Source organism: Lepidochelys kempii, chromosome 9 (genome assembly GCF_965140265.1).
Source record: "Lepidochelys kempii isolate rLepKem1 chromosome 9, rLepKem1.hap2, whole genome shotgun sequence".
Taxonomy (NCBI): Eukaryota; Metazoa; Chordata; order Testudines; family Cheloniidae; genus Lepidochelys; species Lepidochelys kempii.
The window spans coordinates 5748711-5998161 of NC_133264.1; the positions used below are offsets into that span (position 1 = coordinate 5748711).

Below are 249451 nucleotides of genomic sequence, written 5' to 3' on the forward strand. Positions count from 1 at the left end.
CTGCAGAGTCCACTGAAGTCAATAGAAAGACGCCCGTTGACTTTAGGGGTTTTGGGGATCAGACCTAACTGAAGTGTGTATTCGATCATTATTACCGCTGTTTATATTGCTGAAGTGCCTAGCAGATCCAGTCACCGGCCAGGCCCGCACTGAGCCAGATGCCATGCAGGCACTGGGGGAAAAGGGAGCCCCCACTGTAGTTTAATTTTTTACTGCTTCATTGCAAAACTTTTTTTTTTTAAATTAGAAAGTGACTCTGATCTTAATAAATCCTCTAAATCCCATGAAAACACCCCTGGCCCAGACATGGGAGATAAAATCCAAGGAATAGTTTTTCCAACCACCAATAAAAATGATTTTTATTTCTACAAAAATTAATCCACATTTGTTGAAAATGAAGAAAAAAACCCCCACATTTATCCCCGACCAGCTAAAATCTTAATACACTGTGCCAGTTCCAATAGATCTTTGTCCGTTTCCAAAGGACTGGCCAAGTGCACATCTCATTTAGACTCACGTATAGGGAATCATGCAGCGTTTTCCCAAGTGGGAACCCAATCTCGGGTTTGAACACAGGGGAGTTAAAATCCATTCTTCTTTCCACGAATTGCTTATCGGTTTCCTTTGCTCCATACGGATACAGTGGCACAGCTGTAACTAAAACACAATGATTACAAGCAGCTTCCTTTAGTTCACTCGCTGAAGACTTTCAAATATCAAAGGGACTGAGCAGATGGCAGGGGACCAAAAGACCTGGTTTGGGCAGGGGAAGCAGCGTGGAATTAAGGCGGGTTCCTTAGACCATAGGATTCGGGTCCGAGGGGACCCCGATGCTGCAATGAGTCAGCCGCAGAGCAGCAGGTGTTATTGTACGGGGGTAAATCATCAGGGGGACAGTGGAGGTCGTGTTCGGTTGCAGAAATCTGTCTCTTGCTCAGAAATCCATGGTAGGTGACTTACGTGTTGCTGACTGTCCTGTACCACTTGTAGTGGCTTCTCTGGTCCCAGCTGAAACAGACGCTGTTCGCTCCTGGTCAGACCCTGCTCTAGTATCGGACTGAAGGGCTGCTGACACAACCAAAGCAATATCTCAGGAGTTGGGAGGGGAAATCACACGCCACTCAGAACCCTCGATGTTTACGTCACAAGTTGGGTTTTTACGGCCCGTTTTCACACCTCTGCAACTTATTACAGGCACAAATGATATAACTTAGGTGTTCGACTACCTGACACGTGGCCAGATGGTCAAGTACATAACTAGCCTCAGCAGCACTCTGTTATTTGGGCCAGCAGCGAAAAGGGAAAGGCTAGGTTGGAAAGCAGGCTGTGAAAGTATTCGGAGATCAAGGCTTTACCCAAACCTGCATTGACAGGGAGAGGCCTAGTGGGGTATCGGCCATTGTTTCCGAGGTGCTAGGCACAAATAAAGTACAGATCAAAGACGTGAGTAAATATTATGAGGCTCCTATCACAAGCGCTGAATTCCTCACTTCCATTTAGGACCCGGGCCTTTCACAGAAGACACTAAGTAACCCTCCATAACTGAGCTCCACAAAACCAACATGGCTTCCACCCTGGCCACCTGCCATCCCGGGGGCCCCTGTCCCACACTGCCCAGGAAACCAGGTCTCCCCACGTGCCCCAGACCTGAGCTCGGGAGACCCACGACGTGCTACTGCCTGAAATGAACCCATCTGGGGACACTAGTTATCAGTGCGTGACATACCTGTTGTTCCCAAGAAGGGGAACGGTGTCTCTGCCCGTCCTCTGGAGAGTGCTGGAGTGGTGGCACCAGCCGAACCCAGGTTAGCCCCCCGTTCTGGGGGCATTTTCCCCTTCTCCGCATGGAGGGAAGGGGAGTGGGATCCCGTGGCAGAGGGAGCACGAGAGGTGGCCAGGCGTAGCGTCGTTAGCGATTGCCCGGTACGTGCCTCCAGTCCTGGTAATGCTGCGGGGACTCCTGAGTCACTGGCAGAGACGGCTGCTTCTTTCGTAACGCCAGCGGGCCCAGTTACTGTCGGCCCCTCAGGAGAGGCAGGGACGGGCACCGGGGCACTAGAAAACAAAGGATCTGGCCGTGCAGCCTCTGGAGCTGAGGGCCAAGCAGCGGTTTCACCGGGAGAGGCAAAGGCAGCTGGGGATGTTTCCCCTGACGGGGCGTGTATTCCTGTGGCTCCCCCATCTCCTGAGGGTGAATATGGGGAGGTCTCAGCATTGGCCGAGACACCTCCTTCTCCCAGGGGCAGCTCTGCCCTGCTTGCTGGACTCGCCTCCGCAGGCTGGCCATCGGGGTTAGAGGTGGTGGTTTCCTCGTTGGCTGCAGCCGCGTCTCCCCTTCCTTCTCTCTCGCCAGCTGAAGACAGAGGAGCAGAACCCATGGCGCTGGGGCCTCCCGGTGAGTGTGAGATGGAGGGGAGAGAGGCCGGGTCCCCAAGCACTACAAAGACGGGCGCGGATGTTCCCTCGCTGGCTGCCGACGTCTCCCTTGTGGGGGCTGGACAGGGAGCCCCCAGGGCACCGGACAATCCGTTTGTTGCATCGCCCGTCGTTTCCGGCTCAGCCAGGGCTCCGCTGGGAGATGCAAAGGCAGGTGGGGACGTTCCTCCCGATGGAGTGAGTCTGCCTGGCATGGTCCCGTCTCCTAAGGGCGCACGAGGGGAAGCTTCAGCTTTGGCCACGGCTGCTGTTTCTCCTGCAGGCAGCTCTGCTGCGTCCCCGGGACTCAGCTCTGGGACGGAGGGTGAGGGATTTGTCACACTCTGGAGATAGGGGTTGGAAATCGGGGTTTCTCCATGCGCCACAGATACCGGACTAGCCATATCCTCTCCGTTTCCTGAGGGTGCCGGGGCCAGGGCTGTCTCCCGAGCCGAGGATGGCTGAGGAGAATCCATAGCCAACGCTCTGGGTTCTCCGGTTGGCAGCTCGCCCATGGGAGCTGGATTCGGCTCTGCGCCCCGGGGCGAGGGATCTGTTTCACTCCAGGTGCCAGCCTGAGATGTTGTGGCTGCCTCGTTCACTGACCTATTGGCTGCTAGCTCTGCACTGGAGGGTGCAGCTACCCCACTGGCAAAGCCTCCAGAAACATTTACTCCCGCAGGCCCTTTGGCTGCTGCGGCGGGTGACGCAGACTCCAGGACTGATGGAGCAAGGGGTGTTCCCTTCACACTAGGCTGGCCAGAGTTTGCCAGTTCCTCTCCTGCCCCAGCAGCAACAGGGGCTGTCCCTACTGCAGCGTCTGGAGGGGCCTGGGGAGAACTGGGAGCACCAGAGAATCCAGCCCAGGAGGATCCTGTACTTTCACTCTCTAAAATGGACGGCTCGGCTGGGATGTCACTGGGAGCTGGGATGGCAGACGGGGCCGTTTCTCCCGACGGCGTAGGTATGGCTGTCACCGTCCCAGGCTCTAGAAAGGAATGAGGGGAAGTTCTGGCACTGGACAAAGCCCCCGGATCTCCCGTAGGTAGCTCCTCTGTGTTAGCCAGACTCTGCTCTGCGTCAGAGGGCAAAGGATTTGGTTGGCTCTGGGTATCAATCACAGATATTGGGGTTTCCTCTCTTCCTTCCGGAGCTGCAGGGGCAGTAACTGTCTCGCTCTCTGAAGCCGGGTGAGCAGAACCAGTAATGCTAGAAAACGCCCTTCGGGGGAGCCCCTCTCTCTCAGTCTCTGCGGGTCCTAATGACCCAACCTCTTCCCTCCCGGCTACAAAGGCAGGTGGGGATGTTTCCCCTGCCGGTGCAGATGTTCCTCGTCCTGTCTCGCTCTCTGACGGTGGATCTGGGGATGCCGGAGCACTAGCTCCATCATGCCCTGGGCTTTCGGTCTCTGAAATGAAGGCCTTAGCAGCAGGGGCGGCAGGAGACTGGAATGCTGCATGAGTTGACTCCGTCTCTCCCACCGATGGAGAAAGAGGCCTTCCACTGGACACAGCAGTGCCAGTGGATGCCAAGTCCTCTGGTCCCCCTCCAGTGCCGGGTGTGGCTCTCCCGTTCTCAGCAGCTGCAGAGAGAGAAGAGGAGGTGGTGACCCCGGGGAGCGCGCCAGGAACTGATCTCGTTACCTCCAGCTCGGCAGGTGAGAAGAGGGTCGGGTGAGGGTCTGTTGGGCTGGAGTAGAAGAAGGCCAACGTGACGGCTGCTTCTCCTGCTGGAGTCGTGGCAACTGTCCTGTTTTCTGAAGAGGCGTGCGAAGGGTTTGTCGCCCTCGCTGAAGTCTCTGCTTCTTCTGTCGGGATCTCGACTGCTTCACCTCCGCTGGCCCCTGGCTCTGGCGGGGAAGACACTGTTTCAGGGGCAGAATTTACATTGTCCCCATTCACCGCTGACACCAAACTAGCTGTTGCTACCTCTGCCGGAAAGGAGGAGCCGGCTTCGCTGGCGTGGCCGCTTGAAATGGCGCTTTCTCCAGGCAACGTGGTCACGCCGGCGTTGGCCGCCATGTCGGACAGGGACAGAGGAGCTTGTGCTGCCGAGGTGATTGCTGTCTCCGGGGCTGCCAGGCTTGCGGCACGGAGCAAACCGCGCTCCGCCGTTGGGGGAGACCCGGCTCCAGGGGTGAGCTCATTCTCTGGAGGAGCTGGGACAGCAGAGGTGGGCCCCGGGTCTGCGCAGGCTGGAGGAGATGAAACAAAGGCATAAGCAATTCTAAGAAGCAGCTTGGTTATAAATCCAGCTTGGTTCGCAAACGACTCACTGCTTCTCTGTGCAGGACAATGCTACCGAACAGGGTTCTTTTGGCGCGCCCGGGAAAGGGCTCAGACACTGAGCGGGCATCAATGCTAATTCAATTAGACTTCCGTTTGCCGGGTAAGGAATCCACATAAGGTGCTTTCTCCTTCAGGGGCAGCAGGTCACACATTTTCCATTGGTTTCCTGTGTTTTCAGGCTTTTGCGCACCCCCCAGCGTAATCCACCCCCAGGATTACTAAAAATGGGCCTGGCCTGGCACATTCTTCTATGAGCAAATGGCATCTTGGCAACGCCATTCTGACACCTTGGGGGGGCAGCCTGCTAGTTTTGAGCAGCAGAGCGAGCATGGCAGCCTCCCCAAATTGCCTGAACTCCTGGGTTCAGTTCCTTGCTTTGCTGCTGCTGGCAAGCTGAGGGTGGCCACCCCCTTGGAAAAGCAGGCCATCAACCACTAGTTGTGTGCCTCAGTTTCCCTCTCTGTCAGAGCGGAATAGTGACAGCCAACTCAGAGGGATGCTGTGAGGACCGATTAGTTAATGTCTTTACAGTGCAAGAAAGTGCTGTATAAAGCCTTCAAAATATGACCCTTATCACCCATGTTACCTTGCTTACCCTAAGCCAAATTTGGGGCAAACTTCACTGCAAGGATGGGGCCCAGACTGGAACGGCTGTTTTCCCAAAACACTCAGGAGGCCAAGTTCCCTGTTTTGTCCACCTTACACTGGGGGTAGCAGAACTGGGGGACTCCCTGAGTCTCAGCCTGATCCAAGGTGCATCTTAGCGCAGAACAGTCCCAGGGAACCACGTACCAGCTGGGACTAGCCAGAGAGTTATGGTCACTCCCCCTCACCTTCTCCTGCACCGGGGGCTGTGGAGAGGGAGGAGAAGGAGTTGGCTACGCTGGCTCTACACCTACCAGAGACTCCCCCACCCAGCAGAGGACTTGTGGCCTGTTACACATTCCCTTTACTTCACCTGAGTGATGTAAAGGGAGCAAAAGGGGCTGAGAATCCAACCCAGGGTATCTTTGGTCCATCCAGGAGTCTGAATATGTGCTTCAATCTCTCAGGTATTTTAAGAGGGGGATGATTTCAGGGGGGTGAGGAGAAGGCTGGGCGCTGCCGTCAGCTAGATGTTTTAGGGAAGTTGACTTGCAAGGGGTGAGAAAGCCGGTCACTCCTGCAGAGGTTAGTATAGGACAGGGGCATTTTCCAAGCAGCTGGGCTGAGGTATTGTGTGGCTAGTCTATTGACTGGTCATGGTGCAACCAGACTCCTCGCGTAGGTGGATCTGTTCAGGCGGAAGGAGCATGCAGGGTGCGGACGGAGCGAGGTGCTGAATACATAGTCGCTCATTTGCATAACTGCTTGTACGCCAGCCAACCACTGCTCTGCGTAGCCCCACCTAGATCATTAACATCCAGGCCCCCAGCACCGTGCCACCCTCTAAGCCTTTCGATGGGTACAGTTCCAAGGGGCAGAAGGTGACATGGGGTAGGACAAAAGCTGACACTCCAGCAGACAAACGGTAGATAGGACTGGGGGTTCAGAGGGGACCTGGGGCAGGGAGGTGGAACATGTGGGTGGGTAGGGAGAGCCGGGGGGAGTGGGGGGGTATCTCTGTCCCAGAATCATTGGCAGCTGTGAGCAGCTGCCTGAGGGTGCCGGGATGGGACACACCACGGAGGGCCCCCTTCAGGGAACGCTCTCGATGCTATGTCCCCTATAGGCAAATTTCTAGGGGACCCACAGTGGGATATGGGTGCATCTCTAGGCGGCCAGTGCCATTGCTGTGACCAGGCAGCCACCCGGGAGCCTACAACAGGGAGCCTGCAATCGAGGCTCCTGGGGAGAATGCCAGATGCCGTCCTGCCTAACAGCTGTTAAAAGCCAGGTTGCTAGATCCTGATCCTGCTGCCCTTAGCCATGCTGAGTAGCACCTTGCCCCCACCCACCCCACCCCAGACCCAGGCGTGCCCCTTGGTTCACAGGTAACCAACAGGTAAACTGCAGCACACGGCTTATTTATTTGGGTGGAGGGGAGATTTTATGTGCATTATTATTTAAGCTCAGTACCTATGTGGACACAAGAACAAATGGATATAAACTGGCCATCAGGAAGTTTATAGACTTGAAATTAGATGAAGGTTTCTAACCATCAGAGGAGTGAAGTTCTGGAACAGCCTTCCAAGGGGAGCAATGGGGGCAAAAGACCTATCTGGCTTCAAGACTAAGCTTGATAAGTTTATGGAGGAGATGGTATGATGGGATAGCCTAATTTTGGCAAGTAATTGATCTTCAACTATTAGCGGTAAATATGCCCAGTGGCCTGTGATGGGATGTTAGATGGGGTGGGATCTGAGTTACTACAGAGAATTCTTTCCTGGGTGTCTGGCTGGTGAGTCTTGCCCACATGCTCAGGGTTCAGCTGATCACTATATTTGGCATCGGGGAGGAATTTTCCTCCAGGGCAGATTGGCAGAGGCCCTGGGGTTTTTTTGCCTTCCTCTGCAGCATGGGACACAGGTCACTTGCTGGAGGATTCTCTGCACCTTGAAGTCTTTAAACCATGAGTTGAGGACTTCAATAGCTCAGGTTAGGGGTTTGTTACAGGAGTGGGTGGGTGAGATTCTGTGGCCTGCGATGTGCAGGGGGTCAGACTAGACGACCATAATGGTCCCTTCTGACCTTAAAGTCTGTGATTCTCTGTGCAGGAATGTTTAGTGGCAGGAGGCATTTTTAAAACCCCCTTTTTGCTTATTTTATCTGCAGCCGCCGGGTTCGTTAGGGGGAGGCGCTATGTTTCTGCAGGCCTAGTGCATTTCCAGCACGCGCAGCGACCCAGTCAGTTCGCAATGACTGCCCACATTCCAGCCTGCTCCAGGCACACCAGAGCCGCTGCGTTGAGATGATACATCTGGAACTCAGGGCTTCAAAGCTCGTGGCCCCAAGCATCAGTGCCACTGACGGCAAGACGGGACGCAACGCATTCCAGAGATGCTAACGAGTGTCTCTAAGGAAGGCTCAGACTGTATCTGTAACGGGATGGAACATCCTGACGTAGGAAGCTGCAGAGCACTGCAATGCCGCTCCCGTTAACACAAGAAGACGGGGTGTTTACAGTCAAAAAAGTGAACAGAATATTGGGACTCATCAAGAAAGGGATAGATAATAGGACAGAAAATATCATGTTGCCTCTATATAAATCCAGGGTACGCCCACATCTTGAATACTTCGTGCAGATGTGGTCGCCCCATCTCAAAAAAGGTATATTGGAATTGGAAAAGGTTCAGAAAAGGGCAACAAAAATTATTAGGGGTATAGAACGGCTTCCCTATGAGGAGAGATTAATAAGACTGGGACTTTTCAGCTTGGAAAAGAGAAGACTAAGGGGGGATATGATAAAGGTCTACAAAATCATGGGTGGTATAGAGAAAGTAAATAAGGAAGTGTTATTTACTCCTTCTCATAATACAAGAACAAGGAGCCACCAAATGAAATGAATAGGTAGCAGGTTTAAAACAAACACAAAAAGGATTTTTTCACGCAATGCACTGTCAACCTCTGGAACTCCTTGCCAGAGGGTGTTGTGAATGCCAAGACTATAACAGGGTTCAAAAGGGAGTCAGATAGATTCATGGAGGATAGGTCCATCAATGGCTATTAGCCAGGATGGGCAGGGATGATGTCCCTAGCCTCTGTTTGCCAGAAGCTGAGAATGGGAGACAGGGGATGGACCACTTGATGTTTACCTGTTCTGTTCATTGCCTCTGGGGCACCTGGCACTGGCCACTGTCCGAAGACAGGATACTGGGCTAGATGGACCTTTGGTCTGACCCAGTATGGCCGTTCTTATGTTCTTATGTTCTCTGAGAAGGACATTATGGGACTTACCCTAGCTCAGTTTCCCTAGCTGTCAAATGGGAACAACAACACATCCCCGCGTTTGTCAAGTACTTTCACATCCTCTGATGGAAGCTTCTCTGCAAAGGGCAACACATGGGTATTACTGTGCCTGTCATTTGTACCTTCTTGCATATTTCCCTCTGGTTGGGGAGGTGGGGCTGGTTTATCAAAGCACAAACTTGTTGCCAGAAATCTTTGGCATTCAGTCAAAGAACGCCTCTGTAATGCATTGGGTTTACAGAGAAACACCTGGGACCAAATGCCATTTTTAAGGAGAACAGGTTAATTCACCCTCTTCTTGGGCTTGATCCTGCAAGATGCTGCACAGCGCCTGCAAACTAGGGAGCTGCCTTAACTCCTGTGTTCTCAGCACCTTGGAGGAAATGACCAGCAGATCTCAGGATCAGGCCCAAGTTCTATTCTCAACTCTCCCTGGCTCAGTTTCCCCAGCTATCAGGAGACGTACCTGTGTAAAGCAGTTGTCTCCCCTCTCATGAAAGACTGTGGTATAAAAGTGCAGGAGTACTGTTAATAAAGCTTCAGACATTACCAAGAGGCCATAGTCTCTTACAATCTCTGCCTCTGAGCCTCCCTGTCTCTGAGGCCGGGCGAGCTTATGTCAGCAGCTTGATCCAGTTTACAGTAACACATACGAGTGAGCAAAACGCAGGACTTACCGTGTAGAATCCACACCCAGCAGCCTAAGAAGGTCCAGGGGATTGGTCTCCACATCCCCATGTCTCAGTGAAGCGCGCCAACAAGTACGATCTGCGAAGGCGGAGAAGTGTGCTAGGGAAAAGGTAGCTAATGGGAGATGCAGGTCTCCTCCCTCCGTCCTCCAGGAGCTGGAATGAAACAGGTGCAATCCCCTGGCTCCCGCCCACGGCTACTTATAGGGGCTGACAAAAGAAGGCGGGCTGCAATGATTGCATCACACCCTGTGCCCCCTCATGTTCTTCCCCCACACCACCCCCACCCGAAAACCCCCTCCCCAATAGCTTCCTGTTACTGTACATGTTCCTGGCCAGCCCCTGAGAACACACATTCCTGTCACTCTCACATGAGTGCCCGGCAATAAAGTGAAGTGTCCGAGCGTCAGCACTTGGCTTTGAGTTCCCGTCTGGGTCCCTACCACACAGGGCTGAGAAGCATACCAGGGGTGCCCATGCTACCCAACGGGCGACTGCAGACACCGCAGGAGAACATGACTGGCGGGGGCGTGGTGCCCTGGGTGGCCGTTTAGGGGCCCTGAACACTGGGAAGGGGATGTAAGGGAAGAGACACACCCTGGGGGGCTGGTTGAAATTCTGCCTGCCACCAGCCCACTCACCCCCTTTTCTGCATCAGAGACAGGTATGAAAGCCCTGCGCCTCCAGCCTCCCCCCACGAGGAGCTGCCCCTGGCGGTAGGGGGTGTCTAACCAGGCTCAAATCAACAGTAGGGCCACAGGACCCCGTTTAGAACATGGGCCAGAGGCAAAGCTAGTTAGGAGCTTAACGCCCATTGGTTTCAATGGGAGTTAGCTACCTAAATACCTTTGTGAATCTGGGCCAAGGTCTATGGTGGCCAGGGAAAACTAACCCACCAGCAAGTACCACTCTTTACATACAAGGTCTAGCTGAGGCTGCTGGGCTCTGGAGAGAGTCTGCTCTGAACTGTGCTATGCATCACATGCAGCCGGTGGGGTTCTGGCTCCTTCCTACCATAACGACATGCTACAGTGGTCCCGTGTTCAAATGGGGTGGGGGACATCTGCCTTTGGGGTAGTTCACTCCCTCCACCAGGGAGGAATCACTGGGGCCCTTCTGGAGAAGGTATTTTCCCTGTGACTTTAGCATGAAGAGAGGAACTGGAGAAAGAGGATCAGGCTCCAGGGGGGCCCAACTCTGGTGCAGCACTTGGAGTTCAGAGGGTACACGCTGAACCAGGCTGCTACCACATAAACACAGGCTTCTTGGCACGTACCACTGGCCTCCACATCGGCTCAATGAAGATCCTTTTCCTATAACTCTGCCTGCTCGCTGCATCACTTATCGCTAATGAAACATGCTGGTAGAAGTGGGATTTGAACCCAACACTCCCAGAGAGGCGCACCAAATGTCCCTGATGGTGCCAGTGTTGAGGCATGAATCCAATCCAGCTCTTCTGGCTCTCAATCCATTTCCATACCCACTACATTACACCGCTCCCCACACTCTGAATTCACACCTAGCCACCGCCATGCCTGTCACCAAGGGGCAGGAAGCCAAGGATATAAGGGACACCACACAGCAAACCCTCGGAGGAGATGAAATTACCAGACACCCGTGCAAAAATAAAACATAGGTGCCATGCCTGTGATCACCAGGTACCACCATTCGGCCCCTACATGAGGAGCCCTAGCGCTGTGATCCACAGGGCCTGATGAATGGGGGCATGGCAAACACACCCAGCACAGCACTATAGCTGTTTGCCTCAAAATGTTTGCCTCAAAAACCCATTCAGACTTCACAGCAGCTCGCAACACCGGTGAACTCACCCAACACCCAAAGAGGCGCAACCCAGCGCCTAGAGACTGCAGGAGACGTCAGGAGCCGGTCAACATTGTCACCGCCACCTGAGAAGACATCTAAGATAAGTAGAGGTTTCCTGGGGCTTGTTGGGAGAGGCAGGAGGAGAAGAGAGGGCTAGAGAGGAATCAGACCTGAATTTGATTCCCCAGTAGGGGCACCGACTCTTTATTATGTCACATAACCGCTCTGTGCCTCAGTTTCCCCCATCAAATAAACAGAGTAATGCTACTTAGCCCCCATTTGTAAGGTGTTTTGAGATCCTTGGACGAAAGGCGTGTAAATGCAGCGTATCGAAGTATCATTTACTGTCGTAAGAGATTAGATGCATTTCCTAGCCGTAAATACCTCCAAGCGCCCAAAGTGATTGCTGCTAGGCGTCATTGCTAGTGTTGTAAGCAACAAACAATTAGTACGTTGTGTCCCAGGACAGTCTTCCAGGGAGCAGTGCCTTAGGGTGTCCCTAGAGTCGAGCATCACCCAATCGGCTGGCCAGCTGCCCTGAAACCCGCAGCACTTGGAAGGGAAATGCCAAGTGAAGTCACATCACGGTTGATGAGAGCTGGGAGTAGAAACACGCTGCTTCCAGCAGTGCCGGAGCGGTCCATTAGCACTGCTGATGGGGTCACAGATTGCAAATCATTAAGGGCTCTCCGCTCACTTGGAACAAATGCCAAGAGCAATTCAAACCCATTTGCAAAGCTAGGAAAGGGCCACATGTTACCAGCATATGAAATCTGACACAGGTGATAATGGGGAAATGGCTTATGAATGGACATATAGACAAATATCACAGTGAGCTGATATCAGTTTAGAATCATGCAAGGTTAATGAGGGATGGAATAAGATCTGGTACCAGTAAGATTGAATTCCAGCTTCCATTCTTTTTAGTAGTGCATACATTTTTCGTGCTCCTTTGAGACTGGAATTTTCCAATCTTGGCATCAGCCCAATGCTAACTTTTTTTTTTTTTAAAGTGTGAGGAAAATTGCTCCCATCAGCTTGCTTCTGAGTTACGTGAGGGCACGTGGGAGGAAACTGCACTTTTCCTATTTTGTGCCAACCAGACAACTCAAACAGCAGAAACAAGGCACTTCAAACTTGTCTTGTTTTACAGATCTCATTGTTTTGCAGATCTCACTCAGGTTTAAAAAACAAGACAGTCTTGAAGCAAATCAGTTGAGGAGATTTTAAAGTCTATGGATACAAGTAGGAAATTACAAGTACACTCTTTAGGGTATAATTCACCTCTTTGCAAAGGGCCTGTACAACGCCTAGACCACCACTTAAGCCCTCTTTGGGGGCAGTTAAGAAAGGTTCTGGTGGTGTCTAGGACTTGTGCTTCTTCTCTTCACAGGGGGGAAATCTTACCTTTGAAGAATTAAAACCTTCCCTTCTCTAAAAGCCAACTAAATCCAAAGCTCCTAAATGCTGCAGCCCATCTGTCACCCAAGAAGCTTACAACCTCCTCCGCTGGCAAAGCCTGCAAGCTTCTCCAAACAGCTGCAGATAGCAAACAGGTGGGTTCCACCGGCAGAGTGCGGAAATAGTGATTTTTGCCCCTGTTGGGCCAAGGGGCCAGCCAATATTCAGGTCTTGCTGGGTTGTTTCTGTTACAAGGAGAAATGGATGAGAGGATTCAGGTATTTCTTTGGCCCACTTTATGCACTACTTCTGTCACGGTCTTTTGGCTTTCGGGATCTAATACACACAGACAGCAGCCTGCAGCTAATCACTCTGCTCATGCCTGCATTTGCAACTAGTCCGAGGGAAACCCCCCCAAATCCCTTCCGCTTACTTTCATGTGAAACAAACATGTAACAAAATAAGCCAGAACTCCATCTGGTGACATGGACAATGATGCTCAGAGCTGATGAGGGAAAGCAAAACTCTGCAGCATTTTCTAAGAGTCACCTACATCTAGTCCCTAAGCCTCACAAATTGGCACTCCAGGAAAGAAATTGAATGTTCTACGGAGTGTCGTTTTAGACCTGGCTCCAGAAGCTTAGCACAAGTGGAAGGGCACAGCATGGAGGAAACATGCCAGGAGTACAATGAAGGGATAATTAAACATTACAACATGGTTTTGAGCGGATATTAGCAAAGTTATGCCATAATATTTTAAGTACCCTGGTGTGTCCCCATTAGCATCAAACTAGCACTGAGGACTAATGGTTAGTAGAACAGAAATGTAGCTGCATGCCAGAGGGAACTAAAGTCTGGCTAAAGAGGAAGCTGAGTAAAGATCTAGGGGCATCAGAACCATCCAGCAGTGCATGGCATGCACTCTTTGGTATTAGAACTATAAAGGGATTTTGTGTAGGATAAAGAAAGATTGATAATAGCTTTGAATCTGAGTCATAACAACACCTATTGATGGTCTTTAGACTAGAATCTATGTACGTTAACCACGATCTGTCCAAATGCTATTGGCGGATTTATTGACAGAGATTTCTAAACTCAACCGTGCCTTGTCAACTAGTCAGTGTTGTTTGAGCTGGGATACACAGAACATCAGCAACCTTTGAGCAAATGAATGGAGCAGTTGTTCCAATACCATTTAGATTACAGCACATCTCACTTGGCTCGCCCCATCGTTTTATAGCACTGAGCATGGTTGCCAATGCACTGGAAAGGGCTGGGTTAACCATAGATCCTGCTACGTTCTGTGTAACAGCCTTGTAAAAGTTGTGATAAGTGCCATACAGGCTGCCCAAGATGAATGTGCAATGGACCCATGGACCCTAGGTGGGACCTGAACTCCCGCGTACCTCAGACTCTCAGGATGAGCCTTTCCCAGGGCCAGGTGTGTGCAATACACTGACTTAATGCATCTGAGCACGTCTCTCTGGCAAGTCACTGCTCACTCAGCCAGACAAGTGCCCTGTTAGCTCGAGTGACAGGGGCCTGGGCTGTTGGTAGCCAAGGACCCAGTTTGATCCTTACTGATGACCAGGGTGTCCGTGGGCCAGGTCCTCAGCATCATTAAGGCTGGTTTGCACCACACCAACAGTGCAAATCAGCCATACAGTCATTGTAATTGGAACAAGCCAGCTGGAGATTCCCCTGGGGCAGAGGCATGACAAATTTGAGGATCTGTTTCAGCTTACAAGTTCTGGTTGACATTACACCGTGTTTCTATCAAAATGGCTGTATCATGAATGTCTCTCTGCCCGGGATAGCTCAGTGGTTTGAGCATTGGCCTGCTAAACCCAGGATTGTGAGTTCAATCCTTGAGGGGGCCATTTAGGGATCTGGGACAAAAATTGGGGATTGGTCCTGCTTTGAGCAGGAGGTGGGACTAGATGACCTCCTGAGGTCCCTTCCAACCCTGAGATTCTAGGATTCTATGTCTTGCCCGGTCGAGAGGCATGACTTCCTCAGCCTGAGGACAATCAGAAGGTATTTCACATTTGAGGGTGGTACTTTGGTCACAGTAGGATGCTAAAGAGTAACTGCAACCTTGGAAAACCAGTTTCATCTCAGAGTAAGTCGACACTAGAAATGCCACAGCAGCACTGTAGCGTGGTGATGGAAGAAATCCACCTCTCTGAGCGGCAGTAGCTAGGCTGATGGAAGAATCCTTCTCTCGACCCAGCGGTGTCTACACCAGGGGTTAGGTTGGCTTAATTACATCGCACCGGGCAGGAAATTTTTAAGCTGGCCTAACTTTATAGTGTAGAGCAGCCCTTACCCCTCTGATCGGGGGAGGAAGAGGAGAGCAGTGGAAAGCCACCAAAAGATGGAACAAAGGAATCCAGGTGTGGAGAGGGGAGCGTACAAACTCCAGAGAGCGGCACGGGAAGAGGGAGCAGTGGGGAAGAAGTCTCCATGAGGGAGAAGCAACCCAGCATGTAGCAGGCTCATGGGGCAGGTGAACCTGCCTGCTTTCCTGAGCCCAGCTGGGCCCCCAAGGCCTTCCCAGGGAAAGGTGAGCTAGTGAGGGGCATTGCAGCCAGGAGGTCCGTTGTTTACTAAATGATCCATGCACTCTTGTGCTTTATAGGATGAAATAAAAGAGCAATAATGTGCCAGATTTGTGCAAAGTGTGTGTGCCTGTTATCTGCTTCACAACTGCCACCTTCTTGCCTTCTGGGAGGGTTCCGCAGTACCCCAGAGCTCTGGGAGAGGGTGTATTTAAGTACAGGGGAGTCTGAAGAGCCAGCCTGGAGCCTGGGGCTAGGCAACTGGATAGCAGGTTCCAGCTCGCAGGATAGGCTGTTAGACAAAGGGTCTGCACCCCAAGAGTGTGCCTAGGTGCCCCCAGACTGGGGCAGTGGCTGTGGCTAGCCTCCATGCAGGCTCTGGGAGGAGCAATTTGGATTCCCCTGGTAGCAGTCTACGAAGGCCAGCACACAGATCTGCGGCCAGAGCAATGCCAGGCTGAGGGTCAGTGTGGCCGGCTCTACGTCGCTCTCTCCCAGCCTGCCAGCGTAGGGGGCATGGCCAGGGGAAAGGGGCCTGGCCAGAACACTCACACTCTGGTGAGCCCTTGCGGCTGCTGGCAGCTGGCACCACCTGATTGCTTCTCCACACCAGCTGAGTGCCCGGCAGGCCACGGTTTGAGGGCACATAAAGGAGGTATCCGCCTCTTTGCGCTGCCCCCTGTCCCCCGAGGCGGGACTGGACGTGAATCAGCCAGCGCCCAGGACCAGCTGCAGGATCCTTATGCACGGATCCCTGTGACCGAATGGGGGCTCTGTTTCCTTCGGGTTAGCTGGTTACTTCTGACAGCTCCTACTGGACCCTTTGCCATACCTGCACCTTGGCCCGATGTTTCACGCCAGCTCCACTCCTCCAGCTGCCTGGTGACCTGGCATTGCCCCAGGACACCTGGGGTGACCAGTTTTCAGTTTCCCCTCCAGGCCTTAATAAGCTTCCCATGCATCTGCCTGCTCCAGCGATGGAGGGATTGGAGACTGTCTCCTCTCTGGTCAACAGTCCTGCGATCCAGGAGGCAGCCAGCATTTGCTCAGCACCCGTCTTATTAATTCTCAACAACCAGCTCAGCAGCCTGGTGAGAGAGGCTGGCAGCTACTGGCTGGCCTCTGAGCTCAAGCAGCAGCCTGTGAACTGAGCCCCCAGCAAGGTCTTGGTACAATTAACTGGCTCTCGTGAGCAGCACGCTCCTCTGAAAGAGATTGTGAATGGAGCCAGGCCTGCTGCTGCGGCAAAAGGCCAGAGCCAGCTGTTGCCGGCGGGATGTGGCTGCGTCGGGAGCACGGTGCTTTTCTCAAGCTGCAGCTAGCTGCACCGGCTGTATACCCCTTCCCAGAGCAGGTGTCAGGCATGTTGGCCTGCAGCTGAGCCTGGGCCCACTAGCTGACCTGCAGCTGCACATCCTGATTGACCGGACCCGCCCTGATTTGCTGAGAGGTGTCACCAGGCCAAGGGGCACAAGGATCACTGGAAAACTGAGCCATCTCTTCTCTCTGCTCAGCATCCCTGAGTGCCCAGGAGCCACGCTGAGCGGCCGCTGGTACACATTGGCTCCAGTTCAAACCGTGGGAATAGTCACCTTCTGAGTCCAGCACCAGAGCAAGCCCTTGGAATCTTTCCCTTCCTTTGTGACGCAGGTTGGCTTGATTATACCGGCCTTGGATCTGTTCCATGACCTGGGGTCCAAAGTTATAGAGTCAGCAGCCATCGAAATCAGTCCAGTGGGACATTGTGTGGGAGGACTAATTTCCTGGAGGTGTTCCAAGGCGTAGGCAGAGCTTCAGGATTAGGTCACGTAGCCCTAGTATAAACCCCACACCAGGACCCTGTTGACCCTGTTTGCAACCTTTCTGATAGCTTAGAGACTCAACAGCAGAGAACTCCAGAAATCGCTGGATGCTAAGAGAAAAGGAGGACTTGTGGCACCTTAGAGACTAACCAATTTATTTGAGCATGAGCTTTCGTGAGCTACAGCTCATTTCATCGGATGCATACTGTGGAAAGTACAGAAGATCTCTTTATACACACAAACCATGAAAAAATGGGTGTTTACCACTACAAAAGGTTTTCTCTCCCCCACCCCACTCTCCTGTTGGTAATAGCTTATCTAAAGTTATCACTCTCCTTACAATGTCTATGATAATCAAGGTGGGCCATTTCCAGCACAAATCCAGGGTTTAACAAGAACGTCTAATGCTAAGAGAACCTACTGGTTCCCTACTCCAGTGGCCAGATCCTCCACTGCCCAGCTCCGCACTGCCAAGAATGAGGAGAGCTCAAAGGAGCCCTCTTGTAACAATCAGACACCTCCAGAAGAGGACAGCAGGTCTGAAAGCAAAAAAATAAGCAATTGAATCAACTGGTTGCATACACCGTTGTTATGTACAAATAGATATCAAATAAAGTCTGTTATGAAAGCTTGTAATGATCTCAACTTGATGGGCATTAGGAGATCTGTTTATTGGTTGTGTGTGTGTGCTTCCAAGCCAGCTGTTTACACAAAACCAATGTCAAGTACCCATCTATTGTCCAGCCAGGGAAAGACAATGGGCGACCATTCAAATTTATGGGAAAGCACTGAAACAACTTGAAACTGAAAAGAAAACTAGCGATTGGCTGAACAAGAAGTAGGACTGAGTGGACTTGTAGGCTCTGAAGTTTTACATTGTTTTGTTTTTGCTATGTAACAAAAAAAATCTACATTTGTAAGCTGCACTTTCATGATAAAGAGATTGCACTACAGTACTTGTATGAGGTGAATTGAAAAATACTATTTCTTTTGTTTATCATTTTTACAGTGTAAATATTTGTAATCAAAAATACTATACACTTTGATTTCAATCACAACACAGAATACAATATATATGAAAATGTAGAAAAACATTCCAAATATTTAATACATTTCAATTGGTATTCTATTGTTTAACAGTGCGATTAAAACTGCAATTAATCATGATTAATTTTTTTGAGTTAATCGCATGAGTTAACTGCGATTAATCAACAGCCCTACAAATAAACTTTTTGTTTATTTCTACTCCACTGCATATAATTCTAGACAAATTGGCAATCCTCTTCTTGGGCTGGCCAACACCCAAAGGAGAACACAGACACTCAATCACAACCTCCAGTCGCTCCACAGCCTGAGGTTCCCTGCATCCAGGGAGGGTGCTGTGAGCACAGAGAAGTGGGAGATGAAGGTGTAAATGGGGTGGAACCTGGATAGAACCCCACATGAATGAATGGATGAAATTCAATAAGGAAAAATGCAAACTACACCCCTTAGGAAAGAACAATCAGTTGCACACACATAAAATGGGAAATGACTGCCTAGGAAGGAGTACTGCAGAAAGGGGTCTGGGGGTCATAGTTGATCACAAGGTAAATATGAGTCAACAGTGTAACGTTGTTGCAAAAAAAGCAAACATCATTCTGGGATGTATTAGCAGGAGTGTTGCAAGCAAGACACAAGAAGTGATTCTTCTGCTTTCCTCCCCGCTGATTAGGCCTCAACTGGAGTATTGTGTCCAGTTCTGGATGCCACATTTCAGGAAAGATGTGGACGAAGTGGAGAAAGTCCAGAGAAGAGCAACAAAAATTATTAAAGGTCTAGAAAACATGACCTCTGAGGGAACATTGAAAAAAATTTGGTTTGTTCAGTCTGGAGAAGAGAGGACTGAGAGGGGACATGAGAACAGCTTTTACGTACATAAAAGGTTGTTACAAGAAGGAGGGAGAAAAATTGTTCTCATTAACCTCTGAGGACAGGACAAGAACCAATGGGCTTAAATTGCAGCAAGGGAGGTTTAGGTTGGACATTAGGGAAAACTTCCTAACTGTCAGGGTGGTTAAGCACTGGAATAAATTGCCTAGGGAGGTTGTGGAATCTCCATCATTGGGGATTTTTAAGAGCAGGTTAGACAAACACCTGTCAGGGATGGTCTAGATAATACACAGTCCTGCCTTGAGTGCAGGGGACTGGACTAGACGACCTCTCGAGGTCCCTTCCAGTCCTACACTTCAATGATTCTATGTGTTACTTAGCGCAGGGCCCTGGAAAACGTACTGCTTAGGGCCAGCCCACATATCGGAGCTGTTTACCTTTAAAGGTAGGGGGGAGGTAAAGAGAGTGCAAACAACACAGGTGAGCAGTCTAGTCTCTGAGAGGGCACTAGCCGGGCTCCTGGCTGGGAACACAGGCTCTGCCTCAGTTTACATAAGGGGGTCTTCTGTGTTTTATATATGCAGCATGATGTGGGAGAGAATCAGAACCAGCAGCTTTGCTCCCTGGGCTTGGAGGTTGGAAGAGAAACCCAACTTGCATCAGCCCTGTTATCCGTCCATCCACCCACCTGGTTCCCATCACCACTGTATCTGATGAGGCGTATCAGTGATGCTCAGACTATGGCCTAAGAAAGGACCACTGCTGGTCTGCAGAGACCTCTCTCGTGGCCGGCAGGACCATGAGAGCAGACAGAACTCTGCACGGCCGGTGCGGGACTGGGACCAGACGGGGTCCACAAGGGAATGGTTTCCGAAGTGGTGTGCAAAATGCAATGTGCGAGAACCTCTCTGGCAGGTGACAACGGCGAGAGCTGCAGGTACATTGTCCTGTCTCCCGCTGGGAAGCTGCGCTCCGACACCAGTCTCGGTCTCGTGACAATGGGGAGTCACCCTGCCCACGCCTCCTGGATTCCTGGAAAAGGAAAAAGGCCAGCGGGGTCCATGTGCAGGAGGGGCAGAGATGTCGCAGATATGGGTGTAGCTGCTGTTAGTTTACCGCCACCGTATTGAACGTGCTCCTACTGGGACACACCAGCAGCACAATCCCACACGGGACGAAAAATAGGGTCAGTCCCCATACGTCCGCGAAGGGCCAAACATCCTTATGATTCCTGGGTCCTTGCACACCCATTGCACACAGACAGGGAAAGGCAAACCAACAAAGGGGGGAAACCAGGCGCTGGACACACACATGGGTAGGGCTGCCAGTGTGCGACTGGTGCCCAGAACATATGATGCATCCTACCCGCTCCATGGTCCATGTACTGAGCTATATGTGACCTCTCACCGCCTCCTTATGGCTGATCATGTGTTGCAGCAGCATCCAGCAGTGCCACGTTCAGCATTTCAGGCCACTCGTAGGGGTGGGAAGAACCTACAATTTAACTGAGATTTGTTTAACTTCAGATAAGATTCATGCTCCTGGGATCTGGTCAATGCTTGGGTAAGGTTTATTCCAGCCTAATCAGTTTGCAAGTCATTATAGCTTCTTTTAGGGGCTCCCCTCTCTCCACAAATATAAGAGGGTGAATTCCTCAGATCAGCATTGGAAGTTCAGCATGTTAGCCGAGGAGAACACGCACACTTCACTGAATAGGACCCCAAGTCCTCAGTTACTCCATTCCTGTGCTGGGCACAGGATGTGGGAGGGGGGCAGAACTGAAGGGGGAATGGCAGCGGGGGGGCCATCCCAGATCGCACCCAGTTGTGCCCAGAGTGGGCTTTTAAAATTATTTTAACACAGCTAATAAAGATAACAAAGAAAAGAACAGTAACTAAGCCGGAGTAGAGAACCATTATCAGATTATACAATAAAGTAAGTCCAAGCTTTTTCACGGGTGAGGGCAAAGAAGAATATAACAAATACAATTATTAACTGGTAAAGAGATTTGCCCACCCAAATCATGTGATAATGGTCATTTTGTTATGCCCTGGTTTGGGGTTCTCTGAGATCATGAAACTAGTCTTCAGTTCTATACCCGCCAGTGTATTTTCAGGGTCCATTTCTGTCCTCTTTGAGGCCCCGTTATTCTGCCCGAGCAGCTCACAGGGGCCAGAGTGTAACTGAGAATTCCTAGATTCCAAGGCAGATGGGACCATTGTGATCAGCTAGTCTGACCTCCTGCGTAACATATGCCAGAGAATGGCCCCCAGATTATTCCAGGAGCAGATATTTTAGAGAAACATCCAACTGTGATTTTAAAATTGCCAGTGATGGAGAATCCACTGCGACCCTGGGTAAATTGTTCCAGTGGTTAATTACTCTCGCGGTTAAAAACGTTACACCTTATTTCCAGTCTGAATCCAGTGCTAGGCCAGGGATTAAATAAAAAAAAAATTATTATTTGATTTGGTCTTGAAATTCCCAAAATTCTGTTTTTTTGGAGTTGTTAAAACAAGGGGAAGGTTTAAAAAATTGCTCGAACTAATCATTGTTTCAGTGTGATTTTATCTGGCTGATTGACCAGTTAATGAATTACTAGTTTCATTTGCCTCGGGGGAGGGGACAAACTGCTTAGCTGGGACTGGAAAAATCCAGCAAAGGACCCTGCAGAACTGGGTTTCCATCACTGCTTCCTTCATACTCCCAGGTAGCCAGGGTCAGTACTAGGGTGGGTTTTAACTATCAGGACAAAGATGTAAAATGGACTCTGCATTCAGTGGGGAGCCACTGCAGAGAGTCCCTAAGCGGTGTGCTCACAGTGGCTTGTGTTGCTAAGCGGATGGGCTGCAGCTGTCAGGAGGAGCAAACTACTATGAAAAATGCAAAACAGGGGTCAAAAAGGAGGAATAATGATTGAGCAGGGGTGTGAATAAAGGGTGAGGCCATCTTCTGCCCTGCGGAGCTCCTGCTGCTAACACAGAGCGCATTGCTGGAGTGACACTCCCCGGGCGTGCCAGGATGGCTGAATGTTCACTGCCAAAGAGGAACAAGGAAGAGATTTTTCTTTTATTTATTTCCCTGCTACTGTTGTTTGGAAGGGCTGGGCCCAGGAAGGAGGCAGAGAGCTAATGACTAGGGGGGGTGAAATTCATTCCTCTCTGGGGGGTTCGCACTAGGCCTACTTATATTTTAAGTTGCCCTTAAGCCCTATGCGGTGCTTAGCATTCACTGCACATTGCCTTGGGTTGCAAAGACCTTTCTCTCTGTTCCAGAGGATGGTTGAGGGAGGCACATTGGCAGGACAGTGTGGGAAAGCTCTCACCGATGCAGTCCTCGCTCCAGCTGAGTGGTAGACAGAAGACTTTCATCTCCAGGCCCATCAGCCCACCACCTGCCAGATAACGACTCATTCTGGAAACAGACAGAGAAACATCCCGCTCCACCCCGGGGGCTGGTGGGAACCACGGAAACAACTGCCCAGATCTTACAGCCAAGAATTTATTCCAGAGAACGAAAGTGCAGGCAGCAGGGCTGGGGACACATCCTGGGAGGGAGGTTAGCCTCTCTGGTCCCTGATGGGTGACCCGTTCCATTTCTCTGGGTCCAGGGTCAATACGACCCAAAACATAAACATAACTTGGAAAAAACAATTCCTTTTACCCTGGGCTCGCAGGATTCGCCTGCACCTGGACAGCCAACAATGCAGCAGCAGTCAGAGCCTCCACTCGCTGTTCGCCCACAAGATCCCAATATTATTGATTATATGACAGCAAGGCCTAGTGGCTGCGACTGAGATATGGTGCTAGGATGTACATATATATAGTCAGAGACAGCCCCAAGAGCTTGCAATTCAAATCATTGGCTCCTTTCATACAGGAAGAGAGGACGGAAAGGGGAAATCTCCAGACTTGACATTTTTCATCTTCACTGGGACCTTTAAAGGGCATTCACCTCTTTTTTGAATTCTTACTGACTATGGAATCTCCCAAGGGCTTTGGCCTTTGAGAACCAGAGTCCAGGAGGGTTATGGCATAAGAAAGCCTGAGGTCTCAGCATGCAGAAGAGAGATTTCTTCTCCTGGGGTTAAACCTGTATCTTCCGGTTTCCACTCCGGAGTTGAGGAGCACAGGTAGCTGCAGCCGCGTGGCCTGTCGTGGTCCCCTTTCGTGTCGTGGGCCTTGTCCCGCTCACTGTGGTACCGAGACACGAAGCCGGCGGTTCCTTGGGGGCCAGCAGAGTCACTGCTCACTTTTCTCGGACTCCTTTCCAGAGGACATTGAACTCAGTGCATGTGAACTTCATTTTTAGCTCTTGCTCAAGCTGCGGGGAAAAGCACGGGGATGAAACCCACATAGCATGAGGATAGCGCAAAAACAGTGCCCCCGTGTCCCAACCCCGCTCTGTGGCAGCAGCACTGGGCAGGAGAGGCGGGAAAATCCCCCCCAGCAGCCTCTGACCCTGTCCCTGGCAGAAGCCGTGGGAAGCGGGAAACCCCCCGTCCCCCCGCCCACACCCAGCATGCCCCAACCCTTTCCCCAGCAGAAGCCATGGGGCAGCAGGGAAAGCCCCTGCACCCAACCCCACTCTGTGGCAGAAGCACTGGGCAGGCGGGGCTGGAGAAGCCCGAGCGCCCTGACCCTGGTCCCCTACAGAAGCTGGGGGGGCAGGGGAGGAAGCCTCAGCACCCGGCCCCAGGACTGGAGGAGCTCTCATTCCCCACTGCGCCCCTGGGCCATGGTGCAGGGACAGAGCTTCTCCAGTCGTGGGGCTGCAGTGGGGTGTGGGGGAGGAGAAAGGAGCAAAAGGGGTTGCGGGGCTGCAGTGGGGGAGGCAGCGTGGGGGGGACCCTGGGTGGAACAAGGGTGAGCCCTGGTGAAGGGGCGGAAAGGGGTGGGGCTGTGGGCGGGGCCGCAGGCAGAAGGGGTGGGGAGGGGTTCCCCACTTGCTCTGGCCCAGGATCCCAGGAAACCTTAATCCTCCTCTGGACCATGGACTGCATCTTTTTACAGTGCTAGCGGCTATTCAGCCCCAACTCTTCAACCTTTGCTTTTAAAGGCAAACCCCTTGGCGGCCTACTTCATACGCTGCGTTGACATTCTGTGTTAGAGATGTCAGGTTTCACAAATCTCACCTTGGACAAAACCAGACGCCTAACCTGGGGCTCCCTGAGGTTCAGGTGAGTGGTGAGTCCCACCGATAGGAAGATGTGAGCACCAGCTAGGAATGGAGAGAGCAAATTATTATTAGGTTACCAAGAATTTCCATCCCAGTAGTATATAGACTCCCCAACCAAGATCAGAGCCCCATAGCACTAGGTGCTGTACATACTTATTGAATGAGAAGGAGCCTGCCCCAAATCTAAATAGACAAGAGCATTGTACAGATGGGGAACTGAGGCACAGAGAGACTCAGGGTCTGTCTACACTGCAATTAGACACCCACAGCTGGCTCGTGCCAGCTGACTCGGGCTCCTGGGGCTCAGGCTAAGGGGCTGTTTAACTGCAGTGTAGACAGGCTTGGGCTGCAGCCTGAGCTCTGGGACCCTCCCACCTCTTGGGGTCCTAGAGCCTGGGCTCCAGCCGGAGTCCGAATGTCTCCACCGCAATTAACAACCACTTAGCCCGAGTCAGCTGGCCCGGGCTGGCTGCGGGTGTCTAACTGCAGACCCTGCAGACCCCGCGTACCTCGCCCAAGGGAACACAGGGAGTCTGCAGCACAGCCGGGAATTGAAGCCAGCCCGATGCCTTATCACAAGATCACCCTTCCTCTCCTTTCTAATCCCTAAACCAACCCTTTGGGCCACTGTTCCCTCTAAGCTGTGGGCGTGTGCACGCCCACACAGACCCTAAACCCCGCGCACGGCGAAACACCGTGTGCTCAAAAATTTTCCCAGAAGCACAAAAATGTGTACAGAAGAAATTTTTTGCGCACACGGCCTGTCAAAAATTAGAGGGAATATTGCTTTGGGCCAGCTCTGCCCTCGATTCACAGGCTCTGTGTGTCACTGTCTATCGCATCCAGGCAGCGGGTGAGGACTCCGGGGACTCCTGGACCAATCCCTCATAAGCCATTGTACCGGAACGCCCTTCCGGCTCCCAAAGACAGGCCGGAACAGCAAGCTGGACATTCAGCTCGAGACCTGGCCCATGGTCCTTGGCCAGGAATCCCCGGAGACCCCGGCTGGAGAACAGACCTCCTTGTGCATAGAAAGCAAGAGACAAGGTCTCTCAATTCATGGCACAGCTGATCTGGGGGAGGGGGATTAAAAACTACAAACTACAAAGGCACCTGTGGAACGTCGGGCTTGTCAGGGGTGCAGCACTCGCTGCCAGACCTCCCATAGCTGAGGGGAGAGGAACCAGCAGGGGGCAGGGCTGGTGGGCCTGCGGCTGCCCAGATCCACTAGCCATTCAGGAGCAGAGGCTCCGAGGATGCCGCAGTTGCCATGGCGTGGCCTGGCAAGAGGATCCCTTTCTCTCGGTTGCCAGCACGCAGCCCGGCCACTCAAGCAGGGATGAGGACTTGCCCCCAGCAGTTACAGCCCTTACTTGCGTTGGCAGCTGGAGGGTGGCAGCTGGGCAGCGCTGTTTTCTGCTCTTCCGTCGTGACACCTGGGACCCAGGGCAGGGCCGTGGAGTTAGGCCTAGCGGCGGATTCCGTGGCTGTTTAAAAGAAAGCTGCCATCAGTGCTGTCTGCAGAGACATGCAGATACTGCGCTGGATGCAATGGAGGGGAGCCCAGCTCTGAAAAGCCAAGCATTTTCCTTCTTCTGTAAGTCCTGTCTCTGAGGAAAGAACCAGCATAAACCTGCCACTTCTTCCTCGGCTTCTGATACCTCCACCTCTGAGTTTCCCCTCTCCACAACAGAGCTTGTCTACATGCAGTTATTCCTGCTTAAATCTATGGGTGGGTGCTCTTATTCCAGAATAATAATGCCTTCTTTGCAAGTGGATTCAGCTACTTGGGAATAAGACACTCTGATTCTGGAATGAGAGCGTCCACACAGGGAGTTAAGCAGGCATAGTTAATCTGCTTTAATTTATACCCTAGTTTATTCTGTATTCATTTTCATTTGTAGACAAACCCACATATAGACAATGTGTTTTTCAGGGTTATAATCTGTGCTGGAATGTAATAAACTATAGCTGAAATGTAGCACACTTGTAAAGTTAGTGGTGTGCCCCTCCTCGCCCCACACAGTGGCTGGTTCACCTAGAGGATAACAACCTACTACTCCTGCCAGCTAATGGAGTTATTCCTTTACCTCAAGTGGACAGTTCAGAGTTCAAACCTTGCTGATGACCGGTGGTGGAGGAGTGTTACACACACCTTCCATCTCTCAAACCATATTAGTAATCAAATAATAAAGGTCAGAGAAATTGACAAAACTCTGTACAGAGAACCCAAGCCCAGATGGGGTACACACATCCATCTGGCTATATACTCTAGGGGAGTCTTTATTTATTAGAAGTTGTAGGATGATGATTTTTCAGAACACAAATGAATTCCCAGATTCCTCCCTTGCCTCTCCGACATCATCCCCCATGCCACTGGGTTCCCATTTCACATGTTCTGCCATTCCCGGCGTGGAAGCATTTATCCACAGCACAACATGTCCTTGTTTGGGTTCTCCCAAGCCCTCACCTAGCACATGAATGTGCCCCCTTGTTATTGGTGGCTAACAAGGCCCTGCAGTGGTTACATGTCCAATGCTTGGTTTGCTTTTTTGCAGCACGCCGGCTTTTTGGAAATCATGCACCCAGGCAAACACTCCAGATACCTTCTGTACCTCTTTCCGTGCCAGCCGCACCAAGCTAGCGCAGCTCCACGGGACTAGGCGAGGAAGGTGAAATTCACTCCTCTGCAGAGGTCCGGCACAGGGCTCCTGAACCTCATAAAGCTCACTAAGATCTATTGAAAAGCCCTAAGCGGCACCTAGGCCAGGTCACGGCCCTTCTGCCCAAGGATGAAGTTCGTCCTGCAGGAATACAGGGGAATATTTACACTCATTCCATACCGAAGGCCCTTTGTTGTGCGAGCAGCAGGAGCGGGGGTGGTGGGGGACTGGGGTGGACTTGTCGTGTGTGCTGCTATTGCCTGGCGGGATGAGCGCCGCGCCCGGCTGTGAGCTGGGGGCCAGGGCTCGGAATGGCTTGTGCGGCTGTCTGAAAAACAGACTCCCCCCCGTTGGTGCTGGCTACAGAGAAACCCATATTCCATCCGCTCGGTACCAAGGGGAAAGCCCAAACCCATCCTGCTATGCCAGCTCAGGAAATCCCAGCCACCCCTGACGCCCGTGGTCACGGGGAAGCTGGTATAAACGCTGAGTGCTGCGTTCCAGAGGCTGCGCAAGCTGCACTCAGGGCCCAACCTCGGGCCGAAGGCGGCCGTTGGTGTGGCCCATTTGTAACGCCTGATCTCCCCCGGAGCAGGATTGCGTTATTACCTTCTGTGGGGCTGACGCAATTGGGTCTTTCCTGCGTAGACCCAGCCGCGCCACGTTCCAATGACATTGAAACCCTGCCATCCTGATATTCAAATACCCATTACTTCAAACCTGGTTCCCTCCCGGCCCAGTCCCGACACTGCCTCTTGCTCCATCCTTGCCTCCCTCTCCCAGACGGCTGGCCATGCATCTCGGCACAGCACCTCCCTTACTTCCGGACGCTGTACCCCTTACTTGGAGCTGCACTGAAGTTCTGAGTGGCGGGAGTGGTACCCGGGGGCACCTTGCTGCTCGGTGCGGCCACAGTGGGGCTAGCTGTAGCTGGGAATTTAACCGTCGTGCTTCCAGCTGGGACGGCGGTAGCACGGACTGTTCGGGGAACCTCTCTTCTTGCCGTGGAGCTGCCGGCCGGTGCGGCATTGGCTGTTCTGTCGGTGGTGAGTGTCTCTGTCACGGTGTCTGTTGGAGTTCCCCTTTCTGCTGCCGCGGTGTGAGGACCTGGGGCTGTGCTCTCGCTCCTTGCAGTACGCGACACGCCAGTGGGGCTGTTGGCCGCCGGAGCGGTTTCTGTGCTGGAGCCCACGCTTGATGCTGTTTCCGTCGTGGACGTGGTGACAGGCGTTGGTGCGGTGATCTCAGCAGCCCTGGTACTCACCCTCAGTGAAGGGCTGGTTTCTGTCGCTGTGGGGATAGCCCCTTGAGTTGTGGTTGTGTCTGGCATGGCGACCACAGAGGCTGTTGTGAGTGTCTCTCCTCCTGCAGTTGTCTCCCGGTGTGTGGTGGTTGTAGGATCTGCTGGGGAGGTTTCTCCTGCGCTGGTCAGAGTTGCCATGGGTGTCATGTCGGCTGGCGTGGGGACAGCCTCGGTTGCTGTGGTCAGGGTCGCTGTCTTTGCGGTTCCGCCGGGCTGGCTGATGGCAGCATTGGCTCTGGCCATCTCTGCTGCCGAGCTGGTGGTCGGTAAAGCTGGGGTTGCATTTGGTGTGGATTCCGCTACCGGTGTAGTTAGCACCCGTGGGGGGGTATCCTGTGCGGTTGTGTTTGTCCCTGCTGCCGTAGACCTAGATGCAGCTGCTGTAGAGAAGGGATAGGCTGTGCTTGTCATTGCTCCGGGAGTGGGATCCGTTCTTGGTCCGGTTGTGTTCCCCATCGCGAGGGTGACCATTGTGGTGGTTTCTGCGGCTGGGGTGGTGGCCGCACCAGCAGGGGTTCCAGCCGGTGGGAGGGTAAAATGGACACGTGTCTCTGGGGCTGCACTGGGGATTTCAGCTGTCACAGAACTGAGTGGGGCTGCCGTGAGTCTCTTGTCTGTCGCCGTGCTGCCCGCTAAGGTGGTTTCAGATGGCGTGAGGGCAGCCCGGGCTGCTGGGCTGGCCTCTGCTGCAGGGCTGGTGGCTTCGGCGGCTGTGCTTGTACCATGCTGGCTAGAGACAGTCGCTGCTCCAGTGGCCGAAGCTGCTGTCATGGTGGCCGGTAGAGCTGGGGTCTCACTTGGCGCTGGGGTAGCAGGGTCTGTTGGGGAGGGTGCCGGAGCTTCTGGGTCTGTTCCTGTGATCCCCGCCGCTGTAAATAGATGTGAACAGTCAACGGCGCAAGACTCTCGCTCTCCCAGTAATGACTGAAATCACCTCCGCAGCGAGCCCGGCAGCCCGCGCGCTCCCTTTTATTGTCATCATCCAGTAGAACGCAGCTCTGCTGAGTGACTAACAGGCTGCAAACCTCCCAGCCTTGGGAAGTTCCCCAGATGGCCAACACTCGGCCTGCTGCTTTTCCCGCATGGCCCAACGACCTCACCGCCTCTGGGGTGGGTTCCATGTTATCTCAGGTGCCCAACTTCCTCACGCTCTGGGATTCGGGGGGCGCCAGCCCCAGCCTTCCCGCTTGCTGGTGGTAGCTGGGCAGGTCCCCCCTCAGGAGCGCCCAGAACGTTTCTGGAGCTCACACAGCCACCCACCGCTATGTTGTCAGTGTTGTGTCCACTTTGTTACTGTGTCACCTCCTTACGTCCCCAAACTTGCCTGCCTGATACTTCCTCCCCCTCAGACACCTCACACCACTGAGCCAGCGCTAGGCACCTGCAACAGGCAGCCAGCAAAGAAAGGCAAAGTGCGGCCCAGGAGACTTACACCTCTGGCTGGTCGTAGCAGCGCGGGTGGCCGCTGAGTGACACCGTAATCGGAGGACTTATTTTCAATGCTGCATTTTTATGATCAGCACCTGTGTTCTCAGCCAGGACCAGTCCTCAGTAATTTAGACCCTGGTGACAGGGACTCAATTCACTTCAGAGGCTGTTTTGGGGGGGGAAACCCATTGTGCTGGCTGCAGAGAAACACAGGGCTGGCTTCTGTGTAAAGAGGGGAGGACACGGCCGGCCCCTGTGGGAATCCCAGCTCCATTTTGCATTCCTAGAAGGACCTAGAAACTGATATCACAGGCAGTTTTTAATCAAAGGCTGCTCTCCCCAAGGTCTGCTGCCTGGTTCACCAAGATACACAGACTGGGAAACAAATAAATACATAAACTGGGGCTACATCTAGGGTGTCACGTCAGCCAACAGAAGGAGCCCTTTGACCTCTTACTGCCCCGACCCCTCCCTGTGCCTCAGTTTCCCCATCTGTAAAATGGGGGTCGTGATACTGACCTTCTTTGTAAAGTACAAAAGTTGCTATGTGTTATTATCATGATGAATTCAAGAAACTGGGCCGGCTTTGCCTCTCACTGTTATACCAGTGTTAATCAGGAGTGACTCCATTAAGGTCGGTGGACCTGTGCTGGTGCCAAAGCTGTGCGCCCGAGCAGAGACTCAGCCCCGCTGGTTTTAATTAACAAAAATAACCACAATGACAGCTCTTCCTTCCTCCTCGCTGTGACGGGCTCCCTCAGAGCATGCCGCAGACGAGCGAGCTCCTGTTTAAACAATCCCTTCGGCACAGAAACAGAAAGGAAACGGAGGGGGAATTCGGCTTTCATAGCCACACGGATGGATCTCGGCTCTGATGTTCTACCCTCGTGAGCCTAGGTCGGATCGCATGTCCCGGGTGTAACATCACAAATTGCAGTGGAGTTACTCCGGATTTACCCTGGGGAGATCAGAATCGGCCCCTGCACTGGTGCAGAATTCCCTGAACGGGACGGCTGTGGGATACATGTAGAGGGAGTAACATCTATGGAAGCAGACAGAAAGATTGATGGTGTTGTAGGGCCCCTGTGGTGAAGGCCTTTATTCTAATATTCCAGTGCAAGGCGAGTGATATTCCAGACACTCGTAGTCCTGGATCCTGGCCTGGCCTCTCTGTTTTCTATCCCACCCTAGCTTCTCTCGTGGTTAATTACATGTTGCCTCCTTCAGCTTGTGTGAAGGAAACAGTAAAAGCCAATTTCTCAAAGAACAAGCAAACAAAAAGGCAGCATCTTGTCTCTAGAGTGGTGCATCAGAGATCAGGGCAGAAAACAACCCCTCTGGAATGTGCAGAATTAATGTGCTCACTGAACACTGCAATACAAATTGGTCAATATCGTAACCACCCCCTTCCCCCCTGCCCTGCTGAGATAAAACAGGTAACACAGACTTAGCCCTTACCAGCAGTGTTCGCTTGCAGGATCCACCCAGAGTGCAGCAGAAAGCCCAAGAGCAAAACCAGCCCCCATGAACCTTGCCAGCCCATCTTAGCACATCTGCAGCGTGCCCTGCCTGCATGGGCTAGGAACAGGAGTCTGCTCTGTGCTGGTAGTCGCCTACTGGGAGCCCTCACCCTCTGTTTGCTTTAGCAACATGGTTTCCTGGTTCGCTTCACTTGGAGGTGGAGTGTTCAGGTGTTTTTTTTCCGGGCACCTGACCCTGAAAGCGACTTGCTTTTTCATGAGCCAGGTCATGCCCTGTCACCAGATGCACATTCTGCGCAAATGAGGGAACGGCGAGGTTAGATTCACCTGTGCCCATAGGTGCTAGGACCAGCGGTGCTGGGGGTGCAGCCGCACCCCCTGGTTTGAAGTGGTTTCCATCATATGCAGGGGTTACAGGCTGGTTCAATGGCGCTCAGCATCCCCGCTATAGAAATTGTTCCAGAGCCCCCGCCTGTGCCCTGTCCCTTTAAGGACTGAAGGTCGGCTGAGGGGGGATTGTGGTGCTTTGAAAGGACACACAGCAGGACAGGACAGCAATGGGGTTTTTTGGTTACTAAGTTTAATCAAACGCCAGGCTTAAAACCATCCCTGCTCTGGGTGGAGCACCAACACCCCGCGCAGGGCCATCCTGAGCCACCCCCCCAGGCAAATTTCCTTTACAAAGGACTGAATGAAGAGGGGGAGGAGCGAGAGCCCTGCTCCATGCAGCACTATCGAGCCCTGGGGTGCATTTCTGGACACATCAGTATCCCAGTATGTGCCCAGCGTGGCCAGTTACGAGTGACTGCAACAGCAGTGTGGGAGCCAGGAGACCTGGGTGCTCACCCCAATTCTGCTACCAAGGCCAGGTCTATGCTAGACACTACTGCTGGTCTAATAATGTCCGGAATCTGGTATTTTGGTGACTTTTTTTATATTGGCAAAAGCCCAATAGGGCTTATTTTGCTGTGTATGCTACAGCAGCTCAAGCACTTTTGCGGGCGTATAAAAGCTGTGTCCGCACTAGAAAGCTTTGCTGGTCCTTTTCTGACGTAGACAAGACAGCTCGCTGGGTGACCTCAGGCCTCAGTTTCCCCCTCTTTAGAATGTCTTGAGCTCCTCAGGAGGGCTGGTTGAAAATTTTAGGTCAAGCCTTTTCTTCTCTGGAAAATTGGGTCTTTGACTCCATGCAAATTTTCCCAGCCCGGATTGGTGTTCCTCGACACTGGGACACTGAAACACAATGGCAGTTTTCAGCTGGGAATTATTTGGTTTTCAAAGGGTTTGGCTGAATATTTTCGGTTTGGGGCAGTTTTCGGCTGAATATTTTCCATGCTCAGTTGCCAAAAAATCCCCACAGGTTTGGTTTTCAAGTATTTTTCAACAAAAAAGTTTGAAAAATTCCACAGGGAATACAAACAAACACACCCACGCACGCCATATTTTCTGACCAGCTCTTGTCCTTGGATAAAAGGAGCGACGTTCATGCAAAATATTAGAGGGAGTGCAGAGAAACTCATCAAAGGAACTGAAGGGACCAACTTATGGGGAAAGATTAGATCTGAGACCATGCCTCTACCACAGTCTTCTGGCAGCACAGCTATGTTGGGGTGATCTCCACCCCGAAAGCTGTGCCAGCAGAAGTGCCTGGTGTAGACACACCTACCCTGGCAAACCTCTGCTTTCACTGGTCTAGCTGGTTTCACTTGGAGGGGGGTGGGGTGGAATAAGCGATGCCAGCAGAAACGCAGCTTTGCCGCTATAAGCCGCATCCACACTGGGGTACTTGGGTGGTACGGTATACTGGTATAGCCGCGCCAGCAAAACCTGGCTAGTGTGGACGTGGCTTGAGCCTGGACAAGCACTGAAGGGAGTTGATGAGACTCAGGTACTTTGGGAAGACCCACCCGAAAAGATTGTGCTGTTGGCTGACGGTTAAAGGGGAGGCGACCCGAGAGCCACCTTCCTGCGTCTGCAGGGGCTAAACAGCCAGGAGAGAGCGGTGGGATAAAGCCGGGTGATGGAAGCCTGTGGTTGAACATCGTGTAGATTTCCAAGATGGGAGAGCCAGCGAAGAGCGGGAGATGCCCTGGTTAGCCAGGACAAAGCAGGGAAGAGGCCTGCGCTGAGCAGGGCAAGGGGGGATGGGGGCTTATTAAATAATTTGTGCTGTTTCCATCTCGACTGTCTTTTTAAAAGGGGACATGGAGGAGTATGAGAGCCCCGGACAAAGTGCATGTGTGACACTGGCTTGGTACCCTTTATTCCAGTCACTTCATTACCCAGCCCTAGGGCAATGCCTCCGACAGATGCTGCAGGCAGCTGTGGCTTCTCCACTCACAGGGGTCGAGATCCTCAGCTGGCGTCACTCAGCACGGCGGCAGTGAAGTCAACGTTACTCCGATCTACGCCAGCTGAGGATCTGGCCCCGCGTTTGCCCTCTGTTTCCGTGTGAGTCATGGATCAGGCTGCCGCAAACACCCACGTCAACGTTACAAAGCTGCCAGTAACGGCTTGTCGCTCCGCCGAAGGTATTAGCAGAAGCCGCCTCACAGCGCCACCTCCACGCCCCACCCCAGCTCTCCCCTGCCCGGCCCTGCCTTGCTCCCCTTCCCCCCCACACCCGCAAGCAGGGCAGTCCTTATTCCGCACCCTAAAGGGGAGCTCAGCTCCCTGCCCCACGGCGGGCGCCGAGCCCCGGGGAACCCGGCCCCGACTGCGGGCGCCGAGCCTGGGGGAAGCCGGCCCCGAGTGCGGGTGCTGAGCCCGGGGAAGCCGGTGCTCAGATCTTTTGGGGACCTGTCCCCCGGGGCTCTTTCTGGGGTGCTCCATGAGTGCGGAAGCTGCAGGGCACTGCTCGCAAAGCCGGCGGCAGCCTGTGGCCAACCAGTGAGCCCAGCCTGGGGACTTTCCCCCCAGGTGTTTACAGACATCACTTCCCCAGTGCCCCTCATGACTGAAAGCTGTTGTTACAGCGAGAGCTGTTCCTTGCACAAGTTCCTCATTCCCACAGCTGATGACAATCGGCGCTACACACGGCATCTCCCTGGGCTGCTAGCACCACTTTCATGCTTCTGGCCCTCAGGCAATCTGCAGCCACCGCTCCACACCTACTGGGGGATTTTCCCCCCTCTATTTCCTCTTTCTCCTATTCAGACCCTGTAACACACAAAGTGAGATGCATTTGACACTCAGCCCATCAAGGTCATTGGTGGAGGTCACACAGAACCAAAGCGTCTGAATTGCCGGGACATTTGGGTCTGGAAGCTGCTCCTCGCTTTGTGGCTGACCCGTGGCTACTGAATGGACTGAAAAGCCAATTTCCCACCATTCTGGAACTTTGGGGAATGTTCAGAACCTGCTGCAATTCAGATGGGGAAACTGAGGCACAAAGCAGCGAAGTGACTCGCCCAAGGTCATGCAGTGAGTCAGTAACAGACCTGGGAATAGAACCCAGGAGTCCTGTCCTCCACTTTACTGCTCTAGCCCATGGAAAACAACCTTCCCTCCTTTTAAGGCCTCTCAGGTTCCTCATTGTAAGCACAAAATAATAGGTACCCATAACAAAGAGCTGTGTTTATGTTTGCGTGTATCCAGGGCATAAGGTACGGCCCTTGGACAGGACAGATCTTCTCACTCCTTAAGAATTCTTCCTCGTGATGGTCACACCCTTCATGGCATTTCTAGAGCAGTGTCTGGCCCTGGCTCTGTCACCAAAGTGGGCCAGTATCAGTCTCTTTAATGTACAGCTAAGGAAACTGAGGCAGGGAGCAGTTGAGGGCAGCATTTTCAAGTGGCCTCAGATTTTGGGATCTTATTTTTTAGGGTGTCCCTCCTCGGGTGTGACTGTCAGAGGTGCTGAGTGCCCTCAGCTCCCAATAGAAGGTCAGGGGGACTGGGGCGGGTGCTCAGCCCCTCTGCAGATCAGGACCAAGATGTCATAAGGCGGTTACCAAAAACGGAGGATCTCCAAATCAATGGCCGCTTAGGATCAAATTGTCCTGTGGATTTGCTCGGGGTCACACAGCAAGTAGGACCCAGACCGCCTGCAACCACACCTGCCATCCTGTTTGTATCAGTTGCAACGGAAAGAAGAATCATAAGCACCTGGAGTTGGACTTGTTCTCTGGATGCTGGAGTTTGGTACAGACTTGGGCCCCAGCCAGGAAGAAGAGAGTAGCAGGGTCCAGAGAAATGAGAACCGACCGGGATGAGGAGCTGCAGTTCCTCTGTCTGCCCTCAGAGCGCCTCTCTCACTCTTCCTTTCACTCTCCCAGCTCTTTCTCGGAGTTAGCCGTCTGATTTCTCAGAAGGGAGCGGTGATTTGGGGATGCCTTCGTTTTCTGGGTGGTCAACCAAGGGCAGCCTGGTTTTCTGAACCTTCTCCCTTTCAGATGTCCCAAGTTGGGCCCCCACAAACGGATGCACCAAAATCACTAGTTCTGTTAATCTGCGGCCACAATAAATGCTCCCTTTTCAGACCCGACAGGCGGGGCCAGGAGACCCAGGGCAAATGAAGCAGCATAGTCCCGTGTTTTCTCTCTGCCCTTACCTCCCTGAAATAACCAATGCAACAAAACCCAGACAGGCTGCGTGTTAGCAGCACTGCAAAGGATGGCGTAGGGCTGGCAGAATTCGTTGGGGGAGCAGCCCTTGGCTCCACACTCAGTTCTCTCCTGAGCAGCAAGGCCGAGGGCCCTGGGCACAACTTCCTGGGGGAGGTGAGATGCCCCGGCTGCAGCAGACAGGTGGAATAGGGGATGGAGGATGAAGGGGGCTGAGAGTTGTATTTTTGCATTGTTTGGACCAGGTGGAGAGGACTCAGTTTGGTTACTGTGAATCCTGGACTTCAGATTTCTTTACCATGGGTGGTAGAAAGAGAGAGCCCGAGACATGAGGCCTGCTGTAAGGCTTAAGGTCTGAACTCAAGTCAGGCCCTGCTGAGATAAAGCAAAGTGAGCAAGAGCGTAGGCGCCGACTCCGTGGGGGCTCCAGGGCCGGAGCACCCACAGGGGAAAATAGTGGGTGCCCAGCACCCACCAGCCACCCATTGATCAGCTGTTTGGCGGGGGACAGGAGGCAGTGGGGGAGAGGGCAGAGCGCAGCATGCGGGGGAAGGGAGGCTCCGGCTCTCTCAGCCCCGGTCCCTGGCAGCAGGGCCTCCCTCTCCGCCCTGGCATGTTTCCAGCTCATTGGTCCCCTGGCCCCCGGCAGCCGAGCAGAAGCAGGGAGCAGGCCGCCACTCAGGCAGGCTCTCTCAGGCAGAAGCCGCTCTGTCCTGCTCTCCGCCCGGCAGCCAGGAGTCGGACGAACATGCAGATAGCAGCTCCCTGGACATACACCCCCAGAACGCTGGTTTATTTCTACGCAGCTCTGAAAGCACTCGTTTGACGCTAACCTGATCATAGGGCAGAGTCAAGAGAGCTTTGATCAGTTTTGGTAGATGTGCGGAATGCTTCTCCTGTGAACCGCTTTTGTTCAACACAAACACTTGCCTCCACCACACAATCTGCCTGAAATGCATTCCCCTCATAGACTTTTTGGCCTCAAGGGACCATCATGATCCTCTCCTCTAACCTCCTGCACATCTGCAGGTCACAGAATCTCGTCCACCCACTCTAGCAATAGGCCCAGAACCTCTGGCTGAGTTACTGAAAGGCCTCAAATCTTCATTTAAAGACTGCAAGTTACAGAGAATCCACCCTTTACTCTAGTTCAAACCAGCAAGTGACCCGCGCCCCATGCTTCAGAGGAAGGCAAAAAAAAACCACCCAGGGTCTCCACCAATCTGACCCGGAGAACCCCAAATAGGACGATCAGTTGACCCTGAGCATATTGGCAAGACTTACTGTCACGGAGTGTGGGGGAGTCCAGGCCCTGCACCCCTCTTCCTGGGATCCACTGAGACTCTCAGCCAGCCAGTAAAACAGAAGGTTTATTGGACAACAGGAACACAGTCCACAACAGAGCTTGTGGGTACAACCAGGACCCCTCAATCACATCCTTCTGGGGGAGCAGGGAGCTTAGACCCCAGCCCTGGGGTTCCCTGTGTTCCTCTCCCCAGCCCCAAACTGAAAACTAAACCCACCCAGCAGGTTCCCTGCTGCAGCCTCCGTCCACATTTCTGGGCAGAGGTGTCACCTCCCCCTCCCCCTCCTGGCTCAGGTGACAGGCTCTCAGGTCTCCCATCCCCAGGGCACATTCCCAGGTCAACACTCCCCCCTCCCTGCTGAGTCACATCGTCACACTTACCAGGCAGACACCTGAGAAAGAATGCTCTGTAGTAACTCAACACCCTCACCATCTAGTGCCCAGCCATTGGAGATATTTGCTAACAGCAGTTGCAGGTGGGCCATATGCCATTGTAGGCAACCTCATTCTACCATCCTCTCCACTCATGGCAGACCTTCTTTTTTCCTTCTGAGGAGACCAACGTGGGAAACTTCATCTCAGGATGCAGCATCCCTAAATCCCGTACAATTTGGTCCTGCAGTGGAAGCTTCTCCACCAACTTATTGCAGGCTGCAACTTGGAATTTTTTCACCCCACTATGAAACCTTGTCCATGGAAGAGGATCCAGATCAGGGTTGGCTGACAGGGAGATTTTAGTCTTGGTGCTTTCCATCTTCCTTCTGGAGGTTTTGGTCCCTGAAGTCCAGAGAGGAAATATCAGCAGCACTGGTTACTACTGCCTCTAACACCACAGATCTGTTCAGGAGATTCCTGAGAAGACACATGCTCTCCTCCCATTCAAAGGCACCCCTGGAATCTTCCACCGAAAAGAAGATGCCACTACACCACTCAGGGAATGCTCCTAAAAGAGACCATTTCAGCATCTTTTAAGTAACAAGCAACATGCTGAACTCTGCCTTGCTTCGCCACTTCAGAACTGCTGTTGTAATGTGCGAGAACGGGCTTCCCTTGGATATTGCATCTTTACAGCGGGTTGAAGAGTTAGCCATCTAGTTCCACCATGTTTGACCAGTATCAGTAGTGGAGCTGAGTTGTCCTTGATCATATTCTTCTTTTCCTTGTGCACGTCCATTGAAAAAATAGAAGATACCAACTAACATGCCTTCCATTGGTTTGGGGGTGGCTGTGACAGCCCCTTTAGCAATCAAGTTTCAGAGGAGCAGCCGTGTTAGTCTGTATTCGCAAAAACAACAGGAGGACTAGTGGCACCTTAGAGACTAACCAATTTATTTGAGCATGAGCTTTCGTGAGCTACAGCTCACTTCATCGGATGCATTCAGTGGAAAACTAATCAATTGTCACATTCAAATGATTTCAAAAGTAATGTGAATGTACCTCATCAAGAACATTTTTATTAATTACTGTATAGATGGCATTTCCCTCCTGTTAAGAGCCATCATATTTTTGTAACTAGGGAGGTGTTCTGTTGGAGGGGAAAAGGGAACACACCTGAACATGTGGAGGTTGTGTCCAGAAATGAGAGAGTTTGGGGAGGAAATTATTGAAGAGATTCATTGTGTAACAAAATGCCGGCTTCCTAGAGATTCCCCTGACCTGCTTACTTCATGCTCCACAAAAGGATCTACATTTTAAATAGAACAACAAAGTAATTTCTTTACTATTGTTAGAGACAAGATAGGTGAGGTAATATTGGACCAACTTCTGTTGGTGAAGAGACAAGCTTTTGAGCTTACAGAGCTGAAGAAGAGCTCGCTGGAACCCAAAAAGTTGTCCCTTTCACCAAGAGAAGTTGGTCCAATAAACGATATTACCCCACTCACCTCGTCTCTCTCTTATCTTGGGACCAACATGGCTACAACAACACTGCAAACAATTTTCTGTTGTTAGCAGCTCGACTTTGAATTGCCATGACTGGAAAAATGGAACTCCACTTTCTACGGAATTGTGGTACCGTGACATATGGACTGTCCTTGTAATGGAAAAGTTTTCACACCATGTCCACGAGAGAAGCACCACAAATAGGTTCGGTATTTAGAAATTTGCTCACCCCTTTTTAATGTACCCAGAGGAAGACGGTTCCACCCTCCTACCCCCCAGCCAGAATCTTTAGCCAGGTTCATTGAATATTAATCCTGAATAAGTAACGTAAGATGCAGTATGGTAACGTTTTTATTATGACTTAGAACTACATAAATATGCAGGAGCCAGAAATGAGGATACAGGCAGGGTTTTTTGTTTTTGTTTTTTTTGGGGGGGGTGAATCTCAATTAATTGCCCAAATGGTTAACAATCGTTCATTATTCTTTTATTCCTCCTTGTCGCCCCCCTACACTCCCCCCCCCCCGCTCCTTCTTGGCTCCCCAGCAGAGGAAAAGAGCCCCAGGGCAGCGGGAGGCAGGAAGTGGGGATGCTGCTGGGACTGGGGCCCCAAATCCCGCTGCTGAGGCAGGCCCATAAGTACAGCAGGCCCGGAGATCCGTGTCCTCTGCCCTGGCAGTCCTGGGCCAAAGCAGGTTTCCATTATATCCAGGGGTTACGCTTCGGCTCAATGGGGACCGGGGCTTCTCCCCGCCCGGCGCCAAATCGGGATTAGCCCGGGCGAGGGCGGGCAACTCTCACGTGTGCCATGTAACAAGTTACACAAGACAAGTGTTGCAGGATTCAATGCTGCCCTTCCGGGTCCCCCCAGCCCCAGAGATCCCCCCCGACCCCGCTCCCACCCTTCCGGGGGGATCCCACGCTAGAGACCCCCCCAACCCTTCCGGGTCCCCCCAGAAACCCCCCCACCCTTCCGGGCAGCCCCGCCCCAGAGATCCCCCCCACCCTTCCGGGTCCCCCCAGCCCCAGAGACCTCCCCACCCCTCCGGGGGGCCCCGCCCTAGAGCTCCCCCCACCCTTCCGGGTCCCCCCAGAAACCCCCCCACCCTTCCGGGGAGCCCCGCCCCGGAGATCCCCCCCGACCCCGTTCCCACCCTCCGCCCTAGAGATCCCCCCACCGTTCCGGGTCCCCCCAGCCCCAGAGATCCCCCCCACCCTTCCGGGTCCCCCCAGCCCCAGAGACCTCCCCACCCCTCCGGGGGCCCCGCCCTAGAGATCCCTCCACCCTTCCGGGTACCCCCCCGCCCTCTCGGGGGGGGCGCCCTAGAGATTCCCCCCGATCCTCCCCCCCCTTTCCGGGGGTTCCCGCCCCAGAGATCCCTCCACCCTTCCGGGGGGGGCCGCCCTAGAGATCCCCCCGATCTCCCCCACCCTTCCGCGGGGTCCGCCCCAGAGATGCTGCCCCCTGCCTCGGGCTCCGCCCCAGCGGTCCCCGTCCACACCGTGGTTCTGGGGCCGCCTCCCAGGCTCCGCCCCGCTCGCTCCGCCCCACGTTGTGTAAACGGGCCCGGAGTAGCCGCTGCAGCCGGCCGGGAAGCGGGTCGCCGGGGTCCCGGAGCCGCCGCCCAGGTGAGGGGGTGGCGGGCGGGAGCAGTCCCCGGGCAGGCTGTGGGGCAAGGCGGGCTAGAGGGGGGCTCCGGGCTCCCCCGCACGCTCCCTGCCCCACAGGACGCAGGGGAGAGGGGAGCGGGTCCCTGCTCGTGCACAGACTCGAGATAGGGGGGACCCCCTGCCCCGCCCCCCCCGCATCTGTCCCTACTGCCCTATCCTGAGGCTGACCCTAAAGCAGCCCCCGGGCCAGGGCTCGCACGGGCAAATTCAGCCAAGGGGGCGATTCTGGCCCTCTGCCCATCCCAGGCTGCGCTGCTACATCCATGCCCACGGGCTCCCCAAGCCTCGGGACCTGCAGCAGCCCGCCGTGGGTCTCACTGCCCCAGCCTGGGCGCCCAGACCTGGCAGGGATGGGCACAGTCTAAATCAGTGAGAGTCAGGCAGGACTAAAGTATGAGTGTGAATTGAAAGCAGATTAACTAATCTGGATTAAGGCCCTGGCGGGAGGCTGTTCCAGAGAAAGGGCGGGCAGGAATAGTTCCTCCCTAGCAGCAACTCCGGAATCCCACCCCCGGTACACAAGCTCGGGCCTACCAGTCCCGGCTGCAGCATGGGGTGTGGAGTTTGTTCTAAAGATGAATTTTGTAGCAAGGGCTAGAGCTGCTCCAGTGTCCCCCACCCCAACCGCTCAAAAACCATCAGTTACACCCTCAAAAATGATGAAAGCAATTTAGAAATAATGAGACATGAAAGAAGCACATCGCTGGCGTTCTGGGACTATGCCTGCTGGGGTTGGAGACCCCAGAGCCCATCTTTTCAAGCTTTTCCCTGCAATCACAAAAGCTGGAAACTCCCCCCTTTCTATTAATGCAAGCGGAGAGTCTCCCATAATCACATGACTCCAGAAGCTGGGACTTAAAAACAAACAAACATGCAGACTCCCAGGAGACAGCAAAAAGTCAGGAGTTCTCTGCAGCAGTTGCCAGGTCCCAGCCTGCTGCCTCTGGCCCCCAGGGGCCTTCTGTTGGGCTCGAGCCGGAGTGTAACATGCCACGAGCTGTAGTCTCTGCAGTTTTTACACCTATTGCAGTTGAGGGTGGCTGGGGGCCAGGTCTGTCTCTCATCAGGCAAGTTCAAGATATGCAGCAGGGTTTTTTGTTTTTTTTCCACCCATCGAATTTGTGAGCTTTTATGTTCAATGGCGGGGCTGAGCAGCCACCTTTGGAGCTATGCAGGAGGAATCAGACTAGCGGCCGTGTTCCAACACAGAGGTGGCTGCCACTGCAGAGTGGGGAACTGATTCTTGCTGTGTACGGTTGATGAAGTGCTTTGGGATCGGAGTCTGTAAGGCGCTATAAGGAAAGTAAGGTATTAGATTCCTGTTGGGGGCACAGAACGCCTATTGGCAACTGCGAATAGCCCCCGAAGGCTTCAGGGAAACATACGAGCGATTGTCTCGACTGAGAAGTTCCAAGGAGAGGCCTACAAAGAGGTGTGTGTTTCTCTGCCCACAGATAGTTTCACGCCAACAAGCTGCTGCTGGGAAGGTTGGCTGGAGTCGGCTCGTCTGCAGCTGCCTGGTGTGGCTGCTGGAGACTGCATGGTGTGTCGGGGCTGTGCCCGCCCCATAGGACGGCAGCGAGCATGTCTCAGAAGAGCAGGAACCGGCGGGCACATGGCAGGGAGGACACCACGGCCAGTCCTGCTGGCTGTGGGGATACAGCGAGGACTAGAACTGCTGCGGTGCCCCGTGGTCAGCTGAAAGGCAAACGGAAGGTCCTGGCAGAGCCCAGTGGGGCGGAGGCGTTGACCGTGGCTAAGAGGAGGAGGAAGGAAGGGGAGGCGGTGGAGGGGGGAGGAGCTGGGAGCCTGGGGGAAGCTGTGCGGCAGGCGCGGCTGCGGGTTGCCCCCTCTGTGCAGGAGTTCAAGTACAACAAGAAGCGAGTGCGCCTGGTCTCAGAGAGCTCCGACCTCAAGGATGCCGCCAAGGGCGTTGTGTACTGGATGTCTCGAGACCAGAGGGTGCAAGGTACGATCCATCCCGGGACCAGGATGCAGCACGGGGGGCATGAAAGTCTATGGGGAGTCAAAGCCCTTGTCCCCTCCCCCTTGCCCCTAGAGCAAGTTCTTGCAGTTGAGACCTTGATGGCGCCAGTTGAGATCCCTGGTCCCTCAGCTGATGCAGACAGTGCTGGGCTCCCCGTCCAGCATCATGGCCTAGTAGGATTCCTTTTGGGAAGCCCCCTCGGCAATGTTCATGGCTAGAGCGTGTGATTTTTCTCTTTACCCGGGCACCAGTTCTCCGTGGGTTTTATTTTGGAGTTCGTGGCTTTAGCCGAACCTCCGCCCCCGTAGCTCAGCTCCCCCCAAGCCGTGAGCTGGGGTGGGCTTGAGGAGAGATGGATTTGGCTTCGGCTTCGACTCTGCTAGGGGCTTTACATGGGTGGGTCAGTATCAATAGCTCCCTTTTACAGATGGGGAAACTGAGGCACATTCCGCTCATTTCGGTGCCTGCAAGACAGCTGTGAAGCCAAGGTCTCCTGGCTCCCAGTCCTGGGCCTGAGCCATGGGCTGAGCATTTGGCAGGGCTGCTCTGTAGTAATGCAAAGTGTCCATCCAATGCAGTCAGGTGCTCTCTCTCTCTCTCTCCAGATAACTGGGCTTTCCTGTACGCCCAGCGCCTGGCCCTGAAACAGCAGCTCCCTCTGCATGTCTGCTTCTGCCTGGTGCCCAAGTTCCTGGAGGCCACCATCCGTCACTTCGGCTTCATGCTGAAAGGCCTGCAGGAAGTGGCCGAGGTACCGGTTGCTTAGGAAATGCCATAGAGGGGAGGGTCAGAGCAGGGGCGGAGCGCTGGCCTAGGACACACAGTAATGGGGGCAGGCGTGCGGCTCTCAGCAATGTCCCAGTGTGAGTGAAGGGCCCGATCCTGCCAAGAGTACCGTTGCGGGATTTTTCCAGCGCTGTCTTCTCTCATGGGGGCAGAGGGGAGTTGAACTTGGAATCCGTTTCCCTTCTCCTGGCTCTACAGGGCTGCTCATAGGCCCGACATCTCTGTGCAACACCAAGCGTTTGTCTGGAAAGCAAAGTCACGCCAATTGCAGGGACCCAGCCCACCCTGGGATCTTTATAGCCTGTCACTGTAAGCAGAGATTAGCAAAGCCACGCAAGGGATTGGGTGCTGCAAGCGAGTGACGTGGAGCACCCAACTCTTGGTTGGAGCCCAGCTGGGGTGGCACTGGGCAGCTCGGCCTGGAGGAGCAGTTATAGAAACCAGGCTCTTTGCCCCATGTTCACAGAGCCTTTCCCTTCGTTCCAGGAGTGCCAGGAGCTGGACATCCCCTTCCACCTGCTCATCGGCTTTGCCAAGGATGTGCTGCCTGCCTTCGTGACGGACCGTGGCCTCGGCGGAGTGGTGACAGACTTCTCCCCGCTCCGCGTCCCCATGCAGTGGGTGGAAGACGTCAAAGAGAGGCTCCTGGGAGATGTGCCGTTTGTACAGGTGGGGGTCTGGGCTGCGGGGGAGGGGGAGCGTGGGGCTGGGGGCTCTGTACATAGGCCGTTTCTCCATGCTGGCAGGTGATCACAAGGCGGTGGTGTTAATAGCGGGGCTAACAGCTGGCTCCCAGCTCTTTAAATAGGGGGCTGAGAGGCAGAATGAAAGCGTCGAGAGCTGGTCGCTGCAGATTGAACAGCGGGGTGCTGCTGTGGCCCCAAGATCAGCTTTAGAGAAGGTTGGGGACTGGGGTGGAACTCAAGCAGGTAATTGGCAGCAGGGCGGGGAACTCGTTCTGACGCTTGGAAGGTTTTTGAGCGTGTAAGTGTATCTTGGACGGAGTCAGAAGTTTGGGGGCAGGGAGGGAGTTGGAGGGAGGGGGGAGTGAATGAGATTATACCGGGGCCATCCCCCTTCATGGGGACACGCGGCCACTGCCCAGAGCTGGTGACTGCAGGCGCAGGGAGTAATGCCTTACAAGTACTGTTCCAGGGAGAAATTCCCCCTCACCTCAAATGCCCCATTCGTATTCCCCACGAGAATCAATCTGGGACTGAGCAGGTTCCTGGCAGATGTCTGGGCCAAGAGAGAAACACGCAAGGCCCTTTGGGGTGGGGTCAGCTCTGCTGAATTCAGCACCTGTTTTTTTGTTCCAAGAGATTCTTTTTAAATTAAAAAAAAAAATCACCGGCCGAGCTGTTATGCAGCTGAGCTCCATCTTCCCCAGACCATGGTGTGTGGAGCCCTGGATGGATCCAAGTGGGCATCTCCTCCTGCTCCTAGACTGGCCTGATTCTAGTCACTTTCATTTCCAGGCCCCACAGCCCAGCACCAGACTGCAGGGAAAGGTTAGCTTGATCGCGGGCAGGGAGGGGGAGTTGAAATTAAAAACAAAGCCATGGGAAGGTTTGGGTGGATCTAGGGCTCGGTCAGAGTGTGGGTGGGGGGGTGTCATGTTTCTCATCCCCCGTGCAGCCTGCCTATTCCCAGCTCGCCGGCTGCTTTCCAGGTTGATGCTCACAACATTGTCCCGTGCTGGGTTACCTCAGACAAGCAGGAGTACGGAGCCAGGACAATTCGACGGAAGATCCACGATCGGCTCCCCGAGTTCCTCACGGAATTCCCTCCCGTCATCAAGCACCCGTTCCCGCCCACAGCCCCGGCAGAGGTAACGTCTGGAGTCCTTTAGCCGCACGCCCCAGGCGGCTCCCAGCAGAGCATCCCAAACACTAGCTAAGCTTCAAACCCCACTGGAAGGTGGGCGTGATCTCCATTTTACAATGGGGGGGGGAAGAGAAATTGAGGCTGTGGGGTGAAGTAACTTGCCCAGGGTCACACAAAGGCAGTGGCGGAGCTGGGAACAAATCAGAAATCCGAATTTCCAATTCCCTGGTGCAGTAGGGTTTAAAGGAACCTTAGCATCACCAAAAGCAGATGGAGTATCAGCAAGCTATGGCCAGGGTGTATTTAGGGGGTGGGGGGCAGGGTAGGATCTGTCTGATCCAAAGCAGCCATCAGAACCGGCCCTGTCTGCCATAGCATCCTGGGCAGGGCGGGAACATCTGCAGCTTGGCTAAAGCCTCCTTGCGATTGTGCAGCCCATAGACTGGAGCGCCTGCCGCGCCAGCCTGCAGGTGGACTGCTCGGTGAAGGAGGTGAGGTGGGCGATGCCGGGGACGGCCGCGGGGCTGGCCATGCTGGAGTCGTTCATAGGTGAGCGGCTGAAATCCTTCGGTACCGACCGGAACAACCCGACCAGGGCAGCGCTCAGCAACCTCTCGCCGTGGTTCCACTTTGGTGAGTGGCCCCTGGAAACCCACGTAGCTCTGAAGGGCAACAGGCTTGACTGATCTAGGTAATTACCCCTTCCGGGCACAGTATGGCCTCTGGAGGGAGGTAAGTGGCCCGGGCCAAGGAGAGATGGCTAGTGAGGGGCCGTAACTCCTGTAGGTTTAATTCAGTCGCTTTCCTCACCTTGGTGACTGTCCCCTGATGGGTTAAGAACGGTATCCGGGCTGCCGGAGGGAAGAGCATTGGTCCAGGTTTCTCCCTCGGGGCTGATTGAGTTGGTCTCTGAGCCCCATGGCAGCTTGGGGGGGTACAAAGGCCTGGCTGCTGGTGTTTCATGCTGCACTGAGGTTAGCTGTAGATATTTATATGAACTGGATCAATCCCAGCGGAGGAAACACCGTGCACCTGAAGGGGGATGGGTACTGGGGCTGTGCCAGCTAATCCTATGCTGCTCTGGCGTTCGATCCCACGTGCTCAGGCCAGGCCGGCAGCATGCCAGCTCCCGTGGGAGCCGGAGAGTACAGGGCTCAGCGGCCGAACGCCCTCTCTGCTTCCCCGTCTCTTCTCCCCGCCCCGTTCCCGGACAGGCCAGGTCTCCGTCCAGCGGGCCATCCTGGAGGTGCAGAAATACCGCAGTCGGTACAAGGAGTCGGTGGATGGGTTCACCGAGGAGGCCGTGGTCCGGAGGGAGCTGGCCGACAACTTCTGCTACTACAACAGGAATTACGACAAGGTGGAAGGTAACGCGTGGCCCGCGCCCTGGGGGAGCGACAGCCTGTGGTACTCACGGTGCGCGAGAGCACGCTGGTGCGTGGGGAGTGACTGGGGGGGGGGGGGGGGGGAAGCTAGTCCTGCCTCTGCCCAGACCTGCTGGCAGGATTGGAGCCTCCAGCCCAGCGGCTCCATCACCCAGCGGCAGAGTCCCTGTCTTCAGGAGCCTGGCTCCCCCGGCTACGTGCTCTCCAGTCCGACCATTATGTTTTGAAGGTGCGTACGACTGGGCCAAAACCACCCTGAAGCTCCACGCCCAAGACAAGAGGTCTCACCTCTACGAGCTGAAGCAGCTGGAGGAGGGGAAGACGCACGACCCGCTCTGGAACGCTGCCCAGGTACCAACCAGCCTGAGCTTCTGCCTCCCCTCCTGGATCCATTGGGTGTTAGCACCGAGCACCCCAAACAGCCCCAGTCCTGGTGGGTTCCCATAACAGAGCCGGCCATAGAGCACACCTGCTTCTCTGCACCCCTGGCCAGCGTGTGCCCTTTGAATATGGGTTACAGCAGATATTCCCCAGCCAAGCACGCAGGGCAGAGAGCTCCAGCGGCCAGGTGGGGCCTGCAGGCCAGAGCTTGGCTCTCTCCATTGAGGGAGACTGTGAGGAAGGTAGCCATAAAACTCCTAGGTAGATGGGAAACTGAGGCTGAGGCCAGGTCCAGGCAGGCCCCACCCCTCACTCTTCACCCCAGATTCCACACAGGTGTGTCTTGTTCTCACCTCCCTCCTCTCCCCCGCCGAGCAGCCTGGGTTCTCCTGCTGGGGCGAGGTTGCGGCTCTCATGTTGGGCTCTCCCCCTCCCTGCAGCTCCAGATGGTTCACGAGGGGAAGATGCACGGGTTCCTACGCATGTACTGGGCCAAGAAAATCCTGGAGTGGACCCGCTCCCCCGAGGAGGCCCTGAAGTTCGCCATCTACCTCAACGATCGCTATGAGCTGGACGGCCGGGATCCCAACGGCTACGTAGGTTAGTGACTAGCGCATGGGAGTGAGAAACCCTTGAGAGCTTGGGGAGGGGGATCCTGTCTGCTTGGCTGTGAGGGGGCTGCCAAGGTCCCCTTACACAGGTTAAAGGGCCCCCAGTTGCCCCCACATAGCCTGTCCAGCTCCTTCTCCCTCATACAGCCCCCACCCCTGTATCCCTCCCTTGCCAGGGCTTGTAGCAGGCTCCTGGGGGCCTGTGAAGAGGTGCAGGAGGGTACAGGAGACCTGACTGTGGGTTCTGTGCCTGGCAGGCTGCATGTGGTCCATCTGTGGGATCCACGACCAGGGCTGGGCCGAGCGGGCCGTGTTTGGGAAGATCCGCTACATGAACTACGCCGGCTGCAAGAGGAAATTCGATGTGGGGCAGTTCGAGCGCAGATACGATCCCCGCAAACTGGGCCAGTAGCCCTGCCGGGGGCAACTCCTGCTGAAAGCAGGATGGCTGGTGCTTGTGGAGGGTTCTATGCTGGGCCTTCCAACGTTTTCATTTCCCCTAAATACCATTGAAACCCCTGAGCCTCTGAGACGAGAGCCAGCAGGGACTCTGCTGCCCTTGCCAGGGTGCTGCTCAACCTCTTCCCTACAGGCCTCCAAGGCAGCGGTTTGGGCATCATGCCGGGAGCTGGGGCAGCCAGCCCAAGGTTTTCCCGGGATGCCCCCAGTTTTCTCTGGCACAGCCCCAGATGTGCCACCTCCCCCTACTAGCCGGGGACAGCTCAGCAATTATGGCAGCTATAAAAGCTATTTGATATTTCGAGGGGGGACAGGTTCGCCAACCACCCCAACTGCTGGGGGAGGAGAGACAAGTCTAGCCCTTGCATGCAGCAGGTAGACAGGCCTGGCTCTTAGAGCTGTGGGATGGAAAACAGCAGCATTTCGCACGCTGGGCTTGTAGCTTAGCACTTCTGAACTGACTGCGTGAGGCAGGGGGATCTCGGAGCAAATCCACCGCTGCTGGCCGGGGCTCAGATGGGAGCTCCCTGGCGAAACACACTGACTTCAATGAGCTGCGTTACCTCTAGGGGCTTTCCTGCCCCACCACATGCAGACGTGGAGGCTTGTCTTATCCCAGGCAGCAAGCGAGCAGGGTTTTCAGAGTGACTGTTAAAAGCCCAGTGACTTGCAGCAGGGTCTGTCTCGTAAACCTTACCACACCCAGCCCTGGTGTCTGTGTCATTCCTGCAGCAGTCAGCAGAGTTTCGATGGGATCAGAGGAAGACAAGAACTGGGGCTGCCCAGCCCTTGCCCTAAAGCTTAGCAAGCAGCAGCTCAGCTCAGCGCGACGGTCCACCAGCCTGGGGCTGCTCTGACTGCCCGAGATGCTCTAGGGAAGGGGATAGTCGGGCACCGCTGGCTACCCCCAGCGGTTAGTGCTGCACGAGGCCGTGAAACACAGGGGCCTAGACGCGGTCAGACCAGCCCACGTTTGTTCACAAGCGTCGAGGTTGTGGCGTGTTACTACGCACTCTGCTTCGGTCCCGTTTTCAGAGCTCGCACCGTTACAAACGCAGGTCTTTGCATGTGTGCGTCTACCCTGCCGTAGCGTTTCCCCCATCAGTGCTCACATTACCCAGAACACTAGGGGGGCGCTCTTGGGTCAAAGGTAAAGCCAAGACCATACCTATACAGCCTACCCTGAACTGCACAGCATCGGGCCAGGGGTTTAATCCAACTGGAATATTGACTTGCAGGTAAATTAGAACATCTCTTCCTGCATCGCTTGGCTTTCTGGGCTGGTCACCCATCCACATCGTAACCAGGCCTGATCCTGCTTAATAACACACCTACAAGTTGAACCTCTCTAATCCGGCACTCCCTGGTCCGGCAACATCCGTAGTCTGGCATAGGGGCTGGAGCACCCCTGGGGAAAAATTAGTGGGTGTGGAGCATCCACTGGCACCAAGCTTCCCCCTCTGCCCCCCTCCTCCCTCCCACGCCTCTGTAGTCCCAGCCTCGGGTAGTGAGGGGTAAGGCTGGGACCATAGCTGGGGGTGGCTGTGGAACCCGGAGTGAAGCCCCATAGCCAGGACCCTGGGTTGGCAGCAGGGGGGCTGGTGACCAGGACCCTGGATGAGGGGCTGGCGACCAGGACCTGGTGCCAGCATCGGAGCCCCTGGGTGGGGGGCCAGCAGCCAAGAGCCTGGGTGGCAGTGGGATCCCCGGGCAGGGGGCCATGCTGGGCGCAAAGCCTGGGGGTGCTGCAACACCCTCTGCACCCCTACTTCCCCCGCCTATGGAGATCCGCTGGCACTCTGCATTGACCTCCCGTGCTTCGGCAAATTCTCTGGTTCGGCACCGGTCAGGTCCTGAGGGTGCCAGACCAGAGAGGTTCAGCCTGTAGTTCCCTGGTTTCCAGCAGCAAGTTGGCCTCGGTTTTTTTTTTACTTGTCCATCACTGTGTTTTTAAATTAAAGGAACACAAACAGCAGGTGAGCGGCACTCTGGGGAAGTCAGCACTGGTGCTTTCCTGGCTCTTATGAGCAAGATCTTTGTACTTCTTTCTTTCAGCCAGCTTTAATAAACTCCAATACAGTTGAGGTCAAGCAAGAGCAGCCAATGATGCGTTTATTAACTTAGTTTATTAGGGACGGCATTTGTTGTTGTTATGCTGTACAATAATACAGCAGAGAGGAATCCAATTGATCATCATGTACATTGTACCATGACCCTTCTCTGTATTTACAAAGAGCTTGTACGCACACAGTTATGCTTATTTACAGTGGTAAGTACTGTAATAGCTTGGCAAATGGGTCAGTAGCAGCTTCATTAGTGTTGTGCATCATTTTGCATTAAAACCCTCCGCTGTCTTGAATTCCCAGGCGGGGTCCCCGTCTCAGCGAGAAAGGTCCCACTGTGAAGGGGGACAAAACCCACAAATCCACTCACTGTCTTTCGAAATGGAATCAGTGCTTCTAGAAACCGCCCAGAAGCTTAGCCACCAGGGAAACACCCCACAACGTTAAAGTGCTTCAAAACAAAACATAGAAGGTCCTGTTCTTTTGGGTCAGAGCCGGCACATGGGAGGGAATCGGTCCGTCAGCCATCACCACCAAGGGTCTGGACAGTAGTGCTAGGTCTCAGACCAGGCACGGCTGACACTAAAGGAGGGATTTGACGGCTGTAGGACAGTGAGAATCATCATCCTGCAGTTCATAGGACGGGATCGGCTTTTTTGTCAGCCACAGCGCGTGCAAAGTTCGAAGCCAGCTGGAGTTTGCCAGCCATCAGTGGCATATAGCGGCGTTATTAGGCTGAAAGCTAGGAGGTGGCACTGGGCGCCCATGTGACAAACAGGAGGGCAGCTGATCGCTGGGCTGGGCATTTAGAATACAGCTGGGGGGGGACGGGGGGGGAAATCAAAGTATGCTCACAAAGCAGACCCTGACTGTCAGTTCTCAAGTTAAGGCACATGCAACAGGTCAGTTCTGGGCAAGCTACAGATGCCCTGGGCTTTGATCCCACCATCCTTCTGATGCAGAAATGGGATATTAATGCTAGTGTCTCTGCTTTACCTGGACTTTACCACCTCTAGAGCTCCTGCACTCTCAGCTCTGTTAAACCACCTGCCAAAACCCAGGCCTGCCCTGTATAACCACCTACCCTTGCTGCCTGCTCCGTGGGGTAACACCCTTGTCGCAGTTGCTCCTTGGCTTCCAGATACCTTTAGTATTGAGATCTCTCACTGAACAGTTGATCTGAACCTAGTTCCACCATCAGCCTCAATGCCCACCTCCCAATGCCCTGCACCTGGGGAAACAACAGCAGTCCCACCAAGCTGCCGCTTTAAGAGCCACCCAAGTTCTTGTCTGCCGCCCCCCAGCAGGAGAGGAAGCAGCAGCTGCAAGGAAGCCAACCTACCTACACAACTGACAAAAGTGTGTTGGGGGGGGAGGGCGGGAGGAGAGGCTGCTTCCTCGAGTGCATCCTGTCTGAAACAGAGCCCAAATGCAGCCAGCCTTCCTCTGCCCTCAGACGGCCCTGGCAGTTTTCCCTCCTTCCAAGGGCACTTGCAGCCTGTTTCACTTCGGCCCCAGCCTCTGCAGCTCTCCCAGGGATTCACCGCTGGCACGAATGGGGCCAGGTCCACGAGAGGCTAGAACCCCAGCATTGCCCTGCGCTCAGCCTGACGTGCCAGCCACCAATCAGGGCAGGAGCTGAGGGAGAGTCGCCACCATCACCCCCACTTCCAGGCAATACACAACCTCCCCACCTCTCGAACAGCGCCTTTCGATGTACACGACTGCATGGAGTGCCCAGACAAAGGCCGCGCTGAAAACGGGGGCACACCCATCTTCCATAAACCGGAGCCGAGATCAGCCGCTACCTGCAGAGATCACAAGCCCCAGTGTGCAAAGATGTCCAGTTGCCGTGTGCAGCCCCAAGAGCGCACTGAATACCCGAACGGGGAGTTGCTACAGGCTGCATCTCCATATTGAAGAAGGAATCTGCAGGCCACATTGTAGACTCTCTGGACACTCCCCTAAATCACACCAACTACCAGTACGCTGCTCATCTGTGCCACACCACAGAACTCTGCCCGGGCTCAGCTGGGCATCAGGACATCCCGTACCAGGAACTAGCATGAAGTGCTGGAGGAGTGCAATTTGTCTATGCTGGACAGTCCAGCCAGGCAGAAAATGCCTCCCGTACTGCTGGCAATGGACACTAAGGGCCAGATTTTTAAAGATGTGTGGTGCCGTGCTCCCATTGAAATCAACACGAGTTAGGCACCTAAATAGCTTTAAAATCTGGCCCTAAGTGACCAGCTCAAACGAGAGCAGCTCATTTAAAAGACAGGAGCAATTGCCTTTAACAGAGATCAACTTAAAATAACCCAATATACACAAAGATCAACCCAACTGAAATGATACACTGAGAAGAGGAGCTGGCTGTGGGCACCTGCTCTCGAGGGGGGGGGGGGGGGGAGGAGGGCTCAGGATGGCAAATGAACAGCTTTACACCTGCTAGGGGGCCTGATCTCAGATACCAGCTCTGAGGAACGCTGGGCCAGGGGGCAGCCAGTGGGCACTGTGGAAGACCACATGCTTTGTAGGCTCTCTCTCCACACAAACACACAGCTCAGTAGAACAAACTGGTTGAGGCACTGAGTGAGGAGCATGGGGTACTGGGGAGAAGTTCTGGACTGGGCTAATCTCCCCACTACAGGGCGCTCCACATCACAAGGCCAGCTCTACCCAGTGCGCTTGGGGGTGGCTCCTTTACCAGGTTATTGGCCGTCCTGCTAAACATGCTCATTACTCAGTCACTCCAAAGGGCACCCGATCCAGGGAGATGAGAAGTGCAGCTCTCATCTTAAAGCCAAGGGAGCTGGCTGAAGCGTGGGGCTGCTCAGCAGCTGCACTGTCTGCCTCCCCGAGCGTTCGATCCAGCAGGTACTGGACTGCTAGCGGGAGGGTGCCTGTGACAGGAGAGACAGGTGCATGTCACAGAACAGCATCAGGGGATCCCAGCACAAACTGGCAGGCCCGATGCACCAACGCCAAGGTCTGGAACAGGGGCACGGCCAGAATCCACTGCAGAGAGGACACCTTATGCTGAGGGTGCAGCATGGATGGGAGAAAGGCTCCACTGAGACCGACTGTGGCTTCATCGAGCTCTGAAATAGTGGGGGCGAGTGTCATGTAGAGTCATCTGAGTGCCCAGCACATGGCAGAGATCCAGGCCCCTGCCCCTGCCACGTCTCCCGTGGTCCCAGATGTTTGCTTCTAGCTAAGACGCCTGTCTACATTTCACTGGCCTGAGTGAGGATGGGGTCCTCACAGCGCCACAAGGCAAGCTGAGCATTCAAGGCTACAGGGGCGGGGCGGCACCATCGCACACACAGCCTGCTCTCCCAGGCGCTGGCGGGCGGGTTCCCCCCGGGCCTGGTGCAGGAGCCCCTACGCCGCCTGGCACCCAGGGATTGAGCTCTGGCTTTGTTCAAACTGACCCTTGGTCTCGGATCTAAGCGTAACTGCTCAGTCCCCCCAGCAGACAGACACGGGCGAACACTGCCCCCAGTCCAGGGGACAGGAGCACTCGGTAGCCACACTCGTAGCAGTTCAACTCCTGCCAAGATCAGCAGAGAGAATCCGGCTTTAGACCTGCTGCTTCCTCCGGCTCAGCTAAGGTGTTTCATCTCCCCATGCTGGGCATGCAGCTGTCCCATTGTCTGTGGCCTCCCCGCCTTCCGGCCCGAAGAGCAAGAGCCCCCTGTTCACCTGCTGCATGGCACAGGGCGATCTCCTGGCACCTGCGCTGTGGGAAAGGTGGCAATCACGCCTCTGGGACGACAAGCTCAGCCCTTCACCCAGCAGGTGAGGGCTCCGTCGGCACCAGGCACAGTCTGAGGAACCGAACATCAATAGCGGAGAAAGTGGCTGATCCCAACAGCGACTGGCACAGATCTCTCCTCCAGCCTGCATGCAGCTAAAGCAGGGCCGAGCCTAAGGGAAAAATCAGATCAACTCCATTGTCACCTACAGTCCGCGTGCCCTAGCCTGATCTACCAGCCCAGCAGGTATCCGCCATTGGTGACTGCTCCCACCAGGCAGAGGACAAGGCGCTGTTTGCTGCTTCGTCTTCCCCCCGCCCCCAAATCAAGTCATATCAGTTCTGAATAAGGGACTGTTAAAAAGATCACATCAGCAGCAAAGGATATGGTGTGTTACAGGCAGAGGACTTGGCAAAAGCCCCTTCTCTTTTGCCCCAATGCAGCAAGCCTAGGGAGCAGCAGGACTCCAGTTACTCCCCCTGGAGGGCTGAGCTGGACAGGAGCTTTCACCTCCTAACTGGTGGGAGCTCCCCAAGAACCTGCTTCAGGGAGGACAGCGCAGCTCCTGGCTAACACAGTCTGCTGGCTGAGCTCCTCCCGAAGGGATCAGGTGGAGCACCCAGGCATACAATCGCTCATTGCGCTCCGAGTGTGGAACAGACAGGATTCGCTGCCGGACCCTGTAGGAAGGCAGCAGCGTGTCCACCTTGGCAGGGTTACGACTGCAAGAACTAGCGTCCGGAGTCCGCCGTCCCCAACACCATCGTGTAGAGAGAAAAGAAACCGGCTCTCTTGAAACAAACCAAGCCGATACCGTCAGTGCGAGAGGGCCAGCTGCTCTGAGATCTCCCATGATACAGCCCTCCCACAGGCTCCTTTACGGTGGAAGAGTCAGGTTAGTCCCTAGTTTAGTCTCTGGTGATGAAGGCCACACACACAAATACATCTGCTGGTCTCCTCTTCCCCCTCCGCCACCACACTCATGTTGCGGCCACTGCCCCTGGCGGCTGCTCCTCCTCCTCGTAGTCAGAGATGTAGGACTCCATGCTCTGCTTGGCCAGCAGCTCTCTCCTGGCATGCAGGCGCTCACACCGGGGGCAGCAGCCCAATTTGAAGCAGGATTTGTGATAGCAGGCCTTGCACTCTGAGGGAGGGAGAGAAAGCAACACCATGAGCACAGGCATGCGTCGGCATGCTCCCCCTTCCGGGCACAGCCTGCCCATACCCAACGGGAGGGATGCTAAGTCACTGACAGGGACAGAGCATGTTGAGATCAAATCTCAAGGTGTTACAATTCTGACTAATTCGCCTCTTACGTGGTTCTTAAACAAAAAGATCTTTGGAGTAGGGATGGTGCCCACATGACTGGAAAGCGCCCAGCCCACCGCATGCACTTGGAAACTAAGTAATTTGGGGCACTTCACTCAGTTTTGGACAGCAATGTTAGGTCAATTGCACTTTGCATCTCATCCCTTTCCCAAAGGTTTCTTGCCCTGCCAAGGAAATGGTGACCCTAAACAAAAGGCCTTCACTGAAAACACTGGCGGCAAGAGAGAGTCTAATTTTAAAGAGACGGCCACATTTGTAGATTGCCAAGGGCGGTTTGGATGGCTCAGGAGACTGGAGCCAGGATACGGTGCTATGGTGCATGTGGTCATCAGCAAAGGTCGAAGTGACCAAAAGCAGTTATCAACTACAGGGCGTGGGGGCTTCAGTAAAACGATTGCATAGTCTCAGTCCAGCGCCACATGGCCAAAGCGCTGTGGTTACCGGACTCCTTGGCTGATAACCTTAAAGGCACCAAAGTCAGAACGGCCATGAAGATGGAGCCCTGTGCCCAGTGCACACTCCAATACGTGTCATGCATCTGACCCAGTTACAAGCTGTAGGGCAGGCTGCAGCCACCCTGGAAATGAGTTCGTGCACCCCCGCTTAGCACACTGCCCATCTGTGCAAGCGTAAGTGTGGGCAGCTATCCCGCAGTGCGCTGGGTGCAGTGCACTCTACTGGCCACCCCCAGATACACAGGCACGGTTCTGGCCACGCTGCAAGGGAGCACGTCAAACCGGCTAGAGAGAGTCAGCTGTGTGCTGATCCAGGTCAGAGGCGTAGGCTGAACACGGGTTGCTGCCAGGTGGCTGGACAAATGTTAAACAAGCAGCATGCAGAAAGGCCATGCTTGGAGGCAGCTGAGGCACTCGCTGTTACAGCCTTGGACAAACGCTGCAGAGCAGTGATTCCTGACTCTGCCTGGTCTGTACTGGCTCAGTCTCCAGAGCAGTCACGGGCCCGGCCCAGCCAACTCCCAGGGCCAGCAATGGCTCCCAGCACCCCGCCTGCCAGAGTCTCACCTTCACACGTCCTGCACTTGTTCAGTTCGAAGGGGAAGATGATGTCCTCCTCTTGACAGAACTCACAGATGAAGCCTTTGGCTTGGCACAGCTGTAACAACAGAAGGGGAGAGGAGTGAAGAAGAAACGCCCTGGAAAAGAGGCAAATGTGCCCGATTTCCCTGGCAAAGTCAGAGACATCTCGAGCCAAGAGTAACGTGGAAATCAGAGGCTCGTTCCATTGCCGGGATGCGACGACACCAGCTTCTAGAACAGCATTTGTGCAGCTGGTCTCTCACCCGCTACAAGCTAGGCTGGGCTCCACGAGATTCCAACCTTTCCAGGGGCCTGGAGACATGGTCTATTCGAGATGCCCTAGGCCAAAAGCGTACCCGTAGCACAGGAGGCTTGGCTGATGGCACTATCTCAGAGCAGCAGGGCTGCCTGTCTGCTGGGTGGTGGTGAAGGAACCGGGCGGTCTGCATCTCTTAGATTACACACATACCAGCAAGCGCTTCGGGGCAACGCCCATTTCTTGCTGTGTACATGGACTGTGCCAGAGTATTGTCAATGCTACCACAAGACAATGCAAGTACAGCGGTTATACCAAAAGATGTACCATAAACACACCCACAACAGTGTCATCTGTGCAGTAGGTTGCACTCACAACACTGCTAAACCAGTGGCAGTCCAGTTATTTTTGTCCCCTTTGACTTCCCAGTCAGATTGGGAGTTCCAGGAAAAGGACCCTCTCAGTTTTGGACTGAAAACTCGGAGGCCAATGCAGCCTCTCTGGTCTTTTGCCCCAAACACGTGTCCACAGGAGGTGACTAGCACTGTTGCGTTCACATGGGTGGCCCACACAGCCAACAGCTGCAACTCAAGGCGACCCATTTGGAATGTCCCATCTGGAATGTTTTTAAAGACAATTAGTGAAGTCACCCATCACACTGAGTTTTCATACAGAAAATTAAGGCCATATCTACCCTACAAAAAACACTTTAATGAGGAACCAGTTACACCACAGTTGCCAATGACAGAGTTAAAACACAGTTTCATCTTGAGTGTACACGGGACCCTGAATTGGCGACAGTCCTGGAGAAATCAGGGCTGCAGCAGGGCTCAGGGCAGCGGTTAGGTCCCATCTACACTAAACAATGCAACAGTGTTCTAACCACCTCAAATGTGTTGTAGCCAACTTCCCACTGTTGTTTTTGCAGTGTAGCTCAGCCTTGAGGGAGGAGATGAAAGCAAACGTTACATCTCAGGCCCTGCTGGGATCCATCTCCAAACCTCACCTCATCCCTCCCCACATTTAAGCTGGGTTTAAATTTCATCTCTTAAAATCAAATTCATTAGAGAAAAGGGAATAGTTAAAACAAGCACAAGCACGGCAACATGATCGAATGGATCAGCAAAGACAGGGTTAATAAAAAAAATTAGACACACTAGTGCCCCCCAAATTCCTCTTCCCCTGCAGACTGGAGCATCCCTTCCTATTTCTGTTTGTTATCTGCAGTCACAGCTGCCTGGAAACTCACAACTTGGTATTTCTTCACCCAGACACTCAGTCTGTTTTAATGCAGGGCTTTTGCATCTAAACATGTTGTTAGAGTGACTGTTTCTGTAAGATCACACATGTCCAGCCCATTTGGGAATGAAGTGGAGGGAAATGCCCAACTGTTCAGGCTGCCAGGGATGCAGTTCACATGCTGTTCCCCACAGCCGTGGTGACGGTGACCATAGATCTCTTAGCCAGGCTACATGGGGCGCTGTATGCCAAGAGGGGAGGTGCTCTGTACGCTGGATACCATTACTGTGACTATACAGCATCCTCCAATCGGAGGATCTCAAAGCCACCCCCTGCAAAGTAGGGAAGTTTCTTGTTTTTACTGGTAAGGAAACTGAGGGACACAACTTGGTCATGCAGCAAATCAGTGACAGTGTTGAAAGTAGGACGCGGGAGTCCTGACTCTCGGTGCTCTCCTCTAACCACCAGTCAAGCTGCCTCCCCATCCTGAATGTGGCAAAGCACATCCCAATGCATTTCAGAGGGAATACAGCCCATATTTGTAAAGCAGAGATGGAGACAGCAATGCGTGCTTTGCGGGTTATGGGAAACTGCAGCTTCTTCCTGAAACTGAACCAATCAGCTGTGTTATTCTTCAACACCGATCTCTTGTACTAGGGAAACGCCTCTGCACACACACACAGGATAACAACCATATGAGAAACTAACTGGAAGAGGGTAACAGCTAACACAAAATGGGGGGGGGGTGGAGGGTGAGAAAACCTGGATTTGTGCTGGAAATGGCCCAACCTGATGATCACTTTAGATAAGCTATTACCAGCAGGACAGTGGGGTGGGAGGAGGTATTGTTTCATATTCTCTGTGTATATATAAAGTCTGCTGCAGTTTCCACGGTATGCATCCGATGAAGTGAGCTGTAGCTCACGAAAGCTCATGCTCAAATAAATTGGTTAGTCTCTAAGGTGCCACAAGTACTCCTTTTCTTTTTGCGAATACAGACTAACACGGCTGTTACTCTGAAACCTGACAAAATGTATTTGCCCTCAGCAGCTGTTCTGGAGATCCTGCTGCTGCCTTTATAAAGCCAGATCCCGCTCCTTGGCTGTTTATACAGTAAAGTCTAATTCAGTAATAATAAAAAACATTCTAGTGAAAAAGATGATAAAATTACCCACCATGCATCTCTCAACGTGCAGGGTACCTGCCTTTATGAGCTCCGTCAGGCGGGGAACTAGCTCCCCCTTCTTAGTGGCATTCAGATCATTTAAGGAGTAGAGGTGGAGATCCTCCGTCAAATGACCTGGCACCAAGTCAAAGGAATCCAGGAGCCTGCAGGGGTGGAGACACCAGAGCTTAGCACCACACATCAGCGAGCGAGTGCTCTACAGACTGTGAGAACTACGGCGACTTCACTGGGCCAATGACTCTGTGCGACCCACTGCTCGGCCTCCCCACCCCCAAGCGGGCACCACCACTTTCTAGAGTCCACCCCCTCCACGCAGGGCCCTAGGAAACCCAGCAGTAGCGTCTGCCTCCCAATTTATTGCTGCACGCTGTTCTAGTTTAGGAGGTTCTGTCCCAGCCGACTCCTGCACGTCCCACTCAGCTGCAGGGTCCCCATTAGGGTGCTCGGGCTGCTCCAATCCCTGATAAAGCCGCTGTCCTTTCCCCTCTACAGGGGCCAGGCAAGCCCAAGTCTAGAGAGCAGCCAAGTGAAAGAGGCACCCAGAGGGCAGAGCCTGCTACGACAAGGCACGTGTCTCTGCTGACTCTGAGCCATCTGAGAACCTCCCAGGGCCTGCTGGGTTTTTGTGCCAAGCGAGGGGCAGCTCATCGCTCAAGTGACCCCTCACGGCCACTTAGCCCGACTCAGTCACTGTCAGCCAGAGAGGTGACAGCTGCCGCGCAAAGCATCACGGTGAAGGGTGCAGCACCTTTGGGAAGTGGGGGATCCCAAAGGGACGCAGAGGAAGCCCAAGGGGAGACCCGGTCCCGGTTCACAGGGTCAGTCTCAAACACTTCTTTCTCCAACAAACATCAGCGGAAGGTAGTCGCACACCCAACTGCTGGGCCCATCTGTGCCTGGCCTGCTCTGAGTGCTGCATGCATTGAAGCTTCTAGGTGGCCTGCCACAGCGCTGAGCGTGGGAGAGACTGGGGTGAAGCGGGGGGACTGATCGCCGATGCTGCTGAACATTTTGCCACGATCCTTGAAAGACCCCACCCTGCAGAGGTCTGGGCAGCAGCTAACATGTCAAGCTGCCGAGCGACAGCCAGCCAGGAGAGACTGAAACCGATGCAAGTTAAATTCTGGTTGGGCCCTGGTACTCACTCTTTAGCTAGTCGGCAGGTCTTAAACATGTTCTTCAAGTGAAACAGCTGGATTCTCAACAGCTGGGGAAAAAACAAACACACAAGTATAAAGTTGTCATTAAACAGAACTGCAGGCCTCAACCAAACCAAACATTCTAGTCTGTTTCAACTCATGCTCTTGTGAAGCTGTTTCTGCTGACAGCCAGCTTTGGGTTTCTGGGCACTGAAGCAGCTAAATGGCTAGGATAAAACCAGGAGGGCTAGCAATCCTCATGTTTCAAGGCATAAACTGAAGCCCAGCTGGAGGTTAGGAAGAAATTCCTCTCCACCATGTACTAATGCACAGTGAACAAGATGTGCAATGGAAACGCATTATGGGAGTTTTAAGCCTCCCTCTGAAACATCTGCCCATCAGCCACACTCTGACAGAATAAGTCTAGAGAAATCCTGACTGGGCCTCAACGAGTAACAGTCTCTTCCCTCCTTAGTTCAGATCTTCTGGAACATCAGATTCCACACGTTGCCCACCAGGCCCCTTAAAGGGACATTACAAGGAATGACAAACAGGCAGGTTTTGCCAACAGAAAGGTTGCCTGGAGCTGGACACTTGCAGAGGTTCCTCTAAGCAGGCGTGAGGGGCAGTATTTCCAGTGGGTAGAGCCCAGGACTGGGTGTCAGGACTAATGGCTTCTATTCCCAGCTCTGCCACCAACACGCTGGGTGACCGCAAGCAAGTCACTCAAGCTCTCTGTGCTTCAGTTTCCACAACTGTAAAATGGAGAGGATACCTACCCACCTTTGTTATATGCTCTGAAAGCTATGGACAAGAGGCCCCATATAGAAGGGTAGGTAGCAGCAGCAGCTAGGTATTCTGGCCCACTAATGAAAGAGCAGGAGATAGCGTGCCCCGCACAAGGCGCCGATGCCCCCACCCTGAGAAACCCCACCCTGTGGGTCTTCCTCCCTGAGTCACGGATGGGAGCAACACCTGCCCCTCAGGAGAAGGCTGAACTCGGTCTCCTTTGGAAAGCACAGGACATGGCCTTACCCTGACTTGATTCAGAGCCTTCACCTTCCGGTACAGAGCGGCATTGAGGTCCTGCACACTGAAGAGTGGGTCACTCCAGATCTTGCTCAGCAGGTCCCTGGAGAAGTTGCTGACGCAGTACTTGCTGAAGTCCCACTTACGCAGGATGCGGCTGGGAATGACCATCTGGGTGTTCTCGTGGCAGCACTGGCAGAAGTACTTGCCCAGGTACTCACAGTACCGCAGCCGTTTGATGTAATCTGGCAGACCGGAGAGGGAGTTGAACCTCCGCCCAGCTGGCCCAGGCCTTGCCCAGCTCGGCAGAGGGGCTCGGGCTTTGGGCTCACAGAGTCCCAGAGCTTGGGCTCCAGCCTGAGCCTCTACACTGCAGTTAAACAGCCCCAGCATGTGAGCCCGACTCAGTTGACATGGGCCAGCCGTGGGTGTTTAATTGCAGTGCAGACATACCCGAAATGGCCCCACAGACAAGGCACCTTTTTCAGCTCAGAGCAAGGCATGCTGGGGTCTGTGGTCTCCCTGCAGTCTAGGAGGCCCAGATCGGCCTATGAATCACATGTAGCCATCCCTGGCTATACAGTTAGGGCAAGCTATTGCTTCAGAGCCCCTACTGGTAACACACAGTAGGTGAATGCTGTATCAAGGCAGCTGTCTGTATGAGGCCCCCTCAGCCCAATCACCTCTGGGATTTTGATGTAAAGCAGCTTCACTACATGAACTGAAGAGGAAGGATCAGAGCAGACACTAGGGGCTCCACAGCGCGAACGCACCAATCCAAATGAGTGAAGCCACCCTCACCTACTTGACGCTGCTCAGTGATGAGACCAGGGACTTTAATACCTTCAGAGAGGCAGACTGGCCACCCCTTACCTGCCCTGCCCCGCCCCATGGCCTCCTGGGGGAACAGGCTGTTCCATCCACAGGGCATCATAGCACACAGGCTCCCCTTTTGACAGCCTGCCATGGGAAATGCTGCCAATCAGGGCAGACTCATTCACTGGGAGATGTTGGAACTCCCCGACCCCTTTTCTGCTCGGCTTATCCAGAACACCCCGTCCACTTATGGGAGAACACTTTATCCAGCTCTCTGGAATCCAAACCCGCCGTTTGAATCCGGACTCGTCACGGAGGTGTCTTTCCTGGCATTCCACGCCGCTTACGCCTGAGGTGATCAGGCTCAGGAGCAGGGGCCGGGGTCAGGGCGCCCCACAGCTCCAAAATACATCACCGTAAATCAGATGATCTACGTATTCCGAAACAGATTCACACGTGCCCATTACATGCAGCACTGCATCACACTATGACTGGCTTCCCAATTTGGTGAGCCAGTCCCTGTCTGGCTCATGAGCCGTCCACGCCCTAGGAAGTGTGCTTGTGAGCACAGCTGCAAGCCTATCACCCATTCCTCTTCTTCAGCTACTAGCTACATGTTAGTTACAAGGCCACTTGTGAATTCAGGCTCTGTCCATTGGTAACTCCGTTCCCCACTTCTGTCTTCTTTCATTGTTCATGCCAGGCCTGAAAGCTGCACCAGCTTCCAAGGCGCCCTGCGCTGAGATCCCCACAATCCCCCAGCTCATTGGCATCTGTACCTCCCCACATTTGACTCCTCGTCTCTATTGTCCCTTCTTGTCTCACCTGCATGCAGCACCCGCCCCCCCGCACCCGCCCTTGGGGAGGCTGAGTTTCCTGTCCCGGGCAGAGTTCCAGCACTCACCGGGGTCCGTCCGGATGCCACAGCCTGCACACCGGTAATTCTGCTTGGCTACAGCCACCTTCCTCCTGCCCAGAGAGAAGACGTGTGTTGGAGCTCTCTCGTGGCTCAGCAGGGCTGCTGGGCAGAGACCACTAGGGCTTCCCCTCTCACCCAGCAGCTGATTGCCAAGTGGATCTGCTGAGACCGTAAGCTTAGAGCATGAGCTCTCGGGGCCAGGGGCTGACTTTGCTCTGTGTCTGTACAGCACCTGGCCCGTGACTGGGCGCCTAGGGGCCTCAATCATACAGATAAATAATGAGCCAGGTGGCTGGATCGGCCTTGAAGCTACCCTGTGGTTTCAGCAGGATATGGCAAAAGCTGCAAGAGCCAGTGCCCAGTTACTGGCGAGGGGGGGATGGACACATCTCCCATCTGTGTGTGTGGGGCAGGGGCTGGGCAGCACCAACTGCAACTGCCTTCACCTGCTTGCGCCCTGTGGATCCGAACGCTCCCCGCATGCCCCTCAGCTGATGAGCGAGGTGTCGGCAGCCAGTCACTCAACACCAGCCAAGAGCACAAGGCAGCTGCCAGGCAAAGGAACAGCAGTTGGCACCGGGGTGCAGGCATCAGCGACAAGTGCCAGGGAGTAGTGACATCTCCTTGGCAATGCACATACGGACAACAGCTCAGCAGGGCAGGGGGGCCCCTCTCATGCCCCCGCTATGACGCAGGCAGGGGATCTATTGTAAGTGCAGCCAGGAATGTGGGTCGCAAATGTCCTTTCAGTGCCATGTACCCTGAACACCACCAGAGTGGGGCTGGACACACAGGGCCCTGGAACAGCAGTGCTTGGGGCCATTTTGCACTGTTGGTGTGTTTTTGGAGGTCCTACAGTAATTCTATCACAGAGCAGTGAGTGCACAGTGACAAAAGGGGAAGGGCAGGTCTCATTTAACACACACACAGCGCCAGGCTTGGAGGCCTAGTGGTTAATATCGCACCAAGCAGGGCTCAATTCCCAGTCCAGGTCTGAAACAACAGGAGCTTGGAGGGGGGCAGAGACGTCATCTCACGGCAGGAGCAGCAGCCCATCCAGATGGCTGAAGTGGAGCTACTGAGCTGTGAATGGAGTGACTCGTCCAAGCCTACCCAGCTGGAAGGATGCAGAATCGGGGTGGGAAGAGGAGAAGCAGAGAGAGGGATCTTAGGGGCATGGAGAGCCTCTGTGGGACCAGAGGGGATGGGCAGCCCCAGGGCAGCCCACGCAGCTCCTTACGTTGGGGCTGGGTGAATATTGAAGATGATCTGCGGCCGAGGGGGAGCCCACTCCAGGTTCCCGCGGACCCGGATTCGGAGCTTGTAGATGTCGGCGTGCTCTCCGTCGTCAGGCGAGATGGGCAGAGAGTCCGGAATTGGCAGGAGCTGCAAGAGGCAGGTGAGAGGGTCAGACTCCGGACTTTACTGCAGAGGCCTACGCCGGTCTGCCCTGCTGGGCAACTCCAGCGCCATCCCTGGGGAAACTGCCTGTGTGCTTGTCCTGCACCCCCACCCCACCCCCAGGAATCGTAGGACTCCCAGGGGAGCTGGAGAACAATTCCCGTCCAATCCGAGTGCTCTGCTGCTGGGCTATCACGGCACGTACAGTAGCATGCTTGCTCTCCCTGCATGTCCGGAGGCCTGGTACCCCTTCTTCAGAAGTGCCGAGAGCCTCTACGGTGGCGGCGGGGGTGCAGTGCTCTGTGCTCAGCCTGGCGCTTTCACCCTGGCTGGACCTCCCCTCCCTACTCTCCTCCACACGCTTCCCATCACCCCAAGTCTCTCTGTATCCCCCATGCTGCAAGGTTGTCCCCAGACCATTATGGGGCGCCGCTCCAGCCTCTCTGTGAGCAGGGCACGCTTCATGGGCTCTCACCGAAGTGAGCAGCCGGCATGTCAGTGCTGGGGGTTCACTGGGGCATAGGCTACATTCCACAAAGCATGAAACTCTGCACTTGTCCCAAAGAGAAGGACACCCCAGAGGGGAGGCAGCAGCCACTCCAGGGGGTACCAGAGGCGTCAGGTCTCCAGGATGAGGATCACACCTCGGTTTGTAAGGGCCGAGCAGGTCTGACAGGGGCAGAGCTCACGCGGGGACAGAAACAGTTATGAGGGAGAACAGGGCAGCTTCCAGGCTGCATAGCACCCCAGAGAACCACCCTCAGCCCGGGGAAGGCAGCGGGCTCTGGAGTGACCTTCAAAGCCAGGGGGAGCAGAGCTGGGGTCATTGGGGATACGGAGCCCCTAGATCCCTGCCAGGGCAGGATGAAGTCATGTGCTAGCAGAGATGGCCGTGGGCAGTAGCACCGTGACTGACTGGGCTCTATGCTCTGGGGCTCTAGGCCCAGCTTTGACTCGGCCACTCTCAAGCTGCCGCAGCCTTTGTTGAGTACAGCGGAGGGGAGCAGACTGGCTACTCGACCCCCTGAGCAGTCTGGGTGAGCCCGGTGATGACCCGGAGCGCAGTAGCTGAGATGGCCTCTGCCCCGTGACGGATTGATTAGACGGACATCAGGGACGGCTCTTCAGCTGCACCCCCAAGGGGACTTGCTTGGGAACTAGAGAGCAGAACCACACCAGCCAGAGGACAGGAGCCCTGCAGCACAAGGACAACAGAACATGCCCCACAAGCCACCCGGAGTTAGAGAAAACCAAGCAGGTGACAGTAAACCTCCTGGCTCAGGCGGACAAGACTGTGCTGGGGCCAGTGGCTGGGGGCCAGTCTTTATGAGTAGTCAGAAAGTCAAACCCCACAATGCACTGCTGCCCAGCAGGACCACTGCTCGGCTTGGGGGTGGCAGGGCAGCGATCCGTGACACAGCGGGGATTCTGTGTAAGCCTGCGGTTCACCCACACCAGCTCCGTGGGGCAGCACTAGTGCATACAGACCTGCCATTTACACCACACACAGTGCTGCGGGGTTCTTAGAACGCCCCCGAAACCCCCTCTACTCCCGTCACGGGGCCCCGCTGGCACTCAGTTGGAGATCAACTCCAGTACCCCACAACAGAGCGGTTTGGCAGGACTGGCAGTGTCTACCTCAGCAGAGGCCTAGGCACTAGAATAGTGACAGCCTGTGGGTTGGGATTGAGGGGCCTGGGCAGAGCTGGATATGGGGAGCCCAGAATGGGAGAGGCTGGGGGTCAAGACTGAGGGGCTACATGCGGTGCTGGGTTTACAATGGTTCCAGTGGCTCCATGGAGCCGGGCCCATGCTCAGAAGGGGCCCCAGCCTGCTCCGCTTCCACTGAGCCCCAAGACCCCACTGGCTTCCCCCACCCACCACTTGCTCCTCTTGACCTGCTCGCTGGCCGGCCAAGTTCTCCTCTCTGCCCTCCGGCCCCACCCCTTGCTCCTCTCAGCCCCCTGGCCGGACCCCAGTGCACCTCTGGCTCCGGGCAGTCTCTGCTTCCCACCACTTGTGTGGCCCCACCTATCTCCCTGGAGCTCAGCTGATTGAAACTGGTGCAGAAGCCTGGCCAGTCTCAGCCAGGTGGCAGGGGTGGGGCAGAAAGCCAATATGGAGGGCTTGGCTGGGCCCCTCTAGACAAGTGCATCTTGAGGGAGCCTGGCTGGGGCAGGCCCTGGCCTGGCTGATCGCGCCACTCCCGAAGGGACGGAGCGATTTCCAGCCCTGGGACCAGCCCTGGCTGCACTGCTGGCTCAGCCCAGCAGACCGTTACCTCCCAGCAGGCCGGTGAGTGCAGTCGGGAGGCAGGGTGTGGGAGAGTGGGTTGGGTGGGGGGAGTGCTGGGCTGTGAAGGGGCAGGGAAGATCTGTGTGTTGGGGCAGTAGGGAGTGGGGCTGTGGGCGGACTGGTGTTGTGTAGGGCACTGTGCATTTGTGGATGGGTCTGGCGGGGCGCTGGGCATAGTGGGTCCGGGGTGGCTCTGGCCAGAGGGAGTCGGGGGTGTTGGGTGGGGGGGCTGTGTGGCTTGGCACGGGCCTGCCCCCGAGGGGAAGGGGCATGCTGGCAGCACAGGGCTGGGCAGGCCACTGTGCATCTAGCAACTGCCGGTTTGTCAATAGTGCCCTTGCATTGGGTGGAGCGGGGCCGCCCCTGCCATGCCATGCCCCATTGCCTCTGGCTGGCCTCTCGCTCCGGGGACTGACCTCCCCAGGCCAGGCTCCATTGCCCCCATGGGGGCCCACAAACATGTTTGGCACCGGGCCCACAGAAGGTTAATCCGGCCCTGGCTACATGAGAAAGTTTGCACAGCACCTGCCCATGCTGTAGGGGCTCTAGCTGCCACTGCGGTTAGCATGGAGATCGCTCGCTTTCTAACACGTCCTCTAGCCGGTCCCAGCGGAGGGTTCAAACAGCGACAACAACAAACTCCACGATCAGCTGAGTTTCCCACGTCCCACACCGAGCCACGCGTCACCCCACCGTGGGGCAGCCACAGCCATGCTGCCCCATGCCACATGGGGGGGGGGTTCGTCCCAGCGGTTAGTACACTCAGTGACTTGCGCCCCACGCACACGCAGGCTCTCCACTCCCAACGTACCCGCCGGAGCTTTTTGGAGAGCTGCCTTTTCTTATACCACTGGCAGCGCTTAAAGAGCTTTTTGAGAGACCGTCTCGGGCCCTGCAAACCAACAGCAAACAACCCGTCAAGGCGCTGTGTGGGCAACACCCCTGGGCTGCTGGTGAAGGCCGAGGGCCACTGCTCTTGACTCTGTGCTGCTTCCAGGTGCTGATCCTTGGCTGGTCCCTAGATCTTCCCCACCATCCCTGTCCTCCTGCTCTCCCTGTTCATATACAAGGACAACAGGAGCCAGCAGAGTGCAAGGCACCCGCCTGGCAGCACTGCAGCCAACTGTGTGGAAGGGACGCAGCTCTGGGAGTACGTGAGGGACGTAATCAGTGCCTTCCCTCCTCTTTTACAGCCATGGCGAGGTGGAGACCGGCTGCAGCCCTGCATTCAGGACTGGCAGAAAGCACCAGATATGAGCTTCGTGCAAAGGATTCCCTCGCTGGTGGAGGCAGTGGGTTCTCTGTCCTCTAGACTTAAACGAATCCCCTTGATTTCACATCCAGCTTCCGTCCTCGCACACCCAAACAGCGCCCTCTATGCATCAGTGCGACTGCCCCAGCGAGGCCCCTCCCCACACACCTACCTTCTGAGGGGCATCCTGCTCTGGGACTAGCCAGTCCAGTTCAGAAGCGGCTGGGAGCTGCATCCCTTCAAACTGCTTCAGCAGGCCCATGGCCACAGCCTCCGCTGAGTTCGAATGGAGGAAGGAGTGGGATCTGCACAGCAAGAGAGAACGATCAGCACCACAACAGACGGGGCATAACCCCCCACCCCCAGCCAGGGTGCAAAGGAGATCAAAGCCTGGGTCTTCTGACTGGTGACCCTCCCAGCCCCACTTGTGAGAGTCTGCACTAACAATGACGACTCCTCTTGGAAGATATTGTCTCAAACTACATACAGGAATCACTTGTCCCACGCTGCTACCTCTGGGGTGGGACGCACACAGGGCCCAGCAATTTGGGACAGGGCATCAAAGAAACTGCAGGGGAGTTGGGAGGTGGAATGGAACGAACGAAGTTGGAATCCGGACAAGACATGGGAGAACACACAGTATAAAGTGACGTGATCTTTGCCAGCAGGGCCTAGTTTTACTTGGCATCTGACAGTCAGAGGTGGCCCTGCCACCAGCCCTCTGGAAAGCTGCCAGAGATTAACAGACCAAAGAGATTTCCAAGGGACTGTGATGACCCATCCTCCACCTCAGCTGGGAATAGTAATGAGGCAGCAGATTGCTCAGTCTCCTAGGGAGGAGGAATGCCTTCAGCCACTCAATAGTGCCTCCTCTGGCCAGTTTAGGAGTAGCATTGATGGGGAGTCCTGTCCAGCTCCTAGTTGTAAGGATGGTGACTGCAACACAGGACTTCAAGTAAGACGACAGGAATGGTGTGGTGGGAGATTGGGATGAATCTCAGGTCTGACTGGGAGCCTGGTGGGGAATGTATGTGTCCCCATCACCTTGGGCTGCTTTCCTAATTCACTGTGGTTCCTGTTCCCAGCCCCTTCTCCTTCCGCTAACCATTAGCTTATAGAGGAGTCAGTGGCAGAAGAGGCCTATTCGTGTAGAATCTAATTCATGCCCAACCCATGCAGGATCGGTCCCTCATGCAGGGATTCCCAAACCCCTCAGCATTCAACTTAAGTTTCCATTTGCCCAGCTTCCCCACAGGACTGTCCCCAAAGCTGAGCATACTGAGCCCAGGCGAGGATCAAAGGCTCACACTCTGGGGGGGGGGGGGAGATGGACGGGAATGGATGGGACGTACATGGATTCCGAGGAGAGGAAAGACTTCCTGCTAGACGCTGCATCCCGCCTGATGTCCGCATCTGCATCAAGAACAGAGAGGGCGGAGCAGAGAGTTACTCCTATTTTAAACAAAGGCTAAGTAGTTTTGCATTAAAAACCATCACACGGTTGTAAAAGCATGTGAGCTACAGCACCTATTTCTACCAGGGACAATAAGCAGCAGCTAGAAAGTCACCTGGTCAATCTACTGGGGAGAGAGAAGAACCTGTGGCTGTGAGATGAAACTACAGTGGGGTTAGAGTGGAAATGTTACGGTCTGTACAGGGCACACACTAGCTACCAGCGATTACAGAACTTAGAGAAATCCACACACATACAAACTTGGGGCTAGAAGGGCAGGACACTGGGGTTAGTTATGAAATTTAGTAGCTTATTAGGTTTTTTGAACAGCATTAACACTGCAAGGGACTGGCGATGGGACACAGGCCATTCACTGCTATTGTTCTGGTTCAAATCCAGCCCGGATTGTACGCCGATGGCTTGTCAGCAGCCCATTGGCGTGAGTTGGAGGCCTGAGTTCATCTCCCAGTGGACACAGGTCAATGTCAAAAGAACCACGTGGCAGTGGTCAGCAGCCTTGCTGGCCACCCTCTGCTGAGGCACCCAGGATCAAACAGGCCACAAAGAAGGATCAGTTTCCTCCCTACAGGGGAGGAACTTAAATCCAGGTGTAGCATCTGTGCATATTGCTACCACACTGCTCACACTGCCCTCTTCCAGATTTCTAATAAATACTGACCATGGACCCATAGCTGGGCTGGGCTACACCACAGCTAACCCTTGGCCAGGATAACAGTTGACCACTTATCCCTACTTTTTGCTATCTGTCCATATGCCAGTCCTGATCTATGGTGGCATTTCGCTGCTCATCCCCGGACCTTCTCTAGTGAGGGACTTTGTCAAAGACGAGCTGAGAGCCCATAATAATGATGACCACGGTTCTCTTTTATTCAAGGTTCAGTTCACGTGCTCAAAGAATTCTAGGAGCTGGTCTGGCTGCCACCATACAACAGTGTTTAAACATGGTGGAACGTGGTCACTAGACGCAGTGTCTCTCCCGACACAGCCACTCAGCAATTCAGTCTCCTTGCTTTCGCAGCTTTGCGGGGTTACACTGAACTGGGAAGTGAATGCAGCAGAACTCCTCTGGGGTTTGCCCCCAGCCCCAAGAAGGGGGCTGGTGAAACATCTTGACACTAAAGATCAAATTCAGCCCTAAGGTAAATGGGTACGATTCCCACCAGTCATGAGAATAATCCTGCTTACACCCAGACTGGATTTGGTCCCGTTATCCCTGGAAACCCAAGTCAGCCTTAAAAACAATGTTGACTTCTGCATCTCCTGTCTGTATTGTCCTGCCAAGCCCACGAGCCGCATGAGGCATGACTTGGCTAGGGAGGCTTGGACTGCCCTATGGGTGGAAACTTGAGTTTTAACACCAAAGAATTTACAGAAAAGGGGAGAAAATATCATAGATCAAGGCAGGAAAGAGGCCAACCCGCAAAATCCATAGGGACCCCATCGAGGAGGGTAAGAGGAGACCTAGAGAGGCAGCTGGGTCTGGTTAATGGGTGTGTAGTTGTTGGTTCGGCTCTCAACTCCTCTTCCCCCATTAGGCTGGATACTGAAATATGGGAGCTGCTTGCTGATTGCTGCCGGACTCGTCAGTTTCAGTCCCAGCTCTGAAGGAGGGAGCAGGGAGGCACAGCAGAGGGGCAGCACATCCTGGTAGGGAAACTCAAGAGTGACCAGCACTGGAATCTTTTCAGCAGGGAAGGTGGGATTCTCCATGGGACAGTCCTTGGGAAGGGAAAGGGTGTGAGGCTTTCCAAAGGATCAGGACAGTTGTTTGTATAACCAGAGGGTACGACAACAAAGGCCCTGATCACAAATACTCACAACCTAAGAAACAGGAGTGCATCTCAAGAGGTGTTAAATGCTGGGCTAAATCGTAAGTGTCTCCTTCAAGTATCTTTCTGGACTTGAGTCAACAGAGAGTCCGGGATAGAGGATTAGCCATAAGTGGGAGTCAGACCTTTAGCACCAGGCAGTTACCAGTCTGATACCCGCTGCAAGCAGCAGGTGCACTCAGGACTAGGAAACCCATGTTATCTACAACCTGGTACAACCGAAGGTTTGCAGCTACAGAGAGAGAGGAAGTGGCCTCCCCACACAGCAAAATTGCTGCCCGAATGGGAGAGGAAACCAGCCTCTCTCGGTCCTTATGGAATGGCTCAGAGATCCCAGGCTAAAACAGACCCAAGCAAACAGGGGGCGCACACATTCAGCATTGTCTGAGCATTGTAGGGCGAGCACATGCAGCGAGGGTGAGCAGCGTTCAGCAGGCATCTCGCGGGAGGATTCAAATCTGAACCCCACCTCCCCAGCAGGCTGAGGTGCCAGAACTAGGACCCCTCTGCCCTCTCTCCCCACTCCAAATACGGTATCTTCCAACCTAGGTGTTTCCTATTCAAATATGACATGCTTTGGACACTGCCACCCAAAATGCCTCTTTTTTGAGATGGGGCGACCAAATCTGCATGCAGTGTTCAAGATGTGGGAATAGTATGGATTTACAGAGAGACAATATCCCTTTCTTAATGATTCTATCCCTTTCTTAATGAGTCCCAGCATTCTGTTCACCTTTTTTGACTGCTGCTGCACATTGAGTGGATGTTTTCAGAGAACTATCCATAATGACTCCAAGATCTCTCTCGAGTGGTAACAGCTAATTTAGACCCCATCATTTTATACGTGTAGTTGGGATTATGCTTTCCAATGTGCATTACTTTGCATTTATCAACATTGAATTTCATCTGCCATTTTGTTGCCCAGTCACCCAGTTTTGTGAGATCCTTTTGTAGCTCTTCACAGTCTGCTTTGGACTTAACTTTCTTGGTAGTTTTGTATCATCTGCAAATTTTGCCACCTCACTGTTTACCCCTTTTTCCAAATCATTTATGAATACGTTGAATAGTACTGAACCCAGTACAGACCCCTGGGGGACACTACTATTTACCTCTCTCCATTCTGAAAACAGACCATTTATTCCTATCCTTTGTTTCCTATCTTTTAACCAGTTACCAATCCACGAGAGAACCTTCCCTCTTATCCCAGGACTGCTTACTTTGCTTAAGAGCCTTTGGTGAGGGACCTTGTCAAAGACTTTCTGAAGATCTAAGTACGCTATACACACTGGATCCCCCTTGTCCACATGCTTTTTGACACCCCCAAAGTATTCTAGTAGATTGGTGAGGCATGATTTCCCTTTACAAAAGCCATGTTGACTCTTCCCCAACAAATCATGTTCATCTGTGTCTGACAATTAAGTTCTTTACTATAGTTTCAACCAGTTTTCCTGGTACTGAAGTCAGGCTTACCGGCCTGTAATTGCCAGGATCACCTCTGGAGCCTTTTTAAAAAACTGGCGTCACATTAGCTATTCTCCAGTCATCTGGTACAGAAGCGGATTTAAATGATAGGTTGCATACCACAGTTCAAGGCTACAGAGGGTGTCAGCCTTTCACTAGTGCTACATTGGCGGAGAAAAGCTCTTGGGATAGTACCGTCACTTTAAAAGCAAGGCCCCAGCGCATGAAGAGTCTGGCGCCTTGGCGCCTGCGTCCCTAGAGAAGGCTTTTAACACCTCTGATCAACAGAGCTATTGTCTTGGAATCGCAGCGGGCTGGGAGCTGTAGGGAAGCTACATTTTAAAGGACAGCTAGTCTCTATGCAGTAGAGTGTTCTAGTCTCCTCTCTCGGGTTACAGTAGTTATGTGGCCAGTGCTTTACCTTTAATGGCTGCAGCACTTTTAAACTGAACCACTGCTCTGCTGTTTCACTTGCCAGGCCAGACACACCTCTGTTGATGTTCTAGGTACATCGTAAGGTGGCAACACAGAGCCTGGGCAAGCAGCCAAGCAACTGAGACCTTTGCTACATTTTTCCCACTTGTCTGCCATCCACTACATGCATCGCCAGCTCCTTTCCCTTTCCCGCTCAGATGACATTATTGATTGTTCCCAGAGGCCCCTGCATGGAGAGCGTGCAGAGAAATTCTAGAGAGCAGCTGACAAGGAGCCAGCCACCTGTACAGAGCCCTGGGACGGGAAATAGCAAAAGCACAGTAGCTGGTGGATTGAGCTGGGGGCTGGTGGTTTGGTGTCCGGGCTGCAGCCTACCGGCTTGTTGCAGCGTGAACTCAGTTTTAGCCGCAGCTTTTGAGCCTCTGTTCGCCCTGTGGGCCCATGACGGGCCCAGGCGAGGCCCACGGACAAGCGCACACACACACAGACACGCACGCGGCGCAGTGCGCTCTGGGCTACTACCTGAAAACAAGGAAGCCATTGACACGGACAGGCCGTTCTTGGACATTTGAATCAGGTTAGATCCATCGTTACCATCTGCATAATATGGTGATGACAAAACATTTCGCTTCAGTGCTCGGCCCGGCCATAGAAAAAGGGTATCAACACAGAGACAAGAGAGCAGAGCCTGCTGGCACCCTTTGGGAGACATCCAGGGACAGCATTCAAACACCCTCCTCGGACTGCAATATCAAGTCAAACCTCTGAGCTGCAGGGGGCCAAACCGGGGTTATGCTATCCACACCCATGAAGAGAGGAGCAGGAAGATGGAGGGTGTCCATCGCAGGGGTCTTTGAACCTCCCAGTCCATCCACCATTGTCCCAGGTGAAGACTGGAGAGTGCTTGGTTAATGCACCTTTAAAGTCAGCCAGAAGGGGCACTGCTGAGCAACAAGGAGTGTCTATCCTGACCAGTGCAGGAGGGAGGTGAGGGACAGGGTTCAAGGCCAGCTCTCCTGCAGAATAGGCACTGACTGTGGGTGCTCCAGCCCTGGAACACCCATGGAGAGAAAAATTGTGCTGCTCAGCAGCACCCACCGGCAGCCAAGCTCCCCCCACCTCCCAGTGCCTCTCACCTGCTGGCGGCCCGCGAAACAACTCCTCCCCGCCGCCAACAGCTGTTTTGCGGTGTGTAGGAATCTCCGGGAGGGAGGGGGAGGAGTGGGGACGGGGCGCACTCAGGGGAGGAGGCAGGGAAAAGGCGGGACAGGGCAGAGCAGCGGCAGCGACTTGGGGGAAGGGGTGGAGTGGGGGCAGTGAGTGGGGTTGGGGGGAGGGCGGGGTCGAACACCCCCCAGCTAGAGGGGAAGTCGGCGCCTGTGTCCTGCAGGGAGCACTCTGGGCCATGGGAGCCAGCCTGACTGTGTGTGGGCAAAGTACCTTGGAGGTCAGGGTCTGTACACAGCCCATTGCCCCTGCTACAGAAAGACGGAGTTTAAGAACGGTAGCAGACAGTCCCCAGACTGACTCGTCCAGTCCGTGGCTGGGTCGAGTGGGAAGAGCAGGACAGCGCAGGTGGGCATTCAAATCCTTTAGCTCCCCAACCTCAGCCTGACCGTTCCCAGCCCGGAGGATTTTACCCATGAAAGGGATCTCTCATAGGAAGCCAGCGACACAGCAAACGAGGGGCTTGTTAAGACGCTAATAGAGCTCCCAGAGGCAAATCCTTCAGCCTTTATGTGCGCACAAGCCCACCTACCCAAAGGGAATCAGTTTACTGCAGTCCAGGGGTGGAATCTGGGGTCCCAGCTCAACTCACAGTTCAGCGTTACTCGAGAATGGCAATCTCTAAATGCAAAGGGACGTGCTCCTCCCCACTGACTTCAGCACAGTTACCCCAAGGAGGAGATTGGCCCCAAATCTCCATCTGGTACAGCTGCCCCATCTTACCTCTTATCTCGTACTCCTCCACGTCCTCCGCTGAGCCTGAGTCAGACAGCCACATGGAGTCACGGGAGCTGAACTGGGACTCGCTGTCTGTAGCCACGAAGCCTGGAGGGGTAAAAGGCAGAAGGTCTGAAAGAGCCCCAAAGTCAGCAGAGGTAATTTAAGTGCGACACTGAGGACTGACAGAGGAGTTGGCTAGGGCGGGTAGTGCTGGGTGACGGGGGTGCCAGCACGGACCCAGAATTAAGCTATGTCCTACACTTTGACACCACCATGGTGTGTACATGATAAATACCCAGACAGACCCAGTGACAGCAAGCCCTCCACACTAGAGTCACCATCTATTCAGAGCTAGTGTAATGTGAATTCTCACAGCCCCCTGGTGCCTGATTCCTGTCTGTCCCTGCGATGGTGTAACGAGCCCCTGCTCTCCCCAGCCTGGCCCCCAAAGCAGCACTCACTGTCTGAGCCCACCTCCCGGTAGGCAGGGAGCACGTGTTTCTTGCGGATCTGCTGGCGCCGGATGCGAATCTTCTGCTTGAGCTCCTGGATCTCCTTATCACTCTCCTCTTCCTCCTCCTCCAGCCGCCGGTTCATCACATTGCATTTCATCAGCTCGATGGCAGCGATCAGTGATTCAGAGATGCTGAAGTGAGCGTTTTCCTGGTAGGCAGAGGCCAAACCATTGCAAGAGAGCCGGGAAGTTGAGGTTCTCCGCAATGCAGCATTACAACATCCCCTACACCCCACAGTAGAGAACCTACCTGTAGAGAAGGCTATCTGGGATTTCCCACAGTAGAGGAAGACTTCTCTAATAGGCGCCGACTCCATGGATGCTCCAGGGTTGGAGCACCCATGGGAGGAAAATATAGTGGATGCTGAGCACCCACCGGGAGCCCCCCTAACAGCCCCCCAGCACCTCCGGCGGGCCCCACCAATTAGCGCCTCCCCCCCCCTCCCAGTGCCTCCTGCCCACCGCGATCAGCTGTTTCATGGCATGCAGGAGTCGCGAGGGGGGAGGAGCAAGGGCATGGCGCACTTGGAGGAGGGAGAGGGCAGGAAGAGGTAGGGCGGGGCATTGGGGGAAGGGGTGTATTGGGGGCGGGACCTGGGGCAGAGCCAGGGGTTGAGCACCCCACAAGCACATTGGAAAGTTGGCACCTCTGACTTCACTTCCTAATGAACCCAAGGAATCCATCCCCTCCAGTCAGGCCAGAAGCCTTCTTGAGTCCATAGCCCTGTGCACATGGAGTGCCCTGTTGTAATACTCTGCCTTCACCTGGTGTTTTCTGAGTGCTTCTTACTAGGACAGAGGTTCTCAAACTGGGGGGCAGGCCCCGCTCTGGGGGCACGGAATGTATTTTGGGGGAGCGTGAGAAGCTTTAGGGGACCAAAAAAAAAAACCCCCAAAACACCTTACTCTGAACATTTTACCCACAGCAACAAATAACTAGCAAAGTGGATTCCTCCAGACAGGTCAGGTCCTCAGATGGTGCCATGCATTTGATTCTGGATGGCACGATGCATTTGGACGGATTTCGGTTACGCTTGCACAGCATTATACAAGTCGCGGCTGACTGTACGGTGCATGTATTTAATTGTGACCATCGATCTCAATCAGCTTTGCTTTTGCTCCTCTCACAGTGAATCACTGGCGCGGTTTCAATCAATGCCTCGCTGTTCGTAATATTTACTGAGAGCTGCATGTTGATTTTTTTTTTTTTAATTGGTATATGTACTGGTGTGCCGGGCGGGGGGGGTAAACTATTACACACACAAAGAAGGCGGGGGCGCGATCCAATACTCTTGAGAACCACTGTGCTAGGAGCCCGGCTGGATCCAGACAGGAAGGAGACAGCTCAAGATGGTCACCTATCAGACCCCACTTCAGAGTTCTTGAGGGATGATGCCAGAACTATTCTCTCTGACAACTCTGGCTCGACCCCCATAGCTCATGGGAGCGGTCTGACTGGGGACCCAAGCCCACCAACGCAGAGAGAAGCCTACTGGAGAACAAAGAGTCCTGACTGGCTTTCAAAGGACTCTCTCGGGGGCAAAGGGAAAATCCAGACCGAGACACACTCGGACACATGAAGCTGGAAGGGTGTCTGAAGAAGCTAGGCCTGCCTGGGTCGCCATTACAGGATGGTAGGACGTTAGGGGTGACAGATGTGTGTCGGGTATTTTTAAATCCTTTTCTCTGTCTCTCATGTTGTATTCCAACTAAGAAAAAACACTTGGTCTTAAGGAGGCTGGGGTCACTCTCATGGTCACAGGTGCCCAGCACAAAGAAAGGCAAGAGCGTGAAACCCAGCTGGGCCTTCAGGGCAGTTGGTATATGCAGGGCCCTGTGAGCGAGTCCCAGTCTAAGAGGGGGATTCCTCCCTGGGACAGGCGAGAGGGCTAGAGGCCCATGACGGAAGCTGGGTGCACTCAGGAATGAGAAAGGGGATAGAGATGCAGCTAGCCCTGCCACTGTGACAGCCCCACTCTCCAAAGTTCCACCATCTGCGGGTCACACAGCACCCAAAGAGAGCAGCTGGCTTTGGTTTTTCCCAACTCAACACTAGTTGCAGATTGTGGCTCTGCACAGTTAAACAGCAGAGGATCACATCAGCCAGGGAACATTATGGGGCTTATAGAGAGGAGCGTCACTGTTCCTTACCTGCACTCGGAGGGTAAAACGCTCTGTGATCCTTACACCTGAACCCCACCACTTCCCAACTGCCTAAGGTTGGAGCAAACAGCGGACTGACTTCAGGGAAGACAGCAGCGGAGGGAGCCCCAGCAAGCTGCGATAAGCTCACGCTGCACGGTAGCCCCGAGCGATCAACACCAAAGAGCAAACTGAAGTGTGAAAGTAGACCGGCGAGTTCTCTGCGCAGCTCTAAGGCTGGAAATGCTACGGCACTAACATTGGCTTTTCGGTAGGGCTGCTAGCCAGTGGAACCGGAGTCACTGACCCAGCAACCAAGGAACACATATCCCCCTGCATCACTCCCCTGCTATCTCCTACCTTCTCCAGGTCTGCACAGCTGCCGAAGTCCTGCTCAGACAGGTAACTGATTAGGGACTGTCCTTCCGAGGGTCTTCGGAACATCCCTTCCCCCGAACTCAGGTACTGGCCAGCATCTAGGAAAGCAAAAGAGAAGAAAATGAAGCAGGGGCATTTTGCAAACCCACAATGCTAAAGAGTCAGAGATCAGAGCAGGCACGATTCCATTACATGGCCCCAGGGAGCCCAGGGACATGGGGCGTCATACTGGCCTTAACACAGGTACTGCCAGACTAGATGACGCGTGGCTGGAGCCAGTCGAGCATCCAGCCCCCGAGAGTGACCACCCTCAGAGTATTCAGAGGAAGGGGCAAGATCCCCACAGTAGGCAGATTGCGGAGGGACAGCTGATCCCAAAGTCTCATCCTAATCCCTACTAGTGAGAGATCACAGCTGCTTACCTTGGGCCACTCAACTCTCCTCCCCAGCCCCTACCAGCCACTCTTAGATTTAGAGAGACGCAGAGATTTCAGAGCACTGGCCTCACGCACAAGACACCACGCTCGTGAGCAAATCCCCACGTGTGCACAGTCAAAAGCTGTCCCGCAAACGTACAAGGACTGAGCACCCGAACCCAGCCGTATTGGTGGTTAACCCTTTCTGCTCACCCCCTGCTCAACTCACCGTACTCCATGTAGAGGGAGCTGGGTGTGCTCACTTCGCTGCTCTGGGTGGAACCAGAGACATGACCCATCATCCTTGAGGCGTCACCCTGGGATTCTTTAAGAGAGACAAGAGCAAAGATGCTCGTCAATAGCAGAAGGGTCCATCCGGGTGATTAACCCCAGCCCCCCGGGACACAGTGGAAGGGAGCAAATGGGACGTCACAAGAACATACCATAAAAAAAATATAAAATAGAAAAGGAATAAAAGTGGGGAGAAAAGAGTTAAGTCAGCTGGTCTCCAGGGAGAAAGGGGGCACAGAGCTATGCTGTATCCAGGTCAGTTCCAGGAGGGGGCAGTCCTGGGGCGAGGGACTTCAGGCAGCTAAAATGCAAATTGGCAGACCCACAGGCAGCAATTACCAGCTTGGCAGGATTCATCTCCAAGAGCTGCTCCTCCCTTGGATCGGCAGCTCCTCCAGCACGCAACAGGGCCGCCAGAGAGGGTCAATGGGACAGCGTGCAAGAGCCTGGGAAGTGCAGAGTTCATTTGTTCCGCCAGCTAATGTGGCAGGGGACAGGGGCAGAACTACAAAGGATGCCCTGCTCTCTTGCACCTGTGGTGGCAGGGCTGGGAAATTAACTGAGCCTGTTTGGAGCACACTGCGCCTCCCAGCCTTCAGCAGCACTCCCTCTGACAGAGAGGTACCCCCAGATGGTCCTGCTGGGCCACAGGGCGAGTGACCAGGGTAAGAGCAATGGGATCCTGGGGACTCTGCAGTCCTGGAGGATGCCTAGGACAACGTTGGGGGGGGGGGGGGGAAATCAGCAGAAGGAGGTGATCTCCAACTCCCTCTAGCCTCTGATTATAGCTGGGGAGAATGGAGTCTTCCATGCACATTGGAGTCCCTGACTTTGCAGCAGCCAGGGCTTAAGGACTCCGACCGCTGCACTTGGCAGAGCAGGGAAGGGATGTGAAGGTGACCTACACGTGGTGCACCCGGCGCCCCACCCTCCGCACACACATGTGAAGCAATTCACGTCCTCACAGGGGCAGAGCTCTTTGAGGGATTGCCTCTAGCCAGCCTAATCAGACGTGAACACCTGTGGGAGGCTGCAGCACCATGAGCCAGCCCCTGGGATTGGATGGGCTGCTGCAGAGACCAAATGACTTGAGGACTGATTGATCTCAGAACGGAAGCCCTCGGCTGTTGCTGGCATGAAAATGATGACTGAACACACACAAGGGAACAGGGGAGAGCAATGGGACTGACATGTGTGATGTGGAACATGCAATAGCTCCAGGCACTGGGAACACGGAAGGGACCACTGGTGTCAACTCAACCAGCAGAGCAGCTCGCACTGCCGCACAAGCAGCTGCTGGGCAAGCTCCCCCACATGCTGCCCGGTAAGCACACTTTAACCCCTGGTGTGAGGGAGCTCAGTCTCCAGAGACTGATCGGCGCCAGCTGGGAAGTAGCTGCCAGGAACTGGGCTGAGACCAAATCATTTCCCTGAGGCCACAAAACAGCTTTCAGGTGATCAGACCTGACCTGGATGGGGTTTGAACCAGTGCTCTCGGGGAAGAAGCTCCACATCTCATTGCAGATCCCGAGAACTCAGCAGACCACCCCTGCTCAAGCACAAGGTTCCAAGAACTCATCTGCCACAGAGCAAAGAACCTCCAAAAACTGGCACAGAAACAGCCTCAGGGCCACTGCCTGGCCCAGTGCATGGAACCGATCTCCAAACCCAAGGGGGGCTGCCAGTTCTCGGAGCAGCAGCAGCGTAACTGGACGCCGACTCACCGGTGGCGCCTCCTGCTGGTTCATCTCTGGGAATTAGCTCACCAGCCTCCGGAGCGCCCTCTTCAGGCCAGTGTCTCGCCTTGCTGCTGGCTCCCGTGTCCCTCCCAGGACCCTGGTGCCCCTTTCACTGGGTGCTGCCCCCTGGCAGTACCCCACAGTTCTGGGTCCTCCCCTCCCAGGGGAACCCCCCACCCACTATCCCTACCTCGCCTCAGTCATAGGCTCCTGCCAGTCACCAGCTAGACCCCGCGCCCTGGGGCAGACTGCAGTATGAGCCACTCATCACAGGCAAGGTTGGGTTTGGACCTGCTGCCTCTGCCTACCCGTGGCTGCCCCTTGCAACCCCCGTACCTAATAGACCTTCCCAGGCCTGCAGCCTGGGGCTTTCCTAGGCCAGAGCTCCCCGGCTCCCTTGGCCTTTCCCTAGCCCTGCTCCAAACTAGGTCCTCTATTCAGGTCTCTGCAGCCAGGTCCCTCCCTCTCAGAGCTAGAGAGAGAGTGCTCTTCTGCTCCTGGCTTCCCTGGCTTTTATAAGGCCTGCTGGGTCTGTTTGGGGCGTGGCCCCCAGCTGCAGCTGCTCTGCCAATCAGCCCAGCTCTTCCCCTGCCCCAGCCCTCTCCCAGGGCTGTCTTAAACCACTCTGGGCCCAAGCCGGTGTCCACCCCGCTACAAGCAGCGCCACTAAACAGCAAGCTGAGGCAGGTCTTCTGAGAGCCCACAGCAGCCAGGCACCTTAACCTGCCAGCTCCATGGAGAGCAAGAGGTGCAGCAAGCAAAGTTGGGAGGGGACAGAATCTTGCAGAGATTCCGTGGGAACAGCTGGCCCGGCCTGGTGCATCTGCCAGTACGCCCCACCTGGGACACCTTTGCAGACTGCTCGGATACTATCCTCAGTATTTCTAGCCAAGGAACTCACAGGGCTTTGTAAACATTAACGGTTCAAGCCTTCCTATGTCCCAGAAGGAATTATCCCCATTTTACGGAGGGGAAGGCGACCCGAAGCATACAGGTGAGTGGCCTGGTTTGCCGAGATACTGAGCACCTGCAACTCTGTGTAAGTCAGGTCATAAAACAACTTTTCCTAGTTCATGCAGCAAATCCGAGCCCAGAATAGAACTCAAGTGTCTGATCTGAGCACTACACCACAGCTGTAAGCAGAGTGCTTGGTACTGAGAGCACCACGTCCCCGGGAAATGCTGCTCCCAGCTCGGCTAATCCGATATCCTTCCACTGGACGCTATTCAGCAGTATGGGCCATCCCTCCCTACCTCTTAGCCCCGCACAAGGCGTACGATCTAGCCTGGTTTCCAAAGCGAAGGGGAGAGGATAGGAGCCAATCCAGGGGCTTATCGGAAAACGCCACACAGTGCCATGCAGGGAAGCCAGGGGCAATTCCTGGTCCAGCATGTTGTTGGCCTCAAACCAAGCAGGGATCCTCATTTAGGTCTCATGCATAAACCTGGGGCTCCCTCAAAGTGACTTGGAGAAGGAGAGGGGAAGGAGCCATCAGCGACTTGGGGAAGGAGAGGCTTTTCTAAGTTGACACCAATGTGATAATGGAAATCCTGAACTCAGTGCAATGATCACTGATGAGGGGGTGTCTACTGGCTCCCAAACCTGCCACTGGATCTTCTATTATAATGGTGATATCCCTGAGGCCTCCTGGGCAGACAGCAAGGAGGAAGAGGAGAGCATTACGGAAAGAAGAGAAAACAGAGAGAGAGAGAGAGAGAGACTGGTTACTCACCAAGACAGGAGCCCCATTTTCTACCTGAAGGCAGCACCTCAGCCCTGAAGGGGCATCCCCTTGGGAACCAGCCTGGCCTCCCAGTACCCACCCACAGAGGCCCCAAAAGGCCCAGCACTCACCCACACAATGGGGAGCTGTTCAGGGAACGTATGCACCCAGTCTATTCTCCCAACTGAACGAGACGAGGGTTCTACCGTTACAACACAGGGCTGTCCCTGCATTCTGGGACCCAGTCCCCAGCCAGGCCCTATTTGTAGTCCGAATGAGACCCTGGAGAGAAGGTTCAGGGAGTCCCTCTGGAAGCGGCTAGGCTAGCACCATAGTCTTAGCGAGGCAGAGAGAGATGGGTAAGCCAACACCTTCTGCCAGCTGACCAAGGGAAGTGAAGCTAGACACCAAGGCAGGCTGGACGTTCAGGGCTGGGTCCCAGAGCTCTGCTGGGGGAGGTAGGAGGCTTCCCTCTCCGTCTCTGGGAGTGCAGAGAGCTCTCTGTGCAATGGATAAGCCAAAGGGCAGAGGCCGGACTTCCCCAGCTAGCTGCACATGCAATCCCTCCTTGCCTATTCCAGGCATCGCCCAAGGCCAGTCCAGCAGCTAACTTCAGGTCCCCAGGCTCCACTGGAAGAGAACATTGCAAGGCCTTTAATTAGCTCGTTCCCTTCCTCCTCGCCCAGTGCTCATATCACCCCTTAACGGTGCACAAAACCGATGGTGATGCCCACTGAACTCTCACCCCGAGATCAACGTCCCACCCACCGAATCCCTCCCTAAATGCCGCCCCACCATTACCAGGAGTTTTCCCAGAGGCCACGTTGGTATCGGAGTGCGAGCGTGCATGGCTTCTCTTGAGGATCCCCTGGGGGGTTGATGTCTGCCCCTCTGAAAAGCTGGACCTGCGCAAGAGGCTCATCCCCCTGCTGCCGCTGCTCGCACCCTGGTCCTCCAAGGAGGAGATGGACTCCGGCTTCTGGGAGCTGCTGGATGAGAACAGGTTGGAGCTGCTGCTCTTGTTGCTGTTGGTGGCATTAGTGCTGGTGCTGCTCTGGCTGCTACAGGCCCGGCCCGGTCGCCCCAGGTTCCCAATAGCCAGATACTCCGGCCCATCGTTGGCGTCGCTCTGGGCGTCGTCCTGGCTACCCGCCCAGGGGTCCTCGCTCTGGCTGGTCACGGTGCTGGTGCTCATCTCGCTGACCGAAGAGAAGGAGTCTCTGGGGGAGGTAACACTGAGCTGGGGGAGGCCAGGTGGGCCCTGAGGGGACCTGTCCTCAGGCAGCAAGAGGGATACGTTGTACAGGGCATTTTCCAGAGGCGGGCTCGTGCTGCTGCACACGGAGGAGCTTGCTGGTCTCCTGTCTGGACAGAGGCAGGAGGGAGAGGTCACACACAAGTGCACCACAGCCCAGATGAGGGCAACGAGCACTTGGCTCAACACACTAACAAACCCAGCGCAGGAAGGCCCGGCCAAGGAATCGCTGGTTTTATTAAAAATCCCTTCCTCCCCACCACTCCCATTGGTCTCCCAGGCATGTGTTGGAAGCTGAAAACCAAGGCCCATGTCCTCACTGAAGCTTAATTTCCATCCAGTGCACTGGGGTGTTATTGCAGGGTTGCTCAGGAAGGCTGGGACACACAGGAACGCTGGTTTACTGTTGTTGGTTGGTGCAAGAGGGCCAGGCACAAAACCTACCATTTATTCTGTGGTACTTTTGGGAAGTCCTGGCATGCATATGCACACCCTGGTGTGTTATTGTCAATTGCTTGGACAGGCAGGGCTCTGTGTGGCCACAGGAGCGTAACTTATCGTTAATAAATTAATCTATTAAAACACTAGAATATAAGAGACTAATTCCTGCTAGGTAACAGGTAAAAAAAAAACAAAAAAAAAACCAGCTTAAGATTTAAAGTTGAAATGCAAGAAACCTATGGACTAAGGCCTGTCAGATATTTAGCTTAGCCAAATTAGGCTTTACGATAAATTAGCCATATTATAAAGATACATTAGCATAAGTAAGTTAATAATAAATGTGCTGAGCTTGTGTCTATGTTTGTATGCTGAGGTTCTGAATAATAACTGCTGAGTTTGGATGATCCCGACTAGAAGAGATCAGTAGACACCACGAGATGACCCTTGGTAGCCAAAGTGAACTGTTAGAGATTTCCTTAAGATAACTGCATGTTACTATGGTGATAAGGGGACATAAATGTTACTAAGTTGAAAGAGGAACTATCCAAGTGGCCTATCACGTGACAAGTCCCCCAGTATTATTAGGGTGACAGTCCCAAAGATGGACATAAGGGGTTTTAACCCTCATGCATATTAATAAGTTTTGGTGGGCATATGCATAACTTCTTATCAGTATAAGCTGGCAGATGGCTGGAGGTCAGTTTCCTGACCCTCCACAGGAGCCGGACACTCCACCATTCTTCAGGCTTCCAGAAGGAGAAGCGACTGTTATTGGGAATGTAGGGGCTGGACGTGGTTTTCGCTAACCATTGCAATCTATGCACAGTTATGTTAATTGGGCTGTTCTATCTGAGAGATCCTTGTTCCCTCCATGCTTCTCAGATCTCCAACAATGATGCAACCCCACCTGGTGGTGTTAGCCCTAATGTTTCAAATGCTGGAGGAGCCATGGAGCTCCGACTTTTGTCTAACACTAGAGTTTAAAAGGGGTTATCAATATTAGTCAATCCCATAACCAATCAACACTACCGTAGTTTACAGTAGGATTGCTCAGGAAGCCTGAGTGACACGCACATGTTATTACAGGACTGCAGGGCCTGGCTTTTGAGAAAAGATCGATCCTGAACTATGCACTCTGCAAACAGACCCTGTATAAAAGAGAGTGGGTCACATTCTGAGCTTCCCACGTGCAGCAGGAACACAGAACCCCCACTCCTATTACCTGACATGCTGGTGGAGGCTGGTTGGTGCAGACTGGAGAAGGATCCGAAGTACCTGTGTTGTGTATAGTCCATAGGAGGGATACACACAGAACCAGGAAGGGCTGTCAGGCTTTGACTCTTCGTCACAGGCAATGGGGCCTCACTCCTTCTGAGAAACTGAACAGATGCAGCACTGTTAATAAACCAGAGCTACAGTGTTAAGTGACAAAGGGAAGTGGACTCAGAGCCCTGAAAGCCACAACTGTTGAGTCAAAGAGGAATCAACGAGGAGTGCCCAGCATGAGTGCCTGTTACTAAACGGGGAGGACAGCTGCAGCTCTGGTGTCAGGTGGGATGCTGCCAGCTCTCTACGATAGGGTGAAAAAGCCATAGTAAAACAGGGAACCAGCCCATTGTTCTCAATTAAGCAGCAGGCTCCCATGTGGAAACTACCAGGCTCTCAGTGTGATGATCCAGGGCCAGCGGAGGGACCTGACGCACACACAGCCATCAATCCTGCTGTTCCATCCAGCAGAGAGAACACAGCCACAGTTTATTAAACAGTCACCAGGACTTCTCATCTGGAGACCTCAAAGCTCTCTGCAGAGAACACGGGGGGGTAGGGGGGAAGACGACCTGTTCACCCTGTTGTACAGATGGGGAAACTAGTAAAGGGGTGAAGTGACCAGCACAAGGCCACAAAGGAAGTCAGTGGCAGCAGAGGCACAAATAAAACCCAGCTCTCCTGGCTCCGGAACGCTTCTTCTCCCCAACAGACTGTATACTTCAGTCCATTGGTGTCCTCCCAGTGGCAGTCCTGGTTCCTGTTACTATGCCCCGATTTGAACATGTAACACACATCACATTCCACCTGTAATCCCTAGGAAACCCACACACCTAGAACTTCAAGGCTCTTTTCAGAGAATTGACTGGTTCCTACCACCCCCCACTAAAATGTGGCTCTTGGAAGCCAATCAAAACAGGACATGGCCCAGTGTGTGCCCTGAATGTCCAACTCCATTAAACAAAGACAGCCCCATGCCCACTGCATCCCATCTTTAACATCACACAGGCATCATTGGCAGAGAAGCCAGCTCCTAATCAGCTGTTTCCCATTTCTCTTCTCGCCCCTTCTGCGAAGAACCCCAGCCAAGGAGTAAAAGCCTCCTCCAAGGGGCTGCGTGCGCTCTGCGTGAGACACTGTGCGGGGGAGTCACCATTCACCAAGGAGAGACGGACACAAAGCAGGGGCTCTTCTCACCATGGACGTGTCAATCTGAGCCAGAAGTCTGGGGTTGTTCTGTTCCACAGCCTCCAGGCACTGTAACATGGCTGTGACGTGGGCATCACTGAGCAGGAAGGCAGCGTCTGGAAGGAAGTGGCAGCTGAAGGTTGGTCACGCTGGTGAGATTCATGGCACCCCGCTGCTGCCCTTGGCAGACAGGGATTTGTGGTGTGATGCAAAGGGGACTATGCAATTATTTAATACATGACACTGGAGACAACCTCCCAGTCCCTCCCTGAGCCAGAGCCTTGGCCAGCTCCGTTGCGGCAAGACAGAACAATTGCAGAACAGTCTCTCTGCTGCCATGCTAGCTAGGATAAGATGACAATCATCTGGGCATAATCATTTGGGATCAGGAAGATCATGGGCCCACCTCATGGCCACGGCTGTCCTAGTATCTATTATCAACAGGCCAGGGATTCTCTCACATGGCTGAACAAGAAGTAGGCAGGGCTGGGCACTGCCGGGTCAGTCAGGTTCTCAGAGAGTACCTGGAAAGTGCCGTAAGCCGGCTGAAGTCCATGGAAAAAGGGCCAGTGGCGGACATAAAGCCCACTGATATCCATTGGAAAGGTGTCAGTGACTAAGCTGGTACCCAGGGGTCAGGGTCAGAGTCCCTGGAAAAGGCCGCACTCCAGATCCAGTGGCCAATCCTGAACTGGGATCTTCCTGTTTGAGGCTATTGTTATGCCAAAGCCTTTTGGTTCCTTTCTTTGAATTAGAGCTGGTGGGAAACAGTTTTCCTGTCCTGCCAGAATTTATCATTTAAAACCATTTTCCCCTCTCAAATTGGGATGAAAAGTCAAAAAGTCTCCAATTTTTGCAAACCAAAAATCTGAAAAAAATGTGGATCAGGTCACACCGTTCCATTTTCTACCTTTATTTTAAAGCACGTCCCCCCGCAAATAAAAGTTAAAATTCTAAACAAGTCATTTTGAGTCAAAAATGAAATTTTTTGTTTAGAAAATGTCAAAATGGGATCCTGACAATTCTGACCAATGCTTGAAATGGGCAACTCACCGAAACTGACCCTTTCCCGTGAAGAGTTTGGGTTCTGACGCATGGGTATTTTCCAACAAAAAAGCTTTCCATCAAATACTTCCCAGCCAGCTCTAATTTCAACCTAGACAGACACAGGGCGGCTCAGGAACAAAACCAGACCTTGTATCCCTGCTGCCCCCACCTGCTTAGAGGCGGGACCTGGCATTGGACATTGCCAGAAACGGGCTCCTAGACTGCAAGGACCACTGGACAGATCCCAAGCAGTGCTATAAGGAATCTTAATCCACCCCCAAATTACTCGTTATGGAATCCCTCACATCCTGGCATCCTCTGGGCTACAGAATTTCCTACCCTCCCCCATCCCAGCATTCTATGTGCTACCGAAGCCTGTGTCCCTGGCTGGAGAGAAGGGCATGCCTAGATGTTCTCATGGGGGGAAGGAGATTGTCTCCACGGTGCTGTTTACCTGTGTAGAATTTCCTGATGTACTGTCTGTTCTCAAGCAGCGGTTTCAGCTGTGCGGAGAGGCAGTGGAACTGCAGACTGTGCTGTAGCCACAGCTCTGCTATGGCTCGACGACTTACACCATCTGCGTTTGGCTGGCCATTCTCATGCAGGCTGATGAACTGGAAATGGACACCACACACAAGTCAAGTCAGACAGAGACTAGTGGGCTCACGAGAGCAATGCACCAGTGTCTGCTAAACCTGGAAAGCCAATCTTAGGTTCAGTAGTGGACACTGGGCCATCCAGCAACTTCCTATCACCAGGCATTGACTGACGGCATACAGTTGTCTTGCAGCAGCACTGTAACCATCCACTCTTGACAGACGGGGGGAGCTATTGACCAAGCCAGCACATTTACAAGGGAAACAGCTGCACTGGGAGGGAATTGCGCAACAAAGGTCAATAAGAACAGCCAGGCTGGGTCAGACCAATGGTTCATCTAGCCCAGTGTCCTGTTTTCCAACAGTGGCCAATGCCAGGGGCTCCATTCAGAGGGAATGAACAGAACAGTCAATCGAGTGATCCATCTCGTCATCCACTCCCAGCTTCTGGCCAACAGAGGCTAGGGACACTCAGAGTATGTTGTTCCATCCCTGCCCATCCTGGCTAATAAACATTGATGGACCTTTCTTCCGTGAATTTATCTAATCCTTTTCTGAATGCAGTTATACTTTTGGCCTTCACAACATCCCCTGGTGATGAGTTCCACAGGCTGACTGGGCCTTGTGTGAAGAAGTGCTTCCTTTTGTTTGTTTTTAACCTGCTACCTGTTAATTTCATTGGGTGCCCCCTAGTTCTTGTGTTATGAGGGGTAAATAACACTTCCTTATTTACTTTCTCCACACCAGTCAACATTTTATAGACCTCTCTCATAGCCCCTCTTCAGCTTGGAAAAGAGACAACGAAAAGTCCCACTCTTTTTAATCTCTCCTCATACGGAAGCTGTTCCACACCCCTCATAGTTTTTGTTGCCCTTCTCTGGATCTTTTCCAATTCCAATACATCTTTTTTGAGATAGGGCAACTAGATCTGCTCGCAGTATTCAAGACGTGAGTATACCATGGATTTATACAGAGGCATTATGACATATTCTGTCTTCCTATCTGTCCCTTTCCTAATGGTTCCTAACATTCTATTAGCTTTTTTGACTGCTGCTGCACACTGAGCGGATGTTTTCAGAGAACTCCAAGATCCCTTTGTTGAGTGGTAAAAACTAATTTATACCATATATATATATAAAATTGGAATTATGTTTTCCAATGTGCATTACATTGCATTTTCAACACCGAATTTCATCTGCCATTTTGTTGCCCAGTCACCCAGTCTTTTGAGATCCCTTTGTAACTCTTTGTAGTCTGCTTTGAACGTAACTAGCTTGAGTAATTTTGTATCATCTGCAAATTTTGCCACCTCACGGTTTACCCCTTTTTCCAGATCATTTATGAATATGTTGAATAGGACTGGTCCCAGTACCAACCCCTGGGGGACACCACTCTTTAACCCTCTCTATTCTGAAAATTGACCATTTATTCCTACCCTTTGTTTCCTGTCTTTTACCAGTTACTGATCCATGACAGTTCCTTCTCTCTTATCCCATGACTGCTTACTTTGCTAAAGAGCATGTCAAAGGCTTTCTGAAAGTCTAAGTACACTACACCCATTGGATCATCCATGTCCATATGTTTGTTGACCCCCACAAAAATTCAAATAGCTTGGTGAGACATGATTTAACTTTACAAAAGCCATGTTGACTCTTCCCCCAACAAATCATGTTCATCTATATGTCTGATTATTCTTTTCTTAGTTTCAACCAATTTCCCTGGTGCTGAAGTTAAGCTCGGACCACCTCTGGAGCCTTTTTTAAGAATTGGTGCCACATTAGCTCTCCTCCAGTCATCTGGTACAAAAGCTGATTTAAATGATAGGTTACATACCACAGTTAGTAGTTCTGCAATTTCATATTTGAGTTCCTTCAGAACTCTTGGGTGAATCCCATCTGGTCCTGGTGACTTATTACTGTTTGTTCCAAAACTTCCTCTATTGACAGTTCCTCAGATTTGTTACCTAAAAAGAATGGCTCGGGTGTGTGAATCTCCCTCACATCCTCTGCAGTGAAGACTGATGCAAAGAATTTGTTTAGTTTCTTTGCAATGGGCTTGTCTTCCTTGAATGCACCGTTAGCATCTCTACTCTCCAGGGGCCTCACTGATTGCTTAAAGAAAAGGAGGACTTGTGGCACCTTAGAGACTAACCAATTTATTTGAGCATAAACTGATTGTTTAGCAGGCTTTCTGCTTCTGATGTACTTAAAAAAAATGTTTGCTGTTAGTTTTTGGGTCTTTGGCTAGTTGCTCTTCAAATTCTTTTTTGGCCGGCCTCATTATACTTTTACACTTGACTGTCCAGAGTTTAAGCCCCATCTTTGACTTGTTCTGAGGCCTAGTCTTGCCACTTAGCAACAACATCATCAGAACTGACGAAGCATTCCTGATCTGAACCACGGTACGGTCCGATTGCTGTATTCCCTGCCCTCCTAGTGCTTATCCCCATCTCTCAGCGTGTTTGGTCCCAGCTGAGGCCACATGCTCTTTGGAGGAAGGACATGGTCCTTTGTCTATCAAGAGCTATGCAGATGAGCCCTGCCATATATGTGACCTCAAAGCACGTGACACTGTTCTGGGTTTTGTATGAAGAGTTTAGGACAAAGCAGGGGCAATTAGTGCCAGCTGTGGTGGCAGTTAGTGAAGGAGCTGCAGGAATGAGAGACCAAAAACCTGTTTCTCATAGACAACAAGTCATCCGTGGTCTTGAATTGAACTCTGTCAAGCCTTCTGGGATGCAGCTTGTACAGAATACGAGGCTGCATACTTTTGATCATCCCCCTTAGTTTAAGGGGCACTGAGTTCACTCACAAATTAAACATGATAGAGGGATTATAACAAAATGTCTCCTCCCTCAATCTGTCAAACCAAGACAAGAGGATCACTCCAAGGAAGCGAACTCCACTGCCAGGGTGTCCCAGCTGCTCCATGGCAGGCAAACCGCAGCCTAACACTTCAGTCACTCAGTTCATCGTAAGAATCAAACTGTGCAACTTAGTCACTTTTTGCTGGCCAGGGAAAGCAACAGCCTTGAGATCTCCAAGCCAGCCCTGTCCTCCAATCCCAAACACGCCAGAACTCACCTTCTCCACGTGATGAGCAGAGTGCGGGCTCAGCCAGCGGATGTCTTTCACAAACTGCCAGTAATCTGTCTGCCTGCAGTACACCTGCCCGGAAAACGCACAGTTAGACTCCGCCTGATAAACCCCGCCACAATAATGACAGGTGCTGAGAGACCAGCGCAGTTCATGCGACCTTCGGCAGCCTCTCGTGAGGTCGCCGCACCGCTCAGCTGACAGCACGAGTCACTCACAGGCATTGATGTGGGTGAGAGAGAAGAAGGGTGTCCTAGGGGTTGCAGCATTAGGGACTTGGGAGACCTGGATTCAATTCCCGGCCCTGTCACAGGCTTCCTGAGTGACCTTGGGCAAGTCTCTCTGTGCCTCCGTTCCCCATCTGTGACATGGGGATAATAGCCCTGCCCTGCCTCGCCTCACAGGTAGGTGGGGTGCATAAACTCATTGCTTGTGAGGTTCTCAGCTACTTCCATGATGCGAGCGACAGAAGTAACTTATACACACACACATATGGAGGGGAGGGATAATGGACAGACACACATACCTTATCTAATTAACCCTTTCCTAACACATGCAGGACGTGAACGAGTCAGCCATGCCAGTAGGACACCCATTGCTTTCAGTGCCAGCACATTCCACCGAATGACTGAACTGCGGAGTAACTTCGTATTTCCCACCCCGGAGTGCAATAATCTGCTGTAGGAGACACAGGGCAGGAGATAAGCAGCGGGACCCGGGATCTGCATGACCCTAGAGCCAGCTCTCAGGCCCCACTGCAAACATGAGTGGTGAGCAGCTTATTGAACTACCCCTCTGCCTGCTCTTGCAGCAAACCATTCCTCACGCAGCTGGCCACAGGAGCGACACTCAGGCACAGGGCTGCAGGAGCAGCGCACTGGTACTGTCTGGGTCTCATCTTGCTACACAGCCCACCGGGGCCCCTGAAGAACCAGCAGTAGATGTCCCCTGGCACTCAGCAGCCCGGAGCCTTTTTGCAAACAGGCACAGGGAGCAACAAAACAAGAGGGGGCGGGGGGGGGGGAAGGGGAAGTAAAAAGAGAGGAAGCATATGGAGAGGAAAAAAGGCAAAGCATAGCAATTGCATGGCGGTCTGGTGTGAAAGGGAGAGGGTTATTCATTAATCTACTGCCAGGGGGCCCAACAAAAGGAGGCGGCTGGGAACTAGCACCTGGACCGCTGCTCACAACCCAGGTGCCAAACACTCTGCCAGACGCACCTCCTGCCCTGCCAGATGGACAAGGAACGGCCCAGCTGTCCTCCGATTTCCAGCGGGCAGAAGAGTGCAGGAGGAAAGCAGCTGGAGGAGAGGACTGGCAGTGAAGAGATCCCACCTATTTGCAGGCTGGGCTGGCAGCCTGGGCATATTTGACCCTTAGCACATCGAGGGCGAAACAAAGCACAATCCAAGCTGGGAGGGCAGAGTCGTTCAGAGTCCAGCAAAGCAAAGCAGGAGAGAGGAAATTTTGCCCGGCCACACCAAGGGGGCTCATTGCAAAGTAACAACCTTGTTAGCTCCATGCAGCGCCAAGGTGACGCCACACCAAAGTAATGGGGAGCGGATCACCATTCTGCCTGTTGGGAAGGCAGTGCAGGTTATAGGCTGCAGCATGAGGAAGGTGAGGCAGTGCGGGGAACGTTCCAAATAAATCCTCCTCTCTACACCAGCCCCAGGGTGACAGAGTGCACAAGGCAGAGAGATTCAGGCGTGAAATCAGACCTTTCTCCCCCTTACCTCTGCCTGGTTACTTCATGGCCACCATCACCACCTGCTTCGTGCTTCTGTGCTCTACTGCGCAACCCAGGGGAAAGGGCTAATTTTAAGGCTGAAACCTGTGTCTTAAAGGGACAGTGTCCCATCTCCTTGCAACAGGGCCATGGTTAATTTAAGGGGTGACCTTTCATGACAGGAAGGAGGGAAATGAGGACCCTGGCTCTTCTGGATTAAAGTGGAACTCTACTCCCCTACACCAGCCCTGGGAACACAACTGTGCGACTGAATCAGAATTATTCCCCACAGGCTCAAGGAGAGTACAACACTCTTGTAAGGTCCCAACCAAAGAGAGCTAGTGGGCTTGGTTGCTCAGAGGCAGAGGGAAATGTTCCCCAAATTCCAGCTGCTTTCAAGGTAAAGCAAATCTGGGAATGGGGACATTTGAATGCTGTTTGCAGTGTTAAGCTGCATGCTTGCCTCTCTTCACTTGTTCTCTTGAAATTTTTGCCAAGTTCAACATTGCACAAGCCGCTGTTATCAGTATTCTCTTTCTTAACAGCAGCATGGGAAGAGCTTTCTGACCAGACAGCAGTGCAAAAGGAGTCTAACTTCAGAGAGGGACAGAGGCCAACACAAAAACATCCTGGCAAACAAAGCAGCAGAGATTGTGTGTCTTCTAACATTGCAAGCCATCAATGGGCTCTCCTGCACTGCTAAGCAGCTAGGAAGCAGGCTTGAAATTTAATGCAGCATGCTGCTAGGATGGCATATTTCATTTGCTCTCAGTTGAGGTCTGTCTCCGCTTTCTTTGGAGAGGTTATCCCGTTTTATTAGTTACGCTTCTTGTTAAAGATCAGTTGCAAAGGAAATATTTTTTGTTTATGCCATGTGCTACTGCTTTAGGAGAGGTATAAAAGTGGCCTCGGTATTCCCTCCCACCCACAACAACATGTTTTATCTTAGAAATATCAAAAATATCAATTGTTTTCTTCCCTGAGTTTTGGGCTTTTTTTTTTTTTTTTTTTTGAAAACTAGACTATTAGGTTTCAGAGTAGCAGCCATGTTAGTCTGTATCCGCAAAAAGAACAGGAGGATTTGTGGCACCTTTGAGACTAACCAATTTATTTGAGCATAAGCTTTTGTGAGCTACAGCTCACTTCATCGGATGCATTCAGTGGAAAATACAGTGGGGAGATTATATACACAGAGAACATGAAACAGTGGGTGTTCACTCTAACTAGAGTGATCAGGAAAAATGAGCTATTACCAGTAGGAGAGCGGGAGGGGGTGGGGGAAACTTTTGTAGTGATAATCAAGGTGGGCCATTTCTAGCAGTGAACAAGAACGTCGGTGGGGGGGAGGGGGATAAACAAGGGGAAATAGTTTTACTTTGTGTAATGACCCATCCACTCCCAGTCTCTATTCAAGCCTAAGTTAATTGTACCCAGTTTGCAAATTCATTCTAGCAGTCTCTTGCTGGAGTCTGTTTTTGAAGTTTTGTTGAATAATTGCCACTTTTAGGTCTGTAATCGAGTGACCAAAGAGACTGAAGTGTTCTCCAACTGGTTTTTGAATGTTATAATTCTTGACATCTGATTTGTGTCCATTTATTCTTTTACGTAGAGACTGTCCAGTTTGACCAATGTACATGGCAGAGGGGCATTGCTGGCCCATGATGGCATATATCACATTGGTAGATGTGCAGGTGAACGAGCCTCTGATAGTGTGGCTGATGTGATTAGGCCCTATGATGGCGTCCCCTGAATAGAGATGTGGACACAGTTGGCAACGGGCTTTGTTGCAAGGATAGGTTCCTGGGTCAGTGGTTCTGTTGTGTGGTTGCTGGTGAGTATTCATCTTCTGGACCCATGGAAAAGAAGCCCAACCAAGAAAATAACAGAACCCCACTAGCCATCACCTTCAGCCCCAAACTAAAACCTCTCCAGCGCATCATCAAGAATCTACAACCTATCCTGAAGGACAACCCTTCACTCTCACAGATCTTGGGAGACAGGCTTGAATAAAGACTGGGAGTGGATGTGTCATTACACAAAGTAAAACTATTTCCCCTTGTTTATTTCCCCTCCTCCTGCTCTTGTAAACTGCTGGAAATGGCCCACCTTGATTATCACTACAAAAGGTCCCCCGCCACCGTCCCCACCGCCTGCTGGTAATAGCTCACTTTTCCTGATCACTCTCCTTACAGTGTGTATGGTGACACACATTGTTTCACGTTCTCTGTGTATATAAAATCTCCCCACTATATTTTCCACTGCATGCATCCAATGAAGTGAGCTGTAGCTCACGAAAGCTTATGCTCTAATAAATTTGTTAGTCTCTAAGGTGCCACAAGTACTCCTTTTCTTTTTTTAGAGTATTAGGGTGAGAGTTCTCAGCCCTGGAGACAGAGTTTTTATTTTATATACAATAAAAATATATAACCCCCAGGGCTGAAAAAACTCCCACCCTAGTTCTCCAGTGTGCATGTGTGTAGATATAATTTATTTTCAACTGGAAGCCAGTAGGTAGGGTCACTGTTGAATCATTCCCAAAAAGTGCTTCTCCCCTGGTGTGTCAGGAGTCTGAATGAAACAAGTGTGACCAGAAAACAATGTGGAAGAGTCAGATTCAATACCCCCTCCCCAGCTACTATCCATTCAGTCTCTTGTGATGTCGCAATCCCAATTTCTCAAAGGAAAGTCAAGACCTGTTACTTCTAATAACAAAAAACAAATGGGAAAAGAACCTTCTTCGTATGTAATAAAAGCACCAAAAAAAAAAAGGGAGGGGGGGGCACTTGCTCTTGCTAAGTAGATCCAACATCTAAACTGCTCACAGATCCTTGGGCATGAACAACCCCCAGTGCACTGAAAGCATTCAGTTATTCCAACTGTGTAATCAATGAATAACAGGGTCTGTCTGAAGTGTGTTTCCTTAAAACAAGTACTATGCATCTAGCACAAATCAAGAGCCAGCAGGTTATTTCGAGGTTTGCTGATCACCCACCCAAGTTCATTTGCACCTGTGCCAACAGGGGGCAAATATTCAAGAAGAAACTACTGCAGGGTGGAAATGGTAAGCAGAGGGGTAGACAGTCTCAGGGCTCTGTCTGAATGCAAAGAATCTTTTTGGGGGCAGGGGCAAGGAGGGAGAGAAGAGGCTGGCTTTAGAGCAGCAATGGTAAAGGGAATGGATCCAGATAAGCCAGGGGTTCTCAATCTTTTCCTTTCTGAGGCCCACTCCAACAGGCTATAAAAGCTCCCTGGCCTACCTCTGCCAAAACTACTGGTTTTCTCCATATAAAAGCCAGGGCTGGCGTTAGGGTATAGCAAGCAGGGCAACTGCCTGGGGTCCCATGCCACAGGGCCCCCCCGTTAAGCGAAGATGCTTGGGCTTTGGCTTCAGCCCCAGTGGCAGGGCTCAGGGTCCCAGGCTTCAGCACCATGGGGGGGCTTTGGCTTTCTGCCCTAGGCTTCAGCAAGTCCAACGCTGGCCCTGCTTGGAGAACCCCCTGAAACCTGCTCGTAGTCCCCCAGGACCACTGATATAAGCAACAGCAGCCAGGAAACAGTGAGGGCAAAACAAGAGAGATCATGTTTGTGTGAAGTATGGATGCAGGACTCAGAAAGTGATTTATTATCCAATAATCAAGAACGTTAAGGAATAGGGCTTCTCCTCCCAGACCAGGCTAAGAAGCTGCAACCCTGCCCAAGACCCCACATTTTAGTTCCATGTTACCAGATTGCCTCATTACAAATTCAGCATAGTCATTGCTGGGGGATCCAACAGGCAGAAACAAATGGGTGCGTGGGGCCAGCTTTTCACAGCAGAGATCACCAATGCTTAGCAAAACGTGGCACAAAATGATAGGAGAGGTGAAGTGACAGGCACCCAAATCCAGTAGCTGCAGGGGTTTTCCATAGTGTGATGAAGCCTGAGGCAAGACCATTCCCTGGGTTGATGGCTTCCTATGTTCAGACTGACAATTTACCCATATGAGAGGATTTCACTGCATTGTATAAATATTAACCTTCCCTATCCCCTTCTGAGTAGGGCAGGATCATCACGGGAAATATGAGGCACAAAGAGAGGAAATTACTTGCCCAAGGTCAAACAGCAAATCAGTGACAGAGCAGGAGATAAAAACCCAGGAGTCCTGACTTTCAGTCCTGTTGCAGAAAACAATCCCGCCTTTAGAGCTTTAGCCTCTGCAAACTTGATGCTAATAAAACCATCAGCCTGCGGCTTCAATGCAAATAAGGCTCACTACAGATCATCTCACTCGTGACTTCCAGAAGTCACGGACCAAAGGACTGTCTCAGTAATCAAAGCACCACCTGTTAGAACAGCAACGTGGTGATAAACGCCAGATTGCCCCACATGCAAAACCCTACCTTGTCGTGGATGAGCCCGTGATAGAGGATGCTGTGCATATCCCTGCACAGCCGATCCAAGCCGCCATACTTAGACCAGACGTTCGGGTTGTTGCTGGACACCAATCCCTCAACTGTGGTCTTCAAATTGCCCAGCAGTTTCCAATGCTCCTTCCTGCACATGCAAAAGAACACACAGTGCCAGTTAGTTCCCCTCAAATCGATCAAAGTTTAGTGGCCTGACAACAGAATTAAATGCTGCCCAACTGGGCTCTGGTGAAATTAAAACCTTTGGGTAGGAGATCTAGAAGCCGGCATGGCATGGGCATCTGTACACACACTGCTGGGCTGTAGGCCTCCTGCCCGAGGGTTTAAGTTCACTAGACTCTAGCTAGTGTATTGACTGCTCCACTCATGAATATGCCTGCACAGTCTACTGAACGCAAGATGTTGCAGGCTTGGAGGGAACCAATACAACAGAACATTGCATAAGAAAGATGGATGCCAAAGCTGACTCAGATTCTATCTGTGCTGGGTCATGTTTGCATGCTACCTCCCTCTAATGCTGATGCTATCTACAGATCTCAGCCCTGCATGCAGCCCTCAATGCAATCTAGTGCTTGAGCACTTCCGGGGGGGAGACTGTCTCTTCTACACAGAAACACCATGAGAGGGGAGTTCAGGATGGTATCTGCTGATCATTCAAAGGATATGCAAGTCTAATGGGAATTTCCTAATCCAACTCCAGGATCAGGTGACTAAAACATAATAATTATACAGTTAAATAGAAGATGGGTAGGCTAAGTCCAGCTCTACAGTAAGGACAATATCAAGAACGGCTCTCTCAGTCCCTAAATTCTGTATTGAGTCCAAGTGGAGATTTTTAAAAAAAACTTTTTAATGAAATTGTGTTCCAATCCAGGTGAATGTAAGCCACACATCCTGGGTAACTTACTACTTCCACAGTGCATCTCACAAACACTGAGCACCTCATCACACCCCCATTTTACAGATGAGGAAATGGGGACAGGGAGGTAACAGAAGTTGGCCACGGTCATGCAGGAAGTCAGTAGTAACTTCAGGAATGGAACCCAGGTGACTTGACTCCAAGATCCCCAGCATTAGCCCCTAGACAACTCTGCCTGAGAAATATAAATCCCTAAGTAAACAAGAGACAACTGTACTGAGGAATATTTGTTTGATGCATAAAAAACTAAATAAAAAGACTAGTCCCAAAGGCTCAATCAGTTCATATTTAGCCCTCAAATGATATTCTGTAAAAGCAATCTTTCATAGAACTATACACCAACTGAAACGCTGCCACAGACATTTCAGAAATCCCAACAAACAGGTCCCTGCAGGGTTTGTAACCCAGGCATTACAGCACATGCTAGGAGGAAACTCTAAAAGTGAAACTGACCAGAAAACAAGCAATGAAGTGTTCAGAGTAGCAGCCCTGTTAGTCTGTATTCACAAAAAGAAAAGGAGGACTTGTGGCACCTTAGAGACTAACCAATTTATTTGAGCATAAGCTTTCGTGAGCTACATCCGATGCACCCGATGAAGTGAGCTGCAGCTCACGAAAGCTTATGCTCAAATAAATTGGTTAGTCTCTAAGGTGCCACAAGTACTCCTTTTCTTTTAGCAATGAAGTGATTATCTATTCTCACTGCCTAAGCTGATTAAAATGTAAAAAGTGAAAAAGCAGGATAAACAATGAAAAATATATTAGATTTCTAACAGGCTTGCATTTTTAATGTGAGGCAGCATTTGCAGCATAGATATGGACATCTGTTTTAAAAAGCAAAATAATACTGATATTTGAACCTTTGAAAATAATTTTTTCTCAGCCACAAATAGTGTTTTTGTTGGAACTATTACATTATCATCTCAGCACTGGTTATGTTTACAGTGAATCAGCAGATGAGAGAAACACTCAGCTCTCTTCCAAGCCTTCTCTGACAACCCCCAATTTTTTTTTTGAAAAAAGGAAGACTGGTGGCACCTTAGAGACGATCACATTTATTTGAGCATAAGCTTTCGTGAGCTACAGCTCTCGTTGTTTATTGTCAGTTTAAATTGCTGAGGGGGCCTATTCATTTTGCCAAGGGCATTTGATAAGGAACTCAGTGACAGTGCAGTAATTCATCAAGAATTAAGGGCAGGACCAGTTGCTTCTCAAAGACATGCAAAATAACAAGCTCACACAGCATTTGAAAGGATCAAGATCGAACCAGGATGGAGGAGTTCATCTTACAGTAAAAACCTCTACTCAACACTAGTGCTCCAATGATCTGCAGAACCTGTGTCAGAGGATTGTGCCACAGAAATTCCCCAAAGATCTTAAAGTGACGTTAACAGCCAATGTGAACAACTCTCCAATATCACTTAATGCAAGCTTCTTTCTTTCGTAGTACAGTCACTTGGCAGTTTTTGTAAAGCATGCTGAAGGACTGTTCCTAGTGGGGTGAAACAGTAAACAGGATAAAACGTAGCATGCATGTTAATACACTCAGAGCTTCAAGATTTCCTGCTGGTTGTATTTCATGTTTCAGGGTGCAAGCTGATGGCGTTGGAGAGGCAGGACGGCATTCTAGCCCACCCTTAAAACGTACAGAGCTGCACAACTCCCCGAACGCCTCAGATCTATGCCAGTGCCAGAGGCAGGACATTAGTCCAGACAGACCAATAGTCTGAGCTGGCACAGGAATGCCTATGCACAAGATACGGTTACTAAATATTACACAATACACAGACAAATCCAGCAACTTGAGTGCGCATGTAACGTTTGCCCCCACCCTAACCCCCTGATTTTACATTTGATTCTCACTGGCCCCCAAGCTGCCTTAAGAGCAGCCTAGCTGTCAGATAGTTTAGCCCCAGCTTCCAAAAATTATTAAAAGAAAACAGGACCTAACTCAGCTGGGACTCTGGGGAGAGAGCGAATTCTAAACCAGATTCCAGGGCCAGCCTCCTTCTTTGGATCCTAACTGGTTGGCTCATTTAGAGACAGTAAAAAGCTTAAAAAAGCACCCCACCAACCCATTCTTCTAAATTTACACAGAAATTTCTGTCTCAACACACACCAGGTGAGCCTGCTTTGCATACTGACAGGGGAAGGAAGCAGAGGCCTCTAGCCACAGATCTGTGCTAACCTAGCAGCTGCTCTGTCACCTCTGGGATATTTCCAGGCCTCAGTCAGATTGGGGAAGTGGGAGTGAAAGCGCAGCCAGAGTCTGAATTTAGATCTTACAGCTCGTGATTCCAGGAAACTCCCTTTTAGTTGTTATTATTGTGCTATAAAAAGTATCCAACACGCACATATTGCAGGGGTGTGTCCACTACACATCAGAGCCTTGGGAAGGTGTTTAAACCCCATGCCCTTTTTATGCAAACCTGCCTTGGCACATCTTTTCCAAAGGTAAAACAACTGCATTCCAAGGGAGTGGAGTCACTGTTCTCTGCTGACACAGAATTCGTCCTTGGAGTTTTGGGGTCGTTTTGTTTAAGGCACTGTGTCAATGAACCAAGATACACATAAGAAACCACAATCAGCTAAACAAAAACAGATGTAAAGGGAAAGGTAGGAAATTATTTGGTAGAAAGATGAAAGAGAAATAGGCATTAAAATCTCTGATCTCCTGACAATGATTTTACAGGTTTCAGAGGGGTAGCCGTGTTAGTCTGTATCAGCAAAAAAACCCGAACAAACTCAAGGAGTACTTGCGGCACCTTAGAGACTAACATTAATTGATTAGTCTCATTACAGTTGGTATGGCAACACCTATTTTTTCATGTTCTCTGTGTATATATATCTTCCTACTGTATTTTCCACTGCATGCATCCGATGAAGTGGGTTTTAGCCCACGAAAGCTTATGCCCAAATAAATTTGTTAGTCTCTCAGGTGCCACAAGTACTCCTCAATGATTTTACAGTATAGCACTTTTCAACCCAAAGCACTTCACAAGCTAGACATGCAAGAATCTGCTCATCATTGAAAATGCAGCCACCTCTGGGTTGAGAAGTGTCATCTCTGTAACGGCACACAGCAACACTGCACAACAGTTTAAGATAAGAAATTAAAAATTCTACAGCCAACAGCAAATGCATGAGGAATTCAGAGAGGCAGAACTGAGCTACCCACATTGGAGTTTGGTCTGGACCTATAGGATAACACTCCTAACTCCTGTAAGGACTGTAGTGTCGGAGATTTGCTTCAGAGTCTCATTTGCTGAGCCTGGCAGGAAGGCCTGGGGAGTGTTGCAGTGATGGAGCGCTTCCCCATTTGAATGGGTTTCCACTCCAGCTTCTCTCTACTCTCCCCCCTCTGACAGATGTTCAGAGCAGCACCAATAGGTGCCAGAGAAAACTAAGCCCAGCCCTATTGGGTCAAGGGCATGGGGTGTTGAAATAACCCTAGAAAATTCCCAGGGGACTCCCAGCCCTCTGAAAAAAAGCCATCTACTTCCTGAAAGAGGAGGGGAACTTTACCTGGGTCACATTTCAGGAGAGGACTTTCCCCTTTAGAAATCATACCACATTTAATGCATATTTTGTGATCAAGTATCACAGCCAGCCATGCTCCCCAGGCAAACAGCTGAGCAATTCTGCAGAGACTCATACAGTTTGCTCTCGGTTCAGCCTGTTCCTGAAATCGTTTGTTTGTGTAGCTGTAGCCTGCTATCAGGATAACTGGTGTGTTCTCACAAATAGTGAAGGAGGGAGGCCCTGTAGGTGACTTGGCGTGAGCAGGAGGGGAGAAAGCAGACTGAGCTGGAAGAATGGCTCATTCAATCAATACCAGAAAAGCAAACAAATTTCTCAGAGCTGTAAAAGCATTCCAACCAAATCTGGGAAATGACACATAAGAAAGTAACGTCAAGTTATCTAGGCAAGACTCCTGAATGATCTCACTCCAGAGAGAGCAGCAGAGAGGGGTAGGTCAGGAGGCAATGATACAGGTTTGATATCAGGAAGCAGGTAAGTGGACTTCGGTCTCTCTGCAGCCAGCAGTGTTTATTATTTATATACAGTACTATGGCATTGCCACAGTGACTAAAGAATATTCCTACCCTAAAGAGCTTCCAACTTACTCCACCAGTCACAAGATGACGGCACACAGTGGGATATACACAGAGTAAAAACTGGGGGCCAAATTCTTAGCCTGTGTAAACTGGTAAAGCTTCATTCAAGTCAGACCTATGCTGATTTACAGCACCTGATGCTACAGCTCAAGATGTTTAAGGAAAGGCTGGATTCTTATTTCCAGAGCACCACAGGTGTACCCAGCACTGTACAAGAGATGATCAGCTAATCAGAATGGGTATTTTTCTAACAGCTCATTGTTACAGCCCTGGCTGAATTCCCACTTGGGACACACGCCAGGCCGCTGTACTGGACTCATTTGTTGGATCCTGTGTGCCTCCAGGCCCAGCTGGTCTGAGCAGCACCAAGATGCTGTCTCTAAGGCTTTGTCTACACTACACAGCTTTTAGCGACACAGCTGTGTCACTAAAAGTCGGGCACTTTTGCAGACAAAATATTTCCACCCCCAACAAGCGGTGTTCACGTTGTCGACAGGAGCTGCGCTGTTCAAACTAACACTTGCCACGGCAAAACTTTTGCCTTTTAGTGGGGGGGGGGGGGGGGGTTAGCACCTCTGAACAACAAAAGTTTGGTCGTTCAATTGCCAGCCTTAGTCTGGCCTCTCAGACACGCTCCTGGGGTGCAGATTACTTGTCTGTTAGCCCTCATTGGGATATGGGACCCCCACGGCTCAGATGCCCTGGGCCCCAAGACCAGTGCTGAACCCCTAAGTCTCCCCAACAGCTTAAACACACCCCTCCCCACAGTCCCACCTGTGCAGAAACGTCTACAGGCACCATGTGACAGCTGAAGCAAAAGAATGCACAGGCTTTGCAAAGGACCATCTAGACCAGACACTTCCCTCAGACACCGCACCAGACACATACCTAGGCAAAACCAACCAACACCTGCATGCAAAGCCCTCCCTCCAGTGTCCTCACCACTCAGGGTGCCAGGACCTCCTGCACCCCACTTCTCCTGCTCAGCCTTCCTGCTGTTAGCTGATGGATGGAGGAGGAGAGAGCCCCCAGCTCAAGATGATGTTCTGGCCCTCTCTGTCAAGTGACCCCCAAGCAGCTTCAAAATCCCTGTCAGGCGATCGGTTGCTTAACTCCAGGCTCACCTCCCAAACTGGGTCCTGGTCTATGCTTAAAAAGATAGATCCACCTAGCACAGAGGAGGACAAACTATGGCCCGGGGGCCAGATCCAGCCCGACAGGGCTTTCAGTCCGGCCCGGCTTTCAGTCCGGCCTGTGGGATTGCCAGCCCCGTGGCACAGTGGGGCTAAGGCAGGCTCCCTGCCTGCCCTGGCCTCGTGCTGCTCCGGAAGTGGCCAGCACCACGTCCCTGTGGACCCTGAAGGAGGGGGAGGGGGGACGGAGGGCTCTGTGCACTGCCCTCGCCTGCAGGCACCGCCCCACTGCAACTCCCATTGGCCAGGAATGGGGAACTGTGGCCAATGGGAGCTTCGGGGGTGGTATCCACCGGCGAGGACAGCGTGACAGCTGCCTGCCCCGCCCCGCCCCACCCCCAGGAGCCACTGCAGGACATGTTGGCCACTTCCGGGAGCGGTGCGGCACGAGGGCAGGCTATGCACTGCTGCCATCCTGGAGCCACCTAAGGTAAGCGGCGCCAGACCAGAGCCCACACCCTAACCCCCTGCCTTGAGCACCCCAAACCCCTGCCACACCCCAACCCTGAACCCCCGCTGCACCCCAATCCCCTGCCCTGAGCCCCTTCCTGCGCACCCTGCACTCCAATCCCCTGCTCCAGCCCTACGTTCATGGCCCTGCATACAATTTCCCTACCCAGATGTGGCCCTCGGGCCAAAAAGTTTGCCCACCCCGACCTACCAGGTCACTCATGGCTGTGAAAAATGGTTCTGCCCTGAGCAACTTATTTAGGGGGTCTACCTAATCCCCCACATAAATGCGGATGGGTCAACAGGAGATTCTTCCATCTACCTAGCTACCCCCTCTTGGAGAGGTGGATTTTAAAGTTTTATTAAGATGATGTTAAAATAAAAAGAAAACAGTAGAGTTTAAGAGTAGAAGTTTCTGGTTATCAGGGAATAACATATAGATTATCAAGAGGTGCGAAGTTTGGTAACTACATCAATGGAAAAAACCTTCTGTCCATCTAGGAAACATCTACTCTACATTGGCAGCACCATGACCATAGCTATGCTGCTGTAGCATAGCCATACCCTGGGAAAAGTTGTTCCCATTGTCTGCAGCCTGCCTGTTCTTCTAGAGTGGACTCATTTGAATGGAGAACCATCTAGGCTGGTGACTCTTGATGGCTTTCCTATTGTTAGCCTCTCTGCTAGGTGTAAGGATTCCTTTTAACACCTCCTGGGTGTCCCAGACTACAGTACAAAAGCAAAGGGCACGGAATAGGTTATTATCAAAATGGCACTCACAAAACCAAATGGAGTCTGCAGATGGATATAGGAAGGGAGGGAGGGAGCGATAGCTCAGTGGTTTGAGCATTGGCCTGCTAAACCCAGGGTTGTGAGTTCAATCCTTGAGGGGGCCATTTAGGGATCTGGGGCAAAAATTGGGGATTGGCCCTGGTTTGAGCAGGGGGTTGGACTAGATGACCTCCTGAGGTCCCTTCCAACCCTGATATTCTATGATTCTATGATATACAGACATATACTAATGTGTCACATTATTAATATTCCAAGTGGGCACGTGCAGAAAGCAAGACTCAGTAGGTGGATGCTGGAGCCTTCTAGCATTCCTGTACTGAGATCAGTTTAAAGAGGGTTTTATTTTATTTTAGAAACTACTGTACTTAATTACAAATATGAGGAAGGATCCGTAACAAATCAGAGTCTCCTCCATCCAAGGGAAAGGCAGAAATGCGGTACAGCACTACAGAACAATCATTACAACTACTTTCATGCAACCCTGTATTGTCTTATCAGCATATCATTATTTAGGTAAAAAGAAAAGGAGTACTTGTGGCACCTTAGAGACTAACCAATTTATTTGAGCATAAGCTTTCGTGAGCTACAGCTCACTTCATCGGATGCATACTGTGGAAGCTGCAGAAGACATATACACAGAGACCATGAAACAATACCTCATCCCATCCCACTCTCCTGCTGGTAATAGCTTATCTAAAGTGATCACTCCCCTTACAATGTGTATGATACTCAAGTTGGGCCATTTCCAGCACAAATCCAGGTTTTCTCACCCTCCGCCCCCCTTCCCCTCCCCCCCCACACACAAAATCACTCTCCTGCTGGTAATAGCACTCGTTATTCCTAGCCTGATTCTTGCTTGCATATTTATACCTGCCTCTGGAAATTTCCACTACGTGGAATTTGGAAATTGCTATTTCATGCATCCAAAGAAGTGGGTATTCACCCATGAAAGTTTATGCTCCAATACATCTGTTAGTCTATAAGGTGCCACAGGACTCTTTGCTGCTTTTACTTGAAGTACGTAATTTATAAAAGGGTGCTGTCAGGCTGGTTCAGCCCTGCTGACTGAACCTGGACACCTGGGTTCCTAGCTGGTGCATTATCATCAGTAACAAACACTCTTACAGCCAGAGGCCACACTGAGTCACATCTGTGCCCTTCCCTTGCGACCAGTAGGGTTTCACAGGTGTAACTGAGGCCAGAATCCAGCTCTGCAGCTGGAACTCAAGTCAACAATGCAGTTGACGATGCAGGAGTCAGAACAGAATCTGACACGCTGACCCAGGGCTAAGCTGGATACACAGAGCTAGAAGGAGCAAAAATGTATTTTTGTCAATGAAGTCAGCATAGTGACTCAGAACACACTCATGGAGCTGTGCTGCTGAGTAAAGAAGGATTTTTTTAAAAAACAAAACAGTTAAAGTTTCAGAGTAGAAATTTTAAACTAGGTTAAATCAGAGGCATATGTGTCCTTTAAGCAGCAAATGTGCTGCAGGAGCCATCATATTCAATAAGGAGAATCTCGCAAGTACATGGCTGCTTGAACACTGTTCTCTGCCCGAGGAAGTCATTTGATCTGTCTTGACACATTTCAGAGATCAGTTTGTGGGCACTGCAGCGGGACAACACCATGCTCGCTGTCACTTTGTCTCAACTTTAGAGGTGGCCTGCAAAACAATCATTTAACAGTGTGCTTTGAACTCTGTCGTCTAGGAAACCAAGCTGCAAACACAGGAAGTTTTTGTGGGTCACACAGCCTGCTCCTTACACAGGCATGGCACTTCCGGAAGGGGGCGTGGAGAAGCAGACTTCTGTCATGTTATTGATACCAACAGGGAACAGCAAAAAAAAAAAAGTCAAAGAAAGCCTATTCTCCTCAGCTCAGGAAACAGGCTCATGCAGGACCAGCCACAGAGGACAGAGGAGGCCCGCTGGGAAATTATGCCTCAGATCTGCTGGCACTGTACCTCTGATACTCAAATTGGTAGTGAAGCTGGAAGCACCATGTGCTCTGTACTTTACCTGCAAACAGCACACACACCTGCACACACACACACGGGACATCTTCAGTGAAGTCTTTGCTCTCTTCTCTCCCCAAAGACAAATGGAGAAAAAAAAGCAGGCAGAAGATCACCCTCATCTGCTGGCCACAACCTAACAGGTCTATGACCCTAGGCAGGATGCTGAACCTAGCAAAACCTTCTCCCTCCACCTGCAATATCAATCATGTACCATATTCAACAACTACGTCAATCAAATGCAATGACAGGTAGAGCGGAGACTTGGACTCATTAGCAACGAGTGAGATGATGCTGCACAAGGCACATGCCAGAACCCTTCCTAGCACATACCATTGCATGTACATTGCAAACAATGGAGCAAGCCACCACAGCGCTAGCTCCAGAAGAGACAATGCCCTCTTCTTTCGATGGGGACTGAAGTGAACTCTGGGATGCCCACCATGGCATTATTTGTAGTTCATTCACAGTCACATGAACCTGCTTTCGAGGACTCATAACAGTCCCAAGGAGAATCACAAGGCTGCACTGTGATCCATCTTTATCTATATATTTCTAACATACCATTTGGGGATTGCTACATCCCCGTTTATTCCATAGCATGGGAATTCAACACTTCAGGCTCTGAGCTTTCATTAGAAGCAAGAAATGTTGTTTCTGTCCCTCCTGGTCAGGGAGAAAATTCAGAAAAATGTCATCAATGCAGGGTGTCTTCCAGAATCTCCTGGAAGTGTGAAACAATAGCTCAGAGATGTGGGAATAGCCCCATTCATCTCAATGGGTTAACTTTCAAAACCTAGATTACAGTTTAAATGGCAGTTAACTTTTTCACTGCTGATAATATTAGCAGACACATCCAACTAATGGGCTTATCAGAAACTACCTCCAAACACTTGCCCCAGATGCCAACAGCCTCAACTGTCCCCTACATATCCACTAAAGCATCTGTCAGTTTCTATAACCTAGTTCTGCATTGCCAATCCAAAACTCAACAATACCATGGGGATTGGATTGACCAAATGGAATTTATTTTCAAAGTAAATAACGTAGAAGGCTTTGTGTACTTGACTGATTAGACTAATCATTGTCATTACATTAAAAGCCTGCATTATTTTAACTTAACTACCAGCGTATGGCACCACAGTGCTGCAGAACCAAGGCCCACCTTGCAGCGGAGCACGGGAGGCCTTGCTCTGACAAGTATTTAGGTTAAGGTTAAGGATTTATTTTAAACATCTAAAATAGGCAACATTTCCAAAGAAAAACACAACCAGTTTCCAGGGACCGAACGAGACGTAATCCCAAACCAAGACCCTGACTAGACACTGGAAATAAGGGTCATCATTAGAATAGGATGGTTGATCATCCAAGGACAGCTCGTAATAAAATAATGAGACTTGCCAGCTGCTGTCTTTGGAACCTAGGGAGCATCAGGTATTCAACTCACCCGTGCAGACAGCTCTGGCCAGACTTCTTTAGCCCGGACTGCTCCTGACTCAGCCAGAGCATTTACACAGGGTGGGGCAAAGAGCATGTGTGACACAAACCAGGCGGGGGTCAGGGCAGGCTCCGAGCTGAGCCAGACTCGAGGGACATTATGCCTGCCCTTACACACACCAGTCTTATGTTGCCACATGCCATGCCCCAGTTACAAACACACACAACTGGCTCTCCCCCACGACTGACCCTTGCTATGTGCCAATACCACTAACCCAACCTGTGCCCCCAGCTGTGAACCGGATACCCCATCGCTGCCCCCCACCCCGCCATGCCCCCACTACCCCATCGCCGCCCCCCCACCCCGCCGTGCCCCCGCTCCTCCACTGTCCCCCTCATCCCGCTGCTCCCTGCCGCCCCCAGCTATCCCATCACCGTCCCCCACCCCACCGCCCCCCGCTACCCCATCACCGCCCACCACCCACGATGCCAGTTACCCCATCGCTGCCGCCCCCAGCTACCCCATCGCCGCCCCCCACCCCGCCGTACCCCCGCTACTCCATTGCCCCCCTCATCCCGCTGCCCCCCGCCATCCCCCAGCTACCCCCCACTATTCCATCGCTGTCCCCCACCCCACCCCACCATCCGCGCTACCCCATCACCACCCCCGGTGCCCCTGTTACGCCATCGCCACCCCCCCACTCCTGCCGTGCCCCAGCTACCGCACTGCCCCCCTCCGCCCCCAGTTACCCCATCGCCGCCCCCCCACCCCGCCATGCCCCCGCTACTCCATTGCCCCCCTCATCCCGCTACCCCATCGCCGCCCCCCGCCCCCGGTGCCCCTGTTACCCCATCGCCACCCCCCCACCCCCGCCATGCCCCCGCTACTCCATTGCCCCCCTCATCCCGCTGCTCCCTGCCACCCCCAGCTATCCCATCACCATCCCCCACCCCACCGCCCCCCGCTACCCCATCACCGCCCACCACCCACGATGCCAGTTACCCCATCGCTGCCCCTCCACCCCGCCGTACCCCCGCTACTCCATTGCCCCCCTCATCCCGCTGCCCCATCGCCGCCCCCCGCTACCCCCCACTATTCCATCGCTGTCCCCCACCCCACCATCCGCGCTACCCCATCACCACCCCCGGTGCCCCTGTTACCCCATCGCCGCCCCCCCACCCCGCCGTACCCCGCTACTCCATTGCCCCCCTCATCCCGCTGCCCCATCGCCGCCCCCCGCTACCCCCCACTATTCCATCGCTGTCCCCCACCCCACCATCCGCGCTACCCCATCACCACCCCCGGTGCCCCTGTTACCCCATCGCCGCCCCCCACCCCCGCCGTGCCCCAGCTACTCCACCGCCCCCCCCTTCATCCCGCCGCGCCCCAGCTGAGAACCAGCTACGCTACCCCCGTCCCTGCTGCTGCCGGTCACCGCCCCCAGCGCGCCCCCACCTGCTGGCCTCCTGCTCCCCGCCGCGCCCGATCTCCATGCCGGCCGGGGCCCGCCTGCCTCAGCGCGGGCGGCCCCCGCCAGCAGCCTCCATCTCCACCCCCGCGGCCGGCCCAGCCGCAGCCGCCCGCGCCGGCTGGAACGGCGGCTCCCAGCACGCCCCGCGACAGGGCGACTACAGCTCCCAGCATGCCCTTCACACGGCCGCCCCTCCCTCCCCTCGCACGAAGCGCCTCGGAACTGTAGTTCCCAGCATGCCCCACGCCGACGAAACTACAGCTCCCAGCATGCACTGCGGTTTGAGTCTCGTCTGAGCACGCGGGGCAGGGACCCAGGGTCTGCAACACTGAGCTGTGCATGAGGGGGGATTAGCTGGGCGCGGGAGGGTGTTTGCAGCGGGGTCTCTCGTGCCTTCAGACTGTTTGCCCATAGTTATGTAATTGCCCAGCGGAGATACTTGCACAGAGATTTTCAGTTTTGCCAGGAGGATTATGGGACAGGATTTTCATTTCAAATACGAAAACTCTATCGCTGCTGTATTCAGAACGGTCAGTCCACGGCCGGTGCTACTTCAACCAAAACAGGACATTTCTCTCCCGTTTGAATTGCTACATGACTAAATGCTTGCAGCTAAAACATAATCCACCCCCCCATGGCTTCCCATGCTTCAGCAACACTAATCATCAGACTAGTGAAGCAAGCAACTTTAGCTGACACTGATTCTCAAGACCCTAGCCTAGCCCAAAACCTGAACTATAGACAATTCACTGGATGTAAGAGATCAAAAACTACAAACTAGGTTGCTACAGACCCCTGAATATAATTTTCACACTAACAGGTTGTTGTATCCAAGGCTGGCTCTAGGTTTTTTGCAGCCCCAAGCGTGCAACTGCCGGAGCGAAAAAGCACATGCTTGCTTTGCTGGTGCCTAGAGCTGGTACTCCCTGTACCATAGTGAAATGTGCAAGACTCAGATATCTGCCTACTCAATATAGAATGAGTGATCAGAAACTAGTGGTGGAAACAGAGACAAAGCCCAATGCAACCCAGAGTGGAATGACTGTACAACAACTGTAACAGCAGAGAGAGACATGTAAAGACATTTTCTGCTCCACTGCCCCAAGTACGAGAGAGCATGGGATGAATAATTTCACAAATTATCAGAAATATAAAAAAATTTCTCAAAAGTGATGAGGGAAGCTGTGCATAACTCTGGGGGAAAGGAAAAATATATCACTACCACCAGATTGGGAATAATCGAATGATCATAGGGGATAAACTCCAAATATGGCTGTGAAGTTGCTTGATGTGCTATAGCTCCCTCCCTTTCAGAGACCCAAGATTTCTGTATTTTTATTTTTTCAGTAACTCTTGTTCATGTGCGATTATTATGTTTTATTTATTTGTATTCTGCTAGCATCCAGGTCACACTAGCCACTGTCAAGGCACATAGGAAGACTCAGTCCTAGACCTGAAGAGTTTATATTCTAAGAGTTATTGTGTTACTTGTTGTCAAGGTTCCTTTCCCACTCTGAACTCTAGGGTACAGATGTGGGGACCTGCATGAAAAACCGCCTAAGCTTATTTTTACCAGTTTAGGTTAAAACTTCCCCAAGGTACAAACTATTTTACCTTTTGCCCTTGGATTTTATTGCTGCCACCACCAAGCGTCTAACAAATATATAACAGGGAAAGAGCCCACTTGGAAATGTCTTTCCCCCCAAAATCCTCCCAAACCCTACACCCCCTTTCTTGGGGAAGGCTTGATAAAAATCCTCACCAATTTGCATAGGTGAACACAGACCCAAACCCTTGGATCTTAAGAACAATGAAAAAGCAATCAGGTTCTTAAAAGAATTTTAATAGAAGAAAAAGTACAAGAATCACCTCTGTAAAATCAGGATAGTAAATACCTTACAGGGTGATCAGACTCAAAACATAGAGAATCCCTCTAGGCAAAACCTTAAGTTACAAAAAGACACAAAAACAGGAATATACATTCCATTCAGCACAACTTATTTTATCAGTCATTTAAACAAAACAGAATTTAATGTATATCTAACTAGATTGCTTATTAGCCCCTTACAGGAGTTCTGACCTGCATTCCAGCAAAAGCAACACACAGCCAGAGAGAAACTTTTGTCCCCCCTGCCAGCTTTGAAAGTATCTTGTCTCCTCATTGGTCATTTTGGTCAGGTGCCAGCTAGGTTATCTTTAGCTTCTTAACCCTTTACAGGTGAAAGGTTTTTTTCCTCTGGCCAGGAGGGATTTAAAGGTGGTTAGCCTTCCCTTTATATTTATGACACTTGTCATAAAATTTAATATTTCCAAGTGATTTGAGAGGCTACAGGACTCTAGATGCTATTGTAATACAAATAATAACACTCCCTAGAAGGCACTCAAGAAAGAGACTAGAACTCTCACAATGCCATAGGGATTACTGCTACCAGCAAAATATGGCTTCCAGCACATTTTGTGAGACAAGAAAAATGTTACACAGGCCTATTCTATTCTCATCCTTTCTGTAAAATTTGCAGGGTGCATATCACAGGCAGTACCAGAGCATCAGTATATTTACTGATTGTCACTGTAAAAATATTGTGGAAAATTGAAAGTAATTGAAACTGTTCCTGTGAGCAAGGGTTATATGATCATGCCCAGTGAAACTGACTATAAATGCAAATGAAACTGATAAGTCTGGTTTCATTGTTTAAACTGAGAGAAATGCAAAACAGTGTAACATAATTCTGGGGCTCAAGCCTGCAACCTAGTCCCACTGAAGTCAACGAGACTGCTCATGTCAATAAACTCTGTAGGATCAGGCTCTTTTGGGGGTATCTTTCCATACAAACTATAAATAGACACCTTGTAAATAATAAAATGTTGTTTTGTCTATATTAAATAATAAAAACAATGGAAAAGATAAACTACAAAATGCAGAGGTAAAGGAAAAGACAGATGTTTTATCATGAGATGGGGAGTTTGCTAGACAGGGAGATCCAGGAAAGACTACTCCAGATTATAAAAACTAGAATAAATGTTATCATTTGTCCTTTGGAACAAGCTTTGGTGTATTCGCCATCCCTTGATGTCTTTAAATCAAGACTGAATGCCTTTCTGGAATATACGCTTCACACTGGAATCAAGTACAAGTTATTGGGCTCAATACAGGGGTGAAATTCTCTGGCTTGTGTTACACAAGATGCCAGACTAGATGATCTAATGCTTCTGAACTTAAATAGTACAAATTATGAATATGCTTTCATCATTCTTTGGGTGAGTTTATTGCATGGCAATTTTAACTCTTCTTATTGAGAGTTTCACCTTGGTGTTTATACATCAATTTATAAGCAAGACACCTTTCAACATAACACTATGGGTTAGATTAGATACAGAGATCTTTAGGAAAGGGCTGTTTCAGTACCTTTGAAATCAATGAAAGCCTCTCATTGACTTCACTGTGCTCTGGATCAGATCTTAAAAACCCAATACAGGTCTCAATGAAGTGGGAGCTGAACTGGTTCCTACATTCTCATTCAGAGGCTTTTTGAAGTCAGCAGGGTGAAATGTATCCACATTGAAGTTAATGTGAGTTTTGCCATTGACTCAATGGGATGAAGATTTCATATGAGGAGTTTTGACTGAGTAAGGACTTCAGGATTGGGCCCAGTTTTATAATTTTTTTCACAGTATCTTCATCCCCATAATAAACTAAAAAGATCTTAATTCTGCAGATTTAAAAAAGCAACAAACAACTACAAATTGATTGGAATGGGCTAATATCCATACACATCAACCTAATTCCAGTAAATGTAAAAGAACAAACATTACTATTCTCAATAGCATTGCCAGAGTCTATGGTAAGGATGGTTTGGGGGTGGAAGAGACCATAGAAATACAGTCTGGGATAGAGCTAAACCTGTTATAAGGTTAAAGATTAGTTCTCCATCATTATAGCAGCAGCACTATGCAGTTCCTCTTAGCTGTCACTTAGGTAGCCATTTGCACACTCATGAAATCTAGATATAAATCCAAGACCTAATGTTTGCTTCACCCCCTCAATGACCCCTGAAAGACTTTGTCCATTTCAGGGCACTGAGAGGATGAAGTTCATTTTCCTTCAGATCAAACCTTTGTTCAATTTTCTTTTGTATATGTCCAGCTTTAGACAGCTGGCCTCCTGGTCTGGATAATAAGAGCCATCAATAGCTGTTGTGCAGTCTGTCTGAGTTTTGTGATTTCCATCTGTTATCTGGGCAAACAGCTTTTGCCACCTTTGATGCTAACTTATTTGTCATGGGTTTAACAAAGCATTTGTATCTTAGTGTTGATGAATGCTACTACCAGCCAGTGCCCCATCCCAGCACCATATCAACACAGAAATCGGGTCTACAATTTTACATAAAATATATGACATTTAGTAATATTAACATTAGTACTTGGCTTGGTAATTCTATGGCACCATCCATTTTGAGAATATAAATGAACTTTTCAAACATGAATGAATTAAGACTCACAACCCCGACTTATCATCAACCACTTGAAGAAGGTAAGTAAAACACCAAATCTGTGGCCCCCAAGACTTCACATCTATCACTGTGCTGAGCACATGAAACTTCACAGTAACAGCAGAGACTGAACTCAGATCTTCAAGGAACATGGGCACCATCACCCCCACCAGAGCTAAAGGAGATTCTCTATTAGTCATTAGCTATAGAGGACCTATCACACACAACTGAGCAATCCATTCACTAGAAAGAAGTGGTGTAAATACACACTAGCCAATTCACAACAATATTATTAAATGGATTAAAAACTGGCTAACTGATAGATCTCAAAATGTAACTGTAAACGGTGAATTTTCATTGAGTGGTGTGTTTCCAGTGGGGTCCTGCAGGGGCTGGTTCTTGGCTCTGTGCTATTTAACATTTTTATCAATGACTTGGAAAAAAACCATAACATTATCACTGATAAAGTTTGCAGATGACACTAAAATGGGGGGAGTGGTGAATAATTAAGAGGACTGGTCACTGATTCAGAACGATCTGGATAGCTTGGTAAACTGGGAGCAAGCAAACAATGTGTATTTTAATATGGCTAAATGTAAACATATACATCTGGGAATAAAGAATGTAGGCCATAGTTATAGACTAGGAGACTTTATCCTGGAAAGCAGTGACTCTGAAAAAGATTTAGAGGTGATGATGGATAATCAGCTGAACATATGAGCCATCAGGGTGATGCTGTGGGCCACAAGAGCTAGTGCAGTCTTGGGATGCATAAATAGGGGAATCTCAAGTGGGAGTAGAGAGGTTATTTTACCTCTATATTTGGCAATGGTGTGACAACTGCTGGAATACTGTGTCCAGTACTGGTGCCTACAGTACAGGAAGGATGTTAATAAATTGGAGAGGGTTCAGAGAAGAGCCAAGAGAAGGATTAAAGGATTAGAAAACCTGCCTTGTAGTGATAGAATGAAAGAGTTCAATCTATTTAGCTTAACAAAGAGAAGGTTAAGGGGTGACTTAATTACAGTCTATAACCATGTACATGGGGAACAAGTATTTAAAAATGGGCTCATCAATTTAGCAGGGAAAGGTATAATGTGATCCAGTGGATGGATGTTGAAGCTGGAGCATGGACTAGAATCCACATACCTTGAGTCCAAGAGTCCTCTAACCTAACCACTAGACAAATGCCTATTTTCATGATAATAATTAATAATTAATGATTCATTAGTTTAGCAAGATTAATAAACCTTAATAGAGAGCCATGGGGATATATAATATTTGCATGCACACAGAGGTAGGTATATATAGAAGTGCACTGGGTTATTTAGCTGTGTGTTAGGGCACTTAATTGGCCACACAAGGATATTTGCACCCGAGTATTCAGTTGGGATCAGACTGGGGCAAGGGCACATGGTATTTGGGCAGTTTAATGACATGTGGGAGTAGTTGCACTGAAGCAAGGAGATCTTTAGTTGCATGCAAAGGCGTGTGCTTGGATTGGCGGTATTTAATCATTCACGGGGCATTTGCACAGGGTCTTTAGTCGTATGCGAGGGTGTTTACACATGGGCCCCTTGGGAAGTCACTAGCCTACTTTGGGTTGGCATTCTCCTCCTGACCTGCAGGGGGCGTACTGAGGCTGAGACCACAGGTCTTTCCCGGAGGAACTAGACCTCCTGCGCAGACCCCCCCCGCGAATTATTGAATGCGCACGCGCCCGTCTAATCGCGCGAGCGCCTGCGAGCCACAGCTCCGGCTGCGGGGTCGGATGTTACCGCGCGTGCGCAGAGTGGGCGGCCGTTGTCTCAGTCAGGGACGGGAGGCGGCTCTCAGCTCGGCCATGAACGGGTTCCGTGTCGGGGCGACCCCTTTGGGGTTCTCCGCGGCGGCGGCGGCGGCCCGGAGCGCCAGCAGCGAGAGCCTGGAGAAGATCGACATGTCGCTGGGTGAGGAGAGCCGCGGGCCGGGCCGCCTCGGCCCCTCCCGAGGCCGCCGCCTTTGGGGCGCGGGCCGGGGCTGGGGGGCGGGGAGTCGTTCGGACCGAACCATGTGTGACGGGGGAGGGGACGCGGACGGGACAGCGTGTGACTGGCACGGACCCGACCACGGACAGGGGCGGGGGGGGGCGCACTGGGCCGGGCCCGCTCGGTGAGCGGGTCCAAGGCGGGTTGGGGGGTGCGGTTGGGCCTGGTCCCTCGAGTCCCTCCCTGCTTCATGGAAAGGGGGCAGCTCCTGAGCCCACTTCCCCTGTGGGGGTGGGGAGCCGGTGGCTCAGCCCCGCTGGCCTCGGGTGGGACCCATTGCACAGCGGTTGGGGACCTGGGGGTCCCACTCAGGCCCATTGGCTCAAGGGGCTGGGAGGCAGCCTTCCCCCAAGGGAGGAAGGCCTGGTCCGGCATGCCCTCCAAAGGAAAATATTCAGGGAGGGGGACTAGGCCCAGTGCAGTGAGCCAGGCTTGTGCCCCCTTTTTTGTTGTTATATAAAGGCCTGTTTTTGCCCCCCATAGAAGGTGTCATAAATATAAAGGGAAGGGTAACCCCTTTTCTGTATACAGTGCTAAAAAAATCCCTCCTGGCCAGAGGCCACATCCTGTTACCTGTAAAGGGTTAAGAAGCTCAGCTAACTTGGCTGGCACCTGACCTTAAGGACCAATAGGGGAATAAGATACTCTCAAATCTTGGGGGGGAGGCTTTTGTTTGTGCTCTTTGTTTACGTGGTTGCTCTCTCTTGGGACTGAGAGAGGCCAGACAAATCCATCTTCTCTAATCCATCCTAATCCAAGTCTCCAATATTGCAACCAGTAGAGGTAAGCCAGGCAAGGTAGATTAGTTTATCTTTTGTTTTATGTGAAAAGAAAAGGAGTACTTGTGGCACCTTAGAGACTAACCAATTTATTTGAGCATGAGCTTTCGTGAGCTACAGCTCACTTCATCGGATGCATACTGTGGAAACGGCAGTCTCTGTGTATATAATGTCTTCTGCAGTTTCCACAGTATGCATCGGATGAAGTGAGCTGTAGCTCACGAAAGCTCATGCTCAAATAAATTGGTTAGTCTCTAAGGTGCCACAAGTACTCCTTTTCTTTTTGCGAATACAGACTAACACGGCTGTTACTCTGAAACCTGTTTTCTGTAACTTTAAGGTTTTCCCCAGAGGGGGATCCTCTGTGTTTTGAATCTGAATATCCTGTAAAGTATTTTCCATCCTGATTTTACAGAGATAATTTTTACCTTTTTTTTTTTTTTTAAATAAAACCCTTCTTTTAAGAACCTGACTGATTTTTCCATTGTTCCAAGATCCAGGGGTTTGGGTCTTTGATGATTTTGTAAGCAATTGGTTAGGATATTATTCTCAAACCTCCCCAGGAAAGGGGGGGTGTAGGGTGTGGGGGGATGTTTTGGGGGAAGACATCTCCAAGTGGTTCCTGTTCTTTGTTTAAAACGCTTGGTGGTGGCAGCATATTGTTCAACGACAAGGCAAAGTTTGTACCTTGGGGAAGTTTTTAACCTAAGCTGGGAAGAATAAGCTTAGGGGGTCTTTCATGCTGGTCCCCACATCTGTACCCTAAACTTCAGAGTGGGGAAGGAGCCCTGACAGAAGGAAAGTTGCTGTTTGGATCTCTAACCTTAGCAATGGCCAGCCTTGCCTATTTTTGGTGCTTGACCCATTGGCAGAGCCTCAGAAATACAGGTGAACTCACCATTGAAGTGGTCAGGGTATTCAGGCTTTAGCAAAGTGAGCTTTTTTCTTTTTCTTAAGGAGACTTTGGATTTAATTGCAGTTAACCAAAACAGCTGAGTTTAAGCACTCTGCCTAAAAGAATTCATATCTTTTCTCAATTCAGTTTTACTTTGAATCTGTGATGTCTTAATCCTGTTAGTTATCCAACCATCAAGTTTCCCAAAATTCTGGGGAGAAGACGACCTGACTTGTTTTATGTAAATGAGATTTTCTTTGGGGGCGGGGACGACAACTTCATGTTGCCTTTATGAATATGAAGATGCAAAAAACTTCTTTGCGGGTCACCTTAAAATATGAGGGTGGCTACAATTTGCCCATTTTTATTGCTCATCAAGTGGGCTTTGCCAAGTGACTAACCCAGTCCTTCATTTGGGCGAAACTTATAAAACACTGGTTCAGGGCTCCCTTAAAGGTAGGAATGTGGGAGGATAGGGGGTTGATTTTTGTGTATAGTGTTTTATGATACACACTGATTCTGGGGAGATACTTATTTTGGTTGCCTAGTTTGTTTCATTCTGGTCTCACTTTAATGTTTTCTCTTTGGGTCCAGTTTTTTATCTGGTAATGATTTACTATGGGTGTGTCAATAGCAATAGTTTACAGAGTACTGCTAATGTGCCATCATGGGGTGACACCTTGTTTGGAAATTATTCTCCTCATATTTTCCCTAGTCTCCAGTTTAATTTCTTACTGGGGTAATTTACATGAAAATAGAATCATTCATTCCAATTGTCCCTCACCTAAAGGCTTGTAATCTGTTGTAGGGTTGGCAGGATCATGGATTATATGAAATCCCATATTTGTCATGGTGTCAGAAAAGTTGTTAATTGTCTCTGCTCCAACACCAATAAAGCTTAAAACCCTTTCTGATGCTCGCATATTATGCTGCTACTGATCTGAGGCTGGGTTTTTAGTTTGCTAATTTATTTTGATTATTCCTCTGAACCATCTGCAATTTTTAATCTTTGCTCAGTCTCCCTCACTAATGAAGGCAGATTAATCTGATCATGGTCATTCTCTTATTTTTAAATGTATCTCCAAAGTGCACTGTTAGGGAATTCACAACCTTCTCTGTAGCAACAAATGGTCGTGTTGTAAGAATCAAGCTTACTTTTAAGCATGATGGAAGACAAAATTAGTTTTTTTTCCTAGATTGATTTTATTTTTTCCGAAGGAAGTCGGTGGAACAGATTGCAAGAAACCATTCAAAATGAAGTGGCCAATTAACATGTCTGCAGTCATAGGATGAAGGAGAGTTAGTGGATTAGAGATTATTGTAATGAGACACAAACCCCATGTCTCTGTTGAAGACCAGGTCTGTCCCGAGGGCTAATCTACACTAGAAGCACTACATCCTTGGGCATAATAACTATGTCTCTGTGAGAGGTGGTAACTGTTCTCCCGCCAACGTACTGCTGCACACAACAGGACTTAGGTTGATATAACTGACATCGCTCAGGGGGTGGCTTTTTCACACACCTGAGCTATGTACATTATATCGATATGAGCAGTAGTGTAGACAAGCCCTTAAAATGCTGTATTGGTGCAGTTGTAGTGCTTAAGTGAAGACGCTCCTACACAGACAGGAGAGAGCTCTTTTGTCGGCGTAGTTAATCTACCTCCTTGAGAGGCGGTAGCTCTGTTGACAGGAGGAGCTTTCTCATCGACATAGCGCTGTCTACACAGAGGAGTTAATGTCGGTATAACTATGTTCTTCAGAGGTGTGGATTTTTCACACCCTGAGCAATGTAGTTACTGACAGGTCTGTAGTGTAGACCTGGCCTGAGCCTTGGTCTACACTAGGAACTTATGTTGGTATAACTACATCCCTCGAGGTATGGAGCGACATAGTTATACCAACCTAACCCTGGTGTAGACAGGGCTTCTGTTGACATAGCTACTGCCTCTTGCAGAGGTGGAGTACCACAAACAGGCGAAGCTCTCCCGTTGGCATAGGCAGCATCTTCACTAACCGCTGGAATGGTGCAGCTGCCCCACTGCAGTGCTGTAAGTACAGACAAGGCCTGAGTTCATGATTCTTGATGAAGAGCTCTATGGAGCTCTAAAGCTTTTTTCTTGGACCAATTTCTGTTGGTGAAATAAGATATTATTTCACCTGCTTAGTCTATGTGTTTTCAAAGATATTCTTGAATTGTCAGTTGTTCTGCAGTCTAATATGTTGTCTTTTTTTTTTAAACTTTAAATTTCCTAAAGTGATGTGGTAGGTGGGTCATCTGCTTTAAAATGTGTTTAAAATGGACTAAATAAATGTTTGGAAGCTTAAAATTCCAGTGCTAACTGGGCTGCTTTGTATGAATGTCATAGTATCTTGTCTTTTTTCTGATTAAATATTGTAACGTAGCATAAAATATATAGACCAGGCAGTATTATAGAAGTAATATTTCTGGAATATTGGTATTTTCTGACTTTGTATGATTGATTATACTGTGTTCCCGGACACTTCATTTGAAACAGATTTTTTTTTTTTTGAGAAGTAGATTTTTCTGGTTCCTCCATACAGTTAGCCCAAAAATGGTATGCTTGACGTATTTCCAGCTATTAAAATGATCTACAGAACTTGGGTTACTTTAATAGCTTCCGCAAATAGCCACTATATATATATATATATATATATATATATATATATATATAATAAATAAATGCATTCCGCAAAACATTGTATAATGAGGCTATTGTTTTAGGAGAAAGTTTAATTTAAATTATTCAAACGGTAGCATGAGAGTAATGCTGTGAAGCCCAGAGTAAGGCTTTTTGAATATTGTTGCCCTTAAAAGAATGGAAAAAATGAAGATTTCGTATATCTATGCTGAATACAGTAGTGCAACTTGACTGTAATAGTAACTTATCTATGTAAAAAATTGTACAATGCAGAAAAACTGGTGCCACTCTCTGGGCACTACTAACTGCTGAGTCTTCACTGGATAGCTTAATGTTCATTATTGGTCTTAGAGAACCTAATGCAAGAGAAATACTAGAAAGAATAGTGAGTGGCAGGTGACATCCCCACCAATAAATCTGAAGGGCCAAATAAGTAGCCCTGGCTCCATCTTTACTCTCCCATTGAGAATTATTCCTAAAAGACTGACCCTGGGAGTTTGCCTGAGTAAGGGCTATAGGGCTTAACTGAAAGCACCTAAGATTTTATTGCTACTTAAAATACTTAAGTCTAAAGTGTATCATAAAACCTTTATTTTTACAGATGATATAATTAAATTGAATAAGAAAGAAGAGAGAAAGCAGTATTCCCCCAAAATGAACAGAAGGCTTCAACAGAATGGAACTCGACAGTTCAGGATGAGGGGGACCAGGTGGGGAATCCAACAGCAGACAGGTATGTACTTTACAAAAATACAACACAGTTCTCATAATTACTGTGCAGTGAAATGTCACCTACTAAGTAAAGCCATGTAGCAACATTTTTTGTACTTTATGAAAAAGTATGGGTTGACTTAATAGTTCACTCAGTCTCTTCCAAATGCTGTCATGTGTGGAGTTTAAAGTTATAATTCAGCTCTAGTTTGTGATCCGCTTAAAAAAGTTTTCTGTGTCAGTGCTTCCACGTGGGCTCAGTGTTTAGATTTCTATGGAAAAAAGGAGTTGTGGCTGTACTGCACCTCTTCCAGGAGTCAGAGAGTCTTGCTCTTGGCTTGGCTTTCTCCTGGAAGTTGTATTGACAGTATATTGTGAACTACATCCCTCTAACCCTCTTCTGAGGAGTGGGAGAGAGGGATATCACAATGGTCAGGGTTTGAAGGTGGAGAAACCGGGAGTCCTTGCCAATCCCTAAAACTTTCTGTAAACCAGAACCAAACTGTTACATTAATTAAGTTGTATCTACCTATCAGACCTTTCACAAAGGCAACTGCTATCTACATATCTTGCATTTCAGTACCCTACTCCAGACTGGAATACTGCCTCTATGCAGCAAGCCTGCAAAGTGAGACTTAGTGAAATCTGAGTTCTTTACTCTCCAGAATGCACAAAAGGACGGATCAGAGTGCTTGAGAGAGAAGCTGCTCCAGCTCCTCCTTTGTTCACAAGATCTTGCCATGTCTCACTTTGCAGGTCCACAGTGTTACAGTGGACTAGAGGTGTAGGGAAAGAGGGCAGTGAAGAGGAGGTAAGGTGTACAGTTGAAAATTTTAAGTCTACATTGTTATCTAATTCTGTTAAAGATTTCATTGGTAGTGATGAATGTTTCCAGTAGACTGTATTCAGATGCTCCTGAGGCACTAACTAGACATGTGGCTGTGACACTGGTGGTTTGAAAGGTAACTATTTGTACCTTCTTAGCATTGTGGATAATGGAAGCTATACAAAGTTAAACTGTCTAATTCTAATGAAAGAATAAGCTTTTGATTGATGATGCACTAAAGCGAATTATGAGGCATTTAAAAATTTCACTTGCATTTTTTCATTTTGTAGCAAGTAATTTAACTTAAGCTCGCAGCTGTCTCTTAGGGATACAGCAGAATTTTAGTAAGAAACTAAAGGAGACAATTGCTAATACAAAAATGTTTGATTTGTTACTTAAGTATGTATAGTGTGTGAGTAATGGGTTATGTGTTTTAGCCCCAAAACATAGGCTTTGTAGGAAAACCAAACCTAACTCATAAAATTGATTGTTAGTTTAAAATAAATTTTGTTTGGAAATCTTTAAAAATGCACCTCTGCTGTGTTTGTAGCCCAAATATTAGAATAAAGTGCATAAGAAGGAGTAAGTATCTTTGACTGGAAATTGATCATAAATATACTAGCCTCCTTTCACTGACCAAGCTGTGCTAAATGAAAAAGTTAACAGCAAACATGAAAATTAGAACAGAAAATATTACAAGTATCTTAAATGGCACTTAGTAATGCAGATTGGACTTTTAAATACAGTTACGTTGACAGTCCCGTAGTCTCTTGGGGAACTACTCTCTTTGGCTTGTATTCACTATTACTAGAGCTGGCTTAAAAAAAGCAAATGTCACAGAACTTTTTCAGATTTGAAATCTGTCTCTCTCAAAAAAAATCAGCTCTAACTGTTCTTTCCTGCACAACTAGACAGGATCACCTCTAGTGGGGAAATGAGCCCTACTCATTTCACATGGATGCTTTTTAAGGCTCTGAACAGTTCTTCTCCAAAGCATATCAACAGCTACTCATTTATTGACTCATTGTTCAGGCATTGATGCACTGTTGCCATTCACTGATCTTGTTTTGGGGGTCTTTATTCCCAGAATATTAAATATCATATCTCTGCCTTGATAGAGCAATAATTGTTTTTAATTCATCTTTATTGACACTGTTAAATTGAACCAGCAGCGCCACTGTCCTGTCTTGGGGTCTGAGTGCACCCCCACAGATGTCAGGCCTTGAGCCTATCTCTCCTGGGGTGGAATTGTGCAATTCTCTCACTCTTAGGTTAGGATCTGGGTTACGGCCCCTTTGGATATCAACCAAGACTACTTCAGTGGGTCCAAATTTGGGAGCGTGGGACAGCAGTTGATCAAAGTGTCTCACAAACAACTTCTTCAAAACAAAGCATTTATTCTTCCACCCAAAGGTACAAAGTGCACAGGGCTGCAATACAAAACAAGAGTCCTACACACATTTCCTTAAACTTAATCTCTCTATCCAGAACTCAGGCAGGTCCGGCTTACTCCCCATTTCTGAATTGGGAGAAACACACTTCCGGCTTACATTATACTCTTTCTGTCTCTGAGTGAGTCTTCCCAGCCTGTTCGCTTTTTCACTGACACACTAGTTAGCCTCTCTGGCCATTCACCGAACTGTCTGTCTGTGTATCTTTCAGCTTCTATAAGGATTTAATTTACTCTTTGATGTTAGGCTCAGCTTTGGAAAGGGCAAAACCATTGTTATGTCAACACACCTTTGAAGCTGTATACCTGAGGCTCTTCTTTGTCTCATTGTATTACTTTTCTTGCTTGGCTCTTTAACAAACGTTTTACAGGTTCCTTTGATTTAACTCTCTGCATTCAGACAGTTAATTGAATTGAACAGTGAAATCAAATCACACAATATATAAAAAAAAATTAGACCTTATTCTCATTTGTCACATCTGGTTCTTGGGTATTTCTCATTGCCTAGGTCCTTTGAAACCAAAATAGGAACGTATTGACTAAACATTTTCTTACTGTGAATTCCTTAGTAACTTGAATCTAGTTCCTTTTTTGCTATGCTCTGCTGCAGCTTATATGGCCTTTACTATACTTTTTTTACCCCCAATTCAAGGTATTTTACACATTTGTAAAAGTTAGCGTGGATGCTCCCTCATACGTCTGTTTCAGGCCTCAGGTTTTTTACTAGGGTAGCCTGGATCAAATGTGTAAGGAGTGTTCACTGTGTAATTTAGAAATGTGTTTAAATATCTTGAATTAGAGATATGTGTGTGGGGAAAATATCGTGAAGAAAAGCCTCATATGAAATGTTGCCAAGTGCCGATATTCCATGTCCAGTGTTGTACTTAATACATCAGGCAAAGTTCATCTCCAAAGCTGCATCAGATGCAATAATCAACAATATAATAATTAGTGCTCAAATTGAAAATGATTGTGAAATGCAAGTTTTGAGATGAGTAGGACAGTTCATACATCCCAGACCTGCTATTTCAAGCTGGCAGACTAAGAAGAGCTGCTGCATTGATTATACTCACTTCACTTTTTCAAAGTGATCTTCACAACCATGAGGACTGGAAACTTTAAATGAAATCTTAGGTTCTGGAGCATAATTCTGAGGCAAGGGGTGGATACTGTAAACTGGAACTGTGGAATCATGGAATACATGGAACCTGGTGAATGATGCTGCAGCAGATCTTTTGCTATTCATGGGCAGAATAGCAGAAATGAGCTTCTGGAGGTCTTTTAATGTGCTGTCAAGCTTCTTCAGAAGGACATCAAGGATAGAGGAGCAAGAGATTGGGGGTGGGGGGTGAGCAGAAGAAGTTAGTAGAAGACAGTCTAAAAAATCTTCACCCATTTTTTTTTTTTTGCTTTCCATACCATTTCTAATAGGAAGGAAGTCACTTTGAGACAATCCTCCATGCCTTGGTCAGATGTAACTACAGTACTTTAGTAGCTCACGAAAGCTTATGCTCAAATAAATTCGTTAGTCTCTAAGGTGCCACAAGTACTCCTTTTCTTTTTGCGGATACAGACAGACTAACATGGCTGCTACTCTGAAACCTACAGTACTTTAGGTGCTGCTGACCTAAAATGAAGGGATCTACCTCTGGTTTCTAATGTCCAGTCCATTATATACTGAAAAATCTGTCCTTGAACATGTATATAACAGTCTGTGTTCCCCTTTAAAACAGAGCAAAAACAGAGCAAGGTTTGGTCATTACTGTAGAAGGGAGACCAACTTGTGTTCTCAAATCCTATTAATCTTGGTCTTCGCAGGGTGTAATGCTATTTAAGAATATGGTTAAAATGTGGTTCTGTCTCACTTATAGCACAAAACCAAATTGTTAGAATCCTGCTGTGGAGCCTGCTGTTGCAGCTGGGCCCTCCAGGATGGTAGATGTTGTCAGTGTAGATCACACCTGAGTGTAATTCCTGTTATATAAGCTGGGACTTTCCAAACTGTTGTTGCTTGCTGTATGATCAGAAAGTTGAAATAAAAATATGCCATTTTGTGCTGTTTGGCTATGGTCTGATATAGTTACTGTTTATAGACCCGGATGGGGTGCTGCTGGTTCCCTGGAACTCTGCACCCAACAGTGGAATCTTCATCCTACAACACTGTTTCTGGACAAATGCCATAGAGTAGGAGTAGTCTATTTTTTGTCAAGGTATAGTCAAGTTCCAGACTCCAGAGAAGAAAATAATTTTTACTTATCATTATTGTGATTTTTAAAAGATTGCAGGGTCCATTCAAAAGCATCTGGCAGTCCGGATTTGGCCTATTGATTGTCTCTGCCATAGAGTTCTCAACACGCTGGATCAATGAAGTGCAGGAAAACTGCATGGTCCATATTGGGAGTTGGTTCAGTTATCTTCTTGGTTTAAGGCCAACCTTGAACTGACTTATGTGATGTAGCATCATTATCTGTAACATGAGGCTAATAGCTTTTGCTTTAAGACAGAGGTTCCCCAACTCTTTTGTTGTGTCCTCTTCAGAGATTGATGTCCCATGCATGTCTCCCTCTTTTTAAGTAATGGTACAATAGGGGGTGGGGGTACTCACCATGTAGCAGTTAAGGAAGCCTTCCATTCTCTATAGTGGTCAGGTGGCCTTGGCTGCCAGGACCTGGCTCCTTGCCTGTCCCCCTTCCCCGTGTGCGGGGAAGCAAATGAGACCATGCTGAAGGGCCGGGGTCAGGAGGGGAAGAGAAGGCTGCAGCCCATGAGTACTGCCCATCCCTCCACCAGACTCAATACCCTACTGCCCCGGGCCCTTCAGCGTGGTCCTGTCTGCTTCCCCTGCACAGGCCCTATCCATTAGGGGATGTGGATGGGGCTCTGTGCCCTCAGGCTGTGCTGAAGGGCTGGGGCCAGCAGGGGTCTCTGTCTCTCAGGGAAAGGGCAGTATTCCCAGGGTGCAGCCTGCAGCCCCCCACTCAGAGTCCGTGTCTGCCTCCCCAGAAGAGGGTGACTGCCACTTTGTGGCTGCAGCAGAGGGGGAGCAAGATGGGCAGGGAGCCTGATCCTGGCGAAACAATCTGCATAGAACCCCACCCACTTGTTCAGCATCCCCCCCCCCATAACCTTGTTGTACCCCCTTAGGGCAGCATGCCCCATGCTTTGAAAACGTCTGTTTCACAGCTTACATTGTAACTGAGTAGCTAGCAGTCACTGAATATCATGTGCCCAAGGCTATAGGCTATGGTGTCTTTCTGAAACAGTTTAGTAGTGCTTCTTTTTTCCACTGTAGGTTTCAGTAAGAACCGTTTGGGACGCAGAAGGAGGGCAACAGGGAAGAAGCGTCCCTATGGAGTTATAACTGGCTTGGCAGCGAGGAAAGTGCTAGGTTCACGTGGAGGGATTAGTCCTCTGAACAGACAACCACTTAGTGAGAAGGTAGGAATATAATTTTTGTACCTTGTATAACTGTCTGTGCTTGGCAATGGGAGAGTTATTCCTAAAGTAAGAAGTGAATAATTAGTGTGACAAGCAGACTGTAAAAGATTTTAGAATGACTAGTTTTTAAAATATCTAAATGTATTTATAGTATAATGGTAACACAAGTATCTGGTAAAACACATCTGTGTTAAATTAGGTATTGCAAATCTTGTCATGATAACATGTCCAAGACCAGTTCTTTGAAAGATTTACTAGACCTGAATGCATTTATACTGTTACAACAATGTTTCTAGCCCTTAACATTACATTAAAATGTTAATTTTAAATGCTAACTCTGAATACTATCTAGCTTTTCCTTCACCCTACTTCAGATCTGACTTCAGTTTAGAGCTATAATCCCAAACACTTAAAGCCAGAATATAATGCTTTGTATCATATGAAGTGAAGGCATTTTGGAATAATCATCTCTGAAGTGATTAAAATCCTAGAACAAGTATAGGTGGGGGAGTAACAAAAGTAATCAGAATGTGGCTGTTAACCTCTGCTTACTTGTGATGTGCAAAAGTTAAGAACAGAAAAAAACTGCCATATGAAACCTGAGATTCTCTCTACAATGGCATACAGAACTTGTATCTAGTTCTGGTAGTCCATGAGGTAGCAGACTCTAAATCTGTTACTGATTGCTTGGTCTAGCAGAAATAGTCTGGCACAGGTCCAAGACTGAATATACCAAGTCTTTGACAAATGTAGTAGATTTTTTTTTTTTTTTTTTAAACTTAACAGCAAGGTTCTAATTTTGAGTTGACTTAGGCCAGGCGGTGTGCTCGTCTCATGTGGCAAGTATGCTAGAATATGGAATTCATCAAAATTATGGAAGTGATCCTTGACATCACAGTGGATAGTGATATTCTTAAGGATTCAGGCAGGAGGAGCAGCAAGCTAATTATAAGAGGAAGGGAAGTGTTTTACACATGGAGAATCAACACTAAGGAAAGTATGGTTGAATTGATGTAACATCTAACAAAGTTTGCTGAAACCATGGTGACTCTTTAAGGATCCTAGAACTGCTTGTAGTGTATATTTTCAGAGGTATACAAGTTATGCTTAAGTATATTCTCTAAATTACAACTTGTAACAAGGTCTTGGACAGATGGTCAAATTTAGATTATGACTACTTTTTTTGGTGAGGGAGGGCTTGGAGGAAGGGAATAAGTAATCTTAATAACAAAGAGGTAATTCTCTTGATGGTGTAAATCTGTCCATCAGCTTCAGTGAAGTAATCCATGAGACATTTAGATAAGTGGTTTTCAAAGTTTGGGAATGCATGGCACTGAGTCGCCTTGCTCAGCACCCAGGGACCCTGGTGGCCATCCAGTAAAAACTAGTAGTCCCTACCTGTTCTGACACCGCGCTGCGCCCCAGAAGCGGCCAGCAGCAGGTCCAGCTTGTAGGCAGGGGGGCCATGGGGCTCCGTGCACTGCTCCTGCCCCAAGCACCGGCTCCACACTCCCAGCCAATGGGAACTGTGGGGGCGGTGCCTGCAGGCGAGAGCTGTGTGGAGCTGCTTGCATGTCTCCATCTAGGAGCCGGACCTGCTGCTGGCCGCTTTTGGGGTGCAGTGTGGTCCACGGTGCCAGGACAGGTGGGAAGTCTGCCTCTTTGCTGTTGACCGGGAGCCAACGGAGGTAACCCTGCGCCCCAGTCCCCTCCACCAGTCCTGAGCGCCCCCCCCCGAAACCCAGAGCCCCTTCCTGCACCCCCCAACCCCCTCATCCCCGGCCCCACCCCAGAGCCTGCACCCCCAGCCTGGAGCCCTGTCTCTCTCCTGCATTTCTGCCCCAGCCCAGAGACCCCTGCCACACCGTGAATCCCTCATACCTGGCCCCACCCTGCAGTCCTCACCCCCACACCCTAACCCTCTGCCCCAGCCCTGAGCCCCCTCCCACAACCCAAACCCCTCATTCCCAGCTCCATTGGGTCACAGGCATCAACAATCTTCTTCAAGATTCTTCTTCAGTCTTCTTCAACTCGGACGAGTTGCATCCGAGAGTGCTGAAGGAATTGGCGGCTGTGATTGCAGAGCTATTGGCCATTATCTTTGAAAACTCGTGGCGAACGGGGGAAGTCCCGGATGACTGGAAAAAGGCTAATGTAGTGCCAATCTTTAAAAAAGGGAAGGAGGAGGATCCAGGGAACTACAGGCCAGTCAGCCTCACCTCAGTCCCTGGAAAAATCATGGAGCAGGTCCTCAAAGAATCAATCCTGAAGCACTTGCATGAGAGGAAAGTGATCAGGAACAGCCAGCATGGATTCACCAAGGGAAGGTCATGCCTGACTAATCTCATTGCCTTCTATGATGAGATTACTGGTTCTGTGGATGAAGGGAAAGCAGTGGATGTATTGTTTCTTGACTTTAGCAAAGCTTTTGACACGGTCTCCCACAGTATTCTTGTCAGCAAGTTAAGGAAGTATGGGCTGGATGAATGCACTATAAGGTGGGTAGAAAGCTGGCTAGATTGTCGGGCTCAACGGGTAGTGATCAACGGCTCCATGTCTAGTTGGCAGCCGGTATCAAGTGGAGTGCCCCAAGGGTCGGTCCTGGGGCCGGTTTTGTTCAATATCTTCATAAATGATCTGGAGGATGGTGTGGATTGCACTCTCAGCAAATTTGCGGATGATACTAAACTGGGAGGAGTGGTAGATACGCTGGAGGGGAGGGATAGGATACAGAAGGACCTAGACAAATTGGAGGATTGGGCCAAAAGAAATCTGATGAGGTTCAATAAGGATAAGTGCAGGGTCCTGCACTTAGGATGGAAGAATCCAATGCACCGCTACAGACTAGGGACCGAATGGCTAGGCAGCAGTTCTGCGGAAAAGGACCTAGGGGTGACAGTGGACGAGAAGCTGGATATGAGTCAGCCGTGTGCCCTTGTTGCCAAGAAGGCCAATGGCATTTTGGGATGTATAAGTAGGGGCATAGCGAGCAGATCGAGGGACGTGATCGTTCCCCTCTATTCGACATTGGTGAGGCCTCATCTGGAGTACTGTGTCCAGTTTTGGGCCCCACACTACAAGAAGGATGTGGATAAATTGGAGAGAGTCCAGCGAAGGGCAACAAAAATGATTAGGGGTCTAGAACACATGACTTATGAGGAGAGGCTGAGGGAGTTGGGATTGTTTAGCCTGCAGAAGAGAAGAATGAGGGTGGATTTGATAGCTGCTTTCAACTACCTGAAAGGGGGTTCCAAAGAGGATGGCTCTAGACTGTTCTCAATGGTAGCAGATGACAGAACGAGGAGTAATGGTCTCAAGTTGCAGTGGGGGAGGTTTAGATTGGATATTAGGAAAAACTTTTTCACTAGGAGGGTGGTGAAACACTGGAATGCGTTACCTAGGGAGGTGGTAGAATCTCCTTCCTTAGAGGTTTTTAAGGTCAGGCTTGACAAAGCCCTGGCTGGGATGATTTAACAGGGAATTGGTCCTGCTTCGAGCAGGGGGTTGGACTAAATGACCTTCGGGGTCCCTTCCAACCCTGATATTCTATGATTCAACTGGGTCGTCAGAAAAAGAGTTTGAAAACCACTGATTTAGATTGATATCATTAACTTTGAATGAGTTGTGAAAGGGCACCATCTAAATAACTATTACTTGGATATTTAATTCTTTTTTTATTTTTAAAGAACACACAGCGAAACTACCCAGTCTTGAAAAGGAAAATGACCCTTCAGAGGCCTTTTGAATTGCAGAGAAAACAAATGCCAGCTCTCAGGAGGCCTGTCCCATTAAACAGGAGGTGAGATTTCTAACTGCTGTTTTGAGATGCCTTTTCCAGCTCATCCCTTCGATAATGATGAGGAGTTCTGTTTCTGGCAGTGCTGACTTGGGACCAAGAGAGCTAAGACTGGCAGCAGTAGTAGGATAGAATCTTGTACAGTTAGTAGCCCTCATGCAGTACCCTGATTTGTGTTCCCTGATGATGGGATCAGTTGTTTCCTGGAACTGTTAGGGAGCAGCTCTCTTCACTTACACCTGGTACTTACCTTCATTTAATATGCATGTAGCTCAAGTGTTCCAGCTCTATAAAAATGGTTAATACATGGAATCTTAGGTGCATACTAAATATTAAACCTTGTCCCATAGCTACTGGTGTGAATCCCATTAATTGTCTGGCTCACTTAAGAAATTAAGAATGGCCATACTGGGTCAGAGTAATGGTCTATCTAGCCCAGTACCCTGTCTTCTGACAGTGACCAGTGGCAGAGGCTTTAGAGGGAATGAACAGAGCAGGGCAATTGAGTGATTCATCCCTCGTTGTCCAGTCCCAGCTCCTGGTAGTCAGAGGTTTAGGGACACCTGAAACACTTATTGTTTCACCTTTTGAATACTATGTTTAAAATTGTAGACTTTCCATTGAGACTAGGGCCTTCTAATGTAAAGGCTGCAAGAGAGTAAGTAACTTGCAGCGTAAAATGTATGTTGTGTAGTCTCACTCTATTGTGAGTCAAATGACTTGGGGGTTTGTCCATCCAACTCTTGTATGTGGACAGGGATTCTCTGGTTTCGGCCAAAATAAACCAGGTACTTCTACTGTCCTGTTCAAGTGGAAATGCTAAATATGTGGACTGTGGAGTCATGAGATGCATAAGGCTAAATTTTTGTTTTAGGGTAGAATATTTCTCAGACTACTTTCTATTTCTATCCAAATATTGGATGTATCACACACTTCATTAGAGAGCTGGGCTGGTTCCACTTAAGGAAATCAACCTAATCTTTGTTCGTCAATTGATTTCCTTCCTCCCCTTCCATATCGCCCCATTTTGTTCAGGAGTAAGTAACTTAGTAGATGTTCTTGGAGGTCTCCAGATTTCCATCATTAAAAAAAGAAAAAATCTGCTACTGTCTTCCAAAATGGTTTTGGCAATTAGAGCATAATAACTTGGTAAAACAACTTCAACAATTTTATTATCATTCATCTCTCACTTAAAAATAGGCAGTTTTCTCTCTAGAGGGCAGAGCTAAATTAAAAGATTGACTTATATTGGTATACTAATCTCTCAAGGAACACCATTTAAACAGGACACATTGCAGAGAGGCACAAGACCGGAGAGCTGGGAATGCTTGATTTGAAACCAGTTTAGACAGATTTGTGTAGATTTTGGCAAGCCACTTAACCTCTTTGCACTGAATCTCTGTTTCCCCTACGTAATTATTAGGTTTTGGAAGGATTAATATTTGCAAAGTACTGTATATGGTGTGTTGCTTGCTGTTACAAGCAAGGTAGCCAAGCAAGTGTGGGACCCAGGGTTAGTCCCTGCCCATCTCCACATGGGAGAGGTAACTTACCCTCATTTTGATGCTGTGACCAAAGCAACGAGTTTGCTGTCTACCTGCTAATCGTCTACAGGGTGCATTTGCCAACCATCCTTGCTACCATGTTGTCACAGACTCACAGGACCCATGCTCTCTTGGCTCCGTACGGTCTCTGGGAGGAACCTCCTTCAGTGTGACAGCCCTCCTTGGGGGGTCACATTCTCAGGGGGTTAAGCCTTAGGCACTGCCTCCTCCTGCAGCCACACCTCTGAGCCTTCAGCACACCAGTCTCTCTCTGTGAGCCTCTCTGAGTCCATTCACTTTGGACCTGTTGGGGGGCCTCCACATCCAGAGGGAGCAATGCAACCCTGGGAGAAAAAGGGGAAGTCAGTTGTCAGCAGAGGAAAAACTGATGTTTAGATTGATGGTCACAGAGACGCGGGAGTACGCAGCTTTGAGCAGAACAGATGGGCTCTCCCAAATCAACTCTGAGATATGAGGATAAGCTGGATGTCCCTGAGCTATGAATAGAAAGGTTAAACATAGGTAAGGAGGCATGCATCTAGGACTTTCATTGTTAGCCCATTTTCCTAAATACCTTTTGAGGAATGAATAAATAATGCTTTATTTTGAAGACACTGTTTCTGTGCTCATGCAAAGGTTCCTGAAGAGAGAAACTCTTACAGGTGTCGAACCTAAGTTACCCCTGTGTCATTAACATGCTTGGGAACCAGGGGGACTGTAGGCCAGAGATCCAGTCTGAGTGTGTTTGGACTGGGCGGTTCCATTCAAAATGAGGTGCAGGAAGCCAGGCCTATCACCTAAAGGGAGCACCTGAGAGAGAGACTAAAAAGTGGTCTGAGGTGCGGTTTTCCCTGTAGTCGTGACAACTCCATGTGTCTTTTAAAAGAAAAATGTAGATTTAATAAACCCGCTCTATCCCATTTAAATATTTAGTTGGGACAAACAAAGTTGAAAGGCTCAGTCTCTAAATGAAGCTAGGGTGTGACTTTTCTTAGTGATGCATTGGGGAATATGAGACTTTTGCTTCTTTACTCCATTATCCACAGTATTCTATTTTTCTCTAAAAATTGGCTGTCCATAGACGTTTTTGATAATGATATTGGTTTTATTTTGTAAAATGTTACAGGAGTAATATACCATCCACTTTTGCCAGAATTGGAAATAAACTAAACCAGCAGAAAGACATGCGTCAAGCAACTTTCCTCTTCAGGAGGGGGCTGAAGGTACAGTAAAAATTTTCTTAAATAAAATGAATACTGTGCACTAGGTTCTAAAATGAATGTAATTTTCTTCCTCAGCCCCCCATTTGATGGATCAGACTATCTAGATCAACTCTGAATAAACTCATTTGATGTGTTTTATTTGATCTCTGAAAAGACAACACTTCCAGTGATCTTGGAACCATATATTTACCATTCCAGGAACAAACCTGGTCCCATCTTGAGTTAAAGATTTCTTGTAGAGCAGTATGTGAGTCTTTCTGTACCCCAAAAACAGCTGAATCATTCTGAGGTGCATGGAATTGGGGTGTGTATTTCAGGATAGTGGCAAGCTTGCAGCTGCTTCTTGAAGGTAAATTGTTTAAAGGTATGTATGGGCTTTTAAAGTTGCCTTTAGTTGAAGGATGGAAAGCAGTAAGCTTCAGAATTGCAGATTTGTTTAGCCTTAAATCATGAATTGATATAGATTTATATGGTTTAACAATAAATATGTATAACCATCAGCCTCATAAGTAACAGTCAAATAACTAAGAATGTAAAGAGAAGTGGTTTTTAAGTTTTTCCTTTATATGTTTGAGCCCTAACTGCAACTGGCACTGCATGGGTACACATGAGCACCACTTACTTCAGTGGGGTTCTGCACAGATGCAGGGGTCAATGTGGAGTCACTTGCTTTAGTGAGGATTTTTCAGACTGCAGCAGTGGAGATTAAAAAACACAATCCAAATGTGATAAAACTGCAGACTGGTAGGGGGATTCAGTGACATTAGATACAGAATCTCTTATAGTAAGTTTCTTTTCACCACATCCCAGTTTGTGAATCTCTCTCCTCTATTCCAACCCTGTGTGTGGGTAAGTTTCCACCCTGTCTGGTCCTTATGACTCTGGATAAAATCTCTCTCCTCCGTGTCTTGTCTTTTGGGTTACATTTTTTGGCAAATATATTTTATTTTAATCCCTTAATAAAAATTGCCTATGCTCTAAGGGAATATGAGTTTCTGGGGCCTAAGGTGACTGTCCGCAGTTGAACAGTTGTAGGTCTGTTTTTGGTACACATCTTTTGGATGTGTTCATAGATACTTGTTTTAAAACCTCACGCTGCCAGATCAGGAAGTGTAACAGTATTCAAATCCTGTACACATCTTTCTGTGTTTTCAGGTGCAGGCACAAGTGCAGCCAGTAGAAGAACTTCTGGATAATCAGGCAACAAAGAGAACTCGCCAGTAAGTGTCATATTTCAGCTGAAGAGCTACAGTTAAGGGATTATTCATTTAAACTGCTTTGCTTTAGTCCTGCTGTATCCAGAGTACTGTAACTTGCTCCTGTTGTGGCAACTGGAACCTTCTCTTGTGGGCTTCTGAGTTGAGTAGTGACGTGAATTTGGATGATGTACTATGTGTTTGGTGGGAAACAGTTTTTTTCATCCTTTTCTCCCTTCTTCCCGCCTACCTTCCTGCTTTTACAGCAACTCTTCGTTTAACTGGAAGGATCACTTGCAGAAGATGCTCCCAGGAATGAGGGATCTATTGCCAATTTCAGAGCTACTAAATAAGCTCTGCTCCCAAGGCTCTATCATTTTAAAACTTTAATTTAGGCTCTATATAGGACAGCAGTTTCTCCCCTCCTGTCGATGTAGCAGCTACTGTACCAAATTTATAAATCCAGAGCCTGTAAAACAGTTTAAAATCAGTGAGACCAGCCATTTTCCAGGCCTACGTGTGAAAAGGGAGATAAGATAGACATGTCTCTGAGGAAAGACGGAATCTCCACTTCCCAGGCTCTTCATGGATAAGCAAAAGGGATTGCTGCAAGCTATAGTAGGAAGAATAGACAGCTCATATGAGAGCAGCATGTGTCACAGAATTTCAGACTCACTGTTGGATTTGATGGACCTACCTGGTCTTATCTGCACTCAATATTTTCAGAAACTTCCACCATTGCTCTAGCAATTATTGAAATGCTAGGGTGGATTATGTGTTGGTACTCTTCACCAATGTCATCTGGAGCTGCTCTGAATAGTTGGACAATTTAGTGGCTTCAAAGGCCTGTGCTCAGTCTGCTAGTGGTCCATATAGATGTGTAGCTTGTGCCTGGTTGTATGTAGTCTTGGTATACCACCCTATACTCTGAAAACTCTAGAGTTCTGACAGACTTTTTTAAAATAGTGGCTAGTCAGGAACGTGCGTTTCATGTGAAGCCCAAATGGTACACTGGAATTTCAGCCTGCATAAGTGATTCCTATGCTTTCAAACTAGATGGCGAACTTCCACCACAAATGGAGGAATTCTGACTGTATCTATTGACAACCCTGGAGCAATCCCATCCCCAGTGTGAGTAGAACATTCCAAACAATCTTCTTCCTTCATAACTCCAGGTATTGTGTCTGGGCCCAGTGTAGCAAGTTCTTCATACTTACAGTTCCCAGTGGCTTGAATTGGGAGTTCTGTCTATGGAAGCTTTGCAAAATCAGGCCCTTTCTGTTTCTCAATCTGTGTTCAGATAATGTGTAATTGTTGGAATGCACTTTGAGGTTCCTCAGTTAGGAGCTTGGTGTGGGCTTAAATTGAAAAGTTTTTGTGGCAGTTTAGAATTACTAAGTGGATAAACTTTCACCTACACCTTCTACCCCATCATAACTAGGCTGAGTTCTCCTTCCCTCACCAAGTCTTGAATGACCGAATGTCCAGGAATTGGTACTTGAATCCTCCCTAGTTTGTAGAGATAACTGTAGAATTGAGTTTAAATCAGACAGACATTCTTGTGTTCCTTTTTGTAAATTGGACAAGACAGCTGTATATTAAGATTCTTAGTGTTCAGCTTCAGAACTCTGAGCAAACCTTTGGTCAGAGGTACCTATCCTCAAAAGGGAACTGCACCAGCCTTGCTCTTTATAGCTAAATCTTGTAAAATTGACAGTAAAGAATCACTATATATCAATAGTGCTAGAGGTTTAAAATAAATATGCAAATATTTAATTTTAAAATACTGGCTCTCTTCTTCTTCCCTCCCTGCTTTTTAGCCCATTTAATCTGCGGATAGATAGTTTTCAGTGACAGGATGAATGGTTATACTCTGCCTCCTTGAAATCAAACATTCCCAACTATCCAGTCAGTGTTTCAACCATATTCTAATAATTCTTCCTTCTGTTGCGGTATTGGCAGTTTACTTGGAGGTGTGGTCTCCTGTCTTTTCATAGTACATCTTTGTAGACAGTAACACCTGATTATTGTTACATCAACCTTTATTCAATGTGCCATTTTAAAAATAGTCTTCTTTCAGTTCCCAGAAGCCACGGTTAACTCGTATTCCTATGCCCCCATTTCTAATGAACAAGGAGCAACCAGAAGAGAAGAAGATTCCCAAAGGAGTTACTTTGCAGTTTGATATCAACAGTGTTGGAAAACAGGTAAAAGCTGTTTCCTAACCCTTACTTGGCGTGATTCAACATTATAAATAAAAGAGGTGTGGGGCTCCTTGTTAATAGACTTGTCTCGGGCTAAAGTAGGGGACTTGTCGTTAGGCTTATTGATTCTGCTTTCAGTTCTGGCATTAGTTTGCTGTGTTACTCTGGACAAGTACCTAACCTCCGTGGTCCTCCTATTAAAAAATCTGATTAATTCAACTTCAGATGAGGATTGAAAACAATGACTCTTCAGAAACTTTTTTGCATATGTATAAAATTGAAGAAAATCTCCTTGGGAATTTAGTTATTGTTTTTTGTTTATGTGCAGTGCCATGGCTCCTGAGTCTACGGCAGAGGTGGGCAAACTACGGCCCGCGGGCCACATCCAGCCCATGGGACCATCTTGCCTGGCCCTTGAGCTCCCGGCCGGGGGGGCTAGCCCCCAGCCCCTTCCTTGCTGTCCCCCCTCCCCTGCAGCCTCAGCTTGCTGTGCCGCCAGCGCTTTGGCGGCATGGCTGGCTCTGGCCGGGTGGCACGACTGCCAGACATGCTGCTCTGAGCGGCATGGTAAGGGGGCAGGGAGTTCTGGGGAGTAGTCAGGGGACAGGGAGCAAGGGGTGGATGGGGTGGAGGTTCTGGGGGCGGTCAGGGAATGGGGAACAGGGGGAGGTTGGATAGGTGTGGGAGTCCCTGGGGGCCTGTTGGGGGCAGGGGTGTGGATAGAGGTCAGGGGACAGGGAGAAGAGAGGGTTGGATAGGCAGTGGGGTTCCGGGGGGGGGGGGGGCGGTTAGGGGCAGGAGGTCCCGCGAGGGGGCAGTCAGAGGACAAGGAGCAGGGTGGGTTGGATGAGTGAGGGATTCTGAGGGGGGAAATGGGAAGGGGTGGATGGGGGCAGGGGCCAGGCTGTTTGGGGAGGCACAGCCTTCCCTACCCAGCTTTCCATACAGTTTTGGAACCCCGATGTGGCCCTCAGGCGAAAAAGTTTGCCCACCCCGGTCTACAGAGTGGAGCACATCAAAATCTGACATTTTAGGAAAACAAAATTGTGCCATTTTATGGCTTAGGAATTTGGGCTTTTTGTATCTAACAAATTTGCTAGACTGAATTACATCACTCTACAGTTATGCAACAGCTGTGTCTTAAGTGAAAAGGAAAACTAAATAAGGGGTGGGGGTGAGGAATGACATTCAGAATATCAGGAAATACAAAAGTACAAGTTCAGACTGGTGGTAACTCGTCAATGTCACAGGTGGTGAAACTAAAATCATACTGGGACAATACCCCATAAAAATGTCGTTGTTGTTTTGTATGACTTTCAGTGATTCCAGATCAAATCTTGCTTTGTGGGAATCGCATGTAATGAATATTGCAAGTGTTCTTGTGAACAAAGTGCAATAAGTGAATTGTTAGAATAGAATCCAGTTTGCTCTCTCAACTGTGTGGAGTCTGAAAACAACAGGAGTGTAAAATAGTAAAAACCTGTATTAGTCACTGAAGTTCGCAGATGTAATTTAATATGTATGGAGAACAGATCTGTGTAGTAAAAGTTCTGTTTTCAGCTTTACTGACCTGCATTAATGTTCTTGAATCTCATATAAATAGAGTTAATATATTCTACTCATCTTTTTTTAAATACTGCAAAAGAAGGAAAACAAGATAAGTTAATCTTCAGTATTTGTTTCCATACAACCCTTAGATGCCTGTTTCAGTATGGATGAAAAAAAATCTGATTGAGCAGAACTAGGCAGGGGTGATACTCATTGTCCTAACTTTGGTATTGTAACAGATCAGTCTGATATTTTGCAAGCTCTATTATGAAATGATTTTGTTTTACAGACTGGAATGACTTTGAATGAGCGCTTTGGGATCCTCAAGGAACAAAGAACAGCCCTGTCTCAGAACAAAGGAAGCCGTTTTGTAACAGTGGGTTAGAGGCTGTGGAAAGGACACATATATAAAGACTCCACCGATCTGAGAAACTGGGATGAAAGTGGTCAGAAGAGTATAGCATACGTCACTGAAGTTCTCCAGACTTTTTGTTAGGATGCTGACACAACTAAATATCCTTATTGATTTTACTTTTAATAGTAAAAAGACACAATGACTTAGGCAAAAATGGGGCAACTGATCGGCTTGGTAAGTGGTGTTGTGTTCTGATCTGAACAGATTTTGTGTAACCCCAGCTGGTGATCAAGGCAATAGACTTATTTCAGTTCCCCTCACAGCCCAAGTACAAATGGCAGGCAAAAGTTAACTATTTTTGTTAGTGACATTCAATATCTGCTCCTCAAATCCTGCTGTAGTGAAGATTGTGTCAACATTTCCATTACAAACCTCTCTTTTCAGAGGGGCAGAGAGTCTGCCAGAAAGCTTCCCTCCAGATTGCAGTTTGGCATAAAGCCTGAGTGTGAGTATTTCTGTTCAAGACATAGCCGCCTCCTTTTCCTTCATAGGGGTTTGGTTGTAATTCTTTGTGCTTTTGACACAAGTTGGTTTTTTTTCCCCTTGGAGATTAAAATTTTTGCATCGTCATTTGAAAAAGTAAAACCACTGTCAGAGAGGCCAGATACTTAACAGGCATGAAGACTATACTACTCATCCTTAAAAGTGGTCCCTCAAAGTCAGGGTTGGGCAGTGTGGGAGAAGCTTGTACTGCAGCTGTTCATATTGTATCTGCCTCCTCAGTAAATGGAACTTTCTCTTGCATTTTGTTTAAACTCTACCCTTCTGTTCCTTTGTTAGGTTTTCACAAATTTAATGCAATATTTTTGTTTGGTGTCCCTTTTATAAGGGTAAATACTGACTTTCATATAAGAAAGGGTAACAAGCTTGGTTTCCTAACCCTCCCAGACTCTGGGTTTTAATGTCATATACCTTGCCCCTAAATGGTTTTCTCAGTCTTTTAAGAAGTAGCCACACAGATAAACTATCAAATGGCACCTGTTTGTATATACCAAAGAGAAATCCAGGATTAGCCTGATCTGAAATAAAGTCAAATATCTTGACTGCCATTGAAGCTGGGGAAAAATTGCTGGGAGAAGAGGCCTACATTTTGCAGAGACTTAAGCACATGCTCAACTTTATGTACATGAGTAATCCCACTAGCTTCAATGAGACTGCTAGCATGCGTAAAAGCTAGGCATGTGCATAATTATCTGTAGGATGATGGCCAAATTGGAGCATCCTCATTGTGCATTCACACCCTTAAGGGAAACAAAGCACCTGTTCAAAATTGTACAGGTAAAATTACCTTTAATTCCATAAACTAGTGGATTTTCAACTGTTTCATAGCAATGGGACTTGGATATAGCCAGATAAAAGGAATTGTTGGCTTGCTGCATCCACAAATGTCTATGGTGCAAAATAGTTTTAATACTCTTGCTTGGAAGACTATGGATTCAATTATTTAAAAGTGGTTTCTTTGCACTTTTTCTGAAATTCCGAGTAAACATGTTGTTTACCCAAGAGTTTAACATTGAGAGCATTTGACAGTGGAAGGGCTTTCTTTCATGTAGCAGTTTTAAAGTCAAAATACATCTTTGACACTGTTCAGTACTTAACCCTTTATTTTTAACTTTGAAAACGTACCTAGCAAAAATTTCATTAAACTTCATGAATGTTAAGGTTTTTTAAATTACCAGTAGAAATTTTGTTGAAAAAAGTCCTTCTGTTAGAATTTAGGTAATGTGGTATTAGTCATCCTGTTTCAGTGCATACATTTCCTGTGTACCAGGATACAACAAAGATGCAAAACATTGATGCAATGCATCATGAAAAGCTAGTTTGTATTTAATGAGAAAGATGGCTTTACACTGTACCTTTTGATATTTTTTTGGAGAAGTTACTACATTTGGATCTATTCTGAAGCTTGTTGGTTTTTTAAAATAAAATGTTACAGGTTTCACATTTTGTGCCTGCTTATAAACCTTTGGCCAGTACATTGATAAATTATGCAGATTTTGAATATCACACAAAGGAGAATTCAGTACTGTTACCTGTAGCTCTTAAATGTTTCAAGAAACATACAGAAGGTTAACATAAAGAAATCTGCACTCTTGAGTCAGCCTACGTCCTGAGCTGTGACAAGCACTTCTTGCTGCTGTATGGTATGAACTCTGAATTTCATTTGATGAATGTTAATTAAAACTGACATTTGAGCCTTCTATTAGCAAGTACTATCTACCTGAAAAGTGATGTAGTCTGTGACACACTGCCAGTTGAAGATCCATCTGCACATAAACCACTTTTCATGTTGCTTTAGTATCATTCACTCACTAATCAGAAGATAAACTTTAATCTAAACCAGCATTACAGGATCAGCATGTTTGTCCCTGACAGATTCCCATTCAGTCTCAAATGAGGTCACTTTTCAGTGAGATGCCAGCAAGAGCTTAGATTTGCAGTAAAACTGCCACTTCTAATTCCTGCTGTAGACAAAACATAGCCTTTAGATAGGGTTGATAAAATTTCAACTGTAGTGAGTACTTGGCCAGGCCCCTGGATTATCTAAATTCCCTGCTTTTCCATTACCAGCTAAGGCCTGAATGATGAGCTTGCTCAGATATTATCTGAGGAGACACGTGCATTGGCTTTTATTGCAAAGTAGCATATCTGTCCTTCCTGAAAGATCAAGGTGAGCTCTCAAATTATAGTGATGAAATGAGTCATTTATTTTTGACTTATGACTGGGATAGACCTTAAAGGAAAAAAGTGTTTTAAAGGGTTGCCACTTATCCCTAGTTCACAAAGAAACACACCTTATTCACATTCAGAATTCCCACCAATAGAAGCAGGCTGGGAGGATGTAGTTGAGTAACCTAATCCAATGCCTTTGCCTCACCTGAACTGCCTTCCCCCCTTATTTTTTTTAAAGCTTGTGGACCAAATATCATTAGGTCAGTGGAAGAAGTTACTTGCAGATACCTATAGGTGCTAAACAAGTATGTGTTGAAACTTATCTTCCGGTGTTTTTTTTCTTTTTTTTTTGAAGGGCTAGAATGACTGTGAACATTGGATTTGAACATTGATAGAGCAAAGGTTTAGGATTTGCATCAAACTAACACCTGTTGCTTTTCTGTGTTAAAACCTGGGCAGAAATCTTTGCCTGTGAAAAAAGGGATATGTAATCATTTCTCCAGTACAGAGTTGCATTAAATTTGTAATTCCAAAAATAACTGCAGCCATATAAGGACAGTGAGTTTTGTAGTGTTTGGGAGTTAACGTGCCAGAGGCAAAGAATCTTGTAGCAAAATCCCTGCTCCTCATCCATAGCCTGAGAGAGCAGCCTCGTGCAAAACCTAGGGTCTCAGAGATTGCATGTTCATATCTAAGAACTATAAAAGACCTGCAGATGCATATTGGCATAAAAACACTAGGACATAATCTCAACTATTGTAAACCAGCAGAGCTCTGCTCGTTCCAGTGGAGCTGTACCTGTTTATACTTGAGAATCTAGCCCATGACTCAGAAATACTTTCTGTGGCCTAAATCTATACGAAACCTCATTGTTAAATCAATGTACTCTCAGGACATCTCTGCGCTATGGACATTACAGCTGCAGCTATGCTAGTATAGCACCCTCGTGAAAAGGCTTTCTAGATTGGCGGAACAACCCTTTCCATTTATGTAGGTAACCCCTTCGGTAAAGGGCAGCGGCTGCCTTACTGGAGTAATTCTTTTCGTGTCTCAGCAATATAGCTAGGTTAACCTAAATGTGAAGTGTACACCAGCCCTGAATCAAAATGGGTGAGTATGTCTGAGTGTTTTTATGACTAGAGAACTGCACCGACAGCACCGCTCCTGGCTTAAGGCATAAGCACTATCGGTTTTATGGCTAGGACCCCAACACTGGGGGTCAGGAGTACCTGTTGGCACCTCAGTTTGTTTGAAAGAAAAGCTTTAAACGTCTCTGCTTTGGTTACTTTTGCTTAGCTATGCTGTATGCAGCCCCCGTGGCCTCATAGCTGGGAGAGGGGTGAAGTGTCCTCTTTTGTGTCTCACTGAATGGTTAAGTGCAGGGCCTATCTGCTTAGGGCCCTCTGCAGCACCGGTCTCAGGGAGGCCTCCACCTTGAGGAGACAGAAGAGTGCAGTGGACCAGGCCTGCTCGGCCCCCCAGGTTCCATGCCTGAGGGGCGGACAGAGGTTCCCTAGGGTGCCTCTCAGGGAGGAGGAAGGACGGGATCCTCGGCCACTCGCGGGGGGGGAGCAGAGCCCTAGGAGCCCAGCCGGGCCGAGAGAGCGCCTGACTGATCTGCCGGCCAGCGCCGAGGCTTGATGCAGCCGTGCATGCCCCCTGCATGCTGTCAGTCTCGGTGTAGTGGACTCCGCCCTCGTCCTCCGGGCATGCGCGCTCGTTTCCACAGCTCAGGGCTCCGCGCCTGCGCACTGCCCAGCGGAGCCGGAGCTCTGTGGCGGCGGCGGCGGCTGGGGGAAATGGCGGCCGTGGTGCTGGTGTCGGTGGAGAGCAGCTCGGGGGTGATGCCGGGCGGGAGCCCGGCTGCGTGTGGGGCTCCCGCGGGTCCCTGTGGGCCGGGTTCGTGGAGCCGGGCCCTGGACCGGGCCCTGGAGGAGGCGGCGGTGAGCGGGTCGCTGAGCCTGAGCGGCAGGAAGCTGCGGGACTATCCGCGGGGCAGCGCCGCCAACCACGACCTGAGCGACACCACGCAGGCCGGTGAGCGCGGGGCCGGGGCCGGGGCCGGGTGAGGGACCGTAACTGCCATCTTCCGCGCGCCACACCCCCGCCCCGCCCTGCCCCCAGCGCCGCCCGGGCGGGGCCCGCGAGCCAGGGCTGCTCGCCCAGCCGCCGGGTCAGTGCGGGGAGCCCGGGGCGCGGGCTGGGCTGGGCTCTGGAGCAGGGGCGCGGCCCGCTCCGGAGTCGCTTCGGAGTAGATGAGCTGCCTTGCCTACTGCAGCCCTTGCGCCGCTCCCCCCCCGGCCTGACTCTACGCCCTCGAGGCTTGGAGGAGTCACGAGTATCTTGCCAGCCCGATGAGCTGTCAGGCTCGCCAGGGCTGTTCGGCTTGCTTTTATGTGTCAAGGCGTTGATGTCCCTTTTTAATTGGCTAGACTTAATTTTTTTTTTTTATTAAAGCTAATGTTAAAATTATATAACATGCCGATTAAGGAAATCGTGTCTGAACTAAAGTAGCAACAGGTCCTCCGAGCCCCACTGCTGAGTATTGTGGTTTTATAATCTCACGTTGCTTTAAAAAGGAAAAAAACAACAACTTTTTTTCTATGGCTGTGGGAAAGCTTCACACTGACGAGTGAAACTGACTGCACTGTCAAATGTGTTAAGTGAAGCACCTGTAAAAATCCTTTTTGCTCTGTTCTCTTTCAGTTACAATAATCTTAGATGGAAAAGGAGTACTTGTGGCACTTTAGAGACTAACCAAAAGTGACCTGTAGCTCACGAAAGCTCATGCTCAAATAAATTGGTTAGTCTCTAAGGTGCCACAAGTCCTCCTTTTCCTTTTGCGAATACAGACTAACACGGCTGTTACTCTGAAACCAATAATCTTAGATGTTACTTGTAGCCAGAGGCAAAACCTTTTCAGACAAAAATGTTTGTCTTGTACATGTCTTTTTTGGATAAAATAATGAAAATATTGGATGGGAAGGGCATATCAAGGAATATTATGTAAGGAATGCTTATGAAGTTATTACCTGGAATGTAGAACTTGTGTTTTCTTAAAGCATTATACGGGGGAATTTTCCCTACATTTATTTTACTGTCTGGTTGTATAAAGAATATCTCAGCTAATCTTGGAAGGCTTCAGCCATGCTATTAGCCTTCAACTTCAGTTTCTTTTATGTATTCATTTTTGTTCATTGTTGATATTTGAGCTAATCTCTTCCTTGTTTCTCTGTAAAATTAGTTTGTGGTGCCTTGGTTCCAAGGACATTAGCTAAAAATAAACTGTACTGTGTTTTATTTTAAATAACTTCCAAATCTATCAAGTACATTCACAAGTGTATTGGCTGTGTTGACAGGGTGTTAGTTTATTTAAATCTTTCCATTTGGTTCTTTACATGGTTTAACTTTATAGTCTGTATGCCATATCGTATTTGGGAAAAAATAATTAAGGATAATTACAGATAGTAATAAAAAAGCCATACTGTTCAGGAAAAATCTGGCTTGTTTATTTAATTAATATACCTCAATGGACAGATAAAATGTTCCTTGTTTTATTCATACCATAATAATCTTGTACGGAAGAGTATGTAAATATAATCAGAGAATGAATGCTCAGTTGTCTAGTATGTATGTATAAATGCGACTAATGAATAAGGTTGAAAAATCTGTTAAGGGGTTGTCCTTTTTATTGTTTAAAATGCTGTTCATTTATTGTACTTTTAAAAACAATTATGGGAATTCTTGTTTCCACAAGTGTTCCCATCTATTGTGATTAATATTTGCATTGTAATTGTTCAAGAACCGTAAATGCTAATAAATAGCAACGCACACCATACACTTCATGCATCGTCATAACAATGAGCAATGAAACTTTCTAAATAGTGAATGGAAAGCTGTGTATTTTCTTTTTTCCTGAGTGAGAAGCTGTGCTTAAATCTATTTTGGGAAGGCCACTACAGGTGTCTTCTTCCATTTTTGGTGGAACATATTTTATGATGATTCTTTGTTTTGGATGAGGCTTGAATATGGGAGAAAAATATCATACAGCTGTTCCTAACATCTGAATATCAGTTGCGCACGCAGTATAAATTTATTTCAATTTCTGTCTTTTCCGTCTCACATCAATTTCCTTTGGGTGGAAAGTCGTACTTAATTCTATTTACAGTCATGTGGAGTCTACTTATATATAGTACTCATAGTTTGCTGGGAGCACCATGTACCTAAAAAAGACAGTTTTGTACCTTGAAGATGTACAGCTAAGGCCCCCAATCCTGAAAAAAACTTACACATGTACTTAACTTTAAGTGCTGTTAGTAGTTCCATTAAAATCAATAAGACTAGACTACTCACATTGTATAAAGATAAGTACATGTGTATGGGCTTGTCTACACAAAAGTTTGAGTTTCACTATACTGAAAGAGATAAAAGCAGTAAACCTGCCTCGTGTGGATGCAGTTATACTGGTATAACTTATTACCATATAGGAAGAGGAATAATCTATACCAGTATAAAGCACCATATCGCTATGACTGAATCCACGCTAGGGGGTCGTACTAGTATAACTATATTGGTTTTAAAAAACCGGACCCCTAACTGACATAGTTATACCATACAAAAACTGTGTGTAGACCAGGCCTAATCTTCACGGGTTCAATGGGCTTGACTGCAAGATCTGATATAAGTGAACCTAAAAAAGAAGTCGGGTCAGTAGGGGGAGTCTTAGGATGTAGAGATTACAGCTATAAGATCAAATTTACTTGGATAGTCAGTGTAAGTCTTGAAATTGGTATTTTTATACTGTAAATGGGAAGAAGTCCTAAAACAAATGTATTTTACTACTGCTATTCTTTGTGAAAAGCAAGGTTCTATGAAACTTTGGCTCCCTAATTCACTTTTTAAAACCCTGTTGTTTCTCAAGCAATGTTAATCAGAACAGTAGATGCAGTTCGTATAAAACTGTGAATTTATTATATTTCCCAATTCTGTACATGGGTTGGGTGAATGTCATAGTGGTTTTATGTTAGTGTAGTAAATGCACTACATTCACACCAAGTCTTGAGCTAAAAAACACCTTGGAAACAGAAGTTAATAAATTTCATTACTGTACCTGCTTTTAAGCAGTTCCAAGATCAGCTATACTCAGGCAGTTAACATTTTATTTCCTAACATCCAAAAGTAAACCACAAATAAATAATGGATGTGATGGCACAATACTACTTTGGTTAAATTTTCTCTCACTGTTTTATGTATTAAACCAATACTTAAGGTAAAGATATTTTGAGACTGCTACCCTACCAGATTGTTTGTTTGTTTTTGTAACATTTTAATAACTTTTCCAAAAGAGATGTTGTGCTTCCACAGAATAAACATGGGTCCCTTACCGGTAGTTTGATAGGTTTTTGGGGAGTAAATTGAAAGCAGATGTTCCTATTTACTTATAAAGAATAAACACTGAAAATTTTTACACTCTGAGATTCTTAATATACTGTGTAAACACAATAACATATTGTCTTTCAGTGATTGTTCAAGAAGTTTTGTCTTACCTTAGAAGTAATTGCAGGTCATGCCCAAACTACATGTGTAATGACACAAGTAATAAGAAATGTCATTGAGTGTATTATGTTACTAATTTGTAAAGCACCATAATTTTGCATGCCGTTTTCAAAACATAATTTAGCCCATGTGATTGCAATCTCTGTCCCACTGTGTCTTTGCAATTTCACTTGCAAACAGTTGACCAGATATCCAGTAACATCTGTCCAGCGTCAGGGCCACCTTTTAAAATGGTATATCATTAACAAAGTCAGGGAAAATATTTTGGTAATATAAGAAACAGGACTAAAATGTTAGCAAAACACACTTCTATACATTATAAGGTTACATACACTGAGGCGGATTAATGTAATTTGCTTCGTTCTACAGCTGTTCTATAGGGTGTCTTCACAGTAGTTTTATCAGTTGCTGACATTTTAGATGAGATTATCTAATGAAATATAACGTGTCTTGAGAAACTCAGTATGGCTCATGTAGTTAAGAAATGTTGGCAAAAATATTTATTCTTAAAGCCACAAAACCAGTGTCATAACCCTACTAAAATTAAATAATTGTTTTAAATAAAACTCCTTTGGGTTATTATATCATGAATATTCATTTCATAATACTGTTCAGTTCAGATGAGCTCAGATTGGGAGGAAGAAGTGCTGGATCTCTACTCAAACTGTGTTCACAATGCTAAGCTTATGAGGGTATAGCTCACCAAATCCGTTCCCTGACATTGCACAGGCGTGGGCATTGGTGCACCGTAGTCTCTCCTGTTCTCTACTTTTGGCAAATGATAGTTTAGTTTCCTGATGGCTGTAATACTTGAGTCTAATTCAGGCAGGGTGGATTGACTTAAATCAAAGCAATCTGAATCAGTGATTCTAAATCACAATGTGGAAAACCTCAATTTAAATAAACAATTTAAATCAATGTTTCTGTTTGTACTTCCTTTATTTTCTGAAGAAAGGTGGATTCTCATTGGTTGATGTGACCATTAAAACATGCTGATTTACTACTAAATCAGAGGTCTTCAATCTGTCGGATGCCCCTCCCCGGGGGTGTGGAGTAAAGTTCTAGGGGTTGTGGCTGGGGCCGGGACCAGCCCCCACAGGGTGCGGAGGGGGAGTACTGCATAGTTTCGCTTCTAGCCCCTGCTGCTGGCTGTGTGCTGGGGGATCTGCTCCCTGCCAGCCCAGGGTCCCGGCTGCGGCTGCAGGCCTCAGCCCCGTGGCTGAGGGTCCGCTCCCAGCTGTGGCCCCAGCCTCAGCCCCCTTATCCTGGTCCGCATCCCCCCGCTCCTGGAGCCATGGTCCCACTCCCAGCTCCATAAATGGGGGCACAAGATAAAAAGTTTGGGGACCACTGTATTAAATCCTTTACACTAGATTTGGTGTATCTTTTTGTTACCTTGGAGAGTTCACTGTAACTATATACATTTATTTAAGCTATTATATAGCTTAATATTTTCAGGCTTATTAATTGTATGTTTTTTAGTGTGTTAGAAAATGGTGAATGGTATAGTGCTTATTTACTAGATAGTTAACTTTTTGCTAATGTTTTGTGTTAAACTGCATTAGGATGGTAACTGGAATTTAATTAAACACACAAAACATCACACAAAATTAATTTTTATTAAACTAAACAAGTCCTACATGAGCTATTGTGCCATATTTATGAATATTGAACTTAAACGTTAGATTTACCCCCCCCATTCTTTCTTTATATAGAAAAGCAGCCTTTACCTCATAGTTTTTGATAGAGGCTCAAGCATTCAGCATATTTATACGTTTTAAGCTGATATAGTATAGGTGTAGGCCTTAACATATTTTGTATTAAATTCAGATTTCATTTTAAATATGTTTATTTTTAAAAAGAAAAATTTCTTATTTCGATAACAAAATAAAAAAAATGGAACAAATTCTGTTTTCTTTTAAATTTTTTTCCAGTAACAAACATTGTGTTTTATCCACCCTGAATCCCAGTTATTGGGCTCAACCTAGGGGTAACAGGGCGGGTTTTAGTGAACTCTGGTGTGCAGGAGGTCAGACTAGATGATTTGATGGTCCCTTCTGGCCTTATACCATATAACTCTTTAAAATCCAAATATCTAGATGTTTCTGCTAAAATGAAATAGTTTACAATATTGACAATTTGAATTGTCTTCATTAGGCTCCCTAATTAGCAATCCATTTGATGAAAGTACTTCAGACTCTTGGGACCAAACGCACCCACCCATCCCCAGCAAGACCTGAACACTGCTTTGTTCAGAGGTTCTAAGAGTGGTTGTGGGAGAGAAGAGATGAGGAAGAAGCCTACTTCTTCACCCAAACCTAGCAGTTTAGCAACAATGGCTGCATAGCCTTTGGACAAGACTCTAGCTATTTGAATATGGTCACATTGGGATCTGATCTCCAGTTGCTATCAACAGGGTCTCTAATTGTGCAAAGTGCTTGCTCCCCAGTCTTTGCTTTCTGTGATGCTTCCAATTTCTGGTGCCCTGGATAATGTCTGAACTCCAGACATGACTGCTGGATCCTTGGTCTTGGCTAACAGAAATAACCCAGGATAATGTTTCAGTAACGTTGTCTTAGTTCTCTTAATTTCTCCTTTTTTACACTAAGTGGTATGTGAAGAGAAAAGTGAAATGTGAGGTTTGAATGTACACTGGCACATTTATTTAATGAATCCTGATCATATTACTGTTTACTAGAGAGTTAAGCTTTGCGTTACTGGTCTAAACTCTTTGAGGCAGAGGCAATCTTTTGTGTGTGTTTGTACAGCGGCTAGCACACTGGGGTCCTGGTCTCTGCCTGGGCCTCCTAGGCACTATTGCAATACAATAATAAATAATAATAGTCTCACTTCTGTATATTGTTAAACTGACCTTTTAAAAAAATCTAGTCTTCTAATAAACTCCTCTCCATTTCCCAGTTATATTTGATTCTAGGCTGTCCTTTAAGATTTCGTACCACTATATATCAAACTGGTTTTTCATGATCAAGTACTTGCTATCTACAGGCATGCTATAGATACGTTACTGGAAGTAATGGGACAACCATGTTGGGGGGAAAAAGGTTGGGGGTAGTAAAACTGGTATGAGAATGCTTTAGTCCTGCAAGCATGTTGAATGGGATATCAAGAGGATAGGAAAAAATTGTGTGGATGTTCCTATGGTGATCAGACATCCCAATATTATTAGGACTGTCTCGAAATTAGGGACTTTGTCTTATATAGGCACCTATTACCCCTCCCCACCCCGTCCTGATTTTTCACACTTGCAATCTGGTCACCCTTGATGTTCCCCTCATTCTATTTCCAACACCCCTTCCTCTTCGATTGAACTTATGCTTGAAGGCAGCAAATTTATGTTAGTTACACGTTGAATATTTACGTTATTTTGTAACCATTTACAGTTAATCTCTTGTAAGTTTCTTGATCAGCACATTGTTTTACAGTTTATATGCTCTAGGTTTTGGGCCAATGAGACTTTAAATGGAAAAGCTTTTCTTTGAACTGAGTTGAATTCAGTGGCATTCTACTGATGACAGACTTGGCTCCCATGTGCTCCCATTTAGCAAAACAAATTATTTTAAGCAAGTAATTTTAAACTGATGGTTTAGCTCTCGACTGAAGCTGACATAATTGGTTTCTTCAATAACAGAAAACAGCAGTAAAGAATTAGAGGTGTGTGGCAAACTTTACAAATTATATTGAATTTGCTAAAAATAACAATGTGATGTGATAGTTTACAAGGTGTAACTCTATTCAGGGGTTCTTCTCTTTAATAATTAATCATGCTGGAATTTCATGCTTTATGATATCAGCCAAACTACCTGAATTTGTAGCTATGCATTTACTTGAAGATTATGGGCTGTGCAGTATACTTTCTCCTTGAACCATTGGTGTTCATTATCGACATTCATGCTATAAATGCATCTTAGGGGTTTACAGTTTGGTTATGTGGGCTAAAAATTGAGTTAAAATATTTCTTTAGATCTCTAAATTATAGGTATTTAGAGAAGCCATTTAGTGGTATCATACAGTGTTCTTTTTTATAAAATAGCTTTGCATAGTGTCGACAAGTATGTTTTTTTAATATATCCTTGTGGAAGTGGGGAAAGAACACCCTGCTTCCACTCTGAAACAACTTTTTTTCCCTTCATGCCATCATCTTCCTTTCTACCTTCAGAGGCTGGGGGTGTCTTTAAGGAGAGAGAATTATGATCCTTCACCAATCAGTAGTGTTACTGTTATGTAACTTAAAGCATTTACTCCTCATCCCACATAGGATAAAAGCATTGACCATGTAATGCTCTCAAAACTTGCCTGCTCAGAAGAGAAATAGTTTAATGGGAAATGAGCTTCTCTTAGTTTTTGCAGAAAAGATATTGGGTTCTTGAGATTATAAAGTCAAGCATTCAGACTTAAGGAAATGCCAGAATTAAGGTTGCCTATGCAACCTTTAATTCATATCTCTTGTGCATATGCGTTATGATATGGTCTTTAATTACATGATCTCATACTGTTTTTTGCACAAGATTCCTGTCTTATTCAGTGTATGGGAAGACAGTCCTTAATTAACAAGCAGCTATTCGATATTTTGTCTTCACCTCACGTTCAGTGTGTGGCTGTAGACTTTATTTACTGCATGCTATTCAAACCTTGCGCTGAAAACAGAATTATTCGTTTCCTTGTCAGCTTTTCTCTGGCACTCATCACTATAGTGAATGCTTCATAAACATTAATTTATTCCACAGCTGTGAGATGCTGAGGGTATTATTCACATTTTACAGCTGGGGAGCTGAGGCACAGAAAGATTAAGGTCAAATGTGTTTACTGATTTTGAGTGCCCAATCTGAGATGCCTAGGACCTGATTTTTCAGAATATGTAGAATTAAATAGCACTTAATATGTCAAAGCCCAGCTCTGAGTGCTCAGCACTTCTGCAGATATGACCCTCGGATATTAAGTGAGGCACCCCGAAAATAGGAAGCACATAGTTGGTGAATACCTGTGAAAAGATTGGTTTAAGTGACTTATCAAGCATCACATAGAAATTCTGTGGCAGAGGCAGGGGTAGAATCCAGTTTCTCAGGGCAACATTCAACTGCTTTGACCATGAGACCATCCTTTCTCTACCTGTAATCCCCAGCTGCATTCACTGCACACCTTCCAACTTCTGCAACAAATGAGCCAGGTGTGTTACAGACAACAGCCTACTTCACTACGTAACCCTGATTCATCCCCAGAGCAGATTTGCATATTGCACAATGAAGAGAAAATACAGTATTGAATAGCTGCTCATTAATTGAACACCATCCATCCTGTGCACTGAATGAGGCAAGGGTCCTGTGGGGGGAAAATAGTATGTGACCATGTAATTAAGACTGTATCATAATGCCCATGCACAAAGGGGGGCTGCATTAAGGTTGCACAGACCTTTCTGCCTGTCTTCTGCTCCATCCCCTGCATTCTGTCCTTGTTCCAATCCTGTCTTTTCCCCACTCCTGCTTCCTTGTCACAGTTCCGTTCCCCTTGCTTATACAGTCCCAGTCCTTAGGCTTCTCATACCAGTCCCAGTTTCCTTGCCCAGTCAGTCTTAGTCTCCCTGCAGAGTCCCAGTCTGCCGTCCTCCCAGTGTTGTGTCTCTCCCCCTCCTCCCATACAGACTAGTTCTCCTCTCCTGGCTGTTCATCTGATTTGTCTGCCCCTGCCCCTCTGGCCTCCAGTTTTCTGTCCACCCCCCAATTTTATCAAGTCTATAACCCACATTTGAATGCACTTATGCAGGTGGGGGGGGGGGGAGATTTCACCAATATTACTTCCTGCTGAGTATTTTGGAAAACACATGGCTTCCCAACCCGTAAATGCAAAATATATTTCCAATAAATCGAGGCACAAGGGTTGCCAAATCAGTACTCCAGAGGGCTGTAAGAAAGCATGCAGTATTTTAGATTCATAGGAATTACTGGCAGATGTTTCATATCGTCTCTTTGATTTTTGGTGTCTGAACATAAAATGTCCTAGTTAAAGACAATTTAATTTACCTCTAGTTCTGTAAAGATAAATATTACTGGTTCATTGGTGTGTTATTAGAGTGAAGTTGGTCTTTCATGAAAACTAGAGGTTAATGACATCTGACACTTCTGAGTTTTTTTAAATACTGTAAAAGAACATGTTAGAGCAATTCTTTTCTTACCTCACACAATTCCAGAAATCCTGGACTTTGCCTTGTCTGTTTCAGTATGTGGTAGGGAGGGAGGGAAATTAAGTAAATATAATATTTTTACCTTTTCATGCTGTTATAATCTGTGAATGATTTTCCTATGTAGTAAAACCCTATTGTCTGGGGAAAGGTGATCTTTTTGTTTATATTCAGAAGTAATACTGTTGCTTTGAGAGTTGCCTCAGTAATCCTCATTTGTGGGAGCTGTGCACTTGACTTTAAAGTGGGAATCTGCAAAAGTAATAAACTCAAACCACGGTAGCTGGTGAGTACCTTTATTTTCTTGGAGTGAGAACTCGTTAAAGCCATCAGAAATTATGCAAAATAACACTGGCTTATACCTCAGAAATGGATCCTTATTTGTTGGCAAGAAAATATTCAGATTTTTATTTTTGTAAATAGTTTGCTTTTCATTTAGTATGGTGGTTGTACCTGATCATGATGTCACGGCATCTCATATATTCTTTTGTGGCTGTATAGTCTGATCTGCCAGGAGCAAGGTCATGAACAGATGTCACATAGGAATGCGTGGACTTCCCTTGAAGACTCTGAATGATGCTTGGCCTTTTTTCAGTCAGTTTTTTGCATCAGTCTTTCTCAGATTACCTACAGCCTTTATTGATAGTTGCTCTTCATTCAGATCCATCCTTGACTGTGTCTTCAAAGTTATCAATATTTGTGCTGCACAAGTTGAGAGTCTGCTTATTGCTGTATTTAAAGCATTTATGGTGACCACCTTTTGTGCACTTTCCAAGTTTCAGTTCTCCATAGAGGACATATTTCGGGAGCCTCTCATCACCTGTTCTGATAACATGACCTGTCCATCTAAACTGAGCTTTGATAACTGTTGCCTCAGTGCTGTGTGTGTTGCTCTTTCAAATTCTCAACAGTCAACATATTAAAAGGTGAAACAAATTGCATGATTATAAAGAAATTTGGTAGATTTTTTTTTTAAGCCAGATAATTAATTTTTGGGTGGTGATGGGACAAGTGGAAATTTAACCCTGCTTAATCCATTATTATTATTTACCAGGACTGTTGAATTTCTTCTAGTCGAGTCCCACCCATTTCCAGCCCACCTTGATTATCATACACATTGTAAGGAGAGTGATCACTTTAGATAAGCTATTACCAGCAGGAGAGTGGGGTGGGGGGAGAGAAAACCTTTTGTAGTGATAAACACCCATTTTTTCATGGTCTGTGTGTATAAAAAATCTTCTGTATTTTCCACAGTATGCATCCGATGAAGTGAGCTGTAGCTCACGAAAGCTTATGCTCAAATAAATTGGTTAGTCTCTAGGGTGCCACAAGTACTCCTTATCATGGTTATGATTACAAATGGTGTGGGAATAAGGAAGGTTTAGACTACCTTAATTATCTTATACTGATGCTTAAATTTGCTAGTTCTTCAATGAGTGGGAAAAATCTTTCAATGTAGAATGAGCAATTTATGCTTACCATGTTAATCTTGGTTTTCCTTAATATCGCTACTAATTATAAAACTATTTTTTGCTGCAGGGGTTTGCCGCCTTAGAGTTTATTGCCTCCTGTTTGATTTTTTCACTGACATCCTAATCCTGAGATTGATATCAGTTATTTCTCTAATGGCAAACTGGTGTTATGGGCACAGGATTATTTGCTAAACAACCGAGGAGAAAGCAAGCAGCGCTGAGAAATACGAAGATGATGATATAACAATAGAGAGCACAGAAATACTTATTCAGTACATTTTTAATGAAAATATTTATTGTCAGTAAACGGTGTGAAACATCTATAAAGGGGTGGACAACCTGTGGCTCCGGAGCCACATGCGGCTCTTCAGAAGTTAATACGTGGCTCCTTGTATAGGAACCAACTCTGGGGTTGGAGCTACAGGCACCAACTTTCCAATGTGCCAGGGGTGCTCACTGCTCAACCACTGGCTCTGCCACAGGCCCTGTCCCCACTCCACCCCTTCCCATCCCCTCCCCGAGCCTCCTGCACACCACGAAACAGCTAATCAGGAGGTGCAGGGAGGGACGGGGAGGTGCTGATCCGTGGGGCTGCCAGTGGGTGGGAGGTGCTGGGATGGGGTGGAGCTGATGGAGGGAGGGCTGCTGATGTATTACTCTGGCTCTTTGGCAATGTACATTGGTAAATTCTGGCTCCTTCTCAGGCTCAGGTTGGCCACCACTGATCTGTACCCTCCAACCCCTCCACGCACACAAAATGGCGCATATGGGTCTGCCTTCTGAAGTTTCTGTTCTCCTTGAGGATACTGTTTTTGATTAAACATGAGTTTGCTGAGCTCCATTTTCAGTAAAAGGTGCCGTCATGTCATTTATCATAGGACTGCATTAAACTACAAGCTTCATACAATGATTAAAGCCACATCTGTTTTACATCTGGTTTTGGTATGTTCTTGCAATTGTTGTGAAACATTTTTCCAAAGATTTTTGTGTTGAAGGTAGACTCTCTCAATTTATTTTTAACTCCACTCATACAGTATTATCTAACTACATCTATACATTGTACAAAAATGGTTTGAAATAAGATGCAGAGAATTTTGGTTACAACTTTGTCAGTGTTTGAATACTGAGTAATTCTGTTTGAGTTCTGGTTGAAAATGTTAGGATCTTTCTATTCTCTCTTTTTAGATCGGGGTTAAGAAACACAATTCTGGTTTGGAATATCGGATTCTTGAATCTGTATTTTCATACAGATTTTCAAATCTGTAGAATTAGAGGTGGATTAGATTGTCTATTGGTTTGATTCAGTATGGCAGTTGCTCTGTTCCTATAAAGTCAGAAGGCTTTTCCCCCTTTAATAGCTTCCTGTTTACATAATATATCAATTTGCTTTGATAACTCATTTATAATACTCAAAGATATGGTTTTGAGAGTCACATGACATACACGGAATAGTGCCAAAATTTTTATATCTGTATTGGGTTTGGCTTTTTGTATTTTGACAGAATTAAAAGTATAGCACTGGGGAAAAGGTTAGTAGCAGAGGCCCGAAGTATAATAGATTGTTGAAGCACATCTGCATTTCAGTTGTTTTGAGAACTCTGTGGCTGATTGTGATATGGTATAATATATTTTTTTAAAATTTACTTGCCCCTATACCTTTTTCATTTTTAAAAATCTGGTTTACTCCATCTTGTTATAATTCTATTTTCATATGCCTTGCAAATTGAAGCATGTATATGGTGACCATAATGAAAAGTCTGTTATGAATGCTGTAATCTAGTTTTACCCTGGGTTTGCATCTTGTAGGTTCGTTTAAGGGTATAATTTTGTGGCCACAAACGCCTCCACACAATGTGTTTTCTAAAAACTCAGTATTTCAGAAATTGAAAATAGTGTTGGATGTAGTACATTGTAGGTAATCCTGCTTTAATGCTCTTCCTACTCTATTCACATTTCGTGTTGTCTTTACTTGATGTGAGGTCATCTGTCAGTTCATCGATTTCATATAGGCCCAAGTGCAATAACAGTAATGAAATAAATAATTAGAAATAGCTGTTCTTGCCAAAAGCTTTATTCCCTGTGAAGTTAAAATGCTCTGTATGTTTTTGTATAGTTTAAATTGCTTTTCTGTACCATTTTATACTGCTCAGAGGAAAGAAAAGAATTGTGTTTAGGGCTATTACTTAGTTAATATTTGTACAGGACTTTGAAGTTGTAAAGTGCTGTATAAGTGCTAAATTGTTTTGAATACCTTCTAGTGCAGGATTTGAGTATGAATGAAGTACTATGGCTGTGCACTAGTATGTAACTGTCAGTGTTCCTTCCCTACTATGAACTCTGGGGTACAGATGTGGGGACCCACATGAAGGACCCCCTAAGCTTATTCTTACCAGCTTAGGTTAAAACTTCCCCAAGGACAGATTCCCTTTCTTGCCTTGGGATCGCTGCCACCACCAAGTGATTTAACAAACAGTCAGGGAAAGGACCACTTGGAGTCCTATTCCCCCACGCCTACACTCCCTTTCCTGGGGAAGGCTTGAGCATATATCCTCACCATTTGGTTACAAAGGGACTACAGACCCAAACCAAAGGGACTACAGACCCAAACCTCTGGGTATTAGAACAATGGAAAAATCAGTCAGGTTCTTAAAAAGAAGGATTTTATTTAAAGAGAAAAAGGTAAAAGAATAATCTCTGTAAACTTAGGCTGTTAGTTAACCTTACAGAGTAGCAGAAAATTCAAAGAGCACAGAGGAACCCCCTCTAGCCTTAGTTTCAAAGTTACAACAAAACAGGGATAAACCTTCCTCTAGCAAAGGGAAAATTCACAAGTTGAGAAAACAAAGGTAAACTAAAAGAAAAGGAGTACTTGTGGCACCTTAGAGACTAACCAATTTATTTGAGCATGAGCTTTAGGTAAACTAATACGCCTTGCCTGACTGTTACAAGTTTGAAATATGAGAGACTTGTTCAGAAAGATTTGGAGAACATGGATTGATGTCCAGTCCCTCTTCGTCCCAAGAGCGAACGGCCCACAGAAAAAAAAAAAAAACAACCCCCAACACAAAGCCTCTTCTTCCTCCCCCAGATTTGAAAGTATCTTTGGTCCCTATTCGTTCCTTTGATCAGGTGCCAACCAGGTTACTTGAGCTTCTTAACTCCTTACAGGTAAGGAGGAATTTTAGGCTGCCCCTATGGTTATAACTTTTAAAACATGTTATCTTTTCTTTTATAAATATAATTTAAAATGGGGCACCTTGGTTTACCTGTTAAATTTTAGCTAATACAGTGTAATTTATATGCATTTGCTCTGAAGTGCTACTCTAGAAAAGTGGATTAGCTACCATTTAAAAAAAAATCAATAGAATATTTCTGCTAATATGACACACAACTTCCAATTAGTTTTAAAAAGATAGTTTCATGTACTATAACTGCCTTGAATCTTGATGCCAAATTTTGTTGTTTTTACAGTTGTATTTTCCTATTTTTGAAACATGTTTCTTCTCTTAACGTGTAAAACAAGACTGGAAATTGCAAACTGACTAACTTAAACTATACAAGGAAAATAGGGAAACGGACCAAACACAAAATGCTGTCAGGTGTGCAAAGTTAAATGGAAAACATTCTTATTTCAGTTTTCGTAAGATAGATGTTACATCTAACAGTAGTTAGATTTTCAGACAGAAGTGTGACTTCTGAGTTGATTGAAACAACGAGGAGTCCAGTGGCACCTTAAAGACTAACAGATTTATTTGGGCATAAGCTTTCTTGGGTAAAGAACCCACTTCTTCAGATGCATGAAATGAACATTTGAATTGACTGTGTCCCTTCAATATACAATTACTTTGTTCAAGCCCTGAATATATTGAACGCTTAATAACTGGAAGTGTATATTTTCCAGTGATAGTTATGAAATTTGTGAAAGTGCACCAGATTAGGTCCAGGGACAGTGCCCTGTATAAAGGACCAATCTCCCAGCCCTGTTAGCTCTTGGGAATGGGTAAGATGATGTGATTTTCACCAGGGAGCTTGGGTGCTCCATCTTTTATATTATCCTCTGGCTAGAGCTCTGGGTGTCTGATTCAATTTAGGCTGAAAGTTAAAAACTTGGCCTGCTCTAGCTGCTAGAAAGGAGACTTGTCTTCTCTCCTTTCCTACCTCTTGCATTCTACGTCCTGCTGCTGCAGGGATGGAGGTAGGGTCTCAATTCTACTCCAGTACCTCTACTCCATAAAATTACTCTGTTTGGTTCTCCCCACATGAATAACTTCAGTGCTTGCTTCTGCAAAGCTTTCCCAAACAGCAGCAGCATGATATTAATGTGGTTCTTGGCAGTTTTCACTGCTGCCTGCAAGGATCTGAATGGCAGTCTGGAAACTGACAAGAGTCAAATTAATTTCACTGTGTTCTTGTTAGGTAAAAGAAGAGGCACTGAGCTACCTGTCTGCCGATTGAGGAAGTCAGCACTACATCATTTTAAAAGCAGTTAATATGTGAACTGTTGTCTTTAACAATAAGAATTAGTAACACTGCTCTCACTCCTTTTTTTTAAAGGTTCAGTTGATGAGAAGCTGATAGCTTAAGGCGGCCCCTCTCACTAATCTGAGTATACTGTCAAACTCTGAATATGTTGGTGCACTGGAGATCTTGTGTCTTTCTATTTTTTGTACCACATCAAGAGAGAGAAACAAAAGTTCATATTCAATATCCTTGTAGTCAAAACAAACTGAAATGTCTGAATTTCATCTCTCTCCCCATTGACTTTTTTTTTCTGGCTGCATAAAGAAATCTTTTACCATTGTATTTCCTGTTTCTACATATCTTCTTCCTTCTCCTCATTTGACTGGCACATCCTGCTTCCTGGCTGCTAATGCTGAGGTGATCTGTGGTCGTGTCTGATACGTTCAGAGAGAAAGGTGTCTACCTCAAAAGCCAAACAATGATCATACAAACACATCTAATTACAGGCTTGTATTCTGTAGTTTTGAGTCATACCAGGAAAAATGAATAAAATCACAGGTCACTTTCCTTCTTTTAAAGCTGAATTTTTAAAATTTTGTAGTACAGAAATTAATTTTGCTACTACCGGTAGTACTAGTTTGTTAGAACATTTTGGACACTTTTATGTTTGCTACTTCACACAAAACAAGAGTTTGAAGCAACACCACGCATGATGTAATCGCATACAATTTTACAGACTAAACAGGGTCAGGGCTGATCAATACTTGGATGGGACACTTCTAAGAACTATCCATGGATTGCAGGCTTTTGTGGCTAATGAGGTGGCACTTTTTGTTTGAACCAATGCCTCCCATATGATGATGGAGCACAAGGATACTGGAGGTGTCCTTTCAGGTGCGAGAGGAAAACAACTTGCACACAACAGTGCCTTTCATTTAAGTGTCTCAAATTGGTTGACAAAGGTGGCCGTTTTAGAGCTGGGGAGATTGAGGCACAGGTTGCTTAATGAGATGTCCAGGACTGTGCAGTGAGTCAGTGACAGAACTGGGAATGGTACCTGGGTCTCCAAACTCCCCGTCCTATACTTTAGTCTTTGGGAGGCTTAAAAATGTACTGGGTATCTTCTAACCCCACAAGCAAATACAAACATTGGGACCCACCTCCCAGGGGATAGGGCAGGGGCGGGCAAACTCTTTGGCCTGAGGGCCGCATTGGGTTTCGGAAATTGTATGGAGGGCTGGTTAGGGAAGGCTGTGCCTCCCCAAACGGCCAGGCGTGGCCCGGCTCCCGCCCCTGTCGTCCCCCGTCCCCTCCTCCACTTCTCGTCCTCTAACACCCCACCCCCCGGACTCCTGCCCCATCCAACCCCCTCTGCTCGCTGTCCCCTGACCGCTCCCAGAACCCCTGCCTCTGACTGCCCTCTGCCGCCGCATGCAACCCCCCCCTCCTTCCTGACTGCCCCCCCCGGGACCCCTGCCCCATCCAACCCCCCTGTTCCCATCGCTCTGACCTTCCTGACCCCTATCCACCACCACCTTGAACTCTCCTGCTCTCTATCCAACCCCCCTGCTCCCTGCCCCCTTACCGTGCTGCGTGGAGCACTGGTGGCTGGCAGCGGGGCTGCACCAGGACAGGCAGCTGCGCCACCCGGCTGGAGCCAGCCACATCACTGTGCAGCATAGAGCACCGGATCAGGCTGGGCTCTGCAGCTGCGCTGCCTCAGGAGCTCATCGCCCAGAGCATTGCGCTGGCGGTGCAGTGAGCTGTGGCTGCGGTGGAGGGGGGACAACAGGAGAGGGGCCGGAGGCTAGTGCTCCAGGCCAGGAGCTCAGGGGCCAGGCAGGAGAGTCCCGTGGGCCAGATGTGGCCCACGGGCCATAGTTTGCCCACCTCTGGTCTGGGGCAGTGCTCTGGTGAGAAGCTAAATTTGTTTCCTTCATATTACACACACACACACATTAAATTGAAACCACATATTGGGTTTTTCTAGCTAGAGCAGGGGTGGGCAAACTATGGCCTGCAGGCCATATCCGGCCCTCCAGCTGGTTTAATCTGGCCCTCGAGCTCCTGCTGGGGAGCAGGGTCTAGGGCTTGCCCTGCTTCTGCACTCCAGCCAGGGAGCAGGGTTGGAGGCCGCTCCGCATGCATGTGCTGAGGCTTCTGGAAGCAGCAGCATGTCCCCCCTCCAGCTCCTACATTAAGGGTCAGCCAGGGGGTCAGCCAGGGGGCTCTGCGCGCTGCCTCTGCCCCAAGCACCACCCCTGCAACTCCTATTGGCTGGGAACTGCGGCGAATGGGAGCTGCAGAGGCAGCGCCTGTGGATGGGGCAGTGTGCAGAGCCACATGGCTGCACCTCCACATAGGAGCCGGAGGGGGAACATACCACTGCTTCCTGGAGCTGCTTGAGGTACGCGCCACCCGGAGCCTGCACCCCTGACCCACTTCTGTGCCCCAACCCCCTGCTCTAGCCCCAGAGCCCCCTCCCACACCCTGAACTCCTCATTTCTGGCCCCACCCCAGAGCCTGCACCCCCAGCCAGAGACCTCACCCCATGCCCCTACCTCAGCCCTGAGCCCCCTCCCATCCTCTGAACCCCTTGGTCCTAGCCTGGAGCACCCTCATACACCCCAAATCCCTCATCCCCAGCCCCACCCCAGAGCCCGCACTTTCAGCCAGAGCCCCCTCCCGCACCCTGAACTCCTCATTTCTGGCCCCACCCCAGAGCCCGCGCCCCCAGCCAGAGCCCTCACCCCCTCCTGCATCCCAACCCCAATTTTGTGAGCATTCATGGCCCACCATACAAGTTCCATACCCATATGTGGCTTTTGGGCCAAAAAGTTTGCCCACCCCTGAGCTAGAGGGTGTTTTCTGTTCTTTGCTAGGGTACTAAAGTGAAATTTTCACTTGAGCAGCAAGAGTGAAACAGTTGCCTAGAGTTTTGCTCACCATGAGAGCTTTTCCACTTTGTCCTGGTCAGTGAGAGAGTAAAGATTATTCCTTCAGTGTTTTTGTAAAACTGACATCTTGACCATTGTTCACAAAGATGTTAAACCCTGATGTTTTGACCCAATTCCAATTCAAGTAATTGCATTCAGCCTACTGAGCACTGCCATCCCTGCCGTAAATGGAATACAGGGTTCTTCACTTCCTGTACTAAAAGTTTTCTACAGTGTTTCTGTTCACTGTTAAAATAGCTGTTTCTGCTCTGAAAGCAGTTTCAGTTTAGTGGGGATGAATGGATTCTTGTTTGTAGTTTTGGAATTTATCAGGTGAAATGCACTGTATAAATATTAATCTGTTGTGTTTCTGTTCTTGCTTTAAATTTCATTTTCTGGTGACTCCTTTACAAGTTGTCTTTATTTGCTTTATAGTTTAAGGCTTGTTTGATGTACCACAGTTAGTAGTCAGACATTATTTTAATAGAAATAGGTTTGTGCTTTTAGTGAGGCTATGTTAAACATCTTTGAATTGATCTAATCCTTTACTTGTGGGAACAAAAGTTCAGTCATATTTCAAGTATAAGTTAAGAATGTCACTCTTCATTTCATATGTCCATTGTTTATGAACAGTTTTGTTCATAAAGCATCTAGTTAAATCTTCTGATTTGCTTAACTTTCCTTACCCTTATCTGCTTTCTCAGTGTCAGATCTAGTACTTCCACATTTATTTTTAAATTTTGATAACATTAATCTCTTAAAATGTTATGCCTGCATATGTTTACAAATGTTGCCTTCTAAACTCTTGCATAGTGGTGCAAATCATCTTGAGTACGTTTCCCTTATGCTGCATATGGTCACTGGCTTCTTCTTTACTTCTCAGTACAATTAAAGCTTTTGGAGTTGGTTTAAAACGTGAAATTACCTGGACCTTCACTAACTCAAAGATTACCTCTCTTTCCATGAAGAATTCTGAAAGCTAAGATCAGTAGAGACATTCCTATTAAATCTACTGATTTAAATTCCAGGATAATTGTTCTGGCGTATTTTTTTCATAGCATTTTTGGTGTTAGAACTCACTTCCCTGTTGGTCCACCAGAGCTTGAGATTGTTGGCCTCCTCGTCAACCTCCTCCTGGTTCTGGCCGAAGTCTCCATCTATAATATGAGGAGGAGAATGTTGGACGAGAGGGTGCTCTGCGACTGCGGGGCCTATTTCTGTTCCTCCCTAGTTTCACGCATCCGGGCAGAGTTCCACTGGGCAGCGTCCGCTGGCTCCCTCGACAGCTTTGAGGAGCAGTGAGCGCTGTCTGGGGTTCTCTGCTCAGCATCCCCGTCCGGTATTCTCATTTTGAACCTCTGACCTTCACTCTGCTCCCTGTTTTTCATTAGTTGTCCCCCACAATCAGTTGTCCCTGGGTCCAGTAGTCCCTCCCGCTAGGCTGGGAGAGGGGCCTTTAGCAGTGGGTGGGCTTGCGCCCGCCTACCTCCCAGGTTTTCCAATTTTTTTTTTTTGAGATTGTTCGCTATCTGTTTATACAGGTGTCTGTCTGAATGAGGTTTTGGATGGGACTTGAATTATTTGACAGGTTTTAGAGTAGCAGCCTTGTTAGTCTGTATTCGCAAAAAGAAAAGGAGTACTTGTGGCACCTTAGAGACTAACAAATTTATTTGAGCATAAGCTTTCATGAGCTACAGCTCACTTCATCAGATATGAAGTGAGCTGTAGCTCACGAAAGCTTATGATCAAATAAATTTGTTGGTTTTGTCTCTAAGGTGCCACAAGTACTCCTTGAATTATTTGAGTTGATACTGAATCTAGGATTTTTCTGTTTACTTTGTAGTAAGTTTTTGGTATTCACTCTCAGTTTTTAAAGTTGTGTATGGGTTTAGAGGCTTGTACAATGAGCATGTGTTTGATAAATGCCAATATAGCTGTCCTTTCCTACTGTCCTTTCATGTCTGTCATGTGACATTTTAGTTAAACAAAGTAAATTTAATAGGTTTTGTTGAATAACTTCTGCTTTGAAATGACAAGTAAAAAACAAAAATTCATCTGGTCTAAATATAAGTTGCTGTCATTGAAGTGATAAGTCTTGTTTAGCCTAAAGTAACTTTTTTGTGGGTGGGGGGAGTTGTTCATTTACTGCACACTTCCTCTCTCTTCTAGCTTAATTCCATAGCTCACTTGTAAATTGAAACCTTGTTTTGTTGCAGCACAGTCTAGTATTTCTCTAGCAGTGGACCTGCAATGGGGTGTCAGGTTGCTGAGGATCATTAGTATGTTTTTCTAGAGTCATTATACTGATGTCATATTTTGGAATGCATGAACTAATTCCCCTCCGATTTTCTATTTCAAGAGTGTTACTCTGGGCTTTTGTTTTAAAAAAGTATTTGAAGAATTGTATTTTATTTTATTTCTAATTTGCTTTTATAACGTTAAACTAGAATAGTAGTGAAAACAGTACTCATGAAAGGTGCCTGATTGACAGCTATGGAAACCGAAGTCCTTTATCTACAGAGCAAGCAGAGTATGGACATAGCCCATGTGTCTTTCCTCTCATCACTCCAAGTGTGTCAAAACCTTGACTTCAAGGGAACATCTTTAGCAATGAGACTAGAGTTCTCATTTTCCTTATTCTTCTATTCCTTGACCCTTTTATGTTGAACCAGTTGTTCTAATTGCAGTCATGTTTTTTGTGGCTTGGAATCCTAGCTGAAGTGACACCATCAACCCATTTCACATGGGGCATCAAACAGCTCCAATGGTAACAATTCTGTTCTGAGCTTGATTTCTCCCAGAGGTGAAATCAGGCCTTGAATCATCTGTTCTCCTAAACAAGGATTTTTTTTTTAAAGCCCACCATCAGTAATGTTTTAAAAAGGAGATTGTCACTGTTTGTGATGTATGCTGCTAACTGTTCATTATAATGTTGGATGTTTATGAAAGGATACAGTGGTTCTCAACCTATTTATCATTGTGGGCCGCATAAGCAACTCTCTGTGCATTATGTGGGGCTCATTCACGCAATATATATACTACTTGTATGGCCCTGAGGATGTCACACGGGCCACACAGGTGTTTTGATTGGGCTGCAGGTTGAGAACCACTGGGATAGGTGTAAGTCTATTCAGTGTTTTATTGAGAATGTAGCAATTATTTTGATTATAGCATTTTAAAAAAATTTAAATTTAAATTTTAAAAATTTAAAATATTCTGTATGAGGACGTGGTACTAAACTTTGGGAGCTGACCCCATAGTTTGTTGATTACTGCATAAATCTGTCCTTGTGTCCTTTAGAATGAAGGGGACCTTTATTGCTTCCAGAGTCTACATTTATTTGATATGCTTTGGCAATTGCCTTAGTTATATCTCCTCCTCTGGACATGTCTCTGTTTGACACAGGATATTCTTCATACATATCCTATATTGTTAATTTATGTCTCATCATTGAAGTGGCTTGTATTATATAGATGACTTGGCATACTTTCAGCTTTTTGTAGCATTCTGGCAATAATTGTCCTGTTAGAAATGGCAGCATTGTGTATGTAAAGCATAATAGGCTCTATTTGTTAAGAATGATGTCAGCATGTGGGATGGCCTCAAGGAGTCCATTAAAAGAACATAAATAAGCCTTTTGACTGCTAGGTTTTTTTTCACTCCGTAAAATACCATATTGTTGAAGACATCTGCTAGTGTCTGCAATGGAATGAGACAGATCTGGTGACCGAGTTATGCAGACTGATAAGCAGTATCCTATAGTGTCATAATTGTGGAGACACCCGGGTAGCAGCCACATAGAGCTACATTCTAAAACTAAGCATTAATGCCTGTTTTTTTTTGTATAAATACATGGTCCTTTCATGTAAAATTTCACAGTTAGTTTTTAGGACCTTTACATTTGCTATGCAGTCCTGGATGGTTTCTCTTCATAATTTTTAATAGGAAGATTTTGGAATTTGGTTCTGGCTGAAACTTTTCCTTGGCAGTCTGACTATCCATTGTCGATTTTAACATCTCCTCAAAAACATATGTGTTTACACAAAATGTGCATGTGAAAAGAGCATGACTTTTGAGCAAACAGCACTCTAACCAGTTGGGTAGAGGTGAAGTGTTTACAAAGGGGGAGGGTTAATCTGGGCCATTCACAACACCATTGTGGTCTTCAGTGTATTAAGGCTGAATTCAGCCTTAAAACACTGATTTCCTTGTATTAGGGAAATTGCATCTTATATCCTCTAAGAACTGAAATATGTGGAAATGCGTTTTAAAAACCCACATCATCTCAATCATAAGCATATTGGTAGTGATTATGGAGTGACTGCCAAGCCCACCCTGCCCTCATATCATCTTGTGGTCTGGTGCAGAGTCATGGGGGCAGCCGGTCTCTTGAGGTGGGTCTGGGGAAGAGAGGAGCTGTAGGAACACATAGGAAATGATAATGTGGTTGGGGAGATGGGGCGGGGGTCTGGATGACGTGAGGGGGATTCTCGGGATAGAGTGGCCAAGGGAGGGGCAGACATTTAAGAGCAGCCCAGGCCCACAGAAGGAGAAGTCAGGAGGAGATCACTGTTTGTCATGTGAGACTTGGAGTGCATCCACTTATTAGTATTCATTCTATAATACCTTAGTTGTGCAATGGCTCTGCGCATATGAATTGGAAAAATAGGTCCCTGCTCCGAGGACTTTGTATTCTAAATAGGCTAGGAAGGGAAAACACGTGCAGGAGAGATGAGGTGGAAAGTATTTGAAGGACAAGGGTTACATTTTAAATGCAGATTTTCATGTCAAGCATTCTAGAATTGAGGTGTTCAAATCTATTTTAGAAAACCTGATAAAAGTTTGTTCAATTCTAAACTAATGCAATTGCAGCAAAACTCTTACCAACCAAGATGATTTTAATCTCCTTCAAGTTTTTGATGTGATGGTAGTTTAAGGCTAAAAGAAAACTGAATTTTGCAGTAATAGGAACTTCAATTTGGTATTCGTTTCCAAATAATTTACTCCTTGAAATTCTTGGCTAAAATGACATTATTAAATAAATTCCCTCCCCCCACCACTTGTTTTTTATATTTTCTTTATGAGAAAGGCTAAGCACTTGTCTGCATGCAGAGTTGTACCAGTTTAACTTAAGGTATAATTTTAAATCCATTTCACTAAATGGATCCAAAAAGCTATGGACATACCTCTCATTTTGGTTTAAACTAGGCTTATTTCAATATATCTTAAATAGATTAGGAATAGATTTAAGACAAATCAAAATAAGCCACTTTTAAACCAAAATAAGAAGGTCTACAACGGGGGGTTGCACTGCTTTAACTAAAGTGTTGCAAGTTTGTGTGTAGGGGAGGTCTAAGAGCTTGTTTTCTTGAGATGGGTGTTTTACAGTCATTTTATGCCCAAGTAACAGCAAATAGCAGTGAATAACAGGAAGGACTGCAGGTCAGCCTTCCATCTAAGAAAAGAACCTGTTCTCTTATATAATCAGCCTTTGTGAACCTGAGACCCCGGTTCATTTCACAGTGAAGCTTTCTTTCAATTTACTTCTCCTAGTTCATCTTATTTTAGCTAACTTGGCTCAGTGTTTTACTGCTGTATGAAGACAAAAAAAATCATCAGACTGTTGGCTAGGAGCCATATTCAGTGAGGGAAAGGAATGAAACTATTAAACTAGGTTTTTCTGGAATTCCATGGGAGAAAGCTCCAATTCCTGGAGGTACAGCAAATATTCAATTTTGTAATTTCAACCTTCATAAGGAAAGGTTAGGGTTAATCTGTGCTCTCCACTACTAATACTCATCTCCACATCAATTAAGCTGTCACTGTTGTATCATTTCAAGACCTAAAAAACATTTTCAGGATGGTCTGATATGTCACTCTGCTCAGATACTATAGTGAAGGGCAGCAGCTGAAAGCCCCAAATTAGAATTTCACCTGTAAAATTCTCCTATTGTATCCTGTTCTTTAGGTAGCCCACTCCTGAGGCCCAGCTTTCAGATCGTCCATCTTTCTTGTTCAGAAATCTCTTTTGGTGCTACTGAACTCTGCACCCTAATCATTTGAAGGGGTTGTTGCAGTTGAGCCTGAAATGTTTTCTTTGCTCCACCCACTCCCCACCCTTAAAGGATACATGCTCCCTGTGCAAAACACACATCCCTAGGGAGCAAAAGATTGGGATTAAGCCCTGCCCACATCCATAAAATAATTGTGCTAGTCTAAGGAAAGCTGTGTGTGTGTTGTTTTAAATGTGCATGTAAGGGAACCTGAGTGAAAAGTAAAATTCTGCAGAACTGTTCAACTCATCCAGGTTGCTGGTTTTCCTGTTCCAGGGCCTACTGAAACATAAGCAAATGATGTCTAACAACTTTTAGCAGTTTTCTTTTCCTTATAAGGACCACAGTTCAATACCCTTGCCTGCTGTGCTTGCCAGCAGTTATACAGTTGCTCTAGCTTTGTTATGTAGATCCCATTCAACCTTTCTTCCTTCAGCAAACAGGAAACAATATTATTTTTTGACAATGGAAAACTATTATTCCGCAAGGAAGAGAAATAGCATTTCTCCTGAGTTATGTTTCTGATTGGGATGTTTACCTCTTCTACTATGGGTATTCATATTGATGGCTGAATTACTTACTTTGTGAACAGCATTCTCCACTTTCAACTACAGCTTATCTTCAAACTGCGTTATGTATGTGCTATAAAATATATGTTTGTGACATATAGTATTTAGTATTTTTCACGGTAACACCCATGAGGTTTTCACTAATGTGAGGTTATACCACAGAAAAATCTACATTAAAATGATTAAAAACAACAAAAAGAAGGAAAATCAGAGTTAATGTTGAAACTGCATCCATGTGTTACTTTTTTGGTGTTGGATATTGCAGAGTTTTCCATAATAACGCTATGTAAAGGACTGTATCTATGCCTAATTGGATGAGACTTCTTACCTTTATTAATTTTTGTACACCGTGTTGGTTTAATAATGAGTAGGTCTGGTCAGAAAACAAGAATTCCACTTCTCTCACACACACAAAAATGGAGGTTTTGAAATTTGTCTTTGTTCTGATATGAAATGAAGCTGAGACTTTTTGAAAATTTTTATGAAAAAAGAGAAAGATCCTCCCCACAGAATAGGCAATCACCCAGGTGAATGCCCTCACCACTGCGCTACTGGATATTCAGGTGTGAGTGGGTGTCTCTCAAGGTCATAGATACAGTATGTTAATTGTGAAAGGCAGCATGGCTATATGTATGAGACTTGGGTTTGCCATATTAGAGACAATGGTCTATTCCCAGCTCTGCTTGAAGAGATGGTGCAACTTCTTGATTACCCCACTGGGACAATGTTGCTTGCCTTTCTCCTAAGATAGGAGTGTATGGTTTTGCTCAACAGTGGCTGTGGAGGGCACAGAATTAACACCAGTCAGCAGGGTGCTGGAACAATTTTTATAGTGGGTGTGCTGAGAGCCATTGAACCAACCTGTAAACTCCGTATATAATGGAAACCACTTCAAGCCAGGGGGTGTTGCTGCACTCCTAGTTCCAGCACCTATGCCAGTCAGAAGAACTAGCACTAAAACTCATAGTTTCCCACGGTTTCCAATTCAGCATTCCTTCCCCTGACTTAAAGGAATAGCTATTTGTGTCTTGTCTGGTGTTCAGGCTGTGTGGGCCAGGGAGCATTTTCTATGTAGTGGAAGGTCAATGAGGTCTAGAGCATGCTTAGTGTAAATAGAATATTCAGAGATTTTAGCACAGTGGTTACCAAACTTTTTACTAAGATGACTTTTGTTCATTTTGTGTTTGTTTGAGGGTTGTTGTTTTTTTGGATCTGCCATTACATATATGCACCCTCTTCACCAGCACTGCAATCTAATCCCAGCTCATTGTGGAGGAGAGGCCCTGAGCAGGAAGTAGGGGGTCAAAGAGTGAGCCTGCCCCACAGCAGCGGCTCCTCTCCTATGGGATTAGGCTCAGCTTCCTGCTTCAGCCATTGAACCTGGCGCATGGGGTCGCAGCACCACTCAGATTTGGCCTACCATCTCTCCATGATGTCAAAAGCTGGGACAGGAGCTGCCACGGCAGAGAGGGCCTCCCCTCTACACTGGACCAGGAGAAGTGCATGCTTGCCTAGGGCCCAGGGATGGGTTACTCTAGCTATAGATTTGGTGGCCCATCTGTGACGCGCTGGTGGGTTGGAACCCATCATTTGGGAAACACTGCTTTAACAGCCAGAGTCTAGCAAGCTGCACATGTACAAATGATTATTTTTCAAAGGTTTATGATTTAGCCAAATTATAAAAATCACTATTTGCTCTGCCTTTGATAAGGTAAACCAGCAAATACTTATTTAAAATCTAAAAGTATATATGTGTTAAATTTATGACTGGCACACTAGACAATACATTTTTAATGCACTGTAGTATAGAGGACTGATCATGGGACTTGGAGCTAGTCACTACTGAGTTCCAATTACAGCATTACTGCAGTTTCCATTTGGACAAATCACTTACACTGTTTTACAGATGAGGAAAGTGAGGCAGAAAGGTTAATACGTAAAGCCCATAATGCTGTAGGTATCAGCATGTTGGAGGCATATGATTACAAAATGCTAGTCCCCAAAAGCAGCTAAGGCATAGTTCAATCCAATCTTCCAGCAGAGAGAGAACTATCTTAACCAGGTGGTGGGGGCTGGCTACCATGTTTTCATCATGTTCCCCAGCACAATTGTTCCTACTGTATAGATGGTCTCTTAGTTTCTGAGTAGTGGGAGGAGGTATTAGTATTTATTTGAAACAAAAAGCTGGTATTAACCTAACTATAGCAGACCTGACAGTCTTCTGTAATACTGTACTTTGAAGATATAAAGTGCTGTGTGCTTATTACTAAATTATATTTATGGTCAACACCTATTCATAAATGAGCCAGTATAAAATTGTTCTAATTAATTGAAACACGAGAGAAATATAATTATTTCTAAATTACACATTGCTCTATTCAGCACCTAACTGTGTTGTAATTATACAATATATGCTTGCAGAATAAACCACTGAAGTCACTAACTTTGTGGTCAGATTATTACTAACTGCCTGCAGCAGGGTTTCTTGTTCCTTCCTCTGAAACAGCTAATACTGGCCACTGTCAGTGACAGGACACCGATCTAGATGGATCACTGATCTGAACTAGTATGGCAATTTATATATTCAGCAGGGCTCTGTGCAGAGGCAGGGATTTGCCCATATGGAGCAGCTTGCAAGATTGGGGCCTAAGTTTACAACCCTGCTTGTAGTTAGTTATTTTTTGCCACATACAAATATCAGGTCCAAAGCTCCAGCTGTTCTAATGTGGGTCAGATTTTGCTCCTAATGAGCAGAAACTGTTTCCATTAATACTGATTACTTTAAAAAAATCAAATACAATAACTCAAAACAAAACATTTTTTGTAGAATATTCTATAACAAGAGTCTAAATGGAGGAGAGAGAAATTTAAAGCCAAAACAAATATTCCAAGTTAACACTTCTGTTTCTCAGTTGTCCTTCAGGATTTACCAATATTGGAAGAGTGCCCCAAATGAATAAACATCAATATTCCCATTACCAATATTAGCCGTTTTAAAAGGAGATTTAGTAACAGGTATTTGTGCCCATTTCAATCCTCCTTTTCTATGGTCAGTTCACACATCAGGGATTTATATGTAACACCCGCCATCTGCAAAAAGAGCAAGGAAATTGTTCCAGCCAAAACAAGAACACAATTTCTACCACAAATAGACCAGATGTGTGAATCCTGTCTTTCTAACACTGTGAAACATCTACAACTGAAAATTAAAAATGAAAGGCCATTTGTCAGTTTGTTACTGAGACATAAAAATTCTGCGTTTGAGAAGAACATTGAGTGTGACTACTGTTAATGTATTGCAGCATGGGTGATGTGTAATATTGTACTCAGACCTGTGCAATATCTTGGCAAAATGAGCTGAACTAAGAATGAATGAATGGTTAAACACTGTCAGATTCTCCCAGTCATGCCTTGAATTCCATTTCAAATAAATGTCAAGAACTTGCAGAGTGTCTCATCCTAAATGATGTTAAGTGATATGTCTAACCTTGGTACGAAAGCACTTGAAGAAAGTTCATGCTTGTGAGGGATTGGTGGGGAGGAGTTGAGTCAGGGAGAGAAATTCTGAATAGACTGAAGGTGTTAGTGTTAGATTTTGCTTTTAAAAAATAGGCGTTAATACTGAAAATATTGATGCAGTATGAAGCAAGCAGGAAGAAATGAGATCAGTCCTCTTGTGTCAGGAAATCCTCCACATGTGAAACTGGATATTGTCAGTTGAGACCTTCCTAATGCTTGTAAGGTAAAGGAAAATGTTCTAGCAGATTGAATAGCTCTGACTGACTCTCACGAGTGGGTGAGTTCAGAGACCAAAAAACAGTGTCCTCACATTTGAGACCTACCAAATCATGTTTATAACATTCAGAACAGTAATCTCCCATTCTCTTACACAAGAGAGAGGAATTGGTGCCATACCATTGGATATATTCATCCTGTTAGGATTATGCACTCCTTCTTTTCTGTTTCATATTCTTATAAAAATAATCCATAAAAATCTTATTAAGGACACAGTTCACTGTACCCAATGATCCTCCAAGGTGGTAGAAAGAATTAAAAATAAACAAAAAATCCATGTTTATTTACAACTGGACCAAAAAAAATTGATGATTTCAGTAATGGATTTGATAGTTTTGTTCTAAAGATACTGTATCAAAGTTGAACTGTCAAACATGAAGATATTCTTCAAAAGGAACAATTTGTGACCAATCTAGAGGATGTTATAACCTAGGAAGGTAATCCCCAAAGGAGCAGGCTGGCTGTTTGGGGAAATGGTCACAAATGAGTTTGTTCAGATCAACAGTTGAATTCATGTACAGAGTACATCAATTAGTGCATGAAAGTTATACATTAATGTTTTATGAGAAGCTGGTAACAGTAGGGTCTGTTCCTAATTACTGTCACCATTGTGGAAATATTGAGTCAGTCATGGTCTTAAAAGATGTAAACACGAGGGAACCAAAGTTATTTAATGTAGTTCCAGACTTTGAACATGTAATTCCTCACAGAACTACTATACTGTGTTTCCTTTTCGATGTTTGTTCATCCTGCTATTTCCCCTGTTCCCTTGTACTAGCCATCTACCATATACATTTTGGTTGCTGAAATGATAGCTCTTGTCATCTTACCTTTATTGTTTATAGTGTCTATAGCATTGTGTCCCTTGGGTTGTTCACTTTAGACTAGACCAGTGGTTCTCAGACTGTTGGTCAGGACCCCAAAGTGGTTTGTGACCCCATTTTAATGGGGTCACCACTACTGGTTTAGACTTTCTGGAGCCCGGGGTTGGAGCCCAAGCCCAAGCCCCACTGCCTGGGGCTGAAGCCCGAGGACTTCAGCCCTGGGCAGTGAGGCTCAGGTTACAGGCCCCCTGCCTGGTGCTGAAAGCCTTTGAGCTTTGGCCCCCGACCTGGGGTGGTGGGGCTTGGGTGAGCTCAAGCTTCAGTTCCTCCTCCTGGGGTCATGTAGTAATTTTTGTTATTGGAAGGTGATTGTGGTGCAATGAAGTTTGAGAACCCATGGACTAGACTTATTTGAGAATGCTTGTGAACTGCCTGCCATACTGCTGCATGTATGCTTGTATGCTGATGTTTTAGACAAAGCAGACCATCCTCTTGCCCTTAGAAGCGAATCATCCTGCACTAAAATATTTTGGTATCTTTATGCCATTCTTCTTTGAATGTAGTGAGAGCTTTTATCTAATATACGTGAAGCAACTGTAAATATATTGTCTGCATGTCACATGTAAAATTGGATTTTCTGCCTTTCAGGACAAGACCCTGATTAATATGGAAAACACTATCAGTCTGACCCTGTTATGAAACTTTATTTTTTATTGATATGGATAGGTTTTTATCTTTCACAAAGAACTTAGTTTCCAAAGAACATTTCCTTTTTGCTAAAGTCCCACATGATCTTCCCAAAAAACTGACCTATTTTTAGCAACCTACAAGATCCTGTTGTACGGCAGATTTATGAGAACAGCAATTCTAATCCATGAAAGGTCAACCTGAATAAAAGTAATTCCCATTCCAAAGTACAGTAGTCCATATTTAACTAATACATTCACTCTCAATAATTGTTGAGCAGTTGCTCTTTGATCTCTTGTAGAAGAATTGATGGGTAGTGAAACTTCACTAATTTATATCAGTGACTGTATTTATTACATATTATTGAATTTTGTCAAATAAGGAAGTGAACAAACATTAAATTAGGTAGAGATAATGCATTATAAAATATATTTTGTTTGCTTAATTTGACTATTGTCAATTAATAAATGAAACTATTGTATTAGTAGAAGTATTATAGTGTGTCTTGTAAAAATATTGAGGTCTCAGTAATAACAAGGCCTTCCTAAAACACTTTGGCATTAAAAGTTTTGCTGAGAAATGGGGAGCCAGCTGTTTGTGTGAATTTTGTTATGTGCAGATTAGAGGTGACAATGAAATTTCTGCAGTCTCTGTTTCTTTAGTGCTACTTCCACTTTATTTTTATGTCCTCTTCAGCAGAAGAAGAATATATGAGATTTTAGGACACTTTTTTCCCCCAATAAAATCCCTTAGCCTTTGTCTGTGTTCTTATACATACACACTTTTCCCTTTTTGAAATGTACCATGAAGTGCTATGCTGCAAATCAACTTTAATACGTGTATGACCAGTCACTTCATTGTTCTTTATAACTCTTCTCTCCTGTTTTTGCTAGAGCTATTCTCTTCACTTAGGGATTTTGTTTTGTTAAATTGTTTCCGAATAGGACTACTGTATTGCCTAAATGATTTATTGGTCTGATTGTTCCAGACGGGGGAGGGTAGTTTTCAGAGGAATCTGCCAATTAGACTAATGACGCCACCATACAAAATGCAAAATTCCACTTAATTGACAAAGCTAAGAAGGTGGGGGCACTGAGCTGGCTTGGATTAACTGGAATTTTAAATTAAGAGGTATTGTATGTACATTTGTTGGACCTTCATAATTTGCACGTGAAACACTTAATTTGCAGTTTTCACATTCACAAATGGTCATTTTGATTTTCTGCTATAACCTTTCCTCTGTCAGGCTCTTGAGGTGCTCGGTCCAATTAAGCAGTTCCTATTTTACAGTCATCTTGGACTCTTCTTGTGGCAGTGCCTTTCTCCCCTCGCAATATATGATGTCTTTCTGCTCTTGCCTAGGCTCTTTCTAGACTTTCTGTAAAGCAAGCCTGGAGCAGAGGATGGCAAACTGGTGACTTCCATTTGAGTAAAACTGCTGCTGCCCCATTAACTAATCTTTAATTAATCAGGCCTTCTTTTGATGATTTAGAGTCCATGCTTCTACCTCAACTCAATTATGTTCTGAAGATCTTGTAAAAATAAATCCAGTTGATCAGATTTCTATTGAATTCCTACTGTGCTGAGATATATAGAGTTGTAAAAGTTACACTAAATTTAGGCAAGCCTTGTTTGAAAAATGTGAAGCCTTTGCTTTACACATGCTTTGGTGGCTCTGTTATGCTAATTTATATACAGTTTACTAACATTGAATGTATTTTGCAAGATTCCTTATTCTTCACACTTAATCGTGCTTTTGCAATGACTTCTTCCTTCAGAAAATACGGAAACAAAGCTCTTCAGAACATCAGTATTCTGTACTGTTTATTCATATGCTTGTGATCTGAACAACAAAATAAAGCCTGTTTTGATTTGTTTTAAATGCTGGTTAGTAAAATTCAAATGCAACCAAAATCAATCGAGACTTCTTATGTCAGTTGTCAAACTCATTCATTCCATTGCTGCCTGGCCTCTTCTGCCAGAAAATGAGACTTGTTAATTGAGAGAGCTGTTTCCTTTTTAAAATGGTTAATAAAATCTTCTTGACAGCACATCTGTGTGAAGGAGGGAAAGAAATAAATGTGTGTTGGAAGGAGTTGAGTGTGTGATTGAGATAATGACAGTGGGATTGGTGGCGGTGGTGGGTTTGCCCAAGAAACATGAACAAAGTCTTAAACCTTGTAGGTGACATTGATTTTGTAGTAATTATTTAAAGGAACTAGAGTGGACATAAGCTATTTTAGCTCCTGGAATGAGTGGATATTTAAACAGGTATCATGTTTGTATATCTTTTAATTATACTCTGCGCCTATTTCTTGTTTGAACTTTTTTAATAATTGGAGGCAACTTGACCTTCCTTTCTTTTCATATGTTATGAATGTCACAGTGCAGTTGTGCTTTAGCATATGGCAAATTTGTGTATCTAAAATATTTTTAGTGTACTGCAGATTTTAGTGATTTCTAATAACATAATTGGCTATCCTCAATGCCCAGTTTATGGTATTTTTCTGTTGTGTTGAGATACTTTATTTGTTTGGAAATAGCTTTTCTCATGTTACGTTTTAGTACAGTATTGGAGCAGAAGGGTTCCCAATGGGGATGTGATAGTTTTGGGTAATACAGAGTCTTATGTATCTGTAGTAGTTATATAGTTTTTGCCAAGTTTTCTTTCTTGTTTGCTATCATTTTTCAAAAAGGAATGCTATCGTGAATCAGACAAACTGTGGGAGAAAAGAACAAGAACTTTTGGAAAGGGAAATGTCTAGAGCAGGGGATCCCAAAATGTGGTTCTTGTAATCATTGGTGGTACATGAGCTTGATGTTCCATCATTCATTTCACAGCAATTTTTGAGAAGGTGGTACGTGCACCAATAAAGTTTGGGAGCTGCTGGACTAGAGCATCACTGGGAGAGGTCTTGTGCTGAGTCTGATTGCTTATGGCATAAAGACTTTTTGAAATTGTGTGCTATGACGGTGCAAGAAGCATAGAGAAGTTTATTTGATTCCATTAGCATCTACAAATGCTTGAACATCTGAACTGTTCCAGGTGTTGAAGAGCATGGTTAATCCAGGATGTATCCACTTGGGTACAGAGTCAAGTATTGCATACAATGAGATGTGTTCAAGCTAGTTCAGTCTGATTTTAAGGAATCTTAGCTGTGAATTCTCTCGCCCTTGGTAGCAGAACCATGGATGGAGAGAGTGATGGAAGAAGGAAGGCAGGGACAAATAAGGAGTCTTTCCTGCTTGAGTTTCAGCCTGGTTTTGGAGGGGCTGGAAAAACTTTGAGCAACAACCTGTGAATTGGACCTGTTCCTCACTGTAGAGACAGCTGTTCCATTATTGTCAATTCCGTTTGAGAAAGTAGGGTGCCAACATCTCTTACTTGACAGCTGCTCAAGAATTTGTTTCTTGACTGAAAGAATGTCAGTTACCACCCTGTATTGAATCTCCCAGCTGAGATGGCGGGGGAAGGAGGAATGTTATTGATAAAGTTAAATAGTAGTAATTCTCACAGTAGCTGGAGTCTTCCAGTTTTGTAAACCGCAATCAATCTAGCTTTAGTCCTGGATATGATGCAAACAGTGCACTGGTTGCCTTGCTGGTTGATCTTTCTCATAGTGGATAACCGGATGTCTTTGCAGATTATTTTAGGTCTATCAGCATATTTTGATACGATTGAAGACAAGCCTACAGGAATGGATGGAGTTGCTAATTTGTGACTCCTATCTTTCCTGACATGTTTATCCCAAAGATTCACTTGCAAGCCTCTTCAGGGTTCTACTTCGTTGCCCCAGCTGCCCAATGAGAGGCTGTTAGGGAGAGACTTGTGGGGTGTGATACCCCTAGCATTGTTTCAGTTTTATTGGACCAGGATGTGTATTTGAGTGATTCACTCAATGTCTGATCAAGATTAGGATTTAATATGACTGATATCGTAGCTCTCCGATATTCAACCTAGTTTAAACTAAGGTTATGCTTTTAGACTATGGGAAGCAGCTGAAGGAAAGGGCAGCAGTTATTCCATTATTCCATCTCCTTTGATTATGTGAGTGTGTGTCTGCCATTTGTCACTTAAGTTCACAGTCTTGGTGTTTTAATTGTATGTCAAGCTAGCAGATTTGTCATGACTTTTCTTTTTCTCCCATCTGCACATCATGAAGGCTGCAACATTTTAGATCTATTGTGGCCTTTGCTACAGTTAGCCGTAATCATACCTTGAGATTGGATTACTGAAATGCACTCTACATGACGTTCTACCTGAAGACCATTCTAAAACTTCAGCTTGCACAGATGTAGTGCCTACTTAAATAGCAGTGCTTCCTTCGGAGGCAGGGGATGAGGGGGCACTTTACTCCTGGACTCTATGACCTGAACTGGCTTCCAGTTTTTCTGGGTACAATTTTAAGTAATGGTTTAGATGTATAAAACTCTAATGAGTTGGGTCCTGTCTACCTTAGAAGCCATCTCTCATCATAAGATATGCACAGTTGAGATAAGCAGAGGCACACAGGCTAAACAACCTCCAGGTTCAGCCCGGAAGAATCTGATGGCAGGGCATTTTCAGTAAGGGGGGCCCCTCTACTTTGAAAGTGACCTTCACGACACATTGCGAGGCCTATCTGATTTGCCAGGCTTTCAAGAATAGACTGCATTGTTGGGTGGGTTCTGTGAAGGCTAAAGAAATAGGAACTGTTGGCCCTAATGTGGATAAAAAAGTTGCTATGGTTCAGTTTACCTTGTAAGCTTCGTGTTCCTTCTTTTAACCTTAGTGTGACGTGACTTTAGGGTGGGCATGGTTTATAATTCACAATACATAAAATGATGTTAAATTTGTTTTTTCTCATGCACGATAATAGTTTGGGCTGACTAGAGAGCTCTGCTTTGGTAAATGTTTGCCCTTGTTTGGACATTGAAGAGGTGAAATGTCATGCAGTTTGTTAAACAGGCAGGTTCTCTAAAGGAAATTAGGACTGACACTAAACAACCTCTCTTGGCTTTGGTAATACATATACATTATTGTTAAGGGTTAGGGTGTATAAGGAAGCCATATGTTCTGGGCTATGTCCTTTGGTCTTTATAAACACAAGATTTTCCTTTTTCCCCCTTAAAAACAAAAAACCAAACAACCCCAGAAACTGTAACTACGGTATGCATCCGATGAAGTGAGCTGTAGCTCACGAAAGCTCATGCTCAAATAAATTGGTTAGTCTCTAAGGTGCCACAAGTATTCCTTTTCTTTTTGTAACTACATGATTTGTCATAACACACCTTTTACAGGCTTGATGCTGGTGACCATTATTATATTATATTTATAGCACCCACAATGTGCAAAGATACAATTCCTGACCCAAAGAACTCAGTCAAAGGTCATTTGGTGATTGTTTCTCTCTTCTTTTCTTTTTTTTCCCCCTTCCTCCAGATTTGTCACGGAACAGACTCTCGGAGCTTCCTGCAGAAGCTTGTCATTTTGTTTCCCTTGAGAGCCTTAACTTGTACCAGAACTGCATTCGTTATATCCCAGAGGCCATCCTGAACCTACAGTCTTTAACATTTCTAAATATCAGGTACCATCACATTTAAATCTTGATTTTAATATCCATGTTATAGATTCTTGCAACCTTTGGAGCACTAGAAGATAACACAAACCTAGTATATAACCTGTGTGTCTTGATATTACATGCCATCAGATTCACCAGTCTGGACCAGTCTCTACCAATTACCTCAATGAGGAGACATCAGATAGTAGTAATCTTAATTTTTGGCACTTCTGGATTCATGTTAACTACCTGAAATCTTCTTGTGCATGCTTGCTTCAAATCTTGGCAGCCACTGCTCCTTCTTTGTGATTTCAAACATATCCCATCTGGCCAGTATTGTAGATTTGAGGGCATAGGAAAGATAAATTGCCTACTTGTCCTCATTAACTAGTCTGGATTCCTTTTGCTCTCTCTCCATTTTATTTTTTTATGCAGGTCTGTAATGTGAAAGGATTTGTTTTTTGTTTTCTCTTCTTTCCTATGGGATCTTTAAATGACAGCTCTTGAGGTTCTGGATGATAAATTAAGTTTTCTGGGTACTATAAGTAATGAAAGAGGAAAGATGATCTCGTGGACAAAGCACGGGATTGGGACTCAGGAGATCTGAATTCTGTTCCCAGCTCTACCACAGGCTTACTGTGTGATCTTGAGCAAGTCACTGCACCTTTGTGCTTCACTTTCCTCATCTATAAAATGGTGACATCTACCTCATAAGGGTATTGATTGATTGATTAATGTTTGTAAAGTGCTTTGAGATTTTCTGGTGGAAAGTTCTATAGAAATGAAAGGGTATTTACTATTATTAGCATTAGTGGTACAAACACCAGCACCTGTTCATTACATGTTCTTCTTTCTCCTATTGCTGCGTGAAAGACCCATGTAAATGGCTAAAAGCCTGGCTGTGTGGGGGAAATGGTAAAAATAACTATACTCAAAGTCTTGTAAAAAGAAAAGGAGACTTGTGGCACCTTAGAGACTAACCAATTTATTTGAGCATAAGCTTTCGTGAGCTACAGCTCACTTCATCGGATGCATACTGTGGAAAGTGTAGAAGATCTTTTTATATACACACAACGCATGAAAAAATACCTCCTCCCACCCCATTCTCCTGCCGGTAATAGCTTATCTAAAGTGATCACTCTCCTTACAATGTGTATGATAATCAAGTTGGGCCATTTCCAGCACAAATCCAGGTTTTCTCACCCCCACCCCCCCCCGCCCCGCCCTTCACCACACACACAAACCCACTCTCCTGCTGGTAATAGCTTATCTAAAGTGACCACTCTCCTTACAATGTGTATGATAATCAACGTGGGCCATTTCCAGCGCAAATCCAGGGTTTAACAAGAACGTCGGGGGGGGGGGGTAGGAAAAAACAAGACAACATACTAATCCACAGAGACCTCCCTACCAACACTACAAAAAGAAGGATTCTAGGTGGACTCCTCCTGAAGGTCGAAACAGCAGACTGGACTTCTACATAGAGTGCTTCCACCGACGTGCACGGGCTGAAATTGTGGAAAAGCAACATCACTTGCCCCTCAACCTCAGCCGTGCGGAACACAATGCCATCCACAGCCTCAGAAACAATTCTGACATCATAATCAAAAAGGCTGACAAAGGAGGTGCTGTTGTCATCATGAATAGGTCGGAATATGAACAAGAGGCTGCTCGGCAGCTCTCCAACACCACTTTCTACAAGCCATTACCCTCTGATTCCACTGAGAGTTACCAAAAGAAACTACAGCATTTGCTCAAGAAACTCCCTGAAAAAGCACAAGATCAAATCCGCACAGACACACCTCTGGAACCCCGACCTGGGATATTTTATCTACTACCCAAGATCCATAAACCTGGAAATCCTGGACGCCCCATCATCTCAGGCATTGGCACCCTGACAGCAGGATTGTCTGGCTATGTAGACTCCCTCCTCAGGCCCTACGCTACCAGCACTCCCAGCTACCTTCGAGACACCACTGACTTCCTGAGGAAACTACAATCCATTGGTGATCTTCCTGATAACACCGTCCTGGCCACTATGGATTTAGAAGCCCTCTACACCAACATTCCACACAAAGATGGACTACAAGCCATCAAGAACACTATCCCCGATAATGTCACAGCTAACCTGGTGGCTGAACTTTGTGACTTTGTCCTTACCCATAACTACTTTACATTTGGGGACAATGTATTCCTTCAGATCAGCGGCACTGCTATGGGTACCCGCATGGCCCCACAGTATGCCAACATTTTTATGGATGACTTAGAACAACGCTTCCTCAGCTCTCGTCTCCTAATGCCCCAATTCTACTTGTGCTATATTGATGACATCTTCATCATCTGGACCCACGGAAAAGAAGCCCTTGAGGAATTCCACCATGATTTCAACAATTTCCATCCCACCATCAACCTCAGCCTGGACCAGTCCACACAAGAGATCCACTTCCTGGACACTACAGTGCTAATAAACGATGGTCACATAAACACCACCCTATACCGGAAACCTACTGACCGCTATTCCTACCTACATGCCTTCAGCTTTCACCCTGACCACACCACACGATCCATCGTCTACAGCCAAGCTCTGCGATACAACCGCATTTGCTCCAACCCCTCAGACAGAGACAAACACCTACAAGAACTCTATCAAGCATTCTTACAACTACAATACCCACCTGCGGAAGTGAAGAAACAGATTGATAGAGCCAGAAGAGTTCCCAGAAGTCTCCTACTACAGGACAGGTCTAACAAAGAAAATAACAGAACGCCACTAGCCGTCACCTTCAGCTCCCAACTAAAACCCCTCCAACGCATTATTAAGGATCTACAACCTATCCTGAAGGATGACCCAACACTCTCACAAATCCTGGGAGACAGGCCAGTCCTTGCCTACAGACAGCCCCCCAACCTGAAGCAAATACTCACCAGCAACCACATACCACACAACAGAACCATTAACCCAGGAACCTATCCTTGCAACAAAGCCCTTTGCCAACTGTGCCCACATATCTATTCAGGGGACACCATCACAGGGCCTAATAACATCAGCCACACTATCAGAGGCTCGTTCACCTGCACATCCACCAATGTGATATATGCCATCATGTGCCAGCAATGCCCCTCTGCCATGTACATTGGTCAAACTGGACAGTCTCTACGTAAAAGAATAAATGGACACAAATCAGATGTCAAGAATTATAACATTCATAAACCAGTCGGAGAACACTTCAATCTCTCTGGTCACGCGATTACAGACATGAAAGTTGTGATATTACAACAAAAAACTTCAGATCCGGACTCCAGCGAGAAACTGTTGAATTGGAATTCATTTGCAAATTTGATACAATTAACTTAGGCTTGAATAGAGACTGGGAGTGGCTAAGTCATTTCGCAAGGTAACCTATTTCCCCTTGTTTTTTCCTACCCCCCTCCCCCCCAAGATGTTCTTGTTAAACCCTGGATTTGTGCTGGAAATGGCCCACCTTGATTATCATACACAGTGTAAGGAGAGTGGTCACTTTAGATAAGCTGTTACCAGCAGGAGAGTGGGTTTGGGGGGGGGGAGGTGGGAGAGAACCTGGATTTGTGCTGAAAGCGGCCCAACTTGATTATCATACATATTGTAAGGAGAGTGATCACTTTAGATAAGCTATTACCAGCAGGAGAGTGGGGTGTTAGGAGGTATTTTTTCATGCGTTGTGTGTATATAAAAAGATCTTCTACACTTTCCACAGTATGCATCCGATGAAGTGAGCTGTAGCTCACGAAAGCTCATGCTCAAATAAATTGGTTAGTCTCTAAGGTGCCACAAGTACTCCTTTTCTTTTTGCGAATACAGACTAACACGGCTGTTACTCTGAAACCAAGAAAGAGAAGTATTTAATTGCAACTTCTAATAAAGTACAGGGAATTTTCCTTTGAGTACATTGCTCTGGTAGCTTTTAAACAGTTTTTTACAAAACATAAATACATATGTCTACCTGTAATAAAAATTAATTTCCTGACCTGTAATATAACCGTGTTGTAGCCTATTATTGAAGTTCAACTCTATACTGCAACCTGCATTATTAAAGCCAATGTTTTAAGAGGTATGCAGAACCCCTGTTCACAAACTAGTAATGGTACTAGTTAAGAAAAAACAAAAACATTTTGCATTATATCTGGTGTTACCCCTTTGCCAATTACTTTTTGCGTATCTTCCTTTTTTGCTTTATGATGTGCATTGTAGGAATAGGATGTGAGTCAGAGATGGATTTCCTATTGCTGTGATCTCCAACAGGTGTATTTCAAATTATTATCCCTTGATACCAGCTGACATTAGTTCATGTACTGCTCAGGAGTAGGATTTTGTAGTGGGAAATTTAGACTCCACACACGAGAAGAACAATGCCATATTTTAATAAACTTGAGTTTAATATCTTGTTAAAATCTCCTTAAGGTAACATTAACTTTTCGCTAGTTTTCTAGTCATTTTCCAGTCTGATTGCTGCCGTTTACAAATAAATCATAGCATTCTCGTTTTATAAACCAACCTTTTCCTGTCTGATTCATTCACTGAGGTTGCAGTCCAGTTACATGACCTCATGTTTGCTTTGATGGTCATAAATTGTGATGTGTCAAATACTGCATTGTAACATGTCCAAATTCATTGTGACAAGGATTTCTTAAATGTTTATCACCATGATAATTGGCCCTATTACAAATTAAATAATTAAAACACACACTTAACATTTCTACTGAGCAAGTAATATGCTGATTCTACCCTAAGCTGTTCCCCACATGCTAATGCGCAGTAAAAAAAAAATAAGAAAATGGTATCTGCATGATGCATAAATATGACGAGACTCTGAAAGAGGAAGTAAGCTCCAGAGCCTAAAAGTCTCCTACAAAAATGCCCTATCTCCCCATCTGCCAGGAGTAGTACCAGATTCAGAGCTTCTGTTTACAACACATCTTGATAAAGCAAAGGATAAGAAAGATGTGTAAAGAAGAAACTGCGAGCTACCAGCTCACCTATAAATGTGTGTCGAAACTGACTTGATGCTCTTACATCCTGTCAAAATAGAGTACGTGATTTGGGGATTCTCTTATGTTGTGTTAAAATTGGTAAATGGTCTCTTCCCGTATTCTGACTTTTTTTTTTCCTACCCAAAAGTCGAAACCAGCTTTCAACATTGCCAGTACACATGTGTAGTCTACCGTTGAAAGTTTTGATAGCAAGTAATAATAAGTTGGTCTCACTACCTGAAGAAATTGGACAGCTCAGACACCTGACAGAGCTTGTGAGTATATACTTATTGTTAATAATTGCTGTTCAGTCCTTAATTTATAAATCATTTGCTCTAGTGGGTTTAAATTTCATTGAGATGAAATAGCTTTATTCAACTGAGGGAGGAAGGATGGTCCAGTGATTAGGATACTAGTCCAGGACTCATGAGACCAGGTTCAATTCTTTGATGTGCCACAGACTTCCTGTGTGACTTTGGGCAAGTCTCTCTGTGCCTCAGTTCCCCATCTGTAACATGGGGATAATAGTACTGCCCTGGCTCACTAGGGTGTTATGAGAATAAATACAGTTTAAAGGTTGTGAGGTGCTCAGATACAACAGTAATGGGGTCTAGATAAATACCTAAGATAGAATCAGAATGGAACTTTGTTTAAACAAATACAGTGCTACTAAGACATCCACATTAATTTATCATATATTCTGCATTCCAAGTAAAAGTTCCGTGTGGGTGAGTCCAGCTCCCTGCCATACACATATTATCCTATAAATAAGAGTATACAGTCCTGTAATAGCTAGTGTCTGATGTCCCAGGATCTCTCCGTATCTGGTAGAGACAGTTGCGAGTGGTGATATATATGGCATTATTTGTTCATAGAGTGTAAGACCAGAAGGGATCAATAGATCATCTGGTCTGACCTGCTATATATCACAGACCATTTATTTTTGCCCAGTTACCCCTGTGTTGAGCCCAGTAACTTGAGTTAGACTAAAGCATTTCAGTCCTCAGGAGACTAACTGTTGTGTGCCACAGGCAGAGAACAGGAAAGAGTTAGGTGCCACTAATGCCCACGCCCCTGCAGTCTCAGGGAATTGGTTAGGTGGGGTATGCCCAAATGATCCTAGTAGGTGATCTATGCTTTATGGATTAAAGCAGTATTTTAGATAGAAACCTAATCTCATTGTAAAGACTTCAAGTGATGGTGAGTCCACCCCCAGCCCTGGTTAGATGTTCCAGTGTTTAATTATCCTAATTGCTGGGAAATTGCAGCTTATTTTAAGGTTGTGCTTGTCTAACTTCAGCTTCCAGCCATTGGATCTTGTTATGTCCTGGTCTGCAAGACTGCAAATCCCCCACTAGCCGATAACTTTTCCATGTAAAAATACCTGGACACAGTGGTCAGGTCACCTCTCACTTCTCTTCGATAAGCTGAACAGATTAACCCCCGTAAGATTCACATCATAAGATCCATCTTGAAGTGTGGACACCAGAACTGGACACAATATTCTAGTATTTGTAATGAATGCCTGAAAGCTCTAGCTAGAAATGTTGCCCTGATACACTGAAGTTCTACTGTACTTACTTCATTTTCCAGCTGTCCTAGAGTGGATCTGGGCTGGCTCACTCACTTCTTTAGCTTTAGCAACCTTTGCCAAGTTACAACAGTCAGACAAGGCTGTTGGATGTCAATTGTGAGGAACACCCTAGCCCTCGGAGGTACACTTGACATGGACATCAGTTTTCATGAACGTGTCTATTGGATGAGCTTTACAGGTCAGCTGTCCAAACCTGATACCTTAGGCTTGAAATTGGAATTTTATTTCTCCTAGCCTCCCCTGCCCCAGCAAAACTTATTTTAAGGCAGTCTTTATTCTTCTTGTTGTCCTGATCTTAGGGAGTGATATTTTATAGAGGTAGCCATGCCACCAGCTACCCATCCTGAGACATGTCGCCAGTTGGTCTGCAATGGCTTACTGAATATTTGCAGGTGTCCTGCGTATCTGCAGGACATTCCACTTATCTGCCACCCAGGGATATTCTTGGTGGGAATTGGTCGCTCCTATACAGATAGCTATCTTATTTTTTTTCAAATACTTCAGCTTTTAATTTAGTTTTTCAGTGTGTTTATGAAACTTGTGGATTTAAAAAACAATCTAGTCAACTTGACATGTTGGAGACAATTGCAATGGAATCTTGATAAGTGTGTAACTCATATTTGGGAATGGCATATAATTACAAAAGTACGTGTATTCTTTAATGGGAGAGACAAGGACAGCAAGGTAATATCTTTTATTGGACCAGCTTCTGTTGGTACAAGGGACAAGTTTTCAAGCTTCACAGAGCTCTTCTTCCTGGAAAAAGTAAGCAGAGCATCTGAGCTAAATACAAGGTGGGACAGATTGTTAAGCATAAGGGATTCGCATGTGCACGTTTCAGGCCTACAAGCATATATTCTTTAATGATATACTCTGAGTATTCCTCGTGTGTGTACATTTGAGATTTTTTTTAAAAGCTTGGCTCTCAGTAAAAGACAAATAGTGAGAAGTGAGGTGCACTGGTAGAGCTAAGGGCTACACCACATAGCTCTACTAGAGCTTCTCACTTTGTTCCCTGGCTGTCTGCTGCATACACCTGCTAATGCCCAGATGCGTGTGAGGTTAATATTATTTTTGGGTGAGTTATTTAGTCTGGGTTGGCTTTTGTACTGGCAATTTAGTATGTATTTTATCCTTTTGTATGTTCTAAATGTTGTAAATTTGCGTAGAGGTTTTGAGATAGGCCCTTGAAAATATCCAGATAAAGTACATGGCAGGTAGTGTGTCTCCAGGCTCTCCTGCTTCAGAGTCTGTGGAGGAATGGGAAATGGACAATCTGTGGAGGAATGATAGAAATGTACACTAACATGCTAGTTTGCTAACTTACTATACATGGAAATATCATTATGTGTCACTTGTCTAAAGAGCTTTTATGATCTAGTGTCATTTCTCCTGGGTTCATTCTTTTCTTTGCTCTGCTGTTGTTGGGACACTGAAAAAATTATTTTGTGCTTCTGTTTCCCCATCTGTAAAATGGGGATAATTAATACTTAACTTTGTCACAGTGCTGAAACTTAATGAATGTTAGTAAAGCACTTTGACAATCTTAGGTGTCATAAAAGTGTTTATTTTTTTCAAGTTTATAAATAAAACACTGCCTGTCAGGGTTAATGTACATACACCTACAAAACCAGAAGGCAGGAATTGCCTGCTAGCATTGGGATTTATTTAAACAGGCTGACAGTATCAAAGCAAAAAGAAAAGGAGTACTTGTGGCACTTTAGAGACTAACAAATTTATTTGAGCATAAGCTTTCGTGAGCTACAGCTCCTTCAATGCATCCGATGAAGTGAGCTGTAGCTCACGAAAGCTTATGCTCAAATAAATTGGTTAGTCTCTAAGGTGCCACAAGTACTCCTTTTCTTTTTGCGAATACAGACTAACACGGCTACTACTCTGAAACAGTATCAAAACAGTGTCTCACTTCGTAGTTTTGTTTTGCAGGATGTGAGCTGTAATGAAATACAGACAATACCTCCACAGATTGGCAGACTGGAGTCTTTGCGTGACCTGAACATCAGAAGAAATCATTTGGTGCATTTACCTGAAGGTGAGATCAGCGGATGAAAGTCTGTCATATGTAACAACTGAGATTTTTGACACTTTTATTCTTTTTAAAGCTTGTTTTCCTAAGAGCTAGTAGTAAGCATATTGTTTATTATATCTACTAGATTGAATGTTTGTTTTCTATCTCCAGAACTTGCAGAATTGTCTTTGATTCGATTAGATTTCTCCTGCAATAAAATCACAACAATCCCTGTTTGTTATCGGAACCTCAGGCATCTTCAGACAATCACACTAGACAACAACCCGCTACAGTCACCCCCTGCACAGGTGAATTATAATTTGGAATTAGAATGTCTGCTATTTTCACTAGAGGATGTAAAATGAGATTTGAAACTGAATGGTTTAAAACTTTCTTTTGTGAACAGTAAGATTTTAAAGAACCTGTATTTCTCTAGAGACCTTAAAGAAACCCATGGCAGAAATACTCTTCCACTTCCCTTAATTTAGTTCTGCTGCTAGTAGGTATGTGGTTACTGTAGGAATTCCTTTGTTAACCTTTTGAATAAAAATCTCATTGTACAGTATAAGTAAAATAAGCAAGTGGCTCTAGATCAGAGTAAGCTTTGGGGGAGAAGAAGAGCTATGAACAAAAAACATTTTTGAGCCATTCTGCTGTTGAAGTAGTGAACTGGGAAACTAAAAGTGCAATGCATTTTCATTCATTTTACGGCAGCCTGCCCAAAATGCAGCTTGCAGGCTAAATACAATGTGGTCAATGGCTGACTTCATCTTTAGTATGTATGTATAGCTCTGGGGAATGACCTGCTTCCTCTGAATCAGAGTGGGAAGTGCTGTGACTTATAGTTTCCATAGATTCTACCTCCATATTAAAGATGAAGGGAGTTAGAAGTGACTTCACTTGATTCAAATTAGGCCTGTCTCTTGGCAAGCTGCCATTGCCACCTAGGTTGGTCAAGGTTTGCATGCCTCTGCTGTAGTTCCAAGTTTTACCCCTTACAAATACATATAGCTCCTTGTTCAGAGAAGATCATTGACATGATAAACCATTATGAGCAAGTTTACAGAAAGGGCTCCACAGAGTCCAGATGTTTTTGGAAAAAGCTTCCAGTTTTTTATTATACATATATTCTGTGACACTTCAATGCAGTTGTTTGTAATGGGGGAAGGTTCAAAAAATGGATGAAGAGCTGTAAGGATGTTATAAGCATTTATTTATTGACCTTTGAGTAATACATTATTCACAACAGCTAGTTAATGTCTGTACAGCGCTTTGATGAAATAAAGTGCTCAATATGTTTATGGATTTCCTTTTTTGTAGATATGCATAAAAGGAAAAATCCACATATTTAAATACCTGAACATAGAAGCGTGCAAGATCGCTCAAGACTTGCCTGATTATGATAGGAGGCCCATAGGATTTGGCTCTTGGTAAGTTTGTGCATATTCTGTTTGATGTGGATTGGGGAAAACTTGTCTACTCTCCTGAATTCAGAAGAGGCAGAAACTAGATCCACTGATTGTTGGTTAGTGTACATTTCACCAATAATTGTGGCCTTGAAGAACAATGTGGTGTGTGTCACCCTGTGAGCCGTTCTAGCAGGAGTCCAGTCAAGACAGTTTAGAAGGAAAAATGAAGTAATATCACAATTCAGCCAGTGCTAAAGGGCACACACTCTTGAGGGAAAAAAAAAGTTTGGTGTCTTCAGGCTATGGTAGAAGGAAGTTCTATTTTTAAGACTTTAATCTATGTTTTTACTGAATAAAATCTTAGGGTTTTCCCAATATCTACTACAGTCTAACATTGTTGTGATTTTTAATCTTTTGTACATGATTGTATAACTGTTCTGCTGTAACTACAGGTATAAGTGCTGATCCCACCCCTTTAGTAAACTGTTTTATTCTTGGCAGGCTTTCATTTGGCACAAATGCTTAATACAGTAACTCAGGAATTAGAAAGAAGAAAAGGAGGACTTGTGGCACCTTAGAAACTAACACATTTATTTGAGCATAAGCTTTTGTGAGTTACAGCTCACTTCATCGGATGCATTCGATGAAGTGAGCTATAGCTCACGAAAGCTTATGCTCAAATAAATTTGTTAGTCTCTAAGGTGCCACAAGTCCTCCTTTTCTTTTTTCGAATACAGACTAACAGGGCTGCTACTCTGAAACAGGTATTAGAACAGTCAACCACATCAGCTTCTAAATTAAGATGTCTAGTGAAAAGTAGGAGTACACTATATATTTATACTACACATTTTAGAGAAAAGCAAAGTAATGAGGTAGGAGACTAACTAGAAGAAAAATAATATATTCTCAGTGATCAGACAAACTAACACTGAGCCAGAGGAAATATATATCTATAACATGCACCATGGGCTGAACACGATTAATAAATAAATCTAATAAGCCAGTGCAGTTGTACCAAAGGCCTATGAAGGAGACTTTATGCCAACAGACAGCTCCTCATCAAGTCTAGAATCCACATTTGGTAAGCACCTTTCCAGATGGGGTCAACATGAACGCTTTCTGAAAGTCACTTGTCTCTTTAGAGAGTAATCACACCTAGCACAATCAGGTGCTATTTGAGACAAATAAAGTTGTGGCATATAAATCAGAGTATGTGATTCTAGCTTGTATGTGACGCTGGTGAGGCCGCATTTGGAATACTGTTTAGATTAAAATTATTTAGGTCTTTTGTTAGCTAAATTTATAATGCTGTCTTAGTTTCTTATTGTAATAAAGTGCATATTGCAAAAAAGAAGCTGATACAGGGATCTAAGGAGCATCTGTATTCAGAAAGGCTAAGGAAATTAGGGCACCTTCATTGTGACATAAATTGCCCAGTCCAACCAACTGTATCTAAAGCTATTGATCTCCATTGTAGTTTTTCTTTTGAAAAGCATAAGATCGATAAGTAGAGTATGTGTTTATTGAAAAGATTTTCATTTCATGTAATGAAAGAATTCACATATTTTTCCATTATTCACAGTACCAATATAAAAGCTTGGGCAGAACCCACTCACAGTGCCTCCTCCAGATGGTCAGTTTTACTTCAAGCATGTGTGGACTGGCTTGCTTTTGTCCATGTCTCCATCCCTGCCAGGCAGCATGAAAGTAGATATATCTGAAGTGGATAAGAGAGATGGCATAGAACTCTTTGTTGCTCATGTACTGATTATATCACTTACCAGTCTCTTTTAGTGGCTCCCACAGTGGCTTCACATGCATATTGAGCAAATATGTGTGGAAGACAATAGATTTCTGTAGGAACCAACATAAAGGAGCCAATGGAGAAGATAAGCTTCTGCCCAAAGTCAGAATTTCTTCTAGAATTTCTGAGATGAAAGAACAGAACAACTCCTGCACAATACAGTGTAATCCAGTTAATGCCCATAGGCAAGTCAACAGAGCTGTTGGTCAGCGATTTCACAGGCTGTTGAAAAAACTAAAAATAATCAGCATATATGTACCTGACCTTTGTCTTTTGCTCTGTGGAGGTTATATAGTGACCCTGGGCAATTTGAAAAAGCATGGAATTAAACCTGAGTTGATGTAAAGCTGGTTTCAAAGCTAATGTGACAGTTACCAAGCTAACTGCATGACAGTCCTTTCTCAGGGTCTCACTGAGTGCACCCCAGCAGGTGTCAGGCCTTGTGGCTTTACCTTCTGGGGTGGAATTTTGGAGTGGACTTCTTTGAAAGCGTGTGCCTGCGGCTGTCTTCTCTCTTAGGCTATGTGTGCCCTGCAGCTGGGAGGTGTAGTTCCCAGCTCAGGTAGACTTCCATGTGCTAGCTCTGCTTAAATTAGCATGCTAAAAATAGCAGTGTGGCTGCATGTGCAGCTGCTCGGATTAACTGCCTGAGTACGTACCTAGGATCTCAGAGTGATTGTACCGAGGCAACTAGCTCAAGCCACCACCCAGGCGTCTACTGCCACACTGCTATTTTTATAAAAAGAAAAGGAGTACTTGTGGCACCTTAGAGACTAACCAATTTATTTGAGCATGAGCTTTCGTGAGCTACAGCTCACTTCATCGGATGCATACCGTGGAAACTGCAGCAGACTTTATATGCACACAGAGAATATGAAACAATACCTCCTCCCACCCCACTGTCCTGCTGGTAATAGCTTATCTAAAGTGATCATCAGGTTGGGCCATTTCCAGCACAAATCCAGGTTTGGTGGAGGGTGAGAAAACCTGTATTTGTGCTGGAAATGGCCCAACCTGATGATCACTTTAGATAAGCTATTACCAGCAGGACAGTGGGGTGGGAGGAGGTATTGTTTCATATTCTCTGTGTGCATATAAAGTCTGCTGCAGTTTCCACGGTATGCATCCGATGAAGTGAGCTGTAGCTCACGAAAGCTCATGCTCAAATAAATTGGTTAGTCTCTAAGGTGCCACAAGTACTCCTTTTCTTTTTGCGAATACAGACTAACACGGCTGTCACTCTGAAACCTGCTATTTTTATGCATTTCTGCTTGAGCTAGCACATGTACATCTACTCAAGCTGGGAATTACGCCTCACAGCTGCAGTGTAGACTAGCCTTGGTCCTTGTTGCATTTCCTGCCTAGACCAACCCTCAGCTCTGGTCTGACTTAACCTTTGCGTTCAAGTAGGCAGCAGTACAAAACTGAAGAGGGAAACAGTCACATACAGTATTCATAAGAATAATGCAGGTGTCATATGTAGTAATTTCACTGAAGTTTTACACAAATGTAAAATTCTCTGATTAAGTGGACAAACTTGTAGTGCTGCTAGTGAAATCAGAAGCACTAAATCATTGTAGATTCTGCCAGGAGAAAATTTTGGCTTCTTTATCTATAAATATTTCTAACTGAGAATTTTGCTGCTGGCCCACACTGCCTTTTTTTTTTTTTTTGGACTCATGTAAAGTTATCCTAAACACAATACCAGTGCTCTCTCCTATGTTTTACCCAGGTTTTAAAACTATTGCTTTATTTAATTGTTACTACCATTTTCAATAGAGAACTGGTTCCCAGTCTTTCAGACAATTGTATCTGTTTACCAGAATAAGATATTGACTGTACCGATCAGTGTCTTTAGACTCCTGTTAAGTTATGTGACCTTTAACCTTTGGGCTGTTCTAGACCAATCTCTTAGCTGTGTGACTGAAATGTGGAGCACTCAAGCTCAACATTGGATCATGCATAACTGAATGGAAGGGAGGCAGCAGCAGTGCCTCGCAGGAGCCTAGCACTAGGTTCAGTGTTGAGGTAGGGAGGGTGAGTCTGGAATGCAAGACATAAAAGTTTGAAGTACTGATACATGGGTCTCTGGAGTAGGAATCAGTTGTACTGATTGTTTTGAAAGGGTCTGGTAGTTATATTCCGTGGATAGAAAGGAGATTGAAGTATATGCATGTATTACAATGTGACTTCAGAACTCTGACTGCGAGGGATGATCTCTTCATGTCAGTGCACATCTTGTTCCCCTTATTTTTATGGATTACATTTATTTTCATTACAAAAAGGTACTTTAGACACTGCATTTCAAAGTGATTATTGCACTTCTCAGGTGGTTAGCTACTCTACTTTCAGCGTCATGCCTTATGCATTGGAACCCAGGCATGCTGTAAAAATGTACTGCCCACTGTCTTGTTGCTTAATTATTGCTGCTTTAGCCAGCTAGTCAGTGAGGAATAGGATCTGCAGTCTCTGAGGATTTCTTAAAGGCTGTTGTCTGTAATGAACATATAAAGCCCTGAGCAGTCAGTAACCCTCTGTTTTCAGAAGTAGGGGAGAGCGTAGGAACTGTGAACTGTAACTGAATTTCTGAGTTACCAGACTGTCTCAGTGATGAAGTATTTTTTAAAAACTGTAATTGAATAGGAGGGATAGAATATGAAGAAAATGTAATCCAAAAGGAAAAATACTGTTTGATTTTTAACTATTGAATTTTGATCTTCTTCAATTTTAAGTGCTTGTTCAGTGCAAAATTGGTTTCTCTTTAGATTCTCAGAATACTGATGTAGTCATGATTAAAATGGAATTATTGTAGTGTGTCATGTGGGAACCCATTTCTCATTTTATTTTTCCTTTTATAATTTCTAAAAAAACAGTGGTTTTAATCCAGTATTTCGATGTTGTGAATTATTGGTTTGAATGTGGTCACTATGTAGGCTGTTACATGTGCTACCTGAAGTTTTCTTTCCCCAGCTGGTCTTTAATTGAAAAACAATATTACTATTGTCTGTATAATGCAGAGTACTTTGTTAGGATTTTTTTTTTTTGCCTTAAAAGTAGACTACAGTGTCTTATAGCTATGTATTCCTGGGGCCACTGTAGGCATTGTTAACTCTTTCTATAGAACAAAAGGCATGACACAGCTAATACATTTAAAAATCCAAAGGGTTTTTTTTTAACTACACTGAGCAATTTCAGGATTATTCTTTTCTCCTCTCACCCAAAAGAAGTGAGGTGTGGTTCCCTTCCCATCTTTGTTGCTGAAGGATCCCTAATGTGAATATTAACTTTGTTTAGCATCACTGAGTTCCATTCTTGCCTTCATTCCAGATACCATCCCCAGACTTTAGTACATGACTTAAATCTTTTACAGACTCAGAGGAACAAACATAGTGCTAGATCCTGCACATTGGTCCATAGAGTCAGAGCCCCAGTAGCTTAAATGAGGCTTTGTATAGGGTTAAGGGTCTGCCTGTGGATGCTTTTGCAGATGTGTACATAAAAATAAGCATATTTCACTTTTGCAGCTTTTGTTCCCTCGTCCTTTATCCCTTAGTTCCTCTTTGAGTAACATCCCTATGGGCATTCCATTTCATGTGTGCTCACACCCCTTTCTCCTTGAATTGGAGATTTTAGGTTGCAGTGTCTGTTCAGCCCGCACACGTGTCCTATGCTTCCTCATGCCTCGCTCTAAGGCTATACAGCGCTGTGTGAGCGAAACACCCGCGGTTCTTTCTCCACTGCCTTGGCCTGAGATGGAGCATTAGTATGCGTTACTTTGAAATCTCTTAGCGTAGTTACCTGTCTTTATTTTATTGTTTAGTTATTTTATTTACTTTTTATTTACGGATTTGGGAGATCTTTCTCTTGATCCCTTTCCCGTTTTGGGAGGGGGACCTTCCCCTGCTAGACGTCATTGCCCTGGGGTATGCCAGGATCTCTGGGCTTCAAACAGTGCATCTGTTGCCAGGAGTGCATCTTGGTCAGCGACAGCCATTCCTGTTGTATCCGCTGCTTGGGAGAGTCTGATGTCCCACAAAAGTGCTCCATATGCTCTGCATTTAAGGGTGAATCAAGAAAAAATTGGAAGCTAAAATTGAGACTCTTAATGATGGAGCATTCCCTCCAGTTGGCCTCAGGTCCAGGCCAGGAGATACACCCTTCCCCCTCCGGACATCAGTTGCTGAGTGAACACAGTGCCCCGTCAACTTCGTCACGTTCACCTGGATCTACCCAAGGTAAATCCATGAAGAAAACCCATACAAAACTGAGTCATTCTCCACAGGAAGAATCCACCTCAAAAAGACCTCAGTCACTGCAATGCAAGACCGCTGCAGAGACCTCATGTTCCACCCTGGGTATGTCTGAGGCTGCAGACCCTCTCAGTACTGATCCTGTGTATAGGGCTCCAGGCTCTGCAGAGAAAAGGGGCAACAAGCATGCCTTGATACTGGGACCTTCAGTGCTGCACAAGCAGGATACTGCAACATCAAAGCTTTCCAACTCTAAGAGAATGTTACCCAAAATTCCTTTGGTACCATCGACATCTAAGACTGCCTCAGTACTGGGAAGATGTTGTGCTTCTCATATGGTCTGAATACCTCTCAAGGCCTCACATCAGTACTGACTACGTCAACTAGAGCACAGTGGTTCTGAAAGCCGGTCCACCGCTTGTGCAGGGAAAGCCCCTGCCGGGCCGGATCAGTTTGTTTACCTGCCACGTCCGCAGGTTCGGCCAATCGCGGCTCCCACTGGCCGCGGTTTGCCGCTCCAGACCAATGGGGGCTGCGGGAAGTGGCCCGGGCCAAGGGACATGCTGGCTGCCCTTCCCGCAGCCCCCATTGGCCTGGAGTGGCAAACCGCGGCCAGTGGGAGACGTGATCGGTCGAACCTGCGGACGTGGCAGGTAAACAAACCGGTCTAGCCCGGCAGGGGCTTTCTCTGCACAAGCAGCGGACCGGATTTGAGAACCACTGAACTCGAGTGAACTTACCAGAGCAGTGTATGGCCTCAGTACTGACAACAGTCCCACTCTTCAAATCCACCTGGTACCGCAAGAGTTCAGATTTTCAAAGGATATACTTGTTTCGGAGGAGCTGGAATCTCCTTTGTTAGTTGGTACCGAAAGGTTCAGTACCGAGACAAGCATGGTCACTGAAGTGGGACCTTTTCTTAGTACCACTTGACTCTCCAGCGCCTTCAGAGAGTGTTGGGACTCCCCCACTTGAAGAGGAGGAATTTTCCTCCAATTCAGATATTTCAGTCCAGGGTTCCCTGACACTTCAGACAAGGAATTTCCATCCTGACACTTTTGTCAAGAGTGGGGAGTTGTACCACAGATGGACCCCTGTCCCCCCAACCTGGTTTGAGAACCGATGGATACCACCCCCAGTGCCTTTCGGACCTCTCCAGTGGCGGTACTGGGTTTCTCGGGCTGCAAATCGTCTGCAATTGTCACATGCCCCTAGTCTCTCTCATGCGAAGTATACAGGGAGATGCTCCCGTACTCCAACTGCTTTTCTTCTGTTACGTCAGGCACAAGAATCCTTTGAAGAGCAGGAGGCCAGGACAGATCAAGAGGTTTCTCCCCAAACAAATATTTCTTCATCTTCCCCAGATGAAGCGGTTATGCCTCTCCAACCAACTATGACTGATGACTTCAGACACGTCCAAGAGTTAATGAAGCACATTTCGGATTCCCTCCAGATCCCTTGGAAGAGGTCAGAGAGTCATAACATAAGCTCCTAGATATCCTCCAATGGATTCCCTCCACCTGAGTTGTTCTGCCTCTTAATGAGGCTCTGAATCCTGCCAAATCCATCTGGCAGATCCCTGCAATGATTCCACCAGCTTGTAAAAGGGCTCATGAAAAATATTATGTCCCAGCTAGAGACTCCGAATTTCTGTTCACCCATCCAACATTGAACTCCCTGGTTGTGGAGGCAGTGAAAAAACATGGCAAACAACATTGTGCAAAGACCACACCATATGATAAGGAACAAAAATGCCTTAATCTACTCGGCAGAAAGACCTACTCATCTGTGACTCTTCAATTTAGCATCACACACTATCAAGCTGTCATGGCTAAATACAGTCATTCAAGTTTTACCAAATTCACAACCTTTACTGAGCATTTGCTGGCTGAGGAGTGTGACCAGTTTCAGGCTATTATTGACGAGCGTCAGCTGTTAACTAAAATAAAGCTAAAGGCCTTATTGGATGCAGCCAACACTGCTGCTCTACAGCAGTAGTCATGTGGAGGGCTTCCTGTCAATACCTTGATGACTGGCTGGTCATGGGCTGGTCCTACAATGAGGTTTTTGATGCTGTAAAGACAATGAGATCTTTGTTCCCCAATCTAGGGTTAAGCTCAACATCTAGAAATCCCCTTTGAGCCCCATACAAAGAATAGAGTTCACAGGCATTCATTGGATGCTACACCAGCCGGGGCTTATCTTCCTCTCCAACAGATGCTCAATGTTAGGAAATCTTCTCAAACATTAAATCAGCCTACAGACATCAATAAGAAGTTGTCTTCAATTACTTGGACATATAGCAGCCTTCACCTTCAAAGATGGAGTCTGTCACATACCATTACAATGTTTCCAGGGCTACCTCAAGACTGTTTATACTCCAAACACAACTTGAACAAGTTATTGTCGGTTCCTCGCCAGGTCTTAGTCTCCACTCAAGTGATGGAGGGTCCTAGACAATGTCTGCATGGGGATTCCATTTGTTCAGTCTCCTCCCTCTATCATCATAACAATGGATGCATCTATGATGAACTGGAACAGTACTCTTGGGGACCCTCACCATTCAGGGCAAATGCTCTGCCCAACAGAGACAAACTACATATCAACCGCCTCAAACAGAGGGAACTCAGGAATGCCTGTATCTATGTCCTGCCTTTAATCAGGAAAAAAAACATAAAGATTCTCATGGACAACATAGCTTGTACGTTCTTCATCAGCTGAGAGGCATGGGCCAGGTACCCTTCCCTTTGTACTGAAACAATAAAGCTCTGGAACTGGTGGACAGTCAACTGCAAACTTATTTCAGCAACTTGCCTTAACTACAAACAGGTTAGCAGACAAAAGCAGGCACTTTTTCCAGTACTATGAATGGAAGTAGGATCCTCAGATTCTCAATAACATTTTTTGAACTTGGGAGTTCCAAAAATAGACCTCTTTGCCACTGTGACCAACAAGATATGCAAACGCTTTTGTTTAAGGGGCGGAGTGGTTTCCTCTCTCTTTAGAGATGCCTTTCTCGTTCCATGGACGAGGCCTTCCATGTGCATTTCCTCCAACACTCCTGATTCTGAAAGTGATCAAGAAGATCAAGCATGACAAAACCAGAATTGTATTAGTAATCCCAACAGAGTTCAAGCAGATATGGTACCCTTACCGGATTCACCTAGCCCTCTGTCAAGCTGTCAGACTCTCATCCATTCCTTGTCTTCATTCTCAGGATGCCAGCTGCATTCTTCATCCCAACCTGAAGATACTTTGCCTCAAAGCTTGGCTTGTCAATGGGTCATGAGGCATTAGTTGACTTGTTCTAAGGAAGTGCAACAGGCATTGCTGAACAGTAGGAAAGATTCCACGAAATACACTTACCTCCACAAGTGGAAAAGATTCAGCATGTGGTGTGTCCAGAAGTGTTGTACCTGTTCATTCTTCCCCCTCGATCATCCTTGATTACCTCCTAGTGTTGAAAAAGTTAGGATTCTATATGAGCTCTATCAGTGCGCACTTGGCAGCGGTAACAGCCTTTCATTCAGCAGTTGAGGGATTCTAACTCTTCACCCATCCTGCAACTGTAAGATTCTGAGAGGATTGGGAAACTTTCTCCCAAGTTTAGAAACACATTCCTACCTGGGATTTGAATGCAGTACTTTGATGCCCTATGCCCCCGTCTAAGCCAACGGCTACCTCTTCCCTCATTAATTTATCTCAGAAGATTTGTCTTTCTGGTGGTTACCACCTCTGCTTGTGGGATTGGAGAAATAGGGGCTGTAATGGCAGATCCTCCATTTACAGTGTTTTTCAAGGACAGAGTTTTGTTACATCCACACACACAATTTTTACCTAAGGTGTCATATGAGCTTCACATCAACGAGATTATCCATTTTCCCCCCAAAGACTCATCAGTCCAGAGTGAAGGCCTTTTTTACACACTCTGGATGTTAGAAGTGCATTAGCCTTTTATTTGGAAAGGGCTAAGTCGTTTAGGAGGTCAAGCAGACTGTTCGTGACTATTGCTGATAGATCTAAAGGCACAGCGATTTAGAGACACTCCAGGTGGATTTCTGATTGTGTCCTTTTGTGCTATAACTTCATATATTCAGCTCTTTCAAGGGCGTTGGCCCATTCCATAAAATCTGTAGCTACTTCTACGGCATTACTCAAGAATGTTTCTGCTCTGGACATCTGTAAGGCTGCCACTTGGTCTTCCATATGTATCTTTTCCAAGCATTATGCAGTGGTCCAGTCTTCTAGATCAGATGCTGCTATTGGAAATGCTGTATTGTATTGTGTTCAATCTTGGACTTGGTTCCAGAGCCCCCCGTGCAGCTGGGGGAACTGTTTGGTAGTCAATTGCAGTTGAGCACCCAGAGGGACACTACTCGAAGAAGAAGTTGCTTGCCTTGTGCAGTAACGAGTTCTTCACTGTGTGTGTCCGTATGGGTGCTCTGTTACCTGCCTTCGTTTCCCTCTGCTTTGGAGTTTCCTCTGGGGACTTGGCAGTGGAGAAAGAACTGAAGGCAGTTCACCTGTGTAGCCTTATGTATCCTCAGAGCAGGGCATAAGGAAGCATAGAGTTGCATGCCTGGCCTGAATGGGTACTGCTACCAAAAATCTCCCGTCAAAGGCACAAGTGGTATAAGCACACTTGAAGTGCAGCACCCACAGGGACACACATCTCAAAGAACCACCATTATGGCACATTGTGAGTAATCTCTCCTTGGGTATGTCTACACAGAAATTAAAAAGCCATGACTGGCCTGTGCCAGCTGGCTTGGGCTAAGGGGCTGTTCAGTTGCAGTATAGGCATTTAGGTTTGGGGTGCAGCCCAGGCTCTAGGACCCTGCGGGGTGGGAGGGTCCCAGAGCTAGGGCATCAGCCTGAGCCTGAATGTCCACCGCAATTAAACAGCCCCTTAGCCTGAGTTCCAGGAGCCTGGGCCAGCCATGGGTGTCTAATTGCAGTGTAAACATACCCCTTGTGTCTAACTAGGACTGCAAACTCCTCAGGACTGTAGCCTGTCACTTTTTTCTGTAAAGTACCATGACTCTATGGTGCTGCATAAATAATAGTAATAACAGTCATTTAAAAATAATTGTTTCCTGGATGAGGGATTTTTAAACAGAGGGACAACTAGAGATCAATACTAGTGAGAGAATGACCTACAATTAGCTATGCTTGGGTGGAGCAATCAGCTTCCTGAAATTCTTTCTAGTGTATTATGCAGTAATCGCTGTTTGCTGCAGTTTTCCCTCAGGCATCAAGTGCCAGCAGGACAGTTGATCCGTTGTGAAATGCTATCTGCAGTGGATCAGACAAGTCCCATTGTTATACTGCTGCTGTAGCTATCTGCAGCAGTTGCCAGATTCAACATCTGTGATGGCCACGCTGCTGAACTGTGTAGTCTCTGTACCCACTTAGAGCAGGAAAAGCAGCATACAGCCCCTTATGTTATGGTTTATATTTTCATCCCTTCATTGCACATATGTAATGTCTGTGTCTAGGCAAGTCGTTGACAAGTCAATTTAATGAGTGAAAACTAAATTTGTATATCATTCAAGTGGTGATATATTTCATTTGAAATGTGTGGTGTATTTTATGGAGTATTTTAGATTAACTATACATCTCTTTTCTGTATCATGCATTAAGTATACATTTTGATTGTTGTCATACTTCTCCTAAAAGAGGCGCATGCTCATTCCTATACGTTTCTATGTATGTGTAATAAATGTATGGTTGTGTGATTCCCTATGGGGAAAAAGTGGTTTTGGGGTTGGGAAGAGTCATTCAACTAAAACACCTGAGTAACATAAAATGAACTGACTTGCTAAAGGAGAATTTAATAGGTCAGTTTGCCAACAAAAAAACCATTTGTCAGAATTGTTTGGGCCATAAGCTTAGATCAGCTCTTGAAAGCATAAGGCAGCTGCATCATGTCAGCTGGCTAACAGATGGGAATGTTTGTAGTTGGAAGAATATACCCTCTTAGAAAGTATTATGCATGGTGAATGCCATGTGACAACTTCTAACGTGTTGTGGACACCGCTCAGCTCTGCTTAATAGTTAATTCCATTTTCAGCTCTGTCACGAGTAAGAATTTTTCAGTGACATTTATGTTATAGTGACTAAAATTATCTGCTTGACAGCCATGAGGAACTGTACTCCAGTCGTCCGTATGGAGCACTAGATTCTGGTTTCAATAGTGTGGACAGCGGAGACAAAAGATGGTCAGGGAACGAAGTAAGTGTAGTTGCTTTATTTTTGTTGGGTGGCAATACTTGTACAGGAAACAAATAATGAAGGCATAGATTTGGAAGAATATTCAAGGAGTGATGCTTATGTATAATAAAAAATGTAATTTCCATAGTTCACAGATTACTGTTGATTTCCTGGAAAAAGAATTAGCACCATTTTTATATTAAATGAATCTTTTGTTCTTTTACTAATATTTTTTATTGAAACATTTTAAAAATCAAAATACAAGTGTAAACCCAAGAGAAAATACAGAAGAGCACTTTGTAGAAATGAATTAATATAAACAAGTGATAAGAAAACTTACAAAAGATGAGCTACTTATTGTATTATATTAGCATAGCTTATCTTTATCCATTACTCAAGAGCTTCTGTTTCATTAAAATAAAATCAGGTAAACAGAGATTTTAAATGAACACAGATTTTCCAAATAAGATTTTATATGTAGCTTTTTCAAATGGCCAAATAGATTGTCGCTTTACCATTTAGAAGAAGCAAGACCTGATCTCCAAGGAAGAAGGGTACTGGGAAGAAGAAACAGGAGCCAGCTTCTTCTGTCCTCTTGGGGAGGCTGTGCAAATGGCTGCAACCCAGGCCTGGGGTGCTCTTGCGAACTGTGATCCTAGCCTGGTGTTTACAAGGGCCTTCAAAATCCAGCCTGGAATGTTTTTAGCATATGCATTCATTTCAGAGGGAAAATAAATTTAAAACTATAGACAGACTCTTCATGGAAGAGAGGTCCTAAATCGACCTTATTTTAAAAACAGTACATTTCAGTTGTGTCTCTTTTAAATTAATAGTTTTAGGGAGCAAAATGCAGCAGGACAGGTGGAGTGGAGGCTCAAGTTAGAAAACTAACTGAAAGATGATGCTCAGGATGAGAGAGTGTTTTGTTTTTTTTTGTCTGTTTTATAAAGCCTACAGATGAGTTCTCAGACCTCCCTCTGCGAGTGGCAGAGATCACTAAAGAGCAGAGACTGCGAAGAGAGAGAGAGTACCAGGAAAACCGAGGGAGCACTGTTGTAACTAATGGTGGAGGTAAATAGCAGTCTTTGATAGCTAATTATTCAGCTGGTTGTTATAACTGAAGCTCCAAAATGTATATTTGGCAGTTATAGGTAATTTGCTGTTTTAAAGGAAAGAAGTGGTGGGGGCTTAATATATTTATAATTGCACACACAAATTACATTTAAAGAACATTATTAGGGTTCCAAAATCAAGCACTGAAAAGTTAGAAAAGACCGAAGGTAAGGTTGCTTGTGCAACCTTAATTCAGCCCCTTTCTGCGTATGCATTATGATACCATCTTTAATTACGTGATCACATGCTGCTTTTTGCATGATATTGACACACTCATGAGTCATCTGCAGGATTGGAATCTTTAGATCTGGAGCACAGACCTCTGCCACTTGAGCTGACAGAGTAACTGATAACTGTAGGAGGTTGTCATCCTCTGTGAGGACCAGCACTAGAGGGGGATGGGACACTTTGTCTGTGGTTTTCACAGCTATTTGCTAGCAGCAGAGGAATGGTGAGACTCAAGAATCTTGGGTTCCATTCCAGGCTCTGGAGGGGGGTGTTCTCTAGCGGGCACAGAACCTTCTGTGTCTCACCGGCCCCCCTCTCCCAGTATGACTCCTTCTGCTGTCTCCCCTCCAACCCGTGCCTATCACAGGCCTGTCTCTTCTCCACCCCTGGCTTCTTGTGCCGGTTCTATTCTCTTTGTCTACTCAGTCAGTTGCCACTCCTCAGATTTGGTAATCCTGGGCTCCTTTTCTCTTCTCTGAATTCTCTCTCTCTTCCATCTTGGCCTCCAAGAATATCTCTTCACCCATATTCCCCAGCTCATTCTCCCTCCTTAGGTTCCTCTTCTATTCTGTGTTTCCCCCAGTTTCTTGTCCCAGTCTCTCTCTTAGTCATTCCCAGTTCACCACCACCACCTTGGCTCCACATCAGATGTCTCCCCCCACCCCACTGGTTCTCAGTCCCAGTCTTCCTCCCCAAGCTCCTCATCTGATCTCAGTCTTCTCCCAGTCCCAATCTCCTTTCCCAGCCAGTCCCAGTCTTCCCACCCCAGTTCTCCATCCACTAGTCTCAGTCTCTTCCCTCTCTCCACCAGGTCCTTGTTCTAATCTCTTCCTTCTACTGCAATATATTTTTCCCTAGCCTCATTCTCATAAACGGCTGAGCCATTTTGTCTGAAAATTAATTTTCTTCCCCCTGTGGTAGACACCCAGCATGCAAAATTTCAGTAAAGACAGTTTGGCAAAGTTATGAACAACTGAAAACAGATCTTACATAGGAAGCGTCTCGCAGCCTTAGTACCAAACAGTGCTACCAGCCCTGCTTATGGTATCAACTTCTTGTTAACTGGTTTTTCACACACATGGTCTTTCATAATGCTTTAGAGTTAACACAGCTGTTAAATAATATTAATGGAGAGTGAGATAAATTAAATTTAAATAGCTAAGGGAGAAAAGAGGTTTTCACTTAAGATTTTAAATGAGGTGGAGATTCAATGAGGCAGAAAGATCCAGGGAAGCTGTTTTGGATGGCTGGAGTTTCAGAGGAGATGGTTCTAGCACTTACAGTAGCCAGATTGTGTGGTGAGGCAAAGGAGGCCTGTTCTAGACAAGGAGGAATGGGGAATAGAGAGTGATAATATACGGGGGAAAGGCAGGAGCAAGTTTTTGCAGGATTTTAAAAACAAGGAAGCAATAATGTTTGAAGTAGGTAATCTGAGTTGAACTAGTGCCTGCCATTTCATCCTGAGTGATATCCTTTTCAAAACACCTGCCTCTAGACCCCCCTCTTAATCACCTCTCTTTCCCCATGTCGTCTTCATCTGTGCTAACACGAGCTTTCTGATAAGAGATGATGAAGTGTGGGACATGAAGACCTAGTGTGGAAGGGTGGCAGGGAGAAAGGGAGATGGAAGTCCTCAGGGTATTTTTGACTCTGGATGTCCGATCTGTTAGCACAGTGCTTTTCACTAGGCTGTTTGTTTAATGTCATGACACTTGAAATCCGTGGGCAGAAACCTACAAAAGCAGTGATGAATAAAAAATGCCCCAGATAGCAACATGGCCATGGGCAGAAATGAGAGCAGAACTGTACCCTGTACTTCATACTCATTTAATTTCAGTGGTTCCCTGATTTTAATTCCTTCCTTCCTCTTTGGTTAATAAAATGTCTGTAGCCTGAGGTTTTTTTTTTTGTATTGCTTTCTTTGTTGTCTGTTTCTTTACCACATACCTTTTTCATATTTAAAGCAACCTCATGCAATTAACTTGGTCACGCTATTCTCTGTTTTATTGTCATCAGACTCTGTCTAGAGTCTGACATTTCATATTGCGCAAGTGTTTACCTAGGCTCTCCTCAGCTGCCTTTATTAATGAGAAAGTATGCAGCTAAGTGGAGCCTAGATAAATTAATCAGTATACTCTAATGATATGTTTATTTGGTTGTAAATTGCTTGCTTCTCAGATATGTCCATGATACAGAAGTAAAAATTGTAGCCAATGGCCTTTGTTAACAATGAATTGGGAAGTATGACATTGTTTTTGCAGTAATTAAGAAACTACATATAATCATATCTTTTAAATTGTTACATTTGGAATATTTTTCCTCATTGATTTTAAATCTGTTTAAGATTATTTCAAAATCTGACATTTAACAAATATTAGTGAACCAGGCATAACTCAAAAGATGTCAGCTTAAGCTTTCCCAGGTGGAGGAAAAGTGAAATCAGACGTTAGTTGCTGAGACTGCTGCTATGTTTTTTCTACCACTGCTCATCTAATTTTGGGTGTTTCCTTTGTGTATGTGTGTCTAGTGGAACATGATCTGGATCAGATTGACTATATTGATAGCTGTGCCACTGAAGAGGAAGAGGAAGAGGTGAGGCAACCCAAGTGCATGGAGTCAGAGAGCCTCAGCTCACAATTCATGGCATATATTGAACAACGGCGAATCTCTCATGAGGTGGTGCTTTTATTTAAATTAGTTAAGTTCATATACCAATGAAAGTCTTTGTGATGGTGTTAATATTTCTTGTCTGTAGAGGTTTACTTTGGTACACAGTGTGACAGCTGGCTTGGAGCAACAAGCTTTGCCTTGTGGAGGATCTGAGTTTGAGTCCTGAGCTGCTACAAACTACACTTGGCTCAGACACTCAGAATGGTTCTACGGGCAGCTGTATTGAGTTCTGTTCAAAGGCAAAATTCCTGCAGGATGTGGGGGGAGTAAATGGGGTTCCCAAAGGAACCCTTCCCTCAGAAAATATTAAAGTTGATGCTTCCCATACATGCTTGCACCCAGGCAACCACTCATGTCTCCTTCATTTGGTAATACCTAGTAAATGCTGTCTTGTTTGAGGTCAAAACATAGCAAATGTCTTGCTCTCTGCCAGCACAAGGACTTATTATAGGGATCTTTCAGCTATGTTAATTTGGTGGGGCTTTCCTATGGATTGTAAATTAAATGCCAATACATTTACCAGACTGGGCATCCCTTGTAATTGCAGATTTTAAATGAAAAAGAGGATTTGCTATAAAGTCTGATATTTTGTAATAGATGATGGCTTGCTCCATGTTAACATCTTGAGTAATGCTCTGTAAAATCACCAGGGATACAAACTGGGAATGCATATCCACAAAGTTTTGAGCAAAAATTCCGTGTTTAACTGTGTGACACAGTATTTTTATGAGGTCAATCCCAGGATACAGTAAATGGGCAATAAATAGGGCTAATTAAAGTTTGTTAAAAACCTGTTAGGAGAATTGATTACAAATGGCTAAAAACTAAGCATCCTTAGGTTATAGCTTTTTTTTTTGTCTTAAAAACCATATTCTTTGTCGTCATTGCAGACAAACCTGAACAATGTACTTTTTGTTTCTATCCTTGAGTGGCCTTCTGTTTTAAAGGCAGTCTGTGGTATTTGAGCTGGAATGGCACACTTCAGAAATCTGAGCGATCTCACTAGTCCAGCAGTAGCATTTTAAGTTGCATTGTGGGTCAGACCACAAGCACTCATTTCACCAGAATGGGTTGAAGAGCTTCTTATTTGCTTTCCCCTAATTTGCTACATATTTTGTAGTATCATTTGTTACTATTTGCTGCTTTTACTGCTCTTTTTCTAGTTCCTAATGAGCATTGAGGGGAGGGGTGATCACTCCAACACAGTTACAATGCAATTGTCTTGAGACCTTGATTAATTTTAGTACCTTGTGATCGAATATAGATTAGTGTGCACTTGACCAAAATTCCATGATTGTTTCTTTAAAACTGTATGACTCCCTGCAACTGGAAAACACCTTTCTTTTGGTTATCACATCTACTGTTATACATAAGGCAAGAGAAACTGATCCCTGCTGTGACCGTCTGGACACAAGGAAGTGGAAAATTGTAAAGGTTCTGGATAAAACAAAAATTAAATTCAGGAAGCATTAAGCAATGTGATATTTCCTTCTCTATGTCATGCTAATCTAAATTCATCCCCCTGTGTGTAGGTGTAAAGGAGTCTCAGCACAAAGGTAATCTTACATACTGCATAAGCAACCTGTTTCAGATAATCTTTTACCTTGCTTGAAGCACTTAAGCAATACACATTGTGCTCAAATTAAAATTTATCTATTCCTTCATAAGTTGTTTTAATGCTTTGAGGAGGTAAAGATCTTTCTTAATTTCCTTTATTTTATTTTGTCAGTATCTCTTTAGGAGTCCTAAATTGTGTCCTTATTTTTGTCCACTTTGTCATTCTCCTACTTACATTAGTGAAATCTGCAGTGACCCAGATTTCCATTGACAATATATTGATTCTGCAAGTGCCACAAACACAATATCAAGTCAAGGGGACAGTGTACCGTTTGAAATGTTCGTTGAGAAGTGAATTTTATGGAGCGAGATTAGTGATACAAAATAAACTTTTCTACAAAATTAAACAACCTCTTAAAAATTAATAGTAAAAATGCATTGGTTCATCCTAGAGATAAACTAACATGAGTACCATTTTAATTTATAAAGCTCACCTATTTATTTTTAATTCTAACGGTAAAGCAACCAAAAACATTTTAGGATCTCACTTTAGTGGGTTTAATCTATTTTAAGGGGTAGATAACTATATTCAGTATATCAGTGCCCACTTCTGTGTATACTTGATCTTCCCTCAGTGAGGGGGCCAGGTAGGGGGAGGAACTAGATGATCTCTTGAGGACCCTTCCAGGCCTACATTTCTATGAATCTATGATTCATCTGTATGTGAATTAGTACTAACAAGTTAGCCCTGAATACCTGTATTTGGCAATACCGATGGATTTTGAGATGAGTTTTATAAAACTGACCATCAAGGGCAATATACTCCTGCTCCCAAAAGGATGACTGACTTAATATCCAAAACTGAACAGCCAGTGTTTTCATTCAGCTCCTCTGACTTTCTCCTAACATTTTCTTTCCTGTCTCTCTAGTTTGTCTATATGGTATCATCACAGAACACCAGCTGTTGAATCTTATTGTCTGAAAGAGCCTGGAATAGAGTATGCTAAAACTGTAGATGTGTACTTTGGTCTCCAACACCATACAACTTATAAGTTACATTAGTTATTTTATACATCCACATAGCCTGCTGGTTCTGTTTTTATACTATAATTTATCAACAGGTATGCTTAATTTTGAAGTTCAACTTTCAATGAATTATATGCAAGGTACAAAAATGATTCTGCATCATTTCCAGTATCTTCCATGGGTTGTGTTTTATTTTGTTTCTTTGTCAGACATCTTAATGACCAGTAATCACACATTTGGATCTAGACAAATTGATGGAACCTACACCTAGTTTGGTACAATAGAAATTCATAGACTTGCACATACAGCATTCTGGATACATTACTAACTTCATTGTCTTCTGTTTTGTTTTGCTTAGGGCTCACCAGTAAAGCCAGTACCCATCAGAGATTTTCAGAGAACAGAAGATACAAGACGATACTTGCATCAAAATAGGTAGAAGAACCTGATGAAAGTGCCTTTATTCATGATAGTGCCGGTGGCATCCATGATACTTTATAGATGTGTAAGATAGGTGCCCTACTCTGAAATATTTACGATCTACATGATAATTCGAAACCAACACATGATTTCACTCTGAAGTTGTGGCTGATATTTATACCTGCATAAACATTTCTCTTCTTTTCATAAGTAGACCAGTTTGGCAGAAGAGCATACATTTCTCTTGCTAAATACTGTAGATTGGGGAAATTGTAGCTGAAAGTGACATTACGGATTGCATTGAGTGACATTGAACAGTGGATGCAGTTTTCTACTACCTAGTCAGAAATGTGCAACACTTTACAAACGGGATATTGTTCCACTCCCAGGAACTTACAGTCTAGTTAAAATGAGGAATGATGTGGTAAGGTGACAAAAATATTGCCTAGAGTACAAAAGTTCACAGGTTTAACTAAAGTGACTTAAAAATCTATCTGCTTAAATTCCAATACGTTTAAACTGGTTTAACTCATGCTAATATCAATTTTTAGCTTAAATTGGCAATTTATCAATGCAAGCTAAATCTATATAAATTCTGAATTTAAAATAAATCAGTATAAGCAAGGATTAAAATGGTTTAAGTGAATCTATATGAGGCATTTCCATGGTTTAGTTAGATCAGTTTTTAAATGAAACAAGTGCATTTTGCTAGTATAGACAAAATCTCAAATGCCATGGAGGAAGGGAGATTAGAAGGAAAGGAAAGCAAGGATTACATTAATAAAATCATATGTTTGTTTGGAATGAATTAATGACGCAAGCTTCTTGAGGGTTACACAGAATTTTTTGGATAGTCACGTTTGGAATAGTAAGGTTTATACTAGTTGTGGAAGAAGTGTGTGTTAAACTGAGAGTTGGTGAGGATGGTAACATGGTGGGCAGGATAAAGAGTATTTCAGGTTTAGGGAGTCAAATGGAAGGATGCCCAGAGACAAGAGCAGAAGGAGAGGAGATATAATTCAGTGTATTTATAGTGCCTCATTAATGCAGTTGAAGTTAAGGTTCTGTCATTTTTGATAGGTCACTGAGCGGTTTTTGCTTTTGGTTAAAACTGGGTATGCAGGGACTGAGCAGAAAGTTGTTGGTTTTGTTTTTTGACTTGCAGGATAAAAATCGTTTTGGCTATATATAGTAATATTAGAGCAGGGGGTCTCACAACAAACTTTTGGGTGGCATCAGAGTGCGGCCACGAACTTTTTCTGGTGGCTGCTCTGACAGTGTTTCCTAAAATACTTAATTAACTTTAGAAAAAACAAATAAATATGCACATACATGTGTCCAAATCATTTGTAATTTATGTAGTTTTTTTTGCAGACTCCATAATTAAAAATAATGTACAGTTACCTATTCTTTACTGGACCTAAACAGAACAGAAACACAAATAAGGTGCTTTGCATGTTTTGCCTTTTTTTTTTTGGTTGCTCTTTTTTTAGACTTACTTACTCAGCCCTGGCAAGCTGGGGGACAAATGAAGCCCTGGATGGGGAGGTGGGGGGGGGGGGTCAAAGGAGGTGGGGGAGGTGAGCCCAGGGCAGGAGCCTGGGGCCCTGGTGCACAGATAGGGACTGGAGGAGGCAGTGGGGGCCAGAGGGCGATGTGTGGGGGGTGAGCCTGGATTCCTGCAGCTGGGGGATGGAGCCTGTTGCTGTATGGCCAGAGCCTGTCGCCCACCATCCCAGGGCTTAAGCCTGAAGCCTGAGCCCCACCAGGAAGGTGGGAAACTCACGCTGGCCGCCTGCTCCTACAGTGTTTGTGGCTCCAGAAGGGGACGTAGATCATCCCCTGCTGGTGGCCCTGGGGAAGGGTAACCCCTCACCCAGGAGGCAATGGCCACAAGAGAAGCCCCTGGTGGCCGCATTTGAGAAACTCTGAGTAAGACACACACTGGTTTTGGATACTTCACTCTGTATGCCCTAACTAGAAGCAAATTTTTGAAATGGAATTGGCAAGTCCCTTAAATTGGACCTATCTCTTCTGGCTATTATAGGGAAACTGAAACTAAGAACAGGAGATTTTTTTTCAAAAGCTGTTAATGTACATGGGAAGCAACTACCCCTCATAGATTTTTCTAAGGAATTTTGATTCATGCGGTTGGTGTGCATGTTCAATTAGTGTGTCAGCTGTACCGACATCATAGATGGTAACTAATTCAGCATGTGCCAGCATTCCTTACCCTGTCGTGTCCACCAGTAAACTCTGAATAATAGAGCAGCCTGCCATCTTCTCCACAAATGATGACTTGGTCTGAAAGACTCTTTTTACCCGCCTTTTGATTTGTGTTTTACATGGAAATAACTTACAAGACTTCACAAACATTGGACTGCATGACACAGCTGAAGAAAATAGGACAAGACAAGTCTAGTTAGACAGGAGAGACCTTCTATTTACGTATACAAATCTTGGCAGTCTGCAATGACAATAAAGGAAATTATATAGTTCAGTAGGGTTCAGATGATTTCAAAGTGTAACTCGGGGCGGCAGCCGATTTTTAAGCAGAGGCTTGTAATCCAGCATCTAACTAAATTGCAGCACATTCTTATTACACTGCTGTGAAATAGAATTCTTAATAAGATACTAAAAAAACAGACCATATTGTTGTTGCTTCCAAAATTAAGGAAAAATCACCGTGCAAAATTAATCAATATTTTTTTTTGTATAATGAAGTTCATAGTACTGGAATATTTTGCTTGTGCCAACCACGTAAGCTCCCACAACAATTTTCTGTAAATGCCTTGGCAAGAAGCCTCCCCCCCCAAGCACACTGGAGCCATTAAAGCCCTTGTAAAGCTAGACGTAATTCAGACTTCATCTTAAGAGTAGCTAGTTAAATACAGCTTGCACAAGCGTGCAGTCTGTAAAAAGTTCCTGATTCAGCAGTGCTATGTGCTACTTAGATCTGCATATGGAGTTTGCGTTTTGTTGCTCGCTTGACACAGTGCTCTTCCTGCCAGCCAACACAGTAATGGGTGCATCACGTATAGTATCCTACATATAGAGCTTAATTTTAAAAATAGGCATCTTAAGTTGTGTACACAAAATACATCCTTGTGGAACATGTACAGTTACCCATTTGAATGCAGTTACCTGTTTTGCCCATGCAACTGCATATTTTGCGTGCTCAGTTTTGTTTGTACCTGAGGAGGTATGTCTTGCGTATATTACTTAAGTGCCTGTTTTAAAAAATCTTTTGCCTTATGTTTTAAACCAGAGAACAATTCATAGTGAAAACTCAGATGCTTTTTGCGTATACCTTCTTTTGTTACTGACACAGTTACTGGACACTTAATTTAATTGATTCGTTTCAAGTTGTGTTCTGTTCTCCCTCACTTACAAGCAAACAAATTATTAGCTAAGGTCTTTACAGATGTCTGTTTCTGTGTTTGTATATGAGACAGAAAGGACTCAGATGGAGTTTGCAACACTGACTGTTAAAAAATAATCTTTTGATCAAGGAACTGAGCAGATTTGTTCTAAAAGTGTGAGAGAGAATAATGAAGTTCCTCACTGACTTTTTTTTAACTAACTTTTTTTTTAACTTCCCAGAGTTAGCTACACTCCAAAACCCAAGAAGTCAGCGTTAAAACAGAAATTCCGTCTTTTTGCACCTTTTAAAATCGTTGCACTCAATAGTGATATTACTAGAGTGCTTTTATATATATATTACAACAGTTGTTAGCCTAGCCTTAAATCTGAACTTCCTTGCTTTGGTCATCTTTAAATTTAGTCTTGAATGTTATCGGAAGTTACCTGTTTACTCATTTACTTTTATAAGCAGCTGATAATTAGAAAAAAAGTTACATTTGTTTGCCATTTCTATGCATCAATAACCAACCTCCCAATCTGTGTTTACTTTCAGGGATACTGATGAATTACGAAGACCAGAAACACTAAGCTTGATGCAGGACAGAGAGCGACACCAAGGACAAAGGAGTTATGTGGACAAGGCAGAGAGGTAGTGAAAAGAAGCATGTGATTTCTGTTTTAAAATCAAGTATCTCCTCAATAATAGGCCTGATAATTGCTTCTTGATATGGGGTTGAACTAAAAAGGTCTTAAAGACAGTTAAATAAGTAACTTACTGAAAACTGTCAGATAGTGGTTATTAAGTTCTGAATATAGTTCTGAGATAAGCCAAATTTCACACTATTGTCAATACACTTTCAGCTGTAAAAGGACTTTGGTTTTGCACTGGAACTGTGACACAAACTACTGTCCATTGTCTGTGATATAATAAGAAATTATTAGATATTGGATCATTATTGCTGCAGTTGGATTTAACAACTTGTGTGTTAATTTACAAAACATAGTTATTTATCCAGTGTTGATTAGGATGTCTTATCATTGTTGACCGTTGGTGTGTGAAGAATGATTTAATTAATGAGAGAAGTATACTTATTCTCTGTATGGCTGTCTTTTTGTTTATCAGAGCCCCAGCTGATTCATCTTACCTTCTGTCTCTGTCCAGCAACCACAATCAGGTAATACACTGTACACCTTTGCTTTATTCTTTTGAGTGTGTTTCTCTTTTATGACAAACTAACTTGCTTTTACCCACTTGATCCACAGAAACATGTGTTGCAGCTCTGTAATCTCCCCACTGCTCCCTTTGCACCTATCTTCAGTCTTGCAGCTTAATGCATTTCTTTTGTTATGCAGTGGATAATTATTTTGTTCCAGATCTCTCATACAGATGCTGAACTTCACCGAAGGCGAGAGCACGTAGTGGAGCGCACTCGGAGAGAAGCCCAGCTTGCAGCACTTCAGTATGAGGAGGACAGGATGAGGACGAAACAGATCCAGAGGGATGCTGTGCTTGACTTTGTCAAAGTAAGTCATTTTAGTATTTACTTGATGTCTAATATGTACCTTTCCTGGATCCTCCACAAATTGAATTGTGTGGCTTATTATTAAGGCTGCCATTTAGTCATGGGTATTTTTAATAAATGTCATGGACAGGTCACGGGGCTATGAATTTTTCTTTATTGCCTGTGAGCTGTCCATGACTTGTATTAAAAATACCCGTGACTAAATCTTAGCTAGGGGGTGCTGGGGGGAGCCGCTGCTCTGAGGAAGAGACGGCTATAGGGGCAGGCCGGGAGGAGCCGCTGCTCGGTGGCAGGGGGAGGAAGGGGGTGCTGAGCAGTAGCCTCTCTGGCTGCCCCCAAGAAGGCCACATCCCCGTCGCTGCTCCAGCCGCCCCTGGGACCACTGCCTGAGGCCACCGAGCTGTGGCTGCTCCCGCTGTCCCCAGGACCATTGCTTAGGTGGCTCCGGGGCCAGCTGAATCGGCTGCTGCTCAAACAGTCCCTGGGGCCAGCTGCCCAGGGCCGTCCAAGCAGCGGCCGGTGTGGCTGGCTGTGGAGCCGCTCCAGCAGCGGCCAGTGTGGCTGTCCCCAGGGCCACCTGAGCAGCTGGCCGCTGTAGAAATCATGGAGGTCACAGAATCCGTGACTTCTGCGACCTCCATGACAGAGACAGAGTTCTAATTATTATTTAACATTGGTATATCACGCCATAAGTGTGTTTTACAGAGAGAACAAAGAAATAGTCTCTGCTCCTGGAAACTTCCAATCTAAGTTTTAACTATAGCTTGATGCAGGGAGAGATGATATTAAGGAAATGAGGAGAGGGAGGTTTACAGTTACAAAATGTCTTGTTTTCACAGAGGGTGCATTATGTTCATCACTTTTCTCACTAATTTAGATTTGATAAGGTTAGCCTTGTTGGAGAAATTGTAGAAAGAAGTAGGCTTTGAGGAGAGATTTGGAAGATGAGGACGTGGTTGTACAGATGAGAGGGGACTGTGGTCTAACCAATTTCCGCACCTTAGATCTATTTTTGTGTCCGTGATTAGCTCAACCCACTGCTGTTATGATCCACATTCAGCTCTAGCTATCACAAAGAAAATGCTACAGTTATACTTTATGATTAAGGATGACCTGCAAGCGAAGAAGATTGTCATTTTGTGTGTTTGTACTGTATGAAGCTACTTTAAGGAAGGGATTTTAGTGGACCGTTCAAAACTCTGGTTTCTATTAAAACCTGTTTAGCTCAGACTCTTTGCAACACTTGGGAGAAGAGCTGTCTTTGTTAAAGATGCAAGCCCCGCTCCCTTTCAGACTTGATGTATTTCATATCCATGCTTTTGTGCTAAAATTCCACAGAATTGTAGCATATATGATTGTTAGCAATGTCATGTCATTACAACTGTTTAAAGAGCTTACACAAGTGCCCAAAACAATTGACTCTCATAGAACAATCGTTGCTAGACTTAAAGAGAACTGAATGAAAACATTGTTGTTCATGAGCAATTAGATATCTTCAGCTAAGTACTTCCTGTTCGGGAAAATATTTTGTGCTTTTTGTATAACTTGAATATTAAAATGTTTTAAAAATGAAGTAGAAGTTTTAGATTGAGAATATTCACTAAGTTTAGTTTAGTGAAAACTTGAAAGTTCCTCAGTGCCTATTTTATTTAAAATTAAGGCTTCCAGTGTTTTAAAACACCTCTAAATACTGCTCTTTTATTCCTGTTATCTAATTTATGCTTGCCTATCAACTCCTATTAACTCATTCCTTTGATTGTTCTGCAGCAAAAGGCATCCCAGAGTCCTCAGAAGCAAAGTCCTCTGGATAGTGAGGTAAGAGCAGCAAAATGTATTAATGTGTGGGCTGACTTTATCACTGATTTTTAGAACCCTCTGTTGAAACGGTTTGTTGCTTGTGATGTAACCGTCAGTGGTTAGTTTAAAGAAAACTGTGCAGGAGCTAAACAACAACAATTCTTCTTTTTGTTGCTTATTGTGGAATATTTTCCCTTCCTTTTCATGTATGATTCCTCTGTGCTCTGTGTGTTTTGTTGTGTTGCTTTTGGGTGCTTTTCGTGTTTATATATAATACACTTCATGTTACATTTAAGATTCTTCTTGAAGCAGTGCGGCAGGTTAATTAACTTTCTATTGGAAGTACTAACGTAAGCACTTACTTGTTCTGTGTTACAGTCATTTCTGTCCTAGTGTCTTCTCTTCCGTTTCTTTACATATTTCATTATCATTAGATTACTAATTACCCCCTGAAAATGAAGCATCAGAACTTTTTGTGTTACCAGTAAATAATACCAGCTTTGGTTTTGCTCTTCTTATTACCTAAATTCTAATAAATTATAAATTAAATTATACTTGAGTTTTTGGGTTTTTTTTTCAAATGGTCTCACATTGTGCTGACACAGATCCTGGCTTAAAAGCAGACCTGATCTAATGGCATTTGTTCATTTTTCCACATCAAAGTTCTGCAGAGTAATAAAATAGCTTTTTGTCCTATTGAAAGATAATTTTAGTTGGCAGTATTAATCCGATCGGAAGCTGTAATGACTACAGTATGCAGAAAATTAGTTGAGAAGCATTTTCCAATTGACTATTTCATGTGAAAATTATGCAAACTGGACTGTTTTAAATAGTTTTTCCTCCTTTCTTACTTGATCTTCTGATTTTTAATATTTTCTAAGGATTCCCTTGCAATTCCATAGTAAGGAAAAGAACAGCAACAGAAAATAAAATAATTCGTTCTTGAATTGGTACGAACACATTCTAATCCACAGATCATGTGACTACATATTAATGCATTTTCTATTGTTTAGTTACACATACTATATTGCGTTGTAAACAGTATAGCAAAATTGCCCCAAAATGCTATCAAGATAAAGGAACTCACCGTATTCCAGAATGTTTGTGTGAGTTTGTATATTATGTCATTGTGTTTGTATGTTTCTGACATTCCTCCATCTCTCCCACCTCCTCAGTGTCCTTTTCCATCCAGAAGGTCTCAGCACACTGATGATAGTGCCTTGTTAGTGGTAAGAACCCTGCACGAAATGGCCTGTTTATGTGACAGAATCTAGAACATAGAGTTAGCATGATGTTATGATTCACTCAGATTAGATAGATTTGTTAGAGCTAATCTGAATAGCATAAAACATGATGATCTTCTCTGCAAAGTGATTTTGTTATGAACTCTGATACTACTGAATTCACATTTGCACTGCCTTCCAGCTGCTATACATCCAGTGTTATTGCACTGAAATTTTCCCATGTTTGCAAAAGCTAAACATTTTAATAAGAGTGTAATGATATAACTGTTGCTGGAGAACAGTTTCTAAAATGCAGTGTTACCTGAAGAAGAGCTCAGTGTAAAATCAAAAGCTTGTCTCTCTCGCCAACAGAAGTTAGTCCAATAAAAATATTACCTCACTCCTTTGTCTCTTGTGTTACCTCATTAACAGTCCAACTTTAGTACATCCTTCTATTTGGCTCACCTGCACGTTACGTAACACTTAGTTTCACAACATTAATATAAAGCTTGGAGATGTGTCCTCCTGCCTTATCTTGTTTGCCTACCAATCATTGTCTGATTTGTTGGATCTAGGGTCTTAGTCATCATAGACTATGGTAACAGAAGAGGAAGTTCACAAGTCACAGATTATTCTTTGCTTCTGTTTCACTGTTTATTGGTGGAAGTGTGTATAAAATCACCAGTTCTTGATGTTTTAAAAAAGTTTAAACAATAGAGCTACTTCATTCATGTTTTATGCTATTCCTTTCATAGTACCTTAGAGAGATTCATAGTAACTAAAGAGTTGAGTTAATGCAGTAGTTTTCTCCTTTCATCGCCTACAGAAAATGCATCAGATCTGCCTGCCATTGCATGACTGCATGCCTCAGATTAATTTTTTTATTACATATCCTTCAGTTCTCTGCCTGAGTTTTCCTGCGTACAGCAAGGTTATCAAGTGCAGCTCAGGAGAATTGAAACTTGATGATAGAATATATTTTACTTATTCTTGTATAATCGGGGAGCGGGGGACGGGACTAAACAGAAAAGGTTATTTTTCTTCAGTTGTTGATATTCAGTTTTTGTGAACTTCAGGTGTTTGGAATATATTTATAAGGCATATTGTAGGGAATCTTTTCTATTTGATGTTGTTGTTCTACTGGTGAGGTATTAAATTAATCTACTATATTTTATATGCTGTACATAACCACATGGAGATTTCAGAAATGGGACTTTCATCACTGTGGACTTCTTTTAATATCTTCACTCATGTTCACATCTGTATATGTCACCAAGTAACAGGCAGGCTAATAGGGAATTTTTTAAATCAATTGGTTTCCCCATTCTGTTTCTTTTACTATTTTGCAGAATTATTAAATTATAATAATTCAGTACTCTTTGCCTGAAAATACCAGTTCTGATGAACTGTTCATCATGTTCTGCAGATTGTTTTGTACTGAGAATGATCATACCTATGCCTTTTGATTATATAAACCAGGAAAACTTTTTCTAATGAGTAATTGAAACATTGAGCCATGGAAATTTCATAAAATGTAGCATGTACATTTATAAAACAGTACTGTTTCTAAAAAAGAATAGATATTTGCTATTGGGCAAGTTATCAGTCTGCTCCAGAAGAGTTGTTTGTCATTGGAGTTAAAACTACTTTAACTCTAGTTAGGCTTCATCTGTCACTTTCACCCGCTTTAGGGATTGGAAATGCAAATTTATTTTTCTTTCACAGCTAGCTTTTGTACATTCCATACTTCTTCCACTGATATGCAGAGAGCATTACATGCTTCATTCCCACTTCTTGATAGCTGTTCTTTCCTTTATATTTATTTCCTGAAATGTGTCTAGGTGGACTTGGGAAGAATAAACATTACTTTTATTTTCTCTGCTTTAAAAAACTATGCATGATTATATGGATCTTAGTGAATTTGACCTAAGTAATTATTGTGCACTTCTGAACTTGCAGATAAATTTTATTTGAAAGTACCTAATTTTATTCTAGTGGAGACTCTAACAATTACTCTTGCTTTATGGGATTAGTGTTCTATTTTAAACACAATGGAGTTTTATGTAGAACTATAATAAAGGCCTTTTGTTTGGCATTTCCCTCATTACGTCAGAGCTCTGCAAACTGAGACGTTGCTTTTCTTTTGTTCTAAACCAGCGGTTCTCAAACTTCATTGCACCATGACCCCCTTCTGACAACAAAAATTACTACACAACCTCAGGAGGGTGGACTGAAGCCTGAGCACACCCAAGCCCCAGCGCCCCGAGCGGGGTGATGGGTGTAGGCCTGTAAGCTGAGCCCCGCTGCTCGGGACTCAAGCCCCTGGGTGTGGTCTTCCACCCTGGGTGGTGGGGCTCAGGTGTCGGCTTCAGCCACAGGCCCCAGCAAATCTAACACCAGCTTTGGTAACCCCATTAAAACAGGGTTCCGACCCACTTTGTGGTCCTGTCCCACAGTCTGAGAACCGCTGCTCTAAATAATGGTTTCAGCTGCTTGTAAGGAACTGAGAATGATCATACCTATGCCTACAGGTTGATTGGAAAACTTTGTTTGTTTGCTTTTCCCCCCTTTATGCTCTTCTTGCATGTGCAGAAAGTGGTAACGGAAAAGGTACTTAAGTTTGCAGCTTTCTTTTGAAGTCTCACACCATATATTCCTTGGGCCTCTTTGTAAATGTTGCCCTCCATGAGAATGGTTGCTGTAAAGATAAACTTTGCCTAATTTTGTGATCTGTGAAAAGCTGTAGACTTTCAGCTGTAGTTCTTCATTTTGTTTGTACACTCTCCTTTTATAAAGGTCTGTTGTCCTCACAATGCACAGATACACATACTGTTCCTGTAAGCACTAACAGTAGTACAGATAAGTTGTATATTTCTTCTAAATGTGTGTGAATTAAGGTGACTCCATGACAAGTGGAGTTAGGCCATAGTATCGGAAATGTGCACACTGTGATGAATTTCAATCTTGCTGATTCATTTCAGCTAGTCTGACTAAGTTTGCTAAAAAATGAGAGTGAGAAATCGGTGTTCTCTGAGTGGGATCAAAGGGGGTTGTTATCCATGTGTCAATTGTACAGTAGAAACAAATCCTGCTTGCCTTACTCACAAAAGTAGTCCCATTGACTGTAACTGAGGTTACTTGCATTGACAATACCAAGGTCTCAACCTGTTCTGTGACCGCTGCTTTTTACTGTATTTGTCCTCTCACGGTTGCCTGGGCCCTCACCCTGTTTGTTGTATTCACCTGTCATGTCTCATCTTATACTTGGATCATATGCTCTTTGGGTCAGGGACCATCTTTTCATTGCGTGTACACACCTAGTACGTTGGGGCCATGATCCACAATTAGGACCTGTAAGCACTACGGCAGTGCAGTAATAATTGTGTGAGTAAAGTGAGCAGGATTTAGCCATATCGTAACTTGTATTTTTGATTTTTCTAACTATCAGACAGAGGGTGTCCTTTTCAGTATTTAAATACTTAATTATTGAATTCACCCATAATACAGACATTAAATTGTAATATCCTGATTCATCTAGGGCACAGTTCTTCTTTTGAATCTGCTCTGTACAATCCCTATATGCTGCAATTAGTCCTAGTGAGGGGAAGTTCTTGTGATTTCAGTAATAAGAGTTGAGCATGGAGGCCAAGTGAAAAGTTTACAGCAGTATATTTTAGGAATGAATTGTTGAGCCTGTCACCAAGACCAGTATCCTGGTTCCTTTGTCTTTGAATCTCAAGATGGTTCTTCGTCTCACTTTACTTCCTCCTCTTTTTCCTCTCTCTTTCCTCTGCTATCCCTGACAGAATGGCTTTGAGCCTCTCTTTGTGTTTGAGATTGACAATAACACCGCTACCATTAAAAGAAGGCCGGGGACTCTCAAACAGGTGAAGAGCATGCAGTGTGTTACTGTTGTGGCTGTCTTATCCTTTTGTGTACCACTGTTTCCTCCCTCTTGCCTGCTGATGGGTGTGTGATTTGTGTGTAAGCCCTTCTGTTAGCCTGTGTCAGGGATGACTTGATCTTTTCTTATAGAAACAAAGTGTTAAGTTAATGTTGTGGGCCTGCGGAAATCCCTTTCTTTAGGCATTATTTAAAAGCCTGTGGGTTCTTTACTTGTTTTGTCAACTGTGCCCCAGGCAAGAACCAGGCTTCACAACACCCCTTCTCCTCCCCACACTATATTAATGTGGTGAGGGAGTTGTTTTGTGAGCCCCTAAGGCTACCAAGATACTTGTGCTCAAGGCTGGTCCTGCAAATACCTTCTGTAAGAGATGACTTTTTACTGTCTTTTTTTCGAAAGGGGCAGTGTGGTAAGTCATGTTAAGATTTCAACAAACAAGTATGTGTGCATTACACCTAGATGGTTGTTGGAGGTAGTAACCTTTTGTTGTTTTGTATATGTTCAAGTATTATTTGAAAGCAGTTTTGTAAAGTACTGGTCCCTTCTTTTCTCATCCAGCTCCTGAACTGTGCTGCTTTGAGTATACTCTCTAATAACTTGAAGAATATAGTCTAGTTCGTGCCACTTAAAATCTAAGGGCACAGTTCTGAGTTTGCATTTCATGTGTGCAGGAAAATGTAGGACTGGGTAGAACCACAGTGAAACTGTTGTGCCTGATCCAGACTCCCCTATAACTTGCTGTGTTGACACACTACAGGTCCTTTGTGTGTTGAATCATGGGCAAGACTTAGCAGTCAGGGTGTATAGTCAGTGTGTCTTTATGTCGACTCTCCTTTGTTTTCTAGCAGATGATGTAGGCCATAGCCTTTTCATCACACTCATTGCACATATTTGAGAGCAGTCGTAACAGCTGAGGGATCCATAGCTAGCCAGCATAAGGGCACCAAATATTGCTTTTCGAGACTTTGGTCCCCAAGCTGCACCTGTTGGTTTAAAAACTTGTACCAGGAAAAAGCAAGAACCACTGTGAAAACATGAAGCGTAGTTCATCTTCTGCCTCTTTGACATCTATTAAAATATGATGGCAATTTGCTCACTAAAGCATTGAAAAGCTTCATTTCGGACATCTTCTCTGATAGCTTAGTTTCTGTCTCTAGGATTTTATTTACCTTGCTTGCTTTTAACTCACAAATATCACTTTTTAAATTTTTCATTGTGAAAATAATCAGATGTTGGTGTGTGTTTCCTTATAGGCACAGTACTGTTCTTGTGCCTTGGAGCCAATCAAGTGATGTTGTTTTCTGCACATTCATGAAGTTAATAGGAAAACAACCTATTCAATTCAACATGAAATTTGTATTTTGAAAGTGTACAAAAATCTGTTCCTTCTGATTAGTGGCTTCTGTGTCAGTTAGTGTGGTGACCAGTGCAGTATATGACTGAAGAGCTTTCTACCAGTATGATTGTTCTTAGTTCTGCTTTTGATGTGATTGTGTTCTTGTTTTAAATGAAACATCCCATCTTTCAAATTAATGGACTAATATTTTTGAGGATAGAACATTTTAATTGTATTTTAGATTTATCAAATAAATTTTCTGGCATTTTTATCTCTTCCCACTAATACCTTTGCAACACTTGAACATTTGTAAGTACCTGCCCTTTTTAATCTTACTGGTGCATTTTGCCCAGGCACATCCTGTCAACTGTTCGCTAACGTTGGTACTGCCTTCTTTCTTTCTGTGTTCAGTCGCTGTCAGGGTTGAATCAAGAGGGCTATGCTACCACCCTGCCTAATGCCTTCAGATCTGTCAAGGTATCTCTAGCTATTATTCACCAGTAAAGCCAACAAAAAAAACCTCAGATCCACAATTCTATTTTAATATGTGTTAGTCTGTCAGCTTCTAATCTGAAATTAAGAGGTTATGAACTTGACTGACCTGATTAAACTGCAGTAGGTTTTACGTTGCTTTAGCTTTTGGTCCTGTCTTCAGTGAGCCTAAACCATGCAAACATGTCAGTAGCTAGCAGGGTTTCAATCCCTGTATGGACTGATTCTTAGATTCTTGTTGCCTGTCACCATTTCTTCTATTTTATCTCCCCTTAAGACATCTACTGACTTGTAGCTTACTGGAAATGTCATTGCTTTTTTTCTTTACAAGTTTACTCTTACCATAAATCATGATTATCCTGTACATCGTCATCTGCTATAGAAACTTTATTATATTGAACAGAAAAAATCTTAATCACAAGAAATCATTAATCCATCATTAACTCATCTTTAATCAGCACTTTCATTAGTTCTAACTACAATATTACTCCGAGGGTGGGCAGGAGAGTGAAATTCAATTAATACTAATTTTGCTCTTGCAAAGATTTAGAGTGGGCTGTGTATTCGGATCAAAGCTGCTGTCTTGCATGTTTTGCATGATATTTAATTGAAAAACAGGTAATGTCCCTGTTCCCACCCTGAAAAATATTCAAACACAACACTGCCGCTGTCCTTTCCGGAAGCAATACCTCTTTCACCATTTTATTCCTTGAAGAAGACGACTTCCATCAGTTCTACAAAATAAGTGCCTATTGTACATCTTTTTTTAACAATAGGCTGTTTTTTCCCTTATTTTTTTTTTTCTGAAATGTGTCTAGGTGGATGGTAACTTCTGAAAAGCTAGTCGTAGCCTGTCTCAATAAGGATCATTAATGCTGTTTTACTTATTTGTCCACAGAGTGATGACAGATCTACTATATCACCAGGTTCACCTACTACTCAAACAGGTAACAGGAGAGAGGTGCAAAAAGTCTAAAAAGAAGGGCTAAAATAGGTTAAATTGCTTGCTTGCATAAGTAGACTGTTAAGGATGTCATTCCTATCCATAAGCTGGACTGCTCTGTCTGTGGGTCTGATTTGTTGTTAAGTTCTCTCTTGAGTCACAGAAGTAAATAGAGCACAGAGCTGTTGGCACCTTCTGTGGGAAGTGGTGGGGCTCCACATTTTCCAGGCTCTGGCATTGGCGTTGCCCTAATGACACATTAAATACAAAATGGAACAATTTGTTGGTAAAAGTGCATGGAATGTGCTTAGCATGCAAGTGTTCTTGAAGATGCCTCTTTCTGCCCTATGCTTTTATCATGCATGGCTGTAATTCATCTTGTCATTAAGTTATAATTTTATTTTGTTCTTTTAATTATTACAGTGCTGAACCCATTTCCTATTAAACTCGTAACCTTTTTACTTCTTTCTCCTCCTCTCCTTTCCTGTGCCTTTCCACATTTGTTCAGTCCATCTTTCCTCTCTGTATCCTGGCCCTGCTGCTCCTCCTTCCTATAGAAACCCTTCCCAGCGACCTGAGAGTTTCCTTTTCCGAGCAGCTGTAAGGGATGAAATTAACAAAGGTAGGTTATAGAGCTGGAGAAGCTGGACTGTGTTACAAAGTTATATTAACTTCCATGTTAACCACTTTGTGCACAATTGAATTATCTTGGCGGCAGTAGCTTTATTCTCAGGAAATTAGCTTTAGAGACCTATCTGTGGACACCAGTCGCTAAACTTTCTTAGAATAAGCCATTATAGTCCTATTTGTAATAAGTCGATTTGTAATAAGTTGTATTTTTGTCTTGGTAATAAATAAATTTAGCAAATATCAAAGAATATGATGTGCAAATTTGTGGTGTGTGTGTGTGGGGAGATTAGTGTTGTGCTCTCCTGGATTTATACTTTCACCTATACAGAGGCTATTGTAATGCTATTTATTAAGCCCCTTGATAGTGACAAAGGCAGCTTTATAGACTTTGCATTGTACTGTAGTACATACCAGAATTCATACCTTTGTAGTAAGATTAGCTGAAATGTAGCTTTGTACAACTTTCATCATCTAAAATTAATCCTTTTTATGCAAGTGTTTATTGGGCAAAAGAAAATTAACAGCATCTAAGCCTTGCTTAGATTAATAATCAAATGAAGGAAATCAATTTGTGAATAGCAATGTACTATACCCAAACTTGCGTACTGTGCATGTGTAATACTGCATTAAAGGAATACCTCCCAATCAAACTCAATTTGTCACTTTCCTGCATGCTGGTTTTTCTAGTTGTTGCTTCATCTCCCTCTTCTGCCTCATGTCCTCCTAATGATTCTACAGACCCTAGAGCAAGGCAGAACTCCAAGCAACGTGAGGAAGAGTTGGAACTAACAGAGCAACTGCGGAAGGTGTGTACTAGCAGTAACTACTGTACAAGCATTTTAGCAAATTCACTGCAAGTACGCGACAAATGTTTCTTCGTTATTTTGGACTTGCTTCATTTAACCAGTGCCAACCATAGTGTTTTGGATAGATTAAATGTTAGTAACTTCACAATCTAAAAATCCAGTTGGATACAGTAGTCTTCATCTTCATCCTGTTGTGTAATGTCACTCCTCATACACTGTCAAGTTGTCCACTCCCACCTGATTGCCAATGAAGCCAGCGTTCATCACCCATTTGTTTGAAGACTTAAAGAGCATCTTTGTGCTTTCTCCCAGGCTGCCCCTCCCAGTTGGGAGGAACTCCCTGTAAACATCCGTAAAGCCACCTCATTGTCCTCTTTCAAAACCCTTCTTAAAACTTTCCCTTGCCATGATGCCTACAAAAAGCTTGGTAATGGTTAGGCAGTTGGTATGCTCAGACGACTGCTAACTAATATCATGTTTCCTTTTACTACCCATCTGTCGGTATCCACCTATTGTCTCCTGTCTTATACTGAGGGCTTGTCTTCACTACCAGGGAGATCGATGCTGCTGCAATCGATGCAGCGGGTGTCGATTTAACGGGTCTAGTGAAGACCTGCTAAATCGACAGGAGAGTGTCTCCTGTCGACGCAGCACAGTGAAGACACCAGGGTAAGTTGACCTAAGCTACGTCGACTCCAGCTACCTTATTCACGTAGCTGGAATAACGTAACTTTGGTCAATTTACCCTGGTAGTGAAGACAAGCCCTTAGAGGGTAAGCCCTGAGGAGCAGGGACTGTCTTTTTGTTCTGTGTTTGTACAGAAATTAGCACAGTGGAGCTGTGGTCCATGACTGGCACTACACAACCACAGTACACATAATAAATAATAAAAATGCTATGGTCTGTTATGCTGCTGCGGTGTTTCACCCCAGCGATGGCTGCATTTCTGTAGTGCAGGAAGTGACTCTTAGAAGTGTCTGTAAAGTGGTTTGGAATGTTTTGGGATGAAAGCTACCTAGAAATGTAAAAAGAAAAGGAGTACTTGTGGCACCTTAGAGACTAGTGAGCTATAGCTCATGAAAGCTTATGCTCTAATAAATTTGTTAGTCTCTAAGGTGCCACAAATACTCCTTTTCTTTTTACAGATACAGACTAACACAGCTTCTACTCTGAAACCTAAAAATGTAAGTTATCGTTGTAATTGTTTGAGACTTTGTCAAGGAATAAGACTTCTTACCCATTCCATAAATGCTGATCCTAATACAGTAGTGAATATAAGCACTTCACCGGAATGGATTTTTTTCTTCCACTCATGAACTTAAAGCAGGGGTGGGCAAACTTTTTGGCCCGAGGGCCACTTTGGGGAATAGAAATTGTATGGCGGGTCATGAATGCTCACAAAATTGGGATTGGGGTTTGGGCTCTGGGGTGGGACTGGGGATGAGGAGTTTGGGGTGTAGGAGGGTGCTCTGGGCTGGGACCGAGGGGTTTGGAGGGCAGGAGGGGGATCAGAGCTGAGGCAGGGGTGCGGGTTCCGGCTGGGGATGAGAGGTTTGAGGTGCAGGAGGGTGCTCCGGGCTGGGATCAAGGGGTTTGGAGAACGGGAGGGGGATCAGGGCTGGGGCAGGGGGTTGGGGTGTGGGGAGAGGCTCAGGGGGGTGCAGGCTCTGAGTGGCACTTACCTCAAGCTGCTCCTGGAAGCAGTGGCATGTCCCTTCTCCGGCTCCTACACGGAGACACGGCCAGGCGGCTGCCCCATCCGCAGGCACTGCCCCTGCAGCTCCCATTGGAGCGCGTAGGAGCCAGAGTGGGGCCATGCCGTGGTTTCCGGGAGCTGCATGGTGCAGCCCCCAGCCTTGTGCCCTGGCTGGAGCACCAGAGTGGGGCTGAGCCGCGTGGTGCGGCACCAACCCAGCACCCCAGCTGGAGTGCCGGAGTGGGTCCAACTCACATGATGGGGCCCTGACCCAGCATCCTGGCTGGAGCACAAGAGCAGGGCAGAGCTGCATGGTCCAGCCCTGACCCAGCGTCCAGGCTGGAACAGGGCCAAGCCGCGTGGTCCAGCCCCAACCCAGTGATGAAGCGGGGCCCAGCTGCTGGTGCAGCCCCCAACCCAGCGCCCCGGCTGGAACGCAGCCTATCCGCTGGTGCAGCCCCCCAACCCAGCGCCCCGGCCGGAGCGGGGCCGAGCTGTGAGGTGCGGCTCGCGGGCCGGCTTAAAACGGCTTGCGGGCTGGATCCGGCCCACGGGCTGTAGTTTGCCCAGCCCTGACTTAAAGGAAACCATAACCCAGCATGTTCTCTAAATAATATTTTGTACTGATGTAGCTCTAGCTCCTTTGATCTGTTGATCTGAAAGGACTTTGCATATTTTGAGCCTCACAACCTACTTCCTAGTTTTAAGTGTAAAACCAAACTCATTTTGCAGATATATAAACTGAAATACAGAAGAGTGATTTGCCAAGGGTCATACACTGAATGAAATAGGCAGGCTCTAAGCTTTGTGTAGCTCGGAAGCTTGTCTCTTTCACGAACAGAAGTTGGTCCAATAAAAGCTATTACTTCTCCCACCTTGTCTCGCTAATATCCTGGGACCAACACCGCTACAGCTTGACTGCAAATGATATATTGAATGAGACCAGAATAGAACCCGTGAATTGGAACCCTGTTCTCTTCTCGTGTAACCACTACACTTCATTGCCTTTTCCTGCTTAAGATAACTTAAACTGATTAAATGTAGTAGTTCAGTTTTCCTTTGCAGGGAAAATATTATCTCTTGCCTCTGGTGAGTACATTCCACTCCTACACTTTAAGACAACTATTTTCATAGTACATCTACTCTCTGAGTACCTGGAGGATGTGGAATATATTTCTTGGACCTTGATTACTCACCCTGGGATTTGTGGTTTTCATCGATTTTGAATAACGTTCTTTTTATCTCCGTTGCTGGATTTTAATTCCATATGCTGCACTGTGAAAACTCCATTTGTCTTTTAGCTCAGTAGCTTTCAAACTGTGGTCAGTTGTGAATCCTGGTGGTCCACAGAATGAAACCTTTTGAGAACCAAGCCCCAGAGAATTAAGAGGGTTGTTGATCCATGAGAGGTTCTGCTCTTATGAAATGTGCTGCAGAATAAATAAGGTTGAGAAGAGCAGCTGTATTTAATCTTTTAATTGTATTCTTATTTGCTTTGTATGATACATAATTTTCATTCTTTTGTAGAATATTGAGTCACGGTTAAAAGTGTCTTTGCCCAGTGATCTTGGAGCAGCTCTTACTGATGGAGTTGTTCTCTGCCACTTAGCCAATCATGTGTGGCCTCGATCTGTTCCCAGCATCCATGTCCCCTCTCCTGCTGTAGTAAGTATACAAAGATGTAACAGTGTGTTGTAGTTGTCTGGGTCCCATCATAGTGTTTCATAGTCCATGTGAGGACTACATGTAACATCTCTTTCTGATGTTGGGCAGAGATAACAAAATACCAGTCTCCTTTGCCTAAGCAGAATGTGTAACAAAGCCATAAAAAACTAGTGACATTTGTGTTTGTCTATTTTACATAGTTACTTCTAACACATATTTTATTAATTGAACTACTTATAGGACTTGAGAACTTTATATTTTAGTAAAACAAAAGGCAGGATTCAATATGAGAACCAAAACAGGGTATTTCAGAGGGTCAAAAGGTCTTAGAAACAGAAAAGGACAGATAGCTGGGATATATAGCATTTAAATGGATGTGTGGCAACACAATACAGAAAACATAAGAAAGAAATAGGGAATCGGAATTCCATCTCAATTGACGTGAATAGACTCCCATTCCTGGATCCACTTAAATTACCATCAACTCTTTCTCTTAGGAATTTTGATAGGGCATATTGATCAGATTGTTCAAAGTCCCTGGAGCACAACGCAGATAAGCCCAGACACACACTTGTGGGAACAGTAGGACAAGAACTTAATCTTTGTGTATTCTGGGAGTGTTTGTAGCAGGAAGTACACCCAGCAATAGAAATTGCTTAAGAAGATACTTCTGTGTTACCTGACTGCAACATTTTGGACAGTGCTTTAGAAGTTTTGGAAAGTAATGCAGGAAAAGTACCTGTATCTATAACTTCATCAACGGCAACTAAATATGTGTACCACCAAAATACCACATGTGGCTAGAGAAGATATGAGAATCAGGAAATGAAGAGGAGTCACTTACAGTATTGATCCTGTTGTTGTGGCAAGTTTGTTCATTTCGTTGGAGTCTTTTTAGGCAACCTAAAGGACAACTTGAAGATCTGTGGAGCATGGGAAATTGTCTGCCTTCCCTTACTGCTTGTAGCAAACTCACAGGTGTGCTTCATAAGTTAAATTCCAACAGAGCTATACAAGACACCACCCCCTGTGGGCTCTTGCCTACTTGAAATATACAAGTGTATTTTGAATATATAAGTGCATTTTGCTCTCATAAAGGCAGATTTTTTGCTTGTTACAGTTTTAAAACAAGGTGAATGACCATATAAATAAAAAAAGAAAACCAAAGGGAGTCACTGGGGAAAATGTTGAAAAATGTATGTTAAGTTTTGCTTTGACTTATTTTGGAGACAGTACTTGTGTTAGAACTCGAACTGGCACTTACAGCATTGTGTACCATATCATTATGGCTTGTCTTCTGTGGTCTTGTTTGATCATGCAGATGTCCCCATAGTTTAGATAACAGACTAAACAGATATGATGGCATTTTAGGCAGATTACAGAATCCTCGAGAAATGGATGTCTATAGCTGCTATTCAGTAAACTCACTTCATAATGAAGATATTCTCTGTGCCCTGTCCTCTGTGGAATTGGATGGTTCCAAGTCTACATTGTGAGCTAAATCATGGCTTTGCCACAAGCCCTGAGTAAGAGGCAGCATATAGTTGCAGTGGCCTGAGAGTGGAATGGGGTTATATTGTGACTCAGCCATAATATGCTCTCTGTTTTTCCTCATTACTCTAGTAGAGGGAAATCTGCATCAACCCTTAACCTGGCACAGATTATTTACCCCTCTGTACCAGCTCAGCTGTGCTGTCTGGCACATTGAGGGTGTGGAGCCGAAGCTCCACCAGCTTACCCACCCACCTGCTTAGAGGGGGGAATATTAGCCTCACAGAATCTGCCCAGTCCGCTGTTACCCACAATGTGGGTAACCAGCACAAGGGAGAAAAGGGGCATCTTATGTCTTGTTTCTGTTTGTCTAGTCTGTTTTTTTTTCCAGTAGTTAAGGTCTGTGTAAAAGTGTTGAAGTTTACCAGAAAATACCCATTATTCAAGAAGAATCTGATAAATACAATTTAGAACTCTGCTGTTAACCACATGAAACACACTTGTAAGGAACTTAGGCAGCAGTTTCCATTTTCTCTGGTTTCATCTGGCTCTTTTTGTACCTCTTTAACTGAAATACATTTTAAACCTGTATATAACTTAATAACTCAGAATAGGCTCCAGGTTGGTTCACATCATAAAATTACTCTGAAATTCAAAGGTCACCGTACTGGAGCGATGGATGGATGTTTTATTCTAAATGTATTTTTAAGATTAGGTTATTGCAGCCACTCAAAATAGACACCAAATGTGCAGCCTATTTTATAACACTTTGTGTGTATATTTTGCACAGATCAAAATACTCTTTCCATTAAAATGTTCATCTCAGCACTTCATGAGTTAGCTTTTCACTTCATGCCTGCCTTTCTAAGGAAATGTTGAGCTCTGTTTTGAGTTAGATAAGCTTATGTCATCATAATGTGTTTTTGGACTGCAGCTATATTAGTCGTTTATTTAACCCAAAAGCTTTATTTTTAAAAATCCTGCCAATTAAAAACTTTGTATGCCTTCTTCTCCTGTTTCTTTGCAGCCTAAACTAACAATGGCAAAATGCAGACGAAATGTGGAGAATTTCCTGGAAGCTTGCAGAAAGATTGGTGTGCCTCAGGTAAATCCCCTCCTATTTCTGTATTGTGAGGTATACTGTATTGTATACTACTTTACAAAAGAGATCTTTCTGAAACCTTTGGGGACAATGCAAATGTGTCAAGTTTAGTACTGTAGGTTCACATGTAAGGTACATATAACTATGAAGAGCTGATTTGATTTTGCATTGTTTCAGGAAGCAAAATAAAGTCGCAATAATGGTTTGCAAAGAGTACTTTTCACTTACTGTGATTGAGATAAAGTTCATATAGTTGGATTCACTCTGATTCTGTCAAGCAGAATGAGGAGGTGCATTAAGAATCTAGTTTTGAAAAAAGGTCATTCAGGTTTCTTGAGACCATATGTTGGGTGTTAATCCAAGAGGCTTTAAAAAATTTTTTAAAAGATACAGTTTTGAGTGTTTTTTCCCCAAGTACCAAGGTTTCTGTTCTGCCTTCAGAGCAAAGCCTACTGCTCCATTATTTTATGTGACCACTCTGATTGTCTAAGAAGAAACCATGATATTGGTCTGTTCTCTGCTGGGTAGTCATCTGTGCATAGATCTCCACTCCTTGTGTTATATGTTCTTGCTCTCAAGCTCTAGTACCTTCTGGAATTCCTCTTCACCTTCCAAAACACTGTACATTTGCTCTTGGGGCAAGAGCGAAGAGATGGAAATATATATATACAATATAGCACATCATAGTCCAACTGTCTTTTCTTTCTCTTTCCCTCCTTCCCCACTTCACTTCTAACACCAGCTGATCTCAGTGCAAAGGTTACTTTGATGTTTTAATAGCTACTTGCTCTGTTTTGCTGCTGTTTTTCTCTCTGGTGCATTAATTGCTATGTTTCCTTACATTACAAAGTAAGTGATAGAACTCATGTTGCAGTTTTGCTTCATGTTTTTTTTATCCTGTTTGCTTTTGGAAAGACTTCTCTGAAAGGGAAAAATGGACCCAAGGACTCATAACTACTTCTAAAAGTGATTCCTGGACAGTCACTGCTAAAGCAGTATTTGCCTGGATTAAGTCATTGATAGCTTCACTTCCAAGATGTATTACAGCTGATTGCCTTGAGCCATCAAAAATGTAGGATAAAAACCTTATTTAGCTGCCCATTAATCTCTTAAGGCTCATTAGTGCATGAGGTTGGACCCCTGCAGTGAGGGACCCACTGTTACTTTGGAGTGCTGCACTAACTAGGTGTCCTGAAGTAAACCAGAATCACTCACTTGGTCAGTCTCACTCAGAGTGAGTTCACATTCCATGGAGTTAACGGGAGAGGACAAGTGAAATAGTAGGTCATATCTACTACACTGTTCAAGTCTGTGCACTGAATGCAAGTCTATGGTATGGACTCTATTATGCTAGATCTGCCTTGGTACATGCAGGTGCACAGAGGCAGACAAGACTGACCTACCTAGAATCTTATTATGTTCTCATTTCTCCTGCATTGAGCTTCAAATTAGAGTTCCTGAAGAACAAGGCCTTTGTGAATACTTAGCTGAGTGACTCCCCACCTGAACTCTTAACTTACCCTCACATGTCTCCTCTGCCCCTGAGCAGAGAAGGTAGGATGTCTGCATGAGAATGCCAGTCTAGTTATCATTATTGAAAAAATGCCTGTGTGTGCCTCCTTTCATTTAAATTCTGAGATTACAGAACTAGAAGGATGTCTCCAAGTATGGACCTATGTAGAAATACTTACCTTTTAAGAGGGCAAACTAGTTACCTGTTATTATTGTTCTCTAAAGGTAGTATCTTGCGTAGAGCCACACTCATATTCCAGTATTCCAGTGGAATAGTTACAAAAGACTGTGTGACTTAGCGGTCTTGGATCAAAAGAAACTGACAGTTGGACACTATGATATGCTATATTCGCACCTATCCATCATTGCTTACAGTTGATGCCTCTGTTGAAGGGAGGTGAAAGGTCTGGAAATGTTGATAATTTTAGAACACTTAAGCCATGTGATCAAATATTCGGTATCTATGCAGAATACTACATTCAGAGATCAATTACAGGTAAATAATCTGCTCTGTTTGTGCCGTTTTGAATCATTTCACTAATTAAAAAGTATGGATTAAGTATGTAGAACGTGAAGACTCATATACAGCCAGTGGTAGATTAAGAATACCTTATCCAATTTGTTTCTGACTTCCAAGATAGAACTGTTTTGAACTAAGACTTATGACAACTGTTAGCTGTTTTATTGAAGAGATTTTATTATATATTTAAACTAGACAGATTGACACACTACTGAATGCAAAATGCATATAAGGAGGCAGTTCTTTAGAACAGGAGTCTTGCATATTCCTTTGTGTGAATTAACCAGTTGCATTTTACTCTTTGAAATTGTTGGATGTATTTGAGATATCAGATGACTGACTGCTTCATGGATACTTACACGGTTGATCAACTGATTCTGTTTTTCTGTCTGTTTTCCCTTCCTGCTCACACACTTTGGACAGGACAATCTTTGTTCCCCTTCTGACATTCTTCAGCTAAACCTCAGCGTTAAAAGGACAGTTGAAACTCTTCTTTCCCTGGGGACAGAGTCAGAAGAATCCACTCTTGTCTCTCTTCCCATCCAGCTTGGGGGCTTTGCGGCATTTTACTGTACTCTAATGCTAACACTCTGTATGTTCTATCGCTGGGTCTTTTTCCTCTAGCTGAAGGATAGTGGTGCTGCTGAGTTGCTACATCACTTCAGCGATTGGTAAAGGCTTTGTTTTTGTCAAGAACTGTTTGGATAAGTGCAGTGCATTCTTTCTGATAACCAGTCAGAGTTGACATGTACAATGTAAAAATGCTCTTTGGTACACCCACCTGACAATCTGTGACATTGTTACAAGTTTGTATTTGTGTGATGTTTAGCAAGCGTTCTGCTTACAAGGGGAGGCATTATTGTCCAGTGGCTAGAGTAAGGGTCTAGGATTTAGTGCACTGGGTTCTAGTCACAACTCTCTTGAATGGCTGTGTAACATGGGAAAATCACAGCTCCACTGTACCTCAGTTTCCACAGTTGTAAAATGGGAATACCACCCGCATTTATAAAGAGCTTCGAGTTCCTCTGATGAAAAGTGATCCCTACATGTGCAAAGTATTGTTTTTTCTTTACATGTCACTGTGCCTTGTTATAGCTTAGTGTCTTAGGAGACGTGACCCATGATTCTTTTTATCAGGACTAGAGTGTTTTTTTACAAGCCTGTTTCCTTAACCCTTTTTGCTAAAGTCTTGGATTTCCTGTCTTGTTAGGTTCTGAATAGTGTCTCATTTGACTAAGGCGCTGTCTACACTACAGAGCGTACAGCGGCACAGCTATACCGCTACAGCAGTGCCACTGTAAGATCTCCCGTGTAGCCGCTCTTTGCCGGCAGGAGAGAGCCCTTCTGCCAGCGTAATTAATCCACCCCCAACCAGCGTCTCCTGCCGACATAGCTCTGTCCACACCAGCACTTTTGCCGGTGACACTTATGTCAGTCAGGAGGTGTGGTTTTTTTCACACCCCTGACCAACCAAAGTGGTAGTGTAGACAAAGCCTAAAAATAGGCACTTAGGCTGACCGTGAATCCTGAGCCGCTTCACCTTACCAAGGCTTTGTCTACGCTGGCATTTGCCTCGTTAAAACTTTTGCTGCTCAGGGGTGTAAAAAAACACCCCAAATGACTAAAAGTTTTAACGATGAAAAGCACTGGCGTGGACAGCGCTTCGTTGGTGGGATGAAGCTGCTGCCCCTCTTTGGAGGAGCTCTCTCCCAGCGAAAAAGAGCAGCCACACAGCGCACCTGACAATGGCACGGCTGCAGCGACACAGTGGACACATAGCCTAATACATCAAGCCTGGAGTTTGGAGAGGAGTTGAACTTTTTCATGCACACTGGGAAAAATCTGGTTCCTGGTAAAAGATGAGCTATCATGGGATATTACTGTGGTCCTCATAGCAAACTTCTGGAGCAGCCACTTGATTGGTGTGAGTTCAAACTCAACCTTATTCCATAAGTCTCTTCCTCCTCCTCATGATCAGAATCTTTCCATCATAGAATTGTGGGCTAAAAGCTCTAATAACATATTCACTCTTCATTGGTTTGCAAAACTCAGGTAGTTTTCAGAATTTTTCAGCTGCACACTGCATTCTTTTGCTTTCATGCATTCTCAGGGAGACTGTGATCCATAAATCGGATGTTAAAAGGAGCAGACAAAGTCCATCCAACTTTTTCTTTTGACACCAAACCAATTATCTGCCTTTTTCTGTTGTTTGCTATTGTTTTAATGGGACTGTCACGTGAACTCTATATTAGAGCCCCATTTCCTTCAGGGTTTGTCAACAAAAGTAGTTAGACACTGATCCATTCTGTTCCATTATTTGCAGAGCCGCTACATGGAGCTCACTCCTTACTTTTTCTTCTGGGCACTGTTAGCTAGCCTGGTGCTTCTCAATCAGTCGTCCTTCAAATTTCTGTAACTTGTACTCAACCTGCCTCTTCCCGAACTAGACGAAGAGCTTCCGTGCTGGGTGCCAATGCACCCCTGCCCTGCGCCCATGTGGGGAAGGGAGTTATTATTTACTGTGAAGCTTGGACTCCTTTAAAAATCAATGTCATGTTGGCAGGAGTGGCATTTGGAGCCGCATAAGCTCTGTTCCAGGTTAGACCAACCACAGTAGTGGCAATGATCAGTTCAGCTGCAGTCCTAGCCCAGTACATGGATTGTTACCCACAAAGGCTGGGACCCATTAGATTAGTTTTTAATCCAGATTTGGCACATCTCTCCTGCTAAATTATTAAATGTTTAGACTGAGTTCCCATTTTACCCTCCCACTTCAGGGCACTCCTGACGCTGTGTGCAAGAGACCATGTCTCCCCAGTGTAGATGTCCTTTTCTGAATGTGTTTCAATGAATTCTTCTTAATCCTAAGAAAATATGGTCAACCGTTCTTAAACCCATCTTAGCTGCTGCAGTCCAGTGTTTCAGCAGTAGTAACACAGTAGTAAGTCTGAAGCACTGCATCATACATAGCTGAGTTGCAAATGCTGTAATTGCCATTGAAAATGTTTTTTTAATATGCATGGTCTGCTGAGCCTTGTAATAAAAGTTGGGCTAACAAACCTAAGAGTAGGTTAATGGGAGTTGCCTGCCTCCTTTTCAGATCACATTGTGATTTGACACAGAACATTCCTGTCTGGGAATTCTGCCTGAGGAGAACGTGCTTGTTTTCCCCCACAAAAGGCAGGATTACAGTTACTTTAAAAAATTGACCGTTGGAGCTGTTTTTGCACTGTTTACTGGTATGGACTAAAACTAACTCAATTGCCTATATTAACTTCTCTTAATGAACACTGTGATTAAAAACTGAAAGGGTTCACAATAACGGTGCCTTCCAGTTTTAAGCCTTTTTGTCTATCTCTGTGCTATGGATTCATTCCAAATCGTTTCCCTGTGTTTATATATTTTTAAAAGGCTGAAATCCACAGATATTTTATTGGTAATTGTACTTCTTTCTAGTCTCTTGTTTATTGGAACTTTAAAGGTGTCAGTCTGGTACCTGTCTTACCTCAAGAATTTCAGGGTTGCACTCAAGGTCTCCACATGAGGAGTCCAGGCTCTGATCACTCACACATTGCCAAGAATTTGAAGATTTTTTTTTTAAGTCTTCACAGAAGATGCAAGCAGTGTAGAAAATCAGCTTGCCATGTGCATATGTACAGAAATGTATAAAGATTCTCCAGGGGTTTATAGAGTGACCAAATATGGGGTATCAGGTTTTTTTTTTTAAGTAGAAATGCAAGGACCTGATTCTGCATTTGACTCTACATGGTTGAACCCCTGCATGAAGCCTCACTGAAGTCAGTGGGATTCTGCCTGAGCACAGGCAGAGAGCCTCTGTGGAGTTGGTTGCAAGATCAGGCCCTAAACTCAGATTATACACACAACAATACAATTCCGTAAATGCCTTGAAAGCTCATTCCACACTAGATATTTTTAAATACTACGACTTAATAAGGGTGCTTTTCTGAGGTGACTTCTATTAAAAAAGAGTGTCTGAAAGATGAATAACTGATAGGTCAAGAACGACCCTTTTTTATTCCTATATTGAGGATATTTGCCTTTAAAATATTCCTGGTAATTCTTCATTGTATTATTTTTAACAGTAAGAACAGCACTTTTAACAGGTATCCTTTTTAGGGCTGTCAAGTGATTAAAAAAATTAATTGCATTTAATCGCACTGTTAAACAACAATAGTATACCATTTATTTTAAAAAATTTTGGTTGTTTACTACATTTTCAAATTTATTAATTTCAGTTACAACACAGAATACATTTATTTATTTATTACGAATATTTGCACTTGTAAAAAACAAATTATTTTTCAGTTCACTTCCTACAAGTACTGTAGTGCAATCTCTTAATTCTACATTTGTAAGTTCAACTTTCATAATAATGTAAAAAAAAAACAAACCTGCATTCAAAAATAAAACAGTGTAAAACTTTAGAGCCTACAAGTCCACTCACTCCTACTTCTTGGTCAGCCAGTAACTCAGACAAACAAGGTTGGTTAAAATGTTTAGGAGATAATGCTGCGTGCTTATTGTTTACGTCGCCTGAAAGTGAGAACAGGTGTTTGCATGGCACTGTTGTAGCTGGCGTTGCAAGATATTTACGTGCCAGATGCGCTAAAGATTATATGTCCCTTCATGCTTCAACCACCATTCCAGAGGACATGCTTCCATGCTGATGATGGGATCTGCTCGATAACGATCCAAAGCAGTGCGGACTGATGCACGTTCATTTTCATCATCTGAGTCAGATGCCATCAGCAGAAGGTTGATTTTCTTTTTTGGTGATTTGGGTTCTGTAGTTTCCACATCAGAGTGGTGCTGTTTTAAGACTTCTAAAAGCATGCTCCACACCTCATCCCTCTCAGATTTTGGACAGCACTTCAGAGTCTTAAACCTTGGGTCGAGTGCTGTAGCTAGAAATCTCACATTGGTACCTTCTTTGCGTTTTGTCAAATCTGCTGTGAAAGTGTTCTTAAAACGAACATGTGCTGGGTCATCACCCGAGACTGCTGTAACATGAAATATATGGCAGAATGTGGGTAAAACAGAGCAGGGGACATACAATTCTCCCCTCAAGAAGTTCAGTCACAAATTTAATTTTTTTAACAAGCATCATCAGCATGGAAGCATGTCCTCTGGAATGGTGGTCGAAGCATGAAGGGGCATACAAATGTTTAGCATATCCAGCAGGTAAATACCTTGCAATACTGGCTACAAAAGTGCCATGCAAACACCTGTTCTCACTTTCTGATGACATTGTAAATACGAAGCCGTCAATGTAAACAAACTTGTTTGTCTTAGCGATTGGCAGAATAAGAAGTAGGACTGAGTGGACTTGTAGGCTCTAAAGTTTTACACTGTTTTGTTTTTGAGTGCAGTTATGTAACCAAAAAAAAATCTGCATTTGTAAGTTACACTTTCACGATAAAGAGATTGCACTACAATACTTGTATGAGGTGAATTGAAAAATATTATTTCTTTTGTTTATAATTTTTACAGTGCATATATTTGTAATCAAAAATAATATAAAGTGAGCACTGTGCACTTTGTATTCTGTGTTGTAATTGAAATCAATATTGAAAATGTAGAAAAAATCCACAAATATTTAATAAACTTCAATTGGTATTCTATTGTTATAAGTGTGATTAATCGCGATTAATTTTTTTGAGTTAATCGCATGAGTTAACTGTGATTAATAGACAGCCCTAATCCTTTTTGAAGGCCAATCAATCATGCATATAAACAGGACCCTATTTTGCCATAAAACAACTTGTGTGCTCTTCTGTTTTCTTCTTTCGCATGGCTTTCTGCTGTGTGTCTAGTAGGAAATATCAGACCAAATGTGTGGTGTGTTGTTTTAAGAGGGTTTTCGTGCAGATAATATATCTCTTGCTGTTGAGAAGAACTGCTATTAAGCATGTGGATACTTCCCAGATTTATTGCACAATATTTCCAAAGCACATGCTAGTATCTCAGTATTTGTTAAAAGCTTTAAAAAGTGTGTTTGCGTATTCACATCTGGTAGCTGAACACGACAGTGTTGTGAGGACTTCCCCACATCCCTGTTGTGTTACGGAAATGTAAACACCATTCCTGTTGTACTCTTGATCTGTGATCATGTTTACTAGATTGAAATAAAGGCCCCACTCCCCAGAGTCAGTCCAATTCTGATTTCATCAAGTGATATCATTTGAGTGGGGTAAGGGCAAATGTGCGGTTTCCTTCTTCTCACCTGTCCCCAAAAACTGTCCTTATTTGTACATATATTTTTCATGAGTGCTGATGAATAAACTAACAAAATGATTGTCCAAGAGTTTGCTGGTTTGTTACCTTGTACTTTTGTTACATTTACAGCTGGCTTATCCATAGGTAAAGATTTACTTCCATAGATATTTTTGTTTAGGTGTCCATACCATTCCATATTTCAGTCTCTTTCCGCTTGTTTAATTTGCATTTTTTTTCTTTTCAGTTAAGTGGTTTTCATCCCTTTTCTTTGTTTTTGTCTTTTTGTTGTGTTTGTCCCATTTAGGAGCGATTATGTTTGCCTCTGCATATTTTAGAAGAGAAAGGTTTGACACAGGTAGCAGTGACAGTCCACGCACTTCTGGAGCTTGCACCCCCAAAGCAGCAGCATCACCACTTGTCTGCTGCGTAAAGATCTCCAGGACCTTTTGGTTTCCCTTGGCTAAGCAGAAGAACATGAAGACTTTACTGCTGGTGCAGTGTATCCAAACACACAGAGCTCTGCTCTAAGAAGGAAATTAGCTTCTGTGATTCCTGACAGGAATGTTTTGCTTCATTTCTCCACTTTTTTTGGAGATCACACCAGTTTCCATTTAATTTTTTACCAATATTTTTTCCCCTTTATAAAGTGAGGTTTTTTCTTGGGGAAAATTCCTTTCTCTGGTTGTTGAGAAGCATCTGTTAAAACTGACTATGTAGATTCAGGGGATTTATATATACAGTCTGAAAAGCTGTAAGATTCCTACTAGGATGTATTTCCAAAGGGGATGTTTCCATTGCGACACAGTGATGGAGACTGCTTGTCCTCCCCATGAGTCCCAGAGAGAGTTTTCCCTGCTTCTAAGAAACGCCAGCTCTTTCCATTGCATATAAAGATCACAGGTTAAGACTGTGTTTTGAAGCTGATGATACTCAGTTTCTCAAAGCAAGACTGAAACGGATTTTTTACTCTGGGTTGGCATGTCCTCAATATTAAAATATAACTATATAGTGCTGTTGGTTTTTTCCCAGGGAAACCCATACTGCTTGTTACCTCCCTAAGGAACAGACATGGCAGTGAGAGATACTAAGCCCTAACCCTGTTCAAATATTGTTATTAAATCAAAATATTTGCTGGCTTTAAGCTTCGGTTGGTTATAAATCTATCTTTGTATTGGAATCTTTCCCACTTCAGTGGAAAACATCTTACCACCCTTCATGCCCTCTCCTACCCATCATGGGGACTCGGTTACTAAACAGTAATGTTAAATTGGTCTATGGCTCGAATTGCTGCAAATAATGATTGAAGATTTTCCTATGAAGAATCATGTACCTATTTTCATTCCACTGCAAATAATCATGAGCTATGAAACCATCCATTAGAGATCTGTTATCCAATTCTGTTTTCAATTGAAAACAACACACAGCCACCCCCTTACACCAATGAAGACTCCAGTTATGTAGGAACAAATTATTGTAGGAAAGAATGAGATTATTGAATTCCCAGAGTGGTTCTGTGTGTTAGCTCTGCTTTCAAAGTGGCAGTCTTTTGCAAAAGGAAATTTCTGTGGGTGGGTTTGACAGAATGTGTTAATAAAGTATGTTTTCTTGTAGTTCATTCAGTGGTATAAACTGCCTTTTGTCCCTTCTGCCTACCTCCTTTTCCCCAAAAAGTGGACATTCAAAATATGTGAACAGGAAACTGAAAACAAGGTTTGCATGTTACTTTAAAGGTGACTGACAAAGTCCAGACTTCTGTGCTGCCTTGGCCCCCCTGATGAGGCTGGGTCACATTCAGCTCTGCAGTAACTTTTATATATAGTAATGTTTTAAAAATCCTTTTCTCCCACAGTGAAATCCTTTTGATATTTCCTGGGGTAATCCCAGAAGACACCTCTGCCATTATCATGGATTGCACAGGGTGTGAATGAGACTTCTGGTATTTGTGGTGTTCCATTCTGGGGTATTGTTAGTGAACCAGTAATACCAAGAGGTTTTCAGAAGGGATGAAGTGGGCAGAAGAAATGGAAAAAAGGTTAGCTAAAAGTTTTCTTTGCTGTAATAAGCCTGGTCATGGGAACACTTAAGCACAGAAGTCTGGGCTTAGCTGAATTTTCCCTTTGGATTTGTCATTCCATTCTCACTCTGATTGTTTGCCTAATAATTATTTCATGGGTAGCTTGTGGTAACTGTTGTCCCAATGATTTCGCATAAGGACGTATTTTGCTTCATATTGGTGTTGACACCACTGATCACACCATAGGTCTAGAAAAACACATGAAGGATATTTAAAACTAGAGTCGCACGGTTGATAAGGGAAAATATTTTCGTAATGTGTAAGTGGCTGTCTTGGTTTCTGGAAGATCTGAGTATGCCAGTAACGTGCATCATAAAAAGGAAGAGAGCAGCTCTCTACAGGTACACCTTCCCCCAGCAAATGGTGTAGACTGTGTTTCACAGTACCGTGTTCCAAGGGAAGGCTTGCAACGGACAGAACTGGTCCTTGAAGGATTATGTGGCAGTGAAAGGAGAATTTTTTTTACTGCAGTCTCTGCCATTTGTTGAATGGGGGATGTAGATTTCTGGCATCTCACCGCTGACATTATAGACTAGTGGTTCCCAAACTTTTTCCTGACCTCCCCTGCCCCCATCTCCTGAAGCAGTGGTGCCAGTTCAGATATTTCTTGGGAGGAGGGCACATTTTTTCAACCCTGGGTTGCCCCACAGCCAGCCCTACTCTCCCCCGCCGCCCACTCCCCAGGGTACCTGGGAGGGAGTTGTCATTGCAGTGTGGAGCAGGCAGAGCACACGGACTGGGCACCCTGCCCCATCACTGGTGGCAGCACAGACTCCCCGTCCCTCCTTGGTGCTGCAGCTCCCTGCCAGGCTGGGGGGCTCATTTCAGCACCACCACTCCTTGGGTTCTTCTGCCAGCAGCAGAGACTAGCCTCTCTGCAGCCAGCTCCATGCACCCCAGGATGGGACCATGAGCAGCTTCCCTGCCTCCCCTCCCTGCTGGCTCGAGGCTTCCAGCAACGCCAAGTGGAGATGCTATGGGTTCTTGCTGGAGGGCCCAGCAGGCAGAGCGGGACTGGATGCCACGCATGTCCCCTCCAGAGCCCCTGCCTCCCTCACACTGCTCCTTACCCCTCTTCCCTGATGGCTCAGAATATTGCAACCCCCTGTGGGTTTTGACCCCCAGTTTGGGAAACTCTGATATAGACAATTCTGCCATAGACCATAAATGTTTCCTTATGGGTTGTCTACAAGTCATTGTTAAAGGGGAGTAACAAATTAATCTGACTTCTCAGTACTAGATACTTTTTATTCTCTGTACCTGGGTATTAGGTTTTGTTTAATAGATCGAAAGGAGGATGCAATATTTAGATTTATTCACTGTAAGAAATCTGTTAAACTTAATGTGGAATTGTGAGAGTCTTGTTATTTGCTCCAGCCCAGCTTCCCGGACTTACAGAAACTGACTTTAACAGCATTCATGTTGGTAGAAGTTGGACATTTCATAAATGTTAATTTTTGGAAAACTAACAATTTGGAGTTTGAGTCTGACTTTCAGTAAATGGCCACTTCTCAGTGTGTGTTGTAAAATCAGCCACTGTTGCACACACGTGTGTGTAGCCGAATTTTACATCAGCAACTATGCTTGTATGCCTGGTCAGGTGTATGCTCCTATTTCCTTTACAGTTCTAAACAAACATTTCACTCTAGCAAGTACACATTTGTGTGGTCATGTTAGTTTGACTCTTTAATTTTGTGTTTTCATGCTGGCAAACACTAAACGTTGACCAGACATTGAGGATGAAAATCCAAATCTGAAATTTCAAGATATGGTTTATTCTTGATGGATTATACCAAAAAACACTTCTGGTTTCTGTTGTAATGAAATGGGATGGGATTTTTTGATATATTTATGTGCACTTTTTGTTATAGCCAGTTAAAAAATATTTTAAAGAAAACACATTGGATTTCATTTGGTGTGCTAAAGCTAGTATCAATTGTAGTCTTTCCCTTTTGGGGCGTTGGTGGTGGGGAAAAATCCATTTCAGAGTTTAGCACTTGCTAGTATGTTTGTTCCTTACACAAGCCTTGTTAAGCACTGAAGAAAACTGAGGATCGATAATGTTACGAAATAGAAATTGAAATGGCTCTGGCACTTAATGGTCCTTGATGGTGTTGGAATGATCTGGTCAGGAAATAGGGGATTTTGATTTCTCCTTCTTGGGAGCTAGTGACAGGGGAAACTGGTTAGGAAAGCCCCTTCCTTGCTGGGTTATTAATTTCTAGACAACATTTTACAGCACTGAGAACTATTCTGTTGCTCTTAGCAGTAACGTGGTAACTGGTGATTTTTGTACCCTTTTATGACTTTAAATGGTTCTTTGACATTTTTGTTTTAGAAGCAGAGGAATTCTAAGGTGGATTTAAACATTTAAAAAAATCTTTTGTATAGATATTCTGTTTTACAATCTAATTTTGTTTCTGAAAACCTTGTAAACGTGTAATTAATAGAGTAAAGGATTTTAAAGCTCCCACCTATACTTGTATGTCTGTAAATACATTCCATAATTTCTAAGACTGTTAAGTATAAATATGCCAGAATATTGTGTACTTTATTTTAAATTGCCTGTATGCTGTTAGTTGTGTGAACTTCTAACACACTGATAATATAAAACCAAATACTTGGGTAATTTGAAATAAAGTTTTAAAACCTACATGAACTGAAATATTTCTTCCTCCTTATATTTTTATATTTGAATCAGTGATTGTCAATTCCTGTGTATCAAGTGTGGATTTACTTTCTGAATTGTCATATTTATTAAGAGGACGGAATTTTTTTCTGGTCATCTTAGGAGCCTGGTATAGAAAAAATTGTTCTTTCAGCATAACGAACAACCTCCGGGCCAGAGTAGGAGACTGCGTATGTTTGCACTCAGTACGTTTCTTTCAGCAGATGTAATCAGAACCTGTTTCTCTGCAGCTTTTCTAGCCCCTCCCCCTGAGGGTAACTAGTGTTCCTCAGAATCAGCTGCCCTATTCATTCTTAGAGGTTAGTGGTGGAAAAAGAAAAGGAGGACTTGTGGCACCTTAGAGACTAACCAATTTATTTGAGCATGAGCTTTCGTGAGCTACAGCTCACTTCATCGGATGCATACTGTGGAAACTGCAGAAGACTTTTAGGTCACGTGGGCTGTGAGCCACAGCCAGTGCACAGTTGCTCTCTGTATTACGTTCTCATGTTATTTATCCTGTCTAGTTTTAAATTCTGAGAAGTTTGCACCAGTATTCCCCTCAATAATAGGAAAGTTTTTCTGATGGCACAAAATGTTTGTTCCTCCTTTCCTCCCTCCCTCCCTCCCTCATAACTAGAGTTTACAGCAAACAAGCAAGAGGCCTAAAAGTTGCTAGCAGCCACAGAACTTCCTGCCTTGCTTCATACATGCTGCTCTCCCTCCCACTCCATCTCCAGTTGGTCCACAATGCTACCACATCAGCTGTGTCCCCCACTCCAGGTCCATTCTTTTGATCTCTTGACCAACTCCCTCTTGACTTTTGCATCGGTTTTCAGGCTCCGTGTTTTCACCTTCAAGACCCTGTACTGCTTAGGTCTGACCTCCGTCTGCTCTGCCCCATCCTCATGACTTAATCACCCCTTGTGTGATCTTCTCTGTCAGTCAGTCATAGAGCTTAAGGCCAGAAGGGACTACCCACCAGATCATCTAATTTGACCTCCTATACCACAGTCCATTCTCCATGCTGTCTCTGGCCCTCTATCCCTGGCATCTCTTCTTGACTGCCCTATGAGGCCTGCACCTGTTGCTCTGTGTGCCTCCTTAAAACATACTTCCTCCAGAAGGTCTACTCCCCCTAGTCTTCCACAAGGAGAAGTTTTAGGTTTGGATGCCTGATCTTCCCCTGCTAAATCCAGACAAAAATGGTGACTCTACTAAGAACCATGCTGGACTCCATCTTTCACTCTTGCAGCTCTTTGTGGCACTGTATTTCCTTCCATTTTTACATGTAAGATTGTAAGACTTTCAAGGCAGGTGCTTTATCTTCTGTCCATCTAGCATCCATCTTATTGTTGGGGATGTAGACAAGTGGTGGAGAAGCGGTCCCTTAGAGTTCACAGGCAGAGTTGGCTATAAATTAAAGACACAGGGATGCACCAGTTCTAGATTGTTCTAGGTGAAGCGTTGACAACCTTTTCCCAGCAATAGGAAGTCTTCCTCTCCTTGCACCAAGAACTTCTCGGCTTCATTTCTTTTAAAACCTTTTAATTTTTTGATGAACTTTAATGCTGAGTAAAGCAACAGAATTGGCAGCCCTGAAGAGTGAAGTTCTCCATTTTTATCTACAGATGAGTATTGCAGGTAAGCAGTAGTGTAATCTTCCTCTCCGTGTCCTGTTCTTCACTTGAACCTGGGGAGCCATTGCTGGGCTGAGAGAATGCAGTAGTGGACCCTCCGTTTGGTCCTTGAGGTCTCTGCTGAGTTGTAACAGTCTGGATGGCTGCCGTGTGGTGGTGGTTTTGTGCTGTAGATACCTGTCTGCTGAAAACTACATGGAGACCTTCCATGTCATTTTATATAGGTCGCCTAAAAGTCATTGTATGGTAACTTGCAGCTACTTACTAAAGTAGGCTGAATTTGATCAAGAAGCCTAAAAATGACACTGCGTGTTGTCCCATGATTAATACCATCCTGAGCCATTCAGCCACTACTTTGCTGTATGACGTTGGTTAAGCCGCTTCACTGGGCTTCAGGTTTCACGTCTGAAAAAAGTGGGTAATACCCATCTCAGTAAAGAACTTAGAAATTAAGGGATTTCCTGACCTCAGTCGTCTGCCCCAGTCACCGATTCTGATGTGGATTCTGTTTCCATGGCACCTGTGTAATAATAATTTAATAGCAACAAAATTACTGGCTGCTTTCTGAGATACATGCAGCCTTATCCGTTCATTTCCCGGGTTTCTAACAGTTGTTGTATTTTTAAACTCTGTTTTATTTTTACAGTGCAAATATAATAAATATAAAGTGAGCACTGTACACTTTATATTCTGTGTTGTAACTGAAACCAATATATTTGAAAATGTGGAAAACATCCAAAAATATTTATATAAATGGTATTATATTATTATTTAACAGTGCGATTCATCACAATTAATTTTTTTTAGTCGCTTGACAGCCCTAATTCAAATCACTAATATGTGCCTGCAATCTTAATTCCTGCCTTTTAGTTGGTGTGGGCATTGGGTGTTAAGCTTATTAACATCTTTGTCAATGGAAGACAGTCACCAGAGAAAGCAGCATGTTCTGTGCACAGCAGATAGGTACATGAGAGTGCAGAGGCCAACAATTGTTAAATAGCTATTGTATGGACTTGAACAGCTTGACTCTGCAGCTGTTTCATGGCACAAGGCACCTAATGGCTGTAAAGCATATGGGTTTGTTTACGGATCATGGAGAAGCTCGTTATATCTTCCAAGCTCCCCTGACTACAGTATTTAATTAAGCACCTTTAGTCGCTATTGATGCTTAGAGGCGAAACAGTCTTTTAGCCGAGTCAGCATATCCTTTCTGCTCTGATGCAGTATATACTTCCCCCCAGTTCAAAGAGCTACACTGCTTCATTTGCTCTCTATTGGTGATACTTGGGCTCGCTGGTCCGTTGAGCCATAAAGCAGCAGCATTCCTTTCATCTCTCCAATTAAAATTACAAGGTTGGAATTTTTTCCAGCAGAAATTGGAGGGGTCGTTTTGGTTTTGATCCTTCTTTGCTGGAGTTATAACCTAGCAACATTTGGCTTTGACACTTGAGGGAAACCTTAGCTTCCCCTAAGGAGATTCACTCTGACATATCAGACAGTCACCGTGAGGGAACTGACGCTGTTAAGTCCCCACAAATCTACCTTGAGGCAAATCTTCCAAATATGGAACTTAGTTGGAATCGTTCCACAAACCCGCATCACTAATATTAACCCTCAGACCCAGAACTTCCTCCCCTCCAAATTACTGGGAAGTTTCCAAAGTCCAGGCCTGTGTGTAAAGCAAGTGTGCAGCCACAGAACATCCACTCGTATTCGTGGCACCTGGCGGCCCCCGGGTGCTACTAGCTTGCTTTTTGCCAAGCTGCGCGCACCTCCAGGTTCCGATGCCAAACTCCACCAAAATGGCTACATTTCTGGGCACCTCAGCTTGTCCACTTGCCCATTTGACTTTCCTCTGGGTCTGTTTCCCAGCAGGATATCATCTCTGAAGCTGGGAAGGCAGCTGCTTTGAGGGAATTTGTAAGAAGCCCTGTCGGAGCTTGAGCTCTGTTCCTCTCCTGTTAGACCTGGATGACAGTAACCTCCCCCTGCAGCCCTATGACAGTGTTTCAGCCCTCTCTGCCACAGCCTGTCCCAGTTCTACCTTCCAAACAGTGGAGAATGGGTAGGCAGCCGCCCTGGGGGGCTGCTAAGCATTTGGCTAACTGGAAGAGATGCTTGATCAGATTTATGTCCTTTAAATGTATAGAGGAGGTCTGAACTTTCTTAAAATTTTCCATTTTTCCATTAGAAACATTAGAAAAATATGAATGTAAAGGCTGATCTTCCATGCTTTTGGTGGACCTCTTGCAGCTCCTTGTGTATTGTGAGCTCTTACGCTCAGCTGAGAGGCAGGAGTGTTGTTAACAAAATCAAGTGTGTTTGATTTATAAATGCTAACAAGGGTAAAACTCCAACTTCTAAGCAGTCTGACTGAAGACCCTTTCTCCTCTCATTTGCTTAATTTTCACTCTTCAATTGTATTAGTTTTCCAGTTACCATGGAGTCTCCTAGGGTATGTTTGATAAGAAACAGCAAAGTGTGGGGAGAGGATGGATGCTTTTTTGATGAAAACCATTCAGGGTCCATTTACCCGCCATAAATGAACATGAACCCAATGTTGTTGTTCCTTTAACTGACATGTAAAATTTCCTCCTAATTTCAGAAACAAACTGTTATAATTTGAGTGGATTCTGGTATTTATGCATGTTTTCCCTTTTGAGAGATAGTCAGAACCATTTCACTAAAAGTGATAACTGGATAATTTCATAACCATCATTACTGCTCATTTCCAGTTTGCATCATAATTCACTGCAGCTGGGTCACACAAATGGCGTCTTTGGATGTAATTTACATCTAGCACCTGGCATGTGATATCACTGGCTTGCAGTATACCCCACTACAGTAATCCTCAAGGATCAAAAACCTTGCAAGAGCCAGGGCAGTTCCACTGGATTCATGCTAAGGAACCGGAACCCAGAAGTGAAGCTTCGGAACAGACAATGTCCTTAGAATGAGAAGTGATTTTTCACTCAACGTTATTTTCATGTGCTGTTGCCCCAAAGCAAGCGAAGGCGCTGATCCCGACTCAACATTCTGCCCATGCTGTGTTTCAAACGTCAGCTGTTTGTGCTGTAGCTGTGTCTAAACGTGTGGCTAGGATTTTTTTTACAACAGGAAAAGTGCATTTCCCCTCCTTTTCTAGAACTCAAATGTCTGAAGGGATTTTGCTCAAACTTCACAAAAAAAAATCACCTGTCAGCACATACCAAGCCTGGAAAATTTTAGCCTCAAAATCAAATGTTTCAAAATGTTCTCAGCGCATGGAAAGGGGGAGATAAAATTAAACTTAACTGCAGTGGTTGCTATGAGGCGCCTGCTGCAGACGTGTGACGTAAACATCATACAAGAGTGGTGCCCATTCTTACCCCAGTGTGGAGTAAGGAAGACTCATTTGGGATCAGTGACTGAAAAGGGAGTTCTTCCTGATAAACTGGAAGAGTAATGATGCCAATGATTGTAACTCCAGCTTGCCTGGAGTGTGTGAATTTTTGGAAAGCTACGGACAGTCACTTCCATGATCTATTAAGGCAGAATAAACTACAGGCTCCAGCCACCACTGAGCTCTCAGAATTCAAAGCCAAACAGCTTTGCCACTTGCAGTTGAAGTAATTTTGCTTGATCTTAAGAGAACTTTTGGCACAGCTTGACTCTTCAATATGAATGAATTTGGACAGCTACACACGCTCCTGATACAGCTCTTAAATGGTCTCAGAGTGAAAACAGCCTCATTCCGATTCTGTATGCTCTGATCCGTGTCTTTCAAAGTGTGGGAGTATTCAAAAATCCCGACCCCCCTCGGCGGTTTTACACCGTGTAGATAGCGCTCGTGGCTGTTTCCACTGTGTACACTGATTGCAGTACAATCTCATTTAAAAGGACTTGACCCACAGCGGGGAGAGGACTCTTGGATAACAGAGCAGAACTCCACCTTCCCCCGACCCCCAGTTCTTTCAAGGTAACAGCCAGGCTGTCATCACTTCACTGCACTCTGGGGTTTGAGAGCAGCAGCTCTTGGGCACCAGATGCCAAAGGATGTCTTGCTCTGTACCAAGGACATTCCATTACCACCCTCACTAGGGCATGATTCTTTCCTTACCTCCTGCAGGGCTATAGTGACTTCTGGCAGGAGGACTGTGAGAATGGAAACACAAACACTCCGTGAACAAGGCTCCCTCTACACTGAGACTCTTCAGCAGTTCTGCTACCATTGCTCTAGCACTGGCATTAAGAATGGAAGCGCCACCCAAGACCAGATGTGAGTGACTGCCACCAAGCCGTCTAGACCTGCTCTGAGCCGCATTAGCCAAAACGGTGGTGAAGGACGCATGCCCCCAGATGATGCTAGCACTTGGACGGCTGCCAGCGCAGTGACGGGGAGAAGTGGTGAATGTTCTGAGTGCAGA

At 46.3% G+C, this 249451-nt stretch overlaps 6 protein-coding genes across 22 annotated transcripts in view; 3 read left to right on the forward strand and 3 right to left on the reverse strand.

The window, feature by feature from the left end:
- MUC4 (mucin 4, cell surface associated) overlaps window positions 1-9461 on the reverse strand; it is an 18759-nt gene extending 9298 nt beyond the window's left edge. For 2 of the 3 annotated variants that reach the window (XM_073359091.1, XM_073359093.1), the window contains exons 1-4: window positions 9269-9461; window positions 1727-4609; window positions 961-1068; window positions 518-657 (exon numbers count right to left, since the gene is read on the reverse strand). In XM_073359091.1, the coding sequence (XP_073215192.1) occupies window positions 518-657; window positions 961-1068; window positions 1727-4609; window positions 9269-9329 (3192 nt within the window). In that variant the 5' untranslated portion in view covers window positions 9330-9461. The remainder of the gene's footprint in view (window positions 1-517; window positions 658-960; window positions 1069-1726; window positions 4610-9268) is intronic. The other variant, XM_073359092.1, reaches the window with a different exon arrangement.
- An 8534-nt stretch (window positions 9462-17995) lies between these two features.
- Window positions 17996-36854, reverse strand: MUC20 (mucin 20, cell surface associated). 3 transcript variants are annotated; one of them, XM_073359095.1, is made up of 5 exons: window positions 36643-36854; window positions 27425-28753; window positions 25292-25405; window positions 23875-23960; window positions 17996-23063 (listed from the first exon to the last, which is right to left on the reverse strand). In XM_073359095.1, the coding sequence occupies exons 2-5, from the start codon at window positions 28653-28655 to the stop codon at window positions 22989-22991; spliced, it is 1506 nt and encodes a 501-aa protein (XP_073215196.1). In that variant the 5' UTR covers window positions 28656-28753; window positions 36643-36854; the 3' UTR covers window positions 17996-22988. The 3 variants fall into 3 exon arrangements, with proteins under 3 accessions (XP_073215196.1, XP_073215195.1, XP_073215197.1); XM_073359094.1 differs by lacking the exon at window positions 36643-36854 and adding an exon at window positions 30771-30960; XM_073359096.1 differs by lacking the exon at window positions 36643-36854 and adding an exon at window positions 29832-30094.
- Window positions 36855-40021: 3167 nt separating this feature from the next.
- LOC140917070 (deoxyribodipyrimidine photo-lyase-like) lies at window positions 40022-49746 on the forward strand. Of its 4 annotated transcripts, none has more exons than XM_073359103.1 (10): window positions 40022-40174; window positions 41671-42185; window positions 42809-42954; window positions 43476-43658; window positions 44662-44820; window positions 45251-45449; window positions 45922-46183; window positions 46431-46552; window positions 47023-47182; window positions 47451-47540. In XM_073359103.1, exons 2-9 carry the CDS (start codon window positions 41801-41803, stop codon window positions 47148-47150), a joined length of 1584 nt encoding a protein of 527 aa, XP_073215204.1. In that variant the 5' UTR covers window positions 40022-40174; window positions 41671-41800; the 3' UTR covers window positions 47151-47182; window positions 47451-47540. The 4 variants fall into 4 exon arrangements, with proteins under 4 accessions (XP_073215204.1, XP_073215205.1, XP_073215206.1 ...); XM_073359105.1 differs by having other exon boundaries at window positions 40026-40174; window positions 46036-46183; XM_073359102.1 differs by having other exon boundaries at window positions 40052-40174; window positions 46031-46183; window positions 47451-49746.
- Window positions 49747-49759: 13 nt separating this feature from the next.
- Window positions 49760-109286, reverse strand: RUBCN (rubicon autophagy regulator). 5 transcript variants are annotated; one of them, XM_073359097.1, is made up of 22 exons: window positions 109127-109286; window positions 96717-96870; window positions 90597-90680; window positions 87372-87531; window positions 85880-85986; window positions 84639-84795; window positions 82522-83085; window positions 81600-81644; window positions 78197-78292; window positions 77534-77649; window positions 74979-75180; window positions 74521-74622; window positions 73093-73167; window positions 68724-68784; window positions 67544-67676; window positions 63664-63809; window positions 62409-62473; window positions 60695-60933; window positions 59666-59727; window positions 58510-58663; window positions 55825-55915; window positions 49760-54617 (listed from the first exon to the last, which is right to left on the reverse strand). In XM_073359097.1, exons 1-22 carry the CDS (start codon window positions 109162-109164, stop codon window positions 54454-54456), a joined length of 3015 nt encoding a protein of 1004 aa, XP_073215198.1. In that variant the 5' UTR covers window positions 109165-109286; the 3' UTR covers window positions 49760-54453. The 5 variants fall into 5 exon arrangements, with proteins under 5 accessions (XP_073215198.1, XP_073215199.1, XP_073215200.1 ...); XM_073359098.1 differs by lacking the exons at window positions 81600-81644; window positions 109127-109286 and adding an exon at window positions 107681-107703; XM_073359099.1 differs by lacking the exons at window positions 73093-73167; window positions 81600-81644; window positions 109127-109286 and adding an exon at window positions 107681-107703.
- A 6049-nt stretch (window positions 109287-115335) lies between these two features.
- FYTTD1 (forty-two-three domain containing 1) lies at window positions 115336-139091 on the forward strand. The gene is made up of 9 exons (XM_073359124.1): window positions 115336-115581; window positions 120598-120729; window positions 126276-126421; window positions 130108-130220; window positions 132888-132984; window positions 134140-134204; window positions 135237-135311; window positions 136261-136387; window positions 138222-139091. Exons 1-9 carry the CDS (start codon window positions 115341-115343, stop codon window positions 138315-138317), a joined length of 1092 nt encoding a protein of 363 aa, XP_073215225.1. The 5' UTR covers window positions 115336-115340; the 3' UTR covers window positions 138318-139091.
- An 89-nt stretch (window positions 139092-139180) lies between these two features.
- LRCH3 (leucine rich repeats and calponin homology domain containing 3) lies at window positions 139181-243396 on the forward strand. 6 transcript variants are annotated; one of them, XM_073359115.1, is made up of 21 exons: window positions 139181-143057; window positions 178989-179133; window positions 184262-184388; window positions 187652-187757; window positions 187905-188041; window positions 189054-189163; window positions 201337-201430; window positions 202360-202480; window positions 205278-205426; window positions 208362-208438; window positions 212340-212435; window positions 212910-212961; window positions 213161-213310; window positions 215077-215124; window positions 216282-216335; window positions 222960-223008; window positions 223513-223626; window positions 224322-224440; window positions 227664-227801; window positions 230320-230397; window positions 238968-243396. In XM_073359115.1, the coding sequence occupies exons 1-21, from the start codon at window positions 142661-142663 to the stop codon at window positions 239091-239093; spliced, it is 2487 nt and encodes an 828-aa protein (XP_073215216.1). In that variant the 5' UTR covers window positions 139181-142660; the 3' UTR covers window positions 239094-243396. The 6 variants fall into 6 exon arrangements, with proteins under 6 accessions (XP_073215216.1, XP_073215213.1, XP_073215212.1 ...); XM_073359112.1 differs by lacking the exon at window positions 216282-216335 and adding an exon at window positions 220136-220216; XM_073359111.1 differs by lacking the exon at window positions 238968-243396 and adding an exon at window positions 232850-236688.
- The last annotated feature ends 6055 nt before the right edge of the window (window positions 243397-249451 follow it).

Excerpts from the sequence above, each read along its gene's own strand:
- LRCH3 (XM_073359110.1), top strand. The coding sequence starts at position 142,661 with ATGCAGCCGTGCATGCCCCCTGCATGCTGTCAGTCTCGGTGTAGTGGA. Across the intron at positions 184,389-187,651 it reads TCAGACACCTGACAGAGCTT|GATGTGAGCTGTAATGAAAT; the intron begins GTGAGTATATAC and ends TTTGTTTTGCAG. Across the intron at positions 187,758-187,904 it reads TTTGGTGCATTTACCTGAAG|AACTTGCAGAATTGTCTTTG; the intron begins GTGAGATCAGCG and ends TTCTATCTCCAG.
- RUBCN (XM_073359097.1), bottom strand. The coding sequence starts at position 109,164 with ATGGAGATCGGGCGCGGCGGGGAGCAGGAGGCCAGCAG. Across the intron at positions 87,532-90,596 it reads CTGCTCATCACGTGGAGAAG|TTCATCAGCCTGCATGAGAA; the intron begins GTGAGTTCTGGC and ends GTCCATTTCCAG. Across the intron at positions 74,623-74,978 it reads CCGGGAGGTGGGCTCAGACA|GCTTCGTGGCTACAGACAGC; the intron begins GTGAGTGCTGCT and ends TTACCCCTCCAG.
- MUC20 (XM_073359094.1), bottom strand. The coding sequence starts at position 30,855 with ATGGGCTGGCAAGGTTCATGGGGGCTGGTTTTGCTCTTGGGCTTTCTG. Across the intron at positions 28,754-30,770 it reads CCTGCAAGCGAACACTGCTG|CGGCGGGGATCACAGGAACA; the intron begins GTAAGGGCTAAG and ends ATCTATTTACAG. Across the intron at positions 23,064-23,874 it reads GGCGTCTGGTTTTGTCCAAG|CTTGAGCAAGAGCTAAAAAT; the intron begins GTGAGATTTGTG and ends TTTTCCCCGCAG.
- LOC140917070 (XM_073359102.1), top strand. The coding sequence starts at position 41,801 with ATGTCTCAGAAGAGCAGGAACCGGCGGGCACATGGCAGGGAGGACACC. Across the intron at positions 44,821-45,250 it reads CGCCCACAGCCCCGGCAGAG|CCCATAGACTGGAGCGCCTG; the intron begins GTAACGTCTGGA and ends GCGATTGTGCAG. Across the intron at positions 47,183-47,450 it reads GGATCCCAACGGCTACGTAG|GCTGCATGTGGTCCATCTGT; the intron begins GTTAGTGACTAG and ends TGTGCCTGGCAG.
- FYTTD1 (XM_073359124.1), top strand. The coding sequence starts at position 115,341 with ATGCGCACGCGCCCGTCTAATCGCGCGAGCGCCTGCGAGCCACAGCTC. Across the intron at positions 130,221-132,887 it reads CCTGTCCCATTAAACAGGAG|GAGTAATATACCATCCACTT; the intron begins GTGAGATTTCTA and ends AAAATGTTACAG. Across the intron at positions 135,312-136,260 it reads GGAGCAATCCCATCCCCAGT|TTCCCAGAAGCCACGGTTAA; the intron begins GTGAGTAGAACA and ends GTCTTCTTTCAG.